This window comes from Anguilla anguilla, chromosome 10 (genome assembly GCF_013347855.1).
Source record: "Anguilla anguilla isolate fAngAng1 chromosome 10, fAngAng1.pri, whole genome shotgun sequence".
Taxonomy (NCBI): domain Eukaryota; kingdom Metazoa; phylum Chordata; class Actinopteri; order Anguilliformes; family Anguillidae; genus Anguilla; species Anguilla anguilla.
In genome coordinates, this window is record NC_049210.1 from 16665992 (window position 1) to 16930014 (window position 264023).

Genomic DNA, 264023 nt, shown 5'->3' on the forward strand with positions numbered 1-264023 from the left:
TTTTCCTTTTCTTTTAATGTTTGGGGACTAATTTGTAGTTGTGCATACCTGTATATTATTTTTGGTTTGATTAAAGTTTGACTTTTAAGGTGTGCATGGGTTATTTTTTGGTAATACCACTTCAGAGGTGGTTCTGTTTTGTAAGATCCTGATGGTGCGTTTCCTGTCTATGAACAGCTTTTCGCTTGATTGTTTTCCCTGCTTGGAGTAGGTGGGGTTCTGTGCCAGCAGCATTCCGCTGTACTCACATTTTAGCTGCCTTACAGAATGACTGGATTTTATGCTGCGTGTGGCAAGGAAAACTGGCCGACTCATATATGCTATGCTTAATCATTTGATGCAGTTTCGGTTAAAACAACTCTACCATCTGCGTTTCAGTTCCTGTTAGTGGTCCCATTTCCCTGGGGGGGCAGTCAAACTCAGAGGCAAAAAAGGCATTTCTAATAAGGGGTTGTAGTAAATTTACCTTGCAGGACAAAACACATGAACATTATAAATTATGGAGTTCACACTAATGAAAATGTTGCTTGTGGGGACACGGTGAGGAAAAAGGCCAACACAAAGTGCAGACTCATCCAGAAGAGAACCAGTCACATCTCCTCAAGTGGCTTAGCTGGACTTTTAACTGAAGGCTTCCAGGTTGTAAATCAGCTGTGCGCTGTGAAGGAATCTGGTTTAAATGAAGCTGTCCTAGATAAGGTCATTCGCTAAGGAATTTCACAATATCCCAAATGCACTCTGTCTGAAGGAGCAGCTGGTAAGGTCTGGCACTGAAATGAAAGCGATGGATTGTAAGGACATGGACTCTGGAAAATGATGATCCATGAGGTTTATTGCAGCAGGCACTTTACAATGACACACCCCCCCTCCCCCCCAAAACAAATTATTCATATAATTTCCATTGCTTTATATTAAATGTATGCTTCTCTCTGTACAAAAATGACAACGAGGGAAAAAATACAGTCTTAAATCTTCTGAAACTAAGCCAGCTAAATAAAACGCTGGTTAGGGTGTCGCGGCGTACTCGCAGTAGTACATTCCCCACTCTAGCACCACTGGCCATGGCACGTTTGCAGCTGCTTTTTCCGCACAGCCTCTTTTCAGTTCAATTAATTCATTATTCTCTTTATTGTGTCTTCACAGTCAGTCTTTTAAAAAAAACAGCATGTCAGGATGATGCCCAAGACCATGTTTTCACGATATAGAAAATAATAATAATGTACATTAAATACAAGAGTATTTCCCCTCGCGAACCCGTCGTTTTACTTTTCTCCTCCCGCGTTTTTGATTCGATTGTGTCCCGGGGGGGGAAAGCAGTAACTGTGTGTAGTGATGCGCTTTCAGCAGTGCGTCCCTGGGCCCTCCCCTCAGTCCTCCTCCTCCTCCGCCTCGGCTCGGCGTGTCCGTCTGTCAGACGGTCTTCCTGGCGGTGAGAACTCGCACGATGGATCCTAAACCTCCTGCGGCGTAAGCCTGCGAGAATGGAGAGGGGTGTGAAATGCACGTGAATCTCACACACACAAACAGACACACAAACACCGCCTCTTTACCAGCTTGGCGGGCAAAGCAAGTTTATCTGGTTGAAGGTGTTTTTTTTTTTTGTTTTTTTTGTAATTGGCCATTGTTCAATAAAAAGGAGCGTGAGTGTGTACGTGGGTAACTTAAATACTTCCCCGCTGCATAGGTTTCATTTGCCTTCCCTGTGAGAGAAACAAGACTGAACTGCTGAAGTCTGACTGGCGTCTAGAATATTCCGGAACGCTTTGATGTAGAGGAGCTACAGTGTGGAAGGGGCCTTGGGCACTGTGCTGGCCTCCTGTTGTGCCAGCGCCCCACTGCTCTGGTGTGATGCCCACAGAGACAGGCGACAGGGCACAGCACTCCACTGCTCTGCTGTGATGCCCACAGGGACGAGCAACAGGGCACAGTGTTCTGCTGCGATGCCCACGGGGATGGGCAGCACAGCAGCCGCAGATGCCCGACAGCCGCTGTGCCCGCAGCAGGCAAATCGCCCCCGACTGGAGGACTGGATCAGAGGAGCCAATTAATACAGGCCTTTCCCCCAAGGAGCAGCCTTTCTAAATCGGGCACTCGATTGCTGCACCAAGGCCAAGGCTGGTGGCCAGGTTTGATGGAGCTAACATGTGAGCACCTGAATGAAGAGCCACAGACAAGTATGGACCAAAGGGTAAGGCTGGAGGAACTAATCAATCGGCCAAAAAGGAAAATAAACCATGTGCAAATGGCACTTCCTGTACAGATATCATCACATGCACTGAACTCCAGCCTTCCCACCGTTTCCAGCTCTGGGCGAAGGGCTTTGCCTCTCTCAGTGTAAGCCTGTTGCATGTGGCACACCAGTCAAGCCTACGCAAATGGAGTTTGATATGTATCCACCTGCTGACACTGATAAAGCGCTGCTGTGGGAAGGAGCAGTCACTGGGCTTAAAGAAGCACCTGGAAAGAGTGCGCGTAACGCCAACCTGACACATGGTGGAGTGTGCACGCCTGACGCAGCAGCAATGGCTAATGCTCTCCACCCCGACCCGCCCAGCCCCACCGAGCCCCACCGAGCCCCACCCGCAGAGCCGGCCACCCTGGTGCCGCCCTCACCTTTTCATGCCACTGAAGCAGGATGGCGCTGCTGTTGTCCGAAGGCTTCTCGAAGCCCCTGTAGATGTACTTCATTAACAGGTCCACCCCGTTCCTGTCCAGGGATTTAACAGCCGTCTCGATCTCCGCGCTCCTGAAGGAGGTGAGCACCCTCAGTACTACTGCCTGGGCTCTCTCCTAAACGCAGAGAGAGAGAGAAGAGAGGGGGCAGGGAGAGGAGAAGGGGGCAGTGAGGGTCGCAGCTCTGGATCCAGTGTGTAAACTGGGTGTGTTTGCACTGGGCCTCTTTACAGTCATGCGCGTACTGCGAGAAGGGGGTGGGGTCACAAATCGGCCAATAAGAGCTCAGCCCGCAAGAGCAAAAACTGTTCTCCAATTGTACTGCACGACAAAAACACACAGAGAAATACCGCTAGCCCAATAGTGTCCGTACACATTACACACAAACTGTGGCTGGCTGCCCCGCCTAAATACATATAGGGTTTATACCTAAATAAACCCTAACCCTAACCCTAACCCCCCCCCCCCCACCAAAGTCTGTGTACTGAGAGAATTCAGACACCAGCCTGCCACAGAAAGAAAGAGAAACTCAGCACATTAACGCAGAGCAGGCTTACCTTGATTGCCGGGTTCTTGGTGTTGATTGGAGGGTTCCTCAGCGCAATGTGAAAAGCTGTCATCATTTCTCCTGTGCATTGCAGCTCGTTAAGGAGAGCACGGTAATCAGCACCCATTAATGCTCAGCGAAGAAATTCTGGAGCCCAGTCAACCCAATGATAAACAACAGCACATCTGTGACTAATGAGTCAACATGTTTACTGCTTTTTTTTCTAAAACTTCCTCCACTCCACTGACTCATTATCAAATGTAACAGGTTTTAATGAAAACCTGAGAGCCCTGATTTCTTAATTGCGTAATACGGATCCAAAGAACGCGCTGCAGGGTGAAACTTTTAATTTGTAAAATTTGAATGACAAGGTGCAGACAGGCAGGAACTGAGGTGAAGAAAAACAAAGTAGAGAGAGAGCACATTCATTCAGGGCTGTTGCGATTCCTGGAAAAGTGAGGTGATGGATGTGGCTGGTCTGGCGCTGTAGGCGCTGGCGGAAGACTGCATTCCACTGAGGGCTGCTGGGAAAGCCTGCTGCTCATGGCTTCCAACAGGTGACTGCCATTAATTCAAAACCCCAACGTAACAACGAGCAGCACATTAGGACACAGCACATGTGATTCTGAGTGTCCATCCATTATCTATACCTGCTCATTCCTGGTCAGGGTCGTGAGAGGTGCCGAGGTCTATCCCAGCATGCACTGGGTGAGAGGCAGTAAGATAGATTCTGAATATGCCATGTGAAAATTTGGCATAAGCATCTCAGGTTCAGTCGCATTTATTTTGCAGTTGATTTTTTAATATCCATGTATGGTTGGAGGTAACTGGCTCGTTACCCAAACTTCCTTTCTGTCAGCTGACTAATACTTACTAATACTAAAGGGCTGAGCATGGAGAAAGAGTGCCCATCATTCAACAAACAAAAACTTGTCCTTTTCAGAATCTGTTCAAATGAGTTCAGATGAACGCTTTCCTGTTGGTCTGTAGGAATCTCCGTTCACTAGCCCTGCCTGTTCCGAAAACATGATTTAGGCCTACCTCCCTGCAGCACCTTAGGAAGTCTCTAAAATGCAGTGCTGTGCGACTTCCAGCTCGTGGGGCTCCGGTCTGTGTCAAACAGTCTGGTGCTGGAAATCCTGACTTGCAAATTTATTCATTTAGCATTTCACTTTTTTTTCCCACTAACATTTCACCAGCACACTTCAGTTGGAACAGTCAATGTATTATTAATGGAGCAGCTGGCTCAATTATCACAGCCATCCAGTTTTGCATGCGTTTAATATTCGGAACACTGGGGCGAATGTGGGAGGTGCCAGACTGTCGCCGGACAGCGAGGGGAGAGCAGCTCGCCAGGATGAAAATGGCTAACAGGTTGCCGACGGTGACGGGTGATGAGTGGCATGGTGTGTCCTGAGGGAAGCGCTCAGTTCGGGTTGCCAAACATCGCTCTACCTCCTCCACCCCCCCCCGGGTCAAAAACACTTAGCGGTGACAGTGTGAAAAGCTCTAGGACTCTGGCGAGGCGGACGGGCTGGTCACGGTCAGGACGACATGCAGGCTCTCTCTCCAGAGAGCCAATCAGCAAACAGCCCTTCAGCAGCCAAGCGCGCTATCAAGCAGCTGCATCCTCAGCCATTCCTGCCCCTGCTTCCAGATCCTCATCCTGCACAACTCTGCAGTTCCAGGGCTCTCAATTAACTGGCTGTGGCCAGCCGACTGAGGGACAGGGACAGCTCACTGTCTTTAACAGACGAGTAATTTGAGCCCGTATTTGTATAATGTGTGCCTGAGGTACCAAGGCACCTTTTTTCTCTTGCATTTAATTTTGAAAAACCTAAAAGGAGCCGAATGTCCCCGTTTTCATCGCGAGTGCTCAGAGACTAGCAACGCTCCCGTTTCTGACGCAGCTCCCCAAAACGAGCCTTTCCTGGGGCCGTGCGCACGCGTTTCTCCCAGAGGGCTTTGCAACCATGACGGCAGAGCAGAACGTGCTCCAGTTACCATCAGCAGGAGCCCGCAGGACCTCAAAAAAAGAGAGAGTAGAGCAGGACGGGGAAAAGAGGGTAAGATGCTGCACAGATGCACCCATTTGCATTAGGAAGTCACGCTCCAGGGCTCCTCACAGAGATCTGCAGGGGCTCCAGTTTCCTCACAGCACTGCCACTCAACCAAGAGGATGTCACAACAGGCAAATAATTAGCATGCGATCTTGATACTGGTTTGTGTTAGTTTATAATGAGCAAAACTAATGATAAATCCCCCCAAATACTGCCTGCATGAGACCTAAAACTAACTAAAATTGCAAATATAAAACATGAATCCACAATGCTGACCACATAAATATTAAATCTAAATATAAGATCGAATGCACTCCATTTAATATTAAGCATAAGGTTGTAGACAGATGGGTCTTGAGTTCAGTGAGTGTAACACTAGTCAAGACATTACAGTATAATCAGCGGTTTACTGTATAACCCCGTGTGCACATATCAGTTGTAAAAACGTTGAAGATTTTCCGTTAGACATTTACAGCATCATAACCACTAAATTAGCATATCTTAAAGCCCTTCCAGTTCTGCTTTGGTCTGCTTGTCCCATGAGAATAGTTCTGAAAAGTCCCCACCGGTTCCTGTGTGCCTCATCCTCTCCACAGCTATACTTATGGCAGCTGAGTTCACTATTCAATGTTTTGCCCTCTCAAGTAGCTAGAAAGCTAGTGTCATAGCAGATGCCTACCAGTGATAACATATCAACTGCAATAACAACAACTGTAACCCACAATCAGACGTGTTCTCAAATTACAAAGCATTCCCACAGCAGCTGCTGTGCTGAACGGTCTTTATACCAAATTTACCAACCAAGCCCAGACTCAAGTGTAGGCAGCCAACTACTTTAAGCTGGAGCTGAGAGTTTAGATGGGGTTATGCACTGCACTTCGACCCAAAAATTCCCTAATTAAGACTGAATGGAATCTTGGCCGTTCTACTGTGAAGTCTTGCATTGTGGTCGTTGGCTGTGGCAGACTCTGCCAATGTGATAACTTTTTGACAATTAAACGAACATTCAACACAGAAATGGTAACGTCAGACCAAAGTTGTTGAGTAGTCGTTTTACAGTTAGATAGTTAACTCAGCCATCGTGTTTAGCCATTGGTTCAGGCAGATGAATGTGTTCTATCAAACAGAATGCTCACACATTATGTTCACTTTTAACACATTTATATAACGTTAGGTAGCTAGGTAACATTATTGTTATACATTAAGCCATTTTCTAACGTCAGATAGGCAACATATTCTTGCCACCACTTACAGTCAGCTAACATGAAGTTAGGCGACGCAGCTCTAGTGTTCAAATTAACCAAGCTATGCCTGCTACCATTCTATACTGCTGCGGCCACCTAGCTTGATACGGGTGAGTCTAAGTTAGTTAATTCAAATTTTTATGATGAACATTCAGGTTAGAGAATAATAAGACTTTCGCTTAATTTTATATTTAACTAAAGAACTGGTTAATTTATATAAACTGTGTCAGTTATCTTGCGAGCTAGCTTTCTGGCTACGTTACGAACTTAGCTAGCTAGCTACCCAACGTGTCTCTGGTTTGTATTTTCTTTACCTGTGCTATCGGTTGTGGAATCAGAGTAATCGATTAGAAATGGACAGACAAGTCCTTAGGTGTCCCGTCAAAAGGATATTGCCTGATTAGATTGTCTACCTCGGCGGCGTCCGGTCCTTGTTGCTCAGCCGCCTCCTCCTGCTCGTCCACAAATTTGTTCTCGTCGTACTCATCGATGTCAAACCTCCGAAACCGCGACGAGAGTGTGTTTTTCGCCATGGGGACCACTTAGGAAAGAGAAATCGCAAGCTAGCTGACCGGCTCACGCTAACTAGTCCACTCCTACACTGTTCTTGGTAGGATAAAACTGTACTGCAATAAGCTGCAATACAGACCGCCTTGTTGGCGTGTCACCTCGACAGCATAACATAAACAGTTTGACTCCTGTAACGTTAGCCCCACTCCCACTGTCACTCGAGTGTGACGGCTGCTCTCTGGATCTCCGCTCTCATGCACATTCTCCCCGCTGTCACACAACTCCGTTTACCAGGATGTAACGGAAACGGAATTACCTCATATTACCTCATACAAATGTAAATGAAAGTGCGTATTGCGTAAACACCACTATTGTAATTTACGGTTTTCCTCGGTATCGTCGTTGGGACAGGGAACATACATTTAATAGCGAATCACACCAATACGGTCTAATTATTTACCCTCAAATGTGTTGAACCCATTTAACCATATTGCCCCATTCAAATCCAGGGAAAAAAAGAAGAAAAGCTTAACAGCTGCAAGACATAGCCTACTCATCTGAGTTCTATACATATATTTTAGTCCAGATACAAGTCGTGTGATCCCTTTGTTTACCACGCATTTTTCTGAATTGTATACGTATTTTATATGATGTCCACAGTATATGATATTTACAGCTTGAAATGCTGATCCCGCATATCTCAGGGCTCTACACTAACCTTTTTTTCCCCCCAAAAAGTAAATATATGCTCCTAAATTGAAAAATTTAAATTGAAAAATTTAGGAGAGTACCACCCAGTATACACAAAGACATTGAGACAACGTTGTGACAACTACGTTAAACATTCAACTTTCTGACAACCTTGTTGGAATGTTGTGTGTTTGCTGGGCTACACATCCAAATATCTATGTGCTCCCAACTTATTTTTCTATGAACACACATTCATCTTCAAGAGCAAAAGCTCCTAAAATGGGAGCACTGTAGAGCCCTGTATCTGTCTATTTTTATTTCTGTACATTTTGCACTTGTGGCCCTCAGTTCAGTTGGCAGCTATCCAGTTTCCTCCCCACTGTCCCCAAGATCTGCCTGGCCTCTGCATTTTGAAGTTTTTCAGCGGATGACTGAGAACTGCTTGATCTCAAAGGAAAACAGAGCGGACCACCATTTGGTTGTTATGTGAGGAAAACAGTGAATGAAAACATGTATCTTCCATATCACCTTTTTAGGTTACATATATGGTGACAGGTCAAACATGACTGCAATAACAATTACATAATGCAAATGTACTAAATGTTTAAATAGGACTAAAATCTGACACACTGCATGTGAAATGAATGCCCAAACCAGCTACACATTTTCAATTTCATTCCTCTAGATAGCTTCAATGTTTTGAAAATGTATATATTATTAATGTAACTAGTGAGAGGTACAAAACACTTGATTTCATTCCTGTTAGAGGTCAGTTGGAATTCCTGGATCAGAAGGGCTAGGTTTCTGGGAGGAAAAACTGCAAAAAGGTGTTTACATACCTACATTGTTCAGTGTTTCCATAACATTAGGTGTAGGCCTATACAATAGAGTTATCACTGGTTGGTTTGAGCTGACTGGTTGATATTGTATTGGACATGTTGATTATCTATAGACCAGTCTTCTAGGGACAATGGTCGTGAACTTTATTTATTTATTTATTTATTTTTCAACAAGGATTAATTCAGTAAGCAATTGGAAGCCCTGAATTACTGTTTTGCTAATTATATTTTTTTACCTGTTCAATAAAAAGGTAGGTACTTCTACCTGTGTGATAGACAGGATGAACAACTGAGTAATCACAGTACATCCCCACCTCAGTATAATGCAGATTCATCACTGTTACTATATTTTATTTATATAGTTTTCATTGGATCAATGTATGTTGTGTGTATGTATGTGCATAAACAAGTATAAAGTAGGCACGTGCTACATTTTATAATGATATTTGAACTTCTAGTATCAGTTGTATTCAGCAAGTATTATCTTCATTGTTATGCTAAAATAGCATGTCCTCACGTTGCTCATTAGGTTAATAATAACAAAAATAAACGCCAGTATTTAAAAGGATAATTCTCTTTCTGGGGCTTTTTGATATTATTTCTTAATGTGTTTTCGTCGCACAAGCTGCTTTGTGTTACTTGAAGTGTATTTTATAGAAGATAAACGACCAAATGCCCCTATAGCAGCCAGTGTAAAGCCGGAATGTCATCAGAAACCTCTGCACATATATAAAATATCCTTAATGCGCATAAAATAATATCAATGCACCCCCAAAAGTGATCCCTTTAAAACCTGTACCCCTTTCTAACACAATGGACCATTCTGCACCCCCTGTCAGCAGGTAAAAGTGGTTTCATCTGTAACCCGGTAGATGTTTCGTTCTGACTGAAGTACTTCCTTTCCTGTGGCAGTCAGCAACTGAAGATGGTGAGGAATTATTTTCTCGTTATTAAATCCATCGTAATCCTACAAATTGGATCTCCCATATGTTACAGGCATCTATAAAGATGTTCTTTAAAAATGCGTGTCTACACACCGAAGAGTATATTAGATATATTAATCTGCGATTATTCGATGAAACACTGAAGTTTGGCCCATTCTCGCCAACGTTACATTTGTAGTCGTATTGAACAATGCTAACTGGCTATTTGACCTCAGTTTAGTACAGTAGAATTTCCTCTGGCTAAAGAGTTCCCCTGTAAATAATTCAATTAAATATCTAAATATTATCAAATAATGTGTGGAGTATCAGTCTCATTGGATAGCTATATATTTTACGGTACATGGGTAGCTTTGCTAACGCCAGTATGTCTGCCTGTTAGCTAACGCTAGTTATTTTGCATTTGAACAATGATTTACCAACTGTCCACAGTTCGGTTTCAAGTTTAATAGCTGGGTTGCTATAGTACTTGCTGCAAGTGGTTAGTGCTACAATATGTAGTAACTAGCTAGTTGGTCTCAAACGCAAACCTGCACATGCTACTAACTCACGTCGTATTTGGATGTATTTCCTGAATGAATTCACGCATGTTCGCAAACGGAACACGTGATGTTGCTAGCTTGATTTCTGTAATGCATGGTGCTTTTTTAAATTACACAAGAATGTTGAATGAATAATGTTCTATGTGTAGCTTTAAACATACGGTGAAAACAGAGTAGTAAGTGTAAATCCGGTGTAATTTACAGATATGTTTTGAATAAGTTCTGTTTATGGCCACATGCTCTCTGTTGGAAATGGTTACTTTTAAGATGCCTGTTAGCTAATATGTTTTGATCTTTGGTTGGGAACAGTTGTGCGGGTTCATAATGCATCTTTCTTTTGCGCCCCTGTTCTAAGGCAAAGATTAAGGCCCGAGATCTGCGTGGCAAGAAGAAAGAGGAGCTGCTGAAGCAGCTGGATGACCTGAAGGTAGAGCTGTCCCAACTGCGTGTTGCCAAGGTCACCGGAGGAGCTGCTTCCAAGTTATCAAAGATGTGAGTATGGAAATGTTGAAACGGATCATCTGTGAGGGATGGAGCAATAATGATGGAGAGGAGGTGGGCTTCATAAACCCTGTAATGGATGGAGTTACTGTGTTCTGTCAATCATGGATATGAATCAATCAATACTTTTGCCATCTGTAGCATTAAAGTGCAATAAGTTGCCAGTGACTTGCATATAAACCAGTGTTACTACTGTTAGTATTCAGGGTTTCCCTAAGTATGGGAGATGCTTATGTTTAACATTAAGTTGTCTAGTGTAGGGTTTTTGAAATTGAAATTTGGAAACTGTATGCTGGTTTTTGTCTCCTTGTGAATTCCCTCTACTTTATATCAAATTGACTTAGACAAGACTGTATACCAGTGCTTAAACCCTACAGATGGAATTTAGGCAAATTGGGTTTCTACTCAACCTAATTTGGCAGCTCTGAAGGATTGATGATACAGTGGGCCTTATGGGCTTTCTGCAGCAGTGGATAATATTCCCAGGGTTTAAATCCCAACGTTGCATTCCATTAAAGCCCATGTGTCCAATACCACCACCTCTGTTTCCATTGACCCATTTTGCACAGTCAGTAGCTAATTGTGCTTATATGGCATTTCTTGATTTCCATCTTTACCACTGAATAGGGCTGGGTAATATACACAGAACGATAATTATTGAATGCAATAACGGCTGTCGCCACTATGTGGTGTATTGCCTTTCTTTTCTTTTTTTCTCTTTATTTATACCTGATGCGCTAGTAAACACAGAGGCTGTGTGAAATGCTTCAGGAGAAACGTTGACACTTTTCTATTGGGTGACCATAAGGCAGCCAGTTGGCTGCAAGGCCTCGCAGCTTCCATGTGATTGACAAACACGTCACATGATCACATGGAAGCTGTACAACCTTGCTGCTGATTGGCTGTCTTAACACCCAGTTGATAATGTTTTTTTTATCTGGAAGTATTAAGCATTGTCTCTTTAGTGTGGTTGTTCACCACTGCTTCAGATATAATTAAAAAGATGAAAAGAAAGGTCATAACACCATATGGTGGCAACGATTGTTATAGCATTCAATAATCGTCGTTGTGGTATATCGCCCAGTCCTACTGCTGAATACCTGCCATCTGTCACACGAAAGTGCATGCAAGCTGAGTATAATACGACCATTGTGGCTTTCGCTAAAGTTGTAAAAGTTTTGCACGTTAAGAGGTGGAATTGTATAGGTTTTTTGGATGTCATTTTGTGTAGTAACGTTGACACTTATCTCTTTTCCCCCTACCTCAGCCGTGTGGTCCGCAAGTCCATTGCCAGAGTTCTGACTGTCATCAACCAGACTCAAAAAGAGAACCTGAGGAAATTCTACAAGGTAATGAAGAACTGTCGGTTTTACTTCTAGAGCTGTAATAGTAATACCTGTGTAAGTGGTATTGATTAAATGAGGGTGATACCCCTGTGCTTTAAAGGATAAATCTGTTTCCCCTCAACCATGGCCTTTTTTGTAGTATTTTTTATCATTCCTTTTGTTTTGAGTAGTGTTTTACTTGTCACGTCTTTGGGGGTTTCTTTGGAGGCGGTTTTTTTCTCCCTGACAATAGCTTCACAATGGCATCTGTAGGGCATATCACGATAGTGTTTCAATTTACTTCAAAGTCCAGTTCATATAAACCTCGCCGGAATTAAAAGAAACAATTACGTTCCAACTAGTAGAATTGACCTACCGTATTTGTGCTATTCTGCTGACTTGTTTGAGGTAAATTGAACCTGTATTCTTGATATGACCTGTAGATGACGTTGTGAAGCTAGAGGCATGGAGAAAAAAAAAAACAACCTCTAAAATAAACAAACCAATAAAACTTGACATTGAAGCAGCTGCATATAATACTATCCGAACCCATAGGAATGATGGAAAATGCTACAAAAATGGATATATATCAACTGGAATTATCCAGTTAAGTGTGTGACCACTGTCTGTCCGCACTCTGCTTCTCTGGAAGCTGATGCATGGATGGAAGGTGTTTTAAATAATGTGCTGGCATTCTGTGCCCTCATTTGTGATAGTGCTTGTGTGTGCTGCTGGGCTGTGTGAAAACATGCTCAAACATTGATGCACGTATGAGCATTGTTTTTGACTGTGTTACCACCTTTGGCTGGAAGTGGTAGTCACTATTAATGGGCAACTGAATTTGGTTCAGGCATTTAAAGCAGCTTCTCTTATACCCATAAAAGAACGTGTGGATTTTATTACTTTTGCTATGTCATTAGAATGGTTTCCGCTGCAGTGAACAAGGGACAAATGCTGAGATGTACAGAGGCAGACAGTAGATTCTGTTGACATTGACATTAGCATAGCGTATTCTCTGCAAGACCATCACCCAGCACTGCTCTTTGCATCTGTAGATGCAGTGTGAATATATTCTTGCTAAAGCAATTCCCCTGACCTCTGGAAGGGGGAGTGGTCAGCCACTCTGGAGTGTCATAGTTTTGGCACGTACATCTGGAGAGTTGGCCAACATGTATTAAAGATTTTGGCAAAGAAGTTCTTCTGAAACTACTCGCTGAAAACCGTAATTGAAAAGTTTTTTTTTGAATGTCTGTGCTGTTTAATTTTCCTGTTGTCACCCACCCATCACCCTAGTTTGCTGTACTTCAACATTTGCTATATATAAATGCGCTTGTTTGCAGGGCAAGAAATACAAGCCCCTGGACCTGAGGCCCAAAAAGACCCGTGCTCTTCGCCGGCGGTTGAACAAGCACGAGGAGAGTCTCAAGACCAAGAAAATGCAGAGGAAGCAACGTTTGTACCCCATCCGCAAGTTTGCCGTAAAGGCATAAAAGCTGTTTTCGCAGTGCAAATAAAGGCCCAAAAGTGGAAAAATAAAACGCCCTGTCCGTATTTCTTTTTTGTAAGAACGTGCAGGCAGCCTCTGAAGCTGGCTGAAATGGCTCTGGCAGAGGATGGGGCAGAAAAGCTCCTTTTAGAGTGTAAGGTTATCACGTCCGATCGGGCCCAAGCCGCTCCTGTTGGTGAACGTCATAGGCCACGTGGGTTTGTCCTTGAGTATTGGTGTACTCAACTGGTTCATGGGTGTCACCAGCCACACACATGCTATGAAAGCTGGTGCTTAATACTTATTTGGCTCCAGAGAAATGTGATAGTTTTGCTTGCAAACGTAATGGGAGTGAGTGTTAAGATGTAAAATTCAAAATTGTTGGTAAGCTGGCCTTATTTTTAGGCTTTTACAAGTGACCAGAGAAGCTGTTGCAAAAGAACGTTGAGAAAGTTACAGTTCCACAGCTCTCTAATCACTGAAAACACCACAGATCAGGCAGAGAAGAAATCTCGAATGTCTCAGTGCCTCGTTTTTGTGAATTATTTGTAGGGGAAAAAGTGACAAAACGAGGCACACTCCCTGCAAGTTCTCCACTGGCAGGATTTCAGCATCATCGGTTTCATTTTATTTCTTAGCAACAAGATTGTTTCCATGCCAGTTTTTTTTTCCTATTTGGGATTCCCCTCTTAAACAGACCCTCACATTTCTGATGTATTACTGGCAGAATATCCATTCCCCTTTAGTATTGCCCTTACTCACAAGCCTCTGGGGTTTCTAATTACTGGCATACTGAGGCAGCTGTCATCTGATTTTCTGCTTAGTGTTTTAGCAGGGATTTTTCAGCCCAACCCAACCCACAGCAGAAGACTTGGGTCATTTCATCTGTTGTGTTTCCAGGACCAATAAGGCATCCACAATTTAATGTCATTTGTGTTGGCAATCTGCAGGGATATGAAAGAAAAATGACATAAAATACACTACTTAAGCAAACAACATAAGTCATGGTAATTGAATAATTGTGGCCTGTGTCAGTGCACTCAAAACAAAGTTGGTAATTATGCATAGAACTATTAAAAATACGATATTTCTACCAAATGAAAAAAAGACCAAAAATCAAAGCCATAAAATCTCAAACTATGCGATTTCAACCTTAAATCCAAAAAATGTTTGCACGACTCAAATGTAGCTTAATTCTTAAAAGAATTTGAGAAAGTGAGTCAAATTCAGAAATTCATCTGGTGAGGCCATTTTCAGTATAAAAGTATGGGTGCTGCTGGTGCCATTCAGTTACATTCAGCTCGTTCAGTGATTCCTGTGGTCTCGGATCGAATCTGGATGGAGCCAGCTGACTGGCTGGTAGCAACACCTGCTGAAGCACAATGCTGATTGCACTGCGCAGGATATGTGGGGGTTCAGGTGGTTAGGGGTTAGGTTGGGTTTCATCACTATCTAGTGACCCCTGCTGGTCGATCGGGTGCCCATGGAGTACATGTTACAGCCGCGTATGGAAAGGTCTTCCTCTGACTCCACTCTGAGCTCACGGTGTGAAAAGCAGATGTGACACCACACGTCTCTGAGCAGAACCAAGGTTTTCTATGCTCTCAAAATGACAATGGGGTTCAAGCATGAATGCTGCTGTAGCTGCAGACAGTTGGCAGTTCCAAATTAGGGTGGGAATTGGACATATTCAGCCCCATGTTGGCTGCCAAATTTAAAAAAAAGGACATTTTGATTCCTTTTCTTCATCTATGTCACCAATTTGAACTGACGTTGACGGCGTGCTTGTGATTATTAGGAATTTGTTTCCAGACATTACTAAGCGCACTAAATGTGTACTTGGAACGAATGGAAAAATGGTCTTTTCTGTTTAGAGGCTGGGCTTTGTGCATCAGAATCATGTCAAACAAGAATAGCTTGAAGCCAGGGAACTGGTATCAACCCAGGACTAAAAATAGCTTAAGAGAATCTAAGATTGGTGCAAATTTGATGCAACTACAAAAACTGACTTTAAAGCAAGCCATTTAAAAGCTGCAGAGTGAAATGTATTACTATGCAAAAGACTAATATGTGTATTTCAGAACAAGTTCTAACTGTTTTGCAATCTTTAATGTAAATTGAGATGTCAAGAAAATCAACACAACCTGGGAAAGCATTGTGAATGAAAGTTGATTGAGGGTCTCAGATGAACATCACAATAATAAAGTTGGACAGATAAAAGTAAATGATGTGTTGTCTTCATGACACAATGCTTGCAGAAAAATTAAAATAGTTATACTTCAGGGCCACAGTCCCACACATGGCTGTCCCCTTTATATGGAAGTAGGATTGTCATGCCGGTAGTGAATTTGGTAGTGTGCAAAAGAACACTAGTTAAGAAGGAATTCTTAGGCTGCTACACCCTCTCAATAAGAAATGTTAAGTGTATAGGGAGGAGTCATCAATGGTGGCAAGAATAGTATCCTCATCAAGGTTAGGGTCACTTATATAGGAAATCCACAGTATCCTTAAGATAGTTCAATAAATAATAAGAAAAATGGGTGGAGGAAAGAGGAGCACCACTAGAAATAACTTTAGTGTTTGCAGAATTAGGAGTTAATTGACAAGAAAAAGGATGTAGAACAATGTACACTGTTGAACCCAGTTCTTGTGCTTTGTGCTGGGCTACTTCCATGATGTAGGTCTGGCAACCCTGTTCTTCTTTTTCTGCTCAACTCCCAGAACTGCGTCTGGCGCATTTACTGGAAACTGGTTTTGCAGGTGGAGTTGATGTTTGGGTTTGATTCGGAGGCAGCTGCACTGCATACACAACGCACCGTTTCCTGAGTTACGGCTTTGGTGAGGGAGGGGGGATTTTGACCAGACTTTGATATTTGGGTGTTCTCCTGCTCTTTGGAGCATGCTGTGTTTACCCTTTCTAATGCGCAAGAGTGTGCTTGAGCAGGTAATTGGTGGTTTGGTGACCGAGGGAATCATGGTATTGTACTCTCAACTTCCTGTCAGAGAGCAGCAGTGTAAGGTGAAATAGCACTGCGGATAAACGAGATCCCAGGAGCTCATCAGGGGATCAGATGCCGGCCAATATTTGGGGGATTTCACTGTTGTGCCTTTTCTAAAGTGTTATGTGGCAAAGTTGACTGAGACGCTGAAGACCTTTGCGTGAAATGTCATGAACCACCACCCATTTTCTTACAATGTGTATTTCATTTTGGCTTCACAAAAGCTTTGGAGAAATGTCTTGACTAATATCCGAGCAAACCCATTAAGCGGTATTTATGACTGACAAGAAAGATTTAACACGTCATTTGAAGTTCCTTGGAAACAGCTTTCATGTGTTTCAACTTAAATTGCAACAGGCAGTGATTGTGTGTACATGTACTAAAACTCGAACGCCCTCTGAGTGGACATGGTCTTAAAATGGTTGTCGACCTTCTCGTTAAAAAAAAACCATGAAGGTCTGATAACAAGTTCCTCTCCGGTTTCCATGGCCAAAGGCTACGGATGAGGCCGAGTGCTTTTTTAAAGTTTTCTGGCGTTTCCATAGCAATGGTAACAACTGCGAGGTTTACTGTAATCTGGCCCTTTGAGAAACTGAAAGGATAATGAAAGTGATTGACAGAAGCGTTAAAGGGGTTTAATGGAACGGGTGCAGATCCCCTGCAGATAAGAATGGAGGGTCACTCTTTTGGTTTCAGAGTGGGAAAGGCAACTCTCAGGTCAGCCCCAGTTTAATAATGAGCCACATGTGCGAGGAGCAGGTTTTCCACACTGCAGGGCCATCACCATCACCATCACGTAAAACAGCTTCACCGTCGACCAAACTGCCACGGCGGCCAGCATTTCTAAACAGGCAGAGGCTTGAAATTCAAGTCATTCCTAACGCTGAATTAGCCCTTTGAACAAATGTATTCTCCCCTTTTTATTACACAGCATTACAAGTTTGTGATTCATTGAAATAAAATCATTGCAACTTGTTCTGTCCTGGAAGTTAACTATTTTTGTGACAATATATTGATGAACGCATGACAACATTTTAAGCAAAAATGTAGCTGGTGACCTGTCCTTTTCCTTTGAAAATGTTCCTCGAAGGTTAGATGTTAGGGGATCAGCTGCAGCCATGAACACTCTATGCAGTCTTTTAAAAATAAAAGTTATGTAGTGATTTTTGCTGCAGCACTTTGAGTCCATAACGACATTCTTGTTTAGGGCAACCAAAACCCTGGAGCCAGCGCTGTGGGGACCTCTTGTTTTGTTAAACATCGTGCTTTCTGCCTATGAAGTGATGTAGACTCATAAGGAGTCCTGAGAGATTTCCAGTCATAAAGATTTCTCTTGGCTGGGTTACAGTATCTCTGTCCCCAGTAGATCTGGCTTTCGCACTGATGACATTTTAAATGTTCCATCTGATTCTGGTTCCAGGCTGGACTGAAGCCCTGTCAGCTTTGGAGTCATCTGTGATGTTGGAATTAGAGATATGTTTCTGATGAGTTACCGACAAGCACTAATGAAAAAGGGTGATGTGTTTAAGTGTGTATGCGTGGGTGGGTGTGTGTGTCATCTGTCTATCTTTCCTTACATGTGTGATCTGCCCTTAATCAGCAATGAAGCCAACTCCATGGAACAATTATTTTAAAATGTCCATTTTGAGATCTTCCATGCAGTGCATTTGCTCAGTTCTAATTGATTTGAAGGAAAAATGTGCACATGCTTGGATAATTGGGCTCTTGGTGATGCAGATGGTCTAATTAAAGGAAGTGATGCCACTCTGTAACATCTTTGTAATGTTGGCTTCAGTGGACATAATGCATTTGGGCTCCCAGTGTAATTGTATATACTCCAAATGTAAAATCTGTGTTTATTAACTTTATTAAAGCCATGAAAATATGGTATTTATCCAGTTCTTTACAAAGGCCTCAAAACTATTTTGCTGTGAAGATTTAAGAGAAGTGCTGATTTAAAATGAAAAGGTACCCAGACCAGTTCACATGGTTTTGTATTTTTCTGTGAATGTAACATGACTGGATTTGTATGTTTTGTACTGGATTTTGATTTGGGGCCTCACTATGGATGTTGTCCACAGTCCTGTTGCACAGTAGTTACAGTTGCTTAAATATCCACAAGGGGGCAAGCTAGATCTATAATGTACATGTCTGTATTTAAGGAATCAGGTTTTCACCTGTCAACCAAAAGTTAATGATAGTTTAGGGATAGTTTGGTAGTTTAGTATAATTATAGTTTTCTACTGTGTGGTAATGATCAGTCTGTTAAATGAACAAAACCCAAGCATTTAGATCAGTAATCATTGCATTGATTCATTAAGATTTAAGATTTTGATGATTGGGAGTAAATTTTTATATTGAAGCTTCCTGTCTCTGAGATGCATTAACAGAATAACGTAAAACAAATCTGTAACCATCAAATGACCAGGGATTTTGGTGAACATTTTTAAAATTGTTTTTAAGCAAATTCTGCCAAGTTCTAAGTCACAGAACAATAGAACACAGACATGTTTCATATAGACTGAAATTATCCCTTGGTGGTTGTCATTTACTGATGAAAAAATGTGAAGTGCATCAAATGCATTTTATTAATGAATTTATTTTCGAAATTGCTCATTTGTTTAACATTGTTTAACATTGCTGATTAAATTAACAGGAAAAACCATCCTTTTGTTCTTTGAATAACAAAAACGAATAGCATTTTAAGGCCAGTCCTGCAATATTCCTTGTGACTTAAACAAAAACATTCAGGAGATGCCCAAGAAACTGGATAAATGTAAGTGCTGGGTGCTTTTACCCTAAATTTATCAGCTCAAGTCAATGGCTATTTTCTGCTATGATTCAATGTGGTGTATGTAGCATGTGGAAGATTTGGAATCAGCCATGCATGTCAATTGATTTCTTATCCACAGTAAGAGCTGACTGTAGGAGTCTGTAGTGAGAGATGGACAAGTGCATATACACTGCCCTCCAAAAGTATGCAAATTGGTAGTGAACTTTTTCTCTATACTTAAGGCATTTGGATTTTAGATCAAAAGATGGATATAAGACAAAAGACAATCAGCTTTTATTTCATTGTATTTAAAGGCAAATATGCTTTACCATCTTACGGAACCATTTTGCAGAAGCTCTTTTCCTGTTGAGTCCCCATGTTTTCAGCTAGGCAAAAGTAAGTGAATGGCTGACTGACAGGTGTTAAGTGTTTCTTAGGTGTTCTCTTTTGCATGAGTGCCTGACTTTCCTGCACTTTTGTCTCGTGTTCATCTTTTGATCTCAAATCCAAATGCTTTTATATATCAAAAATGACTAACTTCACAGTTCCCATATGTTGGAAGGCACTGTATGTGGGAAACAACCAGCTATTCCTCTAAACATATGCACGGTACAACCTGTTTTTCCTTATGGGTTCTCATGTCTGAGAATTCCCTCCTTTTCAAGCATTCATCTTGAACAGCAGAGCTGAGAACGTTTTGCGAAGTGTGCTGTGTAATGGCAGAAAGGTATGCATGTTCATGGTCACCTAACTTGTAGAGCCTTGGTCCCTCTGAAATTGCCACCCCCCTCCCCTCCCCCCTGCTGTCCCTGGTGCCATGCAACATTTGATGGACTTCTCACTTTAGTAGGAAGTATGACATTATTTACCCATGGTGCTTTGCTTGAGGCTGTCGGAGGGCCGTGGAACAGCTGTGACTGCTCAGAGACACCTAGCGCCGACGAGAGTCACTCCAAAACCCCAGGGCCCTGCCAGCTGTTTCATCCTCTCACTGTTCTGGCTGTCAGCAGCGCTCGGGGAATAGTTTCACACAGAGCGCGTCTGTAGCGTTCACATCACGGAGGCAGTCTCAAAACAGACGGCTCTATGAGCATTCCGAAAACGAGCGCTAGAAATTCTGTGCTTCCACCTATTTTGCATGTCATACTTGAAGATTATTCTGTCTCCTGTTTCAGTCTGACGCTTCCAGCTCCTTCCTGATGTATTAAAAAGGATAGATGCAAATGAAGGAAGGGGTTATGGCATGAGCTCTGAAGAATTCCTTTGTGAGAATATTTTTATGCAAATGTATTTCTTGCTGCCCGTGTTTTGATTGCGCATTGCGATGATATCGGCTATAATATCGCATACGGTGTCACGTCTCCCGTAGTTCTATGGCATCTGGCCGAAATGCTGTTCTCTTGTATCACAGGGGAACCTACATCCTTTCTCTAAAGAAAGCAACACAAATATTAGTTTTTTTCTGAACTGGAAGTCAAGGCTTTTATCACAATATCTTCTCACAGTCAGAATTCCCCATGTCTCTTTTAACATGAGACACCATTTTGTCCATTACCGACCCCCAGCGTAGGAGTACTGCAAGTTTAATGTGACAGATCTGAGACAATGCCATCAGCTGTTGTTTTTTCACCCATTCAATGCAGTCGACAGCGAAGCATATGTTGGCCTCATATCAGAGACAAATTTCAGAATTGGCCAGCATCACAGTTACTGACAGAGGAAGATAAAATGACTTGATGCAAATAGAGTCTTGGAAAACAAGGGAATGATGAAGACAGGAGGAATTCCTTGGGTGGACTTGAAAGAGGGATGCAGAGAGTGTGGGAGCAGAGATTCTGCTGTTCGCTACTGGCAGTGCAGAGGGACTGCATGTACAGCCGGCGTTGTGAAGGATACAAAGGGTTGATGGGGCAGTCTACAGGGCACGGCTTCATTCCTAATGTCCCCCCGGCTACCGTTTCTACGCTGAATGCAGACACTGTTCCATCACAGTGCAGTCATACAGTTAAGGCATTATGATGTCATCGTGGCCACAGGATGCCGGGCCCTTGGAAGGAAGATCCGGATTCTTCCGGATTCTTCTGGATTCACCAAAGTGAATAATCGTGGAAAACAAACATTGCTGCTGCTGTATATGAATTATTTTGAAAAAAAAAACAAAACAAAATGAAACGACATATTTTTCAGTGTGGTACCTGGGGAACAATGAAAGGGTATTACGAATACCTTCAGCATTTATTGCAGACTATATCACACAAAATCATCTTGTAAGATTTCAGAGTACCAGAAGAGGTATGGATTCATAACGATTCCATTGTTTGCATTATTTTGCGTTAGCCCTTTGAAGAGTAGGTTTTTTGGAATGTTTTTTCAAAATTCTAAGTCAGTGGTCTAGAACATTGTTTTCAATTACCAGTAGTGAACCAACATTAGAATGTTCAGTTAAGAACACTCTGATCACATATTTATGATCTTGCACCTTAAAAGGTTAAAGATTACAGCTAGGAACTCATATAGGGCACAGGTGCAGGAGGTAAAATGGAGAACAAACATGCAGACATCTATGGTAAGCTTGCAAAAATAAAATGGCTGAATGAACACTTGAGAAACTACAAAAAATACCAATGGAACAAATGTATATCACAAATCTGCATATAGAGACAATTATTTTATTATCCCAAAATGTTTCCTTAATCTTAAAAATCAAAGCATACCTACTGCATCTTCATAATTACACATAATCTGATCTACAGGACCTCCCTTTAAAGGTTGCCCTGCAATCGACCATGCAGTCGACCAATCACAGAATTGGATTAAAGGGGCTTGAAATCTCTTTTCTGCCCACAGAAATTCTCAGCTTCCACACTGGCGGTCAATGCCCACAGCTACTGTAACACTTGCTATTGTTCAACAGGCAAGTTGTAAATAAATGTTTAGCCCCATTAACCTTTGACCATGGGAAGGAATAGAACGCGATGCTTGAGACATTTTGTTTGGACAAAATCCTACAAAAGTCAAAATCATAAATATTCATATGTAATATTCCATGTTATTACCAAATAATCTCAAACAAGCCTGGTCACATACAGGCATACATTACTTAATAAAAAACACATTAGCTGTACCTTTGTGCCTCGAAATATGAAAATATCTAGCTTTATGGTTTTGCATTACACACAGAATAGTGAATTCTTGAGTGGTACAGTATGCAGTCCTGCAAGCAGTTATTATTTCATAATGTAAAACACATCTGTACAAAAACACCGACTGCCTCTATGTCATCACAGAACTTTATTCCTCATGGGGAGAACCCCCTATGAAGGCAATGATTCCTTATTCATTACGATGCACAAAAAACTATAAAAAAACTTAATAAAAAGCAAGCCAGCATTAACCCTGTTTTATATAGCGAGGTTTCTGCATTATAGTTATGAAATACTGTGAGATAAAGTTCAGCTCCACATGTGTGTAGTTTACAGTGAAGGAGGGTGCGCTTGATGAAAACAGTGAATAGAATCAAAGTCTGTTGCAGGGTTTGTAGATGGCTAGCTAAGCCTCTGTTCTGCTATGCTGCACTGAAAGACTGCTCAATCTGATGTGGGTGTGAAAGGGGTTTTGACTGATACATGTCAGCCAAAGGCCTCTGATCCCACTGTTCATGGTCGATTAAGCCATACAGAAAGAATGTGCCCCCTCCCCCAATAACCCCCCCCACCTCGGGACACAGAGTGCCAGCTCTGACCTTTGCCCAGCCCACCTCCACCCCAGCTTTTTCAGCACTGACTCTATTGAGTTCACATCACAGCCCCATCCTCTCTTTAAAAGAACAAAACTGGGGTGGGGGGGGGGGGGGTCATTCATAATGAAGGAAAGGGAAAAAGCAGAGACGACTCAAACAATTTTAAGGCGAAATTCACTTTTCTTCTCTTCACTTTGTCTTTATTTTTGTTCTCTCCTCCTCTCCCCGGGGCTGTTTCCTACTCGAGTGCGAAACACTTGCTGCTTCCTCCTCCTGTGGAAAAAGAGGGAATGTTTTTCCTCCCCGGTGCCCCGTTTGGGCTTTTCCAAAGAAGAGCTGAGGGGGACGGATCGGAGACCGCGTACCGCGGCCAAGGGCCGTGGAGCCCCACCAAGAGGAAGCGCTGGAGGGAGGAGAGAAAGAGGAACGCTTTGATCGAGTTTCGCTTCCAGAGGGAAATGTTTGGTGCCGGTATCAATTTACTGACCGTTCCTTTTATATCTGTACTATTTACAGTAAACCTATTAATCCCTAGATTTTTTTCTCTCCTGCTTGCAAGCTCTGTTAACTCTGGAAAGCGCAGACAAGCCACTGCAACTTATCTCTCTGTAGTCCACTCGTTGAACCGTGGTGTTGGACCAGCACCAGCAATGAATACTGACCCGTGGGGTCACTGCACTGAAACCCAGTGTATTAATAGGACAAACCGTTCTCAATTGCGGGAATACAATTTCCCATAATTACCTATGCCAAACGAAACTAGGCTATTCTCTGAGCCTATAGGCCACAGTGTGCAATGATGCAGTGTTTCACCGGGGCCCTGCAAGTGTCACACATCAGTCCTGACACAGGACTGGGTAGAGGATGGTCGTGAGAGGCCTCCGCGGCCCGAAATGGAGGCGTTGGCTCTGCAGAGGGAGGACCCCGGCCTGCTGTTATGGGCTTGCAGAGTAAAAACAGTCTTCCTTGCCTGGGGCCCGTGCAAGCCCCACTCAAGGGTCGTGGTGGTTTTCAGCCTGAAGTGGTCCGTGGCCTTGGTGAGGACAGCCCTCTGGTAGTAGTTGTCCTTCTCCTTGGGCGGCCGCCACACCAGACGCCTCGAAGCAGAGCAGCGCGGCGGTCCCTTGACCTGTGCTCCCCTGTGCTCTTCCTGCAGGGGGCGCTCTGGACTCGGAGCTGGAGCCGGGTTAGGGGTGTCACCAGCAGGGTCCAGACTGTTCGCAGCAGAAATGGGAACACTGCTGGGAGTCACTGTGTTCCGAGAGCCGGCGGAGAGCTTGCCTCCCTGTCCAAGTCCGGGCATCGCCCTGGCAACTGCGCTTTTTTTCTGCTTCGCCACGCCGTGCCTCGGTCCCGTCCGGCTTGGGGCGGGGGGAACAGTTTTAGTGTCCATGGTTTCTGGTTGCTGGGGCAGACCTGTTGGATGCCTGGATAACATGTTGATTGGATGTTATTTGAAGAGGCAGAATTTTATGCACAGAAAACAAACTTAAGACACGATTCTACACATTTTGAAAAAAAGATATAATCCTGAGACATCCCCTACTACTTTGTGATACTTACTAAGCACACTTTCTCCCTGAGCTGTTCTGAACTGTTTTCATTACAAACAGAAGAAAGTGATAAAACTAAATACCGCAACTGTACAGTTTACATTAGCGAGAGGCTCAAAAAAAATAGCAGAAGTTTCAGAAATAGCCAAACTTTGTCAACAGTGGAACATCGCTAGGCTGAGCCGAAACAAAATTCTCCAAACCCTAATAGCGCTTCTCCTGAGACTCGCACTCAGAGGTCAGCTGTGTTTTCTGGAAAGATCTCAGGAACCACAAATATGACTTGGAACGCAAAATGTGTGCTGAATGCTGTCAGGCAATCCTCAATAGCAGCACAGATGGTGGAACTGGGACGCTTAGTCACACTGTGTCTGACCAGAAATATACTGTAAAGACTCATACCACTGACGGTCATACAACAATGTGCGTCCATGAACATCAGTGGTGTGACTGATACGGTCTTCATGTCATGCAGACTGCAGTGTACATGATTTGAGTTTGATTTATAATGTCATGAGGCCCCGGCATTGTGTCCTCAAAGGATAAGAGGCCCCTCTGTCACTGTCCATCGTTTCCATGGCGCAGGGTTAGCAGGTGGAGTTCCAGCCTTGCTTGTGATGTTTTTGGCTGTTGGACTTTGTCTTCGCTGTGAGTTTTATCACATTTACGAGGAGGAAAATAAACCCAGACTCCTTGAATCTGTTCTTTATTTATCTACTTAACCTAAAACCTAAAAATTTTATTTTCCTCTACTCGTCCTAATTTTGGTTCCTTTGCACACATGATCACCTCCATTTCTACCAGTGGAACGGTACCTGAAAGATCTCAATAATGTCAAAAATCACTATAAGTAATAAATAAATCAGTCTGTTTAAATGTATAATATACTAATGTAACTTGCTTCCATGTTCTTAATTTGTGCCTTGTCTCCAGGATGACCAAGGCTATGGGGGCCTACGTGTTGGCTGGGAGTCTGTTTGTTCCCAGAGTATACAGCAGGCGGCAGATACAGGGTTAAAGCAGCGTCCTTAATGTGAAGCGCTTCCCCTACGCAACTGAGATGGCTGAAACCTCATCTTTTTGGAGGACAACCACCTGGAAAGACCTGGTATGGTTCTGACCTAAATACTGCTTCCATCTCTCTGCTTTTATCTTTTATGTTTGCAGCATGTGTTTTAAAAAAGTTTACAGTGTTCAACTGGGTTAACAGTTGGCTCTGCTGCTGAAATTAAACCCAATCCCTGTTGCACCCTGTTCCTATTCTGTGCCAGTGTAAACTGTGGGTGGCACCCCTCCCCAAGCGCACTGTCTGAGCCATATTCATTCAAAGTGATGACTGTATGTCTCAGCTGCTCAACTGATGAGTGAGGAGAAGCAGCAGTTATCAGTACACCCTTTGATGGATAGCTTAAGCTTGCCTCCCCCCTCCCAAATTTACAGAGGATGTTGCAGTGATGAGACTGCCTAAAAATACAACCAGACGCTCCATACTGAGAGAGTAAGAGATAACTGTAAAAACAAAATAGCTGATAAATCAAATAGATTAGAAGTACCTGGCGTCCTCCTGGTCCTTCTCCTTCTCCCCTTCCTCATCGTAAAAAGGTGAGGGCAGGTAAAGGTGCAGCGAGGTGGAAGTGGAAGCCCCTCTGTGATCCCAGGACTCCTCCGCCTCCTCTCCGGCTCCGCCCTGGTCGGGTTTATCACCGCAGGGCGTGAGGCATCTTGAGCATTCTGCGGGATGAGGGACATCTGATTCAGTACGTTAACCGGGAGGAATGTGGGAAGGTTAAATTACGCAGATGGCTGAAATGGTCCCGCACAACAAGACCCTATGGGCCTGTTCCGTCCATTCGGGGGGCTGGGTCTTTGAGGTTGTGTTGTGGAATGCTCCCTGTGTGTTCAGCGGGAGCGCACGGCTCATTTCTGCTGTCGGGTTTGCTTCGGTGGACAAAGAGGCTGCGGACGCACTCGGTCAACCCCTGGCTACGTTTTCTTTGGCCCTCGAGCAAGATGCTGAAACGATGTAATAACGTCCCGCGTACGCTGATGGCGGGCAGGCCGCTCAGGCGGGGCCTCGCTCTCTGACAGGGCCTCGCGTTCTGACAGGGCCTCGCGGTCTGACAATGCCCAGCGACTCGTCCGTCGCACAGGGATGGTGCTGGCGACCGTCTCCGCGGAGCCCTCGCGTGCTTGCTGTGACGTACACACACGCGGCGGGTCTCTGGGGCGCGGTTGGCCGGGGGTGGGTGGTGGGGGGGATCTGGGTCACATGTGTGGTCCCTCGCGGCGTGTAGTTGATGCGGAGGATGAGGCCTGCGTCTTGTTTTCGGGGGTCGCGGGGCTCCTTGACAAGCCCCACAGGGAAGCATTCCTGCATTCCGCGGCCCGACAGGAGCAACAGAGGAGCTGAGTGAAGAAGCCCGTCATACGGACAGGGCACCCGGCCGCTGACTCCTCCCACCGAGTTCCCTTCAGCCGCGGGAGCGAAGATGATGTCTTAGCTATTTACGGGAGCCAAAACCCTATGAAGTATCACCTGTAGATATGAAGAGATACTTCCTGTACCGTATGGAAACTCAAACTCAAATCAGCTCAATAATAATGCCATGTTTGATGTTCCTGATTGCTTGACATCACTCGCCACTGAAATCATTGTACCATATTTACGAAAATTAATTAGTGTCACAGTCAATTTAATAAATAAAATGATGCACTAAAGTAATCTTTACGCCTCAGTGAATACAAGACAGGACTAATTAATGAACAGGGCAACTCAAGCCTAGTGTTTCAATGTCTTACCCTTTGCAGAATATACTATAGACAGTGAAAAATCAGTCTTGTCCCATTAAATAAATGCTAATAGCTGGTAAAGCTCTGGTTGCTCCATCGCTCCTTGTTCTTCTTTTCTTCTTTATATCTGGGCAAAAGTGCAGCTGATGCTCCTTTTTGCATTGTTCAGATGGACTAACAACAAAAATGGTAACCGATAATATTTCTTGGCCTTTGTGTCCAATGACTCTTAGCATCATAGTGGCTGAAACACAAAATGTGGCCCTTAACTCAGTACAAATAATACGCATTTCCATGTGAAACAACTAATATGTATCTGATTGGTTGAACTGCAAGAACCCGGCGTGTTCTGAACACTTGGAGCTGTTTCTGAGACCACCGGTTCCTAGCTGCGTGCTTCTGTTGGAGGTGATTAATGGAGCAGGCCTGCATCGTGTGTGCAGTGTGTAGAGTGCAGTGGGCTGTCTGGAGCACCAGGGGAATGCGCTGATCAAAAACTCCTTTCAAGTGGTTACAACCGAGGGGGAACAGCCTGGTCCACCGCACATACAGGCAGCCTCGACACATTAGCTCCAGATGTTTCCCTGGTCAGAGCAAACCCCTCAGGAAAAGAAAGAAATATTAAAATTTGATTTGTTTCACTCAAGACGGTAACTAATCTCAGGTCATCATTACGCGAGGAGGCTCTAATGATTTTAGAAAGTGTGGGAAAATCTGAAATCCAGCCGGACTGGACCGGTCAGTGAAGAACACACGTGCATTTTTGGGGGAGGAGGGCTACTCGTCTTAACGGGAGCAACTGGGCCAGAGGGGGCACCTTGGCTGTCGACGGCGGGGTCAGCCCGGTGCGGTCGCTCGCTCCCGCGCTCTTGCCCCTGGCCCAGTGCGGACGCGGCTCGCGCGCCGCCACCACCGGCTGTTCCGTCTGCCTCCCCTCTTTTCTGCAGCCTCCGCTGCGACCTGTACTCTCCGGCGCTGCACGGCCGCTGCTGCAGAGAGCATCGCGACCCCTGTGCTGAGAGACAGATTGTAGTACACAGGTAGCACAGCACATTCAGATCCTCACTTCTGCCTTTTAACTGGTGTAGCAGATGACCTAGTTCAGAGCAACCTGCACAGCTCAAATGAGTTTTACACATTTCCCATTAAAACCCCTTGCCACCCCGCAAAGCCAGTCTGCTAAAACATGACAATTCTACTTATTTCCCAGTGAAAATTTTTGTTTGAAAAATAGGTGAAAAGCCAGAGAAACGCCGTCTAGACATTCAAGTGAAAACCTGGTTACATTTGGTTGAAAAGTTTTCTAGCCGACGAGGACATAGCCAGGCCATATCTGGGTAAAACCTGAGCTATATTGGGGTTAGCCTAGTCTGCTTATGTCAAAATGTCTCTCAACTTAGATTTCTGCCTCACTGAACATCTAGATTCTGTCTTTTGCCACTGAGTATTATTTTGGATGAGTACATTCCTTCCTTAAGACTAGAACATTCCTTGTAATTTACGGAATAAACAAAAACATCTGATTAGGAGATCAGAATGAATGTGAACCATATGACAGTTTCAGAGTACGGGAGATCCAGGCTGCGATGAGTTGGTGGTAACAAGCTGAAATGCTATACATTTAAGGACACCAAAGAGTCATAATCTGCTGTCCCTTTTAGAAGCTATCATGCTATGTCTGAAAGTTGTGAAATATAAGTGCCATGAAATAAGATAAATAAGAGGGGATCAGCTGTCCCACCCAATCTTGTTGTCCCACCAATGACTGCTGTGATAATTAATCGAATTACAATGCCTTGCCTGTCTCTGTACTGAAAATTGCCCCTTTGGAAAAAGTGACTTCCTAAAAAGACACAGAAAAATCGTACATGTATTTTGCCACAACCAAGAGAAGGAATGAATCTTAAATGAGCTGGAAAATGAGCTTGGGCCTTGTGTACATTTTCACATTGGATCAGCCCAGCGAGCCGTTGAATACTGTCAAAAAAAGTGAAGCAGGTGCCCGGCAGGCTCATGCCCAGGAAAGAAGCAGCAGGGATTGTTCCTGCCTGCCAGGCATTAATCTACCAAGGGGCACAAGTCAACAAGCCTTCTTACCCCCCGCTCACTCCACTCTCCGGAGAACTGTGTGAGAGGCAGGAAAGGACTGAGCTTAAACTAAAGTGCATGCAAAGAAAAGCAAGAGAAAGCACTCCCTGTAACACTGATGGAGTGGCCCTATCGCTGTTGTTGCAGGAGTGTGATTTATAGCAGCGACACTCTTTCTGTACATTAACAGACTTCCTTCCTGTGCTCGTTCAATTGCATTTACAAATGTCAGCTGCAGGAAAACACCAAGGCAGTAATTTCCCCAATGAAGCCCTTTATCTACAAGGCTTTTCTTGGATTGGCTTATTGGAAACTGATGAAATTTTACCTCTCAGAAGCCTACATACATCATCTTGGGGCACCGTGTTTACAGCCAGTGTTCTTCTCAGCACCGGAGTGTATCTTCCTGACAACATTGCATGGAGTCTGGCAGCCAAGCTGGGTGAGAGAGATTCACGGAAATTCATGGAAAAACTTGTGCACTGGTGCACTGTGATTTCAAACTTTTTTTGTAATCCCATGATTGCAACATTTAATTGTTCTTTTAAATATGCTACCCACAGTTGCTCAAGTTTTTTGAATATTAAAAAATTTTGACAAAAAATTACCAGCACAGGCTTAATTCCTTAATTAATCAGGTGTAATTCATCCATTACATTCTATTATAACTGACTCAGTTTGAGTGCCTGACATCCATACAGTAATAACAATATATTGTCAATAAGGATGCAATGCTGATTGAAGTGTGATTTGCCATATAACTGCCCAGTTCACTCAGGTGGGCAGAAATGCCTATTACAAGACATCTCAAACAAGATAAAGAAAAGTGAACTTTAGACATCACCCTTGTACTGCAAACCATTATGTCGCAGTTAGTAAATACATGCTTGATAAAACAAGTTACATCTGCCCATCTACTCAGTTGCTTTATCAATTTTCATGGCCTTGTGATTCAAAAGGATTTTTTGTCAAAACATTTCAGATGCAGCCACACTCTGAATTTCATTTTCTGGATTCCCAAAAACGAATCTAAAACCAAGGACAAGGCTTCTTTTATGGAGTAAAAGAACAAGAAGTCACACACTGCAGCATGCACTTTTGTCAGCAGATTGTTTTTCAAGATATGAAAATAACGAGCCATTAACTAGCAACTCACCATGTGGTATGTGGGCATCAACGTGCAAACCCAAAGATATCTTTTGACAGAAACAGGGCTGGTCACAAAATCCATGCCGGCTTTAGTACAGACATGTAGTGCTTTGCAGATACAAAAGACAGTGACTAGGTCTCTGTTTGTAACCCCATGTAATTTACCTTTTGTCCTGTTTCATGTTACAACAAGCCAACAGTAATAAGGGTTATTACAACTATACTGAAGACAGTTTCGAATGTGGTTTGGATGAAATGATAAGACTGGTACATTCCTTGTAATGTACAGAATAAACAAGAGCATCTGATTAGAAGATCAGAATGAATGTGAACCACACAGTGGTCACAGTGGAGTACAAGAGATCCAGTCTGTGATGGTTTGGTGGTAACAAGCCAAAATGCTGTACGTTTAAGGACACCCAAGAGTTATAATAAGCAATCTCTTTTAGAAGCTGTTATGCTACATTCTAGAAGTTATGCAATGTAAGTATGCTGTTATACAGTTTTAAATAAGAGGGGACCAGCTGTCCCACCCACTCTTTTAACTTGTTGTGATAATGAATTGAATTGAATGTGTTGTTTGTCTCTGTACTGGAAATTGCCCCTCTTGGAAAAATGCCCTTTTCCCAAACAGTGGCTCTAAAAGCAGCTCTCTAGGAAATGGTTGGAAAGGTCTTAAGCACACAGCTTACTTTACCATCTATTCTCCACTCAGCCATGCAAAATTCCCTAAATTCAGCCACAGTGACTTTAAAATGCCACTTAAACAGCTCTTACCTGCCCAGTTTTAGAATGCCAGCACACTTGAGTGAAGTTCTCCTGCAGACATACCACCCATTTACCCAGAAGTACTTGCATTAGATTTACACGCCAGGCTGTCTTTGCCGTTACCAAGGGAATGCTGAGCTGAGGTGCAGGGTTTGTTTGTGGTTTAATTGTGAAGATATATGGGGCAAGTGTCGATGTTGTCATGGGAACAAAAGGGACCTGACTACAACAGCTACAAGAGGCCTCCCTTTGCAGGTCAATATTTTCTGTGTTTAGCACATGGCACTTGTCCATGAGCTCATTAAAAATCCAAAAAAGAACCAAATGATTATTGCATAAAGGATTGAGTAGCAGCATTTTGACTCACTCTGACAACTTGGTGAATCCATGGCATGGGCTATATGTATTTTTCCATTTCAGCCTTATCGGCCAACTAGAATAAGAGCATCTGTGAATTTAATGAACAATAACACAATAACGATGACCAAAGCCAGAGCCTGAAGCGGAAGCCTTGCAGTTTATTTTTGCGTATTTAAGAGCCCTCTTAGCGCCCGTAGCACAGCTTGCGCTTGTTCTGGTTTACAGCTCACTCCAGCCGGCAGGTTTGGAGAGGTCAAAAGGACCGCAGTTCAGCTGTCAGCGTCATGTTTGTCTTTCCTTCGGTCCCCATCAATAGCGCAGCGCGCGGTTCTGTGGGAGGGAGAAGGGACACGTGGGCTGCAGTCGTTCACTTGCAGCTCATTCACTGCCTGACAGCAATCAGGCTGTTGCTGTGGATTTAAATAACCAGATCTGATTTCCAGTACAGTTTATAGAGAGCACAGAAACCTCTGACCTATCATATTACTGTGAGTAATCATCACCCTTGAACAATAGTGGTCGTTAGGCCCCACACAATTAATGCATATTATGAAGAAACAAATGCCCCAGAGATTATTTGAAGCGATATTGTGTTAGCACAAATTTGGCAGCCTGCTACTTTTTGTGTGAAAATATATGGTTATTATACCACAGCGTTGCCTTTGCCCTGAAGCATGCTAAATCTTGGTTTCTCTTGATTTCATGGAGTCCAAAACCTTTCTGTAAGTACCCCCCACATGTTTTTTTTAGAATGAAGCGTGGGGTTAAAGGTCATGTCATGGCCCTTCCTCCCACAGGGAGAGTGTTTTAAAGATGACTAGACTGATTGATGCTTCTTCTCTCTGAAGTTTGTCTCTTGGTCAAAATTCCGGTACTATTTTGATGTCACTAACACAAAGGGAAAACAAAAATGGTGTTTGAACGTCATACAAATCAGATACAGATGAAAAAACTCCCAACCCTGACCAAATATTTAACTGTGTTATTATCTCAAAATGATGAAATGATAAAAATGAACAGAAAATGACAGCCACATAACAGTTTCAGCTAGAGTTTAAATAAATATCAGGGTAACACCTGCAGTAAAAACAAATGAAGTAAGAAAGCAAACATCCTCATTACCAGAAACAATGGTGAAGGAAATTAAATTTACCTAAGTCCTAAAAACAAGCCCTTCTTAAACAAACACTTGCCCCCTTAACCTTTCAAGAAGTTTCCACATAGTTTCATTATTTTCTCCTTGCAATCTAAAGAATACAGATCAACAGCTCACATAGCATAACCATGTGAGACAAGCAAATCCTAACATGATTCTTACTGATAACAAGGGGCTTAACACATTTCACAGGCTATCCTCCCTTAAACTGCCAAATCCTCCCTCCCCGTCACCATGAAATCTGTGTCTGGAGGTCCTGCTGTGGAGTCAGACCTTATGGGCTGTGAATCAGGTGTGCTTTACTACTGTTGTCCTTCCCTAAATGGGGGTGGGGGGCTCTTGTCCTGGGACATCCAAACAGGATTAATTTGCAAGCATTGTCCACAGCTGAATCTTTTCATTGCAGACATCTCTTCCTGTCTGCTGAAATGGAAACCATTTTTATATCTGAACATTGCACATATTGCAGATAATCAGAAGCTCTTGGTCGTGCGTTTCTTATGTTCTTCCTGTCATATGGCTCTGTTGGCACGTGTGAGCACTCTTGGACTTTTGATAAGAGCATCATTTGAAGGGGAGGTTATTTGAATTGGGAGCATACGTACAGAAAATGTTTGAGGCAGCAAAGACAACGTAAATAGTTCCAGATGGGATTTACCATTCTGCCGTTATTAAACATCCATCAAGTTTTGTTAACAATCAGAACTTTAAGGCATTATGAGGTATTTATTGCAGCAGGGATTTTATTTTACTGGACTACCTTTGAGCTCTTTCGCACATGGTGTATACAAGCTCACACAAGAGCACAGAGGAAATTTGGCTTCAATTACACTGAAGTTAAAAGCATGCAAATTAGCTCTTCTTACAACTTCTAAATGACTTGGAGAAACAACACAAAGCACAGGTGAGTGAACATGAACTATACATCCCATTGAAGACATTATATTTTCGCAAATTGGTTGATTAAGTGTCTTAATCAGAACCATTTTGCCTTTGAAGGGGGGTTCATATACCTAGATTCTTTTTATCCCATTGAAGGCATCACATTTTGGCAAATTGGCTGATTAAGTAGCTTAATCAGAACCATTAGGGACATTAAAGGCTTTTGATTCAGTGAAATTAAAGGGACATGACTCAGAAACTAATGGGGTTATTATCACTGTGGATCTTTCCCCAGTGTCCCTCAATTTCCCTTACCTCTTACTTTGTGAGTCCGGAATAGCATCTCACTCAAGGGTAACAAATGGATTGAAATATGAATATTTAATGATAGACACTGAGGAAAATGTTTTTCAGCTCATGCAACATACTGTGCAGCTGTTAGCTCACAAAAAAATAAAACAATTTCACAATTAAGTTCAACAATGACAGGTGACCCTCTGCATGAGTCTTCAAATGGAGAATCATCTATTGTGTCACCCCAGGACTCGACAACAGCAGACAGTTTCCAGAAAACTGGGCTTACTCAATGGGGGAAAAAGCATATCTTGAATTTGATTCTAGACTCATCAGGGTCACATAAGCCAAAGACATTAAGCTTCTGTGTGCAGATGAGAGTTATCTAGACTGCCATCAAAGGAGATATAAAAGGTGAGGCAGCGACAGAATAAAGAAAGCCTGAATGCACACTGCTCTTTGCATGTGAAAAAAACACCCCGATGCTTATCAAGCACACCATATTCCCATAAAATCACTGGTTGCTTTGTTCTCAATTATTTTGGAGAGGGGAGGTAGGCGTAAGCAAACATTTTATTGCCCTTTATCATCAAAGTTGCATGCAAGTGCAACAGTTGCAGCCTATAAAGCTATAAATGGTTTTTAATTCTGTGCCCAAAATATCCGCAGATGAAAAAGCAGAATGATGCATCAGGCTGGAATTATGAGCACATTGTTTAGGCAGGCAACTGGTGATTTATTTCGGGCAGATGGAAAGGGACTTATTTATTATTAGCACTTTGTATGTTGATCAGATTACTCTGCCTTCTGTGAGGCTACATTCCCATTGAAAGGGATAGAGATTTATCTCACTGTGATTGAGATGGATGAGATCAGATGAGGTCTGTCAAAGATCCTGTAAATCAGGTGTGATGGTCTTCTGAAAACACATTGACTAGTGACTGTTAGCTTCAGGTCAAAAGGCAAAATCACATACAGCTTGCCAATTTAATATTTGTCTCCGGCACCATCTGTTAGTCGCATGTTGAGGACGTGCTTGAAGTATGTCTGGAGTTCACTGCCTCATTTTACTCTGAATTAGTCTGCAAAAGTCAAGACCCACCTAAGAGTGTATCTCTAGTCCATACTAAAATCTTCTATGATTTGGACCCTTGCTTTGCAGAGGACACTTTGTCTGGTCCTTACTTTCTTTATTAAAAATGTTTTCTTTTTCCCTCATGAAATAGCCAGTCATAATTACAGGAGCATCTCGCTGCTGCAACATCCTCCCATCAATTCACAAGGAATTCAGCTAGCTGCCGTTTCTTGTCTCTTTGCGGTCCACCACCTGAGCTGTGCGGTTATTCCACCAGAGGGACTGCATAACTTAAGCAGCTGGTGCAGGAACTGCAGGGCAGCATTGAAGCATGACGGTCAGAGAGCGGGGCTGACCTGAGCTCGTAACTCTAAGCTATTAGCTTCGATTCCCAAAAGGGGTACCCCTGAGCAAGGTACTTAACCTGAATGGCTTCAGCAAACAGCTGTATGAATGGATTGTATGCAAAAGAATGTAAGCTGTTCTGGATCAGGCAAATGCCTAAAATGTAAGTGTGGAAATGTGAATGGCTGTGTGCTATGAGCAATCTCTATTGTATGGTAAGTGAGGAATACCCTCCTTCCTCCGTGAACTATGCTACGGCAACTCGTGCATTACACCACGGCATGCCAGGTCTTCTTTGTAGGGTTTGTCACTGTGCTGCGAATTATAGCAGGACATGTCATCCTGAAGCCCCTAATCCGTACTTTCTAAATAATAACATAAATCCCTTGGGCCAATTTTTCCATTGTTTGGGCCTGAATTATAAAAATGTCTCCTGTTTCTCTGAAGTAAGGAGATGGCCTTTGAAAGACCCAGTAGCGCTAGGTCTGGAGACCAAGTTGAAGATCATCAAAGCTTAGTAACTCCTGGGGGATTTTTGGACTCATATAGTGTTTGGATGGAGTCTCTCATCCAAGACAAGATTCCCACGACCAAATAAAGGCCAGTAGCACAAATATCTGGTCTAAAGGTCAACCCTAAAAAAGGGGTCCACAATTCCCTTTGTGAAATAGCTGACTATTACTATAACCTCCAGAAGTTAGATCAAAGGAGGCTATATTAATATTTCATTATGCCTTTGACAGACCACATTTGGTGTCCAGCACTGGGGACCATTTAGGGGGTGTCAGTGTAGTATAATGGGTAAGGGGCTGGTCTTGTAGCCTAAAGGTCACAGGTTCAATTCCCCGGTAGGACACCGCTGTTGTACCCTTGAGCAAGGTACGTAACCTGCATTGTTTCAGTATATATTCAGCTGTATAACTGGATCCAATGTAAATGCTATGTAAAGGTGTCGTGTAAGTTGCTCTGGATAAGAGCGTCTGCTAAATGCCTGTAATGTAATTTAATAAAGATATAGCAGCTCTTGAAAAAGTTTTAAAATGCTGAGACTAAATAAAGTAATAAACTTTAAAATGTATGTAGCAAGACTGAGATCTAAGTGTATAAATCTCAGATATAAAAGGACACCAAATGGGAATTTGTGGTTTTTGATCGAGAAGGGATTAATAGCTTGAATTCAAAAACATATTTCAGTTTGAGTTTTGTCAGTAGAACAAATGTATGCAGGTGGAAATAGGCATGCTCTACACTGATATTATAAGGGATATAGGTTTGGTTATACATGGAAAAACATGCCAGGTCAGAGAAACGTGGGACCAGGCTTGACACAGTGCCACTCTCTTAAAAGATTGGCAAAGTGGTTAGCCAATTTGGGCTGAGTGGTTCTCATGTGAAATCGTGTAAATCAATCTGTTATACATTTATACTTGCTCTATATTTGGAGAAACAATCTATAGTTATTAATGGTTGTTAACAGTTCTTTGCTATTATTTTGAGGCCCTTTTCTAAAGCTGGCAGACATCAGGGACAAACTCATAATAAGGCCTCAGATTGGCCTCTCCTCCCAATTACTTGAAGTCCCAAAATGTATTATATTTTATAAACATTCTAAAGACATGCTTTGTAAAAAGAAAGTCTGCAGAATAGATACTGCTTTGTCACCTACGTTTTCACATACAGACAGCGAAAATCGTTAAAAAATAAATAAAAACTCCAAAACAGTGCCCAGCTTGAATATTTTACAAAGCCCATCGCTGCAAAAAAAGATTACCCACTCCTCTTTAAATCCTCTTTGTCACTTGACCACTAATGGAATCACTTTTCCTGTGCAGTGACACAGTGGAACCTATCAGAACGGAACTGGGTGGAGGAGCCGAAGGTGTTCCCACCCTGGGCTGCGCTGGGGCGGGAACTGAGCCAGACCGCCCTGGAAGCTTCCTCGCTGAGAGCTGAATGACGCAATCAGACTTGCAGGGCCTGCCCAGGTTGGGTTCTGATCTTCTCCCTGGGGCCCTGTGAGTTGGTGAAGTGTTTCATTACGCAAACCCATGTGCAAAGCCTCAGGTTTGGGTTGTTCCATTTTGGAGAAGTGTGTGTATGGGGGGGGGGGTGGTTGTCCATTCAAGTTCACTTTTCTCTTGCACACGTGCGCCAGCACAAATAAATCTGGCTTTATTGTAGATATTCTGTCTTTGTTTTGCATTAATCATACCTGGTATTTATTCAGTAAATCACACTGCAGTCTTCAGTATAGGTCATACTGTTTTCATACATTAGTCAAAGTATGAATATTTGCCAGGAGGGTGTTGTTGTACGAGTAATTCTATTTTCATGAGATATGTTACATGGCATTTTTATGGGATATTTATGCATTTGCACCACATTGTGTAATCATATATATTTATTCTAATAATGTGATATGGAAGAGTGATATGCAAATAAACTGCACTTACATATGTACTTGCTGTATCTGCAAAGATCTGGTCTTTGTCTGCTGTGCTGAACAAACAAATAGCTAAATTGGTTGGGTCATTGTAACAGGTGGACCTGTGCTTTCATTGCGAGCCTAACCAGCAAAGCCTGATATATTTATGGCAGGGTTGTTAGTGGGTCACAGTGTTTGCTGGTATTTGGTGTGTTTCAGCACTTAAGTGGCTGATTTAAGTCATTGATTGGCTAAAGAGTGCACACACCTTCCAAGGTCTAAATTAGCTGCTGACTGAAAGGAAAAAAATAGATCCTGACCCTGAGGACTTGGTTTAACTCCCCTAATTTTTGGTCTTGTGTCAAAGGTATTTCTCAGCCTCTACCCTGGGTTGTCAAATTCCAGCCTGTTAGCCACATCTAAAGAATGCGTTAAGAAAGAAAAGAATGTCCAACTAAGACAGGTGGATGAGAGCGGTTGGATTCGGATTGCTATGGTGCCTTTTTTTAAAGGTTAATCAAACTCAGATGCTAATATTAAGAGTTGGTGAAGTTTGTGAAAGGGGTGTGTTATTTGGTATGGTTAATTTAAAAACAATCAGCAGAAGCTATATGCAGGCTTTCAAATAACTAATTTCAATAATGAAAGCCTTTTTTAGAATGACCATGTACACCCCTTCTCTTGGCTTGTATTAAAAATAAAACCCATATTATGTCACCCCCAAACAAGCTACCTCTGACCATGGCTATGTTCCTCTGGTGTGCAGAAATTGTATTGAAATTTTATGCTTACAATACCATGTCTTTTGTGGCTTTAATTTTTTTACAAGACTCACTTTACACTCCTCATTTGGAACAACCTTGTGCATGAATTTAGCACCTGAGTTCAACATTCAGTTGGGCCATTGTGATACTGATATGGTATGATATGGCTATGCTAATAAAACAATTCAGCCTACAGCCAAAAATACAGATTTTGCAATCATATATGTGGTCTTTGGTGGTACTGTTGTAATTTTGCATTAGCAACTGAAGGTAACTTTCAATGTTTGTGAATGCCAGAGGGACTGGAAACTATAACGAAACAGTATTCTTACAGGTGGAACTAAAATGATACATGTGAAATCCTCTTTAATCTCTGTGAACAGTTTTCATAATGATTCAGAGGAGACACCTTGACCAAGACCTCCAGCCTCTTCTCATACTGCTTATCTTAACATACTTTCTCCAACCATGGAACAGCTTTTGCAAAGTAGCCCATCACAACAAGGGTGTTGCCTATTGCTCAATGGTAGAAAAAAAAGATTAATATTTGAAACATCTTTTCATCCAAAAGATTGAGAAACACACTATTGTGTCAGAGTAGTACAATTTGTGTCCAGTTGGAGCCGGCAGACTACAGTTGGCAGATAGAGTGGCTCTGGCAGCATGAGATGTGGACAGCACTGGCCAAGGAGACCCTCCTGGGCTGCCACTATTGCCAATTATGAGCTACCCTGGCACTGGCACCCCAGGATTCAATAGAAAAAATTGGTCTTAAAAAATAGTAAGGGAGACCTGTTTCAGAAACATTGTGAAAGCACTAGCATTTTCCCTAGGCGCTTTCCAAGTTCTGATTCAAGTCTGCATGCGTCGTACACTAGATCAAATGAAAAGGGCATAATTTGAACCGAAACAACTGTGAGGTTTGGCATGATTTGTGTGTGATCATGTGCGTGACCCCATGTTAGTCCCCTAAGACAGTGTTTACTTTCAGTTGAGTTATGCTCTGCACTGACATGCCTGTTGAATGAATCAACAAAATCACAGAATCAGGGGGGATACCAGTGTTACCTTTACCTCTGGCATAAAAAACAATGGCAAGTTTAGCTTTCGAGTGCTTGGTAATGGAATTTGGAGCATGTGTGGGTTCTTTGAAACACAAATACTGTACAGTAGAGTATAAAATGAATAATGCCTTCATAAATACATACTTCTCACACATGCCTGCTTAATGTCATGCAGACATAGAAAGCGATGTGCATAGCAACAGCCTCACGCAGTCCAGAAACCTATGTCTTATTACAGTGTGCTAGCAGGTGGGGGCCTCACAGGTTCAAATACTGGCAAAGGTCAATTTCCCGCACAATGCTACATTGGTGTTCCAGAGTGGGCGTGTGCTTGCAGGTGGTCATCCACAACACAGCAGGAGGACATGCTATTGCCAACAGGAGACGTGTTTTGGTTGCATACTATCGTGAAAGGAGATCCATGTTTTTTAGCGAGCATTTTGTTTGGCATGCCTCCTGCTCCCCTGTGTCCTCTTCAGGACAGAACAACCCATGAAAAAATATATGTTCTTTTATTACTACCCATGAGTAAAATACAGTTACTATAGGCTCTGTCCAGCTAAAAAGAAAGACAAATATGTAACTTATTTAATGAAGCAAAAACAGAGGAAGCCTGGGAGAAGCGATATATCTTGTTACCACAGCACTCTATATCTAGGAGTCTCAAATGCATCTTCTGTCAGTGTTGTAGTAGGCTAGTTCATGTTCGTGCTCCACTTGTGCCTTAAAGATAAACTTGCAGCTGAACTGAAGCCGTCTGCCACTAATTCTTCGGAATTTGGAAACACCATCGATCCAACTCGTCAGCCATGAAGAACAGAGTTGTTTATGAGTTTTTTTCTTGACTCTGCTGTGGGGGAACTGAATGCGTCAAAGCCACCGGGTCTGGCTCTGCCCAAGATTCTCAGAGAGGATTCATGTGATAATCAGATTGATTACAGTATGCAATGTGGTGCAGCTATGTGCTTTGGGGAGGGATGGAGTTTTGGGAGACAGAGTGGGATAGAATGGAAATGGACAGTATCAGCCAGACTGGCATGGGCCAATCCTCCATCAGCACAACTGACAGAGTTTACATTTCAAGCATTCATCAGATGCTCTTATTCTGTACGAAATTACGGTTTACTTTTTTTCCCCTACATACAGTCCATTTTTACTGCTTAATTTACTGAAGCAATTCAGGTTTGGTACTTTGCTCAAGGGTAAAATGGCAGTGCATCATATGGACATTGAATCTGTAATCTTGGAGTTGCAAACCCAGTGCCCTGACCACTATACTCCACTACCACCCTGCTAATGCCTCTGTTCATAGCTACTGCTGTTATGGAAATTCTCACACTTACTCAGGCTAGAGAAGGACAGCACACTTTCAAACATATATCTTTTTTCCTTTCATCAAAATAAATGTATTAAACAGCAGGGAAGTGAAGAAACCAGAGTACTGTAAATAAAGAAGAATAGAGTCATGTGCCGTGGATGATAACCACTGTGAATGGCCAAAAGTTTCCGTCTCAATGTCCAGTCCCACGGCCTTTCATGTTTTACACTGCTGGAAAATCCTTTATTTACTTGTTGTACAAGTGTTCCATATATTTATAGTCTATTTATTTCAGCGTTGAAGGTCACTGGATATGTAAACATTGAAGCCATGATGTTTGACTCTCGTCCAAAAGCTTGTACAGAAGACATTTATAATGTTTATATTGAATGTTGCGAGGCCACCTTGCTGAATCTTTTATGCCACGTCTGGGTTTTTAAAAAATAGTTTATTCCTGACATTAATGCATTTGTTTTAATGGCAAATGAAATCTCAACAAATAAAAGTTTAACAAAGCACCTAGCAACCACCCAATTGACCGTGAATACAATCTTATATACAGCTTAATACAGCATTCTCCTGGTCTGTCTGTGCCAGGAAATTTTTACAAAGGTTGCCATGGCAGCACTGCCTCAGTGTGATGAAAAGATGTTTCCAACTAATGACACGAGAGACCACAGGCTTCAGGCAAGACAAAGTAAATAAAATTATTGATTGGATGTTAGATTTAGACGATGCCCCTTGACCAGTGAAGACTGTAGGCAATCGACAGATCTGAGGAAATCCCCTCTCTCAGACTCTACATGCGGGGGGTGCTTCTTGGATGGCTGACCTCCAAACATATCCCATATGTGCAGAGTCCTCAACACTAGCGAGAGAAAACTACAGCTTAGCTTTATGGCCCTGTCCAGATGGGTTCAAGTGGTATAACTCGACACTCTCCTGTCTCACGCACACCGCCATGCACAAAACCCATTGCTCTGCTTTCATCAAGCAAATGAAAAATGAATAGAAACCTTTCCTTTCAAAATTCCTTTATGGCTGCATTCATTTGTCATAACCCCCAAAGAATGTTCTTTCTAGCTACATGCACTGAATAAAACAGGTGTGTGTGTGCATATATTGTATGTGTGTGTTTCTGTGTGTGTGTGCGTGTGTGTGTGTGTGTGTTCACTGAATGCCATTGATATATCCAGTGGGCCATAAACCAGCTTCATAGTTAGGCAGGTTTACTGATGTTCTGAAAAGGTAATTAGATCGTACACAGCAGGATCTCTTGCTTGACTTGTTCAGTGATGTTCAGGATGCACATGGAGTTCATGGTGGGGTTCCTGTTTTATTAGCAATAGATGTCCATTCAGTCCAATCTGTCTGTCTTCTCTTCCTGACAGTGGGGTTCTGACCTAATTATCAGGATGATGGGGATGTAATCTACCAAATGCCCATTCGGGTCGTCATTATGTCTTTGTGCGATTGGATTTTTCCTTGATTCCTTTCACCTAAATGTACTGAAATATGCTCTTTCTCTGTACTGATTGCATGCATCAATCCTTTCTCTCTTTTTTTCAATGGGCATTACTCTTTTTGTTCAGCTATACATGAAATGAACTAAAAGATAAAAGCCCCAAAAATAGCAAAGTCTAAGTAGCCAAGAATGGCCTGATCTAGTCATCAAATATTCTTGACTGCAGCATACTGTTACGTGATTCTTTGACCTGAAATATAAAAAAGCAACAGGCCTTCTGTGATTCAGCACATTGTACCGAGGCGGGACGTCCTGCCCATAAATAAACTTTACAGTGTGACCTCTGCTGGGCAGACGTTCTCTCTGGGCCAGACGTTCTCTTCGGGTTCACCAAAGCGGTCCCGCCGCTCCCCTCGTCTGGCCATCTAAACACATCAAAGCTAGAACAGGACGTCACCGGGGAAGGCCCGGTCTTCCCTACTGACCTCAACGAGCCACACCTGTGCCGAAAAATGGACCTACGGTGGACTTAACTGCCCCGGCCTCCCTGCCCCAGTCTTCCTGTGTGAGTTTACTGGCCCTGGCAGTGCCTGAGCAGCTGGACTTCCCCGTTCATTCAGTCTTAACTGGCGACTGAATGACCGCAGAGCACAAAAACATACGGCCGATGTTTTTTAATTGTTCTCTCCGCTCCCTGGAACCTGTAGCAGGGCAGGGATCTGCATGTGCTAAGGGCATTAGGCACGAGGCTGCTATGTGAAGATATTTTAGTAAGGCCTGAGGAAAATGGAAAATACTTTTTTGAGATTTTGACACATTAGGTGCTCAAACTATGAAGTCATAAAACAGAGAGAGAGATGTCAATGTCAAAATTTTGTCAAACATGTCCTATTGTTGCTTTGCTTCTGCAATTTTTGCAGACAAAGCCACTGCCGTATGCCATGATTGTTAAGGTACTTTATATAGTCTTTCTATAAATAATGGTGAATAACTCCATATAAATATGGTAAATAAGTCCATATAAAACAAACCTCTCAATGTGTTTGTGAGATGGGATTATTGCTTCAGGTTTTGTTTATACAGTCTCGGCTTTCTCGAAGAGAAATAATTTTATCTTTAAACAAAACACACCCTCAGGTACGTTTGGAAGTGGATATACAATATGAGAAAACATTCCCTTCTTGCAAAGAAAACAAACAGCGAGCGGACACCGTGGTTTTCTTTCTGTTTGGCTCTTTGAAATCGTCAAGTCATCCTTCTCAGTATTATGTTTTCCGTGAGTGGCTACAGTTACAAGGCAATAGCGCTTTCAGGCTTATCGCATTTTTGTTTTTGCACATTTTGTTCTGGACACAGATGTCTTCCCCTCTAGCAACACATCACACAATAAATCTGTTGTATTTTTATATTTCTGACAGGTCAGCATGCGCTGATTGAACTGAAGAGCATTCACTTACGCCACATAGGGCCAGACATAAAATAAGCTGGGTCCTGGACTAAATTGAGTTTTATATGGGAAATCCCCATTCAAAATTGAATCTAGTCTAGGACTAGGCTTAATCAGTGTCTGTAAAACTGGCCCACAATGCATTGAATTAAGAGAGATAAATTGTATTTTGTGTGGATCCACATCTGCTTCATTTGTGATGTGTGATCAGTGAGGAAGATACTAAGTCAGATGGGTTTCTGAAACAACTGCTTCCTGGGCATACTGGGATACTCCCCACCTGCCCCCCTTCACTGTAATAACCCCCCCCCCCCCAGTTCTCCTATTGTCCCATAACAGTGGGACTGCCTATGCAGTGCAGTCAGCAGATTTTGACTGATGGGGGATTCTGTGTTGAAACAACTGCGCTGGGCTGTAAATCGTCCGAAAAATACAGAATACAGAAACACTTGGAACTCGGTATATGTTTTGAATACATTGCAGGAGAGGGAAAGAGAGACAGATCGTCACTTTGCTGAGGTCTCCCACAATGATGGACGTACAGCTTTGAAGCCCTTTTCCCCCTCATTTCCAAAAATATATGGCTTTTTTTGAAAGCCACCTTAGGTGGCATATTCTCAAGACATTGTAAAACAAGGACCTGGGTGATGGACATTCTGCAGAAGGCCCCTGCGCCGTGTGTCGACACAGAGGAAACAGCGCTGCCTGATTCAGCATAAGAATGTCACGGTGGACTGGAGCGGCTGCAACTGAAGCTCTTTTTTTTACGTGGGAGAGACCCTCCGTTGTGTCAGGGTGAGCGCACTGTTTTGGGTGTGATTGGCCCGCTTTTACGCTAATGGAGATCAGCTGTTTTGTTCTGAGACCGACCCATCCCGCCCGTCCACTGAGACATCTGTGGGGCTTTTGACGTAACGGCAGCTAAATAGAGGGCCCACAGGAACTCTCTTTCTGCCTTTTGTATATTTTAAGTCAGGTTTATATATACACAAATCTACCCATGCCATTCAAGCTGCCCTTTTTAAACAAGCAGAAAGAGGAACTGGCCTGTTGGACAAAAAGAAAACTAACTGAAATTCTGCCATGTTGCCCGCAGGTACTTCAGAAGGCTGTGTACAACAGAAGCCTCTGGTCAATGTTCTGCAACTTTCGTTTTTCATTATACCATGCCATGCAATGCCACAGACGGAAAACAAGGTAAATTAAATTAATCAAAATAAATATGATTTCTCATAATGGAGCATGCATTGATTTACACTACATTAGAAATTAGGACAGACAGCTGGTGATGATATGGAGGTACTGTCCTAAAGTATGACCCCTGTTAGCTAAGCTGTCAGTCTCTAAATATCATGCCTGTTTATAGGTGTAAGATGTACTTTAATAACATTCTCTACAATGTTTCAGGGACCTCCCACAGCATCAGGGTCATGCACTTCCGCTTTTCCTAGCCCAGATGGTCAGATCTCTTACCATCTGGGAGCAGCTCTTACTGTAGCAGGGACGGGCACATCAGGGACATGGCAGCTTAGACACTGCTTAGATTCTCAGGTTGTTGTAATTGATCCAATAATATTGGTTCTGAGAAGCGGACATATTTATAGTTGAGAGGTATAAGCTTGGCACTAGTACCTGAGGTTACACCACACTGCTTGACTTGAATCCAGAAGGAATGAGGCATATTTTGACCCCCATCCTCCTCCCCCCTCCCGACTCTGCTCTGAATCACCCTGTTCCCCAACACCACTGAGAATGTGACATTCTTGTTCCATAATGGCCCATTAAACTATATGCCAAACTATATTCACCACTCAGCACCTGTTACATCTGATTTATTTTTTTAATTATTTTGCGTTGATGTCAGCTAAATACAAAATATTACTTCTGTCTGTTCCAACAAAACTAAACATCTCTTTCCTGGTTTTCCCAGGATACATGTAAAATAAATATAGTTGAACATGGTTGCAAAATACATAGACAAAGAAGCATGTCAGCAAATTTGCACAATTTAAAAAAATACTCATACTGGAAAATGTTCGTGTTGTGAATGCCGCTATTGACTGATTGATTAAATGATGTATACACTGTACTCGTAATTCAATGTAATCTGTAATATAAATCATGGGCCATATCCTGCTGAAATGATGTCAAATGGTCGAAAGTTTGGCATAAAGCGTCAGAAGTCCCATTCTTTGGATATCACGGTATTTTCTGATTACGAAACTCTGGAGGTCTGTAGTGGAGAAATGGCGTAAAATGGCCTCCAGAGGAAAGCAGTTTCTCCCTTTTCACACGCCTGCAGTGGAAGAGCCAGGGTATCCCCCTTCCTTTCCTGCTACGTAGTGGAGCTTGGCTGCGGCGTGTCTGTCTGCCCTTAGGCTTGAGTTTACTCCAGCTGAGTCAAAAGAGGGCTGAGGTCACTGAATGGCATTCGATCCAGAGATATGTCTGCAGGGCAGGGGGCACGACACCAATGATGTGGCAGAGCACAGGCAGTTATCCTTTGGAAGCGATTAAGGTGGACCCTGGGTATTGTTCTTAAAGCGTCCAGATGTACCCTCAGACAGAGTCCCCAGCGACTGGATTCCCGCCTTTTTTCTGCGCAGTGAAAAATGATCTGTGGTGTTCTCCCAGCTGCTGTCATCAAAGGTCTCTGGCACTTAGCTTAGACCCTCCCTGTAGACCCCTTACTGCATTTGTCCAAGTGACCTCACCCTCTCCCAGCTGCTAATGTAAAGCCTTGGTCCTGCGCTCTCCTCTGTTCTGTGGCGGCTTATTGCGATACATAGCGACGTAAGACCTATAAACCTGTAAACCAAAGTAATGCCGTTCTCAATGATGTAAACTTCCATCAGAGAGAGAAAAAAAGTGAGAAACTTGGCCTAGAACTGGCCTTAACTCATAATGACAGCAGACCCTCTGAGCAAAAAAGCAAGGGGAGGTGGACATGGGGGATGGGGGGTTAAACCTATTGTCCTCAACTTAAGCCACAAAAGATTTTCATTCATAAGGATGCTAAAAAGAATGCGTGGAATTATAAGAATTTGGGGCATAGTGAGTTTAAAAGTCAAGAGGAATTTGTTTGAGTTTTAACCACGCGACCCCCTGCTAGTTGGTCCCGCTCCCCCCTACCCAAAATTGGGGCCATTAACCGTCATGCTGTGAGAGTGCATAAATGTTCCACACGGGTGTCTTTCGACTGTGTCGCAGTGTTGGCATCTTAACGGTCACCTTGACCTCTTTAAGCGCTTCCTGCCAGGACAGGAAACAGAGGTGCGTGATTTGAGTAAGTTTGTCTAGCTACATGCAGATTCAAGTGATTAATGCACATATAAATGCCAGAGCAAACAAACTCTGGAAATAGAGCCTCCATGTCCTTTGCACTAGCTTTGCATTGGCATGTTCTTAATGCAATCCTGTGGAGTTATTTTCAGAAGTGATAGGGATTATGTTGCTATGAGATTTGCTACTCTATATTTAGAATTCCAAAAAGTGTTGTTTACATCCGTAGCCAACAGCTGCTACCAATGAAACAACCAATGATCTGAGTATTGTTGCAGTAAAAAGTGAATAATTGTAGCTTTCAGTTTACATCTTTATTGTAAAGGATACACACAAGGCAAATTCAGTTTTTCATGACACAGGGATTCAGGACTGCATAAAGCTCATACTGTGAATAAAGCATTAGAAGACATGGGAATAATAGTAAAGATATATGCATCCACTTTGAAAGCTGTGCAGGCATTTTATAGCTGTGAATCTCTTAAATCCCTGCCCCATCAGCATTAAAATAATTGTACGGTTTTCGAGATAGAATGTCATGGGATTATTTCCCCTTTATTCTCAGTCCTTTCTGTTTTACAAGTAAAATCAAATGTGGGTCTGCCAACATCTGGTCTGAAAATTGTTCAGACAAATCTTTTTTCATATCTTATTTTTATCTTTCAAAGACTTGTGCTGCCACATATGTGTACCATCTTTGGGGAAAGTCAGTCTATGCAGGTTTCTTTTGGATATCAATGGTCTAATGGCTGTTACTCTAACCTCTCACTGGTGGCCTTCACCAGATTATTTTTCACATTTTAATTTAAACTTTTTACTGAAGCTGCACTTGAACTGTGTCAGAAGCTAAAGAAAGCTCAAGGTTCTTCAGTAATCCAGTCATCTGGTCATACGGTGCTTATAACAATCAGTCAATGCTACGTTCTCAAACTGCTTTTCACACTGTGAAAGTATACCCCAGTACTAAGGAGACATAAGACCACAGAGACTAAGTGACAGACACATAAACTTTCTGTCCCAGGTGAAGATCTATGGACCCCCCCACCCAAATAAGATAGGGTTAATATGCACAGCCCACCCAAGGCTTGGGAATTCCTGAAATCTTGGGTGAGGCAAAGTGTGGGGGTGGAATTAGTCCTGAAAGAACAAACCCCTTATTTTTCCTCCTGGTCTGTACCATACATGGCAGTCAGACTACACTACCTCATCCCATTCCTCGACATGGGTTGGGATCCAATCCACACCATTTCTCTAAGCAGTGATTGAATAAAATGTCTGTATAATGAACTTACTAAAAATGTATTTAAAATGGGACTTGTTTGTGGAGATATTGTACAAAATATCTTTGTTTGTGGAGAATGGTTGTAATGCAGCAAGTTAATATGCGACTTCTTGAAGAGCAAAAATGTCTACAATTGTAATTGTTTTTATGACTTTACCTACAGTAAATATATGACTATATTCACAGATGTGAATATTAACCATCATCAAGGATATCTTGAACTATTTGGACAAATTAGTTTAGTAGAAAACAATGATAATAATACATAGAAAGCATTGGCTATGGAAAAAACAAAAGGTCTGGTGGAATCCAATTAGGTGCAAAGCTCATTTGATTGGTCCCATATCATCCTCTTTACAATGAGGAAATGTCAGAACAGAGATTTAGTTACTCTGGGATCTTCTTTCTGGCATATTAATGTTATTAATTACATTAACATGCATGTGGATTTCCTCCACCCGCTGACCGAACTTCATTAAACCAGCTTCACCCCACACCCCCCTTCCCTAGTCTAAAGGAAAAAGATACAACATATCATAATCTAAACACTAAACACTATAATATAATATATTATATATTCAACCAATTTTGAGTGCAATTATGTTTTGGCTGAAACAGAATGACAATTTCTCTGAAATGTGTGTTACTTTTTCTTTTTGCTATGAACCCTTTATTTAACTTAATTAAATAAACTTTAGAATACCTTCAAAGTCAGATTAATAACTATCTTTGCAGGGAGAAACTGCATATTGTCTGCCCATGTGAAGCGCTGACGTAATAACAATATTACGTGATTTTCAGAATCACCTGTTATTAATGTCCTGGCTGAGCTGGAAGTGTGTCTGGACTTGCTGTAGGAGGCTTCTGTAATTTGACTACTGTGGGATGTTACAGACAACGGGTAATGAAAGGGGAATGTACTGGATGCCGATCCTGTAGCTATGTGTGCCAGGTGTTAAGACAGAGATGCCCAACGCATCCAGTGGTGAAATAGAATACTCACTGCTGATCCAGGTCAGTCTATGGGAAAAGTGAGGGACCAACTGGTGTTTTTCACTTGCGAAACTGATTTAAACAGCACTGAGGGCCCAAGTATCATACCAGGGTACATGGAAGAAGCCCAGCTGCCCCTACGCAGGGTCTTGGAGTTAAATATCAGGGGTGGTTATTATCATCATCATCATTAGTTAGTTGTAATTGCCAGTAGTTACAGCCCACAGCATAAAAACGGTGTTGCGTTGGCATGGAAACAGGAGTACGAATACTGCATAAATGCCACTTCTGCCTTTGTGACTGCATTTGCAGCAGTCCTGCCAAGCACTGCACCCTTTATACAGTGCCCTCGTGATTCTGGAGGCATGGTGACAGTACCTTTGGCTTACCCTTCCCAAAAACACTTGGCAGCTGGTCATTCTGTGAGTGGGACCGCGTGGAAAAGAACAGTTCAATTCAAGACCTTTCACTGTGAACATTGTACCCAAACATTCCTGTGTACGCAGCGCTCTGTCAAACGCAGTAATTGCATCAGTTTAAAATAATAATTACATTACGTTAACTTGAACTCTAACGTGGTCTAAAAATAGAGGTGAACTTGTAATGGGGGACAGCAAGCAGGCCTTCTGAGGGAAGAGGATGAACAGCAAGGGCCATGTGGATTACGCACATTGAAGCCGGAGCAGATGAGGCCCATTTGCAAAGCACATGTTCAGCTGGAATTCGTAGAAACTACGAGATCAATGCTCCTGGAGAAAAGTACAATGGCCCAGACTTATTTTAAAGGGAACATATGCATTGTTTTAACTGTTTCAACTTGCAATGCAAGTCTCAAGTGAATCCTTTACCCTATTTATCTAAAAATAAATTTGGTTTGATTTAAGAGTCATTATAGGGTAGAGCCACCGAAAAGATCAAAGCAGATTGCATTTAATAAAGAACTTGTTGAATGCGGTTTTACTTCACGTTCTGTACTTCACATGTAGGTTTTGTGCAACGTCTTTTAAAAAAAATAATGCTGTGAGAGTGAAGCATGTTGAAATAATAAGGTTGAGCTAATGCCTCCCTTATATAAGGTCATAGTCCTGGTTCCACCTCTGACCAGCTGTGGCTACAAAGTCAAGTGAGGATTTGTGTTGCCTAAAGATACAGCACATCTGTACTCATTTTCAAAAGTGAGCAAATATAGGCTTCAAGGCTGGAGATTAAGATTTTTTCCCCCTATGCAGCCGCTCGTCATTTGCCAGTGTCAGACAGTTTATGTACTGAATGGTGTCACAGTGTCACTACTGTCTCAAAGTAATTATGTGGTGAGTGGCCCATATAGCAAGGCACAGACAGATTATTGTTGAGTAACATAGATTCAGCGGAAATGTTATACTACTGTCTCCTTGTTCAGAGGAATAATTGCTCTGAAAAATCCGGTAAATTCCTTTTCCTAATTTATCAGTCTGCTGACTGCTGTCCCATGGTAACGTTTGCGTGTTCTGTCTGAAATGAAACCCATGTAAATGCAGCACCATTGTGGGCAAGAAAGACTCATTCTCGTGTACAGTCGACTGCTCGTCAAAAGCTCTTGTGCTTTTGTTTGACTGTCCAATGTTCTACTTGTTATTTTGCTTAGATCAGGATTTCTTGGTATTTTAATAATAAAGGCTCAGATAAGCCAAGTTACTGTAGCCTTGTTGCAATACTCGACCACCCCCCCCCCCCCCCCCCCCCCGTTCTGCAAACACTGGGACTGCTGCCAGAGATGGGGCCTTAAGACCTGAATCAGTGTTTCCTAGATGAGCCTGGAAAGTAAATAATGAAGGCCATTGTTATCTGATGTCTCGGGGGTTCCCCTCTTCCACTTGATGCCTTCAAATGGAAATCTGAAGATGGCGCCTGAGAACTGGAGTGTGGAAGTGAGAATGGAGTGTGTGCTTAAGGAGAAGTTGCAGTTGTGCCAGATGCAACCTCAGCCTGAATAATTCAAAAACATCTTATCTATTCATGCCATGGTGATAGAGCCCCAGTCTCAGCATGTTCATTAATCTCTTGCTTGAGCTTTTGAAACTGAATTTTGGAATGGTGTTATGAATCTGATATGCCCTGGCAATTCACTGCACTGACATTATAGGCCTAAAACAGCACCTTTGGCAGGGGACACATCCTCTGATAAATTTTTTATTAATCTCCCTCTAATAATCAATGAATCCCTGCGTCAAACTTCCTCTTTTCAAGATGACAGCCAATCATTTTCTCCTCACTGAGAAATGCTCCAAACTCCAGTCTTGAGATCTCATTGGGTGAGTGCCTGCCTCACATTCACGTCACATTTTCATAAGCAATTATAAAATAGCACTTATGATGGACCTGTTTGACTTGTTAAATGGCAATCATTGATCAATGGCATGTCATTTATAACAGCTTTCCTGCCTCTGTTCTGTCAGTTTTTCCTGGTAAAATTGCAGCATCCATTGCAACTCACTGTGTTCATTGCAGCTTTTGGGATTTAGTAGTTTGCAGTGTCAGAGTTAAATTGGAAAGCCTATGGCCCATCAATCAATACTTTGTTGCCTTGATTAAAAATGAATACAAATTAATTTGATAATGTATGTCTTCATAACACAGTCTGTCCAGGACAAGCCAATCTTACAGAAAATCCAGAGCCCTGTACTTAGCTAACAGCAAGTCAGCTAATAGCTGTTTCTTCTTCAGTCATTGGTTCCTGAAGAATCTACAAAGGGCATGTTGATTTAATTCTTGTAGCTCACAAACTGGATTGAAAAGTGTTCCCCTAATCTTAATACTAAGGTTATGCCTTTATTTATTTTTTGAGTTGGTGAGAACATTTGGACAAGTCTTCTCTTTCTGGTTCAAATTCTGGTTTCTGGAAAAAGGTCAAAGTATAAGGCCCATGTAATATTTGTTTATCCATCTATCTGTGGTGGGTGATATGTATTGTATTTACGTAGCAGCATTATGAACAAGACAAAATAAATCTTAAATCTTGAATCTTGAAATCAGTGTCCCCCTCCATTCAGAGGATCTGGTCTAAACTGACAGGAGGACAATGCAGTGGGACATTTCCGTTTCACAGGAGTCTTGTATTCATGGGGCTTTGCTTGCTGTGGGGTCTATGAGAAAGAATTCCACGCGGATGCAATTTGGCCTACTGTACTCGGGCACGCCAAAACATTTGGCTTTTTCATTAAGTCAAAACAACAGCTGGCTGAGTGGCCGTGCATGGGAAGCCATCACCGGGCAGCGCGACACGGTGATTGATGCCACGATGGCTGCGCTACTTAACGGCTCAGTTTTCCGACTGTTGCCATGCAAGCATTCCAGCCGGGGAGACATGAGAGCTGGGTCTGTTGTGGAGGATGAGGGTGACCACTGCGGGAGGGAGGGGATGGTGGGCTGAGCTTTGTGTCTGTGATGGGGGTGAGGTTTCTGGGAAGAAGCAGTCATTAGATGCTTTATACAGAGAATCAGAGATTTGTTAAGAGCTGGTTTGAAGGCGCTGCCCAGCCTGTGAGCCTCTGCCACGCTGACGTCATCAAGTTCCATTTGGAAGAGAGACAAAGACTGGGGCAAATGTCAGCAGGACTGGCATGCACAGTCGCTGTTTTAGCCATAAATGTGCTTGCGGATGAGCCATTTTCCACAGGGTGGAGTATAATTATCCTTGATTTATAGTTAATGGCTGTCAGCATGCATTTTATGGATTTTTAATGTATTTCTCTCTCTGAATTTGTAACTTTTTGTTGCTGCCCATTTAGCGTGCTAGCCCTGAACTTTGATGATGACTAAAGGTGTGATACAATGGGAACTTCATGAGTGATTGCAGTCCTGACTGAAGGTGAATTCATGGGCTGGTCTCTCCATCTCGTCGGTTCTGGTGGTCGTGTCCGGTCCAGTCCTCCCACGCAGCGGGCGTCAGCGACAGCCGAGCCTGATCTCAGAGCCGGAGGTGTGGTGCGCCGGGTGCCGCGCAGATTGATCTTGGCACCGTGCCAGCCCTTTTGTGTCAGCTCTCCTGCTCTGCAACATCCTGCCTTTCTTACAAATCATTTGTCCCCTGTGGACATTACTGTCAAGGCTGACTGCTTGGTTTTTTAAGCCTGGCCTAGAACAATATTATGATCCTTAAAATTTTGTTTTGTTATTGTATTTTCTTTAAATGAAGGGTGGGGTGGGGGGGGGGGGTGGTGGGGGAAGAAAGGTTGGGGGGGAAGAAAGGTTGGGTGATTTGGCATCTTGACTGCGGTCTGGAAGTCATTTTTATGTTTATTTTGTGTTCTCAGCTTAAGTTCTGGGTGCTTTGTCGCGCTGCTTATGGGGTTGTTGGCTTTTCCAGGCCTGGGTGTAATGGTGCATTTCAGTGCGGTCGGCAAGAATATTCGTGTTTCATGTATTCCCCTTTGTTTATATCACCACAATTCATACTAAATGGGGTGGATACGGTTATAAAAACGAAAGTGTATGTTTTGACTCATGACAATGCCCCAGAGATCACATTCTTTCAGCACCAGATGAAACCTTTTTCAAAGCTCATATTGCATGGAGTGCAATTCTTTCTTACAAGTGTCATTTTTGTTACGTCCCCCTGCCTCTGCTGGTCTGGGTAGTGCAGGTGGAGGTAGTTGCCTGATTGCCTAATTGCTTGATTGCCTCCACCTGCCTGTTAGCCAATATAAGCCCAGCAGTATGAGGCAGGGGAGATCTTTGGTGTTTCTTTGTGTGGTTTGTGTTTGGTAGGTTTTTGTGAAGATCCTTTTTGATCGTTTTGTGGACTTTTTGTTTTCTTTTGTTTTAGTTTTGTTATTTATACAAATAAATGTCTGGGTTTTGTTATTACATCAGTTTTTGGATTCTTTTTGGACACATTTGGACTCTGTTGTTGTGGCCCTGCGAGCCGGCCGTAACATTTTTAATGTGATTTTTTTTGTTAAAGAAATTTGCAACAAATGCAATATCACTTTTTTCTGAAAGCAATTTTTCATTGTGATGCTAAGATTGTAAATCATGCAAAGTAAAGAAACCTTAGATGCACTTCTGATTACAATTTATAATTTAATTTATGTTTTTGTTGAAAGCCATAAGTAGCCATGCGAATGACACATTAGCCATTTTTTAAAGCGTTTACTTTCAGATGTCAACCATGAATCTGTGCAACTTGGAACATAGGCATCCGGGTTGCTGTAACCCCCACAAATTAGGACCTTTTTTATAAAGTCTCATTTGAGTAAGAGCCAAACTGCAGAGCTGAGTCTTTACTGACAGGAATGAAAAGATAGCTCTCAGAGCACAGAGCTCTCTTGCTGTGGAGGATTTAATCAGTGAAAGACTCAAACAATGCAGCCAGTGACACACCACGGCATGGTCTTTCAGTCTCTCCAAACGCATGAATCTCAGAGGATGCACAGACTGAAACTCACCATCAAAGCAGTTGGTATAAGGACAGAGCTTTCCTAATTTACTCAAATTCTTAAGTGCATTTTATCACTCACAAATTTAATCCACTTTATGCTTTATTTTTGTATCTCATTTATTTACTGTTTGTGTTTGAAAATGAGACGGGGACTTCCACACTAAAAGCCACACCACATATAATAAGATAAGTAGTGCCACATGGAGGACTGGTACATGTCTCAGTGCTGACAACTGGGAACCCAAAGCAACCAGACCCACCCTACCTGGAGGGACCATTTTTTGTAGCACACACCATTGTCATGTACCACTTATAATTAAAATGAATAGAGCAGCTGTTTATTTAGACAGAGAATATACAGGGTAGAACTGGCACTGCATTTGAGCATTTTACTTGGATTAAGTAGAGTGTTCCAGAATTCTTAATGGAATCCTGTTGATGAAATCCAGAGTCATGCCATTGGTAATCTATGGCTTTGGTAAAATAAAATCTACTTGTTATTTTTTTTTTTCAAGATCAACCTTTATTGTGTTTTACTCACTGAATCCAGAGTTTTTAATAACATTTGAACAGTGTAAGGGTCCCTGGCACTGGTATGCTCCTAGGCTTGCGGGTACACTGCTGGCCCTGATATGTCTACCCCTGAGATATCTGTGTCAGAGGCAGGTCTCACTATATGGCCTTCCGTATCAGTGTGGAATTTTATCCGGTGCAATAGACATCCAGCTGAGCCAAGTCTTCTCAAACATAGCCACTGATTTCCACAGCCTGGCACTGCTTCTCTTGAGAGTTTGCCTTGCTTTAGTGCCGGGGGTTAGAATACCATTTCACCAGGGTGCTAATGAGGTCATCCTCAATTGTCAAAAAGCAACGAAAACAGAGCAGACCTTTTGAAGTGGATCCGTGTGTGTTTGTTTCAATTTAAAAACCCCGAGGGAAAAGCTGTCCAGTTTACATTAGACAGATTAAAGTGCCAGGTCCTGAGACCCCTTCCTCTCATCTGAACCAAATTCTTCCACAGAAGGGCATACCATTCCTTTATGTTTGTTTGACTAACCGTACTTTAATCCAAGAGAGTCTCGTTCTCCTCCGCTCTGTGCCGAGATCAAACCCGTCAATCGAGAGAAAATCTGTGAAGTTAACTGCGACTTTGTGGAGACTGCATGATTTTGTTAGACATGACTACCAAAGCAAAAAGGCCACTATAATTCACAACAGCTCATCAGTTATTTATGATAGTTGATACAAAACCTGCTTAACTGAAGTGCTCGCTTGGGACAGGACGCATCCACTAATTCTAATGTGCTGTGGCCAGCGTTCACCCATTGGACTAAAGCTGGCACAGCGCTAGACTGGAATGAAATTAGGCTTGAGGGACTGCCTGTGTTTCCTGCTGTCTGAATGAGTCGGTATTTATCGCTTGCGTTTTTATGTTTTTATGTCTAGGTCCTGATTGCTGGGACATTTTTGGACTTCTCTGTGGAAAGTCCAATTCATTCTCTCTCTGAGACAAAGCTTTGAGAAACCCAGCCTGTAAATTGTGGCTCAAATGTTCTAATGATAGTATTTATTTTATTTGCAATTAACCGACACCCTACCTGTGATTACAAGCCTATTACTGCTAGTATACTGTGCCATTTAATAAGGTAGACCACCACGTTCTCCTATATGAACACAAAGACGAGGGGATCTGAAGCCCTACCCTGTCCTGGTTGTCATCCTCTCTGGTATATCACACACCAGATGTTCTGGAGTAAATCAAATGGGGTGATGTAGCTGTCAGGACGCTGGGGCATAATTATCCATACAAAAGTTTTAAAAAAATGCATGTATGTTTCTGGGTAATCTCCGTTCCTCATGGCAACAGTAAGTGTGTGATGCCTCCATATGTTAAGAGGTCTCTGTGGGAACCTTGGTCAAGCACACTGGGGGTTTCTTAGTGTTTTACTCAGGCATCTGATGCCCAGCAACAGCTACAGCTGGAGTGTTGCTATGTTTACATACATGCCCTTTGTCACCAGGTGGTGTCTTGCTGCCCTGCCAAGAGTTAAATGCTGTTGAATCATCTTTCTTCTGGTCTTCGGGAAGGGTCTGAGATTTGTTTGGGCTAATTTGGTGTAATTATCTTTTTCATTCATTTCACATTGTATATACCATTTCTGGGGTCCCTTGCAGCACACATGCAGTTCCAGTGGAAGTTCTGCTTTATTTCAGCCTGCGGGCCTGGTCAATCCAAACAAACTACATCAGGAACCAGCCTCACTGTCTGTCCACTTCGCTGTGAAACAGCATTTTTCAAAGGATTAAGACATGAAGAAGCAAATCCACACTATAGTACATGATAGGATTAATAGATTTGCCAGCATGAGCAAATTCTGTATTCTTGTTAACAGGATTGCAATGTTGCCTTTAGGTTATTAAAACATGCTGGAATCTGTGACCGCATGGGGCCATTTGGCTTCTTCAATGCACAAAAAAAAAACTCCTGGATTTACAGCATTTCTCGTTGGAAGAATGTTCCGATGGGGACGTGGTGAGCGTCGAGGACCTTTCAGCACGAGTAGGGGTTTCTTTGCATTCCATTTGGTCCAGGCCCCTCTTGGTGTAGCTACAGTGCTGACACTAAGCTTCTTTGTGGGTAATCACCAAAGAACTTATTGTGTTTTGAACAATGGCGTCCTTTAGCGCTCTGCTCTGATCACGGAGTCTAGACGTGGGGAACACTTTCTTCCTACCGTGGAAATAAGATGTTATTTAGCTGGTGCCAGCTCTCTGCAATAAGCCCGTAGAAAGCTATTTAACTCCTTTATTAATTGGGCAACCGTCTTACGCAGGACTTCTTGGCCTAGCTCATAGCCATTCGCAGTGGCTTACTGATGTTGACAGGACAACTTGTCCTCAAGTATTTCGTTCCTTCTGCTTGTGGAATGGCATTTATTTGTGTGCTGTGGGAGGTAATTCTTGTGTGTCCTGTATTCTGTTTGGGACACCCTACCCTCTGATGTCCTGTTTACCTCCCTTTTTATCAGTACTGACAGGAATTTTCCACGAGATCTGAGTTAGTGCTGTTCTGAAGCTGAACAATGTATTGGTTTTGAAATCTTTCACTAAATGTGCTCGTTTCTTATATAGATTTCTTTGACTCTAGTGAATATTTAATACCCCTCATTGAGCCCCTGAGGCTCACAGTGCCCAATCTATCATCATACCCCTAGGAGCTCAGTCCTTACCTTCATTATCGTGAGCCTCTGTAGTGCTCTTTCCCAATAAATATTTTCACGTCGATCTTTTGGGGTGTCCAGTGCTGGAATTATTTACCTTCGCAAATACTTGCAACTAAGTTAGACCATAAACCCTAAAGTTCTTTTCCTGGAGCCCTCTACACAACACAGGAAAAGCCTGCTCCCATTCGCTGCTCTGTTCTTTATGAGGTCACACGTGCCAGTCAATTATGGTGAGACTGTACTGGGACCTTTTTAATGGACCTACCATTTATCATTACACTGGAACCAAAAACAAGTGGCTCTGTTCAAGGCTCATGTTAAATTAGAGGAAATGACTTAACAGCTTGATTTAATAAATGAAAGTTTGCTGAGTTCTAGTGGCTATCCCATTACTTATAAAGTTAACACACATAACCATGTTGGGACATATATGTCAGTTCCCACACGGAGTGTATTGGCAGAAGAGCTGTGTTTAACTGAGTCGCCATGAAACCTCACCAGATTAAATTGCACATTACCTTGTTTCGTAATGTAAAATATTCTGAGACAGAAAGCAGGAGGCATATTACACACCCTGCTGGAACTAATCTCATTCAACAAACAGCCTAAACCTTCAGACATTCCCATACATTCACAATTACATGTATTACTGTTTTAAATAAAAAAACTGTAACAACTTTAAACCATAGCTATTGGGCACCCTAATAATAACTTGTGGTAAAATATCCAGTTGGGCTGTTTATGTCACAACTGCAATGATTGCGCCCACATATTAGTGTGAAATAAAAGGGCTGAAGTTTTCACACGTGGGAAGTTCTGGCTAATATCGAACAAGCATTTCGCAGGCAGTACAGTGCCAGGTGGTTTGGGCTTCTTCGCTTGGTTTAGCTCAGCAAAGAAGTACGGATCTAGGGCAGAGTGTTTAGCATGGCTGTACTCTGATTTGAAACAATAGCTTGCAGTTGCTGTGGAACAAGCAGGATTCATGTTACCTGGAGAACAGTGTGGCTGCATGGGCTAAGTGATTACTGAGCCTCCCCCCTGTAAAGACTGCTGATATCAAGTTCTCTGCTTGGAGACACGTGGGTCTGTACCTGAGACACATATGGAAGAAACTTTAAAATCTCTCATGCAAAACTTTTGTTTCTGTTACACTTTGCTATATTTTACATTTATGGTCCTCTAGACTCCAGTCTTCTGAACTTTTAAAATACTTTTCATATACTTATATATATTTTTTACAATCACCTCAAGCTCCATTTGGGTGTTTTTTTCATTAAGACAGGTTCTGTTAACAAGGCTTACATCACGAGTACCTATAATAGTTCTGATAAATCAGTCAAAAACACATGAATGTAGCTGCTCCAGTTCTAGCTAGGTGCATACACCATTGTGCCCAATAAACCAGTTCATTCTGTGGCAAAACAAGGTGGTGCATCAGCTTGTGTGAGAACAAGCGCCACAGGCTGATTGCAATCAAGGGATTTCATGTTTTGTGAAAAGGCAATTTTGAGAGTCATTACAAGACATTTGCCATGACTTTTGTGGGAGGTAGAATGATGGGGGGGGGGGGGGGGTGGGGGCTTTGGGGCCCGTGGGGGTTGTGACTAAAAATAAATGCTAAAACACCGTTTAAAATAATGACATAATTTGAGGTATGTTCTTCACTTTTTGTCATTTAAGTGAAAGGAGATGTCTTTGGAGAGAATACTGGTCGTGGCAAAAAAAAAGAAAGAAAAAAAGACTGTTGCTTTTCTTCATTTCAGAAGTCCGATTGGCCATGTTTTAAAAAATTTGGAGTCTGCTATTATTTTCATCTGAACTGCAGCCTCCACTAAATTTGTTGAATCCATTCTACAGTGGTGGAAAGGGGACATGTTATACCTAACTGTAATGATTGTTTGGGGTAAGGTTCTGGACATTTCTTTGTTGTGGACACATTGTAAATGATATAGATAAAGGCGAAGACCAAAATATTAAATAACCATTTTTGTCTGAAGCTGTCTTTTAAGCTGAAACCCTGTTTACATCTACAGGGTGTGGGAAAAAACTGGAGAGAAAATTGATGTCAAAACTGAACACAGCCCTGAACTGTAGCACTTAACATTTTTGCCGGAGGAATTTGGGGTTGACTGGGGAGGGGAAGGGGAGGGGGCGGGGGGTGCTGGGGGTCCTGGCTAAGGAGGGCGGCCACTGATGTCCTTAGAGTGCTGGAGATTCTGGGAAAGGCGATGTTGCTGTGTCTGTTGTTATTAAGGCTTATGTTTTGTAAGCTTGAATTAGCCCAGTTTTTGAACCGGTTGAATTCCAATACAGAGTCAAGACCAGGGACACAAGTAAATTCTCACAGGCACTCATTTACAAATTACCCATATGAATTTGACTGGATTCAACCAACTAACAAGCCATTTTCTGGGAAAGTACCATTCACCAATGAAGCAACTCCCATGTTAATCTGGGATGTACTGTAGAGTAATTAATCTTGAAATAGAATGGATTCAATTAAAACCATCTAGCTATCTTAGGGGAAAAAATCAATCTGTTGTCACAAAGTATTGAATTAATTAGAGGAGACTTCTTTTTGTTATAAAATGGCACTTTACCTTAATATAACTTGGCAGTTTTGATTGAATCCAGAAGGATGTAACACCTCCATAAATATTAATACCTTAAAACTCATTATTCCCATAACTGCAGGAAAGTGCTCTATGTTGGTGGCACTGTAATTTGGTACAGGTTTTTGTAAATAAATCCGACCATGTCATTCACTAATTTCGGTTTTGATGTTGCAGAACCTGATCTCAGTTTTTTTTGTTGTTACCATTTTCTCCCCAATTTAGTCATTATACCTATTCCCTGTGTGTATCACATTACTGGTTGATGCGCTATCCTCTGTCGGTCTGGGGTGGGTGTAGACTACCACATGCCTCCACCGATACATGTGGAGTCGCCGGCTGCTTCTTTTCACCTGACAGCGAGGAGGTTCACGCTATCTCCCCCAGATCCCTTCCCTGCTGAACAGGCGCCCCGACCGACCAGTAGGAGCCGCTAATGCAACGATCAGGATCACCAGCCTCCCACCCGCAAACACTGCCAATTGTGCTGACCAAGCCGAAGTACCGCTGCCGGGGATTGAATCCAGGTCTCCGCGGTGGTAGGTGAGTGCTTATACCTCTACACTACCCAGACGGCCCCTGATCTCAGTTTTTAAATGTGTTTAAACACTAATATGCAAAAAATAAAAACAAAAAAAAAAAAAAACTAGCCTGTATTTGCATTTAAAATTATGTATAATTAACCAAATTATGGAATGTGAAGGTTTGCCAGCTGAAGGGCATGTACTCCAAAAGATGGGTTCTGAGATGATCAAGGCACGCTCCACCTGTCTTCTAACTGTCACTGTCTTGGCTACAACTTTAGGAAGGCAGTTGAAACTGGAGGGTCTCTCATTCATTCCCACTGTGACTGACTGAGCGGGTCCCTCGGCTGTACCAAGAAAGTAATCAGTGGCCAGACTCTCAATGTTATGAATATTTAGAGCATTTGTGGACCTTCTGTTTAGTAAATGATGAGCTCTCCTTGGTTGCTCAGGGCTAGAAGGGAGGGCTATTATGTGTCTCCAACAAGACTAATGCACAAAATGACCACAAGACATTTAGTCCAGAGCATGCCGCTGACAGACAGGGACTGCACAAGTAACCAAATGGATTGCCACTCATCTATACTGGCAAATTGGCTCTACAGGGCCTCAAACATCCACAGATCAATAAGTGCAACAACTGCTCTGTTAGGATGTGTTCACAGTGGCCTTTATTACATAATACTGCTTCTGCGAGTGTTTGCCAGAAAATGATCCGGATGACATGTACAGGTCATGTGCATGTCCACTAAAAAGGTGACATCACACCTTGAAGCTACACAAACATTTATAACAGTGAAATTAGTTTCCTTTGCTGGAGACCTTGGCTTTCAGCTCAGTACTCTAATTGCATATCTCATTGCACATTGTAGCCAGTGTAAACCTGTAGCAGTCCTACACTTTTTACACAGAAAATCAGGACACAATGTACCAAAAAAATCATATTGTACAAAAAATTATGAACCCATATGAAACCAATTCTGGTACATGCATTTCCATATCCTTTGATGTAAATCTATGCTCAGAAGAGATAATCTTAAACATTTTCAGATTGCAGTTTTGAATGTATGCTGAGATCGGAAAGGGGCCCATTGATATGCACAGGACTGTTGAATGGACACTGGATGTGCCTGTCCTCTTTAATATGAGGTAATGCAAGAATTTGTGTTCCAAGGACACATGTCTGCATGCTGAAAATAATCAGACCTTCCCTGTTACTCACTGGGGAGAATCTACATTACAACATGCAAAAGCTAAACGTGTGATGATGTCACAGAACTCTGTAATGCAAAGCATTTAAACTATTGGGAAAACAAAATAGTCTTGTATAATACCATGGTTTCTCAATGGCTGTTCTGAAGATCCATTTTCAACTTGTGGAGACTTTTGAAAAGATGAAGGCCTCTCTCTTTCATTGGAAATTCATAGTAACATGACGTTAATAACAAATTGCTTACTTGTAATATTAGGAAATTCCTGTCTGTCTCTACCCCCCTCTTCCCCCCTCTTCTTTGAAAACAACACTTTCCGGTTCTTTGGAAACTGGTGTTTGGAAAGAGCTCTTCATACTGTGTAAATGCTTATTTCATTGGACAGAGTATCAGCTAATCTATTTTTAATATCATAACGCTGGACACTCTTTGCAATTTTCAAATTCTGCTCATTCCTCTCTAGTGTACAAGCTTTACATGGACACCAAAAATGCTGTCTGTATTTTTATGACCTTTGTCTCTAGTTGTGAAACATTTTCATCAGCCCATTCCCTTTTTAACCTTCTGCTGCCTGACGTGTTGAAGAAACTTGGAAACTGACATTTAAAGGGGAACCGGGAGGCTTCAAGGAATCAGTTTAGGACCCCTAGTTTACTGCAGTCATGACCTTCTCTAACTGTTTCTCCAACTCTTGCAACCACGCCATTTATTGGATTGTTTTTTTAAGCACGGACATTTCTGTTAATTCACCCCTAGCCTCTTTGGAGTCCCCCACACCTGCAACTTTTAATGTGTTGAGAGGAATCCCCTGGTCATAAAAATCCTTGTGTAAATGAACATTTCAGTCCTCCAATAGGTCCCCAAAGATAATACGTCAGATGTATGGAAGACGAAGGAAAACATTTTTAACTGCACATTGCCTGACCTATATAGACTAAGGTTCATTCAGTTTGAGTCCGCGAAACATCCAGGCAGGTGCTTTTTCACTCACAGGTGATGTGGACACATGTTCTCAGTGCTCACACATCTGTTAGAGCCGCTTGAGAAGATACTGGATCATCTGCCGCCCACCCCAAAACTTCAAGTAGGCAGCACTTTGTCTGAAGTTCAGCCACAAAAGGCAGGCTGCTGTTTTAAAATACAATACGTGTTTAAAATTTTTGTCAAGACAGTGGCCAGACAAAAACTCTGCGATGCTTTTTCCTGAATTTCCCTGCTTTTCAGCATTTTATAACTCTTGAAACATGATATTTTGATTGGATACAGTCTCATCGGCACAATCTGGGTATTAGCTACAGAGGGATGGAAAATGCCTTTGGTGTGCTGATATAGCTTAGTGTGGGAGTATATGCTATGGAGCAGTGGACACAATAGCAGATGCGAGCCACATGAGGAGAGATCATCCCCACCCAGCATTCAGGTTACAGCCAGTTTCCAGTCCCTACATCCGCATTGCATGACTTTGAATTGAATTATTAATCTCCAAATAACAGAGCGGCCTGCCAATCAAACCCTACCCTTAAGTACACATTTTTATACTTTATATAGTTCGGCTTGGCTTGCTGCTCGGGGTGGATCAGTCCCCATGCTAGCCATGGCTCTGGAACAAGACACCCAAGTGTGGGAATGCATGGACACATGAACACAAACACACAAACCCAGATGTAGTTGCGTGACTCCTGCACGCACAAGGTTTCCTTTAGGGTTGGGTTAAAGCATCACCAGGAAGAGAACTATTGAGTCACTCAACAACTCCCCATTAACACTGGGAAAACACATTTCCCCCCACAGTGTTCACATTAACAATGGGTAGAAGAGCAATATAGTGATTCATTGATCCAGGGGATTGGACCGATTGAACCAATTTTCAGCTGTGACTTGGGAAAAGGAAAAAATGAAATTAGCATCATCCCCCTTACATATACAAAGATAATGGTTGTATAAAAAGTTGAAGAATAACACATCTGGAAGAATTATATTGAAAAGCTGCAGGACGTTGTCTGAGACCATCTTTTACTTTTTTTCAGTTTTCTCAATCAAAATTTTCGCAGTAGTTTTGTATTGCATTTAGATTTACCACCGGAAGGAATGCAGGCTCAGTAACTATTCCTGCTTTCTCCCTTTTTTCTATTCTTGGGAAGACAGCTGGAGGTAGAGTTTGAGAGCTGGCAGGGAGGCACCATGCCCCAGAAAATGAGTTCAGTGTTAAATGTGGCCCTGACCCACTGCGGTTGGTGGTCAGCAGAGGTCACCTGGAACTCACTGCGCAGGTAGGGGGTTCCCTGCCATCCTTGCCTAATTCCAACTGTAGCTCTGCCAGACTGACCGTATTATCATCTCCCAGTTTAATTAGGAAGATAAATTCCTCCCTGTGCAACTCAGCCGATGTGTGTTCAATGTTCAGCTGCATCGGTGATTTGTAGCATCTAATTACTGTTTCTTTTAAACACCCAATTTTCACATCAGTAACTCCTAAGCTGCAGAGTTTCAGAGATTGACCGCTGTATTCCTATTCTTCAAATGAATCGTTCTTTGCCAAAATGGGAACTGCAATTTCTTTGAAGGCAACACCTGAAAATGGCTACAACAATTTAGTGTTGTAATAAAAGTCCCAGTCAGTATGTATGCTTCTCTTCTCACTATTTTAATCAAATTTTTATAAATAATTTTTCTTCTGAATTTTTCTAATTCAGAATGCCCAATCACTGTCCTCTGAAGCACATGCTACATGCAAACTGAGCTGTGCAGTCATTGAGTCAGAGCAAACTAGATCCCTAAGTAACCAGAGTAGCCGGTCTTGAGTAAAGACATTGGAGCAACCCAGCCAACTGGTGCCCTCAATCACTGGGTGATGCTACGGTAAATGATGTGCCAACTTGGTTCTTGTTTTTTAACTTGCATTCACACCATCATGTGAAATACTAATTCCACAACATTGAGCGGGGGGGGGGGGGGGGGGGGGGAGGGGGGGGGGGGAGATGCCATTGCCATTCCTTTTTAAATTTATACCGCTAGTTCCACGATAGGGTACGAATAATGTAATTACGAAAATAACGTTATTTTCCTTCGATAAACATTGGATCGTGTGGCCCCCCTCGTGGTCGTGTGGCCCCCCAAGGCAGTTGTGGCCCTAAACAACCGCATAGAGCGTTTATGCCACAGGCCAGCCCTGTGTTGTTTATTCCATTAATTTCACAAATGTTTATACATTTTCTGGTTTATCTCATCTCAAACTGTGTGAGTTGTTTTTTTTTAGCAACATAGTGAATAAATCAGGGGTGCATGTAGGGTGTGTGACTTTTTTAATGATACATTGTATACCTGCCTACAGTAACTCGACACAATGAATGAAAATATTTGTGTTTAACCAAAAATTACAGTTACCACATAATTATGTTAACTTTAATTACGTTCAGTTAATGAATATTTAATTACATACTTTAAAAAATATCATTCATTCAACCAAATTACCTTCATAATCATGTGTGTACTTATCTTTAATATCCTCTAATCAACTATTCCATTGCAAAACCCTCAGAAATTGCCATAGCATTCTTTGTCTTCTGCTTTAATTTGATAAATGTCTATATTCTGGAGTTCTGTCTTGCTGGTTTCTCTTTGTCAGATCCCCTCTGCTTTCTGCTATTCACTTCAATAATATAAAAAAGGAGCCATTTTATTTGAGGTTTTTTCACACATCCTCTAGTTTGGGGAGAGCGGGAGTTATGGTTCATGTTAAGAACACAACTATCACTCATGAAATTGACGACTCTAGTTAAAATTTGAGTCTGCAGTGACTTCACTGCAGTGAAGTTTTTTATAGAATAAAGAATTTAGGGCCTGATTTACTATGGCCTTCAGCATGTGGAAAACGTTTTAGCACGCACAAAACTAATAACACAACCAGTGATTAGTGCAAAACAATCACTGGTTATGTTATTGGTTTTGCGTGTGCTAAAAGGTTTTGTACATGCTAAAGGTCTTAGTAAATCTGGCCTTTAGTGCAGATGCTAAGCAGCTTGATGAGGATCGACAGTCCTAGTTGTAGTTGCCGTAATTGCTAACACTTCCTGGAAGTGTTTCATCCACACCAAGAGTGGAGGCCCAATGGTAAACATGGACTGTTTTGTATCCGCACCTCTATTGATCTTGGTCTGAAGCCAGAGGCTTGTTTGGGGAAAATGTTCTCTATATGAAACTAAACAATTAGGTCAGTGGACAGTGAATCCCAGTGCAGAATCCCTCTCTTATGGCTCTCAACGGTCTAGTTCTAGCTCTCCTACAAAAACAGCACACCACTGCAAGCTTTCGCTGTAACATAGTCCTTCATTCTTTTTCCATACAGCAACCTAGCCCCCCCCCCCCCCCCCCCCCGCAGTAGTTATGTAATTTCCAAACTGACTGGCTTTTTACCCAAAAATGAAATGACTTCAAATGTTCAAATTAACATTTGCATAGAATGATAATTATGAAGTCAACCACGCATCATCGTTTTAGAATGACTGATACTTCTATGGAAGTCAAGTTTCACAGGACTCAACAAACTGACAAACTGAAGGGGACTTCATATTTTTGTTTATTGGAACCATTACACAGAAACTGAAGAAAAGGTCAAATTACAACATAATGTGTGGGTTTAGTGTAAAATGTGTCTCTGGACTTGAGAAGAATGTTCCCATAAAAGCAGTATGTGTATCAAACATCATCAACTAAATTATGCACAGCATCTTTTGTAAAATATCCAGTTTTTACAGCAAATGTTTCATATTAAACATGTCTGGTCAAACTTTGAGACGTAACACAAAGATATTATCTGTCCTCTCCTGAATAAATATTGAATAATTGAAATGTGAAGTAGCAAATATTAATTATGATACCTACAGTACATTTAGCACAAAACAGTATTTTTATTTAACAAATGCATACTGATGTTTTTATTTACAAAGGAAAACTATTTTACAAAATGACAAAAAACTAAACGTGAATAGTTTATAATTGCTGTACTTATAAAATGAAATGTCATTTTAAATCTATTACACTATGGAACAGTCCAAGGTTTTAAAATGTGGGCTTCTTTATAAATATGGGCTGGCTTCATTCCCCTTAACCTATAGTGCTGCTAGCTATTAATCTCCTACATATATATGTGTGTGTGTGTGTGTGTGTGTGCGTGTGTGTGCATATTATATGTTAGACCTCTGAACAATTATTGGTTATATTCAATTGTTTAAGCAGAATATAGTAATTGGGCTTCAAACTCATACAACCATCAATTTACTGTACCACATGACAACTTCGCAAGAGAATATCCATCCAGTCCCTTTGTTAGAAGACAGGGGTAAATTCAGTCAAACTAAATAGATGTCTAGTCAAAGCACTATTGAACATATTTGACCAATTTGACAGCAGAACTGCTGTCTTGTCAAGCACAACATTCCTTTCATTGTTTCATGTTGTAAAACCTTTGGCTGCAGCTGAGTGCTGCAGTTTGAATTGTTCCCTTATCCCTGGATTCAACTTTGACTCACAAACATATGCAGGCTTCTTTATCCATAGAAACACACATATTTGCAAAGATTTTGTTGACGACAGAACTGTTTAATTCTGAGTCAAAGTCACCATCAAAACTTTGATTGAATCCAGTGGTTAAATATAAAAATACAAAAACAGTTGTGAAAAAAAAACGAAAAAATTGTGTTTATATCGTTTCGAAGAAGCATCACTTCTTCTTTTACAAACACTTGTTTAGGAAACAAACACTGGCAATAACGTGGTCAACTGAAACAGAAGAAAGTCACAAAAACAAGCAAACGCATAGTATCAACAAGCTTTAAAAATGACAAAATATAAAAATAAAAAAGTGCTTGGTGATAGGATGGAGTTAATTGAGGTGCACAGATTACCCCCACATTGTTCACTGCTCCACAAAGTTGATGTTGTACGTAAGCTGGTGCCCATTGTCCCAGGCGTAGAGCACCTTCTCTTTGGGGTTGTAGTCAATTTGCGTGGTGAAGGCGTACTGGTTGATGAAGGGCAGGTGCGGCATGGCCTCTGTGTTGGTGTGAGTGTCGTAGGCGTACGACACCTCGCCCTCCTTCTGGTTGTAGACGTCGATGGCGTACAGCACGCCGCAGACGATGAAGCAGTTGCCGTATGAGTTGCGCTTCAGTCCCGTCTTCCAGGTGGTCTCTTTCTTCACCGACAGGTCGCCGGGGTCCAGTTTGCTGATGACGATCACCTCCTGCTGGGAGTAGTCGTAGTCCGCCGCCGGGTAGATGACCCAGAGGCCGGTCTCGTCCACGGCGAAGTCGATGTCCGAGTGGCCCCTCCACTTCCAGGGGGTGGTGTCCTCGTAGACCACATCGTGCAGGAGGGTCCAGGCCGCCACGTAGCGCATCTTCAGGTCATACTTGATGATGTTCTTGGTGAAGGCCCGGTTGTAGTAGAAGGCACCGTTGTATACCACGTGACCCGTGCCAATCCAGTTGTACGGAAGCTTGTACAGGTTGCTCCATCGCCCTGCAGAGAGACCAGAGTAGTCCTGTTATCTAGTTATCTTACTGGCGCTGTCAGCTGGGCAATCCTCACTCAACAGAGATTCTCATTTCACCATCAATGATTTTGGATTCAATCAACATTTGTACTCACTTTTGATTCATGATTAACTGTAAATGTTTTTTAAAATGCAATTTAGTCAGTTAATTTTAGTGACTCGCCAAACGGATTTTATGATGACAAAACCAAGATTTGCATTTAATTGTGGGTCAAAGGACATGTATTAACTGAATCCAGGCAAACATCTATGTCACTGTGGACTGCATATCCTAGCTTCATATGACCAATTATGACCTCACCTTTTCATGATACATTTGACTTAGCCAAATATTATAGACATCAGTGAAAGATAAATGATCTCACAAATATTTTTATTAGCCGAGATGAACATGTCCTTGGGACATATGCAGTATAGTACACACAGACTTTTCTCATTCTAAAAATTGTTCCGACCTGCTTATTTTTAACCACCCCTGCTGTATAAACATGTCTTGCACTAACACATGTCTCTGAGTACCTACCCATGTCTTGTCCTTATGTTTGCACTTCAGGAAGAGTGATTGAGGTAATGAATGAAGTTCTGTACCACTCAATACCACAAAAAGCCCCTATCCATTTTCAACCACATCTACAACTGTCTATCATACAGAGGCAGGTTTACAGCCTCACCAATTCAAATGTGCAACAGGTTTATTCACAGTGTTACATAAACCATTTCCTGCTTGCGTGTTCATTAGCTGAGACAGTTACAAATTGGATCTGTTTAAAAGGAAAATTCTCTGTGTTATGTCAAAGCAAAATAGTCATGCAGGTATACCACTCAGGCAGTCCAACACCTGTCAGTCAGAGTGAACCAGCCTGGTTTCTGCTTTGTATCTGAAAAAGCATGCAACCCTCTAAGCTCCAAATGGGCCTGAGGGGAATGGGTGTGAGTGGGGCTCTTCCATTCAAGGCCAAATGTCAGCTGCACAAGAGATCCCGGCAGCTGGAGCTTGAACGTCTTTGCCCTTAAATTGTCACTGTGTACAACAGGGAAATTCCAATGCACTGTGCAACAGCTGTAACTATAATTCAAGAACTGAAATTTCAAACAAAAACAAATTTGTTTTTCAGGGAGGGGAAATGCCTCATTGATTTTAAACGATATGAAACCCTCTCTATTCTCTGGAAGGAGATTGGTGACAATTCATGCAAACTGTTACAAATGCTTTCTGTACAAATACAGTATTCAGTACAGTATTCAGTAAACAATATTGCTTGGTAAAGATAATATAGAAGAGCTCCTTTTACAATTAAAAAAATTCCGGTATCCTATGAAAGGCACTTACACCAGACACTTTAACAATGATAGGCTTACTTTGTCATGTCCGTGATCAATGCAACCAACAGTTCTAAGGGTAATGGATGCTGTGGTAATGGATGAGTAAGGCAGCAAAGAAAAAAAATCACCAGCAATGAAAAGATGCAATGAAAACCTGTATTTTACCTTGCTTGAAATTCTCCAGGTTCCGAAACTCCACCAAGTTGTTGCCGTAGTAATAGTTGGTAACATAGATTTTGGAGTCCCTGGCGACAGGGTCCTTCATCCAGGCTCCCTCATTGCGTCCATAGCTGTGCTGTTTCTCTGGATGTTCCACTGAAGCTATGGTCCCTTCACAGTCCACATCTTTCACTGCCACCAGTTAAAGAAACATCTCAGCCAAAATATTAAGCAACAGACAAAATAATTTGGGAAACGATATTTTGTTCATTTACGCAGTTGCTGTTGTGTAGGGCTTTTTAAAATGGGAAGGTGTCCTAAATTATAATTCAGGAAATTAGTCTAGAACTCAACCAGCCTGAAGTGAACTATGCCCCATTCTAGGAATGACTTCTAGTATTGGAGGTGGATTATGCTTTCACACTTTACAGGAACTTAACAGAGAATGACAGTGTGGACACACAGAAGACAGCATACCTGATTTGTTGGGAATGGACCGGCTGCTGTTGTCAGAATTGTCCAGCACCAGCACAATGGTTGGTGCTGGCGCCTCTCGACTGGCTGTAGTCGTAGTGGTGGTGGTGGCTGTGGTTGTGGTGGATGCAGTAGTAGTTGTGGTCCTGGGTGTGGTTGTTGTTGGCGGCGTTGTGTGGACCTCTGTGGCGTCCAAGATGACTTCGGAGCTGGCGTCCTCTGCGGCGTCCTCTTTGGCTTCCTGAGCTGCCTGAGCTTTGCCTGCGTTCTCTGCGAGACACGACAGGAAGAGTTAGTTTCCGTGTGACCACTTCCTGTGTCTGTCGGGAAGGAGAGCCACAGAGTCCTGCTGAATACAGATCAGACAGCACCAAGAGGCTTTAAAGGAAACCTCTGCCACCAGGTTTTTCTAAATGCAGGAAACCAAAAGATTTGGCCCTCATCTCCCATCATCTGCACTGTTTACATCCAGCATTCCTCCTCTTTCCCTGCACGAACCCCCACCCACCTCCTTACCCAGAACATCCTAAATGTGTGGCTGCAGTGAGGGACATTGCACCATGTCAAATGCTGAAGGGGATTTCTGTATGCAATCACGATGGCCTCGGAAATCGCACACACACGCTGAAACATATACACACATGCACCTACACAAACACCATAAACACACTTACACCGACATGCAGGCGTATGCACACAAAGGCCAGAATAAACAGGTGATCGTGGTTGGAGTAGAAGTTCCTACTATTTACTATTTATAATCCATGTGGATTTATCACTGAAATACGGAATTAAAATACAAGTTTCTTCCTCTGTCCTTGTAGGAATAGGGCCTCCCTTGTTTCCCCTGTCATCAACTTGTTTGCAACAATGGCTCTCACAGAGTGAAAGGGAAAAGAGTTAATGTGCCAAGTGAGGGAGGCAGGTGCCTTCAGTCATGTCCTTGAACTTGACATAAAACAGACGTAGAGCTGCAAAACCCCCAGAGCTTATTCACTGTGGTTACCGAGTCGCTCCAACATTATTAGTTTTAATCACAATGGCAGAAGGGCAAAGTCCCACAGGAAGTCTGTCTGACGTGGATGTCAGACCTTGCCTTCCCCTGGGCGTGGAGCCCCTTGTTTTTCTTTGACGTGCGATCGACAGGCAGGCCGCGTCCCCCGGCTGAATGCGGACGGGATGCTCTTTCCGCGGGATTATGGAAATTAGGCTAATTCAATTCACGTTTCTGACAGGGACGGCTGGACTCGCCCTGTTCCCTCCCCTCTCGTCCACTCCTGGGGTCAGGCCCTTTTTATGGTCCAGTGGGATTAAGCGGAGGTGGTGCCAAAAAGGCACATGGGGTTGGGACAGGTGTCACGCACACACTGTTGTCTGCTCTGTGCTTGTCTGACTTTGTGATCCATATCAAATCTTTTCAAGCGGTCTGAAAGGACCACCCCATAAAAAACAAGGAAAAAAGGGGCTTCTCACCTACAAATAGGTCGTGTTTTTGCTTTGCTACTTTGGCTGAGGGTCATCTGGACTAGAGGGCAGCATGGAATGCTTCAGCTCTTTGTTCATCATTAGATTATGTCTAATCACAATACATCCCATCGCCAGAGCACAGTAAGGACATGGCATTCTCATGAACACATATCAATAAATATATGTACTTGCAATATCACCCAAAACATCTAAATTTAAATTATTTAACTAATTTAAATAAATATTTATGACTACAAAATATCCCCAATGGTGACAAAAAAACAGGATTCACACAAGAAATCTGATTATTTTCCAAAGACTCCTTCTCATGTGCACTTTCCTCATGCACAATGGAGAATTTTAATTCAATGACTGTTATCATTGCTCAATTTTTTTCAAAGAAAATAATAACCCTATAAAAATTGTCATATTAATTTTGATTATTTGTTTTCATTCAAAGGTTTACAGGGAAATTATCATGGACTACAGTTTGCAAGGACTGCAGGAAAAGAACATACCACAACAGAAAGGCAAATTTTTTGCCATGAATTTGTTGGCTCCTAAAGTGTAAAAAAAATATTTTACCCACACAAGACTAAGAGTGTTGAAATATGCATCATGTAATACTGCTATGTAATGTAATCCCATCAGACTGAGCTTGATTTTCTCAGTTCTCTGTTGTTTTACTCTGACTGCTAAATGACAGTAGATTGGAACTGAATCCAGAATCCTGTTTTAGCCACCCCACTTTTTTCTTTCATCAGTTCAGTGATATGTTCTTGTCGACATGGGCACTGGTGACAGCCTGTAAAGAATGCTGGTTACAGATTATCAGCTTCATCAGTTGGCTTGATGGCATTGTGTTGGTGTGGGGGAGGAGGGTACATCTGAAACCTTGCGCCCATTCCTCCCTTTTCTCTGGAATCTCCTTATCTCAGGCGGACATTTTTTAAAATCCAAGGATAGTGTCTGCTTTTCGTCTCACTATTATTACCTTCTAGTGCAAGATATCAGTCACGACTTAATAAAACAACAGGCAGATATGACTTCATGGCATTATTTTCCATAGAGAAAACACACGCATGACAAAACTGAATGTTACCATTTCCCAAGGGAGGTTCTTCTGCTGAAGAGGGAGTTGGGGGTGGGACTTGATTCAGCTTGAGAAGTATGAATTTCTCAATGTTGTTTTAACGGTCTCAGTGGACATCTAGCATTACTTCAATAAACCGGCTTGCTTGTTCTGCGCTGACCTTTAATCCTGATGACTGCTCTTGTATCAACACATCACCATGTTTTAAACTGTAATGGTCTCATTAGCTTCTACTCAGTCAATGGCGGTGTATCTATCTTATCTGAGTGTCTGAGGTCCAATGCAGAGATAGCATTTTGATCAGTGCATGAGGCCAGCGGCAGACCAAGAGTTTATTTAGAAGTAGATTAGTAGGAAAAAATAAGAAAATATTATGGAATCAACTGAGGGCTTATAACAGATGAGTCCATGAAAACAGACATTTTACCATGGGATTTTCTCAATGGAAGTTGAGAGACAGGAAGGCTGTGTGACTTTTAAAGACAGGGCTGAATTGGTGAGGCTTAAAGAATACAGTTGACATTTTAAATGAATCCATTATTTTATTAATTTTTAAATTTATTTTTTATTTTATTTTAATTAATTAACACCAACGTCTCCTCGGGACCACCCCTCACCTTTACTGCCTCCTCCGTGCTCAGCGTCGTCCAGCTTGGCCGCCTTGTAGTAGGTGATTCCCCGGATGACCCCAGGCTGGTGGCCAGCTGGTTTGGCCTTGGCTGTGGGGTCGGGCTTGGCTGGCTTCGCTTGCTTCAGCGGCTCTTTCTTGGGCTTCACTACCTTCTCCTTGGGGGGCTTTGGGGGCGGTTTGGACGCAGGCGCCTTTTTGGCGGGGTACTTGCTGGCATCTTTGGTTTTCTCTCCAGCAGTTTGCTACCAATGGAGATATTTCATAAAGTGTGTAAGCTGTGTGTGTCCAAATCAGAAATGGCCACTGGCATAAGCACTCAGTCATTTAGAGCCATAGTCATCCCTGGGCCACACAATGCAAGTTTAAATGGTTAGTGTAGGATTTCAGCTGGATCACATTGGGGCCGCAACAACATTCTTGTTTAGGGCTACCAAAACCCTAGGGTTGGCTCTGGTGCAAATATGTGTGTTTGTGCATGAGTGTGCATGTGCATTTATGGATATGTCCCTATCTTACTGTGTGATTCAGCCACTGGATGTGCTCTACAGTAAGTTAAAACAGTACAGATGCACAGTTCAGGCAGTGTACCTGGGCTTTGTTCTCGGGTGCGTCCTTCTGTAGTAGCTGCAGGCTCAGGCTGGAGATCTCCTTCTTTATGCTCACCATGATGTCAGAATAGTTCTCGTAGCGCTTTAACTGGTTGGACAGGGTGATCACACTGTCCCTCACAAAGTCGTTCTCTCGCGTCAGATTGGTCTTGATGGTCTGGAGGAAGGAGAATGGGGACATGGGGCCTTCTGATTGGTGGCAGGAACCTAGAGTGGCTTCATTCATTTTTTAACATATTTTTCTTTCTGATATAGTTTAAGGAATAGTGCTATATCATATACAGAAAAAGTGATTGGAAATAACCTGCAGTGAAATACACAGGTTTGTTTGAAAAACCTTGCTGGAACCATTGCAAAGAAAATTTTACATCTGTGTGCGTTTGATTTACACACCTAATTTGTCATGCACTGCTCAGACTTCCTGTTAAAACTTAATTCTTGACTTTACAGATGAAGAGTTGAAATCCCTTCATACCACCAGACGGCGGTGGGGGGTATCTTTGTGTGTTTCTGACTGAGACAGAGGAATATTTGTGGTTTTTGCCTCTGGTTGGTTTCAATTAGCATCAGAAAGAGAGGCAGATGGGAAAGAACTAAGGCAAAGTGCGGGTGACCACTCAATTTAAAAGGAACCACTTGAATCCCACCAGACGACCCAGAACTCTCATCTCCAGGAAGTCTGTCAGCATTAGAATAGGCAGCATTGGCAGTATGGAATTAATTCTTCTCAAATAAGGAAGTGCCACACTAAGAAAAATAAGATCCAATAAATAAAAAAAAAACGTTCTCAAAAAACCCAAAGGCTCTTTCTTCCCCCAGCTGTTTCGCTTTGTGCTGTTCAAGCCCGGAGAGCAAAAGCTGGAATCCAGACGTCTAGAGGAGTGGAATTCTAGGTTGGGAGATGTTTTGACATCAACAGATTAGGCTCACCCCATTATAGCTCAGGTTTTTCCTTGATATAGCTAGGCTATGTCCAGTTTGGCTAGAAAACTTTCACTTCTCAACCAAATAAAATTGAGTTTTCACTAGACGGCGTTTCACCAAGGTTCCACCGACCTTTCACCACAAAAATGTTCACTGGGAGCCTTTCCTTACCTCCTCCAAGTTGCTCATCTGAGAGACGACCTTGTTGATGTAGGAGTGGACCTTCATAAGGTCCATGCTGTACAGCGTCCCCTCCAGGAGATCCACCATAGACTGCAGCTGTCAAGAAAACCAGAGTACAAACACAGAAAGTCAAACGCACCCCCAAAGCCACAGAAAGCAAAACCGTGTTCAGTGCGTGCGATTCGCTTAGCCCTTCACTGGGCGGTGTTCGCCTTTTCATTTAATCTAATTTCTCACCAGGCCCCGACCCTAATCTCTTTCTGTGACTTTTAAAAGTTCAGCACATGCCCTTCCCCCATGGAATCAGGCCAAATCCCAAAGTCACCACGACCACTTAAGTCTGGAAAATCCTGCAGCCTGCTCGTGTCCTCAGACAAAATCTGGATGTAGTTGTGTGTGGCGACAGTGCTGGTTGTGGGTTACATAATATGAAGAGCGAGACACGAGGCAACTGGGACTGAGCGTAAAGCAGGTCTTTGATGATGAGAAAGACTGATTGACCCTGGCGTCGCTAATGGCTCTGCTTCGCCCTCCAAAGGAAGACACGCTGGATACAGGTGTGACATGGCGTGGAACGCGAACACTCCCCGGCTGGATACGTGAACACATTGCTTTCATCAGCCTTATAAATGGTGAAAGACTCAAATTATATTTATGGTTTTAAAAAGAATGAAAGAAAGAAAGACGAGAGCATAATTGCACCTTTGTAAGTTGAGCTCAAGCAGCAATGGGCCCTCCTGCTTCTTGTGCTTGGTCCTTCTTAGATGCCGTGTCAGTACGTTTATGTGCGTGTTTGTTTAGTTGGGAAGGCAGAAGTATGCCATCCCAGTCTAGCAGAGTTCATTCTGGCCATCAATATAAATATTGTTAAAATGTGGACACTGTGAGCGTTGCATGTCCTTCTAAGGCATTCTTCCTCAGTGGAGTGATGCACCCTGGGGAACTTCAGCCTGACTGTGGCAAAGCTGAACGCGGCCTGCAGCCTCGCAGTGCACCGCATCATCATGCAGTGGCTGGATGACAAGATGCGACAGCTAGCTACATGCCCTTTGGAGGACACCTGCGCTGGTGTGGACTCACCTGAACTGGCTAATGACGTTGCAATGAATGGATGGGTCTGTAAATATCTCAGAGCATTCCAAATGCAAAGAAAAACAAAAACATGACTGTACTGACTGTAAGCATATGGTCATTTATTGTTTATAAGTTTGCCTGTTTTGCTTGTGTGTTCTATGTCATGCTCAAATGCATTCAATAGCTAACAACTGATAATCCCTGATTTACCATATACATGTTGCATTGCCTCCTTTCTACCTGGTAGGCAATGTTAACAGCCATCTGTTGAGAAGTCTATACTTTTCCACCACTGTCCCTGCATCATCATGACTGATGATTTTGTACAGTCGGTGTTAAATAACTTCATCTTTCATTTAAAAGTTTTGGGAGGAAAATTATAGCTTCAGATATAGCCTACAATTATTTTACAGTAGTTATGTTTCAATAATGCATCCTCCTCCGTATATATGATACCTCCTGAATTTAACCTATCCTATGTTATTTCTGGGCTTAGGGAGAGAGGTTATTGACCGACGAAAGAAAGTTATTTGGCTTAGATTCTTTAAAAGCTTTGATTTTCCCGCCGCTGCCTAACTAAAAGAAAATTACCCCCGCGTTGACGGGTGATTCCCTGCTGGGAGGAAACAAAGCCCTCTGATGCTCTGAAAGAGCTCCGGTCTTCTTCCAAGTGTACGCTTTGCATTTTAGCAGGTGGTTTAAAATTTGGACACGGTCCCAAACCGAGTCTGATTACATCAGGTGCTCCTGGCCAGCCTTCCTGCATCTGGTCCACTTTCCCTCCTTTTCTTCACTCAGGGTATTGCGTGTCTTGCCTCCTACTGAGAGTCATATGCACTTTAAAAAAATAAAAGAAAAAAGGACCATATTTCAAAGAGCTGAATGAGGAGCTAAGCCGAGACCTGCACGCTGCTTTTCATCTCTCGCTGAACTGTTTCACAACCTCTGCTGCTTTCTAAACCCTACATGATCGCATTATCATGGTCATCACAAAGAAAGAAATACCAAAATGTGAAGGTAATACATGACCATTGGCCCTTCTGATATCAGTATTATGATCAATTATTATTTATTTTGTTCACAGATACCTTTATGCAAGGTTACATGCATGGCTCTTCCACAGGATCCATTTCAATAGATGAATAGTTACCGTTGCACATCAAGCGAAGTAGCCTACTCAAATGGCATTGCCCCTCATGCGACTCAACACTTGAACCTTTTGTGCTAAAAGCAAATCTGAATCTTACCACTACCGAGTATGAAATACAGCCCAGAGTGTTTAGCTTGGCATGAATGTTTTCCCTCGTAAGTGGTTCAGTAAAGCAAAGTCTAGCATTGATGTTTATGGCTTGATCCCACTGTTGAAAAACAGCAAGACCCCACTGCGCGAATGTGAGCATGCCACATTAGTCAAAGGGCCTTCCTCATTCCTCCGGTCCCAGTTGTGTACGTAAACCTCCATTCCTTTTGGAAACAGCAAGGCAGCACTTAGTCACAGCCTGTTTGTTTAAGAAATTAAAGCCAGACTTTGCAGTCGACACCTGCAGAGACAACAAACCTGAGCGGATTCATCCAATTACCCACCCCCCTCCACACACACACACACTCTGCCTCTCTGTTACACACACCCAGCCCCCACACACCATCTCTTTCATCAATGCTTGTGAATGAAACAAACGGAAGCTGATTGGTAGTAAATTTTCTGTCCCCAGTGTGGAATAGGCACCTGCAGCTCTTAGTTCATCACTATATTACCAGCACATTAACAGAAGGAACGAAGCAGATGAAGCCCGTCCACTCATCCCATTTGCTTACCTGGAAGCGAATGGAGCACTCTATTCACTTCCAGGTTTATCAGGGGAGAGCTAGCACTGATTGGAGGATCACCCATCCTTGGCCAACGAGTGCAGGCTATGCCGTATAGCCCTCTTACTAAAATCACAGTTCTTCAGGTCCAAAAACTCCTGATTTTCCACCCTCCCTTTACCTTGGGGTCAGGTGTGAATACAGTCTGGCCAATCAGTAGCACTAATTGTTCAGTTAATTACCGGGGGAAAAAGAAAACCAAGGCCGGATTTTGATTCAAGGTCCAGATTTGAGTATCCATGCCCTATAGTTTCAAGTTAGGGCTATGTCCTGTTATTGCTAATGTAGTCATAGTCAGATAATGACATTACATGGCCTACACTCATGGTGAGTGCCTTAAACATCTGGTTTGCTCAAGAACACTCAACACCACAAAGATTTGACCAGCAAGAAAAACAAGACCTTCCAGACCTTTTTAAATGTAAATGAGAGAGAAAACAAGGGTGGATGGTAGCCCAGTTTACCTTCAGCAGCTCCGGGGCCTGCTTCTTCAGCTTCTCCATCTTCCACTCGTTCTCGCAGGGGTTGAGGGAGGAGGGCGGCGCGGTGCAGGAGCACTTGCAGTCGGAGCCGGAGCTGACCGTCTCCACGGTGTAGAAGTCCTCCACACGGACGCTGCCGCTGCGCAGACGGGCGCAGGCGTCGCGGCTCAGCGGCCGCATGATGCACTTGCAGCGGCAGTCCGACCCCTCCGACGTCATCCGCACCGGCTCCGTCTCGCCAAAGATCTGGAGGGGTCCATGCAAGGGACAACAGGAAGAGTCCTCAGTAACCACAAAGCATGTCTTCCTTCAAGAGACAACCATTACTGACTGTTACATTTTTCACACTTGGTTTTGAGAGCATGGTTTCAGTGGCTGGAAAAATATCTCCAGGAGCAGAAAAAATGAAGTACTACAGCCCTTGTTTACATTATTATGCCCAAAAAATTAGGCTAATGCTGCATAAAATTAAGCCCACATTCTTTTTTGTCCAGAGTCCACCACTTACCTTCGAAGTGGCTGCAATTCATTTAGTACTGTAATGTGGCATTTCCTCAATAATGAGGACCATTCTCTTGCACCATCACGTCATGTGAATGCTGTGATTAGGATTCTCTCTGCAGTGTCTCACAGCCATCAGTCAGGAGCTGAACCCCTAATAAATCCATTTCTGTATATGTATATGGAAACATGCTGACTCTGGCATTTTGTCCCTCATAGTGGTAGGCAAAAAATCCATAAATCATCCTGTCATTCTTATGCACTTTTCCCATTTGCCAGTTGAGTCATTCGTTTTTCATTTTCTTCAGAGCGGTTTCTTATAAACCAAAAGCAGAACACTGAAAATGATAGGGAACATGAAACACAAGTCTTCCACCCTTTGAATATATATAGTACATTTCAAATTCCAGGTGTAACACATTAAAGTCATTGACACAAGTGAAATCATCACCAACAGAGCTAACAGTTGATTCTCATGGCCTCATGCATCCCATTACAAGAGTGAACTGGGCAGTCAAATTACTAGCTTCTAATAGTGATGTACAAATCTGATGATGGGATGAAAGCCAAGTTCCACAAATGAAAGTTTCTGCTGTTTTTTCATATAATTTGCATAATATCTTAACAGAAAGCAATATGATCTACATACACTATATGGCCAAAAGTATGTGGACACCAGGCATCCAACATCTCATCAAAAATTATGGGCATTAATATAGAGTTGGTCCACCATTTTCTGCTATGGCAACCTCCACTCTTCTAGGAAAGCTTTATAGTAGATGTTGGAGCATTGCTGCAGGGATTCACTTCCATTCAGCCAAAAGAGCACTTGAGTACTGATTGGGTGATTAGACCTGGCTCACAGTTGCCTTTCCAATTGAGCCCAAAGGTGTTGGATGGGGTTGAAGTCAGGGCTCTGTGCACGGCAGTCAAGTTCTTCCACACCGTTCTTCACAAAACCATTTCAATATGGACTTCATTGTGTGCCCGGAGGCATTGTCATGCTGAAACAGGAAAGGGTGTTCCCCAAACTGCTGGAAAAGCATAGAATCGTCTAGAATGTGAATGTATGCTGTAGCATTAAGATTTGCCTTCACTGGGACTAAGGGAACAAAACCATGAAATTCAGCCCCAGACCAAGGGGTGTCCAGATACTTTTGTGTATAGATTGTATATAGAGGAAATAGGTAACATAACTTTAAAATCCTTTTTAGTCACGAAAGTTGACCTGTTTTAATAGAACAAAACACAAATACTGTACATAACTCATGGAAATAAGTGAAAACGCAATATTTTTAACAGACGTTTGCCCTTGCCCTTGCCATTAAGACTACAGGGCCTCCGTCACACAGAAGCTGAACATCTTCTCCCCTACTCACAAAATGCTGCTCTCCTATCGGTCTAATAGGCCAGCTTCTCTGAACCCTCTGGTAGAGGTACTTACACTGTTATCTTTTCTCAAATGAGATTTAGTGATCTCTGTAAATTCCGGATCAGCCCGCATGTGGTACCACTTAGAGGACCATAAGATCCCTGCATTACAGAAATTCCTCATTACAGAATCCTGTCTGTCCTTTCCGCCTTAGACGTGGCTGCTTCTGAACCATGCGTCAGCCATGTTGAAGGCTGGATGTTCTTCCATATCTGCCCGACAGGTGATTCAGACGATAGGGGTTGCCAGACTGGGGAGCTATTTGCCAAATTTTGGGGTGAATTTTTGTGAAAATTTCTTAGCGGAAGCTTTACAATTTAGAAGCTTTTTAAATGTTATGCTAGTCAATGGTTGAGGGAGGATTTCAAAATTTGTATAGGATTTGATTGAAGAGAGGTGATTTTGAATAAGCACAATATATTACCACAGCATTGGGGGAAACAAAAAGGACTGAGGGCAAATGTGCTTTGCTTCTGTTGCATCATAATCTTGCGTAAAATCTGGCTGTGCCGGGGAGAGCAGAGATACAAATAAGCACAAGCTTCTTACCCAGCATGCCTTACTGCTTTTCCCTTTGATTTACTGAATGACCATTGTAGGGCTCATGTTTTAACCAGCGTAACCCTCCCGCTATTCTCCTCTGCCGTGGTCTGTAATTAAGTGATGTGGCTTTTGGTAGCTGACTCAAAGCTGGTACCTGAGCCTGTGGTTTTGGGCTGAAAACCTGCAGTTTATAAGGGGAAAGCTCTACTTGCTATAACAGACCACACAACGGCAAGTGCTGCTGCCTCAGAAGAATCCACTGCTATTCTTACGTGACAGTCAGAATGTATCTGTTTAATTTCTTGTTTTTCTTTTTTTGCACACGGTTTATACTTTTCGTTTGGATCAAATCCACATACTTACTACACTTACTACATGCTTTCTTGTACTCTGTCGACTTATATAAATCTGATTGGGAAAACTTCAAAGAAGTAAAAAATGAGGATTTTTGTGGGTACCTAGGACAACCAGGATACACTGTGTTACAGGAATTAACACAAAACAAAACAAAACAAAACAAAACAAAACAAAACAAAACAAAACAAAACAAAACAAAACAAAACAAAACAAAAACACTATAACAGAATTTTAAAATAACAATGTAGTAATAGAAAATTGATTTTTCAAAACCCGTAGGTGTGTAAATAACGTAGTTCAAGACTTCAGTAAATACACTGACTGTTGTCTTCTGCTGAGGGGAGTCCATTGTATGAGTAGGACACATTTTAGAATCAGTATCTCTGTAACCATGAAAGAGTGTGTGTGTGTGTGTGTGCGTGTGTGTGCTTGTGTGTGTGTGTGTGTGTGTGTGTGTGGGTGTGTATGTGTTTGTGTGTGTCTGTGTGTCTGTGTGTGTGCGTGTGTGTGGACACATTTATTATGACCACAGTCCATACTAAAACATCCTGTTTTCACGGGGGTCTGTGATTATTCAATTCATTAGACAAGATAACCTCTTCCTGGGATTACCAGAACCACTACGCACCAGTACCCACAATTACTATTGGAGCACTTAGTAAAATTACGCAAAGCGCAGAGATGGGGCTTCAAAAGGTGACCCACATGTCACGAGAGGTTACGCTATCTCTCAGATCAGCCGTGCTGAAGGCTCAACTTCTGTCTCAATTACTGCCATTCTATTTTGGGGCCCAAACACCCCTGATTGCTGTGGAGGGGTGGACACGAGTGAGCAGAGACCAAGCCAGCAGTGAGGTCGACACTTTTTTTGTTAGAAAACCAGAAGGGGGCTATGAAATGACTGACTTGAAACCATTTTTTCATAGCAGCTATGGGATGTTCAAGACACTGCGTATATTCTGCAATGAGGAGAGCAAAGGCACAACCATTGCAGAATAACTGAGCAAGCGAGCGAGAGAGAATTGTGCAGAATAGTGTTGTAAAGTACAGCATTAAGAAGTAAGAGTATTCCAATAAAAAATATACTATTATCTATTTTCTGCTAGGCATACATGCTTTTACTCAAAGATTAAATGCAGACGTGTGCAGAAAACTGTACAGGTCCAAAGACTGTGCCTTGCAGGACTGTTTTAACAAAACATCATGCGGTTGTGCTATGTTCTCTGAGCAAATATCAAAGTTGATTGCGTCCACTTTCAAAGCAAAGTGGTTCATCAAGGTAAACAGAAACGGGGTCGTAAGTGGGATCTCATTAGCAGAGGAATGCGGCCGCAGTGAGAGCATGGGATGTTAACCTCCATTACGTGAGATTTACGCCCGGGGCCCTCTTCAGCGATTGGTCAGGGACCCTAGGGTAGCCTTCAGGGCAAGAAGGCTGTTTTCTGCTGATGTCAACCAAAAATGGCCGCAAACATTCTGTCCATATGAGAATATCGGATTAACAGATCAAACCAGGCTTGGAAGGGTTCCAGTCCAGACCCCCTGAAGCCCCTATTGTCCTTCAGCCGTGGAGAAAACGGCACAAGACTGGGTTTGGCAGCTCCCTAGCAACACAGCAATAAGAGGCTTGTAACTTAGAGTGAAGTATGAAGTGCTGAAAAAGTACAGAAATTCCGGCTTGTCGGGACTGGGGGGGCAATGGTAAACATCTCAAAATTGAAACTAAGCCAAAGCTCAAGTTTGCTCTTCCTTCTTGAGTTTGCCTGTGTGTTTTTCTATTTGACAAAGAAAAAGGTTTGACGACAAAAGATATTTATTGCATTAGAATTTACCGGTCCTTCCCACACACTTCACTTGCAGTGTGAACATCAGGGGAGGACACTTTCCAGTACATTTATATCATCTGGTCAGTCATTCGCATTTAAAAAACCATATTCTTTGGATTCTTTTGTAAAAAAAAAAAAATACATTTTTGGAAACAAAGTCATTGGGAGAACCTCAAGACCAAATGTGCCTTTTTGACAAGTAATATCCAGAACAAAATCCAGAACAGAACTGAGCATCTACAGGTCTGTTGGAGGACTCATATAACATTGGAAAACATATAATAGATGTATTACCATTTCTGTCTTTGATGTCTTTTAGGAACCATTGACTGATGCAGCTGGATACCCTTTTATGATGCTCACTGTAAATTATCTCCATCACTTCTCCACTTTCCATGCTAGCTGCATGGACAGGATCATGGATGTATTTAGTCCATGAGCCACAGGGATATCACCTCCATTGAGCACCGTCTCTCCATTGTACTGTTGCTGCCAATCAAATGTAGTAGATGATAATGAACACGGACAGCCCTTAGGTGTCCGAATTCTAGCCTCATAACAGGACCATGTTATGAGGACTTGGCCACAATCAGTAAACCAGACACCTCCCAGGCGGCTACAACCCTGGCCTCTCCCTCAGCCCGAGAGCCAGCTTGAGTTCAAAAGAGTTTGACCTGGATGAATGGCGGTGTCGTCTGTCACGCCCCTGAGCTCCGAGCCAACGCAAGTAAGAAACGTAGATTGCAGGTTACGCGAAAATGCCGCTTTGGGGATGTGTTTTAATCAACAGCCACCGTGTGGCACAGTCATTCATGCCCGAGCCAAATCTGCGGGAAAGCCCTTAAATCTCTGCGCCGCTCCGCATTACCACTTTACCAGTGCCGTCTCCCGTTGCCTGTATAATTTTCTTCCAGACCTCGTGGAACCCAGCACAGCCTTCGCGCTTTAAGGCGGCTCTTCCCCGTCACTCGATGATGGCGCTCAGCACAGATGCTACACTGTCTGTGCCCTAAGCCACATAAACTGCCATATCTGTTATTGGTCTCAGACTTCTGTACTGCGTCAGGTGGTGCCTAATCTATTGTTAGACACCGTACTGCCCGGCAGCTGACAAAACACCCGCCAGGGTCCTGCAGCATGTTGTTAGAAACAGGAGATAATTACAGTTCTCAGATGTTCTCAGCTTGTATTTTGGTGGGGAAGTTTATTTGTCTTCCTATGACCTTTACCCCTCTTAATAAAGGTTTGGATTAGTGACGCGGCACCCCGGACCAGCACAAGAGGTGGGGCCGGCTGTTCTTGAGAAGCACGCCGACTGCTACTCCTGCTGCCTCCCTACACCGCCTCGAGATTCACGATTTTGGCCCGAGTCTCAGAGGCTCACACGCTAGCGGACGAGTTTCCTCTAGGGGTCAGAGGTCAGGAGCTGAGGAAAGAAGCAGACGAGTCTGTGTATTCGCAAGCAGAGTGTCCATAAACACGAACGAGGTGGTGAGTCACAAGAGCGATTTTAATATGAGACAATTCACCAAAGCAACTGTGGAATGTTGCTGAGTGGCCAGCACGCTGCTACCTCACACATAGGGGCAAAATAACACAGGTAATTAATTTACTGTCTATTTTGAGTTCTGATTCATTTCCCAAACCTCATTAGGTAGTAGCATATGCTAAAAATCTGCTTATGTGAACCCATGGCCTTTTGTAAATGGGGTCGGATTGATACTCCAGCTTTCAGATAAGAGATAAGCAATGGGGATTACCGTGTCTTTGTCAAAATCTGTTGGGACAAGGAAATAACATTAAGCCTAAAAGGTACTGCATAATGCCTGAAAGCAAAGAGGTCAGCTTAGAAAATGCTTGTTGACTTTGAGGGCACACATTTTAAAGGTTGTGGGTCAGGTTTACTCTTGTTTTTTGCTGAACTTTTGTTTTCCATTGTGACCATGTGATTGGGGAGTGGGGGAGGAGGGGGATGTGGTTTAAAAGATGGAATTTAACACGATGTGGGTCACCCGCTCTCTAACATCAAAGAGAAGCCACCCAAACACAATTCGTCCAGAGACATTGACCAGACACCACTGTGGAAATCAAATCAAAATAAAAGCCTGATAACGACACTGTAATCCTAGACCTCCTCAGGATCTGAGTTTTGTGTTCAAAACACCCATCTGCTCTGAGCTAATGAGATGGACCAGAATGGATGGTGGGGTCCCTGCATTCCGGCAGCTCAAGTCATATAGCATGCTCCCCTGAGACACTTTCACACTGTTCTCCAATATACAATTTGTCCAATACACAATTTGTACACACACACACACACACACACACACGCATGCATACACATACACACACGCACACACACATGCACACACACGCACACACACACACACACACACACATTCATATGTGTCCCAGTTATACAATGGTCTCTGCTCAGCAGAAGACAACAGTCAGTGTATTGACCCAAACAAAGATGATTCAAGAAAGTCTTGAATCACATTATTTACACACCTTTGGTTTTTTTAAATAATATTTTTACAACTACATTTTCAAGGTAGTCTTAATTTAATTGAATAACTGTATTACCCTTGCGGCTTACAAAAATGAATAGTGTTTTTCTCACCTGGTCTGCTACAGGTCATGGCTATACACATAGAGAGTATAGTACTTGCACACACATACGTGCATGATATACAGACACACACACACGTGGAACCAAACTATTTATGGTACTTATTCTGAAACACTGACCTCAGAGTACACTACAATGACCTTGCCACTTAGGAAAATAAATTGCCATTGCCATTCCTCACTTTGCATGTGCTTTTGTTTTTGCAGCCAGATGTGTAAAACGCCTGTGTAATGCCTACTCTCTTGGGGAAATTGCGTACTCTCTAATATTTCTCAACATTCGTTTCCAATTTGAAGGACGACGTGAGCATGCTCTGTCTCAGCACACACAAATGATAAAGCACTGGAATGCAATCATAACAAATTCACGTGTGACGATGTCTAGCGGCTGTCATTCTAAATTCAATAGATAATTCACAATGTTGTTTTCAGCATTTGCAGGATAAGCCATAAAACTTTTCAACCAAGCCGTATTGGCTGGGAAGTTCTAGAATTGTCAGGAAAAATGAAAAACAGTCTGTAATAAATTATGTATCCTGAGGCAGTGTAGTCTTAGAGAAAAAACGTGCAAAGAACGTGCCACTGAAACATACTCCAAAATTTGACATCACGATAGGTCAATGACCAGTTGGTTGGGGAAAAAAAAGTTTCTGTACAGGAAGTGCACATATGTGATGGTCAGACAGGAAGTGCTGACGGTGGAGGATGTCCACCAGGACAGCATTATGACTGCACAGCACAGCATTATGACTGCAGACAAGCACAGGTTTCTGCTCATAACTATTATTTGAGACAAGATTCTTTGTTCACAAGCATTTTGTCTATTCTGTGGGATGGTGTAGAATGATTTCTCACAGAAAGACACATTAAAAGAAAACCTGGAAGAATGAGGTATTGTTCTAAGGCATGTTGGCTAAGGTTGTCCTTATACATTATTCAAGCAGTGTGATTTACAGGGGAGAACTGTATCATAAATGTGGTTGCCATTCCTGATGTCGAAGCTAGGGGGCAGGGTTTCTCAGTTCCGCTTAATGTATCTCCAGATTTCAAAACCTCATCCATAGAATGGCCTGGGTTCCTCGTCCTGCTCCTCTGCACTCTCCCTGACCTTCCCATTGTAATCTTCAACGTGTCTGCAACCAAAAGACAGAGCAGCCACACCCTGCTGTTCCCATGCTGCCGCACCCCGCCCCACTGCCTCTCTCATTTGCCCAGCCAACGCCCGTCGACTCACACCAGTCTTGGGGGGGGGGGTATCACTGGCAAGGCAACACCCTCTCTGCACTGGACACCCCACAAGGAGACGACACTGCACGAAATAAAGAAAAGCTTGGGGGAGACATCTGATCCCCTTCAGCTTTCTAAAATTATTATAATAATCAATAATAATAATTATTATTTTAATTTGTTATTGAACCTTCCATTGCACCTGTGCTTGTGAGGAATTTGAAATATCAAAGCCACCATTGTAATGAATAATAACAGCAGTGAGGATCCTCATCGCTATAATTTCCCACAACAGGCCACAGACTGTTTCCAAATCAGAGAGGATGGAATATTACAGAGCGTAGTTTAGCTGTACGGTGACCCTGCAAGCACAATAACCTCCCGTGTCTCCCTACTGCAGACACCCACTACACAGAGATGAGAGGACAGGGAGGCCGGCTGGCTGGCTGGCTGGCTGGTTGACATTAGGATGGGTCATGTGATCTCGGTTTTTATTTGCAGGGGGGGAAGTTGTCATCCTGGAACGAGAGGTCTGGGCCCGGGGAGGAGGGATTAGCGAGCCCTTTCAGAGGGGCGGGGGCACTCTGATCTGTGAGAGAGGGAGTGAGGTTACTCTTCCAAAAATCCTGCAGCTGTGCAAACAAGGCAAATATTGTTGTCTTCAACCCACTCGACGGCATCTCACTCCAAATTTGGAAATCGCTCGGTGTGCATGGGTGCCAAAATAAAAAAGTGGCCAAGGAATAATTAACCGGTCTGACCTTCCGAAGACAAAAGGAGTATTTAATCTGAATGCTCCCAAGTTGGTGACAAGCTGACTAAATGCAGTGAATTTTTTTAAAGTGTGAAAGCGTGCGGGATATTGAGTGACATCTTGTCTGGCAGATGTATGCATGTGTGCAAAAGAGGACATGAGGAAGGGGGGGGGGGGGGGGGCACTGTCATTTCCTGTCTGCGTAACTTCAGACAGCCGAGGTGAGCGGCGCAGTTTATTTTTCCAGCGTCTCCAGGGAGCGGGCAGGACGCCTCCGACCTGGCGGCCTCATGGGAAAGGGAGGCCGCGGAAGGCGGCCGTCGCAGAGACAGGGAGAGAGAGCGCTCTCCGCAAGAAAGAGAAAACGAACAAAAAAGCAATAAAAACCAGAGAGTCGCACGCGGCGTCGAGAGCGCGTCGAGAGCGCGTCGAGTGCCGACGGGGGTGTGCTGCCACATTCCCCGGGGTGTCTTTGTGAACTGAAATGCACCAGTGACTCTTTTGCCAAAGCTGACTGGACCCAGCGGTGCTTCCCTTTACAACACGAGCACCTTTTCCTGTTGCCCACCACCACAGAAGACCACAACTGCTGCCCTTTCCTTTCCTACACGTGCATGTTATTGGTCACACACCGCCGCACTTCTTGTATACAGTGGAGGCAGAAAATGGGGGTTTACAAAAAACCAGGCCTACCTATTGAAACAAGGTTTTGGTCTCTGAACAGTGTTGTTGTAACCTTTGAGCGAGGTACTTGACCTAAACTGCTCCAGTAAAACATAAATTTAGAGATCCGTATAAAATCCAGGTAGAATTACATAACATGTTTAATGTGTTAAACGGGACATTTACTCCTAGGTCACTCTCTTCTTGCCTCCCCCCCCAAAAAAGCCAACTGCCATTTCCTCACTGGGGGAGGAGGAAACAGGCAATGTGTGGGCCTGCCGAACAAGGAGAAGTATAGTGTGTGGGTGTATCACCCATTGGCACTGGAGTTGCCATGAAGACACATGTTTACATGAATATATGCAATGAATCTAGGACTATTTTGTGGCTGATCTCTGCTCCATTACAGTATAGAGCACTTGGGTCAAGTAAGTCAATTCTCGGCTGCAAACCCCTCACCCCACCCCCAACTCACCTGCCCCCCTCACCACATTTAAATAACATCAAGGTAATGTTTTTTCTATCCTTGTGTAAATTAAAGATTTGGCTCAGTCAAGGATATGCTGTTCACTGAAAAGGGCCAGTTACCAGTAAAATGAATGAGGGATGTACTGAGGATCCTTGTACTGAGGTTCTAATTGAGGTGGGATCCTTTAAAATGGTTCTAATCCAACATTAAGTGGGCCTTCCCTGACAAATACATTTTTTCCAGGGATTTCACAGCAAGATTCCTGCTTCACATAAAAAACTTGACATGGCATTTGCTAAAATCCATCCACTACTTTTTACAGCCTGTGATCTGTTGAGAAGTTGATGCGCTCAGAAAGGAATGTATGATCAGCGATCGCTCCCGAGCGTATCATTCTGTCCCTATTATTAGAGCTAATGTACGCCCTCCTGCGCCTAGCTAGATGCGACCCTTTAACCCCTTTCATGGTTAGCACAAAACAGATTGTGCTACAGTACAGAAATCATGCTTCACATCCAGAGGGGGATGTGCTTTTTGCACAAAATTACAACATTTATTATCATCACGTTTACAGATAAATCCAGAATAAACTTCAACATAAACGTTCATTTAACACTATATTTCCCACCTCAACGTGATAGCTATAGATTATACAATACATTATCCATGTTTTCAAAGTATTATATTACATCATGCACTTCATACCAGCGCATGCTCATATTTATATAACCGGAGACTTTAGTTGAAAGGGAAACTACTTCGTGTTTAGGCCAATCTTTCTCGTCACTGAGTCATTTGGGTTATGGTTTATGGCCCCACTGCTGCCACAAAGGCCTTTGTTTTGCAGTCAGTCGAGTCAATGTCCTAATTGTCACATGCAGATTTCCTTTTGGCCCCAATGAGGTCTGGCTGTCATCCTGTGGCAATAATTAACACAAACTCAGAGGACAGGAATGAGCTCCATCAACACGTTCTCTTGGCCCAGCAAACAAATGGTATCCTTTCTGCATTACCAGAGACGATGCAACAGGTTCAGGCCGTAAAACTGTCACTCTTGTATACAAAACAGTGAAAGTTAAACAGACTATTATTTCAACTGTCAAAATATATTACAATAAAATGTTGAGCCCTCATTAACCATGAAAAACCAATTTAATGTGCATTGTCATAGACCAGCTTTCAGGTTCATGGACTTAACAGTTAAAAACAATCATAAGATCAATCAAGCACAAGGAGCAAAGTGCATCACCAGAAATCAAAATGCAGATGTATCACTCGAAGCACCTAGGAATATTCGCCTGCATTAGGCTACCAGCAGCCTGTAGACTGGGATGTTAGTTTTAAGCAGCACAGCGCAGTGTCTCAATAATTCATGACATCTTTTTGATCTTCTCCGTTTTCTTTCCAGTGAAACGAACAATTTCTCTGGCACACTTCTATTCTCTTCTTCACCCATCGATCTTCACTTAAACAACAGTCGTGAAAACACTGCACACTTGTTGCCTAATGTGTGATGTCATCTTGGTGCTTTACTGAAATGAACCAATAAGGAAAAGTGCTCCTTAATGTGAACCCACCCACAGAACGACCAAAGCCACGCTCTCAGCGCTGCACAGAAGCGAGCGTCTTCAAAATGAATGTAGGCTACTCGCCGGGTAGCTCATACACGAATCTAATGTCCATATCAGCAGTTTCCACCGCGCTCTGAAATTTGCACACCACGAAGATACAAATGTGTGACAGCATGCAGTATAGAAAGAAATAGAAAGAGAGAAAGCCAGGATTTCTAAATATAGCAGTGAGCAAAACTGTTTCCAACTTGGAATTAGTATCTTATCATTGTGTAGAGATAGCCCTGCAAATACTAAGTGGCTGAATTAACATAAACTTGGCGGAATTGGTGTCCATGTCTGGAAACAGTTCGAGATGTGTGTAGAGGAAATAAATGTCCATTAAAATGCTACAGCAAAAGTGTTCTCAGTTCGTTTACTTGCCCATATTTCCCCTTTCGTCATTTACGTTTAATTAACCAGATATCCCTTTTCAGTATTTCTCAACACTTTGAACATTTTCCTCTTGCTTGTGGACAGCTTGCCACCTGCTTTGTGGTTGTGTGTGCTGATGATGAATTACCTTTTGACACATCAAGTCTGGTGAAATCAGCCATGGACATTCACCAGAAAGTGTAGTGCTGCAACGTTTAGGATTGCAGGATTTTTACGCATTACATGACCTCAGAGGGAAAGAATCACCAACTCTTATCCACCCCAATATACTATGACAAGATATGAATGACTTTTCAAACACGCTACTCTTGAACAAGAAAGTGTATCCTTAGAAAACTGCCAAATAACGGTGAACTGAAAACATGCCATCGGGACATAAGAAAAAACGATGCTATAGCTCATGAATGGACACATCGTCTAGCCAACACGTGTAGTTTGAAACACACGTCTGGCTCTATTATGATTGGAAACTGATAAATTCATTTGTTTCCCCATTAAGTGGCAATTCGAACATTCACACACCAAGACGATGTTCTGAAACCACACCGCGTTCAAAAGAGATTTCAACACATCTTAATCCATTCATCACTGATTACTATGCGTATTCTGAAGAATATTCTGTATGATCTGCCAATCTACACACACTTGTCTACATAAATTAGACCTGTGTGCCAGAGTTAATCGAAACGTATACCCACGCCTCTAACATACAAGGCTAACAGCATTGACAGTTCACCGTATGTTTCAGCACTATTAAGTACAGTACAAAGAAATCGGGTAATACTATACAACTGTAACTTGAGATAGCGGGCAAGTTAAAAATCCGTATTCAATTGCATAGGCGGTGAAGTTGGCGTTATGGTGTACAGTCATATCTGATTATAATTAATCAGATATGACTGTACACCAACTACAATGCAAAGGTGATTAGAGGCAGATCGGGCGACTTCAGCATTGTGAGAATACAGGTTATTCTTGAACCCACCTTGTTTTGAGCAGTGGCATCTTTGAACAGCACGAGGACAATGCAAGCTATGATGTTTGTAAACCTCCACATCTCTCCGGCGCATCCAGTCACTCACGCAAGCAGGGTGGACAGCTCTTCGCGCTCTCACAAGGTAAAACTTAATTACAAAGAACAAACGTTTCCTGATTGGTGAATTCACATGGGTAAAAGAGAGAAGCAGACAGCTGTGTTCAACGTTGCCATAGAGCCTTTGGCTGATGGTGTCTTGCGTGCCGCCCACAATTACACCGGACACCCCACAACCCTGCCCGGACCGTGTCTGTAAGTACTGCAACACTCTCAGACCCTCTTCTTTCTTAAAACACAAGCGGAGGAGGAGCAACTGGCATCGCCTGGACACCAAAGCAAAAATGCCAAGTTTACGCACTCCTATGTGATATAAGCTACTTTCCCATTTACTCTTTATACTAATTACACACAACAAACGTTTTCCGTGTACATGGAGCTCACATATAATCAATTTTACGCTGTCATATAGTATCCTACATTTAATCAAGTGGTGACTTACTCTGCTAGATCTGAATTAACCTCGAGGATTCAATGGGGTTTAAAGCAAACACGCACGCACGCACGCACGCACACACACACACTACTGTTAAATCTAAGATAATTTATGCGACAGAACGAAACGAGAGTATAAAACGATATAAAAATGTTTAAGATATTCAATCAGAATTACTCTAGCGTACATACACAAATATAAACACATTTATAATTTACTCATTACTCATTTATAAATTACACATTTTAAAACAGAAAATATATTTAACGGAAAGACCGAGCGGCACAAACAACAGCACTATACACTTTATATCATAATAGTTCAGATTAGTCCCTTTGCAAAACGGCCCATCACCTCAAATGATATTAGGGCAGTGGCATCTTCTGGTACAAGTTGGTATAGCAACTTTTCTTTGACTTGACAACTTAAAGTTCATACTGATAAATCCCTGTCGTCTTGATCTGGACAAGTTATTTCCGTCTTCATTTATAAGCAACACTGAAAAAATGGCTCAGCATTAGTCAGAGAGGCTCAATATTATAATACTGAAAATATATTGAAATTAGGCTGAAAAGAGGGTGGTCGGACGTGGGTGTGAAACACTCATTCCCTTTCCACCTAAGCATTCATTTTATTTTACTATTTAATGGTGTAGGCTACTCATATTTTGTCAACATTCGCTGCTATTTCTTGAGTTGCCACGATACGTTGTAGTCGCGATTAAAGCAAAGGTGTACATTATTGAAGCATGCATTATTATTTTGAACCTCAACTATTGGCAGTTGATATCTATTGGCATTGTTTGTATTTGTGTAAGTGCTGGGGGAAAAGGAGACGATGACAGAGAAACTACCAAAAGGGAGACACCAAAGCGGTGATGTTCTTAATTTCGCATTAATTGATCCTGGTTGACGTTGACTAAAATTTTCGCAGGTAACGGAAATAAACGTTACAATACAAATGCTGTGAAAGGCTTTTATTCTCACTATGGACGGGGTGTTATCTTTCAAGTAATGGTAGCACGGGGTAATGGCTTAATTTCACGATGTATTTGATTTATAAATAAAACAAAATAACAAAATTTGGCAGCTTCTACACATTTTCAAAAACCGATTAAAGAAAACAAATTGTATGAGATTGTGGCATACTGTCATTGCTTTGTTAATGACGGTACCCCATGAATCAAATGTCGCAAATCACCTCTTATTACCACTTCCCTCTTTCCCCTCAGCCAGATTCGGACAGTTCTGGCTGCATGCCCTTGAATTAAGAAGAGGGAGTTTCTCGCCATGAACTCCTTGCATTTTGCATTCAGTGGTTTTTCTCCAAATGACCTACCAGTCAACTGAAGTCTTCAAGTTTCTTGGTTAATTTTCTGTGAGTCATTTTAGAAGTAAGCAGAATGTTCTTCCTTTAGAGCAATTCAGCTCAGCATTTCTCCTTTAATAAGACACACATTTCTGTCTTCAGGGGAAAATTTCAGAGGATACTATTAAAAACAATGCATTGTCAAGAGATATTATGTGTCAACCTGGCAATTGAATGATATTGAGAATATATAGGAATGGAAATGTTTCGGTCTGAAATAGCCTACATTAGGCCATGGACCAAACTTTAAACTGCTAATTGTTTTTTTTTTTTTTTAAATGAACACGTGTTGTTATTTTAAGAACTGGCCACCAATCCTCAGTTAAGATCACCTCCATGTATCATACTTGTGAGCTTTGCCTTACATTATATCAATTACAAGTTTGGGTTTTGTTAAGAGATTGGAGTAAAGTTTATAATACATAAATAAAATAATACATGCTTTAAAATGGCTTGTGAGATAAAACAGGTAGAGTGAAAATAGCCTTTTAAACTTTTAAGCAGATTAAAGGCCTGATTTTGATTGTTTTTTACCAAGATAAAACCTGGTTGTTTTATTTACAAATGTGCTGGTATATAAACGATCCTATCACCAGCTAATTTTATTTTTTCGCGAGTATCCTTACTAAATATCCCATCATCAAGCGAATAGTATAGAAGCAGACATAGCACAAAGCCCCATCTTGTTTCCATGTACATTTTCTGTAGGACTGCATAAATGAACATGAGTAGAAATGACTGACAGTCTGCATTAAAGATTCAGATGGAATTGCGGCCCCTCAGAAATTGTAATGAATTACTGAGTATTTTGAAAAAGGTTTGTAACAGTTATAAAAATCATTTGTTCATAAAGTGTGAAGGGATCATATTGTCTGCCTTTCTAAAAAGGTTTGTTTATGAAATATGAATGGTAAGAGACAACTGCTTAATTCAGGGCCAGACATGAAACTTGCAGAATACTATCCAATTCAAATGAATAAACTTGCTCAATTCCCCGTTATTTCGCTGACATTTATTTACCCAAGATGGCCACCTTGTGGTGAAACTTAAAATAGCCCTTGGACTGATCTCTGGTCTATTCCTTGTGCATGCAATTAAGTGAGTGTACCTAAACCCAGTTTTGATAAAGAGTGCCAGGGATTCCTCAGTAGAATGGAGGGGGAGGGGGCGAGGATCAATTTTAAGAGCTTGTATCATTGTAATTACACAATTTAATATTCATATCATACAAAATAGCTGTGACTTATATCAACCCATGATGTAATTATCGCATGATTTAGAAATGCTTCCATTGAGTTGCGTGTAATTGGCTGACTACATTGTGTGCTATGGTTGGTTTTGGAAAAATGTGTCAAATGTTAACCATTTTATTGGAGTGAGGTTGCTCAGATACTGGGTAGTCATTATAAGAGGCCTTGAGATAAAACAAACTGGGATCGCATTGTGCTTGGTAACAGAGTATTCAGTGTATCCTTGGATTATTCAAAGGTAAAAAGGAACTGGGAAAGTAAATACAATTAGGAACGGTTTACTGATAATAAGTTGAAACCGTAAGAGGAGGTTCCTGTTTGGTGGCACGGTGGAAGAAGTATGGAAGACTTGGTTTGATATAGAAGGCACAGAACACGTTGACTTCTTTTTGGTTGCGTTTTTCGAAATTGTTTTTCGAAACATGTAAGGATTTTTTTTAGTTTGAATAAATTGCTATATTCATATGTAGTTGGTGTAAATTATAATAGTGTTTGTTTTTAAGTATTGTGTTTGAATTGGAGTACATTACAAGTATGTTCAATAGAATGTTTATGAAACAAACGAACAAATTACCAAAAAAACGAAAAACATGAATTCCAACAGAGGCTCCTGCAATTCTCTTTGCCGGAAGCCGTCTCTCCATCGGGAATCATTTACTGAGGAACTACAACGAGAAATACAAAAGCATACAAAGCCCAAGATGCTTTAACGTGACCTGTAAGTACGTCATTACGTAAATGTTGTGGCTGTACGACGGGCTGTTTTTGTGGGTGTAAGAGCGTGGATATCTTTCTGTGTACTGACAGCAGTACGCATGGAGCAACGGAGACTCCGTCGAGCCTAATTGTAGGATCATTAGCCAGGAGAGATAGCTAGTTATTTAGAAGCATTAAAAATAACGATAGAGCTGCCCGAAGTGGAGGAGAGGGCGCCGTATTTAGAAAGGAGTATGGAGATAGAGAACAGGACAAATGGGTTCGAATATACTGAGAGAAATAACGTGAAGTCCGTCAACGGTAAGTCTGCATCCCTGTTCAGTTATGTTTGCAATGAATATTTGATGCAAATTGCTATACCTTTCCACTGCATCAGGATTACGCTGTAAGTTAAGAAATTTGCTTAAGTTGTTTAAATAAGATGCGTTCGCCGAATATTCAATTCAGTAAATAGTGTGTAGCCTATAGTTTATTATTCATGTGTTTTATTTATTTATTTTATTTTGAAGTGTCATTTTAACGTGACAATGTAGCAATTGGAATAGAGTATCCATGTCATATTTTAAAGATGTCTTAATGCACTTGTTTTTCAACAAATACTTCATTATATTGTGCGCATGTTGTATGGTTTATGTGCTGCATCTTGAAAAAATAAAAAATAAAAGGAGAAAAGCTGCCGAATTACTCTTGAGAATGTGCGCGTGTAATTAAAGTGCGCGTGTAACCCTTACTGGTTAATGGAGCATTGTTTGAGTTTAATTAATCCTTTTTGCACTTAAGAATGTAGCTGTATGTTTCCCTTGTCTTGCGTGTAAAAGTTTCATTTGGAGAGAGGAGGAATAGGAATGTTTTTATTTGGACGGGGGTAGTCAGTGGTCTTCGGGAGATCGTAAAAGGTGAACTTTTGAACTTGGGAGAAAGCCCTGAAGCAGTTAGGTATAGCAACAGATTCCTGTGAATCCCCTTACAAAAGATAAAAATGACCAGGAGTGGGGGCGAAAACCAGCAGCCAAAGATGCTTCGCTCCGTCAAAACTGCTCAGATGGCAAACAGCCGTTTGGATTGTGAAACGTGCTTGAACTGCTGTGTCATTGAAAATGAAATGATTAGCTGCGGACAAAGAGTTGCTGGCATCTTACCAACAAAAGAAAAACAAAAAGCAAGCCCAACATAAAATTAAATTGCCACAGCTTGCTGGCCACCAGTGTCACGTTGAAACGTTAAATTTTTTTGGCCAAGTTTTCTAAGAGTAAACACTCCTTGAATGTGTCCTGTGCGTGGCATTTCAATCATCTTTATAGCTGTGCCTAAGATACGGTGAATAGTGAAACAGCTTAATCAAAGGTGTTGTGGAATGCATTCTTGTCTGTTATAACTAAACGAGTAATACCCCTTTATTTGTGAATGCTTACAATTCCCTGTTTCTCTCTAAGGAGAAATAAACCTCTATTGTTAACAGCTAACTAATATTGCCCTTTGTTTCAGGGAAGTGAGGAATACATTATTGTCTCAAACCCAGGCGCCAATGCCATACATCGGGGCCCGTTTGAATGGCTGTTGAGATTTATTGACATTCCCAAGACGAAAATACATTCCTTTGATCTTAGGTTAAAGGAAATAAATAGAATTTAGTATTTCAACTTATGTCATGTAAAGCGATGTGATGACGGCATGTTTTCTTTTAGCGGCTGTTTGAATGGTTGGCAGATTAATTAATTGCATCAATTAGGCTAATGCATTGGTTAAACAAACATTTTGTGAGCTGTTTGGACAGCAACATTGACAGGGAGAATAATAAGTGCTTGTTGTCTCACTGTACTTGAAATGCAACAAGCTGTAAGTATCCACTGAATAACTGAATTTAGCTGCTAGTACCGATTCTGAATAAACCGATTAGGCCTATTTCATTTGCATGCGCACATGAAAAAATGTGAGAGAATGATTATGCGACAAACCGCATTTTTCTTATTAAAGTAATTATCAATCATATCATCCTGTTTTCATTCCACAAACTGCTTTGAAGCTTCAATTTTTAGATATGGCGAAAGAACACACCAAGAGCAACCCCATTGAATAATCTATAGTAATTTTTTTTGCCTATTTCTTGAAATAGCCTAAACCATTCACGTTCTTCCACCGGGGATAATGTGTGTGTTTACTCTTATATTGGATTGTTGGATCGTTATATATTTTATCATTACCATTACAGTATTTAGACGTGCTTATTATTAGGATTATCAAAATAAATTAGGAATGTCCGCGTGCAGGCTATTTGATTTATGGCGCGGTGTCTCCAGGTTTCGATGGGGCGGTTCGTGACACTTGAACACGGAATGGTCGATGCCCTGCATTCTTTATCTATCAAATCTAAACATCAATGGTATGTTAATTTAGGCCATTGTTATGATACAGGATTCATTTAATAAATCTCTCAAAACCTAAATATAATCTTAATTACTTGGGGTAATGGTGCGAAATAACATACGTGAGTTCTGTAAACTCACGCACGCACGCTCTCTCTCTCTCGCGCGCGCGCGCACACACGCACACAGGGAATATGCAATAAACATGATTTATTCCACTACTCGTATCCCTCAAAAGAAATTGAGTTAAATAATTTAAAGCAACGAATAGTTATTCTTCGTATCATATTATTTACTTATGCGGACAATAGTGTAATGCAATCTATGAATGCAATACATCTGTTATTCATTGCAGTTTTTCCTGCCTTGCGATTTATCTAACTTTTCTCACACCGACGTCACCAGGTTTTGAGGGATTTACCTCGACCTGAATGCCAAATAGCATTTTAAATAGCATTGCACATAATGATCAGTTAAGACGTACAAAGTTATATCCTGAAATGCATTTCAATTAGGTTTGAATTAAAAATACTTACAATCTCCAATCGAATCAGAACTCTCTAATCGCATTACTTCCATTGTATTTTGTACAGCAATTAAGTTTGTGTCCGATAAATGCCAAAATACTAATGTTCTTGTAAATATAATGTTACAGGTAGAAATAACTACCCTTTTTAAAAATCAGTTTTCAATAAATAAAAATCTGAGTGACTTTTTCTAAGGTAGTGGATTTATATATTCACAGAGTTATGATAATGGAAGGTATCAAATAGATTCCCTCCAAATCAGTTATTGATAATACAAATATAAGAAATTGTTCATGCCAGACACAACAGTTAATATGGTGTTTAATTTTGGGATGTTAAGTAAACGTGTGTAAACCTGTATAAATGTATGTTGTTTTATTCAGTGTAATTACATTTTTAAAATGAGTGATTGATAATAAAAGGAGTTGTCAGTAGGAAAGACTCTTGTGAGTTTTTTTTTTGTTTTTTTTTTTGCCAAAGTTAAATACATGTGCAGTGTACTATATACAATGCATTTTTAATCACAGGTACATTACTCTAAATGGCAAAAGGCTTCTCTGATCAGTTTGGGCTCTTTGTCTGCTGGTGTCTTTGGTTGGTCGCTAAGGTACCGAGTCCAAGTCAAAATCTAATTTTCATAGATCTGGAAAGGCTAACCAGCACTAACATTGTTTAGCTGCAGATCAATTAAACATGTCTTTTTAAAAGTGATTACCCGTATAGAGGATTTAAAGTATTTATTGAAAACCATACATCAGAGGGTATGAGAGAGAATTTTTTTCCAGCAGCAATTGGTAGTGCAATTAATTTTGTCATTTTGGTTTGCTCAGTAGTTGGTCTTCACCATTCTCTGAATGTTTGACGAAGATGTCTTCAGTTGAGACAACACAATGGAGCACTTCACATTTATTTAAAGTGTTCTAATTACCCAAAATGAAAAGTTTTCTAATTTAGTATTTAGTAATATTCTTTAAATAAACCCCACTTTATTTTTAGCTTTCTTTTTAAAACCGCAAAATAGCATCTTTTATTATGGAAAAAATGGAGCCCTCCTTCCGCTGCAAGTGATTTGTCATGGTTTTTGTTCATACCTTTCTATCAAGGGTTTAACAAAACTATGCAATTATTTTATTGAACTTTTCAGCAAGGGTTTTATGGTGGTGTTTTAAGGAATTTAAGATCAGTTCACACTTTTGCCAGTAGTAGGTAGAACCGTACCGTCCACGCGCGCGGACGAGGCGCGCCTGAGGAGAGAGCGCAGTGGCGCTTTGAGCTGAAGCGCGACACTCCGCTGCGTCTGGAGGAGTTGAGGACGTGCCGCTCTCTCCCTCCCTGGGGGTACAGTGCTGTGTGTGGGGGGGGAGGGGGAGGGGGAGGGGGAGGAGGAGGGTGGCAGCTTCCCCCCATGCTGAGGCGCTCAATAATGATGGAAGAGTACAGTGGAGGAAGTTTGGCGCTGGGACGGGGGGTAGGGTAGGAGACACCGCCGGCAGGGTTCGGTCCCATCTGCTCTGGGTGGGAGAGGCGGGCAGTCATGTTCTCTGCCACGGTGCAGATCTCTCACCCAACCCTCACGTTGTTCTGGTTCCCGCTCTTTCTCAGGGTAGCACTGTATGGAACTTCTACTGTGCTGTGCTACACAGCCATGCTTTAGTTACATTCAGTCGAATTATTTCAGTTTAAAATACGATTTAACTATGCACAAACTCATTTCAGTAATGAAAACTTTCATAATGACGTTGCTTCCAAATAGATTTCTGCAGCGGACCAAAGGGCATTTGTGTAGTTTGAATTTTACATTTGTATTTGCCTCGCAATTAACCTTATGCCATTTTAATTGGCGGGATTGTTTTTTCAGATGTTTAAAGTGATTTGAAATTGAGCTTAATTTTTGGAATCAATTTCATACACACCCCCATTAAACCTATGCTTAAACCTGAACACATATTCAATATATTTGTAAACTTTCCAGATTTTTTATTATTAAATAATAATGAGTTAAAATGCAGTCATCATATATGGTTCCTTTTGTACATTTATTCTGGAACACTCCATTTTAACTCATCCTGGTTTTTCAGTGACCTCGTATCCTTGAAAAGCACTCTGATTATGAGCGTTTTGGCCACAGAAATGTATTGATTTTGCTTGATGGACTTTCTGCCATTTCTTCTCTCACATCAAAGTGTCATTGAAACTGCTGTCAGGGTTTTGATGATCGTTCCCCCCTCCTCTCTCTCTTTCTCTCTCTCAGTTTTTCTTTCTTAGAATAAAAGTTCCTCTTTCATTCTCCCTCTCTCACTCTGACTATTTATTCTTTACTCCCCTGCTTCCTTTTTTGTCTATTTCCACCTCTTCCTCCTTTATTTGTCTGATTCATTCCCTCTCATTTTATTTCACTCTATCTCTTTTTCTTTATTTTTTATTCTCTGTCTCTCTGTGGGTCTCATTCTCTCTCCCGTCCCATTCCACTCTCTGGTTCCCTGTCTGTCTCTCTTTCCCTCTCCCTCCCTCTTCGTTCTCTCTCGCTCTCTCTCTCTCCCTCCGCATCTCTTATTCCATCTTCCATTCCATTTCTCTCTCCCCCTCTCTCTCTCTCTCTCTCTCTCTCTCTCTCTCTCTCTCTCTCTCTCTCTCTCTCTCTCTGCACATGAGCGATGGGCGGCTGGCTGTGAGGATCTTGAGAAGCCTCCTCTTCCTCAGGGGAAGGGCTGGTGTTGTGAAGGACACAGATGGCGTGAGCAGAGTGTTGCCGTGTGCGCCGGGTATAGAGTCACCGCGTGGTCTGTACCGCGTCTGGAGTACGCCTCAATATTTTCGGGGTGTGCCGTCTGTGCCCTGGTCGCGAGCACTTCATTTGCTGTATACAGTATGTTCAGTTTGGGCACTGCGGGGTGGGGGGGGCGAGTGCACCGTCTGCGGTGTCCTGTGTCATGGTGTTTAATTCAGGGTGGGGGGGGGGGGGGGGGGGGGGTTGTGTGTGCGCGTCCCCAATGGTGATACAGGGGTTTGAACTTGCCTGAGACTGAGAGTGAGGTCCGCACACAATGTGGGGTCGAGCGCTTCACACACAGGCCACCCAGTCAGCGGGGACCGTTTCCACAAGGCTTAATGTCACTCAGAAATAGCATGGCTTCCCTATGGTGCGACATGGCGGCTTGTCCTGGGGAGGCACATCAAAGTCCTTGAATTTCATCTGCAGAGGCATCGCATTACGAAAATCCCGGCAAAATGGCGTGCTTCTCTCACCGATAGGAACGGCTTTGCAAGTGTATCTTGTATCTTTACAAGATCAAGTTTTAAGTTGCATTCCTCTCATACCTGGATGGTCAGTACCACAAAATCTGTAATCGTTTTTGAGACTGAAAGATTTCTCTTTTTTTTATCGATGGTTGCTTTGTGCCTCAGTCTGTCCCCCCCGTTAGCAAGGCGGAGGTGAGAGGAGAGGAAAACCTGTTGGCTCGGCTCGGCGAGATGGTGGCGGTGGGGGAGGGAGGTTTGAAGGGTTGAAGATGCGCAATTGAAGGATCAATCCTGCTCCCAAGTCTCCGTCCTGCCACTGTACACAGAGCGCGGTTACCAGGCAACGCGCATTCTTGCGCTGATCTTGGGAAGGGATAAGGACGCGGGCAGCAGGGGAGGGTGACGGATGCGGCCAGGTCTGGATAAAGGGCCGTGGAGAGCACTGGAATCTGTACCGCGAGCAGATACCGGCACAGACGCAGTCCTGATGCGTATCAGCCGCTCAGGCGCGGCCGGGCTCTCCACGGTTGCCGTGGAGCCGTGACCCCCCCCCTTTGTAACCGCGGTGGTGTTGAAGCGGGTCAATGCGACACGCGCGATCTTTCCAGCGTCACATGTCGAGATGGCCGAACCCAGATTGATCTGAGCCGGGGATCAATGAGCCCTATCTCTGCTGGTTTCTGCACAGAAATGTGGATTTGCCTGGAAAGGATCAGAAAGAACTGGTTTGGACTTGGTCATATACTTGTATATACTCACACAAACACACACACAGTCACACTAAAACTGTGCACACACACACACACAGTCACACACTCTTTCTCTCAGACACACATGCACACACACACTCACACATTCTCTCTCTTTCTCTCTCACACTTACACTCTCTCTCTCTCTCTCACACACACACACACATATTTAAATACTCTCTCATATACACACACACACACGCTTACATTCTCTCACACACACTCACACGCACGTACACACACACATACTCACCGGCATAGCCTTTGATTCCTCCCGCGTGACATTTTTGCGTCGCCTGCGACTCTCCAGATCAGGAATGTCGGCCAGTTGAGGTTTCCTTCGCTCGGGGTGACAGTGGCCGAGGCGTTCGCTGACCCCTGGGTGCCCGGGTCAGCATTTACTGCCTGCGCCTGATCTATGGGCCGGGCTGTCCTGCGCAGAGCTAGCGCTTCCAGCGCACAGACATTGTGTAGGACCCATACAGTTCACCAGAGATGACTCTCCAGGGGGAAGACCCATAAACAGCTGGTATTCAAATGCAGGGGGGGTTAGTTGGTGGGGGGAGGGAGGGTGATAAAGTGAGGGCAGAAGTGTTACTGTAAGGCGCTCGCTGGATGCAGTTGGTACAGTATCACCCCCTGCCTGAATGCTGAGGTGGGGGTTTTTTCTCAAGGGCCTGTGATATTCAGCAAGTTGACAAGCCCGGAGCTGTAAAATGGCTGCCATTTGAGTTTGATTCTGGGCCGGGGAGGGTGGGTTTACAGGCCGCTATAAAGGCCTGAACTTGGTGTGTAATGAAGCACTCTGGAGGCTAATCCCAGGCGTCCCACCAGGCCATTTACAGTGAGAACCTTGGAAATGCATGCGGAGGCGCTTCCTCTGCGGTAATAAACTGACAGTGCCCCAACACTTTGATAACCTGGAAGCTCACTGCTCTTTATCTCCTCTTTCTTTCTTTCTTTCTTTCTCACCCCCACAATCTTTGGCTCTATTTCTCACTGTCCATCCTGAGCTCTTTTCCTCTCTCCTGCTCCTTTCTTTCTTTCTTACTTTCTTGCTGCCCTTGGATGTTTGATGCCACCGTGTTGCAGCGGTTAACGACTTGAGTCTTTCTGCTTGGCCGAGGTGTTCAACTTGAATAGGTTCCATAAACGTACAGCTGAAATGAGTGGATAGCGTCCGTTTAAAAAAAATGAGCTACCTGGACGGCAGTTACAATGTGCTTGAGGAAGAGAGACATTTACTGTTGTTAGCAGGTAACAGACACGGTGGAGCCGTGCCGGGGTCCTTAACATTTTTAGTTTATGTGCGTGTCAGCGAACGGCCCGGCCAATTATTGTGCCAGTATGTTCAGCAGGTGCCGGACCCCTTTGGCCGGTCGGCTTCGGAACGAGCGGCATAAATTCCAGACCGGAACACCGGAGAAATTTCACAGTCAACAGCGAAAGGCTCACAGTCGCGTGCTCAGCGGCCATCGCCACTGGAATCTGCTAGCAATCTGGAGCGGCCAGCCCCGGCCGCTCCTGGCATTAGCAGAGCACACACAGTGCGCCGGGGGGGGGGGGGGGGGGGGCTGCAGTGCGGCCTTCTCTTCCAGCGGAAGCCTCCTCCGTTTGAAGCAGAGCCACACTGGGTTAACGCGTTAATGTCGAATCATATAAATCAGACATTTTGCCTCCCTCGTTTTTAAGTAGGTTTTGGGGTGTAATTTTACAGTAGTGGCCGGCGCCCTTTGTTATGCGCGCGCGTGACGCCGTAACCCCCGAGCGGGTCGAGATGGCCCCCGGCTATTGGTCGTCAGAGTGTGGCCTACGCTGGCCAGGCCAGAGGTTGTAAATCTCTGGCCCTTTTATGTTGAAAGGGAAGATGTCCCTTTGAGCTTGTCATTCACTGTGGTGGAATAACACCCCCCGCTCCCCCCTGCCCCTGACCAGGGCTTGACCCTTTGCCGAGGGGGAGATTAAAAGGACCGGGGTTGATAAGGAGCTGCACATGCAAGGTTAGCTCCCCCGCTCAGCAAAGGTATTTGCACACAAAAACCTGGGCCCAACTTTGAATGAAGAAGCGCTCAGTTTTTTTTTTTAAGGAAAACTTGGTGAAAAGATGGTGATTTTTTTTTTTTTTTTTTTCAAGACTACCCCACCCCCCCAAGGAAAAAAACATGAACTATAAAATACTTTCTGTGTTTACTGGCCTTTTGTTTTTCTTCCGAACGCATCTGTTAGTCCCTTTTTCGTGCCTCGAAACGCGCGGCGTACACAGATGAGCACGCGCGCGTCACTCAGGAGGCGATGACCATGGCTCCCCCCTTTTGGACCGAGCCCCACTTGTGAACTTGAGGCTGCAGCGGTGACAGACCGCTGTCTGAAAGAGAGTGACGCGCATTGTGAGGCCGGGAGCCGCGGTGGGGGGAGGAGGTGAAGGAGGAGGAGGAGGAGGAGGAGGAGGCACAGAGCGGACATTGTGCCGCGCGGTATTACGAGGTGGCCAGAGGTCAGCGGCCGAGGTCAGGGGAGTGACTACCGGACAGCCTGTGGCTCTTGGTGTGCACTTCCACCTCAATCTGTGCGCGTTGCCACGGCTGCCACACGTAGCATTTAGAGAAGGCTGGGGGGGGGTGGGGGGGTGGGGCTGAAGTGCCGAGGTTAGCTGATTGGACGTGTGATTGATCTTCACAGATGAAGCTCTGGACTACATTAACGCAAGACTTTATGGATGTTCTGAATCACTGCTCTTCTTTAGTACGTGCTTCACCATTCTCTCTCGCTCCATTTTATCTGTGTTCAAAATGTATTTTATGTCATTCCTTAATTACTTACTTAATCATTAATGAACAAATGGATCAATAAAAGACCCAGGGTTAGCCTTTAGTTCAATAGATTGAGCAGGAACCAGGATGTCTTGGAATCTGAGGTTTTTAATGTGTGCTTTGACAAATGGTACAGGTTAAAGAAGACATGGAACACCTCATGTTAAAGTGAACACATGTTAAATTGTGTAGTTGTCAAATGTTCAATCATTAATAAAAAAAAAGGAAATCCAAATTTAGAGCTTTGTTTTTCACAATTATTTGTGAGATAGAGAGACTGTGGACTTTTTATCAGATGTCTAACGTTATTCATTTACTCACTTTAACTACAGAATTCTATCAGAAGTATGTCATTATCTATATAGGAAGAATTGTAATTATGTTGTCTGCTAGAGTGTTAAAAATGAAATGGGGTTTGTGTTTGAGGAATATTTGATCTTAGGGCTGATAGAATATTCTAGTTTAATGTTATGTTCAAGATGTGCTTTCCTGTCTCTGAAGTGCTGAGAAAGGGCCACTGATCACTGCCGTTTTTATGCAAATCTGCGGCGGTTTCTGCACCCCATAAACAAGAGCGGAAATGTAGCATTTTTTCCCTAAATCAATGGAAGCTGCCTTTGGTGAACTTAGCGCTGTGCTTCAGTATTGTATGACGATCATTTCCCTTTGCAGAGTTTTCTATTAGGCAGCCTTCAGTCGCTAACAGGGGACGCAGTAAAGGAAGTCTAAAACTGTAAACACTTGAGTCCATTAACGGGGTTATATTATCTTGTCTCAGTTGTTTTTCCAAAAAATAAACATTTTATTTGTGTGGCTTCCGAGTAGCTCAGTTGGTAAAAGGCACTCGCAGGGTCCTATAGTCGCTGGTTTTTAGCAGGGCTGTGTCTAGCATCGGCTGACCTGTCCGCAGTAGTGGATTTGTCACTCCAGAGCTAGGGTGGTGGTTTCAGGTAGAGCAGGTAGACCTTGACTTACTGCTGCATTATAATTATCCCAACAACACATCAGGGACACTCAGTCTAGCATTGTCACCAGGGAATATGTGGACACCCCTTGGTCTGGGGCTGTTTTTTGTGGTTTGGGCTAATTTCCTTGTTTCCAGTGAAGGAAAATCTTAATGCAGTGACATTCTAGACTATTCTGTGCTTCCAACTTTGTGGCAACAGTTTGGGGAAGGCTTTTTCCTGTTTCAGCATGACAATGCCCCCGGGCACACAGCAAGGTCCACATAGAAATGGTTTTGTCGAGATTGGTGTGGAAGAACTTGACTGGCCTGCACAGAGCCCTGACCTCAATCCCATCCAACGCCTTTGGGATCAATTGGAAAGCCAAATGGGAGCAATGCTCCAGCATCTAGTAAAAAGCCTTCTCAGAAGGGTGGAGCAGCAAACTCCATATTAATGCCAATAGTTTAAGATGATGTGTTGGATGTTAGGTGTCTACATACTTTTGGCCATGTAGTTTATATCAGGTTGTTAGGTGTTTTTAAAACAACAGGTATCTAATTGACCAATAGAGGGAGTCTGATTATATTTGGCTTGTATTAATGAGACTAAGGCACAGCTACCCAGTCCTGTTCCTGGAGATCTGTTGGTTTTCATTTCAACCCTAATTTGGCGCACCAGATTTAGCTATTTAGCAGCTCAGTGCGATCTCTAGCTGTTGAATGACGTGTGTTTTGCTAGGGTTTGGAGTGAAATGCTAAAGGACAGTAGAAGAGGGTTGGGCAGCCCAGGACTAGGGTGTACAAACTGATTTTGTTTGCTGTGCCTGAAAATAGCAGGCTATAGAATTAACACAATTTAAAAAGTGAAGAATAATTTATGTATTTAACCTTAAAAGAATCTCCTTTAATTAATGAGCTGTGTAGTTGAATACTTTAGATCATCACATGATGTAATGAATTTATACACAGTACATTATTATTATTTTTATTATGCATAGTTTTAAAATGGGCTATCCTACTGTTTGATCGACAAGATAATGATTTAGACTTTTTTGGAAATCTTTTGGGGGCAATTATGATCAAGCCTATAATGCTTGTTCATTCAAATGAACCCGGACTGACTGAGCGATTGTAATCTGGGACATTTTGAAAATAACATTGATGGTGATGTATGTTTTATTTTACACTTTTCAGAAATATAGATGGGTTGTTCTCTCTCTGTGAATTACACTCCATTTAGTATTAAAATATGTGTCACGTAGTGTATCATCATATGAATTTGCCTTTTCATTTCTGTGTGTGATGGTGTGATGTCTTTGGAAATGGTCCCGAATCCCATCTCTGGCGACCTTTTGTATTTATAATTAATTTCAGCCTTGCCATTTTTGTTCCATTGTGCCACTTGGGAGCATAAGGCTAATGATAGCCTTGAGTACAGTCGGGACGCAAACACATTTGCAACATAAAAGGTGGCGAATGTAGAACAGTGACACGCGGGCTCTATTCAAACACTGAGCGTAGGATCCAAGCTAGCGCTGCACGCTTTCCACTTCCTTCATTTCTTGCCATTTCTTAACGTCAGCTGAAATTAAGGAAAACTGTTTTGTTTTGAAAGTACATATAACGGCTGCCGAAAGCTTCCAGTTTTGAAATTGAAGGACAAAGGGCATTGTAGTTAGGCTGAACAGATGCCCAAGTTGTTCTGGTTTCTTCTTGAAAGAACTTTTCAGATGCGACAGGAAGGAGGGTTGAGAGAGTGACGGAGCAGCAATTGTCTGCCCGTGGACGTTTCCTTTTACTGTATTTCAGCAGGGCGGACAGCTTTCCCCTCTCCCTCCCCCGCGCATCGCCGTCCTGTGTCGCAGGTTTGGGTGGGCACTGCCTTTTCTTTTCACGGAGCCCCTCTTCCAGACCGACAGGTCGCCCCTCTTGAATGGGGTGATTATCTGGGGATAAGAGTTTTTTTTGTCCCAACTTTTAATCTGATCGGATGTCCCATTACCTTAAAGACCCGGTGCATTCCAGCCGCGAGGGACTGGACCTGCTATGTCCCAATCCGTGCCAGTTTTGTTGGTGCAGTTCCTTTGAGGTGGGCGGTAGCTGTGTGGGTGGAATCGGTCCAAAAGCAGACTGTCTTCCTTACACACTAGGGACGAGAGGGTTTGAGTTGCTGTCGATTTGCCGCAACGCGTGCACAAACTCAGCTGGACTTTTCTTCAGGGTGGCACTGGCCCACCCTCTCCGAAGCGGGCCTGTGGGACATCTGCTGCTCCGGGACTCTAAAGCTTCCCCGTGACGGACGGAGAACCCTTAAAGACGCGCCCCAGTCCCGAGGAACAGAACTAAATGAGCATTGCCTAAAGTCAATTCAACTGTGACACCATTCCGGCTCTTCATGGGAGATGATAAATTATTTGCTGTAATGTAGTGGAAACAAAGATCCGTCTATGCCCTCCTCCCTCTTCCCTCCCCCATTTGCCATTTTCCCATTGTGCTGAATGGGAGACTTCCCTTGCTATATTCCACAGAATATGAGAAAATGTTCCGTTTATGATTTAGCTGTCATTTCTCTTTGTTCGTTGGCTATTTTGGTTCTTTTCATTATCTGTCCGTTGTTATTTCTCGCCTCTGGGAAGGAATTTTGTGTAGAGTCTTGGAGGAGGCGAGGGAAAAAGTTCAGGCTGCGGGGAAGCAGAGTACGGAAGGGCACGACACTTCAGGTGAATGTAGAGAGCTGTACGACGCAGCAGATCCGTTTTGCGCACAAGATGAAGAGGGAGAAAGGGAGACGGACAGACATCGAGGGAAACGATTCTACCTTCTGCGAAGGCCCGCCTTTGTGGCTTACGGTGACGAGCTGAAATAAATCACCTTTCCAAAGACAAAGAGGGCAGAGGGATGTTTTTATTCCCCCTCTCTCTCCGTTTTTAAGTGCATCCTGTTCCATTTCCTCTCTCTCCCGCTTTGATAATAGAGGCAGCCGGAGAGAGCCGCTCCGCAATCACTTCATCATTTTCCAGCTGCTGTCTCACCTCCGCCACCCCAGTGACGCATACGCTCCAGCCGCGCGCGAAACAGCATGCCTATCGCGCACACAGTCCACCGAGCCGCTCTAATGCACTCGCTCCACGTGTTTTACTCACACTACACGCTCACTGCCTGTATGCTCACACTCCCCTCGCACACATGAACACGCTACATGTGATGCACATAATATAATATATCTCACACATACACACACACACACACGTGTACACGCACACAACCATACAGGCAAACGCACACACAATCTCTCTCCCTCTCTTTCTCTCTCACACACACACACTCACACAAGTTTTTACACACACACTCACTCTCTCTCACTCTCTCTCTCACACACTAGCTCTCACTTACACTTATACACACACCCACACAATCTGTCACTCACACATACACACACTCACTCACACATGCTCTCACTCAGACTCGCACACACACACACACACACACACACTCTCAGTCACACACACACACTCACGCACAGGGCCAGGCCTGTTGGTATGAAACGCGATAGAGATATCATTCACTTAGCGGGCGAGATAAGGGCAGCCGGACAGGTAGGGGCCTCCGTGCTCATATGACAGGGCCCGGTGCTCCTCCACTGCCCAAGCGGAACAGCGGCCATCTGGGGCGGACAGTGATGGAGTGATGTGGGGGCTCGGAGGTGGGCTGGCAGGACGGACAGAGTTACACTCTGCCACACAAGCACCGCCCGCCTACAGCGGTGTCATCGGTCTCCCACCGCGCTGGCTACCCCACGTCCTCCACACCTCCTCTTTCTTCCCTCTAATGAGCCCCGGGCTTAAGGACGGGAAGCGTGCGCCTGATTCATCATTAAACATTTATATATCAGATATTTACACGTTGTGGCTTCTTACGTTTTTCTCATTTTAGTACGGTTCTCAGAAGTTACAAAATGGCAGTTTCCTTGACTGTGGTTGGTTATCCGCTGTTGTTGCATTTCGTGAATATACTGAAACGCCGCAGATAACAGTGCCGAGGTCATGCATTGGCTTCCCTTCCGAGGTTTGCCCTTGTCCTTAATGGACACACAATCCTGCTATTAGTGGTTTTTCTTTGTTTTTTCTTTATAACCGAAAATCAATAGCAAACATGCTACAGTGAACTATGAGAAATGGCTGAAGTAAAACACAATAGTGCTGCTGAGTGGTAAAATAACTTGCACATGAATCGGGCTGAATGCCTTTGAAACTCTCCCTAGCAGAACAAAAAGGATTTCTATTCTTTTTGATAAAAAAATAGCAGAGGGCATCTTGGTTAACAATAGTAACGGTTACAGTAACTATAGTGTTGGTAATGTTTTTTTCATATGGCAGCACAGGGCTCAGTCATCTGAAAAATAAACACCCACAAAACACCTAATGCCTAATGAACTAATGAAGGCACTACAACCTTGACAGATTCCTTATTTTGCCTCATTTCAAGAGGCAAAGTAACTAATGTAGCCAACTAGCTAAGCAAACCTGATATTTTGAAAATATAAATGTTTTTTTTCAAAGACACCTCAATTGTATAATTAAAATAAATATATTTTAACCTCACGTATGATTATATCTGGAATGTTTTTTTATTTTATTTTATTTACATATAGCAAAGCTAACAGCTCATTAGCCTGCGTGAGGATGGATGATAGTTGTGGCCCAGTGTTACATTATTTGGAATGTCATTAATTTGCTTTGCATGTGAGCCAAATTTAATTTTTAAACCTGTTTTAATGGTTAAGAAGTGAGAATTGGTGTCATTACCAATGAGCAAAAAGCACATCTCTAACAGCTAGCCTACTTGTTGTTTTATCATTACGAGTTTTTGTGCAATCCCAACTAGAACAGTGGTTATTCATTTTCATCAGTGGGGAAAGTTCTCATTTTGTAAGCCAATCAGAGAAGGCTGGTGCAAATATCTGGAAAAACTAGCTTTCACTTATTTCCATTGTCATTGATTCCAGTGGGTGGGGTGGACTTCCAGGTTGGATTAGTTTATATCTTCTTTCCTGAAAGTGTCCTCATTTTGCCTGCTTTGTCTTTGAATGGAATGCTGTTCCGCAAAATCCTGAAACTGTCAGGAATTCAGTGCTGGGGGACGTAACCTGACGCACGGCCAAAGCCAAACGCAAGGTTCCCCTGAGCAAAGTGAGGGCTGGGGGAGCGTTTGCCTGTTGCTCTGTGTGGATGTATATGGGGCTCTGTGGAATCTATATATTTTTTATTACATTGTTTCTAATTGTTTCAGATTTTTTAGGTATTCCTGATTCATACCAAAAAAAAAATGTTCATTCAGTTTTTATAATGGCCTGTGCAAAAGCTTTTATAAATGCTGTACCAGTTAATATAGGCTAACCAGTACACTACGTTTACAACTAGTATAACATTAATCATTATTTAAAAAGTTTTAAAAGAAAACTGTCATGGATTATGATTATAAAAAGTTACAGAATGTTCTTGTCATCATTGATCGTTGAAGTTATTTTTGGTATTTTATTTTGTGAAAGTACAGAATAATTGGCAGAAGGCCATATCTTACTCCAGTTTGAATTCTTTTTTTCAAATCAAGATAGTCTGTTCAGACAGTTTCATGTCCCCCTTACACTTGGAATGGTCTTGATCTTTTCCAGCTTTTCAAGTTGGATATTGCCTTCACACTAACCAAAATCTGTGGCAAACATCTGCTCCGATAACATTAGGTGTTCTCCGATGTTTCTGACACTTGTCTTGAGAGAACTCATTATTGTCATTAACTCACATTTTTGTAATTGGATTTTTGATCTTTCGGAAGTTAGTAATTGTACCCTTACCTGTCAAGTAACCAGAGTGCTTTGGCCCTTTAATCTGCTCAAAATTGCAAAATAAGACCAGTCATTTAAGTTCCACTTTGAATTGCAATTTTATAGTGAATTTGCTGCTTTTTTTGGAAAGCATTGACATAGCACTAAGTTTGTGTGGTTTGCTTGGATAATGGAAAATGGTAAGACATGGAAAAGGTAACTCATTTCAGTTAATTGTTAGGCTAATTGTTCAAAAATACAAGTTTTAAACATTCTAATTACATAGTTAACCTCAACAGTAGAATTTGTGTATTGGCTCTAAAGAAAACAGGAGGAGGACAGACAGAAGTGGAATTGATTTCACAGGGAGCCATCCGTTATGCAATGTTACCGTTTCTTTGAATCGAATCAAGCGAGATCTGGCGTTTAGAAGAACAGCAGCAAAGACCTGCTCTGTTCGCACCCGGGTTAAACCTGCCTGCTCCCCTGCAGTCTTACAGTAAGCTCCATAGAGACCGTAGCCTTAGCCACCTTTCCCCATTACAGTACAGAGATGGGCAGTACAGCTGAGTGCTGTGCGACATGCCCTTCTCCCAGTCCCCTGCTCGCTGCTGTAATGACGTGGAGAGGTTTCAGCATTTTGTTTTCGCATGTGTGTTAAATGTGCCCAGGGTTGCAGGGGCTTTAGGGGTGAAAGGTTAAAGACTGCCAGCTTCTTTGTCACCACACAATGGACCATAGAGGAGGTGCGGGCAGCATGGGCGGCCAGCAGCCTGCCCTGCCTCAGGCTCTAATGGTCAATCTGGGGGTCAGAGGGATTAGCCGAGGACTGCACAGCAGAGCTGGTGCAGTTACCCCCCCGCCCCCCCCCCCCAAACAGCAGCATCCCACAGCTCTGTCCCTGTGGTTGTACCTCACTCTCAGATAGATTTATGCTGGGTTGCACTGTCCCAAACCCAGTTCTGTATGTATTGTCTTTAATATTGCCATTATTTCATTCTGTAGAAATAATCTGGGTGCACAGTAGATTCAAATGGGTTGTTTTATGTGTTTTATATATATAAATATAACCATCATATGAGAAGTTTTCAGGATGTGTTAAGACATTTTAGAAGGCCATTCCAAATTTAAGTAAATTTCATGGTAATTCACTGGATCACACAAGTAATTCAATTGAACTAAAGCAATCTTTGTAACCCCTTTGCTAATTAAATTAAAGTATGACCATCGATTCTCCACTACATCATTTTCTTAACCAACCAGTAATTCAGTGACTTGTTCTGTATAAGAACTTTTATTTGATTGTGGCATTGTGTGCTTGTAGGAACATTGTGGTGACTACTTCGCTCTAATGGAAAGGTTCAGTATGTGTGAGATTCAACAGGGCTAGCTGCAATCAAGCCTGGCTCTGTTCAGTTAGCTAAAACTAATTATCAATTAAATTGAGTTAATTGGTTGATTGGATTGATTGTGATACATTAGACTGATCAATTATGCAGGTATAATTGTATAATATATAATATGTAGGATATTATTTAAATGCTATTTAAATGATAACGATTTGCATATAGATTCAATTGTATATGGAATGCACATGCTTAACTGATGCAGAATCATGGCCACTGCTGCAGTCATGTAGCTAATGCCCTGGTTCTCAGAACATACTGTAGAGGGAGATACCACAAGCCACAGTCCATAAGCACTCCTGCCCTCGACCCACGTACAAATCCCCCCCATGCAGTCAGGGGTTCGAGTCTCCACCTCTCTTTAACCATCTCTCTATAAGCAGAAATTCTCATATATATTTTTATGGGTAAGCAGAGTATCTACTCCAAATAAAATAAAAACACAGAAAAACACAAGGGTGTTGATTTTATAAATGAAAATTTATCAATGATGAAATGGTAGACAAATTCAAATACAACTAATTTCCATCTCCCACTAGCCCAGTCCCCAGTCATTATGTTAGTCACCATTACATTCCTTCAGCAGGCTCTGACTCAGTGTGACCGTTGGAAATTGTCAAACCTTCAAAAGCAAACTTTGTTGCATAAAAATGCCGCTAATGGTCATTAGTGACTAATGACCACATTGCCCTGAAGTAAAAAAGCAGAAGCATAAGATTGACCAGTGCATAAACCAGTACTGTAATTGTGAAAGATCAATAATCAATAATTGCGGAGCCCAGTGTCTGGTTGAAAATGCTTGCACATCATAAAATAATAGTTATGTTACGCCTTAAAGATGGAACAGTCTGTGTATTAACTCTATGGAACAGTCTGTGTATTAACTTTAGCTTTTGTTCTGATTTTTAATGCACATGTCAAAATTAATATTTAGAAAAATTTAAATGATGAATTTTGTATAACTGAAATCAAAATGTAAACAATTTTTCACCTGTCGTGTGTTGCCTATTTGTGCATTTATGTTTTGTACATTAGATATGCCTTCTGCATGTTAATGGTGTACAGTGTATGAATGTCCGTGTAGATTATAAGGGTCTTTATTTTTGTGTTGTAAGATTATTATTTAGTTTATTATGCTTGGGCCTGGGAGGAAGTGTGTATTTCCCTCTGTGTGGTGTGTGTGTGCATCAGGTTGTTTTTGTGTTTGCGCCTGTGGACATTATTTCTCTTTTACTGAATGTGTCCGTGTCTACCCAAGTTTGTGTCAAATATGTTTCTCTTCCGTGTGTATAAGAATGAATAGTCATTGCCTTTGCATGTCTGTCTGTCTATACGTCTGCATGCACATTTTTACACCAGTGTCGTGTGTGTGTGTGTGCGTGCTTGTGTGTGCCTAAGTGTTTTGTGTGTGTCTATAAGAGTGTGTGCTCGGGGGGGAACATATGCTGCTGTTCAGTGGAGTGTGTAGGCGGCGGATGGCGTGTGTCAGGTCAGAGACCTGCAGCTGTCGGCGGTGGGGGGGGGGGGGGGGGCAGGGGGTGGGGGGCAGCATGGGGAGGTGTGGGGTGGGGTTGGACTTACACTCTGACAGTGCACCCTACACAGTAATTGATGATTGGACCCCGAATGAATGAATGAGTGAGTGAGCGAGGGGGTCTGTTATTGGGGACACCGGTGGCCAGCTCGGGACTGAGCGCGCTCACAGCAGGCAGAGCAGGGCATAGATTCAGAGCAGTCTCATGTGCTAGTCACACAGAGGGAGGGGGAGACTGCCGCTGCACAGACAATCAACATGCTGGGTGAGTCTGTACGGCTGCAGCTGTATGCAGGGGAACTATAATTCCCATAATTCCAGTGCTGCTATGCATTATATCCGAATGGGGACCGCATGGGGTAGGTGTGGGGATTGTAGTTGATGCTCAGTGTCTGCTTACTTATTTATACATGTAATATGTTACTGCTGTGTAGTGAATTTAGATTGTAAGTGTGCTGTGTTAGCGCCACAGTTTCTAAACCTGTGTTGAAATTGGTAAAATGGTGCGAGCCGTGTGGTGCAGTCTGTAGGGCGGCTGACTCAGCCACATGCGATTCCCCCCTGTGCAGGTGGGGGTTCGAGCCTTCTCTGCTGTTGTCCGTTCTCTGTCTGTTACCCTCTCTGCTTTCTACTTTTCTAAAAAAGAAAAAACTGGAAAAAAATGAATGGAGGGCACTCTTCTTTATTAGAAAAGGAAAGATTGAAAAGGTGTTGTTTAGGAGCGCTCGTAGTGTGTGCTGGCTGGAATAATGGTTGCGGTGCATTTTTAGCTCGGCGCCATTCGTTCAGTTTGTTTATGTCCATTCAGGAACTGTTGTGTGAGCTTTTGTGGCACTTGTCCATCTGTGGTGAATTGAAGGTAAATGTGAGGGGTGCATTTTCCTTTGCGGGCAATTATTCGCGGTTGCATAATGCGCTCCTTCAGGTTGTTTGCCAGACTCCGGGTTCACGGACCCGGATCAGCACCGCGCCGCGTTGGTAAATGGCGTTGCGTAAGGACGGGTCAAATGTAATTACCAGCCCGCGAGCCGCTGAGATGCTAGAGGTAGGCCGAGGCCTTGGGATAGCTGACTGTAGAGCTCGGGAGAATAGACGGGCAGGAAACTGACGGATGTGAAAGGAACGGCGTCGGATCTGAAGAGCCGGGGGAGAAAAGGCGCGCATGGCATCACGACCGCCGCTTCATCGCATCCTGGATTGGTCCTGCAGCTCCCGCCCCTTGTGTCCGTTACACAATCGAACCGCCGCGCCGGGACAGAGGCCTCTTCTGCACAGGAAGCCGCCTCCCGCGGTGCCTTTGAGTGACATCCCTGGAGGGTGCCAGGCTGTCCCTGCTTTCCCTGTTGATAGGCTTTCTAAAAACATTCCCACAAAACAAGAATAATGATTTGTCAAATGCCTGCTCGTCATTTCTTTCCATTGGCTGCCCAAACATACTGCATATGTAAGCGTTCTGTCAACTCTGCTCGTTTTGACAATGGGAAAATACTGTCAACTTCTGCAAAGGAGTCAAGCCTATATGCAAGAATATGGAACCCCTCCGATGAGTTTTATTTTCTTCATTTTTATAAGGTACAGAGAAAAAGAAGCAGGGAGGGATCTCTTAATTAAATTATTTTCTGCTAATTGTTGGGAGTGACATGACTGATTTAAGTTCAGTACTCTATCGAATATTCAAATTGACGGGACCTGTGTTCTGAAATCTTGCCTTATATTTCTCCGAAACTGAAATATCAACAAGACGGTGAAAATGATTAAGAGTGCAAAATGGCTTGGAGGCACTGGCCAGTTATTTGAGCTTGATTTCCCATAAGCTGTTAAGCTGCCAGGTCTGGCAATAAGACTCAGTTGGGTTTAATTGAATTTGTGTACTTTGTTTTTATTTAAAAATAACTGTAATCCAGATCAATTACCATAAAGTGCAGAATTAGTGTAATGTGGTGAGTAGAACAACTTTTATAAAAGCGCATCGCTGTGGAAAATGGTGCTAAAATGAGCACTCTGGGATAACGATTTATTTGGTATGTAGAGTTCCTAAAACTGTTCATGAAAGCAGCATTTTCACGCACCATGGCACACCCTTCAACAAGTATTTGTCCTCAGCTCTTCCTTTGACAAATAAATGCAAGTATTTTACCTCCCAACGCAAGTGCAGTTTTTTTGCATTCATGTTCATGCTCGGCGGAACTCAAATTACAACGGTGACTGTGAAGTAAATGGAAGAACTTCTGTTTCATTTGACGTCGAGTGAAATGGCTGAATCCAGGGAGTGGTACCAGGCAGTGATCTATGGCGGCAGCTTGCCATGCCTAATGCTACCGTTTGCACGGAGGCTAACGGTGGTCTGCGAAGCTGACGCTACGAACCCAAGTTATCTGAGAAGTGCGCAAGTAGTCAGAAAGTTCCAGAAGGAGCCAGGAGGCAGGGGACACACAGAGCAGCTCCGGTGGGGACAAAGGGCCCGGCCACCCCCTCGGTGGGGGGTTGGGGGGGGTGGGGGGGGTGCAGAAAGGCAGCCAGCTGTTTTCAGATGATCTGATTCTGATGCGAGCTGATCCAGCCAGGCTCAGGCGGGGGATGATACAATCTGCAAACAACAGCAGGCTTTAGCCCTCGCGCTTCCAGCACCCCCCTTCCCTTCCCACCCCCCCCCCCCCCCCCCCCCCCCCACCGCGATACACTTACTTAACCTCTGGGGCAGCGGGGGCAGGGGTGAGGGCCGGAGAGGGATGGGGGGGCGCTGAGGGGGTGTGCGACTCGGGGATACGGCCAGGTGAGTGGCACGTGCCTGCGCGTGGCCGTCTCGGGGTGTCCGCCTGCCCCAAATCCCCGTCTACACAATGGCCTTAATCTCCGGGCCCCGCTCCTACGGCTGGCCGGAGAGAGCAGCTCCTCCCAAACTCCCCGCGTCTTATTTCTCAGTGCCTTCAGTTTTAAGGTCTTCATTTAATCAATGAAAGCGTTGGTTTGGTATCCAAGAGAAACTTATCATTCACCAAACTTCGGTTTGGCAAAGCTTCTTTCTTATGAGCCTGGTATACAACAGAAACTTTTTAATCAATCTGAAGGAAAATACTTGTTTGTCTGACAAAAATAAAATATGAAAATGTTTATTTTTATATGCATCTTGTATACATTTGAAATGAGTAAACTCGAATGCTTTTATGTTTGCAGTCTGTTATTGTGTTTTTCCTGAATTTAAAAAAAAATGAATCGGTCATGTAGAAAGTGTACATTCATTGTTATTTTAAATTTTGCTTTGGATTGGCCCATAGAAGCCTTGGTCTGATTTGATGTTAACAGAGAGTGTGTCCTGTGTAGCAGTACTGAATCATTTCTAACATAGCTTATAGTCTCACATAAAGCTTTCATATTGCGCATCCAAAGTTTTATAAGTGATTAAAATATTCCTCTGCTCTATTTCCCTTCTCTCTAGGCTTCTATGCAGACCACTCTCTGGAGGCTGAACAGAGTGAGGGGATTGGTGAGTTAACTAATTTATTATGTGCACTTAATGCATCTTACACATTCCCACAGAAGACCCACACTCACTGAAATAAAACACTGTGACTTAAAGTTAAAACTGAAATCATTGCAATTGTCACAGATCTATATTCAGAGGGATATTTTACTGTAAAACTGCATGGGTGCACATGCATCTTGTCCTTGTGAGGTTTATTGATGTATCCCCTACTGAGGTGTTGAAATAATTTTCAAATGGTCCGATTTATCCGAAAAGCCCAGAACATGTTACCATTTCTTAATTGTAAATTGTAAAGTATCAGCCAGTTTTTGTCTCAGTGGATTCAAGGTGAGTGATTGTATGCACTTGTTGTACGTCGCTCTGGATAAGAGCGTCTGCTAAATGCCTGTAATGTAATGTAATGTATACAGTAATTCATACCACTATTTCATTTTTTTATTCATAGCAGTATCCCTAAGCTTACTGGGTGTTTGTTTCTTCTTTACATCCTGTACACGTCATGATTGATACTTCCTCACCACAGTTTCAGTCTTCCACAAGTTTTTTGCTTTGGGGACTCATTATGAATGTAATTATTGAAGTTTTTTTTCTCCACTGCTCTCTGTGAGCTCGTCGTGGTCCTACAGAAATGTGCTTGCTTTGGACAACATTGATTCTTCTGGGGTAAAAAAAAAACACCCTGTGCTATTGAAAAGTTGTTTTTCCGTGGCAGTCTTGCCCCTTGCCCCTCAAACAGAATGCGGTTCTGGTGAAAATAATTGGACTTTTCAGAAAACGTATTGCAGGTTGTAGGGGCTCGTAATAGGAATCGTGACTGTGCCATATTACTGGATCTTTGTTATTTGGGCGATGTACAGTTTTAGCATCTCTGCTGATTTTCATTAGGTTGGCAACATTAGCAACAAAGATTCAGCAAAGATTTTTTTTGTTGCCTTGTCTCATTCCTGACTGACTTACTCCCCCTAGTGGTGATGGCATGCTGTATTGCAGCATGCGGCTGTGAGCTACAGTATAGCAGCTCAGCGCTTGTCACTGATTGCCTGCGGTTGTGTCTGATGTGTTTAAGCTGTCATCTAGTCTGTGATATAAAGGGCAAAAGTAGGTTTTTTCTCACAGTCTAGAGCAAGGGCTGCTCTAAAAATTAATCATTGAGAATTTAGCATAGACATGACTCTCTCTAGATAAATCAAGAAACATGAGATTTCAGCTGTCACAATGGCCTTCTAAAGATTTGGAGTGAGGAAGCTTAGAACTTAGAAAATGGTGAATAAAATCACATTACATTTCTGCTCATCTTGTCACCTGCACCACAATCTGTTTTGGTTTATAACTGCACAAGTATACTCGTATTGACTCCATATTGAGATATTATGTCACTTGAAAGTGATTTATTTTGAGCTAGCTTTCTGAGCTATTAGTGATATTATACATTCTGTCTTGTGCTTGTTGGCTATACACAATTCGTTTTGGGCTATTGTGAAGTCAGGTTTCAGAATCTTTCTCTTCTTGATACAACCAAGCCTTCTAGAATTGTAATATTAAGACTAAAGATATCAGTAGATTTATGACGTGCTTTTAATTACAAGCACCTTGTAGCGTTTTTGTACTTTCGGCCCCCTCTTTCTGTCATTTATTTTTATTTTTGGCCCAAAGTGTGAATAGTATGGACCTGATATTTTAAGTTATTTTAAGTATTGCATATTGATGAATTTGACAGTATTTTGAGAGACTTGGTCAATACCCTGTCTCTTCTCTTAAAGAGAGATGGATGGAAAATGCCTGAAGTCTGGCCCATTCTGGCATGCTGTGTTTGTCATGACTTGCAAGATTTGACAAATACAGTGTATTTCTACTCCCTGCTGATCCTAGATCAGTTCCATCTGTTTTTGATGTAGTGGTTGGGGTTGGGGTGAGGATTGTTCAAGAAGGAAGTGCATTGCAATTTTGCATGTGCCTGACTTTACGTCTGTTAGAACTGATTATTAACTACTGTTCAACAAAATTGTAAGGAATTAGTGATGTGATCCCACTTCAAATAAGTTAACGATATCTCAGAAATGACTACAAAATCCAAGACCAAATTTCCTGGAGGTGGTGAGGACATTAACTTTGGTGAAACTTTGATCCGTCTTCAAATGCAGGTTTGTAAAACAGATCAACTTTCAAGATTATAATCACTTTCCTTTCATTTTGGGGTGAACATAGTATATATGTAAGAGAGCTGGAAAAGACCTGTAAAATGATATGAGTCATTTCTTTATGACCTATGGTAATGGAAATATGGCAAGTCAGTATGATGGAGTCATGCTAATTATCCCAAGCTTTGTTATGCCTATATCTCCTTTAATATCGGAGACAAGTGTAATTTTGGTTTCTTATGAGCATAAATCGCCCTTTCAGATCTCATTAAAATCTGTGTTGATGCAGTCTGAAAGTGTGTTGAATTGACTCACACTTGCCCTGGAACCGATCCTGGATCTGCCATTGAGGGCAGTAGCTTCAGCACTGTGCCCCCTTAATGATTCAGTTTGTGTGTGTGTGTGTGTGTGTGTGTGTCTGTGTGTCTGTGTCTGTGTCTGTGTGTGTGTGTGTGTGTGTGTGTGTAGTGACAAGAGGTTGGTGTGTGGTATGCTTCAGGATAATTTGGATATTTCTGGCAGCGCTGGGAAGGACGAATCCACAGAATATTTAAAAGGTGTATTTTTCTTAAATCTCTGTATCTGAACGCAAGCTAGTTTTTGCACCATTCATCTTGGCAGAAACCACCAATATCATGAGAAAGCACCAATGAAAGCACTAACATTAATTTTCTAACTTTAAGGACAGTATATTACACAGATAACTGTCATATTTTTAGAAAGCCAATGCTTTGAAATAACTACATTTTCCTGTATTGCACCGTTTTCTTTGTTCTCTAATTTGACAAGAAAGAAGCCGTTTCAAACTGAGAGAAAACTCTCCTGTGGATTATTCAGATCCTTGACACACTTGTTAATCAATCAAATTAGATTAATTTTGATTGAAGAAATTATTACACGCCCCTCATAGATCCTTCCCTCTGTGCACATACATATGCATAGCCAGTGTGGTGTGGAATGGGTTTCCACTGAAAAATATCTCCATGCTACATTTGCTGATAGAGTTAAGAGAAAAATAGCTTCAGGGTTTGCCTTTTGCCAATGAGTCTGCAAATAGGCAGATCAATAAACGCATTCAATCTCGGGTAAATGTAGCCGAAAAAGTCATGTTTTTGTTCTGTTTTGTTCCATAATTCAGTGGGGGAAATGGAGCTCTGGGTACACAGCCCGTCCCGTGCACACAGGCCTTGCAAATTGGGGTGCTGTGGGGGTACCGAGGGAGCCTGAGCAGGGGGTGGGGTGCCTCACAGGCCACCTGATACGCGCGTATCAGTCCCTCTTTAACAGAATTATACCTGTTACCTGTCCACATAACTGATGGCGTTAGCCTAAACGAGGGCGCAGCGATGGCAGTATGTCACGCCTTTCAATTACGGAGCACTCCAGGCCTGAGCCCATAATCGAGTTGCGGGCGACCCCCAACTGCCGCGCGTTCTGTCAGCGGTGCTAACCGGGGGGCGGAGACGCTCCAGATGCTGCTCATTCGCTGGTTCGTTTGTGCGTATGTACTGGTATACTGCTGCATTGCTTAGGGTCAGTCAAGCAAAAATGTGGCTCCTTCCTCCATGTAACTGACATGGCGCCATTTCCCTTGATAGCCATTTCACTGAGCGCGTGGTCGCCCACGTGCCAGTAAGAAGAATGTTATTCATTTTGCATTCGCTCTTGTCCTATAGTCATCTCGAGCTAAAACTGTATTTTAAAGAACTAGAGCTGTACGCATAGCCCACACCAGCCATCTTGGTAGCTTATTGAAGTGGAATAAATAGGTGTGAACTCCTTGCTTATGATTTTATCCTGCCATACATCACCCTAACACACTTGCTGTGTAGCAAGCTGTCAAAGGCTGACCACACCGACAGTTCCACTTGTTGTGGGCACCAATATTTCTTTAAAATTGAATACGTTTTCAATTAAATAATCAATTTAAGGAAACCCGTATACAGCTCTATAGCTGTGTGTGAACTTTTCATTTCACGCATTTCTTTAGTTTGACTTTGTGTTCAGCACGTATTAGCCTTCTATTTTTAACAGCTTGAAATTAAATTAATTTGTTTCTCTAATCCTTTCTGTGAGAGAACCTATCTGTGAAGTTATTTAAATGCGTTTATAATGTGCGCTAAATCAGTGACATTTTTAGCAAGGCGTTGCACGCAGCAGGGTGCTATACTTATACTTAAGTGCTCTTACCAAATGGAAGGTTTTGTGCAAAAGGCATCTTAATTCCACTGTGGAGCAGTAATCTGTAGTGTCGTATATACCCACCAGAGGGCTCCAAGGGCATGAGCATTTGCTTGTCCAAGATTGAAAGCTTCGGGCATGACACACAAATCATAATTTTAATGAGATTGGTTTTTTTTTTTTTTAAAAAAAGCCTATTTTCTTTATATTGATGTGTTGCCCTCAACAAATTCCATGATGAATGATTTTTGTAATAATTCTTCTACACAGCATAAACAAATTCAGTGTACGCAAGTGTGTTTTATGCTATTAGGATAGTTTCTTTCTGGATCTTTCCGTTGGCGAGGTGAAGCCTGGCTCGGCGGGTGAAGCAGGGGCGGTGGGCTGAGGGTGGGGGGCTTGGGTTGGATGCCTGCGCTGTCACCCCTGTCACTTGCTTCTGGGAACCGAGGGACAGACCCAGTGAGCAGGGAAATGTGGCTGTCTCTTTGTTATGAAAACGGCCTCTGAAAACTAGGTCAGCTCAAAGGCATTTAAAATGTGCATATTTCCATTTCTGACAGTGTCCCACAGTTGAATATCTGTGTGTGTGTGTGTATAATGTGTATATATGTATATATAGTAAATAATTATATACTATATCTAATTACATACTGTCAATGTGTTTGTGGTAAATATAACGGTTAATGTTAATGGTGAATTTGCTGTTTTATTTGCTACCTTACTTTTTTATTTTAGTTAAATATATAATTAATATTTATATTATTTCAATATATTATTTAAATTAATAAATATATTAGCTAGATATCTAGTGAAATGGTGTGTAAAAATAAAACAAAAAATCCAGAACTGATATTCAGAGAAAATTGAAAGCCAACAATATTTAATTAAAGAATAGTGTTTAGTGATGTTTTGAGGGCTGCACGCATTCACAGGGGTGTTGCCTGTTCCGCATATTTTCTCCCCCTCCCCTCTCCTTGTGTCCGTGACCTCTGAACCCTGCTTGGAGCCTCGCGGGTGCGGCCTGTGTTTCCTCTCTGTGGGGCAACTGCATGGAGAAGGGAGTCCAATGTTAAGTTCCAGGTTCAGCCGAAGGTCATTTCTGCCCCCGTCTCTCCCTCCCTCTGTCTCCCTCTCCTCCTCCATTCCGCCCTCTCTCTCTCTTACTCTCCTTCGCTGTCTCTCTCTCTTTCTCTCTCTCTCTCGTGCTCTCTCACCCCGGTGCCAGGTGGCACCAGCCAAAGGTCGGAGGTCAGACGCAGTTCAGAAGCTTATGCCCTCCCTGACCCTGCCGTGACTCCAGTTTGACCGCACTACCCGTGTGCGCACACACACACACACACACACGCACACACACACACACACACACACACACACACACAGCGCAGAGACGCCGTTCCCATCAGGCTGTGTGCCCTGTGCTGCTGTAAACCTTTGGGAACCAGGCGTAACCGGAGGGAGGGGGTGGGGAGGGGGGGGGGCGGGGCTGTTAAACCTGCCTCGCAGAGAAAGGCCGCCATTGTTGCCCATAGTGGGAGAAATAATTTGATTTATGTGGCCGAGTCCAATTAGGCCATAAAACGAGGCCTGGTGTGGACGCGGTCGCCCTCCTCTCTCGCCTCCCTCTGTTAGGCGTTGGCAGCGCTGCGATGGGCACCCCCAGCGGGCCGAGAGGGGCAAGGGCTTGTGGGGGGGGGAGAAGGGGGGGGGGGTTAGGGTTAGGTCGATTCGAGGGCTTCTTCCCAGCACGGCTGGAGCTTGTAAACACCGCTCTATGGGATGGGAAAGCCAAGACCCTTATTGGGTGACCTGGGTACAGGTCAAAGGGCAAATAGTTGGACCAGCAACAGCTGTTTTCATCACTTCTGAAAGTATCAGGTCTCTTTTCTTCTCTCCTGCTCTTAAAAAAAGTGAATGATTTATTTTACATTATTTATAGTATTCTGGGATGTCTTACAGGGGTGACTTTCGTAGCATGCGTTCTTTCATGTTATTAGCCTGTGCTTCTGTATAGTTCGCTGAAGTGGTCCAGGTCGAGCACTTGGCTCAAGGTTACAGGACACTGCCCCATCTGGGGTTCAAAGCCGGGACCGTGCGGTCACCAGGATGTGAGCTCGACTCGGGTACTGGCGTGTCTTAGAATACGCAGTGAAGTGTCTCTTTAGACATCAGTGTCAGCAGTTTGTCCAACAGTTGTGTGTGCGCTTGAGCGTGTGTGACTGTGTGTGCGTGTGTGCGTGTGTGTGTGTGTGTGTGTGTGTGTATCCATGCTTTAACGCACGTGTGTGTCCTCTCTCTGTAAATCCCAAGTTGAGCTCCCCCGTTGCTAATTCTGGAATCTTCCGTATAAACCGCAGACTGCAGAGGCACTTTGGCCGAGCGGCGCAGTTTTGAGATTCGCTGACGTCTCGATGTTTTCTCTCATTTGGGGGCAGGGCGGGCTTGTTTGCGCGCGTGGCTCTGAGGAGAACCCCGAGCCGGCTCTCTGCGCCACGCGACCGGAACGGCCTTGGCAACGCCGCGTTGCGCCCTGCCAGCGCGCGCGGTCCAAGCTCACGATCTCAGAACAGTCTGCCCATTCAGGCCCGGGTGTGCGGTCAGCCGTGGCTGTAAGTTAACTGAAGGGATTTACAGATTAGTTCTAGTTCTTTTTCTATAGCTCTGTTACCCGTCATTAAGTTTAAAGGTTTACATCATAGGCCTCTGGCTTCTCTAGTCTTGTATTTGCTGGAGAGCTCATTTATTCTTTGCGTGAGAAGAGAAAAACACTTCGGTAATAATGCGGTTCAGTAATAAAAATCAATAATACTCATAATGATCCAGCGTATTGCATATTTTTACATGCATGGATCCATATGTATGGTGGCCCTGAAGTGAGGTAAATTATAGATATAATTTACAAAAACAACATAGTTGTGTACATGATTGTATTTTTTAGTTGGTAGGATGATTTTCTGCTATCAAAAAAGTGATTGATACAGCGGTATCAGTGCTGATGTGTGATTCGTTGAGAAATTGCATGCATTGGCACATTGTGGGAGCTGATTTTAGGGATTGAGGTTCTGTGGAGTTTTCTCCATTGGCTCTATTGAAAGAGCTGAAGCATGTAATTGACATGCATTGGTTTCTTGAGAGTCGCTGAAGCGTCTTTGGGTTTGAGGGAGAGATACTTACGGAGGTACGGGAAGATGGCGGTTTGCTCCTGCGTCGAGTCCCGTTTCATTAACTCAGCGTACGCAGTGTCTGAGCACTGTGTTGGTGTACTGCATTTCAGACCGTTGTGAGGCAATGCGCTGCACCAAGACATGACTGTGAGAGTGGTGATTGACTCTGCTGGAGTTCGATCGCATGGAAAACAACAGCGTGGATGAGCACCTTACAGCGCGTCCCCCTCAGTTTTTAAAATCTCCGGAGGAGTGCTGTGCTTCTCTGCGGGATAATGCGGAATGACCTCACTCTGCCTCATTCTGTGAAGATTTCTCCCTCAAGAGCCAAAAGAACTGCAGATAAACAAATAATCAGTGAGGCTTTTTTTATTATTTTTTTTTTTAAAGCCTCCCACCAGAGCTTGGCCTGCAGTGATTGGAGGATTCAGGATTTCAGCTCTGCCCTTGTCCTCCCCCCCCCCGACAGACAAAGGAGTCAGAGAGCGCTTTAATTCCGCGCGAGGGAGAGATTGAGGAGCGTTGTGGAGCGGGTTTAAGTACATAATGATTCCTATCCAGAGGAGTACTGTATCTGAGGCCTAAATCCCCAGAACAAAGCCGAGTGCCGCTTGAGTCTGCTCTTAATCTGCGCTGGCTGTCAGCTTCCCGCTCCATCCCCCCCAGTTTCCATGGCTACACGGGCCCCGTCAGCCAATCCCCGCAGCTGCGGCCTGCCGGCGTGACCAATGGGATTAAGGGTGAAAAGGGAGCAGTCAGCGTGCGTGGGGGGGTGGGTGGAGGGGGGACGGCGCGCTCCTGCGCTCCGCCAGCCGATTCGCCGTGCACCGCTGACCCCGCGAGACTGCCTCTATCGGAGGGGTCCGCCCCGGGGGAACGGCGGGGCGCTGGGAAAACGTGTCGCCGCGGCGATGGGGCAGCCCAAAACAGCGGGGCCGGGGCTGATCCCGCCGTGCGCGGGGCAGGGGCGGGGTCCTCCTGCCAGACCCCTGAAGCGGCCTCTGCGTTAACGCTTAATTATGGGGTGCCTTTTTTTTTAAAAAAAAGCTCAGACTGAGGGCTCGCTTGCGTGCCGCTGTCACGGCCGAGCCGGGCGGGTGGCGTAGCGTAAGTGTGACGCGCGGGTAGAGACCGCCGCGCGCGATGACAGACTCGCGCTGTAGGACCCAGTCGCACGCGCTCGCTCGCTCGCGTTAGCCTCACCGGGCTACGTGACCTCACCGCCGACTGCTGACGCCTTGTTTTCTCAAATTACGTCTTCGCTTTTATATAACCTCTGACTCAGTGCGGCTAGCCTTACGTAAAAAAGAACCAGCTGTGAAAATTTTATATGTTTTTGTCCCTTCAGTGAGCCTGGTGACTAACACAGACTTTATTGAATTCTTTATGTGTATTTTAGGAAATAAAAGTTCATGAATATAGCGTTGATTATTTAGAATTTATACATTTATTGGGAGACAAGCAAATTCCGCATGTATGTGGAATTATGAGTCATCATTCAAACAAATTATTGTTTTGAACCTGTTTCATTAATTTTGTTTTGATTAAATACATTTATGGTTGTCGAAATATGTTTGTACATATAAAATTAATGTAATACTTACAAGGCCTTGCTCAGTTTTTGGTAGCCAGCATAGTGGTGCATTTTCTGCCTCTGGGAAAACTGGAGTTTGTCTGTCTAGTGGTCAAAATTACAATCGCAGGTCCCAATCTCTGGTAATGTTGCTTAGTGTCCACACGGGGGCAGCAGCTACAGAGATTTCTGTGCAAACATTCCACATGGGGACTTTGGCCTCAGTGAACTAAAGAAAGGACTTGGCGGTTTCCCAGGTCTGGCTTTTGTTTTGTCCTCACATAACTGCATAAAATTTGCCAGTTTTTTTCCTACTAAAGCTATTTAAGGACTGCAGAATTTTCCTTACTTCTTTCACAGATGCATTTATCCAGCTAGTCCTCTCTTTTCACACACATCGCACATTTGTCTGTTCCTCTGCCCTTTGTTCATAAATTGTAGAATGACATCATTCTGAGTGTTATGTCGCTGTCTTTTGAGTAACATCACATACACCTTAATTTTTATAGCTGTTTTTAAATTTTTATCGGCTGTCTTCTCAAAGGGGGCTTGCGTAGTAGTAAATATGACATATTTACCTTTTAAACACCATATATATTATTATTGAAACAGTTCAGGTTTCAAGTTGAATTCCATGTCTAAATCCTGTCTGGAAATCATTCCTTTAGCCTCTTGGTTAAGCCCAATTGCTTTGCTGCTGCAGAGTGACAACATGAGGCTTGGTGTGAAACTCTCGAAGGTTCATTTATGTGCAGTACTCAATTTTTTGCTATATTTTATTTTTTATAGAATAGTAAAATGCATATGGAAGATGAGGGTTATACTAGTGCACTATACCGATGGAATATTTTGCACCTGGATATTGTTTGAAATGCGCAAGCGTAAATGGTTGATTAACTGATTGGACCAATGAAGTTATGGGATTTGGCTGGAGAAAAAAAAAAAAACAAAAAGCAATAAAAAAATATGGAACACACAGGCCCCTGGGAGAGGCGTTTGACGGGAGAGAAGGCCTTCGGGTGTCGCGAACCTCACCCAGAGCCCCTCATTCCGTGACTGTCCCTGGGAATGTTCCAGAATGCGTGTCCCATGATGCAGCAGTCAGGCTGTTTGCATTAAGCTCTCTGTCCACCCTCGAGACGGCCGCATTTTTTTTTTTCTCAGGTTTGAGCACGACATGGTAACTTCCGGATAATTACAGGCGACGCTGCCGATTTAAAAGCAGGTTGGGAGTTTTGCGTTTCGGGCCGGCGGGACCGTGCGCGGGGGGGGGTGGGGGTGGGGGTGGCGGGGGACGCCGCGCTCGCGTGTTCCCGCTGCCGGGAAGGGACCGGGGGGAGCCGCCGACTTCTGCTCCGAACCCACCGCGCGTCTGATTTATTTTTTATACGGTCTGCCAGTTTTGCTTTTATTATTTATGATCCGCCCACATTTTCTTCCTGCTTTGCGCTTAATGCACCTTGACCCGTGTGTGTGTGTGTGTGTGTGTGTGTGTGTGTGTGTGTTTGCGCTTGTGAGCGAGAAAGATAGTAAGAGAGAGGGGGGGAAAGAGAGAGAGAGAGAGAGAGACTCGGGGTCATGCCTGCAGAGGGCTGACGGGTCATCCGAAAGTGGGTCACAGTGTTCCGTGTGTCATTCTCAATAACTTCACTGTGTTTAATGACAGCGCGGAGCGCGAGCGCGATAAACAAGCGCGCCATTGTGGCTCGCTAATGTATGTCACAGGCGTGTAGCCTCGGCCAGCGGCCGTGAATAAGGCCCTCTTTCCCACCACAATGGCTTCTTGTGACAGAACCGCGGTCCCGCACCGCGCAAAAACCTTAAAACAATCGAAATTTCGGGAGAAAGTGTAACGAGTGCTATATGACCACTCTGTCGCGCTCGTCTAAATGTTACATTCCTGTTTTCTTTGCGCAGAATGCAGAAGCTCTGTTATAAATCATGATCCAGGAATGGTAAGATAAGCTGTAATCAACTAGAATCTACTGAAATTCCTTTCAAAAAATTGTGCTTTCATAGCTTTGTATAGCTTACCGTATGCAACAAACTGATAAGATAAAATTTTATGAATTAAAAGAATCCTGTAATACAGTCAGTTTCACTGTGTGTAGTGTGATCATAGAATGGCCAGGAGAATATTTCATTTGTAGCCGTAAAATTTGTCAGCATTGACAAATCACAGGAGTCAAATAATGACCATATTTGAGGTCAACTTTATTGAGCCAATTACATTATGAAAGCGATCATTTCATTCTAGAAGCTTTACAGTAACAAGGAAAATAAATCTGTGCAACATAAAATATGTGAACACACTACTCAAAGGATAAAAGAATGTGGGTTGATATCTCTAGGCACATAAGTAAATAAAAGTAAATAAAGTAAATAAAAGAACTGAAAACACGGACCAGTCTGACGGGCTTTAAAAAAGGTTTTCACGTGCAGCAAAAGGGCTGTGATGAAATACGCCTGTGGTAGTGTTTGTAATGTCATCGCTGGGTGTGTGGAGTGAATGCGCTCTGATAAGGTGGAATCACGCATAGCCTGGTGTGCTGGCAGTCTCCCACAGGCATGGGCTGTGCTGAACTCTGGAAGGATATTTATCACCTGGAGCTTTATTGCCCCCCCCCCCCCCCCCCCGTGTACGGTACTTATAAAAACGCAGTTCTTTTTTGCGTGGCATTTTCTTGCAGTAAGATTAATGCTTATTGATTCTTTTCTTCCTTCTTTGTTAATCACGCTCATTTTAGGGCGTGCTGTGTGGTGGCACTGCTGCGATAATGCTTTTTTATCGACGTAGTTCTGTCTCGTGTTTTTGAAAGTGTTTTTTTTTTTTCTTCTTTTTTTTTGTGTTGCAAAATACAATATTGTTCCAGCGATTTCCAGATATTTCTGTAATGTGCCCTGCAACTGTATATTAACGGTTTACTGCCCTGTCCCTGGTCTAGAAGGAGTCAGGGTGGCAGTGGCCCATAATGACACCAACCTGGTGAACTGAACACTTCTGAGACTGTGAACAGAAGCACGAACTCCAGCGTCCTTGACCCATTCTCCCCCCCCCCCAAAAAAAAGAAAAAAAGAGGAAAAAAAAGGCAACTTGAGACACGCTCATGTGAAGGCTTTTCCGCGCGTTTGCTGAAACGGAGCGCGCTGCAGCAGATGTGCGCTCTTACCGTTGTTTGGATCGTTTTTCCGTGCTGGCAGCGGGAACACTCGGGTTTTATTGGCTCTCTGAAGTGCGGGGTTGCGACCGTTTTTTTTTCTCTCTCCCAGCGCAGCTGTCAGACAGATCTCAGCTGTGCGGCGCGGAGCTCCGCGCGGGGGGAGCTAGCTAGCTAGCTAGCTAGCTAGCTCTGCGCCATTGGCAGAGACTTTCACCTTATAAGTTCACCGCCTGCCGGTGCGTTGAAGGAAAGGTCTTTCAAATCCTCAGTGTTCTGGGTTTGTCTTCTCAGCAATCAAACAATCATGTTGACAAGCAAGTGGAAATGAAACCTTGACAGTTCCTCTTTCGAACAACGAACCCTACACGTAGGCTACTTTCAGCCTTATGTTCCCAAAACAAACCTTTTTTTGGCAGACAGTGACTGGGACTAAATGTGGCCTGGTGTTCACTGGGCCGTCGCACACTTTCCACTGTATAAGTGGAAAAAGGAATAAAAAAAAATAAAAACGTTTAAATGCGCTTTTGGTCTGGAATGACTGGAAAATGTCAGTGTGTTAAAAATTTCCCAGCATGGTTACAAAACTTAACTGGCCAATTACAGTTAGCGTGTTTCCACATGACTGTATGTCTTTCAATTAAAAAAGCGAGGTGGCTTTTTTAAAACTATGGGAACATGCTGATCGTTTCATTTTTCATTTCTTTTTATTTGAGGTCGACTGAAAGTCGGGCTGTTCTGCGATAAAAAAGGACGGAAGTGCGTTGTTTGGTTACACGCTCGCGACCATGTTCCAGTTGGGTGGTTCACACGATTCAGAAAGTTAGAGTTGTAAAACTCGACGGGGTTCGCTTCGGGACTCGGTTCGTGCAGGCGGCGGGCTGGCCGTCCGCCGTCGCCGCGGGCGATGGATGCTTCCGTCACGGGCCTCGAGGAGTTTGCACCGCAGTTTGCATTCATTGATCAGTGAGTTGATTTCATGTAAAACCCACCGACAGCAATGAATGTTTATTGCAGCCATTATGGTTTGTGAAGAGGCAACTGAAATGGGAGCCCTCTCTCTGACTGGCAGCTCTCCCTCCCTCCCTCTGGTTACGATTTGAAGCTCACAGCTGTGAGGGAACGTGCTCCGATTGAGGCGCAGCGTGTGTTCGCAGTGGTGAGCCTGCACGCGCTCATGTGAGTTTGTTTTTGCCCGTATTGAGGTTCCTCGCTAGCAACGCGGTTGTGAAACGGTCACCCTCAGGGTACAGTCAACGGTCGATGGTTTCGGTCAGAAGCGCAAACTCACCGACAGCGTTGAATGTTCGCTGAAGTCACCGGGGAGAGCTCGGCCTTTTCCGTGGTGGAGCACCCTGGCTGCGGTGCGCCGGAACGCATGCTGTGCTCGGTGCTGCAGACGCCATTTTGGCTCTGCTGCTGCCGGTGTAGTTCTTACAGCTGTGGCTAGGCACACCTTTAACCGCAGAAGTACTGGCCCTGGGTTCTCAGCCCAGCTTTGGCCTGCAAACCTCCATTACCTGGGGGGCTGAATGCAAACCCACCATATCTGTAGACAGACTATGCTGTCAGTTGACCCTCACTTTTTTAGCCACATCCCCCCTCAATGCTCACTGGACGAGTGCTGTGTCGTATATATGCAGGTACAGTTCAGGCCTGATTGTGTAAGAAGCCATCAGGCCAGGATTATCAGTGCATGGTGGTTGTCTAAGCTCCAGTCCTTGCCACTGTAGTGAATACCATCATTAGCTTCCTCTGTGGTTGTGAAGACATTCCTCTTGCCTGATGAGAGTCTTGGCTTGCTGTGCCCAGAGCAGTTTTCCTCACCGTGAGTGGCTGCTTGTGTCCGGAGCCCGTCCCAGGAGCCAGCTGTAGGGAAACCAGGAGAGAGAGGAGGAGGAGAGTGTGAGATCAGCAGGTCCAATCAGCAAGCTCGCTTCATGTTTATTAATGTTCTTAGCTGTTACCTCACAGTATGCTGACTGTACAGTACCCTTTTGTACCGGTGGATATTTACACAAGCAGTTCTGGGCAAGTACTTAGCTCAAGGGTCTACCACCAATTCCCCGCTCCTGTGAACCTGTGACCTGCCTGTCTGAAGGCCAGCTCCCTAATTCCCTAATTAGAGCTCTGCTCAGCACCTTACGAGGGAACCTCAATGTTTCCAGAAGTTTCCAGTGTTAAACTCCATTTTGTGCCAGGCTTCCGCAGAAGCAGATTTCAGCACGGGCACGGACACAGAACTTTAATTAGCCTTGTGTGTCATGAGGGGACTTTTTAAGCCCAGTTCCGTCCCCTCTTACCCTGGGCTGAACCCAGGCCTGTGAAGCGCGCGTCTCCTTCCTGCAGATGCTTTTGTGGGCTGTAAAATCGTACATAATTTATTATTAAAGCCCTGTCCCATTTGGCAGCGCTGCCTAAAAGCACCACCTGCAAGAGGGGTTTTAATGCACTCTCCCTCTTTTTTTTCTGCTCTTCACGAATTTATGAGCGCGTTCGGGTTTCTGCGTGGAGCGCTGGTATTACAGACGGGGTAAACGGCGCCATAAAATGTAATGTTTCTTTATTGTTTGTTTTTTTGTTTCCCAGTTCGGCGCAGCGAAATCCACACAAAAGTGCGCGAAGCTGTGTGAATCTCTCCCCCCTCTCTGTGGCATTAGTGAGCCGTGCAGTTCTTTCGGCAATAAACGGGGAAACCAACGATCGCGAGCTAGCCGTGCGTCCGCGCCGCGCTGATTAAAAAGCTAGCGGGGAGGCTGGAGCGATTGCGCGGGCGCGCCAGCGTTGGTGGGCGCAGAAATCCGCCTCAGCTGTGTTGACAGAACCTCCGGCGCCGCGAGGAACGCCACGCTCTCGCGGTCGCCGGCTACGGGGCCAGGACAGGGCACGGCCCCAGAGAAACCGACCCAAAACGTTCACTGTTTGCGCACCGCCCTGCCAGCTCCCCATAGCCTTCAAGGCCAGACGAGATTTGATTGGCTCTGAGCTGTATAATTTTTTTTTTAAAACGTTCATAAAAGCTTGGACCTGCATTACCTGCTCACTAATGGTGATGGTTTAAGGGAAGGCTATGCAGAACTGGGTGACAGAGAGAGAGAGAGGGGGAGAGAGGGAGAGGGGGAGAGAGGGAGAGCGGGGGGGAGAGAGGGAGAGAGAGGGGGAGAGAGGGAGAGAGAGGGAGAGAGAGAGAAAGAGAGAGAGAGAGAGAGGGAGAGAGAGGGAGAGAGAGAGGGAGAGAGAGGGAGAGAAGGAGAGAGAGAGAGAGAGAGAGAGAGAGGCTGGCTGTGCTGTGACTCGTGCAGCAGTGATATAGTGCTGTGCGGGAGAGAGAGGGAGAGAGAGAGGCTGGCTGTGCTGTGACCTGTGCAGCAGTGATATAGTGCTGTGCTGACTGACGCAGTGCTCCAGGCTTTCAGAGGCCTGTAGTTTCCTGCGCCGGGCGCATAAATCGCACGGATCAATGGAGCTGCCCATGCTATGGCAGACGATCGATCGGCTCTGCAGACAAAACCCGTATCCGTAGTACGCCCCCTTATCCGTACGCCCACCTCCTCCCCCCCCCCCCCTCCTCCCAACTGCGCATTCCCCCCAGTGCCCCCACCCCGCCTTCACCGCAGACCACAGACTGAATGATGTCATACGCATTTACAGGCCGATCACATCACTGTAGGTGGTGGTGGGCTCTGCTAGGACGTTTGAGGGATCCTTTCAGACGCCCTCAATGTTGTTCTATAAGAGCAGCCAGACTCCAGTACAGAGAGCGTGTTCCATGCACACTGTCTGGGCACTCCATGATTGATTTTCATAGGAACATTATACTGAGGTGCCCGACTGTCTCTCTGTGATGGCTGAGCGCTTGGCATTCAAATATGTCCTGCTGGTTGTCCCATCTATAATATCGTAGTGGTATCCCATAAAACGGGAGTAAATACGATAGTCCTGGCACGAGCAGCTGTCTTTCTCTTTTTAAACTTCCAGCCTGGATGGAGTTGATGTTGGCCTCCACGCAAACGCCTCGAGTTTGGCAGGCCCGCTCCTCCTTCCTGGCAGAGGGAGGCCAGCTTTGGCTCTCTGCCTCCTGCTAACAAGATTTTCATTCTTTGATTTCTCCCCTGTGGCCCCTCCCCCAACCCCCACCGCCCCGCACCCCGCCGCGCCGAAGTTTGGCACGGTATCATTCGCATTTATTACGGTTTCAAATCTAATTTGGGGTCGCGGCCGCACGGCTCGCGCGCCGAGCCTCGTGCCCAGGGCTCCGGCGGGAATCGCGAGAGGGCCGCTGACAGCAGCGCGGCTGGGGCTCCCGTATTCACACGCTCAAACCACCGCTCGATTGTCCCCCCCCTAGCTGTACGGTTCACAGCGCTTTGCAGTGAATGAAGGCCGTAGCTGTAGCGGTTTGAAAAGCCTGAGCCGAAATGGAGGTTTGATGAAAGGCCTGAGCCGGAATGGAGGCCGCTGCCGCCGCCGCCGCTGCTGCTGCTGAGACCAGTCTGGCTGTGTAACTGAAAGTGACATAAATCAAACCTCGCGTCGTCAGCAAATTCCTGATGGCAGACAACTGCAGGAAGCTCATGAGCTAGCACAAAGTGTTCTTTCCCCCCCCCCCCCCTCTGACCTCCAGCAACGTCATGGTTAAGTAAAAGGAATAAATAAAAAAAGAAAAAAAGATAAAAAAAACACTTTAAAATATTCTGCATTCAGCGTGAACAAATGAACAAAGTGAGGATGAATTGGCTTTTTAAACCTGCCTGTCTGTGAAGCAGGCTGCTTTTGTGTTGTGCTTCGAACGTTTAAAAATAAATCACAATCTTAGCTGGGAGAGATGCGGAGAGAACAAAAGAGCGCTCCCGTTAAAAATCTCTCCCGCCTCCTGTCGTTCCTGTCGAAAGTGCGCCGACAGGGAGCGACCGCGTTTTGGGCGGGTGCTGGCTAACCCGACACTTTCCAAAATTGTCCAGATGCCAATAAGCTCTAAAATACCCGCGGCGAGAATCCCGCCAGCAGATGTTCCGCCCCGCGGCTTCCTTTGGCAAATCTCCGGTCCTTGCCGTCCCATGATTCACCGGGGCGCGGTGACAAAAAGCCCGACGCTGCCAGCTCCAGATATCGAGTTCTTTGTAATGGAGGCGCAGCTGGGCGTGCTGATCCACCTGTGGCCAGGGGTGTGGGAAAACCCCCCGTGCGTTTCCCTCGCGAGTCTTCTGGCACGCTTCTCGGTTTGGCGGAAAGCCTAACGCGCCCCGCTGGCCCGATTCGGCCGCTGCTCCGCGCCGTTTCGGAGCAGGTTGCCGTGACGGCCCGCCCGCGGGTCCACCTCTGCGGGCCGCGATGGACGGGGAGAGGATAAAGCAGTGGGTGCGGAAAAGCTCTCTTACCCCAAACCTCCCAGCGCCCCCGCTGTGGGAAAGGCTGTGTGCGGATTCTGAGCGGATCGTAAAGAAGAGAGGATGGATGGAGGGAAAGAGCCGGGCGGGAATCAGAAAGGGGGGGAAGTGGAAAGCCTTTATTTGTTCTGAAATCTGCAGAAATCATTGGTCTCTCTTTCTCTCCCTCCCCCTCTCTTTCCCTCATTTTCCCTCCCTCCCTACCTTGGTATCTCTCTCTTTCTCCCTCTCTCCTTTCCTCTCTCCCCCTCCCCCTCTCTCCCTCTCTCCATCTCTCTGTGTGAAAGGAGTAAAATGTGGTGATGCAATCCTGCAGAGGGGGAACAAAGGAGAGCTTACTGAGGGTTAATGATGAAAGGGAAGGAGGCGAACGGACTGGTGTCCATGCTCCGTCCCGCGGCGTGATTGACAGGTGGGCGGGGAGTAATGGCAGTCACTTGGCTGATCTCTCCCAGGCCCCAGTGCTGCCAGGTCTGCACCCCATCAGTCCGAGCGCAACTCTGCGAGACCCTGCCGAGGTCCGGGGTGTCGCGTTTCAAAAAGTTAAACCCCACTGATTTGCTCAGTCCTGGCTGCTGGCTTTGGGGGGGCGGGGGGGGGTGGGGGTGGGGCTTAGCTGGTAGGGGCCAGGAGGTGGGAGAGAAGCATCTTGGTGTTGTGAAAGGGAGGGGGGGGGGGGGTTTGGGGCACGACAGGTTCACTGATTCGGATAGTCTGCCATTTCCCTCGGCACCTTTGCCACGCCTTACTATCTGACGCGCTGTCACCACGCGGCGCTGTGTGTTATCGCCCGCGCTCCGCTCTTCCGGCGAGCGCCCTGTCACGCTCTCTCCGGTCTCTCCACCCTTTCGCGACCCCTCCGGTCCCCTCCGGATTAAAGACTCCCCGACCCGCCGTGCTGCGAGGAAGACGAGCCCCGGGTCGCTCGGTTAGCCTTCTCAGAGCGCGAAGCACGGCGGGTCCCCTGACGGTCGCTTGGCGTTAGGAGCGCACGAGACCCCCTCACGCGCCCTTGCGCCCTCCGCGGCGTCGGCGCCGCGTGAAGGAGCACCCCCCTCTCTCGCTGGCGGCGCCCTCCGCCTGTCCCCCGCCGTTTTTTCCTCTGATGTCGGACGCGACTCTCCCGCTAACCCTGAGCCGCTTTGCGGAGGTCAGCTTTATTGGCCGGCCTCAATTTCCTTCAAAGCCCCGCCATTGTTAGAGCCTCTGAAGCCAAATCCTTAAGGATGCTTAAAGCCCTGCTTCATGTGGGGGTGACCCGTCTCTTAAGTCTTATCAGCGTTTAGGAAAAGGGGGAGGGGGGGTGGGAGCGCGCCCGCGGGATCATTTCGGTCAGGGTGATGAGCGTCTTGGGGTTTTTAAACGGTATTCTAAGCTGATTATTTCAAATAAAGTTGTACATACGGTGCAAATATTTATCTCAAACTCCCTGATCCACGCGCTTTAATTCGCCATTTTTAGTTGTGTGCTTTGACAGATTTGTTTTCCTTGACTAATGTGTCAATTTGTCTAATGTGCTGAATTCCACTTCTGCTTGCGCATCATTAAAAACTCACAACCCTGTTTGCGTCTGAACAATTTTACGACCAGACATCAAGAGGCAGGAGCACCGCCGTACGGAATCAATCCATATTTAATGAAGCCATTTATGAATTCGGTTTCACAAAGATATTAGATGTGTCAGGTTCCTCTATAATTTGTGGACATTTTCAAATATTAAAAGGGTAATTGACCAAAACTAAATATTTCTTTCCTGTCATTTTTTTTTTTCCCCCAGGTCTGTTTTATTTTGAAATGGTTGCACACCGGCATTATGTCCGCCAATCAAAAAATGGAACTGACATCATGTGACCAACGGAGATTGTGATTTTTTTTAACGAAGATACTAGCGCCGGTGTGTGGATGCCGATGTGATGTAGTGTGCGCTAAGAGCCGCCCGTAACCGTCGCGCAGTTTCAGCGGCGGGCTAGAGCAACAGTTTGTGCCAGGGATGTTTTTTTTTTTTCTTTTTTTTTTTTGCGGGAAATCGAACAAAAGGTTACCCGACTCCTGTTTTGCGATTTCCTTAATCCGCCCGTTTAATCTGTGGAGTAGACGCTCGCGCCGCCGTGGCGTTTCATTCCGGCCCCGCGGATTAGCGCCCGCCGTCCTCCGGAGTGTCGGCGATTATAATAATCTTAATGAGCACGGCGCTCGGCGGGGCCGGAGCTGGGGACCTCCTGCCTGGAGGGGTCGCCGGGGGCGTCCGACACAAGGGGAGACAGAACGGAAAATTAAAGGTTTTTTTTAATCAGGGTGCTGGAGTGGGCGGGGGGGGGGGACGCAAACATTTCCAGTGCCCCCCCTGTAGCCCCTCATATCCCCCCATGTTTCTGTTATCTGTATGAGGCAGAGGGTTGGTAGCGCATGCCATAGGCCTGCAGTCGAGCTGACCTTTTGTACGGGAGAGAGCAGCGCTGCCTGCTCGTGTTTACGTTACCCAGGACAGGCTCCCCACTCGGGGCTGTTTCAGCCGCTGCGCCGGCTTCCCCCCCGATCGGGGCGGGCCAGGGGGCGCGAAGCTAGCGAGCGGGAGGGGGAGCGCTAGTCCCCGGAGCCTCCTCTCCTCCGCTTCGCTGTAAATGGCTGCGATGGCCGCTGACCCGGAAGGAGTCCGGCCTTGCATGCGCTAAATGGGCTGCGGGCAGTAAAGTGGAGGGGGGGAGTGGGGTAAAAACCATGAGTAAAAAAGTTAAAAAAAAAACATGAGGCGGCCTCCTCTGAGCTGTCGTAGGCCGGGCCACGGCTTTGGCTTTGTCTGACCGCCAGCCCCCTCGCTCGGTTCTACCGGATCTGTGACAGCTCACACCCCGACGGGGCGCACTTTGCTATCCGCAAACAACGCCGCGGGGGGAGGCGGGCGTGCCTGTCGGTTCAGCGCGACCCCCAGAGAAGGCACGTGGCATTTACCCCCCTGAAGTACCGGAAAATTCTCCAACTCATCCGCTGCCTTTCTCAGTGGCGCACCAGCCCCGTGCTTCCCCACACACCCGTGTGCGGGGGCTTCACTACGGGAATGCACGACCTCCACCGGCAGCTTCCCTCCAGCACTGACATCTGCTTAGCACCGGGCACTCCGTACTTACGGCTTTGTTTGATTTCCAGCTCTAAGCTGGTGACACTTTTCCATTCTGGCGTATTACATTTACATAACGTTTCTAGTTCAATACCCCCCCCCCCCCCAGCCTTCCCATTCCCTCCCCACCAGTAGCTTTTATTTAACTGCTGGCAAAGGTGAATCTGTGCTCTGTGGCTGAAGCTGATAAGGAGAGGTCAGAGTTCTGCTCCGAACTTAACCCTTTGTGCCCAGGTTCTTTCTTTACGAATTTTGGGGGGGGGGGGAGAATCTGATGAATTCATGCTTCCTTTTCAAATCTTTAAGAGTCTTTAAACCTTTCGGGATTAAAATAACTAATCTGACAGGCAGAGGACCGCAAAGGAGGAGTCTTGGTTGGCACTGCTTTTAATTTCATTTCTTTAACCTGTTTTTTTTTTCTACCCCTCTTCCCATCTCTCCCTCTTTCTCGCTCCCTTTCTTCCCCCCGTCGATCCGGTCGCTTTCGAAGAGAGGATTATTCCGTCTCTTTAATTTCTGGAAATCCGGGGGGGGGAAGGCCCTTTGTGCCGCGGCGTTCCGGAGCGCGCGGCGACGGCGACGGCTCCGGTACCGGCGCGTTGTTTCCCGGACGACCCCGCCGGTCCCTTTGCCGCGGGACACCGGTGCAACTCGCTCTTTACCGCCTGCCGATCGGCGGCGGTCGGAGAAGCCTTCGTCCCGCCGAGCCTCGCCAGTCAGCCGAGCTGCTTTCTCATTCAGCGGCTGCCAGTTAACTGCGGCTTGGCGGAGGAGAGCCCGACCCCCCCCGGTGCCAGCCCGATCCCCCCGGTGCCAGCCCGATCCCCCCGGTGCCAGCCCGATCCCCCCGGTGCCAGCCCGATCCCCCCGGGCTGGCACCGGGGCCCGCTAACACTGGCGAGCCTGCCTTTCCTCACCTAATGACTTTCTGGCTTAAAACCGTCGCATTTCCCCTTCGTTAAGCGTCGCCCCAACATATTTTCGGCATTAACGCGGGGCCCTGAGCGTCCTCCGTCGGGTTCCTGTGGAATCTGGAGAACCGCCTTGTTTTTTTTGTTTTTTTTTCCTGTTGAACTGGGTCAGGGGCTCATGAATGACTTATTCTTCTTGGGATTGCTGTTAAATTTCGGGCTCTTGTTTATTAGCGAGGGAAGAAGCTGTACGTAATTAACGGCGCATATCAAATCTGGGACTTTGATTGTGTGATATTTCTCTCCCCCGCCCCCCCGTTGCGCGCACGCACACGCCTGCCAGCGAACGTTCTGTCCCGGCTTTTTTTGTGCGGCTGTTATCGGCCGCGCGGCGTTATCTTTCTCCGCTGTGACGGGAGTCGGCCGCTCCCCTGTTCCTGCCCCCCGGCCCGTGTCTTTGGCAAGAGTCCCGCCGCTCCCCGCACCGCGGCGAAGCCGTAAAAAAAGAAACCGCAACGCGACACCGCGGCCCTGGTACAGGACGTATCGGCTGCCGCGCCCTGTTCTGCGTACCCGTCCCGGGCCCCGGGGCCCCTTTCCGACGCGCTGCTTCCAGGCTCTGGATCAGAAGGCTGTACGGTGCTGTGGCACGGCGTAGTCACCCCGCTTTCTCATTCGCCGTCGTCTCTCTGATCGGCGCTCGTGCCACCGAGGGCCCGCCGCCTGCCCTGACCGCTGAGCCGCTTTGATCTCCCGCACGGTGAAAGACGCATCGCAAGCGAACGCTGAAGCGCCTTCGAGTTGTTAAAACGAGTATGAATGCACTACCGCTGTTCTGTGGCGTGTCTACATATGTTTGTATTTGCTGTGCAGCCTGGTAGTGATTGGGCAGTGACGCAATGTTTTGGCTCTGTACGCCAGCACATTGAATCTGAAATAAAACAATGAAACAAGATTAAAGTGCGGACTGTCAGCAATTTGACGGTGTTTAAGTCCATATGGAGTGATCCTTGTTGGAATTGCAGCCCAATTTATATTAAGCCCCCCCCCCCCCCCCCCTCCATTTTAGGGAACCAAAAGTAATTAGAGAAATTAAAGTGAATAAATTTGTCCTATTTAGCACTTGGTTGCATTTGATGCCTGGAGTCTGGTGTCCATAGACATCACTAGATGCTGGGTATCTTCCCTGGTGGTGCTCTGCCAGGCCTGTACTGCAGCTGTCTTCAGTTCCTGTTTGTCTCGGGGGCTTTTTGCCTTCAATTTCGTCTTCAGCAAGTGAAACGCGTGTTCAATTGGATTCAGTTTGCCTGATTGACTTGGCCAGTGAAGAACATTCTCCTTCTTGGCCCTTGGTTGCTTAAGCAGTATGTTTCGGGTCATTGTCTTGCAGCAAGGTGAAGTGCCATCCAATGAGTTTGAGGCATTTGGTTGAATCTGAGCAGAAGTCATTCTGCTGCTGTCATCATTAGTCACGTCAATAAAGACGAGTAAGCAGTTCCAGTGGCAGCCATACGTGCCCCAGCCATAACACCACCTCCACCACCATGCTTCACAACTGAGGTGGTGTGCTTTGGGTTGTATGCAGTTCCTTTCTTTCTCTACACGTTCTTCTTTATATCACTTTAGGACAGGTTAATAGTCGTATCATCTTTGTTCCAGAACTACAGTTCTTATTTTAAAAAAATCAAACTTTAACCTGCCATTCTGTGGCAGAGGCTTATAGTACCAGCAGCAGTTTTACATCATGTGATGAACCATCTGCGGTTATGCTTTTAAGCCTTTGACACATCTATGCCTACATCCTGTTCTTTATCCGTTTTAAAGATGGAAAGGGTTTTTTCTTCACAAATTAAAGTATTCTTTGGTCAGTAATCTTCTGTGGTCTACAGTACCAGGTTGTTTGCTATTTCTGAGCTCACCGGTGCATTCTTGCTTTTTAACAGTGCACCAAACAGTTAATTTTGACACATGCTTTGCTGGCATGGACACTGTTTTTATGTTGCGACATCAGAAACAGACTCCAAGTGAAAATGCCAAACATAGAATCTACTCTAGACCTTTTGTTTGCTGTCTCGTACATGAGTTAATGGTGCAACAACACACAGCAGGCCAAGAAACAGCTGAGCAGCCAGTTGTCCAGTTACATTTGGTGCCCTAAAATGGAGGGGACGATGTATAAAATAGGCTGTAATCCTTACATTGATCACCTGATGTGGATGTTATTACTCTGAGAGTAAAGTTGAAAGTCTGCACTTTAACCTCGTATTCACTGTTGCATTTCATATCCATTGTGCTGGAACACAGAGCCAAAACAACAAAAACTGAGTCACCGTCCAAATACTTAAGGACTGCACTGTGCACGTGTGTGGGGGCATTATACATGTATAAAATGCTTACGTATACATAATGCACTTTTTAAAAATTGCTTTGCATGGTGCACCCTTTCTTTCACAAACAATGCAATGCATTCCTTATTACGCATTTAGCTTTAAAACTTTTAGCCAGTAGCATTAAAATCCACTCGGCAGGTTTAAACGGAAACGCTAGTCCCCCGCGCGTGTTTCAGGGGGCGAGCGAGCGGGCGGGCGGGCGAGCGACGCGGCGAGCGCGGGCTCGGAGGCCAGAAGCGCTCTCAGCTGATTGTTAACGTGAAAGGAAGTGACAGGCACATCGGCGGAATGTGGGTCAGCGAGGCTGACGGCCCGGCCCGCGTTCCGATATTCGATGTCGCCGTCTAATCCGCCCTAATGCACGGAGAATGGCTTCCAGACGCAGCTCTTAATTGACCCTGATATTCAGTGAGCAGAAATGAAAAGCTCGCCGAACGGCCGCTCTTCCTTTCCGACGTGGACGGCGGGACGCGGTGCGAATGACGCGAACCCTCGCTGAAGTATTTCCGAAAATTCCTAAATTACGAAAGATTCCGCGGAATGCCTTTTGTTTTCCTTCTGTTCGACAGGAAAATTGAACGGGAAACAAAGAGCGTCGCGCAAAACAAAAGCCAAAAACAGTCATTTCTAAAAATACTTTTCGTGTGAGACTTTAATTGTATATATATCATCTTGCACAATAGAAGAACCGCAAATATGAATCTGCGATACATATGCAAATGAGGTAAAAATTCTGTTATTAAAACCTCTAATTTCTCCTGACAGGCGAGGCTTCTGTTTCCCATGTGAAGTACACTGTTGGGGGACTGGAGCTTTTCTCTCTGAATAATTCTGTCGACACGATAAAAGAAAAAAAGTGCAACACCCGTTCATCTGTCTTTGTCTATAAATATCAGCCGGTATTTGTGACTGTCTTTCGACCTGCTTTCGGGGCTGTTGTTCCCATTTTTTTTTTCTTCTTCAAATGAATAAAATAATGACGGCGAATCAATGGCAAATGAATATTTAATGCCGCAGAAATCCTTGCAGGGATACTGAAACCGAACGCCCATCCGTCTTTGTTCTCGTCTCGGATCTAAATTAAGCCCGTATTTCCGCATTTTTTTCACATCCTGAAATTGGGAGAAGCGAACTGCAAACTGAGCGCTTAGCCTCTTAGCCTCCCTTTAAAAAGAAAAACAAAAAAAAAATTCCCGGGTTGTATTTTTTTCCCCCGCCGCGTTCTTACGGAACTTTTGGCAGGCGTGCGTACAGTATTAATCACCAGAGTCCCTGGCCCAGCCGGGCGCTGGCGTATGAGCTCTGGAATGCTTTGAGTCACTCAGAGTGAGATTCAGGAGTGGGGTTTTCTCTGGAAGAGTGGTGATGACCTGGCATGCGTCTCTCTCTCTCTCTCTCTCTCCCCCTCTCTCCCTCTCTCTCTCCCTCTCTCTCGCTGGCTCGCTCAACCTGCCGTGCCCCTAGGCGGTGCAACCCCCCCCCCCCAAAAAAAACATTCTGCAACTCCTCCTAATCACATCTTGCCATCTCATCGACCGCAGAGACAGTCTGGGACTTAGTGTGCCCGGCGTTTCACCGTGAGACCGACCACGAAGCGCCGGCCCGAGTGTTGAGACACGCTTCTCTGGTAAAAGGACCAAACGGACAAACATCCAAACAAAGGAGACGAGCTCGCACACACTCACAAGCGTGGAAATCTCGACTCTTTACACATTATCGCAGGGAGTTCAAGGCGTCTGTGCCCCTTTGAAAATCCGCCTCGCAGGCACATCTAGTGAAGGACCGGCGTCCTCCCAGCCCAGCGCCAGCATGCTTCCTTTGACCAGCGCTTTGACAACGGAACACCTGCATTCATCAATCAGCGACCCAGAGCCAGCGAGCCCAAACACGTTAAAGGGAGGAAAAAAAAGCAGGATTCAAAGCGTCCTGCACCACATATCTGGCCTCTTTTTTGTTTTTTTTACACGGGGTGGGTGGATTTGTTATGTCTCTCCCTTCCCCCCCCCTCCCCTCCCCTACCTGTTTCTCAGGTCAGTAATGAGGGGTCAGTGCGGTCGTTCCCCCTGGCCTGTGTTCTGGGCAGCGCACATAAAAGCCAAGCCCGTGTTTGTGTGAAGCCTATTTCCCCAGCCCTGCACGGGGAAACAATGACAATCTGCTGTCCTTTTCCTGAATAACCCAAACAAAAAAGTTAACCGAAGCTAATTTGGTTTTATGCTGCATTCCAATTATTTTAAATTCATGGTAATCCTGTAACAAATGTGTTTTAAAAATTGTATTTTTTAAATGGAAGTTATTATATTTTATGTGTCTTAAATTTGTGCAGAGATAGTGACAGCAGTAGTCATAGGAAGGTTTTAACCCACTGTGTGTGTGCTTTGTCTTTGTGGGGTTCCCAAATGGGCTGGAATCCTTGCTGCATAAACGCATATCTTCTCTTTTTCTGTGAATATTTCAGCACCCGCTACTATGGTTTTTTTTTCTGTCCTCGGGGGAAAAAAAACTCTACGTTTTTATTTTCCCAGAGAAATCTAATTTAGTGATGGACTTGAACTGGGGAGATTGTCCAGGATTATAGATGTCGTATGTTTTTCCGGGAAAAACCTAAAAACGGCAGCCTCGCTCAAATTTGCCAGGGAGCGCATTGTTTTCAGTTTTTTGGTTTCGTTTTTGGATGAAGAGACAAAGCGTTCAAGAGGAAACAGTGACTGTGAGCGTAAGAGAGGGGAGAGGCTGAGAGAGAGAGAGAGAGAGAGAGAGAGAGAGGTTGAGGGGGAAACAAAGGGCGCCAAATCCTTTTGAGTGTTTGTTTGCGCGGCACCTGAGTTTTTTTGACAAGTGCATGGTGGGTAAAGGAAGCGGCAGACGGGGCCCCTCGGCCGCGTCTCTGACGGCCCGTTTTACGGCTGCCCGCGGGCCCTGGAGGCGACGCGGCGCGCGGCTCTCTCTCTCTGCCTTGTTTTGCGAGCGCAAATCCGCAAGTGGTTCATCAAAGGCGGTAATTTCCTGTCCGTTGCGAACCCCCTCCCACACCCCCACACCCCCACACCCCTTGCCCCCGGAGCCCTCCTTTTCTAATTCCAGGCCCCCCACCCCCCTCGACCCCCCCGACGCTGTGCCTCTGAGCTTTGTGTTAGCAGGCTTGTGACTGTGTGCTAACAAATCTTCATTGTCCGGCGCAGGAGTGGTGACTGAGTGCAGTGAATTGCTGTCTGGTTTCTATTCAAATCCAGGTAGGGGCAGCGACCGCGGAGGCCCTGGGCTTTAAGGCCCGAACGCAATGCAGGCGCGCGGGATGTGTTACCCCTCACCCCTGTTACCACAGACACTACCCCTCACCCCTGTTACCACAGACACTACCCCTCACCCCTGTTACCACAGACACTACCCCTCACCCCTGTTACCACAGACACTACCCCTCACCCCTGTTACCACAGACACCACCCCTGTTACCACAGACACTACCCCTCACCCCTGTTACCACAGACACTACCCCTCACCCCTGTTACCACAGACACTACCCCTCACCCCTGTTACCACAGACACTACCCCTCATCCCCGTTACCACAGACACTACCCCTCACCCGCACCCCTGTTACCACAGACACTACCCCTCACCCCTGTTACCACAGACACTACCCCTCACTCCTGTTACCACAGACACTACCTCTCACCCCCTTTACCACAGACACTACCCCTCACCCGCACCCCTGTTACCACAGACACTACCCCTCACCCCTGTTACCACAGACACTACCCCTCACCCTCACCCCCCTTACCACAGACACTACCCCTCACCCTCACCCCTGTTACCACAGACACTACCCCTCACCCCTGTTACCACAGACACTACCCCTCACCCCTGTTACCACAGACACTACCCCTCACCCTCACCCCTGTTACCACAGACACTACCCCTCACCCTCACCCCTGTTACCACAGACACTACCCCTCACCCCTGTTACCACAGACACTACCCCTCACCCCTGTTACCACAGACACTACCCCTCACCCTCACCCCTGTTACCACAGACACTACCCCTCACCCCTGTTACCACAGACACTACCCCTCACCCCTGTTACCACAGACACTACCCCTCACCCCTGTTACCACAGACACTACCCCTCACCCCTGTTACCACAGACACTACCTCTCACCCCTGTTACCACAGACACTACCCCTCACCCCTGTTACCACAGACACTACCCCTCACCCCTTTTACCACAGGCTGTACCCCTCACCCCCATTACCACAGGCTGTACCCCTCACCCCCTTTACCACAGACACTACCCCTCACCCTCACCCCTGTTACCACAGGCTGTACCCCTCACCCCTGTTACCACAGACACTACCCCTCACCCTCACCCCCATTACCACAGGCTGTACCCCTCACCCCCTTTACCACAGACACTACCCCTCACCCTCACCCCCATTACCACAGGCTGTACCCCTCACCCTGGTTACCACAGGCCCTACCCCTAACCACCATTATCACAGTCACCTTCTTCACAAACAACAACAGGCGATTCTTTGCCGCGTGAACATGCAACAGCGGGTGAGAGAAACGGGTCCTCCGCTGCGTTATTTCAAATCTATCTACTTCATCTGAATCGCGTCCAGCATATTTGAATCAACCCATAGCAATTTTTTGTAGTCTTTTTTTTTTCAAATGTTTCCTCTTTTATAGCCTATTTAAAATGTTCATTAGGACTGTTACGGGAGGAATAAAATGGTATTTTTCCATTTCTTACTGTGAGGCTGCAGTCCTCTGAGGTCATTTTGAGCTTGGGGAAGGAAACGCACGCGCGGCGCCTCGCGTACATTCTGCCGTTTTCACAGAGAAGCTCTTGTGTCACTGCACCCAGTCGCCCTTGCCCGGAGCGTGTCATGGAGTTGGCCGGTGAAAGGATGACATTGGGTGACAGTGGCAGCAGGGGCTGGCTGCGGCTCGCTTGCACAGCTCTGCCTGTGGGCCAGTCCCACTGCAGCCCCTGCGCCTCGTGTACCGCTACGCCTGAACAGTGTTCGCTCCGTGTGTTCAAGGGGAACAGTTTAGATTAAAGTCTTTAGACTAAAGCAGGTGGCACACGCGCACACACACAAATGCACAAGTACGCATAAACACACAAGTGCACACACATTCACATGCGCGCACACACACACAAATGCACAACTGTGCAAAAACACAAGCACGCAAACGCACCAACACACACAGACACACACGCACACGCAAATGCACAACTGTGCAGAAACACACAAGCGCATACACACACACACACACGCACACACAGGCTGGAAGCATTTCCTGTCACTCATCACATACCGTCCGCCACCCCCTCACCCGCAAAAATGCAGGAGAAGAACTCCGCTTCTCTTTCTTTTCCAGCCTCATTTCTCTCAGCCTCTCTCTGTCACTTTTGAGCACCGCAACCGCGCCGCAGACTGTTCTGTTTCGGGGTTTTTTTTTTTTTTTGGGGAGTCACTTGACGCGTCCCGCCCGCTCCGTCGCCCGTACATTCCGACGCGAGGAGAATCGCTGATACGAGAAGAAAGAGAAAAGAAGACGGAGGGAAAAGAAGGAAAAAAAAAAAAAAAAGTGCTGCCTTTTGAGAAGCCAGTCACGGACTCGCACATAACCTCCTCTCACCCCATCCCCTCACCCCCCTCCTCTGTCCCGACCCCCCCGCACCGCTCCGCGCCCTCCCTCCCTCCCTCCCTCCCTCCCTCTCTCCCTCTGCTCAGCAGCTGGCTGCCCTGTCTTATCCAGAGCTGGCCTAATCACTGACCTGGGCTGTCTGGATGAGACTCCCGCTTTTGTCCCCTGTCTGGCTGAGTTCCTCCCTGTCTACGAGCAATGCAGGCAGAGCCGGCGTTCCCCCCAACGCGCGGGGAGAGCGAGGGAGGGAGAGAGAGAGAGAGAGAGAGAGAGAGAGAGGGGAAGAGAGAGAGAGAGAGAGAGAGACACGTTCTCACTACTGACTCGCTGCCTGAACACTTTGCGGTCGACGCTCTTTCACTTTAAAAGGAGCAAGTGCATTTGCAACAGCAGTATTCAACGCGAGTCCGAGAGTTTCATAATCTTTCTTGTGACATTTAGATGCGGTGGTAACAGCAACACACCCTGTCCAGCGCTGCGATGACTAAGCAAACTTTTCCAGTTCGAAATGTACCATCGAAACCGCACAAATATCCACATAAATAAACACAAAGCAGGCGGGACATAAATTCACCAATAACCGAGAAAAAAAAAAAAAAAAAAGAAACCAGCAAGGCAGGGAACAAAGAGGCAGCCATGCAGCCGGAACTTTCCAGCACAGACAGCTAAAAAACGGGACCGGGTTGAGGAGGAGGATGGAAAATGCATGTACTCTGGGAAAGGAGGAGAGAGGTCAGAAAGAAAAACATTGCTTACCCCTTGACGAAGAGCGAGAAATAACTCCCGAGAACTTGTCCACGCGTCACCCCGGCCACGCTTCGTGCGAGGGGCGATCTGTCAGAAAAATCAGACCGGAGGGGGGGAGGGAGGTAAAAAAAAAAAAAAAAAAGCACGAAACCAAAAAAAAAAGGAGAGGAAAAAAGTTGCCGCTGCTGCCGATGTGGCTCACTGCGTGGAAGAGTAACTTCCCCGGGTCGCGCGCGCACAAAAGTTGGAGCGAGATATGAGAAGAATGGGAGCCGTCTCGCCCTCTCTCCCCCTCCGCGGCTCCTTCTCTCCCTCTCTCTCTCTCTCTCTCCGTTCACCTCTCTGATCCTCTGCCTCCCTGCGCAGAGCTCCCTGGCCCCTCCGCGCGGAACTTGGCCATTTGTTATGTTCGCAAATATCAGTGGGTCAAAGAGAGAGAGCGAGCGAGCGAGAGAGAGAGAGAGAGGGGGGAGCGAGAGAGACAGAGAGAGAGAGAGAGGGGAGAGAGAGGAAGGGGGAGAGAGAGAGAGAGAGAGAGAGAGAAACGGCCGAGCAGCACAAGGCATTGAACCGCTCCACATTTCCTTGCAGCCGTGTCTGTCTCTCTTGAAATGAACTATATATGACCCAGTTGATGGACAGGAGCAAATTTAGTCATGTGGAGGAGAGGGACACTGGCTATTCGCTGAGCCCCGGCAGCCAGAGGCTAAGGCTTCCTGATTGGCCGGTGCAGGGATCATTGAAACAAGAATCTCTCGCCATTCAAGGGCTGCGGAACGAGGCGGGGCCTCTGTTTGGGTGTCTGGCTGCCAGAGGCTCGTAATGAAAGAAGTCAGAATCCTGCTCCTTTTCTCTTTTCCCTGCCAGAGATCTGTGATCAAGTAGCAGTAGCAGCTCTCCTTCCCTGTGTGTGTGTGCTTGTGTGTATATGTTTGTGTGTGTGTGTGTGTGTGTGTGTGTATATGTTTGTGTGTGTGTGTGTGTGCCTTTGCGTGTGTGTTTGCACGTGTTTGCGTTTGTGTGTGTGTGTGTGTGTGCATTTGCTGCATACGCGTGTGCATCTGCATGCACGCGCACGTTTGTGTTTGTGCATCTGTGTGCACGTGTGTGTGTATGCATGCGTTTCTCAGCGTGTCTGCGTAAAAATATATAATAAAAAAACGGGGTGTAAAGTGAGAGGAATATTTTTGGAAGAGGAGAGAATGAGTTAATTTACAGATCAGAGCGTTTATCCACAGTGGCCTGACTGCCGCTGAGTGTGGGGTGGGAGCGGGGGCCCGTAAATTGGAGCTTTGATTAATCCCCTCTCTCAGAAAAACGCCGATATTAATCAGGTCCGGATTGGGCTTTGCCCCGCAGTTTATCGCCGCTGAGTTTCCAGGCTTCTCTGATGAGTCGGAACTTGAAAAGGAAAGAAGCGCGAGTGGAACGGACGAAGCGCGAACGATAAAAAAGTCAGGAACGCATAAATACAAAAAGACGTATTCGGCGCGGAATGAATGTTTTATTTTGTCCGGCCTTTGATATGAAAATGAATTTTTTTGTTCTTTGCAAGGGCATGGTGGCTACCCGGTGATTTTTTTTGCGTGTTCTTACCTACGGACCGCGCGTGGATTAATTTCTGTTGCGGGAGATGAAAGGTGGGCTCGCGGTGGGTGAGAGAGTGCGTGTGTGTATGTGTGTGTGTGTGTGTGTGTGTGTGTGCGAGAGGGCACCGGGATGCAGGAATGAGCGAGTACACCCCCCCCCCCCCCCCCCATCCCATAGCGGATCGAGCCTCCGCGGGGAGAGTGATTAACTTATAATCTCATTGGCCTGTTAATATGGATATTCACATAATTTGATGCATGATTGATGCGTGCAAATTGGCATTCACACGCGCGTGCGGCAGCGCGCGTTCATGAGCACAGCGCCCGCGGCCTCCTGCAAATGGAATTCAGCAACGGTAGCCCGAAACAAACGTGTTTTTAAATCTACAGACGATGCGTTATAATACAAGTCTCTTGTATTTCAGAAAAATATGGATGCACGTGAGGCCAGCCATTCAGTTAAATATGTATATAAAAATATCTAAAAAGCCCACAAACCCAGCTCAGAACCCGAGGAAACCGAGGTTAAAAAAAGACGTTTTAGTCGCCGTTTTTCAAAGGTCGCTTGCCGCCGCGGCGCGCTTCGGACGACAAGGACGGGCCGAGGCGTGCGTTAGCGTGACGTCCCGCGCCCTCCGGCCGTGCGGGGGGGCTTGTGTTCACGGGCGTGGGGGAGGGGGGACGGGTCGGATTCGATGATCATCCGTGGGGAATATTCTAATTAGCGCGGTTGGGCGAAGCCGCCGCGCGGGGAGCTTCTGGGCCCAATCGCACGCGCAGAGCGGACGAACGCTGCCGCCACGGGGGTCTGAGTCACAGGCCCGGAGGAGCGACGTCACAATGGATGACATTGACGCCATGCTGCTCGGTGATTGGCTGAAGGAGGATTCTCTTGCAGAGCTTCAGTCTTACGGTACGCATGTGAACCGTGATTGGCCGTGATCGGAGATATCCGGAGTCGCTTCGCCCCGTGTCTGACGCCGCTGAGGTTCTCGGCGGAGCGCGGCCGACCCCGCGCGCGCTCGCGGTCCGTCTCCGCCCGCGGTACAGGTCCTGCGGGGCGACCGGGTTTGTCAGACGCCGGAGTGCGGCGGCGCGAGGGGCTTGAACTCGTTCAACTCCCAGAAACTGAAACCAATTATGAGAAGAGAGCTTTCCCCGCCCGTGAGAAGCAGGGGGGTCGTATTCCGTAGCGTTGTGTGGTCTACCCTTCCCCCTCTCCACCAATCGGAATCATCTGTACGGATGCTGTTTTGAGGCGGGCTGTGTTCACTGGCCGTGCTGTAGGCGTGGCGGATGCCCTCAGTGACCCCTCACGGGGCGTGACACACCGGTGTTTCTGACCCACCTATAGGAGGACGGGTCTAATGCCCTCCGCTGTGCCCTCGTAGTGCTCCGAGCCGTTCGTCTCTGTGCGGCTAAGATGTTCAGCGCTAATTTCACGCGCGTGTTATGAAACCAGGGTCGACGGCTTGCTCGACTTCCTCTGCGTAAAGATACGAGCATCCAAAATAAGCCACCCGGTCCACATGTGCGATTCATGTCCCAAAATAAACCCGACTGCTTTACGTATTTAAAAAAAAATTAATTATAAAAAAAGAGAAGTTACCTTTGTAAGGTTTAGGCAGGAAGTTTTTTTTTTTTTTGCCTGCCTGCCTGTCATTCTTGAAAAGCCGCCTGTCGGGAGAGAAGGAGCTTGTTTGGTCTGTGGAGTGTTAGCTTCTCACCCACGGCGGTGTTAAAACTCAGACGAGCGGCCTTTTCTCTGTCTGCCCCCCCCCCCCACCCCCCCATCCGGAGACGAGACGGCGCTCGGCGAACGCTCTGTCAACAAGCGGTCACGGACACTGACAGGAAATGGGTGACACAGGGAGAGACACCTGAGTGACAAGCCGGTGCATTCCATTGGGATGTGTGTGTGTGTGTGTGTGTGTGTGTGTGTGTGTGTGTGTGTGTGTGTGTCTGTGTGTGTGTGTGTCTGTGTGTGTGTGTGTGTGTGTGTGTGTGTGTGTGGGCCCTCCCCTCAAACCTTAATTAAAGAGCCTGCCAGCTAATGCTGGGAAGGGAGGGGGGGGTGGTGGGAGTGCTGTAGGTGAGACGATCCTCGGAGGCCCAAGGCTGTGGGGAGCATTGCAACCTGGGAAACACCAGAGCTGAAAGAACAAAGACCTAGATAACCGCAGCGCTGAATCCCTCTCCAAATCCCTGACAGCGCACACAAACACTCACACAAACATGCGCACACACACACACACACACACACACACACACACCCATGCGCAAAGTACCACCCGCTGGGCCAGGCTTAATAAACCACTCTGATCAAAACAACATCTGGAGTATCTGAGGTCCTGCATGAGGGAGCGCTATCCACTACTGTCGCCCAATCACAGTCGCCGACTACGTAAGCCTCCCCCCAAACCTGCGTAATCTGCACAGTGATTGGCAAGGCAGTGTGGTTGTGACTGGACTGGGCCTCTGTTGCATGCAAAGCTCTGTTGCATGTGGGCTGGACAGACTGTTGCAGTGGAGTTGGGGGCGATGGGTTTGGGGGTGGTTGGAAGGGCAAATATTTTTATTTTTTTAATGGCCAAATGGGACCAGGAAAAAACATGGAGGGAAGGGGGGAGGTGGACGGAGGGAGGGGGGAATCCTTACGTGAACTTCTTTCCAAACCCAGTGACCTGGTCCTGCCTGAAAAGCTTCTTAGTGGTCTTTTGCTTTGGGAGCCTATGGTCAGTGGCAGGACTGCCACCTGCCTAGGTTCTTGGTCCTAAAATGGTGCCTATACACACAGACACACACACACACGCGCACGGATGAACAGTCAGAGGAACAGTGTGTCCTACTGGCCCGGTCCGACCCCCGTGGGCCCACAGTCACAAACGCAGCTGCCTCCTGTCCCTAATCGCCAGTCAGGCTTTAATCTGGCTGCTGTTCAGCGGGGGGTAAATTCGCTCGGTCTGCCTTCTAACTTCGACCCCCTCGTCCGTGGGAGTTCAGCGCGGGAGAGGGTTCCGGAAACCACGGGGATGATGAATCCCGTCGCCGTGCAGGACGTGGCACCCCGCGCCGCCGTCCAGCCGCCGCCCGAACACGTCGCCAACAGGGGTACCGCTCGCCAGGCGAAACAGAAGCGACGCCTCAAGCATATTGCGAGCGGGACAGGGTCTCCCTCTGCAGCGCTCCAGTGGGACGGCCTCGCTTAGCGCTCGCTTTGGAGAGGGCAGGCCTCCTGAAAGAAGGCCCCTCTTTCGCGTGGTCTGTTAAGCACAGACCAAAGGGCCAGACTTAAGGGGGCATTACCTTTTTATTTTACGCCTCTCTTTTTTTTCCCTCCTCTTTTATTCCGTGTGAAGCGAACCGCGGGGACGGCTTGCCAAGCCTCTCCCCTGGCCGGGCTGTCGGGCCTGGCGACCGCACCTCAGGCCCCAAACGAGAGCCACATGTTCCGCGCTCCAGGGGCGCCCCGCCCGCCCGCCCCGCGTGTGAACGAGGTCCTTCTTTAAGGTACGAGGCCGGCGGGGAGAGAGAGGATGGACCGAGGAGGGGAGAGTTACTGGACTTCGTCTTTATTTTCTGACTGAACTCTTCGCTGCTCGCCTTAGCCTCTCCCCCTCCGGTCCCGAGACCTCAGGCGCTACGCGATCGCTCGCTTCTGCGCGGCGCCGTGCTCTCATTGGTGCGTTCGGCAGCCTCAGAATAGGAAACCGCTCTTGACATTTGAGGGGATTATTGCTCTTCACTTCTTTATGAGACGGCCCGATATTACTTTGCCTTTTTTTTTTTTAAAGGAGACCGGACGGCAGAGATGGTGATAGATAAGGAGGAGTTTCACAGTGCTATGGGGGGGGGGGTGGGGGTCGAACATGTGGGCGACGAGGGGTATTGGAGGGGCTTGCATACATCTTGAGTCGGCTACCCAGTGGACCCTGATGCATGTCTCACCAGATCTGATGTTACATTAAAGGTCACCAACAGAATTAAAATTCTACGTGCTACACAAGGACCTACGTATCTCCAGATCCACTGAATTGTTTGTGTGAGGTGCATCAACTCCGCATGCAATAATCGTTGCTTATTGTGCAGTTGAAATGCTTTCTGACCAGCGCAGCCTCAGTATTTGTCTGGCTGTGTTTGCGTGTCTGGCTTTATGGGCAGGCCCGTGTGCCGTTGCAGTTTTCCCTGACAGTTATGCATATGCCGACGGGTGCATTGTGCTCATGCAAATGAAGGGTGTTTAAAAGCGGGCCGTAATCAAATGTGACTGTTGACTGCGCTGTTTGCGCAGGGTGTCCCCGCGTCCGATGCCGCGCGCTCGTCTCTCTCTCTCTCTCTCTCTCTCGCCCCCTCTCTCTCTCTCTCTCTCTCTCTCTCTCTCTCTCTCTCTCCCTCCCTCCCTCTCTCCCTCTCTCTCTCTCTCTCTCTCTCTCTCTCTCTCTCTCTCTCTCTCTCTCTCTCCCTCTCCCTCCCTCCCTCCCTCCCTCCCTTCTCCGCTGACTCATCTGCTTCCTTCTCCGTCTGCGCGTACGGCTTTCCCCTGCTTTGACGTTTGACGAACGCGGCCGTTGGTCCTCCAGCGCTTCAGGCGTTTCAGCTTTCGCGGCGGTGCGAGCAGCGCCTCGCTCAGAGGAAGGCCCTTTTTGTGACGTTGGTGCGGAGGCTCGATTTTTAGAAGTCTCGCAATTAAACACCGCAGTGCGGTAAACCGCTTCTCTCCAGATTTTAACCGCAGTGACTCCTTGTCGTCCTTCTTGTGAAGGTTACTTTGTCTTCTGTTTCCCTGAGTTTTATTATTTTAGAGTTCCCTGTGCTGTACGTGCAGCGGTCTTTATAGCAGCGGTAACGGGCTAGCGGCACGGTGTGCTCCGGCAGATATTCGGCGAGGACGGCTACCGTCGGGGAGCGTGAGCGCGTGCGGTGGAGGACTGCGCTAAAGAAGGCCGCGGTAAAGTAGGCCGCGGTAGAACGCAGACACGCAATGTTTAAATATTTCATCCCTTAAGTGTTCGCCGTGCTGGGGGTGGGAGTGACAGGGGCCTCACAGCCTGCGTCTGTTTCTCGGTGGGTATTCCTCAGGCTCGTTTTAGGACGGGACAGGCGCTTCATACTGTGAAGGTGCCCGGACTCAGAATAGGAGGGGATGAGTGGTTTGGATCTTCTTCACCAGCCTTTTGAAACACCCCTTTTGGTCCACGTCCCACAGCTGCCGCATTCGCTGAAAAGAGAGTTTATCTGCAGCTGTGTTTGTTCATGAGTTATAAAAAGGAACAGCAGCCTTACGTCCAACCTCTGTATGTATAAATCTCATTTAAATCCACTGAATAAATAATGGGCGGAAATGGGAATAATAGGAAACTGTGTCTCGGTTTACCTCGGTCAGATAGGATAAAACTACCGTTGGAAGGCCTGCAGTTTGACCTCTCGGAGCCGTTTCCCCTTCCTGTTTGGCGCGAGGGCTCCGATTGGCCGCTCGGCTCCCTCAGGACGGGCTGGGAGAGGCGAGGCGGCGATGGCCACCTCGGCCGTGGCCTTGAGGGTGAGCTCGGTTCACGAGGAGCTAAATACTAAACAAAGGTGATTGTTACTTTAAATACGGGCGGAGGAAAACAGCGCGTGTCCTTTTCAGGGTCCTTTTCCCCACCTGTCGTATATCATTTGTCGCGGCGCCGTCTTTCGTGCAGAAGGCGCTGTTTCAGGCAGTCGCACGAGGATTCCCTGTGTACACAGATGTGGGGAACGCAGGACGAGGATGTTGAGAGGAAGGAATCCAGCGTTTTGTCCTTTTTTTGCCGGGGGGTGGGTGTAGATTGGTCGGAAAAATGGCTTGTTGTTTTAGAAAGGGGGCGTGTTTTTGCACGCAGGGGCCTCACTGGCCTTGTCCTGTGGGATTATGGGAAGGGAGGCGGAGATCTGGGCCTGACAGGTCGCTTTGAGCAGCAGCTCGGGAGCCTGTCAGAGACCCGGCCTCTCTCTCCACGCCCTGGCCGTTCCTATCTCTGTTTTTCCAGGAGCGTCGCGCGTTTTTGAAACTAACGGTCCCTGACATCACCGCCCCTCCCCCCTCCTCCAATACCACAATTCCTCTGCAGCCATGTCCCCAGATACTGCTGAACCAGAACGGGAACCTGGGGGGGGGGGGCCCCCAGCAGCTGTCCCGGCGACGGCATGCCGCTTCACAATCTGTGCTCCCCGGGGCCGAACCGAGCCGGGGCCGGGACCGGGGCCCAAAAGTGGCTCGGTTCCGTTCTGCACACACGACCGTGACTGTGTAGGGAGACTTAGAACCCACTTCTTGTACATCTCTTTGGATAAAGGCAGCTGCCAGATAAATATAATGTAATGTAATGCAACACACACCCAGGCATACGCACACACACACACATACACACGCATACGCACACACACATACGCACACACACACACACACACACACACACTTCATCAGCACTGCAGTTGGAGCGGACCTCACCAGGCGCTACAGCGCATCCTGAAGGGCTCCCCCTTACTGAGCGTGTGCGAGCGAGCGAAGAGACCGCGGCGCGCGGAAACGTCCCCGCGGTCAGGCCGCCGGTGGGGGGGGGGGGGTCTGTGGAGAAAGGCGGGTCTCCACTCAGCCGTGACACGGCCTCTAATCACGCAGGACGGGCCGGGTCTGCGCCCGTCAGCGTCTCGGCCAGACCTCGGGAATTACCGCCCGCTTCCCGGGCCGCTGGGAAACTAGGTCACCTCGCCGCGCTGCTGCCAGTTGTGGCGATATTTTTTATTTTTTTTTGTAAGCTGTGAAATGGGGCTTTTATATAACACGGATGCGTCTCTGACCTGCAGCGATTGGGGGAGTGGGGTGGGGGAGAAGGGGGAGAAGGGGGAGAAGGGGGGGGCAGGTTGAGCGGAAAAGATGCTCTAACTTCACTGCAAACACGCTGACTTTCAGAGCGCGGTGTGGCTCTCTCTCCGGTGTAGATCATGGAGAGAAGCAGGAAAGTTCTGATGCTATGGTCATGCCTAGTACAACAGAGAGAAGGAAGGAGCATCAGATGCCATGTTAGTCTTCTTTTAAACAAGTGCTTCTCTCTTCCCCCTCACTTGCATACTTTGTCACCCTTTTTATCTTGGCCTATTTTCCTTGTGTGTGTGTGTGTGTGTGTGTGTGTGTGTGTATACAGTGAACTCCATAATGTTTGGGATAAAGACATTTGGCTCTGTACTCCTCAATTTTAGATTTATAATAAAAAGATTGACATGTAGTTAAAGGGCAATTCTCAGCTATTAAAGGGTGGTTTTATACATTTTGATGCAGACATCTTCAGCTCCTGCTTGTTTTATCAGCATATGAAATGCGTGTTCATTTGTGATTCAGATCGGGTGAATGACTTGGCCAGTCAAGAATTTTCCAGTTTTTGGCTTTGAGAAACTCTTTTGTTGCTTTAGCAGTGTCTTTGGGAACATTGTCTTGCTGTGGGATTAACTGCCGTTTGCAGGCATTTGCTTGAACTCGAGCAGATGCTTCTCTGCACTTCAGAATTCATTCTTCTGCTGCCATGAGCAGTTAGATCATCAATGAAAACAAGTGAGTCTTGTGTACTTGTGGCAGCCATACATGCCCAAACCATAACACCCCCACCACTGTTTTTTCACAGATGAGGGTGCGTTGATTCTTGGGTAGTTCTTTTTGGCTCCACACTTTGCTTTTGTCGTCACTCTGATACAACTCAGTCTTTGTCTCATTTGTCTGATACCTTCTTCCAGAGCTCTGCAGGCTCTTTAAGATACGTCTTAGCAAACTGTAACCTGGCCATCCTGTGTTTGCGGCTAACTAGTGGTTTTAAGTTTGCAGTATAGCCTGTGTAGTTCTGCTTGAGAAGTCTTCTGCAGACAGTAGTCACTGATACATGCTTCCTGAAGAGTGTTTCTGATCTGTTGGACTGGTGTTTAGGGGTTTCCTCATTATGGTAGGAATTCTTCGGTAAAGGTCTTCCGTGTCCTACTAGCCCCTTTGTAATTACTGAGCACAGCAGAGCTATCTTTCTTTTTAATGATGTTCCAAATAGTTGATTTTGGTAAGCCTAAGGTTTGGCCTTTTCCTCTTGTGAGTTTTCTACAATTTTCATAGACTCATAATGGCTTGCTTGACTTTCATTAGCACAACTCTGGTTTTCATGTTGACAGATGCCAGTAACAGACTCTAAAGGCAATCAAAAGGTGGAATTAAAGCTAGACTGTGAAAGCTCTATTATACCTGCACTAAGGAAACAATTGAACACACCTGACTAATCAGAGACACCTGTGAAGCCATTTGTCTCAAACGTGATGCCCTGAAATTAAGGGGTTATATCTAAAAATGTCTATAGGGGCGACATAGCTCAGGAGGTAAGACTGATTGTCTGGCAGTCGGAGGGTTGCCAGTTCAAACCCCGCCCTGGGCATGTCGAAGTGTCCTTGAGCAAGACCCCTAACCCCTAACTGCTCTGGCGAATGAGAGGCATCAATTGTAAAGCGCTTTGGATAAAAGCGCTATATAAATGAAGTCCATTTACCATCCATTTAAAAAGTGCTGTAATCTCTACATGGTGAAATCTAAATGTATAAAATAAATTGTGGAATGCAGAGTCAAATCGAGAAAAAAATGTCTTTGTCCCAGACATTTTGAAGCTATTCATACACAAGTAAGTATTTGGGCAATGATACACTTTTTGTTGTTTTGGCTCTGTATTCCACTGCTTCACCACATTGAATTTGAAATGAAATAATGAATGTGAGGTTTAAGTGCAGAGACTGTCAGCTGTAATTTGTGAGCGTTTACATCCATATGGAGTTATCCATGTGGGAATTACAGCCCTGCTCCAAAAAGCAAAAAGCTGGGGTGGGTTTTTGCACCATTTTTACATAGTTCAGTCAGCTTGAAAAAATGACTTCATTATTTGTGATTATTTGTGTACTTAGACAGCGAATGAATTTCTGAGCGCATTATAGCTTTTAATACAGAACCCTTGCCGCTAGAGCTTCTGAGTAATAAAGTGTTCGAAGGATTTTCTGTGTAGTTGGAAAATTGGTTAAAATATCTAATATTCATGTTTAATTTGAGAGAGCCAATTTCAGTGTTTTACATGTTGTTCAATGACGTGCGTATATCGGTAAAATGTGAAAGCCTACATTTTTATGTAAGTGTTTTTTTCTGGGCTGTGTTGGCCCGCAGGTTGGAGGTGAATAAGCCACTATGTGGTGGGGCACAAGCGGGACTGTGATGGCCTAGAGATGCCCTGCTCTGGAACCTGAGTCACATCCTTTAGCTTTGGATGAAGCTAGAACCCAGCGACTGTGTGATATATGGCCATTAAGAATTTACCATTAAGGCTGCCCTGCATGTGTGTGTGCGTGTACGCCTGTGTGTATGTGTGAGCCTATGTGTGTGTTTGCGCGCGCGAGTGTATGTGTGCGTGCGCGAGTGTGTGTGTGTGTGTGTGTGCGTGTGTGTGTGTGTGCGCGCACGCCTGTGTGTGTGTGTGTGTGTGTGTGTGTGTGTATATGCGTGTGCCTGGGCACACGTGTGCACGCACATATGTGCATTGTGTGCTGTTGTCATATGTGCATGTATTTGTGCATATGTGTGTGTGTGTGCTCGTGGCTCGTGTGTGTGTGCGTACGCATTCGAGCGTCCATCTGTTTCCATGGTGCACATGTGGGCCCTTTGGAGGCATTGGCATCCTGTTGGCAGCACGGCTGCTCTCGCAGTGCCACCGCTACGGCCGGCTCGCCCTGTGCCAGCCCTGTGCCGTTGTGAGGCGCGCGGCGGCCCATCTCTTCCCGCGCGGAACCCGGCGCGTGCGGCTAGGCTCTGCAGGAGCCGGTTAGCGGGCCGCCGGCCGCAGACCGCGGACCGGGGGAAGCGCCCTGCCGCGCTTTGTTCTCCGCGCCCAGACGCGTCCCGCGGCCCCTCTCCGATCTGCGCCAGGCCGCGCCGCGGAGCGGAGGGCGGAGCCGCCCCTCGTCCCAGCGCCTCGGCGGCTCTCCCGCGCGCGGACACCTGGCCGCGGTTTACCCACCCCTCCGCCTTCAGTCTCCCAGTCAGCTGCTGACATTCTTATATAGTCACGTGACATTTCCCATAACGCACTGGCAAAATCATTTTTATTTAAAAATATGCGAGAACTGTCAGCCGTGTTGTTTTTCATTATAAAAACAAATGTATGAAAAAAATTTGAATAAAGGGAACAGGGGGTTATTTAGGCTTTTAAGAGCAGAGATATGAAACTAACCCAACCTGCACGTGGCCCTCCAGGACCTGGAGTTCTTCTGGCCCGGCTCTGGTCTTTGTGAAGACGGCCTTTATCTGCTGTGGCCCCCAGCTGACGGGCCCCTGCCTCTCAGTCGATTATCCGCACACAATGCGGAGAGCTTCCGCCATCGCGCCCCGCGCTAAGCTAAGCCCAAACCGGCCTGGACAGCTGAGCAGAAAAGAAATGAATAATAAATAAAGAGCCCGATATCTAATCGAGCTTGAGCAGCGCAAGCGGCTTCTGTCAGAGACGAACGCGGCCGCAATCCGTTTACGGCGGAGACCTTTCGGAGCCGCGCGGGCTGAGGAATGGGAAGTGACGGGAAGGGCGGTTAGCGTTAGCGGAGTTAACGATCTGCGAGGCGGGCGGGGCTGGGGCTGCGCGGGCGGGTGAGCGGGCGGGCGGGGCGGCTTTGATCCGCCGGGCCTGGCATCTCCCTCCTCACACTTTGAACTTCGCCCGGGTTCGGAGGGGTGGGGGGTGGGGGTGGTTTAGGGGGGAGGGTGGGTGGGGGTGGTTTAGGGGGGGGGGGGTTGGGTTCGACGGGTTCAAGTGTCAGACCTGGGCCCCGTCGGCGCTCGCACTTGAACCCGAGAAGGGTCGCGGTTTGGAATTTGGGGGTCCCCCCTTGCGACCCTCCCGCCGCGGAGTGACGGGCGCGGGCTGTCCTCCCGGGTGTTATGGGCTCGTGGGAGGGGTAGACCAAATAAGGGGTCTGTCTGGACTTGCCTGGCCCCCGGGCAGGCATTCCCTCTCTCTCTCTCTCTCTCTCTGCTCTGCACCTGAAGCTCGCTCGCTCGCTCAGTGCTGCAAACCCCAGCCACGCACACTGGCTTCTGAAGGCCTGTACTCTGCATACTGGCTCATTAAACTACAAACACTGTGATGTCTGCAAATGTGCCTGTCTGTACCGCTGTCAGACAGGCACATGGGTCTTTCAGTTTTAACATGACTAAAAACAAATTGGGATATACAGTGTTTGGGATAGAGTTTTTTTCTTGATTTGACTCTGTACTCTCTAATTATAGATTTGTGATCAAACAATTCACTTGCTGATTCTGAGCTTTTTTAAAGGGTATTGTGAAACATTTTTGTTTGACCATATATAAATTAGCCCCCAAATTCAGGGCACTTTATAAAACTGTTACCTTATACATAATAATAATAATCAAGAAAATAATACATTTTATTTGAAGAGCACCTTCCATTCAACTAAAAAGTAGCTAATAGGGTAAAATACTCACAAAATCAAATATGGGATAAAAATAATAAACAGATAAAGAAGACAAAAACAATGAAGCATTTGTGTATTGTAAATATTTTATATATTCATATGTACATATCATATTGTGTGTATATTCCTATGTGCATTCATATTTAGTTGCGTGTAAAAACGAAACATGCTAAACGTGTTTCATTTCCACAGCCGGGCTGGTTATGGCCAGCTCTTGAGTAACTGCAGCGCGCCGATCTCTGTGTACTCGTTCGGTGGCCAGTCATTACGGGGGTCCCCTTAGACCTGCTCCGTGTAATCCAATCTGACCATTAGCGTAAGCCCCAGAAATGTATCCCCTCCTCAGTCCGCACATTCGCGCTGCTAATTTCCTCTATCGGTGCCTCGGAACAGTGTCCGGCACCGCGGGGGGGGGGGGGGGGGGTGGTGGGGGTGCTGCGCGCGGCCCTCTGTGGAATTTCGTCTTTGACCGCCAATTCCTTGCGAAAAACCCCCGAGCCCCGAGCGATCGGAAAGGAAGCTCGCGCGTTGCGCTTTTTTCGGGGTCTGATGTTGTTTAAGCGGCCCTGTGGCCGTGGAGGCCTTTCTGGGAGCTGCGCCGCGCTGCTACTGTAAGTAAGGAGGCTTTGCCACAGAGACACGCTAATGGCTTTCTTCCCCCCGTCTGCTCGGGCCTTAAATGATTGAGCTCGTTTGGGGAAGCCAGGCCCGCTGAACAGGAAGTGGGGTATTTTTAGCCCGCAGTCACAGAGCGAAGGTCTGAGTAGGAGACTTTCTCTTGGGTCACCCCCATCCCCCTTCCCCTCATCTTCCCTCCCCCTCCCCCATTCCTCCCCTCCCCTCATCTCTGCTCCCCTCTCCTCTCCTCTCCTCTCTGCGTACACGAGGGAAGAGATCGGGCCTGACTAAGGAGCAGACGCTGGGTTACCGGGTAACCCAGATATTTCTCGTCGGAAGCTGCCGCCCTCTAAAAATAAATTTGCAGATTCTGCGCCAATTTTTTTTCTTCCAGTCAGCGACAAAACGGACAGTCAGCAGTGCCGCTGGTGCCCGTTGCACTTCTTCAGCGTCGAACGAAGGCACGTTGTTCTGGGGTTTTTTTTTTTTGGGGGGGGGGGGGGGGTGAGGTTTGCAAATTTACTTGACTTTCAGTCCAAGCGGGTTTTGTGAGAGTTGCCGGGGTGCGGTCTCTCCCGCCGAGCGGATTCCTCGCTGGTGGTTTCACGCGCCGATTCGCGGGGAGTCTCGTGTTTTGCGGACGCTCGCGCGGGTTTGAGCCGAAGAAGGGCCGTAACCACGGCACCGCCCGCGCGCGGTGGTGGCGACGGCGACGACGTGTGGCTGCAGGACGCGGAGCGCGTTCTTTTTTTTTTTCTTCCACGTCGCTGGACCCGTCCACCGACTCCCGTCGAGCGAACGATAAATAAATAAATAAGGAAATGATCCATCCCCTCTCCTTCCCCCCCCCAGCGCCATCGTTCCTCGGCCACGTCCCGTCCTGTTCGCGGCGTCCCGTCCTTTCTGCGGCGGAGAAGGGCCTACTCCACCCGCGCGCGGCAGTGGCTCCTCCATCCATATTTCATCCGCGCGCCTCCATTATTTATCCCGTTCCATTTAATATTCACCCAGTCTGTCGTTTCCGCTCCGTTGTGTTTTACCGCGGGTGTGTGTGCGGCTCTCGGATAAAAATAAAACATTTTTAAAAAGACAAACACGAAAAATGAAGAGCCGTTTGGCTTAACCTGAAATCAGTGCAGTATGTGATTCGCTGCCCTGAGCCGGACGCTGTGCTGCGTGTGCCACTTTCTGATTTGATTTTCCGCGACATATTGAGTCTAAGTTGTAGCCCACAGTGCTAAACAGCTGTGTCCTAATTCCTTTTTTTTTCCCCCCCTCTTCAGTGATCTCAACATTTCTGCTTTTTGCGGTTGTGCTATTCTTGGCGTTGGTCAGGAACGGTGTGTCGGTCTGTCAGGGCACGCAGCCTTCGCCCGCCGGCTCTCTCGCTGAAAGAGGGATGCCATCTTTGCCCCGTAGCGCATCTGTGCGAAAGGCAGAAGCTGTTCTTGCAGGGCGGGGCTTGATTATGGTGAATTTAATCATGTGGGTCCCGACTGTGCTCGTTCGCCTCTTCCTGTTTATGTTATTTATCCACTCATCCCTGTGTCATTTCACCCAACTCCACTTTTCACGCACACAACCTTGTCTCATTTTACCCAACACATTCACCACCCACACAGTTCTGTCCTATTTCATCCAACTCCAGTTTTCATGCACACAACTCTGTACCTTGTTACCCAACTCCAATTTTCACCCACACAACCGTGTCTCATTTAACCCAACTCCAGTTTTCACCCACACAACCCTGTCTCATTTAACTCCCCTGCCATTCTTATCCTGCCCCATTCCACCATTAACTGATTCTTTCCCTGCAGACCTGTCCTGTTTCACCATTGGCCAATTTCTATCCTCTCTTGCCTGTCCGTGTTCACCATTGGCTGATGCTGTACGGTATTTTACTCAATCAGGCTTCAAAGTGAGTGGCATGTAATGTAATGCACTGCTATGGGGGACAACTGTACCTAGAGGTGCCTTTCAGTCCACCTTTAGTTCTGTTTGGGTACATGCCTGTGTGTGTGTTTTGGTGTACATGTATGTTTTAGCGCTGGCCTGTGTGTGTTTGTGCGTGTGCGTGTGCGTGTTTGAGCCCTAGCCTGCGTGTGTTTGTGTATGCATATGTGTGCATGTGTTAGCGCTGGCCTGCATGTGTACCTGTGTGCGTGTGCGTGTGCGTGTGCGAGTTTGAGCCCTAGCCTGCGTGTGTTTGTGTATGCATATGTGTGCGTGTGTTAGCGCTGGCCTGCGTGTGCGTGTTTGAGCCCTAGCCTGTGTGTGTTTGTGTATGCATATGTGTGCGTGTGTTAGCGCTGGCCTGTGTGTGTGTGTATGTGTGCGTGTCTGAGCCCTAGCCTGCGTGTGTTTGTGTATGCATATGTGTGCGTGTGTTAGCGCTGGCCTGCGTGTGTTTGTGTATGCGTATGTGTGCGTGCGTTAGCGCTGGCCTGCGTGTGTACCTGTGTGCGTGTGTTAGCACTGGCCTGCGTGTGTTTGTGTATGCATATGTGTGCGTGTGTTAGCGCTGGCCTGCGTGTGCTCTGTAAAGGCAGTGTGAAAGAGCGTTCCTGTAGGAGCGAGCGTGAGAGCGGCGCTCTGACCCGGTCGCTCTGGTGGGGAGGGGGGCCGCTGGAGCGTGAATGATGCCCAGTCTCCGTTTGACCTGCATTCTGCCGCTCTCCAGTGGGGGCCCGGCCTCGCCTGCGGGCTTCACTCCTCCCCTTGCCCCCCCCCCCCCCCCCCAACGCTCTGCAGTCCTCTGCTCTGGGCCCGGGCTCCCCTCCCCCCACCCCGTTCTGCGCTGCAGTCCTTCACCTGTGCGTGAAGCCGATGAATGTGGGCCCTGGTGTGTGCGGGGCAACATTGGACTTCCATCAGCCATAAGTGCACTCCATTCCTACAGAGTACATCTGTCACCGGCTGAGGGACGTGCTACACGGTGCTTCTGTGATTGTTCTGTGTGTGTGTGTGTGTGTGAGAGAGTGTGTGTGTGTGTGAGAGAGACAGAGAGAGAGAGATTATGTTTGTGTGTGTGAGTATGTGCCATTGCTCCCTCCCTCTGTGTGTCATTACCCTTGGTAAGTGCACATTGATGCATTGGACCACCTGTTTCAGGGAGCAGTCCTGCAGTTTTCATAACCCCCAGGTCTCCAAGCCTCCCTGTTCAGTGCCCTGCTGCCACAAACAGAAATATCTGTCCCTGAATGTTCCCCAAAGTGAATGCCAGTGTCTGTATCTTTATTGTTCACCAGAATAGTACCAACCAGAGAATAATACCGAAACCCCAAGTATAATACAGATAAATATGTTTTGGGCCCGCAGGCTGGGCAAGTACATATATTTGAGGGAAAAGCCTTTCTTTTTTAACCTGGCTTGGTTTCACTTCGACGCCGGTGGCTGTTTGCGGTGTTTCTGGGGGCCTGTGGGCGCGCTCAGCTGGCGCGCTAACTGTGAATTTGACGGTGTTTTAAGGAGGAAAGAAGGCCGCAGCCCTCCCTTCGGCTGCGTTAGATACCGGGGTCTGGGCATCGACCCAGAGCGTCGGCTTCTGTCTTATTTTACGCGACGCGCGGCCTGTGGTTCTCCGCGCTGCTTTTTTTCTGCCAGGCGGACGAGCGGCTCTTTCTGTGGCGCCGCGCGCGGCTCCGTACACCGGTGGGTACAGCGTGTGCCCTTCGCCTAGCCTGCGGCGGGGAGCTCCAGCGCAGCTGCGTCCAGCCTGCTGCCTCTGCCAGCTGCCGTGTGACCTGGTTCACGTGTCTGTGCTGTGGGGCCTGGTATAGACCCAGTCTGTGTGTGCTATAAGTGCACTGCTGTAAGAGCAAGTCTAAACCGGGTCTGTGTGTGCTATAAGTGCGCTGCTGTAAGAGCTGGTCTAAATCTGGTCTGTGTGCATTATTAACACTAAAGGAAGACCTGGTCTAAACCCGGTCTGTATGTGCTGTAAGTGCACTGCTGTAGGAGCTGGTCTCAACCTATAATTTTGGAGGCTATTCGTTGGGGAAATGTTTTTAGGAAGCCATAATATGTACTATAACCATCACAACTGTAAAAAAATATATTATAATAATAATAATAAAAATCTGTGAGTTCATATACACCAGGGCTGCCCAACCTTGGTGCTGGAGATCTACCATCACCACCAGGTTTTCACTCTAAGCCTAACGAAGCACAATTCATTCAACAGCTAGAGATCTTAGCTGTTAATTAGTAGAATCGGGTGTGTGAAATTAGGGTTGAAATGAAAACCCAAGAATGGACAGTCCGGGATTTTGGCTTAAAGAGTAGGTACAGTTTGGCCTAGTGGCCCACAACCACAGCAGCGGCTATCCCCCCCCCCCCCCCCCCCCCCCCTTCCGTGCTTGATCTCCCTGTGTGTCCATCTGTGCAGTGTCTCACAAGCACCCCCCCCACACCCCCACACCCCCCCACGCCCCGCTCCCAGGCCCTTGCCGCAGCTGCGGTCCCGCGCGTTTGTTTGTCTAATCCGCGGAGGGCATGGCCCACGGACGCTGCTGTGGACCCCGGCGATAAGCGCTTCCATGTGCTCCCCTCTCAAACCCGCCGACCCCTCTCCACTCTCCGCTCGCCGCTCGCCGCTCGCCGCCGTCCCTCCGGTGACCCGCGCCTGACTCCGCCGCTCCGCCCCGCCACGCCCGCCTCTCCTTCCCCGGCTCGGTTCCGCCTCCACCTTCGCATTCTGGGAGCCGGGAGCGGACGCGTTTCACATTTTATTTGTAAATGCCAAAGCAAGCTGGAAGAGCTCTTATGAATAGTCATGTATGAAAATGTTACATTTGCATAGAATTACGGATTCAGTCAGTTCTGGAAACATCAGAAGACGTCGTGCCCTACATTTCTTTCCGGGATAAGCAGAATTCTTTGAGGAACGTCTCGTTTGAGCCTCCTGCAAATGGGCGATATGCGAACCCGTGTCAAAACAGGAGCGCGCGCGTAATATTCCGACTTGGGTTTAGCGTGGAGAGCTGCCGTTACTCCCTCGGAAGTGAAGCTGTGGTGGAACAGTAATTATATTGTATTTCTAAGGGAAAGTGACAGTCATAAAACATCCTTACATGCTCCTCTCCGCTTTTCCATTGTTCTTAAACGTGGGAAAGCGTGGCTGGGGCTGCTCAGCCAAAACGCGCTCTCCTCAACGTTCAGCTTTTCCCAATTTGAAACGTCTCGCGTCGTCACGGTGCCGGTTCGTTTTTGTGCGCACGGCGCGTCGCGTTTTTAACGAAGATAGAAAGCGCGCGTGGTTCGTCTTTGATCGAGAGAAAACAATAATCGTGCGGCGTGAATATTCACGGAGCCACAATTGACAGATTTCAGAGCTGGAAGCTGGCAAAAATGAGACCGATGGAAAAGGGAGCCGTTCGAACCGACGGTAATCCCGTCGGCGTGCTCGTTCTTAATTCTTAATTACCACGAACGGATCCATCGTTCATCTCGTCGTTGTGCCGGGCGGGCCCGCGCGCTGTTTGTGTACGGTGTCGCGGCCGTACGCCCCTGTCTCTCCGTGTTCCGTCGCAGAAGCGAAGTTAGTGCGTCAGAGTCGGTGCCGGCAGGCCATGATTGCGCAATTATATCAAGGGCACTGCCGAGTGTAAATCAGAACCTACGTCGGAAGACCTCCTGCGCTGATTGAGTAGATGCTTCCTTGCGTATAATTACCAGGCAGATATTTCACCTTCTCGACACAACAAGTGACATCAACGATGGCTGAAATGGGTAAATATGTCAAAATGAAGAAGTCGGCTTTATGTTTTTCAATCACGTGTCACAGCAGTCAGCGGCTCCATAATAAACTGGTGCTGGAGTGACTTGTCCTGACTCAGTGTTCCTGTTCTTAAAGTGAAGACTACTGGAGATGCAGGTGGAATGATGGGTAGAAGGGCGATCCTTTGCCTGGTGCTTCTGCATAATGGCACGTTCTTCCCTCGGTGTTCTTCGAGCTCCTCTGAAACGAATGGTTTGTGTACACTACTGGGTGTTAAACCTCTCTCGCAGGATTCAGTCCTCTGCATTTTGTTGGATCAGTCCATTAAACAGCCAATCAAGCAAGTCCAAATTTGAATCTCGTGGAGCTCCCTCTGTGAAGTTACCTCAGGATGCTTTAGGCCTCACCATAAAATCAATGACATTTTATTATTAATACATGTTGAATGTTGTTTGCATATTTTTTCAGTCATATGTGCAGATGAAAGTTGGTTGATGGTGATAAGGATTCATATTAGGTAATGGGATCTCAGCTGAAAGGAGGTGAGTTTTTGTAGGTACAGTCAGTGAGTCAGTGTCACCAAAAGGTCCCTGGGGTAGACAGAACGCCTAGTCCAACAATGTCCTCCTTCGTGAGAAATCGGACTCCCTAGCGTGATGTCATGACCGCTACATTTCAGCTCCTGTGACAAACCGATATCACTGCTCACCCACTGGTTTGAAACCCAATAACCTGACATGTAGGTGCCTTACATGTATTTTTAAGGCTACTGAGTTTGAGTATTTAGCCTTTAAAATTTCAATTAAAGATGAAATAGCTTACAATTAAATTTATGTAAAAAGACTGAAATATATTTGAGATATATTGTATAATTGTGTTGATAGTGCATCTGTTTAGCCATGCCATGCAAGTTGTATTCATAAATGAGCATTTTCTGTGGATGGTCGTTAAAAGTAATAGTGGCATCATGTCAGTGTTTGAACCTTCTGTGCAGGCAGTTTCCTTGACTGCATGTAACACTTTTATACACATTTCCTGAGTGATTCATTTTTTATAACACACTCATATGAAACAGAACAGGTCAACATGAGCATCTGTTACCAGCGAAAGAAGATCTGAGAATGGGCTTTGTGTTGACAGCTTCCTGTGAGTCACGCAGCTGAGTTCTATGGTAGATTCAGCGTCCATTGTTCGCCAAATACCGAATCAAGCCGTCATCCTGTCGTAAGTGTGCGGGGGGATCTCGAAAAAAACCCCTGAGATTACTGCCTTTGTGATCCTGAGATAAGGAGCCTGCAGACGCCTGGCTGTGCAATGACGAGCCGTTCGATTGGCTGCCGTTACTGCGCGAGAGGTTCAAAGGCTTCTTCGGGGTAGTCCTGTCGGGTCTGCTCTGAATGCGGTCTATCGCCATGGGGATTTCCTCACAGAGAGGAGTCCCTTCTCTCACACTTTCACGCCTCTGCGATGCTCAGCTCCACGCGCTTCCTGTGGCTTCCCTCTCCTCCATTTCTCTCCGTGGCTTGCCGTTGTGCCGATCCCTTTGTGTATTAGCCCCGATTTTCAGTCCAGAATAAAGAATCAAAAGGAAACACTGAAGCAGGATGTCAGAACGAACACGACTCGAGCGACGTTCGGTCTCATAAATAATTGAAACAGTTTTCAATATTGCATATGCACCTAACATTCTTTTTGTTTTGTATTTTTTTTTCTATTGAATTTCCATAGTTCAGTGTGCTCCTTTTCCTAGCTGTTTATTCACAAATGTATTCCGGTGCAGTCTCACAGAGAACGCGGTGTTCAGAGCAATGAGAGACCGCGCAGCGGAAGCGCGCTAGCCCGCGGTAGCCCGCGCCGCGCCCGTCCAGACCAGGTGTGTCCCCGCCGCTGCTTGCGCAACGCGCCGCGGTCCAGACAGACAGGCACTTAGCCGCAGAGAGCGCTGGGTGCGATCGGCGCGGAGATAGGGCGGCGGAGACGCGCGGCACGAGGTTTTGACATTCTTACCCAAAAAAAAAGCGTTTCTGGAATGCGACCGAAAGGCTGCCCCCAGCCGACTCTGAAGTGCGTCACTGCACGGGGGCGTCGGGCGAGGGGGGGTGAGGGTTTGTTTTCGGTTTCCTCTCGGCGTCCCCAGCGCGACGTGGCGGCGGCCGGCCCGGTCTTGGCGCCCCCTGTCCGAGCTCACGCTCTTTCATGCGGACCGGGGAAGGGGCCGGGGCTTCCATGCACCTGATTAGAGGCCTGGCGGCCTTTAATAACAGGGTGGCCTTATTGGCAGTTCCTGCTCGGGAGGGCTGGCTAATAGTCACGTTGGGCGGCGCAGCGTGTCATTACCTCCCCGCCCGTGGGCCCGTGAGTCACAGCCTGTCATTTGAGAGCTGGAATCAGAGAGCGGAACGGGGGCTCGCTGTGAAAGCACGACGCTCGGGAGCTTCCCTGGCCTCTCCTCCCTTTGTGAAAGAGTAGGCCGGGGTCGGACAGACAGACAGACAGACAGACAGGAGCAAACGCCCGTGGGCTGTTAGGAGCACGTTGCCGTGACGACCTCGAGAAGGGGATGCCGTCGACGAGAAAAATAAACCGCGCTGGATAACAAATACCGAACCGCATCCTGCCAGCACGCCATGTCCTTTCAAAGTGCAAGGAACAGCTTCCGTACCAAAGTATTTCGTGTTAAATTCTGAATCTTGCTGACCTGGAATCCACAAATTCCAAAACCAGCTCCCTGACAGTTATACACAATACCAAATAAATAAATAAGGCGCAGCATGCTAATGATGTTTGAAAGGTGTGACCAGGTGACTTAGCCTGAAGAGAAGCTGGCTGTCAGTACTGTGCGTGTGTGTGTGTGTGTTCTTGTGTGTGTGTGTGTGTGTGTGTGTGGGTGGGAGGGAGAGGGAGGGGTGATCTGGTTGCCATCGGTAAGGGCCGTCGTTGGGGAGAGAACAGGGCGTGTCCGTGCGGCTGGTTCATTTCAGGACTCGTCTGACTGGCGTTCTGTTTGCGCTGCTCAGGGCGGCTGCTCGGAGACGGAAAATGACAGCGCTAATGGCTCGCGCGGGCTCTACCCAGCCTTTCCAGGTGTCCAGCACGCTGGAAAAAAATGTTTGCAGAGCATAATTTCAGCTTGGCGCCAGACCCACCACCGAGCCAAGATTTCTTGAAAATTTTGCTTTACCCCTGTTGAGGTATTAAATCTTCCACAGACGCACATGTACACACACACACACACACACACGCAAACACACACACATGTACACACACATCCAAACAAAAACAACGTGCAGGTGTCTGCAAACCAAGCTATCTGCGGATTTCGGGGTCTACGGGGAAGAGCAGGGGACCAGCTCGAGAAAAGCCGTGGCGGCTACTCCCTGTCTGCAGTCAGACCTTTGTCTCGCCGAGCCAGACCCAAGGTCTCCAAATCCAGGGCTGCGCAGAGCACACCAAATTAGTAGGTTCGTCGTCCATAATGAGCAGTTTTCGGGCTGTTATTTTTAGACCGTGTAATGATATCAGAAACAATTCGGTTTTTCCCCCTCCTTTCTTCCTCGGTGCTTTTCCACAGTTATCCAAACCCCCCACGCCCTGTCAGGTGCACGCACTTCCAACGACGGCCGCGCGCTAGCCCGATTAAAGCTAACGCTAACATTCCGTGCATTAGTAAAGACGCGCGCGTCGGTGCTGAATTCATTTCAGCCCAGTAAAGTTTTCTCCTGTTTAGTGGGGCACGTTGTGTAAGCGCAGGCTGCTCGGCGATGAATAAAAAATAACATCAGTATTTTCCCAACAAATTGTGTTTTGTCAGGAGATAAATAGAGCAGGAGAATCGGGCTGTACAGCGAGGTTTGCGGTTGTTATTTCTGCAGGCGGAGAGCGTGAGGGGAGCTAATGCGATCTGACAGTTCTGGAGCAAGGAGAGGAGGGCTGGACAGAAAGGAGGAGAGGGAGGGAGGGAGGGAGGGAGGTGGTGGTGCTGTTGGGGGCAGGGGAGTGAAAAGGGGAGGGGGCAGGGAGAGAGGTGGGGGGTGGGGGTGGAGGAAGAGAGTGGGAGAAAAATGGCCTGGCTGGTTTGACTTTCGTAATGCTGTGGTAAGTACGGAACAGAGGGAGGGATGTCCCAAAAACAGTGAAAAAATGTTAGCTGTGTCATAGTCACATAGCAAGCCTGTTCTGACGTTGCATATTCCAAATTGAGATGATTCATTTTCTCTAGTCTTGGTACATTCAGTGCCAGTACACTGTGAAATATCCAGTGTTAATTCGACCCTAACAGAGTACGTATGAATCCGGGTTGGGAACATATGTACTCTGTGAGAGTTGATTTAACACTGAACATTTTACTGTGGTAGGTGTTCCAGTTATTCCAGCCAAGAACACTACGGTGATGGACAGATTAAGCCCTGGAAGGCTTGCATACTGGACAGTTGATAAGATATCAACTGAAGCATTACTACACAGTATGAACTCTCTGTGAGAACTGTGCAGCATTGTGAAGCGTGCTTATGACATTTCTGGTTACTTCACGGAAAGGTTGTAGCTACCGTGTATGTAGGCAACGTATGCTTTGCTTAACATGTTATTAGCATCCTTCGCCGATTACAGACCTGTGTCTCATAGTTCAAGTGACCAAAGCGCTCCACACGTTCGCATCAAGTCAGTTACCACAGTATATAGCCTCTCCATTATAGTATGCCGGCCGCATTTGTAAGATGTATATTATTTTGAAGTAAAAACTTCAGTACAAGTTGTTGCGTTTCTTGTGTGAACCGGAAGATAGTTTTAAACGCGTGTTTGGCCCTCGTCCTTTGTAAGGCGCATTCCGGAACGTCATTACCATTCATTATTTAGGCGTTGATGGACAGACGGGTCCTTCAGGGGCCTCTCGAAACTAACGTCACGTTTCTGAGCCGGGGCTTCAGTCGCACCTCCTAAAAACAGGAAGTCCCTCAACCTGCTTATTTCCTGTGACACAAAATGGAGAACGTCGTCGCTGAAGACGTGAATTGTTAAGACGGTGACAGCTTCTCACATTTTGACACGCAGGCATGTCCCCCCCCCCCCCCCCCCCATATCTACCACATCTTCATGCCTCCGTGGTGGTAAATTATTGCTGTCTTTAGATGCCTTTGTCTCAGTACGTCATAGTTATCAGTACTGGGAAAGTACTTTCCATCTACGGGCAGATTCAGGAGGAATACGAGTGTTGCGCTGTATTTATGGTGCAGCCGGCAAAAAGTGCCTTCCAGGGTACACTTCCAACGGGAGGACCAAACCGCTCCAGTGGACTCAATATTTGGTTGATGCGAAAGGAACGGTAGAGCGACCCCTTCCTTGGGACCGTTCCTGTACGGGTTCACCCGTGAGCCTCTGGAGCTCTACCGATATCCGTGTAACAGCCACCGGAACAACGAAGCACACCACTTGAATTGCGCTCATTTTTAACTTTTCATTGCCATATCTATTGGAGTATCTCGGAGGAGGGGGAAAAAATCTGATCACCTGTGCGTGAACTATGCCAAGCATTTGGGAAGGACGGACGGGAGCGCCCTGGAGCGATTACTTTGAACGCGCGTTTTGGCGTGCCGCTTCTCGGGAAGTTCATTTCTTCCAGCGAATCTGAAATCTTCCCCCTGCTTTCCAGTCACGTCACACGCGCTTCGCTTCGTTTGTGTCTTACGTAGATCGTCGCATGCGAGAGAATTCGAACTGACGAGAGCACCGTTTAAAAAAAAAAACAAACAAAAATACTTCCTTGTCACACCAGAGTGTATTTTGCTTCAATTGTCAGTCGGTTAACGCTCAAAATTCCATTCAGCTGCACATCAAAGTTTTAGGCATCAAATTTTGGCTTCATCATTTTCATTTTACTGAGGAATCACTAGAAGGAGACGGCACCGTTTTAGACCATTTTTATCCTTTGGGGAGTTGAAACGCTTTTCTTCTTGAGTGACATCAGCTGGGGCAAATCCCGGTGAAGTCTTGGAAAGCGAGTAGCGTGTGCGTGTGTGGGGGGGGGGGGGGGGGGGGAGGGCGTTTTGTAAGTGTGAATTTAGCAGGCGCTGCGAGCCGGGGATCGCCCGGGTCAGGGACCCCGCGCACTTCCACGGTGGTTTTGGGCCACGCCCAGAGGTTCCCGTCGGTCAAGCTCCCGCTCCGCAGAACAAGGAGAGTTTGTTCACCTCCGCGCGTTTCCAGGAAACGGTGACGAGACACCTGCAGGGGAGGGGAGGGGAGGGAGGCAGAGCCGCTCGTGTCCAGCCCAGAAACCCGATCAGCGGAGGGTGTCGAATGCGCTGCTTGTCACACGGACGACAGACAGACAGACAGACAGGCAGACAGGCAGACAGACAGGCAGGCAGGCAGGCAGGCAGGCAGGCAGGCAGGCAGGCAGACAGGCAGGCAGACAGACAGGCAGGCAGGCAGACAGGCAGGCAGGCAGACAGGCAGGCAGGCAGGCAGGCAGGCAGGCAGGCAGACGGTTGGGGGGCAAGCGGGCGGAGGAGGAGGAGGAGAGGCGCGCTCTGAACTTGAACTCCACGCAGGGCACACCACGCCCGTAGCCCAGCAGAAGGCCCCTGTTCGCGCGCTCTCCTCAGGAGCTATGAGAGTCCGTATTGGCTGGGCTAGCAAAAAATTCCTCAAGCATTTTTTTTTTGTTTGTTTTCTGTAGTCGTCGTCACCACTTGACGTGTAGGGGCTGTGAATATAGGTCGGGTTGTGTGTGTGTGTGTGTGTGTGAGTGAGTGTGCACATGCATGTGTGTGTGGGTGGGTGGTGGGGGCTGAGTGCGTGTGTGAATGTGTGCGTGTGCATGCGTGTCGGTGGGTGGGTGAGTGGTGGGGAGGAGAGTGCGTGCGTGTGAATGTGTGTGTGTGTGTGCATGCGTGCGTGTGTGTGTGTGTATGTCTGTGTGCATGTGTGCATGCGCGTGTGTGTGTGTACACGTGTGTGGTGAGGGAATGTGTTCAACCAATCTGCCTTTCAGGAATTCAGCTTCAGCTGTGATTTATCTGAGAAGCTCCTGAGGGTGCTTTTGGAGAGTGGGAATACCGCCCTTCCCACTGCGTTTTGGGGTGCTGGTGCCCAGGCTACAAATAGAGAGAGAGGAAATGGAGAGGGATTCACACTGGGGTTCTCTAGGCACCAATCCTGCAAAGACTAGAACAGACACCCTTTGGGAGAGAGAGGGAGAGACAGAGTTACAGAGTGAAGGAGAGTCAGAGAAAGAAAGAATTGCAGAGAGGAAGAGACAGAGTTCCACAGAGAAGAAGAGACTGAGAGAAAGAGAGTGTTACACAGAAAGGGAGAGACAAAGAGTTTTGCTCCCTTCTAGATAGAGTTTTGCTCCCTTCTATCTCTGAAACTTGTCATTATGATTTTGACTGAGAAAAAAAAATATGAATGTCTCATCTTTTTTTCCTTCTCCTTTTTTTTAATGCACGAAACCCCATGTGCCACAAATAACAAACAACGCAGGAGCTATATTTGTAGGGTCCCTCCCAGGAGTGGAATGCTAAAACAGGGTGGTCTCTGGGGGAGGGGGAGTGGGGGGGGGGGGTCTGGAACCCCATCTCAGAGGCTGTGGCTATGGACATGTGGCACCAGCAAGGTCTACCCTTCATTTTAATTTAGAGATGGGATACCTTCTGTGTGTGTGTGTGTGTGTGTGTGTGTGTGTGTGTTTATCTGCTGGACTGTGAATATCTGCGATTGCTTGTGTGCATGTTTTTAGCCATGAATGTGTATATGAATGCGTGACTATGCGTTTAGTTTTGTGTGTGTGTGTGTGAGCACACGCATGCTCGCATTTGCGTCTTTTTAAGAAGGTTACTTGGTTCCTCTTTTCTCCATTTCCCCCGGGGTGTGTAAAGTGCCTGTGCTTGTTGGTACATGTTTTGTACTTCTGAGTTTTTTTTGCGTTAAGAGAATATGGGGGTGGGTGGGGAGACTGTCTCCCCCTGTCCCTCAGAGACACCCACGGCTGTATAATCACAGCTTTCAATACAAACGCATTCTAAACACCTACACACAGTCCTTTTCCATTCTCTCGACGTGAACACACATCAAAACACACACCAGATACTGCTTAAGCACGGGTGTGTAATACTTGCCGCGCTTCTGAAGAGCGGTAAATGCATTAACGTGCATAAGTGTGATTAAGAAAAAGACGAAAGATGCAGTTCTTCTTCACATTGAAGAGGGGTCATGAATTTTTTTCTCTCCTGCTGACGTCTGATTTTGGCTGCTGTCTCCCTCTACTGGCCGAAGCGGGCCACTGCGCCTCTGTGAGCTCCGTGGTGGCAATGCAGTCCCAGCGAGAGGCCCGCATGCCCCGGCCTAATCCCCTTTGTGTGGAGCACGCTGCGGCGCGTGTGCCCCCGCGGCTAAACGCCGGAAAGCGGGGCGCGGAGGGGGCGGGGTTTTTTTTTAACGGACCTCCCGAAACACGGCTCTGCTAAACCGCGCTCGCGGCGCTAACCGTATTCAAATGACGGGGTTATTGTGCGGAGCGACGTATGATGGATCGAATATAGCGTGTGTTCTGGAAAGGGACACGGCTCCTCCAGTGTGTGCTGTGGTCTGACTCTCCACGGCTTGTTGACTGACAATGAGGGCCATTCTTATATGAATATTGTTTGTGGACACATGCAGCACTCAAAGGGACGCCAGAAAGCAGGGTGGTTGAGCCCATTTGGGGGAACTGCAGCGAGGCACAGCCTATTTAAATTTAAATCTTCTGCTGCTGCAAAGCTAAACTGTAATATATTCATTTACGTGTTTATTTTTGGCAAGCCTTTTGTTAAGCTGTCTGGCTGAATATCTGTGTTTTATCACAGATTATCACTGTGTTTATGAACTCCTCATGAGGTTATTTTTACTCCCAGTCCCTGTACACAAACATATGCACATGCACACACACACGCACGCACACACAAGTCCAGGGCTGGATAGAGTGTGCTCATGCTGCATCTAACATGAGCATGCTTGTGCATTAAAATTTTTCATTAAAATTTTCTACTTAAAGCCCTGCATTCCCAGCCTCTCTCTCTCGTACCTACTATAGCGCTTAACTGCATGTTGTAGGTTTAAGTATTAACCGCTACTGTCAGTTATGACACTGATGGCAGGAATCAGCTCTGCCTTGTGCCGGTATGTGCTTAAGCGAGTCATCAGCTAAATGCCGCGACGTAAAGGCCCGCGCGTGCTAATGTGTCGGATGAAAGCCTCTCGTCTGCATGCGGGAACAAACATTCGCCGTGAGTTAGCGCCGTGCTCAGAGCCTAATCCTCTCCCTCTGTCATTCACATTAACGTGAGGCCCGGCCCGGTGGACGCGACTGTAATTATGCTGATAAGTAATTAGTGAGTTTGGCCTGGCTGGTGGAGCGGTGTGCAGGACAGCATGCAGTGTGCTGAGTCGACCTGTAGGGGGAGTGCATGCGCACCCTCATAGACACACACTGGCCCGCTCAATCACGCACTCTTACCTCACAAGCATCCATTCCCTTCCCTTAGCACACACATATGTTCATTCAGTTCTCTCTCTCTCTCACTCACCCGCACGCATACAGGCTCACACACACACACACACACAGACTTGCACCTCCATTAAGATATGTGGTATCACTCCATTAAAAATGCTTTGACACCCGTGCGCCCTTCTGCACATTCGCAGATTAGACGTGTGTAATTCGGCTTGTGGATTGGATTCATACATATTCCGGCGGCGCACGCAGCAGACGCGGGTGCGCTAACGCGCGCGCTCAGACAGGAAGCTGAGCGAGCCGTAGCCCTTTCCCGTCACGCTCCCTTCGCGGATTTCTGCCAGCCTGCCGCCGGAGGACGGGAGCGTTTCTGGATCTGCGAGACGGGCACGTCGAAACCGCGCGCACCGCACGCCGAGGAGCGCCATTTGCACACCGAGCCGCCAGGTCCGTCAGGCTGTATTACCACGCGGCATCGTGCCTTCCGGTCACTTCCGCTCTCTCTCTCTGCTGGCTGAGGTTAAACCCTGTTTCAATGTCCCCCCCCCCCGCCCCCCACATAATTCTTTTTACCGAGCGAGGTACAGGAGCCGAGGGAACACACGTGGTGCGAGTGCTCTCCCGTTTCATTTTCACCTGTGGGAGCGGCTTATCTTCACCAGCCTCGCCCTGGTGGCGTCGCTTACCTCGTTCCGCGTCGAGCGCCACACAGAGCGGATACTTCCTCAACCCCCCCCTTCCCCCCCTCACGGTGGGAGCTTACCGCACGAGGTGGCGGGCGTTCGTCCCGCTGCGCCTCCCGCGTTTGCGATTATTCTGCCGCGAATCGGCTCCTGCGGCTTCCCCCCCGAAAATAGACCCGGTGGCGGGAATTAGGCCGCGGCGGCCCGGGGCCCGGGACGGGGACGGCGTCGTGCGGCCGGGATTACCCGACGGCGCGGAGCGAGCCCCGCCTCTCGACGCCAGCGGACGCGCCTGCTCTCGAAGCCCTCCGCCGCTTTGCATAATTCCCCCCCGAGTCGGAAGCGGCGGAAAAATGATCCCGCGTGTTTAAATCCGTTCGGATGCGCGGAGAGGGGAGGATTAGCTAATCGCTTCCCGTGAGTTCAAAGATTGGAGCTGGGCGTGAAAGAAACGAGCCGGCGCTGAATAGAGAACACCGCGGAATGTTCTAGAAACGTCTCTCTTTCCCCGAGCCCTGGCTTCTGGGTGTTGGAGTACAAACGTCTCTAATGATTGCCTTTGGTTTCTGAAGGTTTAGGCCTGTTGTTTCTGTGCGCTTGTTTGTACAGCGTTGGGTCTGGCGATCAATACAGATGATTCAGTTTTGTTTGCCCGGCAACTGGTCGAAACTCATTGATCTATTGGGCACCAGTGTTCCAAACAACTGCTGTTAAATCTAATCTGGTTGGTCCTCAATCTAATCCACACTTGAGTTGACACGACCTCTGCCTCTGTGGAAGTGCTCCTTCAAAACCGAAGCGATTGCGGAAAGCTGAAGACGCTGGTATGGCTTCAGGGTGTTTCATCTAGATGTGTCTCAGTTTACCTCTGAACGCGTCCTCATTGGAAACAGCCATCCCTTTTCATTGACAAACACACACACACACACACACACAAGATGGAGTCGAGCAATCAATCCAAGAGTCTAAATTAATTTGTCAGAACATTTTTGCACTCGTGTTGCCACAGGGGACATGGGAGAAGAAAACAAAAAACATTGGAACCGAAACCAGAGTCAGAAACGGAAAATGAAACGCCAAAGAAAGTGGTCCAGATAAAGTCAGACAAAATAGAGGGACAGAAATAAAGGAAAGCTGGAATGTACCCGATTACTGGCAAAGTTACAGGGTTGATATCGTAGTGTTTTGGCATGGATGAGGCCACAAATCACAGCAAGCTTTCATTTATAATTGTGTAATATATATTGCGCTGTATGTGCTCTACTATAAAAATATTTTTGAAAGAGAGTAAAAAGAACTATCTGTATGTAAATGTAGTGTGCAGTAACAGGAGCTCCTGTGATTTTGTATACATATGTATACTCATGTGAGTGTATTAAGTAAATGGTGTGTGCTGAAAGCAGGTTGCTGATGTGGGTGGGTGGTGCAGAGGGGAAGGGACTGAGGAGAAGCTTTGTCTTCACCAGCCCGCTCAGCTCAGTCATTGTCATACAGTAGCCGACATAATGGCCCCCGGTCCATTTGAATGGGGCTTTGAACTGTCAATGAGCTCCGGGGGCCAACAATGAGCCTGGAACCGGGAGGCTGAAAGGCCGCGGCCTGGGGCCGGAGAGAGAGGGACGGCGGGGCAGGCCGCCGCGCACAAAGCCACACGCGCCGCGGCGCTCCGGCGCGTCCCTCCCCTCCCGCCCAAATGCTGAGCGTCCGCGAAGCTCTGCACCCGCCGCTCGTCCGTCTCCGCTCGCTGCTGTCGACACCGATGCCGGCCTTTCTCACTTTGACCCTCCCACAACCCCCCCCCCCCCCCCCCCCCATGCCTTCAACCATTAAATTAAACCAGATAAACACGAAACACAAAAAGAGCAGAGTCGTGCCTCTTCAAAGTCAACACCTCCACCATGTGACTTCCGCATTGATTTTGGGGGGGGGGGGGGGTTGGGTAAGACTCAGCAAAAGTCTATCAGTGATCGCATTAGCCTGCTATCGAAAAGCTTTTATCGATGATGTGAGGAATATTGCTTACGCCAACACCCCCTCCACCCCTCCCCCTGTTGTCCAGGTGAAGCACTCTGACTGGTCATTGTAGATTCTGACCTTTGCTTGGAAATACAGTCATCAGCATTCCTTCCTCTCTTCATTTTGACCGCCTTATTTTGACCTGAAAAGGGGAATCTCGAAGCTGTGTGCACCTAAAGAGATAAATCTGTTTTTATCTTCATATTCTCAAGTCTGGGCAGATGTGTGAATTCCCACCGCACCCCAGTACCGTTTCTGAGCGCAAAACGAAACCATCAAAATGGTACAAATTTGTGTAATTCCGGCATTGCCGTTGTGCAAGAGCGCTCACTCTTGCTTGCTATTCCTGTTCGGAAAAAAAAAAAATCTCACTGCCGTTGTGTTGTCATGCGAATTAGCCGCTTGCAGCCTGATAGTGGACACAGATGATTAGACTTATCGCAGGCGTGATTCGCCGATAGAGAGCGGAGGAACGGCGAGGCTCCCTCCCTCTTCAAACCGCTGTCCGTGACGAAAGCGGGGAAAGGCTTCCTTCAGGTGTCTGTTTTACGGAGGCACTGATCAAAGCTGAGCGCTTCCTGGCCAGGAACCACATCACAGGACCCAACCGGGGAGCCGCCGTTTGAACTGAACACACGCCACCGCGCTTTCATTCCACTGCCAGCTCGCGGTGCACGTATGAATGCATCCCAGGACAGGTTTAGAAAGGGGAACAAAGAGATTGTTCTGTGGACAAAAGAGCGGGGTGTGTTATGTGCATGTGTGCTGTGTTCACGTGCACGCAGGTTTGTGTGTGCGTGTGCGTATCTGTGTGTGTGCGTATATGTATGTGTATGCGTTTGTGTGTGTGCGCGTAGCTATGTGTGTGGATGTTTGTGTGCATGCATTTGTATGTGTTTGTGTGCGTATGTGTTTGTGTGATTAAGTACGTGCGTGGGTGCGTGAGTGTGTGTAGGTGAATGCGTGGGTATATGTGTGTGTAAGTACCTGCGTGGGTATGAGAGTGTGTGTGTATGCGTGGATATGTGTGTGTGTAACTGCATGCATGGGTGTGGGTGTGGGTGTGTGTGTGTGTGCGCGCATGTGTGTGTATGTGAGTGTGTGTGTAAGTGCGTGCGCGCATTGTGAAGTGTAGAGGAAGCAGCTGCCCCTCTGACCCTGTTCCCTGGCCTGGGTTCACAGTGGGGTTGAGGGCCAGCTGCCTCTTCTCAGGGGCACTCCCCTTTCCTCTGTGAAACGGGGGAGGGGTGCATTCTTCTCACCCCTTCCCACAATCCCTGGCACACCCTACCGAGGTACAGGTGCTGAGCCCACAGAATATTCCTGCAAACAGAGGCTAACTGCTTCCTGTGTTCACCTGCAGTACTGTAGATGATCTGATGGTGTTGACAATCGTATTTTCATTCTGCGTCGTACTGTAGATAGTCTCCCATGTACTACCTGATGTTCTATTGTGAAATGTCTGCCACTGTGGTTCTAGCACTGATGATTGAAACCTTTATTGTGACATCTGCTTTGTGTTAATCAGTGATGGAGTGCCAGGTTTATGAGTTTCCTGGCTTGCTTTTTGAGCCACACTCTCCCTTACCTATGAAGCACTGGTGAAGAGGATATCGCTGAACTTGATGATCTGTGCTTTTGAGTTCAGGCAGCTATCAGTTTTACCTAACTTGCAAATTAGTGATCAGGAATATAGGTTGGGCCACAAGTATGCTTGTACCCAAAGCCAGCAGTGGGAAGATGTCACCCCGCATGGAGATCCACTTTGGTGGATCACAGTAAGCCTTGAGATCCTAATGGCTTTAAGATTGCAATTCTTTGAAACTGCTACAAAAATAACACTTAAAGGAATAAAACATGCAAACAAATAATAAGCAAATATTCTGAGACTCGCCAACACCATTAGGATCATAATAGCACAGCATAATTACATGTTTTTGTTTAGTTGTTTATATTAATAAAATAAACAGCTTATGCTTATGTTATAAAAAGATTATTAAATATTGGTCATGTGCCAACTAGTTGGAGTGCTTCTTGAGAAGCTTATGTCAAAATAAAGTAACAATTAATGTAACATTCAAACTCAACCATACCCTTTACATCAATATTCAGAAGAAATAAAGGCCCGTCTTATTTTATCCTGGAATTAAATGCTTTGTCATGTTATATTTATCTATCACATTGCTTGATAAGGACAAATGCAGTGAACATGGATTCATTTTACAATGCAGTAATAAGACCTGTTCATCTGTAACTATTTCACTATAATTATATTTGAATAGTGCGAGTATGAATAACTTAAAAAATACTGTTATTAAATGTTTCGTAATTGGCCATATTTAAATGAATATGGTTGGCTCAGGTCAACATGTTAAACTAAATGAAGAAACAACATAGTGTCTTGCGTGCACGAAAAATAAATTGCGCTTTGCATTTCCTGAACGAAATGTAAACTGCATTTTGCATTTTGTGGACAAAATGTTAAATGTGCTTTGCATATCTTCCCCACAGTGTGAATTGCGTTTTTGAATTTCGTCCACTAAATGCAAACCACATTTAATATTTTGTGCATGAAATGCACAACGCATTTTGAACGATTACACAGTAAAATGATTATAATACAATTAACATATTAGTATACACTAGAATTATTTCATGGTGTGGTCACGAAAATGCACTTGTTTGACATGAAAGTGAATTTTGTGGCCACAGATGTACTCTTGTGACACTTTGGCATTTCGTCTTGTGGAGTGCATTTCTTGACCCCAGAATGCACTTTTGTGACAGTTATGCAGCATTTTGCGGCATAAAAGAAGAATTTTTGTCACACTTGGCAAACAATTTATGACACAAAACACATTCTGTAGCCGCAAAATGCACTTTTGAGACATGAAATGCACTTTTTTGACACTTGGTGAGAATTATGTGATCAGCATTTTGCTGAGCTAAATGAATGTGCGTGGCCAAGACAAACTATTTTTCTACATCATGTTTATTCAATCATGGATTTAAATTTTAATGGCCAGTATTCCTGACCAGGTTAATGTTACTTTTTGATGTTCTCTCTCTGAATTAGCCAGCCGACTAACGATAACCAAATCGCTTTTCCCGACATGTTATTATCTATATAGGCAGTGAGCTTGGTAGGCTAACCACCGTGTTAGTTCAAGCTACTGTGTGTTGGTTTATCATTATCAAGATGACCCCCCACCCACTCAAAAAAATAGACACCACACAGAAAAAACAAACAGTTCTATGTGATTCATATTTATTTTTTTCGTAGGACTTGCTTCCAACTGCCAGCATCCCATGTGCCTGGGGCAAGTCTTTCACAAGACCTTTCACAAGAAAAAAAAATGACAGGAATTTCTGAATTGAGATCTGTAATGGCAGCTCAACAACATGAAAATGAAACTTAGCATCACCATCACACGACTACACCAGCCAATCACAATACACTGTGCTTTTTTCACGGCCACAAAAGTTAATTTGTCTACAAAATGCTCACCTGACCAAGTGTCCAAAATTAAATTTTATGGCCACAAAATATATTTTGTGTAACAGAAGTGCATTTTGTGACCTCAAAATAAATTTCATACCCACTAAATACTCCCACAATTGGACGAATTTCACGATGTATTTTACATTTTTGTTTTGTCGTTTTGTGACACAAAAAACTTTTAACGGCACAACATTTTATGTTACATTTGGTGCCCCGCAACATTTTTAATCTTCTTAAGTAAACTTGTGATTTGGCATTCTAACTGGAAGAAGAAAAAAAACGAGGAGAAAAAATCAAAAGGATCAATGCAAACTGTAAAAATTAAATAAATGTTAGGTGATGAAGTGAATGTAAAAAATCTACATATAGACGTTTTCTCCACACAGATGTAGGAAAACGTACTCTAAAGTATCTAAATGAGTTATCACTAATTATTGATGTTCCGCAACAATTATTAAAACTAATATCAAGTACTTACTAATAGTATTAATTAATTGTGAACTACTACAATAGTAGTCAGTTTAACTAATTGCACATGACAGATCTTGCTAATGTTACAATTCTTTGAAAGATGAGGAGCTAGCACTGTGATTGTTTTGAATAGTTTTTCAAGGAACCAAAACAAAATGGAGGCCATGGACCAGTCAGATCAGTTTTCATGAATGCACTGCTTATTTTCCTCCCACTACCATATCTGGTCTATGCCTGTAATATAATGCAAGTTTCTTCCATTGTGTTTATTCTACAAGCTTTCTGTAATGCTTTGGGCTGTTTGTGGAACTGGAGGCTTTTTCCGACTTATTTGGCCTTCACATTGTGACATATTTCTGAATGTGTGAAATCCGATTGACAGATTTTAAATTGAGCCTCCTCTTTCCCATTATTAAAATGTGCAGTCAGTAATGCTAAATTAGTGTCCATGTTGTGCCTTTATCTGGGAAATGCCATATGGTGCATGGGCAGTGTAGTGTACATGAACCAGAACTATCACAACAAAAGTGAAAGGGCAACATTATTAAAATTGAACATCGATTTTTTTTTTTTTAGCAGAACAAGATAAAAGTCAGTAAAAGTCATGATTAAGAGAGTAGGATTTGGCAGTTTCCGAATGAAAGTTCCCTTGTTCCCAGTCCAGAACTGTGCTGTAGATGCTTGGATCATTGTCATGGAATCTTGCCAGAAAACTGTTGTTATTCCTCTATTATGAGGGACATATGAATTTACACAGTCTAATAATTTTACTGCAGTTTAACTTCTGTTGACATTTTATCAGAAATTGGGTACAAGAAATAGAGCAAATTTGGATTTTAACCTGTGTTGCGATAATGAAATCAGCTGAACAAGGAATTTGAGCAAGACAACCCTTCGCAGTGGAATCATTGAAGAAAGTTCAGAGATAACCTTTACCTGACCTTACCTTCAGGGCTAGCAGGTAACGAGAATGTCTTTTGGTTAGACAGATAGCCAAGGTGGTCTCACGATTCTTCTTTCACCTTTGACTTCAAGGTCAAAGGCAAGAATTGCTGGCTGTGCTCTGCATTTTCTCCAAGCCCCAAGAGTACAGGCAGGAGGTCAAGTGTGGCATATGGGCTCTTGCTTGCTTGAAGTTACTCACTGTGCTTTATAATGTTTGATTACTCATTAGCTGTGACATGGCTAGGTCAGGCCCTTTTGTGTCAGAACATGTAAGCACCATTAAAATTGAATTAAGTTGATTGTGACCTCTGATTTGTTAACTTTTTTTGGTAGAACATATGAACATAGCTCCTTCGCTGATATTCTGTGTGATTTCACTAATGAAGGTCATTTTTACTGAATTGAAATGTTGTGCCCTGCACAACAGTCCAGGGCAGCTTACATGGTTTGCATTTATTTATTTATTTATTTATCCATCCATTCATTCATGTTTTTATTTATTATTTTTATTTACTTACTTGCTATATACTGAAAGTTCTTTTATACCTGCACTAATTAAGCTATTGAACACACGTGACTAATCGGAAACCTATGTGAAGGCATTGGTCCCAAACATTATGGTCCTCTGTAATGGTGGGGAGGGGCTGTGTATATAAGAAATGCTGTAATTTCTACAAGGTAAATACCAAAGTATATAAATTTTGAAGCAGAGTTAAATCAAGAAAAGTGTCTTTGTCCCAAACGTTGGAGCTCACTGTATTTATTTTTCTGAAATGCCTATTTACGTGCTGTAGCAGAAAGACGTTGCTGAAGGGTACAATGGAAATACACAAACGCAAACCAAACAACGTCCGTCATTTGCGCAGAGGAGGTAGCGTGCTTTCTCAGTTGTCATAGCCCTAGGTGGAAAGTTAATGGCAGTGTTCTGCCTGACTGTTGAACTTGTTCCTTAACTATGCTGTGTTGCCACTTGCCTTTACTGTTGCTGGAAGGGTTCAGTTCTGATTAGTGCTTTAGCAAGGTCTCCCCACGCCAACCTGGCAGCCATTGTGTGCTCGTACTCACCATTCTTCTTATAGTTTTTCACAAGCCAAAATGGTCACCCTTCGTAAATCCTATCCCAGGGAAAATTCATTGCTCTTTCATTCGCGTCCAAATTCTGTGGCAGACCAGGTGGAAATTTTTTTGGCTGGCGGTCCGGTGCCTGTGGTCAGCCCTGTGTGGAGAGAGGGCTTAAGGAGACCCCTCTCTGGCCTGAGCCCTGGCAGAGTAACATATGGTGAAGACCTTCTTATGAGGAGGGGATTAGGCTTAGGAATTTTCTCAGTGACACCTTTGGCCTAGAGTGGTTTAGGTTTTACAGAAATGCCATGGAGAAAGGTCAGGGTGGGAATGTTCCAGAAACCAGGCTCGGTAGAATTAGCCCTGTGCCCATCCATCTCTTGGCAGTAAATGCAAACTCTTATCTTATAACCACCACCCCCCTCAACCAGCACAGGCAGTTTTTATCTTACTAATTCATTTCAATGCGAAAAGCCCTTATCTGTGGCTTCTAAGCAGGCTCTCATTAGCATTAGCATCGTTTGAGTGGACTTGAGCTGGCAGGATGCGATTGGACAGTACAGGATGGAGCAGGATTTGGCTTCTGGGGGGTGCATGAGGTAGGGGAGCTTGTCCCCTCGCAGGACAGGGAAGAGAAAAACCTGTACCCCGTGTTCCTGTTGGGACAGAGCAGGGGATGGACGAAACCTCACGGGAGATGTCACAACACAGACACTAGCCGAAGGAACATTGAACTAATAGAGCTCTGTTTTCATGCAACTAGTGTTGATTTGTTTATGCGTTTAGCCAAGAAAAATTGCTGAGCGTGTATTTGTGTGATTTGTCTGCTGTGTGTGCATATGTACATCTGTGCAGAACACTGAGGTGATTTAGTTCACTCTTCATCCAGTTTTGCCAGTTCTTTTACAATAGCTGCAATTATCTTATTATTTTGGTCAGTACCATAATTGCATGGCTCTAGCATGGGCCTGCTTTGGTCCATGAATACAAAATGGATTCCACTTTTGTACAATTAGCTGGGCAATGACGTTGGCAGAGAAATGGCTATGCAACCACCGCGAAGAGCAGTGCATTAGATGCCGTTGAACACACTGCCTGGAATATGACTTCAATGTGTAATTCTTTGCACCCGGACAAAATTCACCCTCTTGGCGTACAAGGAACACTCATCGAAGAGGAGGAAATTGGGTAGCCAGCAGCGCCGCAGCTCTCAGGGTTTGGTAGAGAGGAGCAAACAGATGGGCGGGACCCGGCACGCACATCCGAACTAACGGCTGTCTCTTCAATTCTAATTGGTTGTTTGTTTGACGGATGGCCCTTAACTAAAACAACTTACAGAAGCTTTCTTTTTAACTCATTCTATTCTGTTCCATGTATGTGCAGGGCTGGATGTTTGTTGAAGCTGTTCAGGCTAAGTACCTTTGTTGTACAATGACCCACCCGGGAATAAAGCTGATTAATACTGGTCGAATACAAACTTCATTAACTTCTGTGTCACACTGCTTGTTCAACAAATATTGCAGTAATTTCATAAATGTCTTTTTTTTTTACTTTCTTTGCTAAATTAACGGCTCGCTTGGATTTTATCCTTATTGTTCTGTACGTTTAGTCATCCTTTATTCAATCTTGAACTTGTTTAAACCTCAGTGAAGCTAAGTGAGTAAACCCAGGAATGACTGAGTTAGTTTAAGGCTGTGTTGTCTGTTTTGGCCTCCTGTGTTTATCCTGATTCATGCTTTTAGGCCTGGGCTTTTTTAAACAGGAGGGCAGAAGGAGCAGGGGGTGGGCTCATTCGGGTGGGGGGAGCATTGTTAAACCTCTGAGAAAATAGGCCTATCAGTTCCACTCAGATAACCCACGGCCATCATTGGACCTCAAGCCAAGCTATGACCCCAGGGCTTGAACTCTGCGGTCACATGACCTGCCTGTAAACTGACCAGTAGGGCTGGCTCAGCCAGGTTGAGCTCAGAGTGCACAAGGAGCAGCAGCGAGGCAGAGGACAGAGAGAGAGAGAGAGAGAAAGGGAGGGAGGGAGAGAGAGCGTGTGAGAGAGGGAGAGGGAGAGAGACATGAGGCCGAATCTCCCACGGTTTGTGGCTTTTCTCTAGCAGAATACGTGCTTGAATGGCTGCCAGGCAACTCACTGGCAAATCGCAAGAAGCATGAAATGGATACATGGGAAGGTAAGGAAGCCTGAGAGTTGAATGGGGGAGCTGGAGGGTTGGGTCTTTTCCTTTTTTTTTTTTCCCTCTCACATCACAAGCCACTCATTTGGGTTTGTGTTGGAGAGACATTTGAAAGCACAGTAATTTAATGGCTTGGAATTCAGCTTTTGTTTTTTGCTCATTGATTTATTTCCTTATTTTGATCTTTTCAGATAGGTATTATTTTTTGCATGTTTGCTTGTTTGCATTACAGGTATGAAATTGTATCATGTTGATGAGGCCTAATTGAAAGCCAGAAGGGAATAACAGTAAATGTTTATTTCCTAAACAAAAAAGGAAGAACTTGGTTTAAATTAATTTTTTTATAAATGAGTTTTTGTGGATATATGTTTATGCACTCTATTTTTTGTTTCAGTAATTTAATTATCATGTTTCTTAATTAACTGAGCGTACACATTTCATGCAAAATGAGAAAAATAAGTTGCATTTTAGCTTAGCATTTTTGTTTATGGATTCACGTGGTTGAATTATTTGATATCAGTTTTAGTTTGAAAAATCGGTTTCGTGAATAAGGAGCTAATTTGACTAATTAAAGCTAAAAAAGCTTCTGAATTCTTGTCGGCGGATAGATGCTTCTCTTAGATGTGCAGGCTATATGCAGGGCCTCCATTTTGGTGCAGATCTATATGTGTTTGTGCACAGTTAATTTGTGGTATGTGGCTCAGTGGCCCATCTGGAAAAGGTTTTGTATGCAGGCAACTGTTTACTTGATAGAATTGGGGTCATGGTGGCTCCACAGTGCAGTGTAAAGTCCCCTGGGTCTTATTGTGGTCCACAGCTGGTCCAAACTTTGTGTTTTTTTTCCTTTCTTTTTTTCTTTCTTTTTTAAATGGTTTTCACCACCTAAAAATTAGAGAGGGTGGTTCAAATCAAATTCGGTTCGTTCTCAGCAGTTTCGTAGCCAGTTGTGTGTCTGCGGTGTTGGTTCGTATTAGTTGAGATGAAATTGATTAGTATCAGAATGGTGGTGTGGTGGTGGCACGCTTCTTCTGGTCTTTTACGCATGCAGTCCCGGCCCATTGCTTGATTAACCCGGCTCAAACTGAGCCGGTGTGAAGTGTAACTGTTTTGTGCGTCGCAGTTAAGGCCGTGCCCGGAAAGGCTAACTTTTCTGATGAGCGAAGGTGACGGGGGCAGGGGGCGGCACCGTATTAATTGTATGCTGATTGAAAAGCGCGACGCTCTTGATCACGTGACGCTGTTGCACAAACGCAGTTTCTGCCGAGGAGTTTGCCTGTTAGTTTTTTTTTACTTTTTTTTTACCCCCATCCGGCACCTCGTTTGCAGGGTGGACATTTGATATGAAAATGAGGTCTCCCTCAATGCGCCGAGGTGCAAAGATCCTTTTAAATCATTTGTTTTCTTGGAAGCCCCTTGAAGAGCCGAACCATTTGCATATGCATGTCGAAGCGGAGCACTTTGCGCCGTCCTGACGCGGGGCTAGCTGAGAGAGGCAGCGGGAGAGCAGGAGGGGCGAAATGCTATCTGGCCAATATTTGGCTCCCTGTCTGCGTGCATCACATTTAGATAGACAGCCGGGCTTCGGTGTTGTGTAACTGGACTCTAGCCTTTGCACCCCTGTGCCCCTGCCCTGAACATGGCCGCTTTGGGAACGGCTGTGTCTCGGTGTTGCCGAGGAAACCCGTAAGGTCAAGGCGACGTCTTCTCGGAATACGCTTCCATTTTACATTAGGTGCTTTTTTTTTGTTTTGTTGTATTTGTATATTTTTTCGTTTTGCGCTTCGAATGCAGAAAGGGATATTGTCGGGGGTTGCCAGTTTTTCTTTCTGAATTGGGTGGAAGTGCGTCGCGGGCCGGTGCGGCTCCCAGGGTTTGCGTTTGCGCTCGGTGACGGCGGCGCTCCGTTGGTGGCGAGCGCGCCCGCCGCGTGGCCGCCCTCCTCCGAGCCCTCCCGGCTGCGGGGTGCCGGGCGTCTCCCGCGCCGTGTGGGAACGCCGGCGCTACTGTATTGTCCTCCTCCGATGCGCTAACCCCCGTACCCCTGCCGGGTCTCACCGCTGGTATTGTTTCGGCAGAGAGAGGGTTAATTCCATTCAGTCTTTCATCATGTAAGGACACCCAGCGATCCCTCTCTCTCTCTCTCCCTGTCCCCTCTCTGTCTCTCTGTGTCATTCAGCCAGAGCAGGAAGTCTTATTTCTTTAGCATTCCGGGTGGGGGAAGGTAGTGACATGGTGGGGGTGGGTATGTGTGTAGTAGAAACTGGGGGGAGGGGAAATTAAAGCTGTGTGAAGATCAATAACAGTAGAAGAGGTCAGGGGCTCTGAGCTCTGTAATGCAGGCTAAATTTAGCCAATGCTAAAGCCTGCTTACTGTGGGCTTTTTTTTCTTCCTCATGTAGGATTTATACAGAGTTCGTACATCGGTGCCAGTATTTTAACATTCAGACCCCACCGGTAATTTCACAGTGTCTGATGCTTTTGTCTCTAAACTGAGTGATATCCAAACCTTTACCACCCCTTCCCCCAACAACCCCCACCCCCCACCCCCTCAAAGCAGCACACACAAACAGAATCTGATACCCTTTCAAAACAAAGGACCTGTTTTGATGCAGTCACATTTGATTAATTCATTTACAAGTTGTCTTGAAAGACTCTGTTTTGTCACTGGTTTCACAACCTTTTAGTGTGCTTGAGATATTTGAATTCCATCTACAGTAATCAAGAGCTAAACTGTCAATGATTTAAAACTGAAGATGCCATGTTATATATTATTTAAGCACACGTTGTTAGCCTGGTGCATGTTTGCTTGATAGGGAGGTTCTATTGCCCACTTGGCTTTAAACTTTGTGTTGTGAACAACAAAAGTGGTTTACAATTAGACTGTGAATGTGTTACCCCTCCCCCCACAACCCCCAACCCCTCTTCCTGTTCACAAAAAATTAAGGGGCTGTTCTCATGATAAATTAAGCTGGTGTGTTTTTGTTGTGTGAGAATCAGGAGTCACACGGATTCAGTGCTGACTTGATTCTTTTTGCCATCAAGAAAAAAAAAGAATCAAAACGGTCAACTGAAGTCGGTCGTGGACCATACAGTATGCGTGGCACATGGTCAGAGCATTAAGCAGACCTTAAACAGACTGTTAAACCTGAGCTCTTCCTGAGATGCTCTCTTTCTGTTTTATCTTCTCTGTATACCGAGTGGCTTTGGTGGAGATCAGCTTCTGCAGGACTTGAATTAAGGTGCATTATGGGTGTCCGACGCAGCGGAGTAGAACCCAGGCTGCGCTTCATGCGCGCGTAGCATTTGATGGATAAAATAATCGCAGCTTGGTGCGAGAGTTCAAAGACAAGCGCTTCAAAGTGTGTACGCCAACACGCCCTCAAGAGGTCAGGAGCATCTTGAAACTTGACTGCAGACTTGACTGCACCTTGTCAAGAGTGCAGCTGTCGCAATTTTAATAATCTAATATTGTTCTGTCTCAAATTCATTTATGTTGTCAAGACATACCTGTACGTTGTTTTTTTATACACAAACACAGGAGTTACTTCCTTACAACTGTAGACATGCATGTATACACACACACGCATGCAAGCACACATAATGCACAGGGAGTTACTTAATTGGAGCTGTAGGCTGTAGGCATGCGTGTATAAGTAGCATTCTATACAGAGACAGTTCATTAGAAGTGGACAGAAACACACACACAAGAGATTTAATTGTAGCCATTCACTATACAGTAACACGCTCAGAAAATGTTTTTTTCTGTAGCTGTTGACGTACACGTACAGACATAGTTTAAAACACAGGGATATTAGGAACGGCTTATTTGCATTTTCGGGCCCTTGCTTTCATAAAGAGAAGCGTGCATCGTGGGAAAGGATTAAGCCGTTGATACGGTGAGAGTGATGCTGAGAGAGTCATTGGCTTGGCTGAGTACAGTGCAGGGGCTAGGAGAGGCTGACTCTAATTAGCGTTTTATGTATCCATGGGAAGAGAGTCGCTGTGGGGCGTCTGCACTGTTAAGCACTTCCATATTGTTCATAGTTCAAGCAGCATCTCGAGCCTAATGGGTTTTTTTCCCCCCCTTTTCTAGTTTGGGCTGAGTTTGTGCAAATGCAGTATACACACACCGCCTCATATTGAGCAAACCAGTCGAAGCTCAAGGTTGACCTTGCAAGCAAAGTTAAATCTTTGCCCTTTTTTTTTTGTTACGCTTCTTCTTGTTGTCCTTATTATTGCAAACGGCCATTGTTTAAAGGCTGAAACTCGGTCGCTTCCCCACCGTGGGGAGGGGGGGTATGGAGTAGGGAGAGAGGTCCTAGTGGGAAATCCATTTCACTGTGGAACGCCATTTGTTTTTGTTTTCCTGTTTTTTTTTTTCTTTTTCAAAGGAAGAAATCAATATGCTTCTCAGTCATGTGTCATGTTTGGTAATTTTGGGGTTCTGATTTCCCTAATTTCCTGATGGCTCCCCATTGATTGCTCAAGGACAGCTGGAGCCGCCTGATGACGGAGCTTCTGAGAGGAGAGCTTTGATTCTGGAGCCGAGGCCTAATTACCCAGCGCACGGATTAAACTAATCAGGGTGAAATTAGCGCAAAGAAACCCCCCCCCCCCCCCCCCCTTCCCCGCTTATAAAACGCAGAGCGCAGTGATTCAGTGATTGTGTGTTTCTGGGCTCCTCTTGAAGCCCCCAGGTCTCAATTCATTTTCGGGCCGTGCAATCCTGGAATAAGAATGAAAAGGCACACATTTAATTAAAATGGCACCCCCCCAAAAAACGATACCTTTAAAGAAAACGGCACCCCCGCCAGAAAAAAAGAGGGCTACTGTTAGCCTCAACAGCTTTGTTCCCGATTGACAGTAAACACGGAATAGAGAGAGGGGGTCTGTTTTGTAAGCAGAACGCAGACTTTTAAGAAAACCTTGTGAACACACATGGAGACAAAATGCTCATACGTCAGTTCGGTAAAAAAAAAAAAAATTCTAAAAATCAGCATAACATCATGAAAAGGCAACCTTTCTAATATCTTAAGCAAATGTTTAAGAATCCAGGATTTGCACATTTACATAGGATTAGCGCGTTGCCATTGGCTTGAGTGCAATTACCAAATGCTAATGGGAACAACTGGTAATGTCCTTAAGATCTCAGTACGCAGTTCGAGTGGGGTGGGGGGTTGGGGTGGAACCCATCCAGTAGACACTCATGGGCAGGGATCTCTGTTGTCAGGAGGATGATTGAAGTCTCCCAATTAAACAGAAACAGGATTTGGAGCCTCTTGATCTTGTTATTTTTAATAGAGATGGGCTGGAAAGGGCATATTTCTGGTCAGGGTGGGAGTTTGTTTTGTGGCATTTACAGGAGAGAGAGCGGGAAGGGTTAGGGACGCGCGTCTCCCCGTGGTCTGGTCAAGTGGAGGGGCAGGGGTGCGCTGCGTGCTTACTACAGAACACGTGTGATTTTCGCTGTTAAAAAGAGAAGTGGAATTGCACTGCCGCGGTGTCCTCCTGCTGCGTTTCCCCCCCCCACGGGTTTCGTAAGCCTGTGGGTCAGGTTCAGTTCTGTTCTGGCCCGCCACTGCGGGTGTGAGTGCGTACAGCAGCCAGCAGAGCAACCCGCTCGACGTGTAGCGTCCTAGCGTGGCTACACAGCGCGAGAGATAGCGGCCGTCGCAAATGAACTTTGTTTTGGGTGCTGTGTCGGGGAAGGCTCCTGTGGAAAAGTACAGCTATAGCCCCATACCCCCCGCTGACCCCCCCACCCCACGCACCCACACCCACACCGACACCGACACACACATTCTTTTTTTTCTACCTCTCCGCTGGCTATGATTGTGATGGAAACGCGAGATAACGCCGCCTCACAGGGACGTCAGTCACACTCTCCCCATCGCAAAAAACCTCCACTCGCAACTCAACATGACATTGGAGGACAAAGGAGAGAAGAGGGACATGGGAAAGGGCTCAGATGAATGAAAAAAGAGTTTAGACGGATGGCTCAGTACGGTTGTTGGCTTTGTCAAGAGTCCCATATCTGCAGTTTTTTTTCCTCATTGCCATCGCTTTGCTATTGAAAAAGGCTGAGACCCAAAGTGTTTACACTGGAAACGCGTAGTCAGATTTGGGTTATGTGCTGAGCTAATGGTCCTTAGCCCCTCTCAGCAAATTTCTCTTTTTTTAAAAAAAAAAAAAAGGAAAGAATGAGCGAAACAGGCCGCTTTGGCAGCAGAGGTGTTTTTTCAGTGGCGGAGGTGTTGGGTTTTAAAGAGAGCCCTCTCCATTGAGCCGGTTTAAAGGGCCTGGACTGCATTTCCTGGTTGCGTTAAAGTTAGGAATGAAACCCGGCCTGACCCCGGGGAGACAATGCCGGCTTTAACGGGCCCTGGGGGAGGAATCACGGGGGCGGGGCCAGAAGAAGGGTGGAGTTCAAGATGAGGCTGAGGCCGCTCTTTGTGAGCCCTCTGGCACCATCGCGCCGGTTTAACCCTTCTGTGGCACGGGCCGCGCCGGAACCGCCGCCAGGACCCAGCCCGTCGCGCGTCGCACGGGGCTACGCCGCCCCACACCACGCCGCCCCGCACCACGCCGCCCCGCACCACGCCGCCCCGCACCTCACCCCAACATGAAGGGCTTGAGGGGTGGGGTGTCGAATATGAATTTCAGCTTTGATTCTGACTGGTAAAAACCTACCATGTTACCGGTGGGAAAATTCCGGAGTGTTGAAAACCACCGTCTCAAATCCCTCGCAATTCTGACGTCTGTCTGAATTGTTTGTTTTATTTCTGTCTGTCTTTTTTTTTTGTCAAGCTTACTTCCAACATTTTAAGCTGCCAATATCTGATATCTATGCACCAGAAAATTTGGACTGGAGCATGAAGCTGTCCGGGTAACAAAATAATTTATATTTATAACCGCTGTCTCAGGGGGGTGTGGTGTTTGGCATGTTTTCATTCATTTTCTTGTGTTTCTTATTATAAAAACTGAAATGCTCTGTTAGCTTAACCTTGGACCTGTCAAAGACAACTTTTTAGAGTTGCAGTTATATTTACTTTGTTGCCCTTTGAAGGAAAAATCTGTACAGATTTTCATGTGGCTTCGGATTTTGGCCGCTTGTAATGTCGGGAGTAAGCTTAAGAAGAACTGGAAGAGAACCCGGACTTGTCAGGGATGTCAGAATTGCGGAGACTTTTATGCTGCAGTTTCAGGCACCCACCACATCTTCCCACCAGTCTCATGTCACAGCTCTTTTACCAGTCAGAAGCGAAACCTGAAGTGTATTTTCCCAGCGAGGACACTGCTAAGGACCTGTTAAGAACGATGCTGAGCGGAAGAGCCCGCTGCTAGCCGCCGTGCGTTAGCTGGGACGCGGATGGCGGTCCCGGGGGGGAAAAAAATCAACGTGCGAGTGCAAAGCGTGCGCGCGTGCGCCGCTGCCCGTATTTACAAAATAAGAGCGCTGCAATGGACGTGCTCCGCAAACACAGACCCGGTGCCTCAAAGGGGCCTCATTCATACCGCGACAACGGGCTCACGCTCACTTTCAGAACAGAATGCACTGTGCCGCTCCTGCTCTCTGAAATTCCCTGTTTGGCGACCGCGTGCATTGTTGGCTCATTCCAGTTCTCCCTGTGACCTGAATGCTCATCATTCACCAGCGTCCTGAGGCAAGGCTCTCTCGCCATTGAGAGCAGCGGGGACTTAAATATGAGCTATGAACTCTTCCTTCATTGTTAATTGCTCATTGTTGACTGTAAAACCCTTTTGTGTGAGCGGCCAGGCCCTATTGTCCCTGTACAGTATGACCACCCCCACGCTCCCTAAAAGAGACAAACCAAAAGCCAGTCCCTTTTAAATGTTAATGCCCCCGGGCTTTAGAAGTCTCCCATTCGCCATTTAGCATATCTGTGAGAAGCTCTGAGAAGCGCATTCCTTCCTTGCTAATTGCTTTCAGAACATGAACCTGGAGTCTCGCTGCACCCATATCCTCTGTCACTGAGTAAACAAAGAGCAGCGCCCGCTGTCCTTCTCACAAACAGTTTCTCCCCCCACACCTGTTGGTCAAGGTAAAAATAAATAATTCAAGCTTTAAAACTGACCGTACTGTAATGGAACTGCTAACTATCGCTAAAGCATTCAGTTATTGAACACAATTTCTTCTCTTTTAGATAGCATGTAGAAAATGGTGACATGAATTGTGGGGGAAAAAAAGTCAAGTTGTCTATTGCCATTATATTTGAACTGGAAAATTGTATTGATTAAGAATGGATTAAGAAGGCGATAAAAGGCAGTGTGAAGTTGTACTTCCTCTCTGGAAGAGGGACCAGTAACAATTTCAAAAAGTGCACTGTTTGGGCCACTCAAAAGAAAAAAAAGACAATGGAGAGAACTCATTACTCTGCATTCCACCATTCAGCTCCACTTCAGTTTTTGGCCTCGTTAGTTTATTTGTTTATCGGATTTGCGCCAGGCTTCAGTTGTCTCCCGAACGGTGTGAGAATGTGAACGTTTTCCTTCCTCCCTCGCCGGCTCTTCTTTTCGTCACGCCTCCGTCACGTCCCCACAGCTGAGCGCTTTCTCACCGCTCCCCGCTGCTTTGCATAAGATGAAAAGGGCGGGATCGATGTAGAGGTCATTGCTAACCGAGGTGCGGGCTTCCCGAAAGCTGCCATTCTTACACAACAGGCTTACATTAATTAGAGGGAGTGACAAATCCCCCGGGTCAGGAGGCAGTGACCGCCGAGGATTCTGGGTAGGGCCCCGCCGGGACGGCGCAGCACCCCGGATCAGAACCCCCGCACTCTGCCCGTTCCCATTCCTCTCTCTCTCTCTTTCTCTCTTTTCCGCCTCTGTCTCCATCTCTCTTTTAACTCTCTCGGGGCTGAAAGCTCACTGCTCTTACTCCAATGGAGGGAGAGAGAGAGAGAGAGAGAGAGAGAGGGGAGGGAAATGGAAACAATGCCTTTAATGGGCTGGGAATAGGCCTCTCTGTCACTCTGTCGTCCGCACTCGGTGCGGCCGCCTCGCTCTCTTCTCCCCCGTCTTCCTGTGCGGTGGGCGAGCAGTAGTCCCTCTCTGTAGGGGACACGTGCGGCCTGTATCATTCTGCCGCAGGAATGATTTGATCGTTCAATCATTGGAATCCCATCGCGGCACCGGGAGACGGGGCCATCCTCCCTGCTCGCTGACTGGGGGACTGAGGGGGTTAGAGGTGGGCGTGAGGGGAGCAACTGTCCCATGTAATGCCTCATTAACCTGCAAACATGTGTGATGGACAGCAGAGGTGACTGATATCATAATTATGAACGTAAGTCACGGAGGGGCTGACTTGGGTTTTTTTTTTTGTTGTTGTTTTTTTTCTTCTTCCTTTTCCCTCTCTCTCTCTCTCTCTCTCTGTGGTTTAACCCTTTGTGTCCGATGAGGCTTGACTTCCAGCAGCACACAGGCGCATTCCAGCTAGCTCAGGCCTTTGCAGAGCTGGGCTATTCACCGTTACCATGGCGTCAGCCCATCTGTTCAAGGTTTTATGAGGGGGGATGGTGTGTGGCCGTGTGGAGTGGGGAGGAGAGGGGTGGGGGGTGGAGGAGGATGGGGGGGGGGGGGGCTATAGTGAAGGGTGGGGGGGATTGAAGGAGGTGGGGGTGGGTGTAGATACCACTAAGTCCCTAGACAGCGGAGAAAAAAGAAAACTTAAGAGCTGAGCTTAATTCTCTCCCTGTGCGGCGGGTTTCATCTGCTGGAGGAAGGTGGGGATTATTCCATTTCAGATTCAACACAGCCTTTTTTAAAATTTATTATTTATTTTCAGTTAGTTTGGGCTCCCTCATCTCCTAAGACAGGAAATGCAGCGGTGGTGCACTGCGGCACTTGTGCTGTTACCTTGGTGATTGACACAGCTCAATAATTTTTTTTGTTGCTTTCCATGGCGTATTGTATGCCTCCCATTAAAATGTAAGTCTCTGTTTCGCTTCCTTTGAATGGGACGCGTGTTACAAAGACTCACAAACACTCAAACGTGTACGCGCACACACACACGCGCACACACACACAATTGCACTGGTAAAGCATGGTAATGGCATTTATACATACGGTAAATACGCCCGCTACAGTGTTGTTTAGGACACGTTTGTTTCCGCCTTTATGCTTAGGAAACGGTGACATTTAAAATGTAATCGCCGTTCCAAAATGGATCCCTTCTCGTGTGTGTTCAGGTAGAATGGAGACTGTTAATGAAATGCAGCAGCTGCCTCTCAGGCTGTTCTGCACAAGGAAGAGATTATCTGTCTCTGCTCTTGCAGTAAGCAGAAAAACAGCGCTTTTATAATATCACAATGCAGTTCGTTTGCCAGTGAAATATTGATATCCGGTCCATGACAGCTGATTTTCCTCATGTGAATGCATGCAGGTTTTATTCTTCCCAAATCATGTGACAGTTCCATCTGGTTTATGTGTCCTGGTTTTCTCCATAATCCAGTTGTCACTTTGCAATGGTGGAGGATATTTAGATGCTGCAGGGTGTGTTGGACTCTGATAGACACTTGATTGACTTGTTAAAAGGTGACAGCAATTAGCCATGCGCTGAATATCGACCCAAACTGATGTATTTTTTAAATCATTCAAGTGTGTGCATGTGTCAGTGTATGTGTGTGCGTGCGTGTGTGAGTGTGCGTGTGTGAGTGTGTGTGTGTGCGTGCGTGTGTGAGTGTGTGTGTGTTTGCGAATGTGCTTTTGTTGGCTCATTGCACAGTCAGGAGGCCGATAGCACTGTGCAGTGTGTACCAGATGTGCTAGTGCGTTCCAGCCTGTAGCCAGAGCTACAGGAGCTGGACCCCCTTCCCAGGAAATGACCTGAATAATCAGGGCGTGTGAAATGCCTCTCTGCTGGGAACCGCGGCAGCTTTCCGGAGCATCCCTGCCTGAATTTCCATCATGTTACTGTACAGCGTCCTTATGAGGGAATGACCTGGATTCAGTCATGTGAAAGTGGAATTGTTTTACTGGCATTTATTTGTAAGTCAGAGCTGATTGTCAGGCCATTGTCTCCTTAGATATGTATCAAGTCTTGCAAGGTAAACGACAGAATGATGAATGACAGCCATTTTGTCTGGAGAGGTGGATTCGCTGCGAGTGGAGCTCCTGTATCTCCTGGTTTAGTAGTACACTGGATGTGAGCAGAGCTGCTGTATCTCCTGGTTTACTAGTACACTGTGGATGTGAGCAGAGTTGCTATATCTCATGATTTAGAGATGCATTGTGGATGTGCAGAACTGTACTCTGCAGTGGATGTGGAAACTGTGCTCTATGGCAACAACGTATGGCTGTCATAGAACTTGTACACCATTTGGATTGGATCTGAAATGTTTTGAGAACACAAGAAAGGTGACTGTCAATTTAATATGAAATATTCCACAATAGTCACTGTACACTTTATTTCCTATTTTGTAATACTTGTTGTTTTACACCTTTCTGTATTAAGGGTCTGTCTTTTGGCCACCGAAGGAGGTTGTTGTTGTACCTCAGTGTCAGGGTCCGGGCGGGGGCGGGACTGCAGGGGCGTGTCTCTTGGCTTGCGGTGCGCATTGAGGTCTCTGCGTCCCGGCCCTGGACCTAGCTTGTGTGGTCGCGCTGGCTAACCTCAGGCTTGCAGCTCTGTGTAATTCAGACTATTTTTATTCGCGCCTGGCTCTGTACGCCCAGTTCCACCCCTCCCCTCTCCCTCCCTTTCAGATCCCCAAAAACATCTCCTGCCACATGGTCCTCATTAACATCCCCCTGATCCTCTCCCCTCATTCTGCACCTTTTCATTTCTCCCATTTGACTTACAGTATATCAGACTGTTCCTATATAGAGCAGGCCACAAATATATGCCTGTTACTGTATAGAGCAGGCCACAAATATATGCCTGTTCCTGTATAGAGCAGGCCATAAATATCAGCCTGTTCCTGTATGGAGCAGGCCACATATACCAGCCTGTTACTGTATAGAGCAGGCCACAAATATCAGCCTGTTCCTGTATGGAGCAGGCCACATATACCAGCCTGTTACTGTATAGAGCAGGCCACAAATATCAGCCTGTTCCTGTATAGAGCAGGCCACAAATATCAGCCTGTTCCTGTATAGAGCAGCCACATATACCAGCCTGTTCCTGTACAGAGCAGGCCACATATACCAGCCTGTTCCTGTATAGCGCAGGCACATATACCAGCCTGTTCCAGTATAGAGCTGGCCACATATATCAGCCTGTTCCTCTATAGAACAGACCCCATTTTGCAACCAATTCCACTATAGAGCAGGCCAGATATGGCAAACGGTTCCTGTATGAGCCTCAATGAGATTACATGATAAGTACAGGTGAATATAAAACCTGGAAAAGCCAACGCAAAGTCAGAGTGTTGGTATAGAACCACTCATGAATAAACTGACTGCTCCTGCCCCAGGTTGACGTTACTCTTGAAATTGACCTGAGAACATTCAGGTCCTGGAGCACGAGCTTCTGTCTACTATTGTCCTTTCTTGATGATGTCATCCCCTTGACGTGCCTTGCTGACATCACCCCAGATAAGTCGGGCTGTCTCGTTTACTTAAGCTCCCGCCGAACGCGCCTCAGCGATGTCCCAGTTCAGCAGTTCTCCCGCCGCCGGCGCACTCAGCGTCCTGCGCGAGCCTCGGCTGTGTCATGGCCTCGCGACGCCGTGGCGCACGCCGTGCATCGAGAACGAGGGAGGGGGAGGGGCGGGGGCGGCCGCCGCCACCGCCGTCGGGGCTCGTTCCGATCACCGTCCCCGGCCCGATTCCGTCGCCGCGTCGCGCCTCGCGTCCCCAATCCGATGTGACGCTTCCCGCCGCTCCGGGCGCCGCGGCGATGGGCGGACGCGATTAGCGCGCGTTCGGTCGGCTCGCGGCGCGCGGGGGTGGGAATCGGCCTCCGAGGGGGAAGGGTTTAACCGCCTCTTCCTCTTTCGCCGCCGCCCTGGCTGCCGCGCCTGGGGAGGAATGAATTATTCATCTGCGGCGCTCACAGGAAGCCCTGTCCTCCGGCGGCGGGTGTCTAAGAGCCGCCGCTAATAGGAAACCGAAGCTGTTATATACCTACCAGGTCAAGGAAATGGAGGTCTGTACGTAAGCGAGGACACTTACTGCAGGCCTACTTTCTCTGCCACTGGGCGTTGTTTCCTTTTTATGATCTGTCCTGAGAGCAGCCTAATCCACATGTGACCATGTGGTGGGGTGGGGTATGGGGGCGGGGCTTGTAGGGTTGGGCAGGTAACTGCCTCATTATTCAATTTGTAGCTGATGATTCCTCAAGATACATTGAGAATCTCACTCATTGTGACATTGGATTCAGGTTTTCAGTTTCAGTTAAACAACAAATGTGAAGGCGAGGACATGGTGGTGGATCATGGGCATCTACCCACAATGCTTTGCTGTCTGATGTCTAAGGAACTCGGTCATATTTGTCCATATAAAAAAAAAATATCCTGTTTGATTTTTATTTTTGTCATTTGCAGATATAAATATCATTTTAAAGCATTGGAGTTGAAAACATAGTTTCGCATCCATAGTAGTGTTTTTCCAGTGAGATGTGTAACCTTCTGTCTCTCTCTCTCTCTGTTCTCTCCCCTCAGATGATCAGGGTGATCAGCGCACTTGCCTTATCTGTGGAGACCGCGCCACAGGCCTGCACTATGGCATCATTTCCTGCGAGGGCTGCAAGGGCTTCTTCAAGCGCAGCATCTGCAACAAGCGCGTGTACCGCTGCAGCCGCGACAAGAACTGCGAGATGTCGCGCAAGCAGCGCAACCGCTGCCAGTACTGCCGGCTGCTCAAGTGTCTGCAGATGGGCATGAACCGCAAAGGTAAGGAGGGGCCCCGCCAAACGACCGCGGTCCTGAGCCCTGCCACTGGGTGAAGCTAACTTAGCTAGTTAGCTTTGAGCTAGTCGTGCCGACTGGGTGCAGCCAACTTAGCTAGTTAGCTTTGAGCTAGTCGTGCCGACTGGATGCAGCTAACTTAGCTAGTTAGCTTTGAGCTAGTCGTGCCGACTGGATGCAGCTAACTTAGCTAGTTAGCTTTGAGCTAGTCGGCCTGACTGGGTGGAGCTAACTTAGCTAGTTAGCTTTGAGCTAGTTGTGCCGACTGGGTGAAGCTAACTTAGCTAGTTAGCTGTGAGCTAGTTGTGCCTTTTTTGGCATAGAGGCCGAAGTCTTTGAATGGCTCGAGTTCGCTCCACCCGTTGCGCAGGTTCAAAGCCGCACTTTGTCTTCAGCAGCGTCGTCGCACCACGCGTGTGTCGAGAAGGTCCCTTGGGCGCTAGGCTGAATGTTCTGGGCCAGCACGCGCGTTGGCTTAGAGGGTATCGGATCGGAAAGGTCGCTGTGTGTCTCGGTGCAGGGCGTTCGTCATGTGACCCTTTAGAGGTTTTCTGTTTGCTCTTGACAGCCTTTCAGTTTAAACCACCACTAAGGCCCAAGAAAGTCTGCGTCACCCAGGGGACCGTGTGGAACAGAGAGAGGGCAATGGGGACGGTTTAAACTGGCGGGAGGGGAGGTGGTGAGTGGGGGGGGGGGGGTTCGGGTGTGCGTGTTCCGGCCCGTGTGAATCACCCGGCCCGGAGCGGCGGATATTTCTGTGGCTCTAACCGGAGCGGCGAAGATGAAGACGTGACGATGATGAAGGCTGACAGCCGCGCTGCTCTGAATAAACAGGACGGGAAGGCGCAGCTCGGAGGCGCTGCGGTGTTTGTGACGGCCGGGCTGCGCGTCCGTAACTCCGTGTGACACTGGCCGACGCGGCCAGTCACGCCGAACACAGGATGGATGACTCCGCCCCTGACTCCTCCCCTTCTCTACATTCCCCTCTGAACAAATTAGGCTCAACCGACGTCTGTTGCTTCATTACGATGCAGTGAAATGCCCTCTCTGAAATTGCTCCTGATATTTCTTGTAGCTTTCCAGTTTCTCCTCAGTGAATTCAGTGGCTGCCAACTAGAGAGTTTGTGGACAGATGTACTTCAGATCATGTTGTGACTTGTCTGGCTGAATACATGTCTGTCCACGGCCCCTTCCCTCACCAAATGACGCAAAACACAAAAGCAGGAATTGTTTATCTAATGGGATGGGCTTAATTATGAGGTCCTGACCTTTCAGGGAGCGTGGTGGGATTATATTTTGTATTTAAAAAGTGGCAGCCCCATTGCTTTTCAGAAAATACACAATATGGTCAGTACAGAAACCCATCAGTGATACTCAGTTTGGGGAAAAAGATCTCTCTTTCAATGAAGAAACGGTACCACACAGCACGTAAAAGTAGTAACTATTCAGTTGTAATCTCAGCCTTGCACTACATTTATCAGTTTAGATTGGACACTTTAGCTGCTATTGCCTCTGATAAGGAGATAAAAATAATAAACCTGCTGCCATACCCTTTATTTATTTGATTTCCTGGCAGTGCGTAGTCCTGATGTTGTGAAGATAAGAGATGGTATAAAGTCAGAGAGAGGGAAGAGATGAGCTCTCAGATATCTGATACATCACACGACTGATATCATCAGCAACTGATTAGTGACGCTGACAGAGTAGAAGTGTGAAGAACGCACACACACACACACACACATACACACACACGTAGAACTGCCATTTACCGGAGACGGTGTATTTGCATAAATTAAATTAGTACTGATTTGATTAATATGCAGTAATGACTGTGACTGAGGTAAATTGTGTGATTTGATGGCATGGGAGAGGATATATTATAGCTCATCTTACACACTACTGACAGTGAACATGTTATTGTGCACATGTCAGTCTGGTGAATATAAACAGGCAGAATTCCCCCCAATATTATAGCTGATCTGAGCCTGGCAGCTCAGCGGGAGACTTCATAATGCCAAATTACAGTATAGTATTCCCATTTGGCACTGGAGCTATTTTGGAGGAGCCCGTGGCTATAGTGCGACCTAGTGGCCAAATCCAGAATTGCAGCTGTCATTCCTCCCTCCTGGACAACTTGTGGAAATGTTCATAGACAAAGGTCTGTTGTAGTCACAGGCCGGCTGTGTGACACAGAGGCAGCCGAGAGGTGTGTTTGCCACAGTGCTCGGGGTAAGCGGGCATGCGTGTGTGTGTGTGTGTGTGTGTGCATGTGTGTGTGTGCGAGTGTGTGTGCGCGCTGAAACGGGATTGCTGAGAGCAGGCCGCGGAGAGACGAGGCCGACAGCTGCGATTCGCCACGCGCGCTCCGCTCCAGGGGGCATCAGCCTGCGCCGCCGCGATAAGCCAGAGGAGAAAATACAGAGCCTGTGGAAGAGAGCCACTGCTCCTGCTGTGTGTGTGTGTGTGTGTGTGTGTGTGTGTGTGTGTGTGTGTGTACGAGTGCGCGTGTGTGCGTGTATTTGAGAGAAAGAGTGTGAGAGAGAGAGAGAGAGAGAATGGAAGAGAGGAGGTTTTTGTCCACATCCTCATGCAATGCATACAGGGCATGCCGATACCCTTCATCACTGGCTGATGCATATCACAGTCACGTACTGGCTTTTGAGTTTTCACTTCCCGTCTTTTTACAATTTTTTTAAAGCCGTGAAACATGCAATTAACAGTAAATCAGTTTTTGAAGATTTTTAATTGCTCCCGGGAATAATTTTCCTGGTACATGATTAATTATGTAATCCTTAGACAAACTGATCAACCGTGAGATTTAGGCAGGGAGGCTGCTTCCCCCCTACCCCAGTCCTATGTTATTACAGGAAGAGATAGACCTGGGGCTGCTCTGCTTCAGGTTTTCAGACTTTTGAGTAAGGGGGTGATTATCATGTGCTTTAAGTGCCATTTGCTTCCCTCTTACCACTAGAGGGCACCCTATTCTCAATAACGGTCCCCAGAGCTCAAAGTCTGGGCCCATGCATGGAAGCACAGAAAGGCTTTCACGGTCTGTAGACTTGGGAAAACGTGGGTGACCCTTACGGCGATGGGTGCCGTTTTCTGTGTTTGTGTTGAGGTGGCTCACTGTCTGTCTCTTTCCTTCACAGCAATCAGAGAGGATGGGATGCCAGGAGGGAGAAACAAGAGCATCGGACCCGTCCAGGTAATTATTCACTATTCATGGTTCTTACAAATGTGCCGCGTCACTTCAGCGGTACTGTCGCCGTGAGAGAATCTGTGCCTCCAGTGACCGGCCGTGGACGTTACCGTCGCCTAACCAGGTGGCTGACTGTCTGTTCTTAACATCAGGGGAAGCATTTACACAAGGATTTCAGTGCCTAAACCTCCATAAAAATTCTGCTGTCTTGCAATAATGATGATTAACTGCACTCGCTATTTTTCCCCAACGGTTCTGTTTCACTCCCTTTGATGGTGAAACATTCCTATTTGGTCCGTCTTCTAAAAACCTGTGATCGACTGCAGTTGTTTCACTACAGGCCTGGAATTACTGGAAGCTCTTGCTTGTAAACAGAGCCTCCTGTGCTTAATAATTAGGCAGGATGGATGAAAGGAATGTAAGAAGGAATTAACCATCTGGTTAGTCTTTTGATACAGGGTCTAAAGAACTATCAGTGGACCTCTCTAGCACTGGGCTGCCCAGCCCTGTTCCTGGAGATCTATCGTCCCGTAGGTTTTCACTCCAAACCTAATTTGGCACACTCGATTCTAATTAGCAGCGCAAAATAATCTCTTGCTGTTGAATGAGGCGTGCTCTGTTTGGGATAGAGTGAGAACCTACAGGATGGTAGAACTTCAGGAACAGGGTTGGGCAGCCCTGCTCTAGCAGGACCAAGAAGGAACACAGTTACTTCTGGCGATTCCTGTTTTGTTTTTCTCCATGTTATCCGGCACATCTCACCTCTCCTGTGCCCTCCTTACTGACTGGTGAATTTCCACCCCAGTCCTAAAATGTAACACTGAGGTTGAGAGCTGAACCGTGAGGTACAGCAAACGACCTGTTGTCACTGGGAGTTAACTGAGGACTCCTCCCGGTGAGCCAGGGAGGTGCGGCTAGCTGCCAGCGCAGATGCACGAGGAGCCCTTTAATGGAGGGAAATGAAGAGATGGCAGAGGAGAAGACGGTCCTTGGCGTTCAGACACCGTCTGCCGCACGCTCGATTTCGGTTCGGTGTGAAGTACAGAAACGGGCAGCTTGTTTGCTTCAGCAATGATGAATGCTGTCAGAAACGATTTCACTAAGACCTGCGACAAAGACCTCCGTATCTCTGCCGGGCACTCCTCCTCCTTCCTGTCACCTATCTCCGTTTGACCCCGGCGTTCTACATATTCACCACGCGTGTGTGTGTGTGTGTGTGTGAGTGTGTGTCCGTGTACGCGAAATGCACAAGCGTTCGCTAAAATGGCTTTTGATAGCGTTCCCCGCGCGTGGCAGCTTTTGAGGAAGCGCTGGGCGCCTCGGCCGGCCGCCGCTCGTGTCCGTGGCCGCCTCGCCGCCCGCGGCCTTGTGCTTTCGGGATTCAGCCGTCCCGGACAAAGCGGCTGGGCCGCGCCGCCCGCCGGGCCTCATTGTCACGGGGGGTTAACTCATTAGCGGTAATTGCCATTCCGGAAGGTTTGCGGGGGAGAAAAAGAAAGGAAGACGAAGAAGAAGAAACTTCGCATTAGCGGTAATCTCGGGTCTTTCAGAGCGGGCGAGCGGGTGCGTTGGAAGCCGCGCTGGCGGACGTGAATTGCCGCGGGAGGCGAGAGAGGGGACGCGGCGGAGGGAGCGCGCTGATGAAAGAAAGGCCCTCCGTGGCTCCCGTGGCCCCTCGCGTCTCTCGCCGGAGGTGCTGCCCTCGCCGGGGGAGAAGATGGCCGACGTGGGTGCGCGTCATTGTTCTTGATTTAATTGGTTATCTTCCCCGGCGGACGCGACGCGGGCCGGGTATTGATTCCCGCCGTCCGCCGGCACGCTGAATGTGGCCCTCCGTGACTCCCCGGGAGAGAAACCCGATCCGAGATTCAGATTTTCCGGATAATTCTCTTTTTTTTCTCTTTTAGTTAGCGCTGTAGACAAACCGGTGAGTGAATGGAGACTTTAACAAAGCAGCAGTCACAAAGAAGATGAGGCATTGTTCACCGCGGTGTGCTTTGCTTTGTTTGGCCGAAAGCTGCGTGGTCCTGTATCTTTTTTCAAGTGACCCTTTGATGCTCAGACCCTCACTGACCTGTGTGGAACTTGCCCCTGTGTGTGTGTGTGTGCATGTGTTTGTGTGGTGTCTGTGTGTGTGTGGTGTCTGTGTGTGTGCGTGTGCATGTGTTTGTGTGGTGTCTGTGTGTGTGCCTGCATGTGTGGTGTCTGTGTGTGTGTGGTGTCTGTGTGTGTGTGTGTGTGTGTGTGTGTGTGTGTGTGTGTGTGTGTGTGTGTGCATGTGTTTGTGTGGTGTCTGTGTGTGTGCGCGCGTGTGACAGATCTCAGATGAGGAAATCGAGCGGATCATGTCGGGACAGGAGTTCAAGGAAGAGGCCAGCCTGCCAGAGCACGCCTGGAGCAACAATGGCGACAGCGACCACAGCTCCCCTGGCAACGGCGTCTCCGAGGGCAACCAGCCCTCCCCTGTATCCACTCTGTCATCCAAGTGAGTTGTTCCTTTTAACTGTGCAGCCAAAGGTCTCAGTCTGCACGCAATAGTGTTAGGTCCACTTAATGAAATATCAGTTAAGATTTGTAGCCCTACTGCTGTAACTCTTATTTCTGTGACCAAACTGGATTTGCACTGGGCAAATCACACACAGTGAGACATGGTAACCGTGACTACAGTTGTTGATTTAGATATTAATGCATAATTTGTGTCACATTCATCCTAAAGACCAACATATAATGGGTGGTAATGTCAGGAATATCCTGTACTGTGCACAGTGGTAAAGGCCGTTGTTGTATGTAGTAGTGGTAAACGACTGTTGTATGTAGTCATGGTAAATGGCGCTGTCCGGTCGGAGGTGTGATCGGAGCGCGTCGAATGCGCGTCGCGAGTCGCTCACCCGCGCCTGTGCCCGCCTGTGTCTGCGCAGCCGCTCTCTGGAGATGAACGGGTACACGGCCGCACTCAGGGACCAGTACATGGGCACGCCCGTGTCCTCGCACTACCAGTTCCTGCCGCACCTTTTCAGCTACGCCGCCCAGTCGGGCCTGCTGCCCCCCCAGCCCCGCGGCCTCTACCCCCAGTCCCAGACCCTCATCTCCCAGCTGGTGGCCGCGGAGGACCTGGCGCCCCTGGCCACGCCCATGCTGATCGAGGACGGGTGAGTCACCCCCCCCCATCCCCCCCCATCCAAACCTTTGCCCAATCGTGCAGCATGGTTTGTAGCTCATTCATTAGCAAATGTGACAAAAGTGAGACTTGTTGGTCCCAGATACATTTAGAGAGTATCATTATAGCTGCAAATTTACACATTCACACATGTACATTGTTCTTATTTAACTTAAACACTTATAAACAGCCACTGTGTTTTTAACATTAATACAGCTAGGTATGAGTCCACCCATTTACATTCAATGGAGGTTCTTATTCAGGGTAACTTAAACACTTCTTGACAGCTATACTGTGTTTTAAACATTCGCTCAGCTGGATAGGTACTGAAGCAATGTTAAGCACCTTGTTCAAGCGTACAGTGGTGTCCCATCTGGGTAATGAACCTGTTACGAGAACAGTTCCCTCATCATTATGCTACACGTTCCCTGAAACGGCTCAGGTTGGCGTAAAAGCCAGCAGGTTTTAATGCGTTGCCGTCTGGCTAAAGGCCGTTTAAAGGCTCAGTTTCATCACTGCTGAAGTAGGCTGCCCGTGTCTTGCAGGTTCATTCTCTCATTTATAATTTTATGCTGGAGAAGTATTATCATGTTTGTAGAAATTAGTTTTCTTCTGGTATATCCTAGGTGTGCTTTTGGTATTTAATTGGTTTTTATTTTATTTTATTTTGTTGTGTTTCAGTGGGGTCTGTTAGCATGTAACATTAGCATTCATTCATTGTGCCACCCTCATTGCCAGGTTTCCCTTGTAAAAGTGATTCTCAGAGGGATTTCCTGGTTAAATAAAGGGGAAACAGAAGCGGTTTCTGCGGTGACGCGCGTATGCGTTTGCGCCTTCCCCCCCGTCGCTCACCCCCTCCCCCTCTCCCTCCCCCTCCCCCTCCTCCTCCTCCCGCACAGGTACAAGGTGACGCAGGTGGAGCTGTTCGCGCTGCTCTGCCGCCTGGCGGACGAGCTGCTCTTCCGCCAGATCTCCTGGATCAAGAAGCTGCCGTTCTTCTGCGAGCTCTCCATCGAGGACTACACCTGCCTGCTGAGCTCCACCTGGCAGGAGCTCATCCTGCTGTCCTGCCTCACCATCTACAGCACGCAGATCTTCGGGGACCTGGCCGACGTCACCTCCAAGTACACGCCCTCCGACGAGGAGCTGCAGGGGTGAGCCGGGTTTTCGGGGGAAGCGGGCCGGGGCTGAGCACGCGGCGCGGTGGCGGCGTCTAATTTTGAGCGCCGATTCAGACGAACTAGCCAAAAAGTCTGGCTGTATCAAAAGGACTGTGCTCCTTGAGTCCAATGACGGAGCCCTGACCCTCTTGTGGTTGACAAATCAAATAAAATTGATTCAGTTTCATTCATTCATTCATTCATTTATTTATTTATTTATGTATTTATTTATTTATTTGTATAGCGCTTTTTTACAGGAAACTGTCACAAAGACGCTTTACAGAGTGGCTCACGAAGCCTCACTCTCCGGTCTCGGCAGACCGCCTCCTCTCTCAGCAGAGCTCTGAGACGCGCACGGTCCTGCGGTACGATTCAGCCTGAGGACCGAGAGACTTAAGCTGCTTTGCTTTAACGGCCGTCTTACCGGACCGCTGAGCTCTGGCATCTGTAGGCCTGGTTAATGAGTATCAGAGCGTTAGCCTGAATCCGCTTTGAACCGCAGTCAATGGAGGGTGAGAGTGGGGGGGGTTAGGTTTGGGGATTTTGTATGGGGGGGGGGGCGGGGTCACATCAGATAAACAGGATTGGTTGGGGGGGTCATCGCCCTCCTCGCAGTCAGCCGGAGTTTAGTAGTGGGAGGCTTGTCTGGGTTACAGAGCCGCTGGCTAACGAGCATTTGAGCATTTATATTAGGGTTTGCGGTGGGAAGGGGGAGGCGGACGGCTGAGGTCTGAGAGAGAGATAAGATGCCTATTTATTGCTGTCAGTTTGCAGATAATTGTTTTGGAAGCGTACGCCTCTCTTCAGGAATGAATCGCGCTCGTTACCGCCAAACCCGGCCGTCTGAAGAGACTGGAGTGCCTTTGTAACGGCCTCAGGGATAGTTCCGCTTCATTACTTGACATTATTTCAGTTTTCTTCGTGATTTTTTTTTTTTATCAGCTCTCCGACGTTTATTGATTTTGGAAGGATGCCCAGAGGCATCGCGCTTTAAGGAGGGAGGGATCCAAACGGAGGACCGATAGCGCCGTCTGGGAAAATATGAAATACGGGCCTGTCCGGCGGGCGGGAGCGTCTTCGCTTCGCTCTCCGCCGTGTAAATTAGGCGGGGTATGCGCGGCGGCCCTTCTTCACCGTTTCTCCTCCTCCTCCTCCGGGGGGGCCGAGCGGCCGTTACGCCGTTTAAGAAATATGTCAGAATTCGGAAGATTCGTCAGAGGAGGGGCGGGGGGCAGGACTTGTATTGAGATTTACGAGCGAGGGCTTACCGCTTGACCCCATTTAAACCCGCTCCCTGAAGTCGGTGTTTAGACTGGAGCGGCAATCCCAGCCCTTCCCCCCCCCCCCTCCTCATCGCTCACCGCAGATTACTTACACGCTCGCCTCTCATTGGCCCTTTCCCTCCCTCCCTTTAGCCTGTTTCTCAGCGCGTCGCCTCTCCTTATCCGATCGCTCAGCCGTCTGCCCGTTCGCCGCTCTTCATTTTTTTTGACTCGCCCGAGTCTTTATCCTTTTCCGGCGCTATCTTTTCCCCGCGGCGGTGACCTTCAGGAGAGTGTGCGTTTAAAAGCGGCGCGCGGAATGTGACCTTGCGGCCCAGCTGGGCTGCTCGCGTCGGGCCGGGGTGAGGCCCTCGCGATTGTGACGCGGCGCGGCGGGGGAGGCGTTGCTCGTCTGGGCCCCCCCCCCCCCCCCCGAGCGGACCGGGGCCCCGCGCCGTATCCGTGGAGGCGTATCCGGGGGGCTGTGGGGGCGAGGGGGTGGCGAGAGCGATACCACCTGACGAGTCTTCGGTCAGGAAACGCAAGCCTGCTCAGCGCACAAGATGTTGGCGGAGTCAGAGCCCCCTTCTTTTGAGAGGCGGGGGGCGGGAGCAGAGGGCGGAAGGGAGGGGGCCAGCGGTGGTGGGTGGGGGTTATGGGGGGCAGGGGGGGGGCGGGCACTGTAACAACCAGCCGGACCGCACACCTGAAGAGGCCTTGGCACCAGCCCTGACCTCTCTACAGAAAGATGTTCAAAGAGGCCAGAGAACAGAAAGCTCTCCTGCTGACAAACAGAGAGCAGAGACGCTCTCAACTCATTCAACTCCTTGTGCAATTGCTCCAGTTTTACCACATTCTGTACTGTGAAAACATTAGGGATGGTGATTATGTAGCATGGATCCTTACCATTTTCTTGTTTTTGTGTGTCTGTGTGCGTGCGTGTGTGTGCGTGTGTGTGTGTGCATCCGCGTGCGTGCGCGTGTGTGTACGTTCTCTTGCAGGTTCAGTGAGGATGGCATGGAGGTGATGGAGAGATTGATATACCTGTTCCGCAAGTTCCACCAACTAAAGGTCAGCAACGAGGAGTATGCCTGCATGAAAGCCATCAACTTCCTTAACCAAGGTGAGCAGACCAAACGTTGCCAATACTCTACCCCGCACCATTCATCAAAAAAAACCTTAGCATTGCGCAACAGCAAGCTCATCCAACTCGCCCCCGTTGGTACCTATAGGCTGTGAATCTTACACGTGTCAAACAGTCCAATTTGGTAGTAGGTGTGCTCTTTCGTATTTCCCAATGAACTTTAAGGTAAATGTCAATGTTTTTTGAAAGCGTACAAGGGAGTGCGTATAAATATATCAAACGAGCGTCGCCATGAATATCCTCTCCATACAGATATCAGGGGGCTGACCAACGTGTCCCAGCTAGAGCAGCTGAACAAGCGCTACTGGTACGTGTGCCAGGACTACACCGAGTTCAAGTACCCCCACCAGGCCAAACGCTTCCCCGAAATCATGATGTGTCTGCCGGAAATCCGCTGCATTGCAGGTGAGAGCGCTGGGGCGTGGGCTTTCGGCCTGGGTCATGTGACCAGCGATTCACTGTCAGCTGCTCCCACTGATTGTTTATCACGTTATGGTGTTGTATCACTGTGTTACTTATGGAAGAGCTTAGGGCTGAAGTGGTCCCTGTCTAATGAGGGATACCAATATCGTAATGTCCCACATCCTTGTAATGGAATTATAATGCCTGGTCCGTCCATGTTGCTGGCATGCGGATTGTCATTGGCTCCAGTTCTGCTTTTGGTTTTCAGTTGGAAGATGCTGGGGGAAGAGAGTGGGGCAATATGTTTGTTTCCGCCACTCGCAAACACTGCAAAATTCCTGCGTTTCAGGGAAGCTGGTGAACGTTCCGTTGGAACAGCTCCCCCTACTGTTCAAAGCAGTCCTGCACTCCTGCAAGTCCAGCCTCAACAGCTTCAGGGCCGGGAGCTCCCCATGCGTAACCACGGGTACCGCCCCAGGGAACTGAGTCACACCCCCCCCCGACTGAAACCCACCATCTACCCAGAGAGGGGCCGGAGAGGGACTGCACCCCCTTTTTGTGAATGTGACAAGCAGCTATTTTTTACTATTGTTTCTTTATATATTTATTACACGACAGAGCTGAATGTATGACGAGCTACACAGTGCACGTACTTCTGTACTAAACAAAATGCACAAAAAAATGCATCGGTCTTTGCAGTTTACAAAGTGTGTAACCAATTGTGAAATGTTACGGTGTTGCCATTTTTAGGACTAGTTTTTATAGATATATTTTATTTCTTTCTGAGTAGGGGCAGATATATAAGAAATGAATTGTGTTTTATTGAAAGACTACCTCAGGAATGTGTTATTGATATTTCAGGTACCCTTTTCACTTTTTTCTTTGTAAAAATAGAAATGATCCCCAGTCTAAAATGATATCTTTATCAATATTCTTTTGCTCAGAATCAGCTCTGGAATATTAGTCTTACTACTTTGAGGTTCTGAATCAGTGTTGTTTGTTAGTTGTTACCAAAGATTGCTACAGCTACCAAAATATTTTTGAGTTTCCCCACTCTTTTTTTTTTTCATATTTGTATGTTCGTATATAACTAGTGCTATGACAAGGTTATGTACAGATATATTTTTTTGGTATTATTTTACTGTAGGAAAACATACACTTTAGAAGGATTGTCACTGCTCTCAAATACTGCCTGGATATCTGTGTTTCTGAGTATGTGTGTGTATGCTTTAGTCTCCATACATAGTGTAACTCATGGCAGTTTTCCAAGCTTTGCTAGAACAAGATGCAGTTCAGAAGTATGGCTGCCTCCTCGTATGTCGTGGTGATGTGCTGCTTACGCAGATTCACAGGAAAACATTTAAAATCCAGGATCACTGCTTACAAGCAGTTGAAGCTTGAGCCAAAATGGCAGTGGGGCATTTAACCGGCATGAACAAACTGCTTAAACCTTTAGTTTAAAGCGCGTCTTAAGAGAGGTGGCACGATGGGAGCTTCCGGTGTCTAACTGAAAGCCCATTAGGCCCACCAATAATTTATTCAGTGTTTTAAATAAGATGTTTGATTATATTTTAAATATGCTTAAACATTTATATAGAGATGCAGGGGAGCCGTTGAGCGTGCGCAGCTAATGAAGCCATGCTACCCAACGTCCCAGTTCCTCCACTGACCGCACAATTCTACCTCATTTACACTGTTTGTCTGAGTTTGCAGGTGTTCACATTGAGGGGACAAAAAAAGAAAAGAATACGGGTATTTTATACAATCCTAGACTGGGGACAAGGGAGGGGAACGGGAACATATTTTTGCTTTTATTTTTCGAGAATATTTCTTTTTTGTTTGTTTTTGACCAAAGTTTAGAAGCGTTATGCAAAAGTGTTTTCAGTCGGCTCCTTTGTGGGGAGTGGCGGCGCTGAGCTGATGATGTGTGTCGGTTGACGACAAAAAGATTTTTAAAGAGAACGTTTGAGAATGATTTTTAAAAAAGCCGTTGCGCTCGCACGCAGAGGGGGCCCCCTATGGCCTGCCTGCCGGGCGTCGACCGCCCTGCTCTTTGCCGCGATGGGATTTGAACAGTGCCTTGTCATGCTGGCCTCGGGTTCTGAGCTGCTGTGCGGACGCTGTGGGGCTCCAGTCAGCGTGGCTGCGCATCACTGACCTGAGATCAGTGAACAGTGATCACTGACCCGCTGGAGCCGCGTTTCCTCTGAGGGTGGTCATTCGGGTTCGGAGGCGGTCCGGGATGCTTCGGGTTGAGGCGGAAACGGGCGGAATGTGGCGGTGTGGCGGTTTTCGGGCGAGAGCGAAGCGGAGGCCGCGTGGAGGGGAGGGCGTGGTCGCGTGAGCTCGGTCGCGTGGCTTGGACCTTCATTCTTGTCGGGCGCTGCTCCGGGCGGCCGACTGGACCGGCAATCGAAGCGCGAGACAGATACGCACACCGTTAAAGCCGTGCGAAAATGGTTTCGGGGTTTTGCTCACGACGTCGATTTCTTTCGCGCGTTAAGTATTTTACTCTTTCATTTGCTCGGACCTGAACGGTTTTCAGATTGTTTGAGTTTCAGGACGAAGCGTCTGACCTTTTCTGAAGCCTCGCAACAATTCTTAATCTCTTGTTGGACGATGCGGGCCTGTCGTGTGAGGAAGTGGCTTTGGAGTCAGGGTAGGGCCAGGCGACGGGAGTTCGGCCCGGTGCAGCGCGAGAGAAACCCTGTTTCGGACACTCCGGCGTGGCTGTGTCCGCCCCTCACACCAGCCCCTAGGGCTCTCTTTGGTCTCTTCTCTCAAGTCCTTATCGACTTGTGTTTAAACAGGGTAAAGTGAGTGTTTTTTTTGTTTTTTTTTTTGTCTTGCATTTGGAAGTTACTCAGATATCACTAAGCTGATGTACACGTAGATTTATTAGTCGTAGATTTTAGCACATTGTAGGTTATTTTATAGGAGGTGTTTTTTTGTTTGTTTTTTTTGTGTGGGGAGGGGTAGGCTGCGGTTTGAAGGGATTTTTTTTTTAATGACAATTTTTCAATATCAATTTCAAAAGTTTCATCAGGTTAAAAAAGTGAGTAAAAAAAATAAAATAAAAAGTAGAAATGCTTGGTTCACATTTCGGAGCGGGGAGACTTGCTGTTGGAGGCGCTCGCCTGTCCTCGCCGCGACTCGCACCCGGTTTCTCCTCGGGTCGCGCTGGTGGCGGAGCGCAAGGTCCGATGGTCCGCTCTCGAGTTCCGCCGGGCTGGTAGGCGGGAACGAGGGGGCGGGGTCAGCCGCCAGCCGAGAAACGGCGCCGACGAAGGCTTTTGCGAGCGCGTCCGTCCGTCTGTCGCCGCTTTCCCCGTCGAAGACATTCCAAAAATGCGAAATATATTTTTGAAAAAATGTTTACAATTTGCACCAGACAATGATTAGCAAGCAACCATACCAAAGTTGTGGCTCTGCTATGCCGTGCATTCGGGTGACTCATGCCGAACTGCATGAAGCCGTTTCTGCGGGGCCAGTGTCTAGCGTGCCAGCCTGCTGCAGCATCCACTGCCCTTACCCAGAATGCAAAGCCTTTTAGCTCTCCGTTCATTTTTGCTCACTACCCTAGCGAAGTGGCAGAACCATATTGCATTAATTTTACCCTCTTCAGATTTTTTTTTTAATGTCTATTCTTATATTAATAGTTATTGTGAACGATTTTGTCTTTCCGTATTTTTTTTAAGATCTCAAACCATTCTTTAAAGTGAAGGGTTGTAATTTTTGGTATATTTCGAAAACTGTTCAATGTTTGATGATGTAATCGCTTTCCTTCGACAGTACAGCCACGGGGTCCTGGCCTGGAACTAAATGTGACTCGTTGGCGACTGTCGACCGTCTAATGTAAATAAAGGTCAAAGTGTATGTGCGATGGTGACAAGCCTTCTGCGTAGAGCTTTCCGCTGGTCAAAGCTCAGGGATTAGTATTTTAAATGTGATCTCCGAGAAAGCTCCGCCCAGTGGCGTTGGTGACCCCTGGTTAGGGGTGGGATTCCTGCATCGTGTCATTGCACTGGTTTTTCTGAAAGAGCTTCAGTAGCAGGCAGTGCTCTGAGGTCTTTGTCCGTCTCAACAGCTGAGATAAAGTACTACTGAAAACTGCTAAAGTACGATAACCAAAAAGGCTGATATGTCTATCTGCCAGTTCTCTCTCTCTCTCTCTTCATTTTAGAGTGATTTTTACATTTGTTTTTATTTGTCTTTCCTGAATTGTGGAATGTGTCTTCACAGTTGATACTTTTTTATCGGTTGCAATTTCTACACTGAAACTACCTCTTATGTGGTTTGGGGAAGTGCTGCTTACTTCCCCAGAACGAATGTTAATCTTATTTATTGGTTTCTCTCCACCAATATCTCATTGCTTGTGTCAAACACTCTTCTTCTCTGTTTTTTACATTGCTTTGTCATTTTTACTCAGTTTACAAATCTTGAACAGTTATGTTTGTCTTGTTTTTTTTTTTCCATTGTTGCCTCAAATGCAATCCTACTTCACCTTTGGCTAAACTGCAGAATATACTGACTGTTGTTTGCCTCTGGGTGGAGCTACTGAGCATGATGGCTTCTACAGTTTGTATTGATCCTGTCACCTTTCTCCTGTTCAAAAACAAGTGGTCTGTTAAACACAGATCCTTCCAGTGCAATTGTTCATACCTTTAGTCCTGTCACACCTTTTTGTGCTATTGGGCCTTGTTCACTGTGTGATTTTTTTACCCATTCCTTCTGTTGTGTTGATTTGATTTCTATGCACAGGTTCTTTTTTGGAGAATGTAAGAGAGCAGAGGTAAACCAGCAGGGCACATCTAATCTATTTTCACTGTAATAAAAAACACTCACACATATTGTTGTATATTCATGGCACCTTTGCTGTTCCACCAGATGATGAGATCTCATATTGTACTATCCAATTAATTGTGTCAGTAATGCTTTCATTATCTAACTGTGAGACACAGAATGTAAGATACATTTCTATGACAATTATAATAACCATTGTCATCAACAGTTTGAAAATAAGGCTCTGGTTTTTAAGTGTGGAGCTATTCAGTGTTAATATGGCTAATGTTACTTGTTATTCTCACTATGAATGTAATTCTTGACAGCTTAATGTTTTTCCTCCCTTTTTCCTTGCTGTTTTCTGTTTCAATGCCGATCCCCACAGCTGTGACACTTTTCAGCCAATCAGCTTTCTTTTTTTCCTAAACTGTTACGGGTACACTGATTGGCTGTTGAAAGACTATCAAAGGTGAAGTCAATTAAACTGCACAAATGAGTGCACAGGCTAGGGAATAAGTAGAGAATATAAAAGCAGGTCCTCCTTAATGGAGTGAGGGAGATGAGGCTTTTGCCAACCAAGGCCTTTGTTAATTGGAAACACAGTTTAGAATTTTGAGTGGGAAGCAAACATGTAAAGAAGAAGTAGAAGAACTGAAATACCTCTTAGTACAACATACCTCTGCATTGATGTAAGCCAAAAATTGTTTCCCTCAAAATCCTACATAGCCTGAATGAGCGAGTGGCTCCCCCAAAGTAACAACAGTGCCTTTGTCTTACCACTAGATGGCAGAAAAGGCACTGAAAAGGGGATCAAGCAAAGTAGTGGCTTACTTTGAATGTAACACAATAACTGAACAGGGGAACTGTAGTGTCAACTGCCAGAAAAATAAAAAAAAGATTGTCATGGACTCATTTTAACTGGGTTCATATTGTGTTATGTGGGAAATGTATTCTTGCTCTTTGTACTTCAGGTGCATTAATTATTACCATCATTGCTTTGTTAACAGCTTTCTCCTGCCCTTTTACTTCTACTACCTCTGAAAAATGTGACCATTAAGTGTTCAAAAGCATGTGTAGTATGTGTTAGGACTTGAAACTAAATAAATGTGAACCTTATGCAACTGTGGGACGGCTGTTTGGTGTTTTTTATTTCAACTGACGTTGAAAGTCAGCATTTCTATGAAAGATAATATTTTCTAAGATTACAAATATTTTAGGTTGCCCCCCCCTCCCTTATCCCAAATTGGCCAGAAATATTATATGTAAAATTACTTAACCTTGTTTTCTGTTCCTTATATCTGAGTTTATCTAGAGGAGTAGATTTAAGATCTTTGCATGCAGGGTTTGCGCACACGCACATGAACACACAGGCACACACATACGCTAGCATTTAACGCAAGTCAGCAGATTCCTGGTGAGCCCATATGAGCTAATCTAAGTGCCCCTGACCCCAAGTCCCCCCAGCCCACCTCATGGCCTGTTTGCCCCTCTCGAGAAGCCCTATCATTCACAGAAAAACAAACAGTTCCTGAGTGAAACTTCAATCGAGTGCCGTGCATTTATTTTGGGCAACGAGCATCCTTGTGACAAATTGTGATCGTCAGAGGGGGGGAGGTGCTATCGGTGTCAACATCTCATAATATTTTTCCAGAGATAGCAGCACTTCATAAAGCCCCCAGCACTTTATATGAAGAGAAACAAAGTCCACTCAATAAATAAAGGCGCCGCGCTAGCGTTCGCTAAAATTCATGACAGCTGCGTCCGCTGATGCTTGGTCCTCTTCCTGTGGACAGAGCTGAGCGGGAGGCTGTTTTTAGCCAGCGGCTCTCCTCCGCACTGGTCGAAGAGGACCCTCGCTTCCGACACTCAAACAATATGGCACCAAACCAGCTAGAAGGGGAATCCCTGCCTACTACTACAGGAGGCCTAGCTTTCACATAGGTTCTGAGAAGTTTCCAGAACCTGGACTGACAGAACTACTATACAGATAACATGTTGTTCATTGCACATTAATGTATACATAGATGCCCAGACTGGTGGGGAATAGTTATCCGGGTATGTCTGTTCCATGCATTTGTTGACATACAAGCTATTCTGATGGTGTTTTTCATATAAATGTGGCATAAATATGACCATAAATGTGAGTTGTCTTCGGAAGATGAGGAAGTAGAGCATCTGTTCCTTGCGACATTGTCCACCATCACTTGTGAGTACCGTTGTCACCGGTACTGAAAGTGACTCGAGAAAGGAGAACAGGAAGTGTGACTTTCCTCTGCTCGCTGTGCTGAGAACAGCTTGTGCACACATACTGAACCCTTTTTCTGCGCAGCTGTCATCTTCCTGTTTCAAGGAGGATGTCCTTCCTCTTTCTCCCCAGCAGTTCAAGTGGCTGCGGGGAACGTGGATATTTATGGCAACCGCGCAGATTGATTTGGGGGGGGGGGGGGTATTTCACGTGGAAGAGATTTGCATTGAGATTTCCTGATACTTACACTCAATCCATCAGAACACCAGTGTAGCATAGGAAGATGCCATAGAGTGGAAGCTCAAATTTAAGGCATGTACTTCTATTCAGTGTGCTTCACAGAAACATCTACAACATCTACTTTTTAACCTTTATTTAACCAGGGTAGTCGCATTGTGAATGACATCTCTTTTATGAGCCCTGGAGCTTACATGTCTTTGATTCCGAATTGATATATGCATGCAAGTCCGCCATGTAATAGGTCAATTGTGCTTTCCATAATTTCCACATTGTAGCCCTAAGGGAGTATACTTTTATTCCATGTCAGGTCAGAGGGTGCAGCCATACAGCAGACCTGCCATTAACCCACCAGAATCTAAAGGGAGCCTAGGCCCTGTCCCAAACAGCTTACTTGCCTACTATTGAGCATACAAGATGTATAGTTGGCTATAATTGTATAGTTGAGCCCTGAAAAGATCCCCCTTAACCACCTGGTCCTGAGGCTCAGTTCACTAACCCTGCTAACGACATACAGTGTCACAAGCCCCATTCCAATTAAATCAGCCAAACTATAATGGGAAACTGAAGCAAAAAAACTGAGCAAATCTGTGTGTTACTTGGTCTTAAATTGAGAATACACGGTGGCAGGCAATCTGACCCCAGTGATGAACTGCAAGTTGAGAAAAACATTGAAGCTCAGATTCAGCAAGCAGAGCTCGGCAATAAGAGAAGTCGTGCTCATACTGCAACAAAGAGAGAGAGAGAGCTGCACAGAAATTGGAGAACATTTCTTCCCCAAGTTCACAACGCAATTCCACAAAAATGCCTGAAACACACCAAATTCAAACCTTCCTGGGAAAGGTGCTGCCAAAAATTGACCGCACAATATGTAGCTACCTGCAGCAGGTACAGTTGTGAGGGACAGCTGTGAGCCATAATGATAAATATGTAAAATAGTCATTTTTTTATTAATGAATATTCTCATAATTATCATTACTTGGTTGTACTCATTATTTCATGACAATATCATTGCAGCTTGTGTTTAATGTAATGTGTTAATGTCAAACATGTTAAATTAAAATATGTCCTGCCAGAAAGAGAGAGAGAGAGAGCGAGAGAGAGCATGAGGGCGAGACCCTGTTGTCTCTGAACACCAGTGACGATGTCCCCTCTCGGTTATTAGTGGTTGGCTCATTCACTGCCGTCATTGGGACAGCTGATTACATCACGCCCGTTAACCTGACGCGGGGCGGGCCACGGGTGCAGAGCACATCAGTTATCCCGCCCAAGGCTGCACATTGACAGGTTGTTCTAATGCAACCCCCCCACCTCTGTCCCTGACCTTCCCTCATATTCTCACTCAAGGCTGAGGGCACGGGTCCTTTCTGAGCTATCTCTCCCATCCACAGCTCCAGCTCATAAAAGAAACAGTTAGGACCGGGGTACGGCCTGCAGAATATCTGGAACCAATTCCAGTAGCATCGTGATGTCACTGCTGCGTTGTGATGTCGCAATCATTGATGTTTTCTGGTGTGTGGTACTCTAAGCCTTGAGTAGCCACTCTAATCCTCTTTTTATGATGTCTTGTGGTCTGTGTTGGGCATAGATTAGTGGTAGTTCGGGTCAGGTTCTGCTGGAATTGGGTTATAATTTACTTAAATTTTCCAGCATCTGCCCTCTTCTGTTGCTACCATTCTATTATTGTTTGTATGTGACAGCACTATTCTGTGTATTTTGGAAGTAGCAGTCAATGAGAGAAGGAGCAGTAGTTTAGTTTTTACATAGTACTTGTATGAATTCCTTTGGCTACCAGTAGAGGGATTTGTTTATGTTGTCTTGCACGTGTTTGTTCAGACATGTACAGTATATTACCGTATGTACCTTAACCTTGCTCCCTTGTTTTCTCACAATAGTCTGTGCAGAATGTTAAATATTCTGCTTGGAATGTTGTGCATTCTGCATTCTATGGAAATATATGCTTTTGTTAGTCTATATCTACAAGCAGAGCACAAAGCAATCTACAGTATGTCATGCTATGTCAAACTTTGTATGTGCATACAAAGTCTCACATGTCTCAAAAACTAGGTAGAGTTGCAGGCAACAACAAAAATATAAAAAATATAATTTTATGAAGAAGTAGTGAAGATATGAGCAAAGAACCATACTTTTCATGTTGCGTCATGCACACCAATAAGTGTGCAGGAGGCCTGAGCTTCCCTGTTGCAGTTTTTAGGTCAGACGTATAACTGAGTGAAATGGCTACAAGCAATGCTTGGTCTAAAATAAAATATATTGCGTAATATAAATTGTGCATGAACAGGCATTGCATTACATTCACTTAGCAGATGTTGATACAATGACTTGTTGGAGAACAAATGTGTAGATGTCAACATATACTGGATACAGAAAATCCTTTCAGATGCTGTTTTAAGGGTATAATAGGTGAAAGTTGCACTGAAGTCACAACTCAACCACTTAGTTGAGCTTCCAGTTAAAGAGCTATTAAATAAAAAAGATACAATTCAATATGTTTACTAAATTAGCATAGCACAAAGACTAACATTGTAATAAACAAAAACTGGCCTGAAGAGGGTATGATAGGAACCCTGACAATACAAGAAAACACTGCCCTCGGTCCTTGAACCCTTGATGTTGCAACATTCCCTGAGAATTCCACTCTGAGGAAAAAAATGCAAAAAGTTTTCATGTCACTTTCAAGAGACAGTGGCCAGGGAGCATATAGTAGCGTCACGTTAGCACAATTCCAAGTCATTTCATACTACGGGCTAACTGACAATATACCTTCCAATGCAGGCTTCTTACAGTGCACTTGGGCATGCTCATCAGGGCTGCTGGTGCACAGGATTGCTGGTATTGTATATTTAAGCAGCTGTTCCTGTGCAATGCCATCTTGTGAACCCTGGAGCGATGAAACTCCCCTTATCGGTACTGTGTGTTCACCATCCCCTGCAACAGATTAAAACCAGAAGTATCAAAAGAAGATAACAGACCACGGGACCATCACTTTGATTGAAATACCCACCGCAGGGCCCCCCAGGTGGTGAGACAAGGGAGTCCATCCACAGAAGTGCGTTGAGGAGGGGGTTCAGCACCTATTTAGCTCTTCCTGTTTCTGTCTCCTGGGCAGAGATGCTGGCCATTGTGACACACTCTGACTGCAGATTGGAATTCATTTAGCATCATGGAGGGGGCCACTGGCTGGTGGCACGCACTTTTGAGAAGATGGGTGCTAGCTTGTGCATTCCTGAGTTGAGTGAGGACATTTAAGCAATGGGTAGACCCGTAAATGTGTGCAGGGATTCCAAAATGAGAAAATGCAAAAAGGGTAAAAATGAATACCCACATAAATCAGGAGCAAGTTGTGTTGAGAGTTTGTCAGTTGAATTATACTTTAACAGGTGATTGCTCTTTCAGTAATAATGAACCAGTGGCAGGACATATATTGCACTGACACATGCAAATGAAAGGACAAGGTTTATTCCTTAGTCACCACAGCTTGATTATAGGGGATATTATAGGTTGTCCCCTACCTGGGCTTGATTTTTCTTCCTATTCTGTGATATATATTTCTTTTCTTTTTTCCCGCAAATAAGATGGCATTATCTAAGTGCCTCATGAAATTTGTATTTACTGTGTGAAGCAACTGCACCAGAAATTTGAAGAGTTTAAAATGTCCTTGTTTTATCATCATAGTACGACATTGTATGATCATTGCATTCTACTATACTTGCTTCTGAGTCTGGTCGATTCAGTAATATACATCAGAAAGGAAATTAAGGAGAGAAAGAAAATGAGACACATTTTATGTTTTATTGCACGTTATACAATGAGAATTCGAGAATCAAAATTTTTGATAAGTTAATATATAATAGTACATTTATTTAAGTTGGAAGATGAAGAAAAACTTCAGCTACTACAGTATTTTGACATCTACGTAAAGCAAAATAAATCTTGTTGAGAATGAATTCTTAATTGGATGCTGAAGCTTGTGTAAGGATGATGACAATGCAAACGGACTGCAAAGGTTTTTTTTTCCCGTTCTACATTGTGCAAATGTTTGCATGTGATATATAACATCAGAATGCATTCATCAGAATGTTTTTTCATGTGTCTTATTAGCTCTTATGGGCATCACTAGGTGCATGTCACAATAATAAATTCAATTCAATTCAGTTCAGTTCAGTATGTACATTCTATGAATGATCACTTCTCCCAATGTTTTACATCTTCATTTCTTTTCACCATTGGCACTTGGGAATTCTTTCAAATATGATTCTGAATGTGAAACACAATTGTTGACATTATTTTCATTTTATTTTATTTCTAATTGACTTTTTTTTTTGTTTGCTATCATTCTGTTCCTTTCTACTATGAAAGCTTCAGAAGATCAACACCATACATAACTGCCATCATCTCTTGTGTGTTCTGTTCATTCGCAGAACTTTTATTTGTTAGCAGTTGCATTCCTCTCAGGGTATTCTATTCTGTATTCTAGTGTTGCATCAAAGAAATACAGAAGAAACTGTTAGCAAAACTTTTATTTGTTTGCAACTGCATTTCTCTTACTATATTCTATTCTGTTTTCTAGTGCTGCATAGAAGACAAACTGTAGAAACTGTGTGAGCTTTTCCTGTCGCTCATCATTTTTGGGGAGAATTAGAGAATTTAAGATTCTGTTTCAGATGTTCACTGATTAAAGTGTTTTTTTTGGCTCCCCCTTTTCTATAGCACCTGAATCTGTTGGACATGAGGCCTACGAACGTCACAATCGCAGCGAGCCCAAGGTTAGGGCCAGCTCCCGACCCCGTTTGTCACATCTGTGGCACGGAGCCCGCGCGCCTGCTATTGGTGGTGGGGGGCGGGAGCGCCGCGAGGGACCGAGGGAGCCTATCGAGCCGCGGAGAGGAAGTGGGAGAAGCAGCAGAAATGTGCGGGAACAAGGTTACATCCATCTGGAAGCCCGGCCGCTGGAGGAGGCAGCGCGGGTGGATGGGGCGGTGAGGGAGGGGGGCGGAGGGGTGGAGGGATGTGTGTGAGGGGGACAGAGCGAGATTTATCAGGCGAGCGGAGCACCCGTGTCAGGGCCGAAGAGAAGGAGACCAGCGGGGAGCCACGGGGAGACGGCCGGGCCCCACAGCGGGATTTGGGGGGGGGTTCAGGACCACACCTGTTGAAGACACGCTTGAGGAACGTGGCAGAGAGGACACACTCAGAAGGGAGGCAGATAAGCCCGAATGGACAGCGATATGCCTCCTCACATCAAGGCTATGAATGGCCCTATCGCCTGTTAATCGCTAACCCCTTTTAATGGCCTGCTTTTTTTCCTCTGAGGGTGGTTCAGTTTCCAACTTTCTTTTTCTTTTTTCTATTTTTTGGCCTTTTTAGAGATAAGGTCGACCTGTTAATTTACGTGCCTGCTGTTGTTGACTGTAAAAAAATTCCACGCTCAGAACGGTCTTCAATAAGAAATTTTAATGAAAAGAAAAAAAAGTGACTTATGAACACATCCTTTTAGACCAGCTGATCGTACTGTAGTCAGGGAAACCGGTTAGTTGCACTGAGTTGCATTTTCCTAGCTGCATTGAGTTCTACCTGTAGTTGAAGTGTAGTTTTATGCCAAGTATCCAAGTATTATCCAAGTAATTTACCCGATCTGTATCCAATATGTTTCATATGCTGAAGAGAAAACGTAAGGCAACTAGCCCCCGAAGCAAGCAGGAGCTGAAGATGATGCTCTCTGCAGTACAGGCCTGGCAGAGCATCACCACAGAAAATGCTCAGCACCAGGTGACGTCTTTGGGTCACTGACGTCAAGCAGTCATTGCATGCAAAGGATGTGCAACAAAACACTAAGCATGACTGCTTTAACTTATAGTAAAATGTCCCAAACATTATGGCACCCTGAAATGGAGGGTCTATGCATAAAACGTGATGATATTTCAACACAATGAAACCAAAGTGCATGAAAATGCCCTTTAATAAAAGCTAAGAATCTACACTTTAAACACATGTGAATTGTTTGATTATCAAATAGAAAATTGTGGAGGAACAAAGCCAAATCAAGAACCAAATATGTCTTTGTCCCAAACATTATGAAGATTATATATACTGTCCTGCAAAATTATTCACACCTGCCAAAAATGAACAAAAAATGCTGTATGAAATAAGCAAAGGTATTGCTTTGAACTTCAGAAGACTGTTCCAAACAAATAAACAAATAGATATAAAAAATATGGTTAAAATAAAATGAAAAAATATCCAGTGTTAGGTCAATAATTAAGACTTTTGGAAGAACTGGGATGGGGATCCACCTGCCTGGAAGAAGAAGCAAATATGTTTTGAACACATGCAGAGCAAGTGTCCCCAAGATACAAAGTCTTAAAATCTACCATCTTCATGATATCAGTTTTTTTTTCCAGAAAAACAAAAATAAATATCTGGAGTTTGCTGAATGGCAATGGAATTTGTTTGGAACTGGGAATCATGGTCAGTGTAAGTTTCAGCATAGCAGAATATATGGATATTGAGATTTAGGCTAGAGACCCATGTCCCCTACAATGGGCAAAAATGAATTGCCAGGTCTTAGGAGGATACACAGATTGCCCTCGATGCAGTTATATTTTCTGATTGTGCTTAATGACTGATTCACAAGTGTTTATTGTTGTGTCGTACCATTGAGGCCTTCAGCTATAAATGCCACATTGAAATGTCACAATGGCTTTTGAAAGTGGCCATTGTTTATTTTTTATTCAAGCTCTTTTCTTTATTATGTAAAGAGCATAAGGTGAATCACACAAAACAAATTCTTGTTTTTTCACCTATTCATGATCATATGAATAGCTTTGATTTAACACATTCTATTTACTTGAACTGGCTCAATACTTCTTTGACGAGCTCTTGAATTCTCAGTAATGTTTGCCAAAATCTTTTATAATTGTGATTATTGGTAAATGGAGCTACATTATTACCGAAAGACTTGTATGTATTTTCAAAGGCCACTATGCCTAAATTAGTCACCCCAAAGGATTGTGAAATTTGCCCCCACTCCTTTTTTTAAAGTAACTTGGGGAATACTACACTCGTTTTCTTTTTACATTTTGGATGTTTAATTTGAAGTCATTTTAGTATCAAAAGACCACATTATTTTCAGTAAAACAAATATGCACATTTTTGCTGAATAACTATGGCTCTGGGGATTTGTATAAACAGTTTTAAAAAAGACCAGAACCTGAAATAATTTTATGAGCCTAAGTAACAAGTAGTAACCTTGAATGTGAATAAGATTAATTTTGGCAAAGCATCTAAACATCTGCTCTCTCTCTTAGATAATTCTGCAGGATGGAGCAAAGGCGTGTGTCAAAAATGCTTCTCTTCATGCTTCCATCATGTGCCTGAATAGGTGATGTACCAGTGATGTTCTGGTGCTTGAAATGAAGGAAAAACATGTTTTCTTTGTTTTTGTTTCTCCTATCTGCAAAGCACGTTTTATGGCCATTTAGAAGTGAAGGCAGTTAACACATTTTTAGATCTTCGTCCAAATTCTGGAAAGAGAATTTTGTCCAAGGACAAGTAAGTCCAGCCTTATGGAGGTTAGAGTTAGGAATCGTCCCTTCATCACAACACCTGTGTGGCATGTCTGTCTTTATGCCTCCTATCAACATGGCTCCTATCCCAAAGGGCATTTTCCGAGTTTTAATTTCAAGTTTTAATTCCATCCTGAGCATTTTCCCAGAAAGTAGCTCAGAAAATGTGTGAGTAGCCCACTAACCCAATGCTTTTGCTAGCATTTTCACCCATTGCCCAACTAACATGAATATGGACTTCACGTTTGTTTGTATCTCAGGTACACATACGTTTCTGTGTGCAGCCTATTTGTCCTCCTATTGCTATTTATTAATAGCAAGGCCCCCAAGTTTTGCATTTGATTAGCAATATATTCCGATATATAGCCAACAAGCCAATGACCATTCATTGCTAGCTAAGTATTATAGTGTCAATTTCATTTCCTACCTGAAAGTTGGTTTAGAATATCAGAGCGAATGTAAGTAAATGACAGCAAGAGGCACACGGCATACACTGGCAGTGACACTCACCTAATAAATTGCAACCATTTAAAAATACTGGAAGACATGAAGCTGAGAATGAAATTAGTTGAAATACAATCCTGAAAATATGAGGCTGTGACAAGCATACTTTGAAATACTTCAAACATCAAACAAAACGCATTCTTCTCTGCCCTAACCTCAACTAGTCCTTCAATCTCATGTCCAAACATGAATAAATTATTTCAAAGGCAAATCATTTTTGCACTTCAAAAGATTTGTCATCTTCAAGGCTGAATTTGAGAAAATCTTTCACTGGTGCTAGAAAATTCTTTTTTATTATCACTTTAAAAATGAATTAATCATTTAAGCTATTTTTACAGTTTGTAAGCATGCCATTCATAACAAACATAGGCTACATTTGTATTTTGTTTTGAATGCCTTCAACATAATATTTTGTATATTCTTCTAATTACTATATCTTTTGTCATAATTGTAAATTACAATTTCCAGCGGCAATAATAGATATTGGAACTTCACTTACGTTTAGTCATTTGGGAATGGGTATGTATTTACTAAATATTTTTTCAATACAAAAAAATGTATTTAATTAATTATAATGAATTAATATATTTAAATAAGCAAAGGGAGAGAGGAAAATACAGAGCCTAATTATAAGTTCACAACATAGCAATTCAAGAGGTTAACCTTGTGAAAGCCTACGATTATCCCTCTTTTGTGGTCCAACATAAAGCAAAGTTCACACAAGAGCACCTCCGGGGAAGCGGCTGTTTAATTTCTAATATGATTCAAGGGCGAACCACAGCGGCGGCTCATCATTGTATCCCTCCGACAATGCTTCGCCGCGCACCGCGCCATAGGCAGAAACGTCAATTAGCTTCGGAGCTGTTTGCGGACAGAGGCGACTCGCCGTTTTGTTCCTTGCTCGGTATCTCGCTCGTCACCTTTAAAATTGTTCTTGTAAGATTAAAGTCACACAAAGGAAAAACGCACACTCTCCAGAAAGGGTCTTTGAAAGAGGTTCATGCTCAGTTATTTATTTATTTTTTTGAGGGTTAAATGGCACAGTAAGTGCAGTTTAATAACGCCTTATTTCAAAGGGGGAAAACAAGTTATAAAAAGTTATGTTTATTTTGTCTTCACCGACGTATCCTTTCTTACACACATTCACGAATGTTAGCGCTGACGCTAGTGGCCCTGATTTTTTGTGGTGGTAAATGTTCTTTTTTAATTTTTTTAATTTAGCATATTGTTCTCCTAGAGGGCTAAATTAAGTGTGGTGATTTTATTGGAGAACAATTCTGCCAACGGTGAACTAACGAATGGGCAAACTTGCCAAATATAGTGCTGACTGTAAGAAACCAGCAGAGGGCATAACTCTACAAATCTCATAATTTTGCCAAAATGAGTGTTCCCCGAACCCGACCTGAACACATCTGAGGTTAAGAGCCAATTGGGCTTATTTTATTTTAAATTTTCTTATCGTTTTCATTATCGTAAGAAGGAACTATAATCACCTTATAGTCTGTAATGCAGAACTGAAAGAAATACTATATTAATAAAGGCAGAGTGACTTCACATAAAATGAAATCCAATAAAAGGTAAGAAATCCTTCCTTATACCAAAAGTCTGTTGGGAATAGACCAGACACAGCTCAAATTAAGCAGTTTTTCACCTGGTCATTCTCATCGGTTTTGCTTCCCATTTGCTTTTCAAATTCTGCATATTTGAGGAAGTACTGTAGGCATAACATATATAGATACTTTACCATGTGTAGGTTTTTGGCCCAGCATCACATACATAGTACATACATGCATATATTTAGTAAGTACGGATAATAAAATATCAATTAGCAATGTAGAATAGCAGGAAATATAGGCTAGAAAACCAGTAGGATAACCAGTAGGATTCAGGTTCAATTATTATGTGCATTGGTCATGTTAGTGTCATGACTTAAAGGTGTATGCAGCAAACTTAAACTTAACCCTGTTACATATATGATTCACTTCAGTAAAACTTCATTTAAACTATAAGCTGCGTATTTGTGCGTAAAATGTGTCATTTTGGGTCCACTATACAAATAAGTAATTTTTATTTATTTGTTGATGCTTTTTTCTTGGAATTTTAACAAAACCTGTTGAGCTGTAGTTGCAAAAGAAAAAAAAAAGAAAAAAAAAGAAAAACTACTTGATAAATATATTTATAACTGCATAGGAATTAATCCTAAAACAACTGTAAGGACTGAATCGTGGCTTAGAAACTTTCACCCAGATGAAATTTTCGCCTATCTCTCTGCACCGACTCCTATTGTTTGAGCTGAAGAAGAAAAACCAAAGAATGCAGGACAAAGGAGAAAATATGAAAAGGCGAAGCCAAAACAACATGCAAGGCCCAAATCTCATCTTTATTTATTTTAGAAAATATATCTCAGCGGCAGAGACAGTGCGTGTCTGAGGCCAGGCTGGGTTGAACTGTAGCCACAGCACACTCGCAAAACAAAATTCATCCTGGAGACAAACACAAGATAGGCCGTTTGTCTCTGCTTCATTGACAGGAGGCTGGTCTGAGTGCCTATATGTCTTCTTCCTCCCCTCATCTCACCAGTGTTTTGGAAGGCTGGCCGTTTGTTTTCCAGCGCTGGGCCGTATTAAGCGGATGTGCAGATAGGGCAATATCTCAGACCTTGGCGCTCTCCTGTGGTGAGATCCTCTGGTGCGGTGGGGTCAAAGGGTGCTAGGCCAAACCGGCAAGGCTTTAACTGAGGGGGGGTCCAAATAATGTGATCAATTGGGGTCACCCCCCCTCCCCCCCCCCCCCATACCAGCTCAGCCTCTGAACAGGGATAAACAGTCTCCACTGTCAGTGGTACTGGCCTGGTCATAAAAGTACATCCCCATCCATATGCTATAGGGGGCAGTCTGGCACAGTTAGTGAAGGTACACACTCAGAAAAAAATAAAATAAAATCCTGGGCATGCAGGGACCAGCTGCAGCTGAATGCCACAGTTGCCAAACCCATTTTGTGGATATGGCATCTATATACCAAGTGCAGAAACAACAGGTGTAATTCAGGGTGAAACCTTTTTGTTTGGGTACCATGTCCACAGTGATTTGCTTAGCGTGTACTCTGCAGGTTGTCCAACAATACCGTGAGATACTGACGCAATTGGGGAGAACTCATACAACACGTGAATCCACAATGAACTAGGGCTGAAATCAACAAGCCTTTGGTTTCAAGACTCCTTCCTGGACATCAGTATCATACTGTTGTGAACAGAGATATGCAGAGTTTAGAAATGCTTAACTGGAGACTATGCGGTCATGCACCAACAAAGATACATTCACCATTATTGCGGTTTTCAGAGTCCAGCTTCATGATACCTGTATGGACTGTGTGATATGCCCTTGCCATATCAGACAGCATTACCAAGTTGCGCTGGAATTAACAAAAAAAAATACCTTTGGGGGGTTTGTTTTTGTTTCTGTAGAGGCAAATAAATATCTTTCAACGAACGCCTTGAATTTAGCATTTTTCTTTGCATATCTGGCACCAAAACTCCAGAGGATAAACAGATGAGGAATGGATGCTATGTGTTAATACGAGTGGTATAATCAACCTTGTCCTTCTGGTAATGAGTCTCTGCAGCACAATCAGCTCACATTCACATGTCTAGAATTTGCATTTTTCAAAGACATGCATTTATTTATATAATCATTTCGGAGCACTTGACTGTTCTCAAACGAATACATTTCATTCAATGCTATCACATTTATCCTGATATTTTCAACATGACCCATTGTACATTGATTCAAAACAACTTCAGACCTGGGAAACTTGTCCTTCTCTGATAAGTTGCTCCTTACTATGCCTCAAGTTGAATCCATGTCACATGTCTTGAGCGTATGTAGTCCATGAACAGCCAGACTCAAATCATTCTATAATCATTCTACAATATGCCTCTTCCTTGACTAATCAGTCTTGCATTCTTAAAAAGGCCTTTATGTAAAATTTTCAAGATTCTGGTGAATTAAATGAACAAAACTGAAGTATATGAAGCCATAAAAAAGTAACTTTTTTTTTTTAAACAGGAAGTTAAGGTTAGTGTGGTTATACTGAATAGAGGCTTTGGTGTTGCTCCTGGCCATCCTTATCTTAAATCAGTACCCGACTCATTGATCCTTATAAGCAGTGCAGATACACAGCTCTTTGGGGCTCTAGAACAGTTTCTCCGAGGACTGTTAAGAGCTAATTCTCAATATTTTTGGCCCAGGAAATAATGATAATTATTCATTTATTATAATTATAATTATTATTAATAATAATAATAATAATAATAATAATAATTATAATTATTATTAGTAGTACCAGCAGTGTAGTAGTAGCAGCAGCAGCAGTAGTAGTAGCATCAGTAGTTAATTATTTATTTAATGGAAAAGGAACAGCCACCTGGTTACAAGCATTTATAAAACACACACCAGATTGGTCTGTATGACTTTTGCTTTGTAAAGTTTACCTGGGTGTTAAGAAACAAACAAAAGCAGCTTTACCCATAGATTTGGTAAGTTATGAAGTTCTTTGTGCGTCAGTGTGCTTACGCAGTGGTTATGCACAGTCTTTTTCATGAATAAAGTCCCTTGCTTCATAATTTCATATTAGTATGTGCAGAAAGAAAATATGTGTGCGAATTATAGGGCATTTTCATTTACTGTTACAATTATTCCACACCTCTGTTACAATCATGCCGTCTAGGTGGTATCAATGTAACATCGGACTGCGTGTACTTTGGTTTTAATTGTATCCCGCTCCATTAAGTTACAAATGTAATTGAAACGGCTAATGACTACTGACATGCCACATCTGTTTAAAGTTTCTTAGTGCTAGGCTGAATATTTTCCGAGTAAATGAGCAGAATCCAAACACTGTTACATTTACTGTTACATTGTGTTTGCATTTCATTTAGCTCATCGAGCTAGTAGCCTAGTAATCAAGTGTCATAAGAAGTCGGTAAAATGCCGACACGTTTATCCACCTGTAATAATGTTATATTTTTTGTATAATTTATTCGCTGTCTACGAAACACCTAGGCTAATTCTAAATATTGTATATTCCCAGTCGGTAATTCATCATTCGTTGCTGAGAACAGTAGGCTGTTAGAAAATTAAACACTAGAGTAGCCTACTAAATGCGGCCTCGGCCATATAGGCCTATGTCTACAGATGTTTTTATTCAACGCCACCAAAATGTCGATTCAACGGAAAGACGCAAAAGCACATTTTCAGCAAACCCTTTGATCCAACTTTGAATCCCCTTTATTGTCTTCAGTAGTAGTACGGCATAAATTGGCTTTTCACCTCACCTGGATTGTTACGCGCAATAGCGTAACTCCAGGCCGCTATGACGCTCGCCTTCTTTGAAAATCATTATTTCCGGCGCGCTTTGACACACGGGAGAATCTCTATGTATTGCCTCTCACATGCAACTGTGAGTTTATTCACTTATTAACCAACCTTGAATTCCCTGCTGTAGCTTACAATGCGTTTACACGACGTTTATTGACCATTATGAGCAATATTGATTCAAATCAATATTGATTTTCAAGATGAGCTTGGAAATATCCGTTCTTCAAACATGCCTCATCCACTGTAACGTCTAAAACGTACGTAACTAATAGCCACACTAATTGCAAATAGGTTCCGTGATCACACGTCGATCACCAGTGATGTAATTTCCCAGTGAGCGTGTTCCATGTGGGCTACACACTTGTCTTATAGCCTATAGGCTACGTATCGTGTTAACTGATATACCCACAATAAGGTTCATTGTCTCCTTCTGTAGTCCTTTATCTATATAGCACTGAGGTGTGCGTAAAGTGTTGGATGCGCGGTGCGCATTTTAGAGTGCTTTCGTAGGCTTCGCGCAACTTTGCTTTTAATGTTGTTATTCATTCAACTAACCGCGTTGAATAACGAGAACATCATATCAAATTGGTAGCATCATCGAAAAAAATAAAATAAAAAAACCCTTAGACCTACTTGACTGAGCACTGAGCACGCATGCAGATTAGTCCCGAGGACCAGAATGTAATTCACAAAACAAATCTTCATAGTCTATGCCTGGGTTGCTTCTGACAGCGAGGGAAAGCCAGTTTTACCGCAACCTCGTGTGTTCCATTCTGCCGAACAAAACGATTGATTTTCTGATCATTTTGCGCCTTTTCTGTCCAGTCCTTCTCTTAAAAATCAAATGTCTTTGAGAATGGTTGAAGCAATGCTGAATTAGTATTAGTGGGTATAGGAAAAAACTGATAACCTTTATGTAACTTAAAAAATGGACGTGGGTAGTACGCCAAATAAATATGCCAAGGCAAAGCTCCGGTGTTCAACATTCTGAAAAATTAGAATAAAAAAAATTACAAACCACCCATAAAATAATAAAGACATAATATACAGGCGCCATTCAAATAAATCGGGGGGCGGGGACAGGTAAATTGAAATGGGCACGCTCATACAGGACAGGCACATTCATAAATAGACTCATTGAAAACTTTCTTTGAGGAAAAAGTGATATGAGATAACTAATTCAGGTATGTTATAACCATGGATAGTACATAGCATAGTACACTTAAATCCAACAATGACCTACATTCCCTGGAGTCCAGCTACTGATTGGCCTATTACATTTCTCGCGCCCATATTAGATTAGACCTGGGGCATAGACTATTTATCCTATACTTACTGCATAGATCTGGATATCTTTAAATAAACGAAATATTAATGATTTACGCATTTTATATTATGTAATACTTCAGTGGTTGTCTTTCAAGTTATATTTGTCTTAGTTCATGAAGTTTCAATCAAACAATAAACTGGTTTATAAACTGGATTTATGCATGTGTGAATGTAACCAAATTAAGGCTTTGTTAATCCAAACGCGACGCTTCTTCTTCGTCTTCTTCTTAACTATTTAATAAATAATGCATTTTACCAAACCCTCTCATACTTTCATTCGGCTACACACAGGGAGATGTATGCAGATTTTTCAGTTCAGCGCCATAATGGCCGTATCACTTTATATCGCTTCATAGTTGTCACATGAGCTCAATGTCCAATCAGGAATTCTCTAACTCATCATTTAGTTAAAAAAAAAAATCTCGGGAAGACGCACAGGGGATTGCGTTTCGTAGGCTGCACGGATTGAGGTCGACCCGGTACAATATTATTATATGTACTACAATTTTCTCGAGAGTTCATCATTTAGATTTTATTGTGGGGTGAAGAGAGAACTAGGACATCTCATTTTATTATGTCCCTTTCTGTAGCTTCTACAGAATCCAGCATGATCCAAGAAGACGAACTTGGAAGTAAGTGCAGCTGTTTTCTAACCAATAATAAGACCTGTTTTATCGTTTCTTCCCCTCTCTCCTGGCAATGGCATTTAGTGATTTTTTCTATCCAAAACATGACTCGAGCAGAAAGCAGAAAGAAACGATCAAATAAATCGAAACATAAATAATACCCGGTGGTAAATGAAGATGAATCAACAAATCAATAAAAAATAATAATTAATTTTAAGGGAACAATACAGCGTCTTTAAACGAACTCATATAGGCCTATAGTACAGTGAGAAAACGTAACACATTAAAAATGCAATTTAGAATTTAGAGAATGATATCGGTTATTCTCGTTTCACAAATGCGCTGCCTTTTGATGTTAGATTGCTAAAAGTTGCTAGCTGCACAACTTTTCAACATCTTGAATTTAGCTTAAAACGCATTACTGTGCGAGTGTAGCTCGTACTCACACATATTTCGTGCAAGTTCATATTTCTCAACTCAAGAGTTTCAAATGGGGTGCTTTTAAAGTGTAATGGGACCATTATTCCTAGTCCCCAATCATAATGAGACCAGCCATTCTCAGACCCAATGATATTGCACACGAAATCATATAGGCTATGTGCTTCATTCAGAAAAATGAAGGTCTACCTGAGTAGCCCTTACTCAAGCAAAACAATCACAAGGGAAATGTCCTGAATGTGACAAAGCACATATTTTTAGTATAATGTTTTTTTGTGTAACAATTTAAATTCAGTGAATCAATTTCTATTAGACAGTAGTGTTGTTTTTTGTAATGTAGGTTGCTTGCTATTCACGTCAGAAGCCACGTTAAGAAAAAAACACAGCAGATAACGTAATGTTAGAGGAAAAATACAAACACAGCATTTAACGCTTAGTTACCTCTCACCTGCAATCTGGAGCCAGACAATATTGAAAAGTCTAGCAAACGTTAAAAATCAGTTGAACTTTTAGTCTTTATCCCAGTCATGACGTCACTCTACCTTGAAACGGCTGCACGAATACAACGAGAGAACACGGAATTGCACGAATTTATATACACTATTAATAAAATAACATTGATGGTGGGAAGTTTTTCAGGTACTTTTATACTAATTTCGGATTGGATAAGTAAAGCATTAACTGGCAAATTTGCCTGTTAATGCTTTACTTATGGTTAAAATTGAACACATATTTAACATATTTAACCCATATGTAGCCTATTCATACGTTTCATATAGAGGCTGTTATTATTATTTGGAATTAATTGTTGCATGTTGTTCATTGGGGTCAATCGGTAAGGACTAGGATATCTGCAGCATAATGCCACTTTATGTGCATAATAGGGCCTATATTCTCTAATCTTTTGAAATTATTAATTAGGCAATATTTTAGAATAGGCTAAGTGCGCAGTATACATTATATGGGCCACCGGTATTCCGTACTATAGCGAATACGAGAAAACACGAAAAAATACGAGACATATCATTTTTAATATTGGAAATTGTTGCTGTTTGTAAATATTTCTGAAAACCCATTATGTGTCTCAGTGATTAACCTGTGCATTAATTTGTATTCATAAGGTTTCTTTTTTATCTTATCTTAGGTGTTCTTTGCGATAGTGTATCCAATGCATTTTCTTTGGCATTCGTGCCTTGTCTTTATGGGGCAATGAAAAATTAAACAAATTCTTGAGTAAAACCATTCTTACTGGATTTGGCTTAAGTTATGTATGATTTAATTCTTAGGCTAGATATTAAATACAACCGAAGTGTCCTGGACAAATCGTCCTATTGCCCAGTAATTGAATTTACTCGAAATATGTGCGCGCTTGAATAAACTGCAATGAAGTAACTGCGTTTTTAGTCATCGCTTAACAGCAGCATGCACATTATGCCATTAAATCACACCACTTAAAACGCGATTCTAACTTTTTAGGTCAACCATAAAGATAGCAGTATATACTATATACATGATTAGTAACTTGAGCTAATGCTGTCACATTAAAACAGCACGTAGCCTAGGTGTCATATCTGCGGGTAAGGTAGGCCAAATTAAACATTAATAATAATACTAATACTAATAATAATAATAATAATAACAATAATGACCTCTTCAGATCCTTTTGGAGGTGAGGCAATATTACTCGTGTTTTCGGCATGAGGTGGATCGTTTCTTTCTCCATCAAAAAAATACTAGGTCAATAAATGACGGCAGCACACCGTAGCTATACGTGTCTCTTTTTCCAGATAGGATGGTTCACCCGTCGCTCTCTGGCGTGGCTCCCAATAGGAGATTTGTACGGTAGAAAATGGGAGGCGTGCTTATGCCCGTGGGTACGCACATGGGTGCATATTAAAGAGGTAAGGGAAGAGGTGTGAAGAGTAGCGGTTGCTAGTGTTGAAACCGTTAAGTGTGTATTGGAGGTACAACGAATGATTGCGCACGCTGCACTAGATTCGAACGCTTCTGTTTGAAGAATAAGCTACTAATCACGGAATATCAACGTTTCAACCAAGAATTGCACGTGGGACACGTTCAAGGTAGGCCTAATTATAAACGTATTTAAATTCATATAACATTTTTTTGCTGTATTAATTTTATATGAAGGAATCCGATGTGTACGTGCAGTTTTAGTTCATTTTCATTGTGCGTTCTGGTTTACGCAAAGTGTTACGGTGCTGCTCTGCTCTGGGGTAATGCTGACTATAGGCTGTAATTAAAGACATGTAAATGTAATTCAGTAAAATAATATGGGTCTCATTTTACAATTAAGTACATATCAAAACGAGGATAGAATATGTATTGTGTATTGGGTTAAAATAGGAATGATCACAATGTGTTTCACATGTCATTTTAACATATAAATCAGCTCGACATAATAGCTGACTAGCTTATGTGAAGTATTTTCTTATCTGTAGTTTATGAATTCTTTTTTTCCCTTTATTTCTCCTTTTGGATGAAACGCGTGTATTAAATTTTGAATTGTTTCTCGATTCAGTGATTGTAATATTTCACATGTTTTTCAAAGAGTTGCCATGTGATAATCTACATTTAATTTGGCATATAACGTAGGATGTTCAATTAACATTTGAGTCGTAATTAAATATGTTCTCCCTCTCGCAGCTGTTTTTGATATTGATATTTGCTTTTATATATTTTTCACACGGTGTCTGTATTGGAGGCTTCTTGATGAAACGTTTGACATTCAGTCTTCGATCTAGTGTAAATGTTTTTTTTCGCTTTTCTTGTGCCTTTTTCATACAGATATTTTTTAGAGACAGTGGTGGACTGACCTGCTAATAAGCACGTTTTGTCTTATAAATTCGTTCATACAAAGCTCGTTTTTTTGGATGTGTATCGCATCTAACATTAGGTTATTTGTTGAAATTATTACATTATAATTCCATATTGTCTCATAGGTCTTCCGCTTAAAGTAATGGACTACACATACGATGACGATTTGGAAGAGCTGTGTCCAGTTTGTGGGGATAAAGTTTCTGGGTACCACTATGGACTACTGACCTGTGAGAGTTGTAAGGTATTCTAAAATGGCTGACTACTTCGCAATCTGGAATAAAGCATTATTGTTATTATTATTATTATTATTACTATTATTATTATTATTATTATTATTATTATTAGTAGTAGTATTCTTATTATTAGTATTATTACTTCTTGTTGTTGTTGTTATTATTGCTATTGTTATTTATGTGTATAATATAAATGTTCTCTCTTTATTCAGGGATTTTTCAAGAGAACCGTTCAGAATAATAAGAGATACACATGCGCAGAAAACCAGGACTGTAAAATTGACAAAACTCAAAGGAAAAGATGTCCCTTTTGTCGATTTCAGAAATGTCTCAGTGTTGGAATGAGACTAGAAGGTAAATTGTTATGAAATCATTTTATAACGTTGTTTGGAACGCAGAATTAAAAGAAGACGGAAAATCGGTCTTCTAAAAAAAATGCAATTTTGTGTTCTGTTATCTTTCTTTATATTATTCTGAAACAATGCTGATGATCAGCCTATGCCTATACTGTAAATCCATGCTATATCATCGTTTTTGTTTTTTTACAATAGGTACGCTTTTGATTATATACATTATTTTTATTTTAACGTGTTCTGTTTGGCATTTGGGGTTGCTTCTAACTGAAACGATTGACGCTTATATATGACATGAATTACTTATTAATGTATAACGTCAGTATAAATATACATATTCCGCTCTAGCGAATAACTTGACGCATTTCTCTGAAGGCACAAGAAGAAACTAAAATATTGAATCATTTACTAAAGTAAGTTTGTATTACTTGCGCAATTTTAAACGACCGTCAAAATAATATCCTTATAGTATAAAAATGTATCACATTGTTGTTACGAATCTCTGTCAATTAGCCTTGCTATCAACATTTTGCCGTTCAATACATTGTGCTGAGTAGCGATATATATGTACAAAACAATCAAAGATTGAATAGTGACGAAATTTATGAATTACAAAATTCATACAAACGGCAGTTGTTTTGTGAGAGGTCTTTAATATTGTTTTGACATTATGTACTCAATGTCAGCATCAGAAATTCGTCTGAGGGTGTCAATTGAACGTATGTTTAAGGTTAATTCCGCGAAGATAATATGAGCATTAACTGCATACTCATTGTTTGAATATTAATGTAAAAAATGTACTCTAATAAGTGGCCGAGTAGAAGGAAGGATTGATTTCGGTTTACCACCAGTTGCCGTGGCTCTGGCTCTTGAAAAAAAAAAAACCTTCCAAGTGAGCTGGAGCTGAGTTGGATGGTATCTTGGGAATAAACTGTATGCGCTTTACTGACTGGGATGCAGAAAAGCACCTGTTTTTTGAAGAGAAACGACACATTCTTGACTGGCTGATAAAGCTCTGGGAATAAGCTCTGGTTCTCATAAGAAAGGGAAATAGCAAAAAGTGAAGGGATTTTTTTAAACATTGTAAGGAACAGAAAGCATTTCTAGGTCTAATATGGAAGAAATGAGATGCATCAGACAAATAGAAGGGGGTCTATGGTCTCAAGGCGGGATTGAAATTCATTCATACTGTTCCTATATTTTCATGCTGAATATTAATTTCTGTTTAGGTGTCTTAAGAAATACAGTTTACCGTAGTGATTGCTAATAGCTTCATATGTTTTTATATGTTATATAATACAGAAACATTTTTTTGTCCCAGTTTATTTTTTCTTAAAACTGAAATAATGTGTATTGTAAAAACTGTAGATCAGTAAAGATTGTATGAATTTTGTCAAGATCCATTAATTGTACATAGAATCCACAGAATCAGTGCAGTAACCCAGTTTTTCGTCATGGCATTTTAAGTGTGGATGACACACAGAAAAGGTCCATGTTATCTTTGTTTTAAAAAAGGTCTTGACATCTTTGTCTTCCCTTTTCTTGTCAGCGGTCCGCGCTGACCGCATGAGAGGGGGCAGGAATAAGTTTGGCCCCATGTACAAGCGCGATCGAGCGCTGAAGCAGCAGAAGAAGGCTTTGATACGGGCCAACGGCTTCAAGCTGGAGGCCACCCCTCCGCTGGTGTCCCCACCTCAGACTGACTATGGTTTCACGGGCGGCCTCCAGGGGCTCCACCCCGGCTCAAAGGGCATTCTGCCGTCCACCCCTGCCTCCATCACCCCCACAGACTACGAGCGCAGCCCCTACGGACCCCCGTCGCTCGGCTTGACCGTGCAGAGCCACGGCCCCCTGGCCGGCCAGTACCAGTACGCCCCTTTCCCCAGCCGGGCCATCAAGTCCGAGTACCCCGACCACTACACAAGCTCGCCCGAGTCTCTGGCGGGGTACCCGTACCCGGACGCCTACCTGCAGGGGTCCCCGCAGCCCCCCAGTGTGCCTCAGCTGGTGCTGGAGTTCCTTCGATGCGACCCGGACGAGCTGCAGGTGCAGAACAAGATCCTGGCGTACCTGCAGCAGGAGCAGAGCAGCCGTGCCAAGCACGAGAAACTCAACACTTTTGGCCTCATGTGCCGCATGGCCGACCAGACGCTCTTCTCCATCGTGGAGTGGGCCCGGAGCTGCATCTTCTTCAAAGAGCTCAAGGTAGGCCTCCTTACGCCTAATTTACTCAGTTTATTAAGTCAGCTTATGATTTGAAGGGTTCTTTTTTGGTTTACAGTGTAGCAAAACGTAGCAGCTCAGAATAGCTAACCCTGGGTGGTGTATAATGGGAGATCTTCAAAAAAGACCTTACTCTCAATAAAATGGATTATTGAGGACATCGACTTGCAGGAGGTGCTGGGTGCACTCAATTTATGTGCTGTAAGTCATCTTGCCTAAACGTATGATACATGACATAATAATAAAAGTAATGAGATATAAAGCAAAATCACTCTGTCCATTGGCGATTGTAGATTGTAGATTAGAGATTGTAGATTGGCCAACCATAAGATTACTTTAAAAAATTTTTGTCTGCATTTATCTCCATCTAGCTCTCACTCCTCTTAATTGTCATTTGTCATTGCTGTTGGAATTAGTCCTCCGAGACAATAAACCAAGGCCATCTTGTTATTACGGTGATTGTGTTTACTCTCCATCGTGGTGGTGTGTGATGGACAGGCAAGGGTCCGAGGGCGCAGGTACCCTCCAAGCGGACATAACTGAAAGGCCACATCGGCTTCCCTCGGCAGGACGTAGATCACTGACAAACCGGAGCGGGGAATGACAGGCGTTACCTTGAGTGAGTGCAGAAGCACCTCATGAATCGAGAAAGTGCTAATGAAATCCCTATTGCCTCCGGCTCTGGAGGAGCTCCATCCCGGTGCTCGCAGTCTTGCTACCGCGGTCGCGAATGGGGTGCACACTCAGCACAGAAAGCGGGCCTCGCCGTTCTTGCTCAGAGAGGCGAGCGCGAACGTAAGGGCTACTGTGCGTCCTCCCGACAAGGTGCAACCACCTGCGCTGTCAGCCAGGAGGAAACAGCGCTGGCGGCTCGCGGTTGGCGCTGCGGAGAGTGGCATTAGCTCTGTGATAACCCGGCGTGGACTGCAGACTCGCACCGATTTTCCCTTCACGTCAAAAGGGAAGATTTACTCTTCCCCTCGCCTTCACCCGGGGCAGTGCTCCCTCTCTCTCTCTCTCTCTCTCCCTCCCTCTCTCTCTCTGACTCTCTCTCTCTGCCAGAGCCTGGGACTACACACACACACAGGAAGTGACTTCTTTCACAGGCTAAAAGTCAGTTTGATAATTCACAGCGCTATGAGGACATCTTACCAGTGATCTTTACAAGCATGACTTGACCATGTTTCTGGAACATATGATGATAAGCGAATGTCATCTTGATGTATCGTGTTTTTCCATTCAGAAAACTGGGCAAGGGAATAGTTTGTGACGTAGTGTGTTCAAGTGAGAGCTGCGTTCTCACAGTCCTCTTCAGAATATCTGATAGAGTAAATGCCCGCGAAATGATACGTTATAGTCACATTATACAGCGGTGTCAATGCCGTAAAATGCACCTCTCCATTTCCCTGAAAAGATGACATTTACTGAGATTACTGACATTGAGAAGAATTTAACAGAGCAGAACCGCAGTCATAAGATGGCAGACATTCGCTCCCTGAGGTGTTCTGGGGGATGTTTTAAGCATCAGTGGTATTTTTTTATCTGAGGCTGTATGCCACCGGAGGTTTGTCAGGGGGCTCCTGGATGAGACCCTGGAAAAATGGGGGGCGCGGTTGAAGTGACACCATAACCTGGACCGTCTCCTTTTGGGCGATGATTTAAGAGGCCTCGCCGTCGGATCAAGAGATAACTAGCAGTGCAGACCGTGGTGTCAAGTGAAAGATGTAATTGAAATGTGCCACACCGTAGGAGTTATGGCCCTGGCTGAATTCCATCTTCTGCCTTTAGAGGTAAAAAGAGAAAATCAATACTATCATATAGGGGCGTACGAGCGCTGTCTGGTGTGAAGAGAGGTCAAAGAGTGCTGTTGTGAGTTTGTTTGTGGTGGTGGGTGGCGTGGTGGAGCCGTCGTAGTAACTGTCCAAACCTGACCTGCGCCCACTCCTCGGGGCAATCGGGCGGGCTGTACGAGTGCCCCGTTTGGCCGCTGAGTTGTGCGTGGGTGCCGCACTTCCGCTGGGGAACCAGGCGTACGGCTTCCGTGAGAAACCGAGGCCCCTTGTCTGCTGAAAAGTACACCTGCGCTCATTTTGGATGCTGTGAGATGCTGTCTTGGGAATGATTTAAAACTGTTGTGGGCTCAATCCGTGTGGGTTGTCAAGGCTCAGAGTTATGGAGTTGGCTTGGCAAGGCTCTGGCCATCCTAAAATAAAGCACTTGAGCCTAAACCAGGGTCAGAGGAAGCTGACCCAGCCTGTGTTCTCCTGACGCAGAATGCGGAGAGATAGAGGCGCTCACTTCTTTCTGAGCAGGGGGCTGATCTGATAGACAGCACAATGGGGGTCATTGTTTTTATGATAAGGCCAACAAAAAAAAAATACAATGACAAATTAATATCTGGGTTGAATTTGAAGCCCCTTTTTCCTCCCCTTCTCGCTTGTTTGAAATGTACACTATTCGGAAAAGTCTGTTTATTTGAAATTATAGCTGATGATTATTTTTTTTAATTAGTGGCATAATTTCACCCAGCTTTCTCTGAGGCCAGAAGTTGTATGCTAAATGCTGATTGCTGTATCTTTGTTGCTTTATGTGTTATACCACAGGCGGTGCAGGACTTGATCGTGTGAAATGAACTTCCTTCCTTCTTTTCTACAGTACTTGTCCTGTGTCAATAAATAGCGGTTTTCTTACCTTACTGGCAACAGTTCTATTTATAATTTGAACCCTGAAATTGTTTTCCATGACAGAAAATTCAGTAGAGAATAAGCCCAGCTACAGCTCTTATCAAATAGCACAAACCATTTTTTGCAATGTGCGTAGAAGGGCAACGTATATGTACAAAGGTGAAAATTGCTATTTTCACTCTCAGATCTACGTGTCAGCTGTTTTGTGCCCGTTGGTGACATTGAAATGTTAGTGTTCGCTCACAAGCCATTATGAAACCTCTGACAGAATTTATGTGCAGAGAGAGAACAAAGATGAACTGGTTGCCAAGAAAGACTCCCCTGAACCCCCTCCCCCCCCACTAATTACATTCCATCCAGTGGATAAGACAGGAATGTAAACTCATGAGTACCCATCTATTGTATTTTACCATTACTGTTGAGTGCAAAGGAGAAGAAAATTAATGGAAAAATAGTTTTAGGCTGTTCTACTGAATTTCTGTCTGTTGTGGAATGGGCCATCTTTTGCCCCCCCCTCCCCCCCATTTTTTGGTTTAGCACTACACACAGGGTACAGAAGAAGAGAGCTGATGCCAGGGGCCGATTGTAGCGTCCTCTTCCCCAGCGGACCCCAGCATTGATCTGATACCACAGGGGTCTGCAGTAGCTCAGTAGCAGTGGAGGATATTGCCAATAAGCTTTCAGTCATCAGAGATTTTGGAATGTAAGAACAGAATATGCTGCAAGCTCTTTTGCCAGAGAAACAAATGGAAAAATCAAGCAGATATTTTGTGGGTGTTTTCTGAAGAAAACTTTGTCACGTACTCTATTCTTAAGAGGTAATCATGTGTTGTAGGTCGTGACAATAGATCTTCATGCCTGGCGGAGCTCACTAGCCACTGTGTATCTTGTGGCTTCATCCTTGTCCTTTCCATAAAAGATACTGCTGTCTCACTACAGGTGCAACAGCTGTATCACACTCTTAAACTAGTAAAGCATTCCAGTTATGCTACCAGAACAGCTTCCATATTGGCCTTAGAAGTATCTGGACAAAAGCATCTGCCAAATTAATAAATAAGCTGCAATTTTTAATGTACCGTAACAACTTGGGTCAGTATTTACAAATAGATTTTTTTTGTGCATGTGAATGTCAATATGATTATCTCCCGCTCTGTGTGTGTAGACTTTTACACTCACACATGTATACATGTTTAAAATCTCAAGAGAAAAAATGAGAATTAACTAACATATAAAGGTATGAAAAATAACTAAATGTAAACATACATCTTTAAAAAAATTTCTTTTAATATTTACACTGTGTGTGATATTTTTTCATCAACATGTATTTGCTTATGTGTTCTGTCCATCTTACTTATTTTTTACAGATATGCTTATTGGTACATTTTTTATTTTTATTTTGGCAGGTTTATTCAAGTGATAGGATAGTGAGGTTTCATGAAACAAAAAATGGGGAGTTTCTTTTTGCTATCAGTGACTCTGATTTGAGCCAATCGGTGAACTTTGCTCTGGAGAGAAAAACCTTTTTGTTTGTTCAAACAACTCACAGACCGACAACTTGTTGTAGTGCCACCTGTAATGGGTTCATGGAAGCTCTCTCCCCTCACTAGTTTTAGGTGCCCTAATGGAATACTGGGCACCTCAATGTATCCTTATAGGGGGACAATCTGCCAGTTTCGAAGTTTGAAATCAGTAGAAGTTAAATGTCTAAGGGCATAATCAGACCATAAGCTTATGAAGGGTTTTTTTTCCCCACAGCGTTTAGTTAATGAATAAATTATTGCAAATGAAAATGAGATCATAAGCTTAGTGTTGCATTACATGACATGTTCATAGCCATAGACTTAAATATAATATTTATGATTCTTGTAAGATATGAAACCATAGCAACTGCGAGACAGACTGCACATTTATGAAAGTTGTGTAGGGTGTTACCATTTAATGAACCAGTAACCACACTACATACTGTACAGTTGCCCCCAGTTGATTCCCTGTTCGCACATTAGACAGATTTGTTGCCTTTGGACAGTCTGCAGTATTAATTAAATTGTGATATATTGCTGAGAAAGAGCAAAGTGTGATGCGAACCGAGAAAGAAATCTAGCTTGGTGGAAGGATTAGCTTTTTCCCTTGAGACACATTTACAGCGCGTGAGAAAACATAGTAAGTGATTCTGCATATGTACTGGAAGTCAGTATGCGTGTCTGTGTGCGTGTGCGCGCACGTGTGTACATGTATGTGCGCGCTTGTGACTCTGACTGTGTGCGCCGGTAGGTCACTTTTAGTCCTTTTAGCTTCCTCTCACGACCCCCCGGCAGGCGAGATCAAGAAGTCAAGAAGTGGGTGCCTTTGCCTCGTACCCGCCCGGGGGGGGAGAGAGAGATTGGACTCCCCTGCGGGGCAGATATATGGTTTCATTTAAGGTACAGTAATTCTGTCAGCAGCCCGGCTGATAAACGAGTCGCCGGGCCGCGGACGACGCCATTAGGAGGCGGCGGAACCCGCTCTCCCGTGTCACCCGCCGCAGAGTTACTGACGGCGTTGGCCTTCGGCTCGGAGTAATATGGAGCGCTGCGGGGAGAAGGGCGGCCGCGCGCCCCGCCGCCGCTTTAATGGGAGAGGAGAGGGACGGAGGGTGGGCGGAGGACTGGGAGAGGTGAGGAGGTGGGAGAGGTCACCCCCGGCGCTCGTAAATATGGCCTGATGAGGGTGTCACGCGGCCACCTGCTCCAGAGGCTCCTCTGAGGACAGGGGATTCAGGATCGGGGAGCGCGGAGCCTCCTCTCCTCTTTCCCCTCGTCTTCCTCGGTTTTCTTACGGCTCCTGCTCCGGGTACGTCTTCGTTTATCTCCCACCATCTTTGTGTGTCTGAGAGGAACAGTTGATCCACAGCACAACATGAGTGCAGAGGGCTGGAAGTGACATCACTGGAGTTTGAAATGGATTGGACGAAACTATGGCTGATCGAGCCTGTATGTACAGAATGTGTTGCGACTCTGCCAAATAAGGTCAAACCATAGGAAAAATATACTAAAGAGATTTCCTTCCAGTGCTTTGGCATCAGTACTAACATAGTTGCAAAGCTTTTGTTATAAAGAAGAATAGTGCACTGCACTCACAATTGATGCACCCAAAACAAATGTTTTCATTGTGATCCGAATGGATCTTTTGTCAGGTCAAGACAGCTTTTCAAGAAGAAATTTGCCATGATACCAGACCAATTGTATGCCAAATAGCATTTATTCTTTACCAAGCAACTCTGCTGAAAGGCAGGTGTTCATCTCTGGCAGTCTGTAGCTGTGCTGGCTAGCCCAGGGGAGTGTGGGTAACAATGTATCGCTCCCACTGTCTGTCAGGCCTGGTCAGAGGGAGTGTGCTTTCGCGTTTTACTGGAAAGGCACACAATGGCTGCTGTGTTCTTTGCAGTACCCACCTGTGTGAGAGGCAAACACTGATAAAGACGGAAAAAATTAAAACTCTGTTACCCAAAATCAGTGTGGCTTGTCATCCAGGCTCGGCTCACAATTCAGGCATTTCCAAACAGTCAAGCTCCCAGATAAGCAAGCGAACTACAGGATTTCGGACCAGCACTCCCTCAGTATGCTGTGCCAGAGGGCTGAAGAAACCTGCTGTACTCCCTCACTGCTGGTTTAGGTGTCATAAGCAGTTAGTTGAGAATGCTGACCTGTTGACAGTCATAAATGTCCACCGCTGCAGCATGTTGTTATGCATCAAATCTGTATCTAATCCACATACGTCTGGATGCATCTTAAACAAGAACTGAACAGGCACTGTTCAGGTGGCGGGGCTACTTTACTGGCACTTTTTGCCACCTAGTGGTAAATTAACGGTACTGCTGTGTGCCTAAGGGAGCAACTCAATGACCGAAACAAAATGTATCTGTACACGAATAACACTGCATTTTGCTGATAAGAGGTGTCAGCTGACATCACGTGCCTCAGAGGACGGCACGTGCTCGTCTGCGCAGTGACGAAGCGATAGCGGAGGTTGCAGCAATGAGCGCCGACAATGAACAATGCAAAGAGGGAAATCATTTAAACCATAAAAGCTGTCTTCTACATATGCTAATGTGAGAATAATTGAAATGTGCCTGAATACAAGAGTCTTGCATATTTCTGTGGCATGCTCGTGTTCAGCAGCGTTGCATTAAAATGAACTCAGGTTAACCCCATCTTCAGAGCCCGCCTGTGATACTGTGCGTCTCTGGAGGTCATCGATGTCGCTGGCGGTGAACAGCGGGCGCTGTGCTGCACGGCGAACGGCCTGCGCTGTTATTGTGGCGCACAAGGTTGCAGGGAGCATCGCGCAGTTTAATCTGCCATGGCAACCGTGGGCTGCAACAAAGGGAGCGGCGCTCCGCTCGCCGTTATTGTCACGCGTAGGCGACCGTTAAGGTACGCGCGGCGATGCATTTTCTCCGCGGTGACAGAGATTAAAATGATCATTCGTATTAGCAGTGGATTTTTTTTTGTCTGGAACATTTTTGGGGACGTTCTCCACAGTCGTTGACATCACGAGGCAAGCCGGCGGCGGAGTTTGCCGCTGCTGAACAATGTCGCGCCGTGGCACCGTTGCTTCAGAGCCTTTTATGTCGTCTCTTTTCTCTCGCAAGACTCAGATGTTTCATTCTTCTGTTCTTGCGAGGAGTCGGTTTGCACAGAGAACAGGAGGAAAGAATGAAACGAATTAACACCGATAAAGGATTTATTCTGACCAACTGTAATAACCTGGAAGCAAACCATTGTAATACGTAACGAAGAGTAAACAAAACAGTGTTTTTCTATTATTGCATTTATGAAAGTGAAACCTGACGCCTCATTTATTGGTTATACGGAGAGCAGGATATCAGGGTATGATGGCCATTTTTCCATTGAAGTTTCAATTCACAAATTGGATTTCAATTTCTTTGATTGACAGATTTGTAATTAAATTGACATCAACTCTGGATGGCGTGCAGGTTTCTTATAGGTATAAACAAGTCTTTAACTGATGTGCATTTACAATAATATATTGATAATAGCATAACGCAAATATATTAATTTGTAATTGCACCAAGAGTTCTCAAACATATAGTATCTACATAAGCTCCCAACATAAATGTACATGCACTTTCACTATGGCCCTGGAGAAAAGGAAGCAAAGGCAAAATGCAAACGCATTGCTTTTTGGTTTGCTAACAAGTGCAGCCTCCTGCATTTTACAGTCAGGGTGTAAACCAATGGGAGCAGAGAGGTGCCTTTCACCACTGTCTGGTGGGTCAGCAGTGGGTAGGGATTTGAACTTTGTGGGATCCCTGTTTCCATAAATGGTCTTTCCCCCCTTCTGTCTCCATGATGTGGTCTCTCTTTCCTACTCAGTGCTGATTAAATCAGACTGTTTCTCTTTATGACAGGTGGGAGACCAGATGAAGCTCCTGCATAACTGCTGGAGTGAGCTGCTTGTGCTGGATCACATCTTCAGACAGGTGCAGCACGGCAAAGACGGCAGTCTGCTCCTGGTCACCGGGCAGGAAGTGAGTTTGAAGCCCGAATGATTAAATCCAGCCTGACCCTCTGTAATACATTCCATGTCGATCACATATCAGACTTTATTCTCACCAAAGTTCCCATAATGTTTGTTATATCTTTTTGATGATCATCTTTTTCATTATCACATAGGGAGGGAAGTGAATGTCAAATCCCAGCCATATATTTTGGCCCTTCATTACTATATTTCTAAAACAAATTAAATCAAACTTTCTCATTGGACTTATTTTTTTATCTTATTATTATAATAAGATACAATAGGCTCATTGGGCAGTAAATGAGGCAGTCCTATGAACAGTATTTAGCAAGGTCATCAGGGGGTCTTGCGGGCAGATGAACTCAGAGGCACAGAAGCGCGGATGTTGCGCATGATGTTCTGCCGCCCCTCGCCCCTCCCCTTCGTGTGCCTGCGCTGTCCACTTTTTGGGAAGTACCACTCCCCCTGGCCATGACCCCTACAGATACCTCTCCTTGTTTTCCACATGCTTGGTCGGTTTTTCAGAGCAGGAAAAAACAACAATTGTCTGATAATTCCCAGTCCATCTGCAGTCTGGAATGGAGTCACAGCTTTTGGACGAACAATACAAAATGTTTCCTTTTTTGATTTCGTTCGGTTATGAGGCACCATTTTAGCTCCCAAATGCCATTTTAGCCTCTTCATACAGGATTTTGGGGAACAGAACATGAAAAAGTGCAGAGAAATGGTTCTGGGATCATAGCTGGGATCATAACTTTTTCATCTTGGTCAACCCAAATAATCTTGATTTACCTTCAGAGAATTAGCAATTGTGTAACACCCAATTGTACTGTATTTAAGCGCAGAAAAAAATTAATTACACATTCTTTGGATGTTCTGGAAGACTGCATGTGTGTAAGTGAGTGTGCGTGTGTCTGCGCGTGTGCGAGTGTGCCTGTGTGCGTTTGTGAGTGCATGTGTGCTTGGGTATGTTTATGTGTGTATTCAATGCATTTAATGTCTTGGCAGATCGAGATAGCGTCCATCACAGCCCAAGCTGGAGCCACTCTGAGCAACCTGGTCCTGAGAGGGCAAGAGCTGGTAGGGAAGCTGCAGTCCCTGCAGGTGGACAGAAGGGAGATTGCCTGCTTCAAATTCCTCATCCTTTTTAACCCAGGTGAGTGCTCTGCTTCAGCTGGGTGTAGTAGTCAAGGGGCTGGGCTTGTAACCTAAAAGCTGTAAATTCAGTGGTTTGCTGCTGGTGTACACTTGAGTGAGCCAAGCCAATAAAGTGGTTAATCAATCCATCTTCTTATATTGCTGTTAGCTAATTATAGTTTTGTAGGCTATATTTAGCATAATACCACATAATTGTTTCAGAAAAATAGCAATATCACCAGAAGGTTTACTTACTGTCAATGTTACAATGTTATGCCGATCCAGTGGACTGAATCCCTCTTCTTTGTGATCATGAACACGCTAACTATAGGCTACCATGGTCGCTACAAGTAGTCCTAAGTTACTGCATAAGCTCCTCCAAAATCGGTTTATTTCAGTTTCACTCAAGTGGAGCCCTGAACTTGCATGATGGTGTAGCTCCATGAAAATGTAACTCAGAATATACTTAGTGTAACTGCATCAAAGGGAATAGTATACGAAAACATACTGCTTACCATTCACCTAATTAGCTGGCAGCAATGCATTAATCTGTGTTGTTTGAGGTAGCTAGCTATGTAGTTATATATAAAACTTAACACCTGAGCTAGGTAAATAAAAACGGCTTCCAGACCGTGACAGCACAATGTCATAGCAGCTAGCTAGCTAGCTATTTGTATCTGAGATGTTTGGATGGGATCTTTTTGCAAACAAATAAAAATAGATACCATTTACTGCATTATAATGAACTACCTGGTTACATAAGATAATGGAATGCCAGTAACGTTTGTGTAGCTGTCCACTCATTCCAGATGGTTCTTTTGAGGGATTCTCTTGTCAAGTTTAGCAAATTGCTATAACCCGGTACATTACATCTTTCCTTGTTTTATATAAGGTTAATGTTCTTTGTACACTGTCCCTGTTTAAATAAACTAAATAAATAAATAAATAAAATAAATAAGAGAATTGGTTATGTTTACTTCAGCTGCGAGAGCATCTCGCCTGCGCTCATCAACACTGAGCAGTGCTAGTTCGATGCAGTTCTGTGGTCCATACACAGTTCAGTTACCCATAAACAGTTCAGTAACCATGAAAGTTCAAACAGTTTTACAGTTGTGCTCCTTGTAGGCTATTCATCAACTGTAGGCGTTTCAGTAATCAGACTCATATGTTGAGGCTTATGCTGGCCACTATTCTACTATTGATGTACAATGGGTAAAAAAACTCCACTTTGTTATCAAATTGTGTCAAGTAAAATCACGCATTGATTCTTGTTTTTATATGTATTTTGGCTATGCCTGGATTGACAATATAACTGTAAACACCTTACTTTGATAGAAAAGGGCCGGAGTTTCTCCTTGATACTCCATGGGGAAATTGGGGGTTGTGGTGTATTGGACACCATATTGGTTTCCACAACTTCTGGCTCCTCCTGCTTCCTCCAATTCCTCTATACACTCTATGGGCTATCCTCAAATTACAGCTTCCTGACAGGTCCGACTCAGCCATCAATAAGTCATTGCTTTACCATTGTGGTTTGTGTTGGTCTACTAGTTGGCAATCTAGCAGAAGTGGTGTCGCTGGTAGCTTTCGCAGGTGGCAGCAGCAACTAAAATAAATAAATAAATAAATAAATAAATAAAAACAGCTGATGCAGGGTTATGCTACCTTCTGCATAGCTGCTCTGTTTCTTCAATTCATGCTTTGCTGACCTACTTGGATGATACCGGTCCATCGTGTCCAGAAAGCCAGATGATCTTGCCAAATCAAACTGTCTAGCAATCTGGAAGTTCATCTTGGGAAATGAAAAATGCTTGCAGTGGCCTCACCACGCAGGGAAACATGATGTAGCCTGCCCTAAATAAGTGTCAAAGAGAAAAATATGTTTTTATCATCCTAGAAACTACGCTGCAACTTGATCATTTGTGTATCGATGTTTGCTTATCAATAACAAATGTTAAAGCTTGATCATTCATTGATATTTGTACCAATGCTTTCTTATAAATATCTAACTTCACAAGCTGACCTTTCTCTACTGAAACTGAAACTGAAGGGTTCAGTATGTAAGTTTGGAGAGAGATAGATTTTGAAGAAAAAAAAAAAAACCCATTCCAACCCCTCCCCTTATACTGCGTTCCAGACAAAGTCAGATGTCAAAAATCAAAAACCTGATTTTTCTTACTTCCGACCACAAAGCGCTCCAGTGACTGTAGCTCCGAAAGATGGCGTTTAAGCAAAATGGCTAAACCAGAGAAGTTGATGTTTAACCGTGTTGTTACACACCTGTCATGCCATGTAGGAAATGTTACTCGACGGTCTATTTTAGTAGCTTAAAATAGTCTAGAGACGATTGTTTACCATTAACAGTGTAGTTGGCCATGCATGCCGCCATGTTCGTGTGACCTCATATGACGCCTCTCGCTGAAGTTGGGGTTGTTGAATTTCGCCTGAATTTCCGAGTTCGAACTCCAGCATCAAGTGGCGTTCCATTGCACTTTTCCTTGTAGGAGGTTGGAAATTCCGACTTTCCGAGTTGGAATGCTGCATAAGCTGTTCTTCCAAAGCCCCACCCTCCAAACACATGCATGCACACCTGGCATCTTAGCACTGTAGAGAGGACAAGAGCATTGAAAAGTAAAGTAAATATATTTATTTACAGCTATGGGCTAACGACAGTCAATAAAGGCAGACACCAGTGTTTTTGCTTGTATGTGACAGACAAAGTTATGGGCAAAACGTTGGTTAGATGAACATTACTAAACGCAGCTGGAACTGGAGTGTGCAATTTGCTTAAACAGCATAGGTTTATTTTTCCTAGAGCCCTATAATTTATTGATGTCCGTTGGGATGTGAAGGAAACAAAACTGTTCTAAAAAAAACTTACATACTGCACTTTTAAGTTTCCCGTAATGAACTATAGGCTTACAGCTTGATCATTCAATAATATTTGTACCGACAAAATATAAATAATATGTCTCCCCTCAAACTTCTAAGTCCCCTGACAACAGAGATGTCATCCACAACTTCCAACATTTCACACCTGCGATTGGTTAAAATCACTTAGAAAGATGAAGCTTGCCCATAATTTGGCGGCTGCAAATGGAAGATTTTCATATTTAATAAGGAATACGTTAACGGTTGCCTAAGTTTTGACAGCGTTTTTCCTCAGGAACTGTAATGTTGATTTTGTTTCAGTTTTCATTTCTGTTCTTGCAAAAATGCCCTAAGTTTCTGGTTTTCTTTTTTTGCATGTTTTCATCAGTGTACTGAAGTACACAAGTACATTTTTATTAAAAATTGGTTGTGGATTTGTCTGTTAGCCAAAACAATTATGGATTAGCCTGAATGATCTTCCATCAACAATGTTGTTCCCTTTCTTTGAAAAGCTCAGGATGTCAAATAATGGCATGAAATTGTTGTGTTTCATTTCATTTAAGCACGATACATGAGTTGAGTATGGTTATTGTGAGTAAGGCATTTATGTCTTCATAAATGATTTTTTTGGACAAATCAATTAAATTAAGTGGTCACCAAAAAGCAGTGTCACATCAATGGCTCAGATATTTGTTTATTTAGAAGGAATCAATTATTGTCTAAATAGATTCCTGCTCTCAACAGGTAAATGTAATTAATTAAAATTTGGGCCCTCTGAAAAGGCACCGTCTACAAAGACAGCATCCATTTCCTTTGTTGTGTAGTGATGCTCAATAGAGGCTTAATGATTTGGCCTATCAGTTGATTTCCCAACTAACATTCATGCAGTATCTGCTGCTTTTGCCGGAAAAATAGGCTTTCATCGCCCACATTCCCTTAAGCGATTGCAATTTAGTGCCAGCCAGCAGTGAACAAAAGGCAGTTTAAATAATGAGAATGCTTGTTAAAGTAAAGAATATTTGCCGTTTCTCCTGTCTGTCTCACAACACACATACACAGATGCACACCCTCCCCATACACACACACACACACACACACTCTGTCACTCTCTCTCGCTCTCTCGCTCTCTCTCTATCTTATTTCTCGATCAATGGAGTCAGGTTTATCAGGGCAATTTTCTTTCACCCCAAAGCAGCACTGAAAAGATTATTCAAAATATTTAATTAATGTGTGAATGCCTCTCCTGCCAGACTCAGCTGATGTTTAAAAGCAATCCATTAGTGAGAGGCGGCTATTGTCACACTGCTATAGAGCAGAACTCAAACATATTGCTATCGTGCTTGCTCTTCACCCAAATGCACACCCTGTCTTACACACGGAGGTTCACACACACACACACACACACACACATACACGCACACACATTCATGCATATTAATATGTAGAGATTTAGTCTAAGGAAGATACATAAAGCTGTGTGAGTCCATATCGCTACTGTTAATATGATTTCTTTTTGGTAATAAAATTTTCTTAGATTACAAAAAATAAAATAAAATGCAAAAAATGCAATGCAAAAACTACTGGTCCCCTTGGGTCCACAGTGTTTGGTACTGAGTCACTGAGAAATTCTAGTTTGGAGTTAGTGCATACCACATAGTGGAGGTTTTATGGTGACTGAATTCCTCTAAGCTCAAACCTTTTCTCCAAATGCTGCAAATTCCATTCTGCGCAAGCCTCGCTTCTTAGCGAATAAGTGAAATCCTTCAACAGTAGAATGATAATGGAGGCAAGATGTTTGTATTTTTCTTTGTCCTCAAGAGAATCAGAGGATTCTTTTCACATTATCTCTTTGTTGGGTAGATACATTTTTGCCTGGCTGAAGCGTTGGAGTCCTACTGAAGACATGCTGTACCCTAAAGACGCGGAGCTAAGGCTATACCTAAACATCATTTGTTGTAGTTTTAGCAGAAATTCCCAGACCTGCTTACAGTTTTTACTGAAATATGATGCTGGAAGAGATTATTGCCTTTCTCAAAGGTACAACACCAGTGGCTGATCTGTGACCCATAAAGACTCTAGAACAATTACAGCTGTGTCATTGGACCACTATTCCAAAATGGCAGTATGTGCATGTCACTGTCATGTTTACGTGAGACAGCTGATATTACAAGAGGCACTACTGGTTTAACCTCAATCCTCCAGATATTGCTGCAGTGAGAGATTTTGCTACCTTGTCGTATGGCTACCTTATTGTGTGTGTAGGTGTGTGTGTGTTTGTGTATGCTTGTGTGTGTGTGTGTGAGTATGTTTGATTGGGTGTGTGTATGTGTTTGTATGTGTGTCTGTATGCGCGCGCATGTGTGTGAGTGTGTATACACTGGGTGTGTGTATCCTCATTGAATATAACTGGTTTTATGTGGGAGTCAAGACTCAGTCAGATGAAGGCAAGGCAATCTCAGGGTGTCCATCGGGGGATGACCTACGCACTGCCGTGTGAATGGAGTATTATTGTGTATTACGTTTTTATGGTGTATTACTCACACCATGTATTATGGTTGTAGGTCAGCATAAGTTGTCTTATATTTAGTGTTTTATTGATGTTGTGCTAACACTCACTATGTCGGGAATGTTATTAGTCAGGTCTAGTGCTCTCGTAGCTTTGATGGTGCACTTTTGCTCTACGTCCTTGTAAATCATTCTGTATAACAGCATCTGCTAACTGAAAGAATGCATTGCATGGATGTATATGAATCAGTCTGTATTTAAAATGACTGCATAGCATGATTTTGATCGTTTTTAATCATAGTGACCAGCTAGCTGTGCGGCTGTCTGGCAGTCGGAGGGTTGCTGGTTCGATCCCCCGCCCTGGGCGTGTCGAAGTGTCCCTGAGCAGGACACCTAACCCTAATTGCTCCCAATGAGCTGATTGGTACCTTGCATGGCAGCCTTGTACCGTTGGTGTGTGAATGTGAATGGGTGAAGGAGAGGCATCAATTGTAAAGCTCTTTGGATAAAAGCGCTATCTAAATGCAGTCCATTTACCATGTAGCATTCTGTTTAAGCCTGTGGTTTTTTCTCGTTGCACGAATATCATGAGTAGGAGCAGTTAGCGTGTTATGACGCTGTGCTGGTCCTGGCTCGTTTCACATCCCTGTGTATGGCTACCGTTCTACTGGGACATATCTGTTGAGACACATGCTCTGTCTAATTTCTTAATTCACTGTCACTTCATTTAGTGTGGCTGTACACCAAATGGACTGCTAAATGTATTGATTGTCAATGGGATATTATAGCAAAGCTATCAAGCTGGTTTCATAATTATTTGTGGTTGTAAATGCCCAAGCCATGCTGACAGTATCACTGTATGTTGTAAAATGCTACCATATGATTTACTCAGATTTGTATGAAGATATCTATCTACAGAATTCACTTAACTTGAAGTGCCCTTTTTCAAAGATATTTTTACATTGCACAATCTAGAAATGTCTGAACACAATGCTTTTATCTATAATAATACTGAAATTTGAATTGTAGCTTAATTCTGCCGTTCAAAACATAAAATTCACAAGCATAGACCTGGAATCGTTTAAGAATGACAGTATCTAATACAGTTTATTGTTAATATTAAAGACCAGTTTTGATCAATGTAAATTGTAGGTTTTTGTTATAGTGACGCTGTTTGCACTGGTATTTGTGCGTAATTCTCCTAGGTTTGTCAAGCCCTTTTCAAACAATGGCAACATCAAAAATATTGCAAGAGGCAGTTATTCATTCTTTTCTCTTCCCTGCTGCCTCATTTTTCCAGAATGCAATGCCTGACTTTTTGTTGTTGTTGACAAGAAGGATCAGAATGCATTATGGTAGCTTATGTAGTTTCAGTAAGCTGAAGTTGAAGAGAAAATGTATATTGTTTGTTTTCATTATAATTCTTATACCAATATGTACTGTATGATTCCAATGGGGACCATACGTATATTTAGAGTTGATTTAACTCTGAATATTTTACTGTGTAGTATTCTGTGCAGGGTGTATATAGTCAGAGAGTTCTTTTTTGTTTGTTTGTTTTTTTAGTGCAGCCCACAAAAGTAGCATGTGCATTTAATGTTCTTATTTACTTAGTAGGTTTGGGTCTTGCTCCTGCTGCATTGCATTGTTTGGGTATCACTTTTACTGACATCAATCAGGCACTTTTACTGACATCAGTCAGGCACTTTTACTGACATCAGTCAGGCACTTTTACTTATGTCCGCCAGGCCTCTCGGTTCACTGTTGTCATTTCACTCTTCCCTCCCACAGACGTGAAGCTGCTGGAGAACCAGCAGTTTGTGGAGAGCGTGCAGGAGCAGGTGAACGCCGCCCTGCTGGAGTACACGCTGTGCAGCTACCCGCAGTTCCTGGACAAGTTCGGCCAGCTGCTGCTTCGGCTGCCCGAGCTGCGCAGCCTGAGCTCGCAGGCGGAGGATTACCTGTGCTACAAGCACCTGAGCGGGGAGGTGCCCTGCAACAACCTCCTCATCGAGATGCTGCACGCCAAGAGGGCCTGCGGGTGAGCGCCGGGGATCCGCCCCCCTCAGCACCGCCCACCCCTCCACACCCCTCCACACCCCGCAACCCCCCACCCCACCCGAGAGAGAACCACGTACTGAGCCAGGGAGGGACGTGCAGATAGAGGCTCTGACACCTTTATTTACTCCTCTGTAGTTTCATGTTTTTCTTTGTTTGTTTTCTTTTATTAATAAATGTATAAAGTATTGACATGTACAAAGTAAACTAATATCATATGCTCCAGATACATTTATCCCTTTTTAAAACTCGAACAGAGTATAGGTCAGTTTCTCTCTCTCTTCACTCTGGATATCATTTCTGCTTCTATGGACTATTCAAATTTCAGTTTCCCTTCTGAGTACATTCAATTCCCAAGTTCTGAATTGGGATTGAAACTTTGGCCTTTGGAAATTTTTGCACTTGACCCCAGCTCTGATGTGACATGTATTTCAACCAGTTGTCATTTTTAATGCAGTGTTTCAAAATGAGTGCGTTGTGTCACGTTTGACTGTTAACAGTTGAGTCAGACTCACATGTTATTCGTACTGTATGTTATTTGTGTGAGATTTGTGAAGTCTTATCCAATCTATTTCACTTTCGGGACTTTATAACAGAAACCTAACCCAAATTGTTTTCAGAGAAACAGAGATGTTTAAATGTTTTCATTTAATCCTTTGTATAAATGAATTCAGTCTTACTTTTCCAACCTTCATACTTTTTACAAAAACTTTGCCTCTGAATCACAGAGTAATCTTTATCAAGCAAGAGACAAATCTAGACATCAAAATTTATATAACTACAAATAATTGAGATAAAGTTTGAGCTCAGATAATCAAATCAAATCCAGCTCAGTTCCTAGAAAGTAAAAATTACAAAAAAAAAAAACAACAAAAAAACACTGAAGATTTCCTTAGTGTATTTTAGGAAGATGTGTAATTAACAATGACAGGTCATAGATTGTACTTTTGTTCAAATGTTGTATTTATAGGAAATAAAAGAAAATTAGATGTGAGCTCCATTTTGAAAAGGTACGGATCAAGTATCCAAGCAATGTTGGATATTTTTTCATACCTTGTTGATGTATACATTTTTGAAATGTAAGTCTAAACGGTAAGCTAAAGAGAAAAGTCAAAGACTATGCAAAGTTGCAGTTTGTCACAAAGCCTCACCATTGCATTCTTAAGTTAACCATAGCCCTTCTGATGGTGTACATAAGTCATTCTGTTTAGCATTGAACAGATAGCGAATAAGAATGACAAACTTTTGACCGAAAATGCATTTTTAATTTAATTGAAAATGAATCATCCTCTCTGAATGGGCATTCAAAGCTAGCATCTGAAAAACCCCTCAGATTTCAGTTCTAAAATATCATGGTGATAAAGGGCAGTTTCCTTCTCACTATTCCCAGCAAGGCTCTGTCCAGTCATGGAAGTGTACGGCAAATTATACCTTTAACTTTGCGATCGTTTCTGTTAATCAAAGTCAAAAAGAACCAGGAAAATTTCTCAAATTTCTCTTCATGGAAAATAGAAATGACTGTGATCCTGATCAGCTGGTTACAGTATGTGCAATCCACCTCACATTTTCACAGGAATAACAGGATACCACCGTGGGGATGTCAGTGGTGAAGGAGAGGGTAAAGGCAGGAGTTCAGAGATAGTGAGAATGAAAGAGAAAGAGAGAATAAGAGAGAGAGGGGGAGAGAGAGAGATAGAGCAGCTTTTCTTAGGCATTCAGAGCTTGGATATGTGGGGGAGAGAAGCAGGAAGCCATCTTTGGCAGCAACATTTCTCCGGCCAGACGGAGAGTGTAGGAGAGGCTTGAGCACAGAGAGACATCGCAGACCCACGGCAACCCTGATCCCCGCCCATGCGTGGACAGGAAAAGAAGAAGAAAAACACAAGTCAGCCATTTAACTTTGAATAGGTCTCATTTACTGTATAGGAGTATGGATCCTGGTCTGTCACCAAGGATCAGGGAAAGGTTGAGGAATTGAGTGCTCATGCTTAGATCCTTTTATAGCCAGGCAACAAATGAGAAGAAAAAGCCATGTGTTGCACATATAATTTGGTCACATTAATCGCGCATTTTCAATGGTGTACTTGTAGCTAGGGAGAAAGGGGATTTTGTAATAAATATTTGACAATCAGACCGATTTTTTTCTACTAAATTCTTTTGTTGAAATGCCACTATATGGGCAAACGCTAAAGAAGGAGGTGGAAAAGACATGATACAAATCTTGTGCAGTCCTATACTTGAATAAGGATAAATGAAATATATTCTAGATTGATTTTTACACTGAAGGATTCAATTAAATGCTGTCCTTACAGCACAAAAGTCCCTCTCACTGTGCAGACAATGGTGGGTCATGAAGAATAACCTTTTTTTTTAGTGAAGAAATACAGAATAGGTCTAAAATAATAACCAACTCAAACTCAACAGCCATGTACAGAAGGCACAGAACAAGGGAAAGAGGATGCACTGCAGAGCAGGAGAGGGGATTTAAAATGAAAGGAACATGAAACGCCACGCCTACGTGTGAGGCGCACACACGCGCGCGCGCACACACACACACACACACACACACACACACTCGCTCGCGCACACGCAAGGGACAATGACGCACGCTCTCTCAGCCCATGAAAAATGTACACACAAATACGATTGTGCGTAGAGAGAGCATCACTGTACACAAATACGTCGCTGATGAATTTTAAAGTGGGATTAAAAGGTATGCAGCATAAAGTAGCCAAGAGGATGCCATCGGAACCAAGTATTAAAAGAAGCGCATAGACATACCAGCGATATGTAATATCTCATGTATATATATATATATGTATATATATATGCATACATATACAAACACTTCATGCAAACAGAAGAAAGTCGTATATTAATATATAGACATGCTGTTATTGTAAAATATATACTGCAAATACATTATAAATAATAGAGATGTCTTGTATTTGAAAAGAAAAGTGCATTATTATAAATAATCACATATAGGGGAGGGGTGGAAGGAGAGGAGGGGATGGAGCAGTGGCGAGATGCTGTGGTCTGATCCCCATGTTACACCACTGCACCCATATGTCTCGCAGTGAACAGCCATTGCCACTTTACACTGCCCAGTCTAACCCCAGGTCCTGGGCAGCCAGCCTGTCACATGCGCAGAGCTCCTCCTTCGATTATTGTAGACAATCCGAACACCTGCCTTAACGTGTTTTTGACCTGCCAGTATTAACTCTGGTTTCTACATGTGAAAATGAGAGCTATGCCCTGCTGTGGCTGGCCTGTACTGTACAGCACATTTATATTGTCAAATCTTCGACTAATGTTTACAGTGTACAATACTGTGCTGAGAGTCCTTCGAGAATTATTTTTAAGTTTGACGGTAAAACATGCACACGTGCTGTGTCTTGTGTTTGAGCCGTGTCACACCTTCCCCCACAACGGTCAGTAGGAGAGCTGCTCTCTGGGGCCTCAGACCCCCTCCACACACACGGCGAGTTTTACTCGTCCGTGTCCTTTGCTGGTGGTGGTGGTGGGGGGGGGTCTTTGTTTCCATGGGAACCCCCTCATGGTCAGGTGACAGCAGGAGTGCTCTTGGTCATGTGACGCACAGGACGTCACAAGCTGCTAAGGGCTACACCCTAAACACTGCCCCACAGTTGGCTGCTACTCCTCCTTTTCAACTTTCAAAACGCACACACGCACACACACATGCACACACACACACACAAAACAATGAACCTGTGTTTCAACTGTATTTTATTGTAATAGTTTAAATCAATAAATGCAATTTAGTAAATCTATACACGTGTCAATGGTTTTCATTTTCTTAAAAAAATGTTTTACTCCTTTTTCAACATTGGAAACAAGGCGGAGTTGTAAATTTGGAGACATCGATAACCAACCTAGATGTGTCTTGTTATTTTACTAATGCATGATGACAAAATACAGTGCAGTTTAAATGAGTCGCGGAACACTGGTAGTTGAAGTCACATGGTTGTTGTTGCCAGTAACATGATGGCGAAGTCCCACCCACCTCACAACCAAAAATGTAGAACTGACCCTGCTCACAAAGAATTGTCTGGCATGCACGAATGCATCTATTTAAAGGTCATTTTTGAAAAACTGACTTCCACATGAGGAGTGGACACAGTGTGTACCATCCACAAAGTAGCACAATGCAAGTATAAAACAAGAAATTGAAATTATATTTTATAAAAGGCTATGCTTAAAAAAAAGAAGAAGCACAGAGGAGATTTGACCACCTGTCTTATTTATAAGTCATTTGGACCTGTACAAAATATCCAGACAGCAGAACCACCAAAGGGTTTTACCACACAGGACCATGGGGAAATTGAGCCAGTGTGACAGCATATAACCAAACCTCACAATGCAATTCCAGTGCAATGTATAAAATAAAACAGGACATACTGTATGTTTGCTTATGTGTGTGTGTGTGTGTGTGCAGAAATTTAGGACAAGTTTACACAAATTTGAATGTAGTTTAACTACCAGAAAACTGCTGCAAAATGTAATTAAACTACAAGTTTAACTGAGTGTAGTTAAACTATTCCCCAACACTATCTATACACGTATGTATGTACATATATGCAGTATATGTAGCTATATACAGTGTGATATAATGTATCAATCATTCAAACAAATGAGCATGTTCCTTCCTTTGGTAAAGGACAGAGCATGCTCATAGCAGCATGAACACACGTGCAGTTG

At 45.0% G+C, this 264023-nt stretch overlaps 6 protein-coding genes across 12 annotated transcripts; 3 read left to right on the forward strand and 3 right to left on the reverse strand.

The window, feature by feature from the left end:
- Positions 1–1154: 1154 nt before the first annotated feature.
- LOC118206751 (actin-related protein 2/3 complex subunit 5-like protein) lies at positions 1155–7334 on the reverse strand. Its single transcript, XM_035379792.1, has 4 exons — positions 6918–7334; positions 3231–3303; positions 2614–2790; positions 1155–1473 (listed from the first exon to the last, which is right to left on the reverse strand). The coding sequence occupies exons 1-4, from the start codon at positions 7055–7057 to the stop codon at positions 1411–1413; spliced, it is 453 nt and encodes a 150-aa protein (XP_035235683.1). The 5' UTR covers positions 7058–7334; the 3' UTR covers positions 1155–1410.
- A 2068-nt stretch (positions 7335–9402) lies between these two features.
- Positions 9403–13410, forward strand: LOC118206752 (60S ribosomal protein L35). Its single transcript, XM_035379793.1, has 4 exons — positions 9403–9491; positions 10402–10538; positions 11815–11896; positions 13213–13410. Exons 1-4 carry the CDS (start codon positions 9489–9491, stop codon positions 13360–13362), a joined length of 372 nt encoding a protein of 123 aa, XP_035235684.1. The 5' UTR covers positions 9403–9488; the 3' UTR covers positions 13363–13410.
- An 8996-nt stretch (positions 13411–22406) lies between these two features.
- Positions 22407–31361, reverse strand: LOC118237339. Of its 4 annotated transcripts, XM_035435943.1 has the most exons (5): positions 31227–31361; positions 29629–29738; positions 28030–28227; positions 25976–26153; positions 22407–24296 (listed from the first exon to the last, which is right to left on the reverse strand). In XM_035435943.1, the coding sequence occupies exons 2-5, from the start codon at positions 29714–29716 to the stop codon at positions 23699–23701; spliced, it is 1062 nt and encodes a 353-aa protein (XP_035291834.1). In that variant the 5' UTR covers positions 29717–29738; positions 31227–31361; the 3' UTR covers positions 22407–23698. The 4 variants fall into 4 exon arrangements, 3 of the variants coding, with proteins under 3 accessions (XP_035291834.1, XP_035291835.1, XP_035291832.1); XR_004767149.1 differs by lacking the exon at positions 31227–31361 and having other exon boundaries at positions 22407–23272; positions 23614–24296; positions 28030–29703; XM_035435944.1 differs by lacking the exon at positions 28030–28227.
- A 35559-nt stretch (positions 31362–66920) lies between these two features.
- On the reverse strand, positions 66921–92938 carry LOC118237056 (olfactomedin-like protein 2A). Its single transcript, XM_035435454.1, has 8 exons — positions 92594–92938; positions 79182–79445; positions 75766–75873; positions 74651–74827; positions 74049–74304; positions 70875–71141; positions 70404–70589; positions 66921–68881 (listed from the first exon to the last, which is right to left on the reverse strand). The coding sequence occupies exons 1-8, from the start codon at positions 92663–92665 to the stop codon at positions 68277–68279; spliced, it is 1935 nt and encodes a 644-aa protein (XP_035291345.1). The 5' UTR covers positions 92666–92938; the 3' UTR covers positions 66921–68276.
- Positions 92939–96520: 3582 nt separating this feature from the next.
- nr6a1a (nuclear receptor subfamily 6, group A, member 1a) lies at positions 96521–219665 on the forward strand. Of its 2 annotated transcripts, none has more exons than XM_035380111.1 (10): positions 96521–96772; positions 119305–119352; positions 203188–203418; positions 206583–206638; positions 208951–209117; positions 209551–209781; positions 210689–210943; positions 213213–213334; positions 213608–213760; positions 214107–219665. In XM_035380111.1, exons 1-10 carry the CDS (start codon positions 96706–96708, stop codon positions 214241–214243), a joined length of 1467 nt encoding a protein of 488 aa, XP_035236002.1. In that variant the 5' UTR covers positions 96521–96705; the 3' UTR covers positions 214244–219665. The 2 variants fall into 2 exon arrangements, with proteins under 2 accessions (XP_035236002.1, XP_035236003.1); XM_035380112.1 differs by having other exon boundaries at positions 213219–213334.
- A 16603-nt stretch (positions 219666–236268) lies between these two features.
- LOC118206509 (nuclear receptor subfamily 5 group A member 2-like) lies at positions 236269–261434 on the forward strand. Of its 3 annotated transcripts, XM_035379296.1 has the most exons (8): positions 236272–236294; positions 236406–236447; positions 239840–239958; positions 240163–240304; positions 241853–242508; positions 250621–250740; positions 251739–251886; positions 259035–261434. In XM_035379296.1, the coding sequence occupies exons 2-8, from the start codon at positions 236423–236425 to the stop codon at positions 259286–259288; spliced, it is 1464 nt and encodes a 487-aa protein (XP_035235187.1). In that variant the 5' UTR covers positions 236272–236294; positions 236406–236422; the 3' UTR covers positions 259289–261434. The 3 variants fall into 3 exon arrangements, with proteins under 3 accessions (XP_035235186.1, XP_035235187.1, XP_035235188.1); XM_035379295.1 differs by having other exon boundaries at positions 236269–236447; XM_035379297.1 differs by lacking the exons at positions 236272–236294; positions 236406–236447 and adding an exon at positions 238530–238960.
- The last annotated feature ends 2589 nt before the right edge of the window (positions 261435–264023 follow it).

Coding starts and splice junctions, on each gene's coding strand:
- LOC118206751 (XM_035379792.1), bottom strand. CDS start 7,057: ATGGCGAAAAACACACTCTCGTCGCGGTTTCGGAGGTTTGACATCGAT. Junction 2,791..3,230: donor CCAAGAACCCGGCAATCAAG/GTAAGCCTGCTC, acceptor CTCTGCGTTTAG/GAGAGAGCCCAGGCAGTAGT. Junction 1,474..2,613: donor TGCTTCAGTGGCATGAAAAG/GTGAGGGCGGCA, acceptor CCATTCTCGCAG/GCTTACGCCGCAGGAGGTTT.
- LOC118206752 (XM_035379793.1), top strand. Junction 10,539..11,814: donor GCTTCCAAGTTATCAAAGAT/GTGAGTATGGAA, acceptor CCCCTACCTCAG/CCGTGTGGTCCGCAAGTCCA. Junction 11,897..13,212: donor ACCTGAGGAAATTCTACAAG/GTAATGAAGAAC, acceptor GCTTGTTTGCAG/GGCAAGAAATACAAGCCCCT.
- LOC118237339 (XM_035435941.1), bottom strand. CDS start 28,351: ATGTGTAAAACTCATTTGAGCTGTGCAGGTTGCTCTGAACTAGGTCAT. Junction 26,154..28,029: donor CCCCGCCGTCGACAGCCAAG/GTGCCCCCTCTG, acceptor CTCATCCCGCAG/AATGCTCAAGATGCCTCACG. Junction 24,297..25,975: donor AAGGACCAGGAGGACGCCAG/GTACTTCTAATC, acceptor CATGTTATCCAG/GCATCCAACAGGTCTGCCCC.
- LOC118237056 (XM_035435454.1), bottom strand. CDS start 92,665: ATGTGGAGGTTTACAAACATCATAGCTTGCATTGTCCTCGTGCTGTTC. Junction 75,874..79,181: donor AGGCCCCGGAGCTGCTGAAG/GTAAACTGGGCT, acceptor TTTTCTTGACAG/CTGCAGTCTATGGTGGATCT. Junction 68,882..70,403: donor CCTGGAGAATTTCAAGCAAG/GTAAAATACAGG, acceptor GTCTCTCTGCAG/GGCGATGGAGCAACCTGTAC.
- nr6a1a (XM_035380111.1), top strand. CDS start 96,706: ATGGAGATAGAGAACAGGACAAATGGGTTCGAATATACTGAGAGAAAT. Junction 203,419..206,582: donor GATGGGCATGAACCGCAAAG/GTAAGGAGGGGC, acceptor TTTCCTTCACAG/CAATCAGAGAGGATGGGATG. Junction 213,761..214,106: donor GGAAATCCGCTGCATTGCAG/GTGAGAGCGCTG, acceptor CCTGCGTTTCAG/GGAAGCTGGTGAACGTTCCG.
- LOC118206509 (XM_035379295.1), top strand. CDS start 236,390: ATGTCCCTTTCTGTAGCTTCTACAGAATCCAGCATGATCCAAGAAGAC. Junction 239,959..240,162: donor TGACCTGTGAGAGTTGTAAG/GTATTCTAAAAT, acceptor CTCTTTATTCAG/GGATTTTTCAAGAGAACCGT. Junction 240,305..241,852: donor TGTTGGAATGAGACTAGAAG/GTAAATTGTTAT, acceptor TTTTCTTGTCAG/CGGTCCGCGCTGACCGCATG.